The 220,752-nt window shown below is 52.0% G+C and overlaps 3 protein-coding genes across 10 annotated transcripts; 2 read left to right on the top strand and 1 right to left on the bottom strand.

Annotated features, from left to right (window-relative positions):
• The first annotated feature begins 15,255 nt into the window (after positions 1 to 15,255).
• On the top strand, positions 15,256 to 17,364 carry RBM7 (RNA binding motif protein 7). The gene is made up of 5 exons (XM_040085115.1): positions 15,256 to 15,395; positions 15,555 to 15,717; positions 16,216 to 16,318; positions 16,509 to 16,575; positions 16,839 to 17,364. Exons 1-5 carry the CDS (start codon positions 15,300 to 15,302, stop codon positions 17,229 to 17,231), a joined length of 822 nt encoding a protein of 273 aa, XP_039941049.1. The 5' UTR covers positions 15,256 to 15,299; the 3' UTR covers positions 17,232 to 17,364.
• Positions 17,365 to 18,097: 733 nt separating this feature from the next.
• REXO2 (RNA exonuclease 2) lies at positions 18,098 to 22,938 on the top strand. Its single transcript, XM_040085297.2, has 7 exons — positions 18,098 to 18,229; positions 18,336 to 18,419; positions 18,714 to 18,791; positions 20,619 to 20,730; positions 21,267 to 21,375; positions 21,597 to 21,650; positions 22,521 to 22,938. Exons 1-7 carry the CDS (start codon positions 18,098 to 18,100, stop codon positions 22,648 to 22,650), a joined length of 699 nt encoding a protein of 232 aa, XP_039941231.1. The 3' UTR covers positions 22,651 to 22,938.
• Positions 22,939 to 79,703: 56,765 nt separating this feature from the next.
• CADM1 (cell adhesion molecule 1) lies at positions 79,704 to 214,792 on the bottom strand. 8 transcript variants are annotated; one of them, XM_040085001.1, is made up of 13 exons: positions 214,687 to 214,792; positions 124,311 to 124,457; positions 123,273 to 123,425; positions 120,765 to 120,902; positions 118,929 to 119,084; positions 111,195 to 111,294; positions 108,199 to 108,371; positions 104,491 to 104,562; positions 95,729 to 95,761; positions 90,525 to 90,578; positions 88,482 to 88,562; positions 82,087 to 82,218; positions 79,704 to 81,895 (listed from the first exon to the last, which is right to left on the bottom strand). In XM_040085001.1, exons 1-13 carry the CDS (start codon positions 214,787 to 214,789, stop codon positions 81,777 to 81,779), a joined length of 1,461 nt encoding a protein of 486 aa, XP_039940935.1. In that variant the 5' UTR covers positions 214,790 to 214,792; the 3' UTR covers positions 79,704 to 81,776. The 8 variants fall into 8 exon arrangements, with proteins under 8 accessions (XP_039940935.1, XP_039940937.1, XP_039940936.1 ...); XM_040085003.1 differs by lacking the exon at positions 88,482 to 88,562; XM_040085002.1 differs by lacking the exon at positions 104,491 to 104,562.
• Positions 214,793 to 220,752: the final 5,960 nt, after the last annotated feature.

Genomic DNA, 220,752 nt, shown 5'->3' with positions numbered 1-220,752 from the left:
TCTGATCTTAATCCCCACCTTGTAGTGTAACGTGTTTATTAGAAAGGCACCAGCAGCTAAATGAAGCCAAGCTGGGCTCTGTGTTAAGTAGCAGTCACGCCCAAGTGCCTCTCCATGTGCCATTACTCCGAGTGATTGAGGCAATTTCTTCCTCCGCCACGAGTTTCACTTGTAAATCTCTCAACCAGATACGGTGCAATGATGTGCTGCCTGGTGCGGTTATTATTAACCTCCAGCATTAAACCCCTGAGTCGGTGATTCCTCAGGAAGGGCTTTCTATGTTGGGACCAGGTGAAGCATGGACATCCTTCCCAGGAAAATGAGGGATCCATTCAGATCCGCTTCTAGCCTTCAGCCTGATCAGTTAGTTACTTGGACAGGGAGACAGAAACATGTACTTCCCCAGTGGAAATATCCTGGCCAGCAGCACCAGATCGGTGGGCAGACAAGGACTGGGCAATGCAGCAGCTTGTATTGCAAGGGATGATAGCAAGGGCAACCTTGGGATGCTTCTCCAAGAGGCAGCTAGTGCATGGAGAGGAGAGTAAAACCGAGCAGCCTCCACAATTAGAGTAAGAAAGGAAATTCCTTGTTCAGGAAGCTTAGTCCACAAAAACACCCTGGAAGACAACTTCAGCCAGAAGGTGCCCCAGCAGCACCCACCCTGTACGAGTGGAAAGGGAAGAGGAGTGGCTCCTCTCCATCGTGCCCAAAACAACAGCTTCTTCCAGTCTCTGCCGACAAATGTCCTTTTCCATCAGACACACTCCTCCAGTGCTGTTAGACACATAATCTCCCCATTCCACCCCAGAGAGGCATGCAAGGACACAGCTCCGACTTCTGCTTGCTAGGCCCTGACTTCAGCCCACCCCAGCTCTGCCCCCTGGACCTGTTCTCCCTGCTCCTGCAGAGAACCAGTTCCCTATGGGGTGGGGGACAGGCACATTCCCACGTTTTCCTAGGACTAGTTGGGTTATGCTTTTGATGCGTTTGGAGTTTTCCAGTATACTGAGTTTTCCAATGCTGCTGAAATTGAATTATGAAACACTGGAGCAAAGATGCTGTGCAAAATAAGATCTGTTTCAAATTCAGTGAAAAATCCGTGACTTTCAAAAACCGATTTTTGATCTCACCCGAGACCCCGAGGAAAGTTCACAGCTCCCGATCCCCTGTGTGCACGCTACCAGGAGCAGGATTTCTCCAGGCGTATTTGCTTTGCTGGGAGCCAGGGCAGAGCGCGCTGCTCTGCTTTGGCGCGCGGCAAGCTGACAGCTTATGAAAAGATGATTAAATGTGTTAGACTTTATTTAAAAAAAAAAAAAAAAAAGCCTAAATGCACAAAGCTGTTTGCAAGGGGGAGGGCGGAAGCCCCGGGAAAGCTGCTCAGTGTGCAGCCACGGTGCATTAAGCTTCCTCTGAACCCCGCTGATTAGCACCAGGCTCCGTCCGAGCGCGCGGACACCGGACCCCGTGCACTGTGGCAGCCCGGGGGAGCGGAGGGGCCAGGAACAGGCCCCTCATTGTGCCCCTGCAATCTGCACAAGGGGAACCTGAGAGTCACGCCGAGGACGCAACTGGACGGGGGGCTGTGGCATGGGGTGGGGGGATACGGGCTATCCACATTGCAGTTGATCCCAAGGTAAGCTGTTGCCGGAGCTTGGCTGTAGCCAGCCCGGTGGAGCTGCACAGGAGCTGCCCACTGTTGTGGGCAAGGAGAACACGCACAGCCTGACAGTTGTGGCGGAGCTGGCTGGACACGCGTGCACCGTCACAGCGCAGAAACAAACCCCCGCCTGCCACGCTCCCGGCCCTGCTGGCTGTGGGATGCCACCCGGGCATGCTCGAGCGCGCGCAGACGCAGGGCAGCAGTGACCAGGACCACGGTGCCACCGCCACGTGAGCGAGCAGCCAGCGTGCCACCGCACGCATCCGCACGGCTCCACACGAGGCTGCTGCACGCCGGGGTCTGTGCACGAAAATCCTTCCTGCTTATGAGCACCGCTCCGAGTTACAACTTCGCTGGCAGAGAGGCGCGATGGAATCAGTGCCATCCCACGGAAGGAGTGGATCAGTATCCCTCTGGGATCATTGAGAGATGGGTTGTGACGTGCAGAACACAAGTGCCTGAAGATACGTGCAGCTCATGGGTTTCCAGGAGCTTTGTCCCTCCGTGCCCCCCCTTCCCCGTGCCAGGTTATGGATGCTGCAGCCCTAAGACAATGAGGCTAATTAGTGGCTTAGGGCCCTGAGCCTGCCAGGGCTGGAGGATGAGCTGAGCGGTGACTCAGGAGGGCGGCAGCCCGGGCCAGCCTTCCCACATTCCTCCCCTAAATCCCCCACACAAAGGGGAATTTAGCCACAGTGACTCAGCGAAGGAGCACAAACTTTACAGCCGGGCTTCGAGTGCCGTGTTTATGTATTCCCCCCCCCAGCAACACGCTGCCGGGCTTGTAATTAAATAAAAATGTCTCCCTCTAGCAGGCTGTGACCCAGCCATCAGTACAGGACCTATTTTTAGTGTTACCCTTGGTATGTATTCGAGAGAGCTCGAGCCAGAGGTAGCAACTTTTGAAGCTCTAATAAGTGGGAGGGGGTCGGCCTTGTTTAATTTACTGTGTAATTATTTTTTCTTTTTCTCTTCTCTTACCTTGACATACTTGATGTCTTGCATGGGACAAGGAAAGAGATGTGCCGAGGCATTAAATGTCAGCCCTGACTTTATGGTGCTGTGGAGGCTGCATGTGTGTTCGGTAAAGTTCATCCCAGAAAAAAAGTCCTTTAAATAGAGCAGAATGTACACCAGGACCTCAGCAAAGCACTACTGGGGGCTTGTTATGCCTCCCAAAACAGAGGATACTCTAGTGAGGGATTGTGTTCCAGTTTCATCCTGCTTTTCCTGCCTCCCTTTGGTTTTGACTCTCCTCAGGATGGACACAGCACTGGGGAGGGAGATGCTCTTGGTCTGTCCAGACACCATTCGTGCTGAATAGTTGATCCCCTCACGAGCGGGGCACAGGGCTGTTCTTTATCCAGGAGGATCATTCCCAAGTTCTGACACTAATAAGAATTCCAGGTGAGTTAAATACTCATTGCATGCTTTTCTGAGCATAAGATCAACAATTAAAACTCCCTTCCTTTAACAGGATGGTTTCCAAGAGCCTCATAATGGGTTTAGAGTTCAAAACCAAAAAGTCATTCAGGACCACAAGCAGCATCCTCAGTCCCCCTGGAAGCAGCCAGTTTCTGTGCCCTGATGATGCTCAAGTTCATTTACCAGAGGGAGCAAGCCACATCCTGAATCCCAGTCACTCAGGAAACACCTCCAGCCCTCATTCCATCTTTTCTTTCTGGCAGCATCCATGTCCCATTTCCAGCTGCACAGTTCCCTGCTCTCCCTTTCCAGGGGAGGATATTTTCATGTATTTATGTGCTCTGTGTGTGCACTGAAAACACGTTACTGCTTCTGACAGGGCACACAAAACCCCACACTCATGGAAGAGTTTATCCCCCCTCCTTTCCTTGCTCTTAACATATCTCTGCATTAAATATTCACATAAAATGCCTTCACAGCTGGGGAAACTTCTGCCAAAGGGGCTCCTCCTCCTCCTTCCCTTTCTTGCACCAGGACAAAAAGATCGAGTGGCTGCATCACACATGGCACAGACCTCATTTCTGAGATGCTCAAGCTGCATAATGATGGTATTTTAGGCTCAGATTAAATTCCTGTTCATCTCTTCCATCATTCCTAACAGCCCTCTAAACTGTACAACTCCTGAATGTACAAGAGAGGCAGAATGAAGTCTGAGGCCAGATGTTTTGGTCTAGGTTCAAGGTTAGATATTAACTGATTTTATTTTCTTAATAATTGCCAGAAGATACAATAAAGCCCTGGTATCTTATCTGGTCACAGATTCCTCAGTGACCAAATCAGATAACATTGGTGCAGCAAGGCAGTTCACAATCTGCCCTTTCAGGGTGGATATTGATGAATCCTTCCCAAAGGTCATGAGGAATTGGTGTATTCCAGCTTGGTCACAGCACACACATCCATCCCCACAAGTCCCACGGACACAGCCTTCACATTCATGCCGTGGGGCTGGCCCCGGAGCAGGAGGAGAGTGCAGCCAGGGCTCCAGTGCCCTTGGACCGAGCAATGTTCATGCTGGAGGGAGCTTGGCAGGGTCTCCCTTCGGCCAGGGCACATTCCTAGCTGGAACAGCTCGATCAGCCTCCCAGGAATGAAAGTAAACACTCCTGCAAAGTCATTCCTGGATAAGACCTATCTGCCCAGGGCCAGAGGCTCCACGTGTCCCTGCCAACGGCCAGGGATGCAAACGGGGGGAGGCAGCAGAGTGTGTGACACGGCTGTCACTGGGGGTGCAGCTGCTTCCACCACCCCCCAGCTCCTCTCCAGGTATTAATTCCCTTTGGAACCCAGTCCACTCTTTCTCACTGCTCTGCCTCTCCCTCCACAGCTTCTTCTGCCCCAGGCTGGGAAGTGCCAGTTCCACCACAGACCAGAATTCCATTTCTCTCTGCTGTTTGGAAAACAGTTCTCCATTCACAAAGAATTCCCCACTAAAGGTTCAATGTTGGAGCACTGGCATCACCGTGCTACCTACAAAACTGGCTACGGCATCACAAGATGGCCGAGGGACCAACAGGGCAGGCAGGGAGAAAAACTGCCTGGGGAGGTGGGGTGAGATATTGCAGCCCCCTTTTGAGAGGGCACATTGTGGAATGTCTCTTCAAGGGACCTGAAGGGGGAAAAAAGCCAAATCACAATTCTCATGAAAAAGGTAATGAGCTGAAGGAAGGACGTGGAATAGTGAAAACTCAAAGGTTCTGGTGGTAGGGGAGCTGGGAGAGGAGGGAGGCGCTGAGGGCAGTGCTGAGGGCACTTACAGCGCCTGTGTGGGGGTACACAGCTTCATCTCTGGGCACAGCCATCCTCCCACGCAGCACTGCTGCTCTCAGGGCCAGGTGTGACCATGCTGCAGCACTGTGTGCCATCCACTGCGATAAATGCAAAACAGAGGGGCTCCCAAGGAAATGGCTGTAATCCCAGTGGGAAGCAATGCTGTGTGAACTGGCAGGTGGACTGCTTCATCCACACTGCTTGAGAGTTCAGCTGAGGTGATGAGAAATAATCCTAGCTGGCATTAAAGCCTGTGAGTTTTGCAGCAATACAGCTCTTTGACACATCCCTCCCTGGGAAGAGCAGATCCAGCAGGACACAGGCAGCTCTGGAGTGGGCACTGACAGACCGGGACACAGTGAAGTTGCTGCACACAGGCTGAGCCTGGTGCCAGCCGAACTCCTAACTGCCACCACTGCCCAAAGAAAGAGCAGCTGTTCTCTACACCAAAGCATTTTGAAGTGATCATCACCACGGCAGTTATCCAAGAGCTGCTACAGCCTCACCACTGGCTACTCTGGCAGGAGGACACCGAGCCCTGGGGTGCTCTGGCCCACTCAGTGACTGGCAGCAAATCAGGTGGCACTGTGCTACTGTGGCCACCTGTGCACAGACCACCAGAGCCATTCCTCAGCTCACACGCTGGAAGAACTGTCTTCCTGCAAATCAGAAATCTGTCCCAGGAATCAATGAAGAACAGGATCCAGGAAACAACCTCACCTAGGCACTCAAGTGAGCATTGCCTAGGAAATTTGACGGCAGTGATAGTTGTGCCTCAAACTCGTCTTTCTGATCCATTTCTGGAAATTCAGAGGTTGTCAAGGGATACTGTAACAGGACCACAAAGTCTGGTTTAATCTGTGTTTTAAGCACTACCCTGACTCAAGTTGCACTTCCCCAAAATCACCCTTTGGACGTGTTTATTCTAGGAGGACCCACTCACAGAAGAGGAATGGAGAAATACCTTTTCCTTGTCAGCCACAAAGTACCCAAGAGGAGACAGTCCGAGTCCCTGTGACCTGAAATGCTGTCCCTGGCTCTTGTAATCCTAATCCTGCTGAAAATAGGAACCCAGTGTGACATACTCGATGTAACGCTCACAGCATGGGCTCTAACAGGTCCTGATCTCCTCCCAAGAGCACTAAACTAACTACAGCTAGGATTTTCCCCTTTTCAGGGTCAGAATGCCTAAGTCCACGTTCTGTCATTGGGGTCCCAACGAGCTGTTTCTCCTGGTGAAGCTTCATTCCCTACAAACACAGATGCACACCCTGTCTCTTCTGCAGAGCAGCTGCACACTCGCTGGCACGCCGGGTGCCCCGGTGCAGTGCGCGGTGCTGAAGTTTGGACATAGCAAGGGATGGTGCTGGGTAATTAATCCTGCCCCCAGATGCTGCATACACCAAAGAGCCGGTGCCATCGGGAGAAATAAAAGTCAAGAGGCATAAAAGCAGCACGATTAGATGGAGGTGGGTCCTTCTTGTCGGCGCTCCAACACTGTCCATGCTCGGAGGGAGCGAGGGGAAGGAAAGGAGATGAGTGAGCACGCTGCCTGCTGCAAATATTGACAGAACCATTATGGGCATGTATAAAACTCCCATTTGCGTGATGCAAGCGGGATAGTCTTTGAATACTTCTGTCTCGAGGAATTCTTTATTTTGCCATAGAAGAAAAATGTTTTCATATTCTCTCCTGCCGTGCAGACCTGCAGCCCGGCGAGCCCTTTTGCCCTTGAGAGCCATAACATTATTTGTTAACATCTTTATGATGCCAAATGGTCTGTGCTAGAACGGGTGCCATTCTTTAGCTGGGAAACCATATGGCATGCCGAGTAATAAATAAGGTATTGTGATAGTTAATGAACCTAATTGCCAGCAAAGGCTTTAATACAGGGAATGTGCTGCTGAGAATTTAGCACCACATTAGAGATGCAGCAGAGCTCCTCTGACTTCTGAGGCTTAATTTAAGTTCTATATTGCAAACTCCAGAAAATAATTCCAAACCCTCCTGCTGGAAAAGCAACCTGCTGGTAGACTGTGATTATACTGAATTACTAAAATCGCAATCAATTTTATACACTCTGTTAACCCTTGCTGGGGAACTTGGCTCTCCAGGAGTGTAGGGGATGCTACTCTGAAGAGGTACCAGAGCCAAGTGAGTCGGAGCATCATGGTCATCATCCTCACCATGACTGGTCCTCTCCCCTGGAAAACGCCCCTTTCCCTGCCCCATCTGCCTACCAGCTAAGCTGACTGTGGGCAAAGCTGGGAAGAAAAGCCACAACTGTGAGCAGTCACCACTATTTCTCTGTGACCAACCAAATAACTGCTGTTCCCACGTCATGGCGACACAGCATGGCAGAAAGTGCTGGTGCTGCCAGTGCCTCGTGGCTCCCAGGAAATGCTCCTGTGGACAGAGCAGTGTAAGCAAACCTGAAAACACACTTAAACTCACTTGTACTCCCTCAGCCCTCAGGGCGGGGAGAGCTCTTCTGGCCCAACAGAATCCCTGGCATGGCTACAGAGCGTGAATGTGACCACAAGAGCCCCTTCAGTCCAGACCACCCTGGGATGGCCCACAGAGATCACCTGGGATCACCTGCAGAGATGTCAGGATGCCTCCCTCGCATCCTGGGGTGGAGAGGTCACTGGTCCTTCATGGGGTCTTTTAAAGCAGCAAGCAGGGATGCACAGCACCAAGTATTCCCTGTCAGGCTGCTGTGCCTGTGCAGCACACAGAAATCCCTAGACAGGCAAGGAGGATATACCGGCGTTGGAAGGACTATTTTCAAAGCCTGCAGCAATCCTAGTCGCAAACATGGACCTGCTGTCCCACAGAGAAAGGATGTCCCTTGCCACAGGTCAGAGCTGTGCTGCAGCATGCCTGCACCTTCTCTGAGGACTGCTCCAAGTGCTCTTCAGCACTGGAAACCTCTGCACATCATCCCCTGAAACGGCCTCTTTCTGCAGGAAAAGGTGCCCCTGGCTGGCAGCCCCTTTTTAGGGATTCATCCTTCCCCAGAGGCCACGGGCTGCGCAGGGAGACGCGCCGAGCGCTTGGAGAAGAGCAGCGCTGCTCCTCCAGCGCCTCCGGAGGGGGCAAAGGAGGTTATTGGTTTCTTCCGTGCTCTGATTGCGCTCGGCTGCCCTGCAGTCACGTCCTCCCGCTGCCGGCGGGCAGCCCGGCTCTGCCAGGCAGCGACATCCCGGCTGGAAGCACCGGCGAGGGAGGGCAGGAAGGTTCCCGGAGGGGCTGCCCCTCTCCAGCCCTCAGCACTTGCTGCAGCTGGGTCCTTGGCCGCCCGTGGACCTCTGCTGCCCTGGGCTTCGGGCAGGTGGCAGAGGCTCCGTGCGCGCCACGGGGACACGGGCAGCCGGGGCAGGGGGTGGCCGGGCCAGCGCACGCCGGCAGCATCGAACGGGCAGAGCAGCGAGATAAAGAGCGGCGCAGGGCGGATTTAATACTGTACATAAATACACTTTACAATCTGGGGAAGGCTCGGTGCTAAGAGGAAGCCATTGGAATATTTTATCGTGATGCAGATCGAGTGAAAAGACTGTGAATAAATAAAAGGGAAGATAATTATTTGATGGAGTTCTCTTAGGATATGCCACAGCGGGGAATACTTACAGAGAATACATATTACTAGAGAGACTCAGCTATTCAAGCATCAAACCAACCTATAAATTGTCAGAGGAGAAAATTGGAGGAGAGGAATGGATGGGGGTTTGGGCACCGGTCTCATCAGTAACGCCGGGTTGCTCTTTCCACCTTCCCCATCGCAATTCCCCGTGCCCGGGGAGTCACAGCCCTGAAAAAGGGAAGGCTGCCTCCAATAAATGTCTTTCAGGAATTACGGCCGAGCCACTACAGTGCGGAGATGGTGTCGTTTATCTCCCCGCCATCTGCACGGGCTCGTCGGGCCGGGGCGCAGCCGCCTGCTCCCGGGAAGCCTCGTCTTTCCTGCACTTCGTCAGCAGAGCCCGGAGTGGCTCCTGAACGGTCCAGCCCCTCCAGGCACCACGCTCCTGTGTCTGAGCACATCCTCCAAGGCTGGCATTCACCTCGCCCGCATCTGGGGGAACTCCTGCACGGGAAGGGGTTCCCGGCTCCGGGACCGGGCTGGTCCATCCCCACGGGGCATTTCCCAGAACTTTCTCCCTTGAACTGACGGACAACTGCCGAGTCCCGAGCTCTTGAGCTCCCCGATCCCTTGCTGGGATCCCTCGACCTCGCTTCTCGCCTACTCCCAAGCCAAGGCCCTCCAAAAAAAGCACTTTGCCCAGCCTAACGATGCTGCGCACTCTCGCAGCTTTGCTCGGAGCGATCCTCCCCGTTCCGGGGAGCGAAGCAGTATTTTCCTGAGGTCAGAGTGCTTCCTAGAGGCGAGAGAGAGCCCGGCGCTCCCGCCGGCACAGCTCACACCAGCCCTGCTGCCCTTCCCCCTGTGCCGGATCACCGCTCCCGGGTCACAGTCCCTCGGGAATTCTGTAACGATGGCACAGACAAAACCGAAACCGTGCTGATGCAGGGTCCGTGGACGACAGCTTGTTTAATTTGGTACCACTCCTGCACTTTTCTTTTTTTTCCCCACTATTTTTGGCCCTGTTCCCTATGAAAGCATCCCCACACCCAGACTTCCCCTCCTGCACAGCGCCAGCTCTCCTTCCTGGAGGCAGGAGGGACAGAATGAACACCGGGAAGGAGCCGAGGAACACCCCTCTTCCTGCCAGCCTCTCCTCCTGCCCCACACCTGGCACCGGGACCGCGGCTGATGTCATTAGCTCTGAACATCTCCCGTCTCTCTGGGATTGAAGGAAACCTTCGGTTCCTTTATGGGGATGATGTAAGCGGCAGCCTGCGGTTCAAAGAGGCAGCCTCAGGTAATTAGCAGAGGTGCTCATTATTTTAAGCGAGATTTGCCGCTGCTTCCAGAGCCCTGAAGAGAAGCAAAGCTGGTCTCGAGCGTGGGCTACCTTTACGGCCGGCTCAGACAACTCAATCAAAGGCAGCCTGACAGTGGCAGGTCTCCCTCCCTCTGCCTGCCAGAACGGAATTGCTCCGTCACCTGCACCCAGAATAGGATTTTGTCCCTGTTCCTGTCATTAATTTATCGCCTGTGAATTAGTGGGGCCCCAGAGATGCGCAGAGCCCACCTGTTCCCTTGCCTGGCTCTGACATTTGGAGCCTCGTCGGCAGGTACCGGCAAATGGGCCCATAAAGCATGGGCTGACGTGGCGCTGCCAGCGAGTGCCCGCCCTGCTCACCTCCCTCCTGCGCCGGGGGCTGAGGGGAGCACCCGGCCTGCCCGTGGGGATGGACACAGGCAGCCAAGGCTTTTTCAAACAGATACTATTTTCCTCCGGAAAAGCAGCTTTAATGCATTGGTGGGATGCTCAAAGGGACGAGACAAAGCATCCTGCTTTTGGTAACGGGGCAGGGCACATGCAGGGAGGGACGAGCAGCAGCCCCCACCCTGTGCCACCCTTTCAACAGAGGTCATCCTTACACCAGTATCACTCCATTTACCCCAAATGCGCCGCGCTGCTGTAATCGCTGCCATTCTGGACTCCAAACAAATCGGCCCTAAATGCTTTTCTGTTTTGTTAAAAGGAGATGAGAGGAGGGTGGTTTTAAAGCTGCCATCGCAGTAATGCAAGGAAATTACCATGTAGGAAGCAGGGGTCTGAAAGCTGCACTTAATATCCCACACCTTTCCAAATCCTTTGTGTCATGACAGTCCCAGAATAACGGCGGCTGGCTGGGGTCTGCAGCAGGAACCCCCCTCCCCTTAGGCCCACCAGCAGTACAGGGGTGCCAAGGGCCCTGTCCCCTTCCCAGAGCCCCAGCAGGAGCAGCAGCACACAGAACGCTGCTCTGCCTCCACCTCCAGCTTCTGGCTTGGCTGCTGAAGAACAAAGGCACTGGCGCTTGCAGTCCACAAACCTGGCTGGCTCCGTTCGTGGACACCTGAGCCTGTGTCAAGCACAGCACACCTCCAAAGTGTTCCAAAAAACGGGCAGTAAGCAATGTTCCCATAGAACTAAAAACTATGGGGTGGTCAGAAACAACACACCCATGTCAGACCTAAACCCACAGGAACCTCAACATTCAAACCTCTTTACTTGTCCTTCTTAGTACAGGGAGAGCAGAGAGACTCTGTGCTAATCACAGGAAAAGAAAGTTTTTTACAATCAACCTGTAAACAATCCGTAGGAGAGGAAACTCTCCACCTAAGAGAGCCTGTGCTCCGAGGCTCCACAATGTCAGGGGCCACAGCCACCCCAGCTCACACTGAGCTCTGCACAGCCACCTTCCACAGCTCCCAGAGCCACAGGGATGTGCAGCTGGCATTGGAATGCCCTGGCTGAGTGACCTGCTGCTGCCAGAGCTCTGCACCTTCGGGCAGAGGAGAGACAAGAGGCTGGGGATGAATCACACCACGATATGTAGGCAAAGTCCCATTAATGGCAGCACTCCGAGGCACTGCAGCTCCCAGTCAAGTACAGGGAGCTGGAAGCCATATTTATGAGTGAGATATATCCGCAGAGGGAGCAATAAACTGCAAAGCAAAGTATGAAGGTTTGCAGCAAACGCTGTAAAGTTTTACACTCCCGAAAACTGGGAATAAAAGATGTACCCATTTAAAGCAGAGTGGATGGAAAGGGTTTGCACAGGACTATAAAACAGCCTTATAACAGTTAATTGCTAGTTTCTTGTTGCAGCCCAGAGAAAAGAACGGCTTAAATCCCTGTTGAAGAGTGGGAGCACAGAAAAGAGAGGGAGACGCAGGGAGAGGAGTGAAGGGAAGCACGGGAACCTTTTGTTTGGGATTCTCAACACCACGCGGAGAAGAGACGCCTTTTGTTCCTGGCACTGGGCTGCTCCTGCTCCCCTCTGTGGGCAGAGACTCTTGGAAGCAAGACCTGGGGCACGGGCCCAGCAGCACGGCCAGTTGTTAATTACATATCACTTAATTAAAATCCCATTGATGCACATGTGACAGAGACTCTATCCCTGGGAGGACAGGAGCAGAGGGAAGGGCACAGCAGTGGGTGGATTCCTCTGACTCTGTCGAGAACCTTGAAGCACAATATTTCTGATCACGGAAATACAGGGGAAGACTCAAAATGTTTTCTGCAGCAACCGAAACAACCAGCCACCTTCAACCAAACCCTGCAAAAGCACCAGCACCCCGTAGTGCCCTCAAAGGATGCACATCCTTACCACAGCACTCCCCAGGCCAGTGTTCCATCTCAGGAGCTGGCTGCTTCCAAACCTCCTCTGGGACCCCAACAGGAGCTGAGCTCATGCAGAGACCATGTAGAGCCTAACCCAGCAACACCTTCAGGTGCTGCAAATACCAAAATGCCTCCTGCCCAGCTCCCTCTGCCTTTTATAACCTCGCATCTGCTGCACAGGTGATGGGATGAGGCCAGGCCGGGAGAATGCCCCTTCTCCCCTCCCAGCCTTCTGCAGGTACCGCTCGTTTTGTGTGATTTTCCCTCCCTGCAGTGGCAGATTTTGTGCAATATCCAGGAAAGCAGAGCCATGCATTCTTCGCTGTAAACATCGAGATGCTGTTTCCACCCATCAGAGCAGCACTTAGGTGGAGATGACAATGGAGCTCGCACAGCCCTAATCACACACTTTGACTGAAATAAGAGTACGGGGGGAAATGGAAATCAGATGTCTGGAGCCAAGCTCTCGTGGAGCTGGGAAGCTGCAGCGTCAGAGCCATTCTGGGGACTGCAGCGAGCTGGGGGGCTGGCTCTTAGGGCTGACCCAGTCATGGTCCTCTAGTGCCTGACTGGAGCCTCTTTAAAGTTTTTACTGCTTGCAGCCTGGAGTGGCAGGACAAGGGAGAAAGGCTCCACACTGACAGAGTAGGTTTAGATCAGGTATTAGGAAGAAATCTTTCCCTGTGAGGGTGCTGAGGTCCTGCCACAGGCTGCCCAGAGAGGCTGCGGCTGCCCCGTCCCTGGAAGCATCCAAGGCCAGGTTGGATGGGGCTTGGAGCAACCTGGGATAGTGGAAGGTGATCGTGCCCATGGCAGGCCAATCCCAGGACATTCTGTGGTTCTGTGATTCCCGGGACCAGGCAGTGCCAGCCTGTCAGTGAGTCCTGACAGCTCCGAGGTCATCTGCCACTCCTGCCCAGAGGCCTCTGGGTGCTGACAGTTTGTGCTTTTATCCCCAGATCATGCCATTCAACGAACAAAATCAGGCTCTAAGGATTGAAAGCTAAGCACTGCACTGGCAAACGCCCCTGGGTCAGCTTGCCTGGCCAGCAAGGCTCTTGCAGGGCCCCACGTCCCAGCACTGCAGTAGCAGGGAGCACTGATTGTTGGCTTTGCTGTCAGAAGAAAACCTCTTTATCACGTTCATCTTTCGAGCTAACGTCCTTTTCACGCCTCACAGGCTCAGCAGAGGGTTTGGCAGTGGCAGGCCTGGCTCTGTGAGGGGGTTTGTAAGGCAAATGCACCTCGGATCTACACTCGCACTTATTAGTTTGACTATGATGTTGCAGCTCCTCTGCTCTCACTTCTAACGATGGATCCTCAAAAAAGCAAAGGCCAATTATATAGATTTGGAGTCGGTAATGAGCCTAAAAGTGTTTGATCATTTCGGCTCCAGCTGGGCGAGTGGGAGGAGGACGAGCTGCTGCGGGGACCTGCCAGAAGGAGAAGTGCGGGGCTCTGCTGCCTCTTTGTGGCGGCGGCAGCGAAGGAGTCACCGCCGTGTCCCCTCCGTGCTGCCCAGGGCGGCGGGCGAGGGGCTGCCGGGGCTGCAGAAGTGAGTTATGATCGAAAAAGCAAGGCTTGGCAGAAAATTGGAGAGCACGCCTAAGTCCTGCTGCGGAGGGTGTCCAGCTGGAGCGTGGGGCGAAGTGCACACAGGGGAGGTGGAACTGAAGCTGTCACAGGGCTACGTGGCAAGGAAAAAAGTTTCTGGTTTTCCACTTTGCTCCTTTGAAGAGCAAAACCAGCACAAAACAGTGATACAAACGAGCACAACTGAACTCCAAGAGCATCTCTGAAGCACCTGAAGTGGTTCCTGTTCCCTCACTGTGTATTTTCCAAGCCTGGGCTGGGCTGTGCCAGGCAATGCCTGAGCCCACCAGCTCCTGCCGTGGCTTCCGGCCAGGGCCGTGGCACTGGCACGGGGAACAAGCCAGGATGGCACAGGCGCCACACGCTCCCAGCCAGGCCCGAGGGGACCCAGGGACGGAAAACAGGCAGAGCGAAGTAAATGAGGCCCCAGGGAAATTAAGGCAAAGTGGAAGTCCTGGCAAAGCGAGGTAATAATTCCCTTTCTGAACGAGTGACTGTTTGGAATTTAACCAGGCGAACGCGATTAAACCAAATGGATATAAATTCTAGGTGCGGCGGCAAGTAATGAAGTGGAGAAAATGAACAGCACCCAATTAACAAGGAAATCGGATCTGCTGCAACGCGTGGGGATCTAATGAAAAATGAAGGCTCAACTGCCCCTTTCAAAATTTTTCCAGATGGAGAACACCCGTTTTACATCCAGCATCCTCTGGGATACCCAAGGGGATTGCAGTGGCTGGGGAGAGCCAAGGATGCTTTCCAAAGTCCTTGGAGAAGTGAAATCCCTGGGAGGGCTGGTGCGGGCACAGCCCACCCACTCCGGCGGGATCCAGCCACGGGAGCAGCCGGAGCCCCCGGAGAGGATCCCGCGTTCCACCGCAGCCCCCCGGAATGCAGAGCCCTCGCGGCTTCCCTGCTCCCAAATAACCCATCTGGGGGGTTTTAACCTGCATGCCGCTGTTCAACCGGCTGGCTCAGACCCCTTCAGTTTCCCTTCAGTTTCCCATCAGTTTCACATCGGTTTCCCAACAGCGTGGGAATAACGGGAAACGGAGAAACCCCGGCACTGGCGGCCGAGCGCAGGACCCGGGCGCAGCCTGGTGGCAGCGGGGCTGTGATGCACCAACCACTCCCTTACGGCAAACCGGCTTTATTGCTTATTTATTAGTAACTGCTTAATTACAGGTCATCAGGGAATTCCTGGCGCCTGCGAGGCCACAGGCGGGGGCTCCGCACGTCCCGTGTGTCCCGGGAGACGTGGGCACATCCTGCCCGGATTCTGCGCCCGCAGCTGCCGCCGAGCCGGTGCTGACGAGGCGCCGGTCCTGCCCACGTCCCCTTTCCCATGCCTGGCTCCATTCCTGTTCCCTTTCCGCATCGCCCCGTTCCCATTTTCCCGTTCCCGTTCCCGTCCCCACGGCCCCGTCCCCGGCGGAAGAGGCGTGGCCCTGCAGGCACGCGCCGTCCCCGGTGACGTCACGCGAGGCGCCGCGCGCGGGGCGGGGGGCGCAGCCGCTGGGAGCGCGCGCTCGGATCTCGGCGCGGCGATGGGGGCGGCGGCTGCCGAGGCCAACCGGACGCTGTTCGTGGGGAACCTGGACCCCAAGGTCACCGAGGAGCTCATCTTCGAGCTCTTCCACCAGGTACCGCCCGGCGCCCGCGCTGCGTGTACCGGGAGAGGGCGCGGCGGGGGGGCCGCGGCCGCCAAGGCCGGCGGGGCTACGGCGCCCGCCACGGGACACGTGCTCGGCACCGGCCGCTCTCTCCCGGTGTTTGCTTAACGCCTTCGCCCCCGATGCCAGGCGGGCCCCGTGATCACCGTGAAGATCCCGAAGGACCGGGATGGACGGCCCAAGCAGTTCGCCTTCGTGAATTTCAAGCACGAGGAGTCGGTGCCGTACGGGCTGCGGCTGCTCAACGGGATCAGGCTGTACGGGCGGCCCATGCGCATCCAGTTCCGATCAGGTACCGGAGGGACCTTAACCAGTTTTCTGGAGGGAAAGTGAACTGCTGTTCAGCTGCCCTAGCCTGTAACAGAGTCATAGCTAATCGGGTAAATTGCAGGAGCCTCTCGCCAAGGGGTTCCTCATCTGGTAGCTCTGCTCCCCTCACACCCTCCTGTCCCGGTGCTTCCGCCAGGGACCTTCCGTAACCCCTTGGCTGAGCCTTCTCTTTGGGGTTTTACTGGTTATTCCTGCCGCAGCTCTAAGATCTGTTCGAAGTTATCACACAAGCATTAAAAATCGCATCTGATAGTGGTTAAATGAGCCACATTGGCTATAATATCTCTGTTCTTTCTGTTAAGACAGTTGCAGTGCCTTGTTTTGGTAACTGGACCATGTGCTTTTGCAGATCACTGACAAAACTTGAGAGCCAATTCAAAACGTGGTGATTTTTTGCACTTCACACCCGAGTTGCTTAACTGGTATTTGTGGGTCTCCTGAAATGTTTGTCTCTCCCCAGGGAGCAGTCATGCAGCCCAGGATATCAATCCATCCTGTTCCCAGCTCGGAGCTGCTGGCAGCAGCCCTCCTGGGATGCCTCATCCAGCATCCAGCTGCAGCAGGTATGAATCCCACCAGCACAGGAGTGTGGAATGGGGATAGACATTGCACGGTTCACTGCGTTTCTGGCTACTTCCAAGTGCAATTTGGTGTTTCCTTCTTGTGGAGGGAGCACCAGTGGGCTGCAGATGCCCCTTGGACCGCAGCAGTTATGTGTTTAAGGCTGAAACTCCTGATCTGTTTTCCCTGCAGGTATGAGAGGGTTCCAGATGGCATGGCCTCACCGGGGTTCTCGTCCAGCCTGCAGAGGCAAGCAGTGGTACGTGCACACACTCACAGGCACGGGGTGTGGAGATATACTTTTGGAGTGCTGAAATGGCAGTCCCAGAAGATTTGAATCTCTGCTACAGAGGGGGTCAGCTGGGAGGGCTCTGGGCTGCGGGAGTCCAGCTGTGGGTGAAGTAATGGTTCTGTTCCGGTGTTTGCAGTGTGAGTTAGAGGCCAGCCCAGGGTTTGGGTCAAGCGCTCCACCGGGCAGCGAGTGTACCAAACCGAGCATCCCTTTCCCTCTTTCCCTTCCAGATGAACAGTGCGGCTCGGCAGCAGCCCCAGTTCGGGGGGAAGTACGAGCAGCCCGGCTTTGCCCCTCCTGGCTACCCGCACTCCTTCCACGCCCTGCCGGGCTCCCCGGGGCCGCGGCGCCCCGAGGGGCCGGCGCCGCGCAAGGGCCGGCTGGGCGCCCACCCCTACTCCCCGGACAGCCGCCACTTCGGCCGCGAGCGCTTCGGGGAGCCCGGCCCCGACTACGGCCGGGGCAAGCGGGATGAGTACGGCTTCGACGAGCGGGGCCACGAGGCCGAGCACCACTACCGGGGCGGCCGCGAGGAGCACTACGACAGGCACCGGGACGGCTGGAGCTACGAGTACCGCAGGGAGAGCTACAGAGAGGCCAAGTGGCACTCGTCGCGGCATTGATGGACTCGAGGGCAAAGCAAATGTGACCTGTTTCTCACTGAGTACATGTATAAATCCCCCCGCCCCAAAAAAACCCCCCATTGAAGTCACCTTTTAGTGTTTGTAAAAATACCAGCAGTGCAATTCTGCCAAACTCTTGGTGTCAGTATTAAATGTGTTAATTCACACTTCAGGGGTTTTCACGGGGTTAAAAAGCCATGGTGAAATTTTGGAGACACCCCTCCTTGTGTCACAGAGAAGTGCTGTTAGTAGTTTTTTAAGAGAAAGGAACATCTGTGTCAGATGGAAGGGTCTAGCGTTTTAAACAGAGTTGAGGTGGGATGGATGCTGCCCAGCATCTGCAACATTCCTCATGTCGTTTTTTATAGTCATAGAATCACACAATGGTTGGGTTGGTAAGGTACCTTAATGACCACCTCACTCCAACGCCCTGCCGGAGGCAGGGACACCTTCCACTAGACCAGGCTGCTCAGAGCCCCATCCAACCTCGTCTTGAACGCTTCCAGTGATGGAGCATCCACAGTCTCCCCGGGTAGCCTATTACAGTGCCTAAGCACCCTCACAGTAAAGAATTCTTTCCTAACGTAATCCAAACCTACTCTTTCAATTTGAACCCATTCTCCGTTGTCCATATAAAATACACAGTATTGTCTTGGGGAACATTAAAAGTCTCCCTGGGGCAAGCCCCTGGGTGAACCTCCGTCTTTGAGGCGGGTGCAGCGGAGCTGCTCCGTGGGGCCGGTGACGGGAGGAGCGCTCCGAGCTACCGCGGACTACATCTCCCAGCAGCCTTTGCAGCGCGTCCGCTCCCCCACGGAGCGCGGGCGGGGGCCAGGGGGGCCGCCGGGAGCTGTAGTTCGGCGGCGATGCTGGGCGGCGGCCGCGCCGGCCTGGGCCGCCTGCGGATCTGCGCCGGGCGGTTGTGGCGGGGCCGGCGGAGGGCGGCGGCCATGGCCGGCGGCGATATGGGGCAGCGCATGGTCTGGGTGGACCTGGAGGTGCGGGGCGGCTGCGCGGGGCGGCGGGGGGCGCGGGGAAGGAGCGGACGGGACGGGGGGGGCGCGGGTCCCCGGGCGCGCTGACGCTGCCGCTCGCCCCTGGCAGATGACGGGCCTGGACGTGGAGAAGGACCAGATCCTGGAGATGGCGTGTCTGATCACCGACTGCGACCTCAACGTGCTGGCCGAGGTGAGCGGGGCCCCGCGGGCACCCCCGGCGGCGCCGCGCCGCTTCCAGGGGATGCTGGAACAAAGTAACGCGGGGCGAGCCCCGGCTCCGGCCGCGGCGGGATGCGCTGCTCCGCGCCGGGAGCGTGGAGCGGCCCCGGAGCGCGGGGACTGCGTCACGCTGCGCTTTGTGTCTCCAGGCTGAAACTGCTCCGTGCTCTGCTTGTGCTTGCGACTGAACTTACACACGCCTCTAAACTTTTTTTTTTTTTTTTTTTTTTCCCCCATTACCTTCATGTTTTCCTCTCCCCGCCAGGGCCCGAACCTGATTATCAACCAGCCCGACGAGCTGCTGGAGAGCATGTCCGAGTGGTGCAAGGAGCATCACGGGAAGGTAAAACCCTTCTGTGCCTTGGCCGCGACGAGAATGCCGCGTAATCCCGAGCGATCCGCTGCGGTACGGCCGCCTAAGCAGGGACACGCAGAGGGGCTGAAGGACAGGAGACACTGGCTGTCTCGTTTTGCACCGGGGAGCCTGCGTGGAATGTTTTGCCCAGGGTCTCACAAGTCATCTGTGCACAGTTCAGACTGCCCTCGGGGATCTTCGGCTTCCAGCTTGCCTGAAGCAGCCTGTGGTTTGCAGCCTGGTTTCTGATAAGTTGGAATAGTGCTGGAAGCGACTTCCCGGTTTGGGAGCGAGGAGTATCTGCACAGCGCAGCAGCAGTGAGGCTCCCCAGAGGGCTGGGGGACAGAACGGGGTCTGTGCCGCTGGCTGGCATCTCCCAAGGCGAGGGCTCAGCCTCCTTTCTCCCAGTGTGAGGCTGGGAATTGGGGTTTGGTTCCTTGGTCCTCTCACAGCTGCCTCTGGTAGCCCTGGTGTAGGCTGGGTTGGGTGGGCTCCTCTGACAGCTCCTCCTGCTGAAGCCTTGCATAAAATAATTCAAAATAATTCCAGTGGGGAAGGAGAAGGTGAGAATGTCTGAGTAAGAACAGGTGCAGGATCGGTGCAAAACAGTGCGGAGCCGGTCAAATGCAAATTCCTTCCTGTGGACTGTGGTGCATGTGGGATTAAACAAGCCTGTAAACACTGGGCTTTTGCCTGTCTCCACAGTGCTGTGAGGCGTGTGGATTTTTTTCACTGAAAGCTTCACTTTTGCAGCAAGAGATTATTTTTAGTTCTTTGGGCCACCAAAGAAAGGTTCCTCCTTGCCAGCAGCAAGAGAGCAAATGGATTTTCCAGTCCCTGATGATGAATTGAAATTCAAGTTAGTTTTCAATTAAGGGCTGAAGTTTTTAAGACATCCATAACCCCCTCTCCTCCCCCTTCGGCATCTTGCTCTCCCTGGGAAGAATTAGCAAGGGCTTGGGAAATGAATATTAATTTACTGTGATGGGTGCTTTTCCCTGCTCCAGTCAAGGATTCCAGCTCAGCTTCAGCTCAGGAGTGAATTGGAGATGGTAGCATGCGTCCTTGCTGCTCCTGAGGAGCTACTTATTTTTAATTGACTAAGAGAAGAGAAGCAATTAGAATATAGATGAAAATGCTGCCACATAATGAATTTTTTAACCACCACTTGGATCTGTCAAGTAGATTTTTGCTGCACAGTCGTGGAAATATATAGCGTAGCCAGATGGAAATAAATCACTGAGAACACTTGGAGAGGATTTGACATTTAGCTATTGAAAAAAAAAAAAAAAAAAAAAAAAAAAGAAAGGAAGAACTTTCCTGATTTATAGGAATCTTGATAAACCCTGAAGGCAGGATCCTGTTTATTTGTGTTCACTGGTACCTGCTGCTCCCTGCTGGGGAGGTGAGTGCCTCTCCTGAAACAGGGATATAAAGGGATGTAGCGCTCTCCTGGCTCAAGGATGTGCAGGTGGATAAACAATGCCTCACGTCTTGGTAACTGAAAAGAATTCTGAGCAAAGAAATCAAAAAAAGGGAAAGAGAAAGCCCCAAACCCCACAGGAGGGTCAGTGCTGTCAGGACTGTTTACCTGCCTTGGTTTTCCTTCCCAAACTGGAGATCCCTGGCGAGAGTAAAGGCTGGGGGTGCCCCAGAGAACTGAGATACAGAGTTCAGGAGGTACCCAGGGAACAAACAGCACTCAAAGTGTTGACCTTTCACTGCAGAGTTAAACATTTATTTGAGAACTGGAGCATTCCTGGCAGTGTCCGTGACAGGGTGTTTCTGATTTATGACTTGGCTCTTTTTTGCAGTCTGGCCTTACTAAGGCTGTGAAGGAGAGTAAAATCTCGCTGCAGCAGGCAGAGTACGAGTTCCTGTCCTTCGTGCGGCAGCAGACACCCCCGGGGCTCTGTCCTCTCGCAGGTGAAGCATCTTCTTTGTTACCTACAGCACATCACCTGTCCTGCACTCCCAGCGGGATGTGAGCACCCACTGGCACGTGTGGCAGGGATGTGTTCCTGTTCCGTGCTGTCTTTTCCTCCCTGGGTATCCAAGCAAAGGCCAGATGCGGATCTTCCAGGTGTCCTGTTACCCAGAACTGCTTTCAGAATTTTATATATGATCTTGGGACAGGTGCTGAGTGAAATTATTACCAATGGCCACTTTCACTTGGTGAAAAACTCGATGTTGGCATAATTCGTTGATATTTATCTGTGTGACACGAATGGTGGGAGTAGTAACTGAGGAATTACTAGAGGTATTAGTATTAAACCCCGTGTGATCCTGCAATGAAAATCTGACAAACCTTTACAATCATATTTGCTAGAAAATAGGATAAATGAGCTGCTTGTGAGTGGCTTTTCTTCCCCTGTGATCTCTCCCAGCTCGCTCCACCCGCTGCTCGTTTCCATGTTGCTCTGTAGCGTCTTTGAAGAAACATCTTGTTTGTGTCTTTGTAGGTAACTCTGTTCATGCAGATAAGAAATTCCTTGACAAATACATGCCGCAGTTCATGAGGCACCTTCATTACCGGATCGTTGATGTGAGCACTGTCAAGGAACTTTGCAGGTAAGTGTTCCCCCAATTAAGTGGTTTGAAGGATACCCCTGGGACACCCATTTGTGGTGCTGGGGCTCTGCAGATCACAGCGGGGGACTCTGCAGGGCTGTGGCTTCTCTGGGTGTCTGTGAAACCACGGATCCTTCGACGAGTGTAACAAACCTACAGCAGCCACCAGACATGGTTTTGAATCCCAGTTTTTTTTTAAGTGGCAATTTTTCTGCTCACAGGCGCTGGTATCCAGAGGAATACGAGTTTGCACCAAAGAAGGCGGCTTCTCACAGGTGAGCTGTGTGCCTCTGTCTCTGACAGAGCAGAGTTTGTCCTGCAGATATGGGGCTCCCTGTGAATTCCAGCATCTGGTGTCTGATGCAGGTGTGCTTCTGCACCCTCTCAGATGTTTGTATTCTCCTGTCCAAAGTCAAGATAGCATAGGGAAAGGGATTATTAAAATCCAGTGAACAAGAAGCTTCCTCAGCCCTTCTGATTCACTTTGCTCTTCAAAGTCCATGTTTGTTGACAATGCAAACAGTCACTTAATGGGGGTTATCTGCCCCTTTTTTGGGCAGAGGTGGTCACAGAAACACAAAAATTGGAGAACTGTGAATGGGGGGTGAGAGTCCTGCTCCTGTTTCCTGAGCTCGGAAAGTGCCAGAGGGGTAGTGGGAAGGAGCCAGGGAGCCTCTGTGGCTTTGCTCTGATGTGTCTGTGCTGGGTGGGAGGGAGGCTCTGGTACACACAGGAGGAGGAGGGCTGGCTATCGCAGAGGTCCTGGCCAAAGTGTGGTTGATATTCTGCTGCATGGAGCTGAGTCCTGAGCATGCCCTGGCTGGAGCTGGGCAGCTCTGCAGAGCCTTCGTCTCCTCCCTCGGACTGAATTGTTTTTAACAGCTGATGCTGTAGACCCTGTTTTTTCCCAGCAGCTCTGTGTCCCAGGGTGACGTAAGCTAATAAGCTGTGTGTTACTCCCTGGCACGTTGGCACCACTGGACTTTCGCTGCTTCCCTGAGACAATGAGGGTTATTTTAATTTCTGACAGATGCACCTTCCCTGCGCATCACTTTGGTTTCCTGGAAGTTTTCAGCAGCATTAGGATCTGGGCATAGTTGGAGATGTACCCAGGTTCTTTGAAACCCTCCTTAATTCTCTTTCAGAGCACTTGATGACATCAGGGAAAGCATCAAAGAACTCCAGTTCTACAGAGACCACATCTTCAAGAGGAGAACGGATGAGAAGAAAAGGAAACTGATTGAGAACGGGGAAAGTGATAAAGCTGCCAGCTGATTTCCCCTCCCGCCACACCAGCCCGTAGCACACACTAGATGCGTCTCCTGGTTCTTTTTTCTTTGCCAGTCTCTTGGGGAGCTGCACCCTGGGTTACCTTGTTTCTTACCAGCTGTTCAATGCAGACAGAAGCCTGAGTTGTTGCTGCTTTTCAGTTTGAGCGGGGAATCAGCACGCTGGGCCTTAGCAGCGCCCGGGTTCAGATGTTCTAAAACACGCTGTTTGATACTCCTTGCGCCTGGTTTTAGGTGCAGTCTTTCATGACACAATAAAACAGGTCAGTTGAAAGGTGGTGGTTTTGGACAGCCTTTCTTTGGTGCTCGCCACGCTGCCAGGTGCACTGCTGCTGTTCCTGGCCTCCCCTGGGCTGTCCTGGAGTGGGAGCTGCCGGCCCATAAACCAGAGGGTGTAATGGAGCGCGGGTGTGCGGCTCCCAGGCATGTTTTTATTATGGGCATTAATAATAACGGCCATCCAGGGCTTCTCAATCCCGCTGATTGTTGGAACACCTGCTCTGCCAACCCTGGGAATGATTGTTATTGCAGAGAGGCCGTTAAAATGGTTAATGGGGCAAATAAATGAGTCTGTGAAATGTCTCTCTCCTCCGTCACCAACTCCCAGGTAAGTTGGCAATTCCAGCAAGGTTTGTTTTCTGTGTGGACAGGCTTGGAGCAGGGCAGAGCTGAGGCACATCCCTGCACAGGGTTATCTGCCACAGCCAGCACCTGCAGAGATGCCTGGATGCATCCCTCTGGAGCTGCTGGCCCCACCCGCTGGGGCTTGGGATGGTGCCGTGTTGGAGCTGAGGATGCGTGGGTCACCCTTGTCCCAGCAGCTCCCCTGACCCACATCACCACCACGTGCCGCCAGAATCCACTTTGTCTTTCGTTTCCGTGTTGTCAGTTTCCTCCCCTTCTTCTGACTTCTTTCTGACCTACTTCTGCTTTTCATATTTTATTCCTTGTTAAGATGCTTTTGTTTTTCTTGAAACACTTTTTAAGGAAAATATGCCACCTGTGTTTATTCATTTTTAAATATTGTTTATCCTTTTTTCCGAAGTAACGGTGCTGTATGGAGGATTTCTATCTCGTTTCCCTGTGTTATGCAATTGCATTCCTGGTTTTCTGTGCTGGCGTCAATGAGGTTCCAATCTAGTACAAATTTGTCACGCATTTGGCAGAGCGCAGAAAAACCCCACCAAAGCAGGTGTTATTTTGGGCTGGAAACAAAGCTCCCTCCTGCAGCAGGGGCTGGGGAGAGGGAACAGGCAAGGACCCCCTGGATTCGCACCATTCCCTTCTCTGGGACCACTTACACCAGTTGTTTCCATGCTCTGGAAGCTCCATCAGCATCACACAGTCAAGGAGGATCCAGATATAGGGATGCAAATGACTCTTTTTGGACGTGGTAGCTAAAATAATTCCTCAAAGGCAAATCCAGAGTGTGCCTGGGAGCCCTTGGCTCCACCCCTTAGTGCTTGTGGATGTCTCCCGGATCGAGGTTAACAGCACATGAAACCTGTGACTGCACAAGGAGTTTGTGCTCCTGTTCTCACTGTTCTGAACAGGAGTCCCCACAGCTCCAGTCGCTGCCAGGATGGAGAGTTTCCATGTGGAAACTCCTTCCAGACATGGGCCATTTGAGCCTCCCATGATGGCAAAAAGAGCAACAGCTATCCTTCCCTCCCTCCTTCATCTTGTCTGCCTGCCCTGCACCTCTCATTCTCTCCATCCATCCACACTGCACTATTTGGCTGCAAACCACAGAAATCAGGAAAAATATCAACTCCTCCTACGTTTTTTGCCCAGCTTCAGTGCGGTCTGCTCCCATTCTCTATTCTCAGAGAAATCCTGCTCCCAGGCACAGCTGCTGGCTCCACCACAATGGGCAAGGAGAACTTCTTCCCTCTGGCAGCTGCAGCACTGACAACTTCAACCTTATGAGGGCAGAGGATGAAACAGTGACCCTCAAGCAACATTCCCGCCAGTTTGTTGGGGCTGAGCTGGATGCTCCAGGTGGCAGGGATGTGTTGGGGATGCTGCAGCGCACCCTGGCACACCTGCCCACTGTCCCTGGGAGCCGCTGGGTGCAGCTGCCTCGGCTCAAGGTCAGCTGCAGAGAGCCCGGAATAGAAAACCTTCAGACATGATTTTTGTCCCTTTTTTTTTCCTGCCACTGCCGCTGATGATACCCTTTTACTGGAATAACTCTCTCCTGCTGACAGATAAGCTTTTAGGGTAGTGAAATCTCTGTGACACTTTAAGTGCCCTAAATGACAAAACAAGGACGTGCAAGATTACCCTGCGACTACTCCGTAAAACACAACTTGTCAGGAAGTTGCCACAGCCGCCCAGGCCCCACGAGGACGAGGCACCCCCATCCCTCCCAGGACTGTCCTTCCAGCAGGAGAGCGAGCGGAAGAGCGGGAGCAGGGGAGAAAGAGGGAAAGGGGCAAAACAGGGCCAGGAAGAGCCTCCCAGGCCGTGGGGACGGAGGGTCCCTCTGGAATCAGGGACTTGTCTCTCTGCCGCCTCCCCGCTGATGGATGGGATCCAAATGGCCATAAATTGCCGGGTGCTGCAGCGATGTTTTATCCGCGTGCCGGAGGAGCCGCCGGCGCAGCGCGGTGCCGCGCGTGGGGCACGGGCTGCCAGTCAAATGCCAAGCGGTGCGGGGAGGGAGAGGTGACAGCCAGCCAGAGCCATTCCCCGGCACTAACAGCAGCCGGGAGAAGAGCATAAACGCGTGCGATAATGGTGTGATAGGGCCTAGCTGACACCATATTTTGGAAAAGAAAACAATCATCTGGCGAGTCAAGCGGCACCTACTGACCCCTCAGCTCAGGGCACTGGGGGCAGGTTACAGAGTGCAAATCCTTCTGCTTTCCTAAGACCAGGCTTTGCCGTTTACCTTCAAAATCCCCTTTCCTGGCAAGTCTGGGGGGAACTGTTCTGAAAAACCACCAGCCTGTGTGAGGGCACAGCTGGGGAAGCTGCCCTGCACCTTTCCCAGACAGAGTGCTCTCCTACACTGCACTTGCAGGGGAATAAAAACAGTGTCTGCTCCCGACACAACAGACAAGACCTGAGGGAGGATCACGCTCTCCAAACTTTGCAGAAGGGAAATGAAGCACAGAGAGACGAAGTGACCTCCTTAAGGTCGCATGGGGAATTTGTAGCAGAGCCAAGAACTGAACTGAGATCTCCAGGGTCCTCATCTACTTCTTCCACTGTAAGATATTTCTTCCGCTTTCCCTCCAGCCAAGTTAAAAATAAAACTGAGTTTCGTGTCCCTTTGGCAGCAACGTGACTCCAGTGCAGCAATCTGGTCCGTGAGCTGCCAGGGCCACAGCACCAAAGGATCTGCCTGGCTCTCTGCAGTGCCCAATCTTTTGGGGGATGGCCGCATACATGGGTATATATTTGTGTGCAGACATTAGTTGTGTGGCACTCTCTGCCTCGTAATTAAGTGGAACCTCTTCATAGGCCCCTTTGAAGCAAATCTCTGTTGGTTCAGAGAAACTTTCATCCCCAGCCAGCGCTCTGCGGTGTTTGTTCTCATTGTTCCCCTCAGTCAGAATAAAACTCCTCATAACGGCAGAGAAGGTGGCTCTGGATTCCCAGCGCCATCACACACGCAAAGCCCAGCCGTGGGAGGGGAAATGCCTGCCGTGATAGCTGCGGTAAGCCGAGCCCTGAGGGCTGGGGAGCATCGTGGAAGGTTCCCCCGCTGTCCTCTCTGTTGACTCTGGGTGTTTGTATCCCCCCCAAGTCCCCACGAGTCCTCCAGCCTGTTGCGTGCTTCCATGCTCTGTGCTCTGCTCACCACCACCCCTGACAGGAGCAGCCTTTTGCAGGGAGGGTGGGATGTTCCCTGCCAGGGGTGTCTGCATTGCCCTTGCCTTTCCCCGCGCAAGTTCTGACGCTCAAACCGCTGCTCGAGAACCGCCCGGAAAACAGCGCCCGCCGCGTTCCTGCGAGCTGCGGCTCCCCGGCGGCAGCGCTGCTGTTGCTGCGGTCGGTCTCGTGGTGTCTCCCGAGCACGGGGAGCGGCGGAGCTGCGAGCAGAGGCAGCGCGGGGAGAAGCGGCTCCAGGAGGGAGCGCGGCCGTGGCGCCCCGGCCGGGCTGGGAGCGCTGCTCGGAGCCCACGGGTTTCCCTCGCGTGGCTGTTTTTTGGCTGCTCGTGCGGTCAAAGGGAGGTCTGAAGGGCACGTGCTGCCTTTCTAACCATAACCCCTTGTTTCCCTAGGGAAGAAGAGTGTCCTGCAGGAATTAGGTCGTTTTGTTCTTTGTTTCCAGGGGGGACAAGGAGGGAGAAGCCCCGGCTGAATCTCCCGTTGGTATCGGGATAAGCCCAGGACTCGTGGCACGGGTCAGCACAGAAAGCAAGAGTCCCACCTCTCTGATTCCCCCGTGACTGGTGTCACACGCTTGGTGTTGCCACACGCTTGGTGTTGTCACCAATCCCGCCTTCACCCCCGCTCGGTCCGTGTCCAGGGCAGCAGTGTAGTTGGGGATGATGTTTTTGGTCTGTGAGCCTCTGCAGAGGACAGGCTGAGGGGCCCAGGTGGAAGGGAGCTGAGGAACGAGCCTACAGCTCCACAGACAATCCTCTTCCCACCCCAGGCTCACGAGCACCCACCCAGTCAATGCCACAGGCAGCTTGTACAAGATCCGAGTCAGCCTCTGATCATCAGAGCAGATAAATTCGGGCTAAGCAAATCCCCCCCACCAGCCAGAACAAACGGTGATGGGTAAAGGAAAGGAGGGGAATGCATTCCTGGCACGAAGGGCTGCATGGCTCTGGCCAGGAGTGCTGCATGCACTGGTCAGCACCGTGGAGAGGACCCTGCCCTGCCTGGTTCTGACCACACCGTGTCCCGGCTCGCTGCAACGGAGCCGCTTTCGTGTCAGGCAGCAAAAATGTCAACAATATGTTCTGGAACAATTATTTCCCTTTCCAGAGGGACAAAGTGTCTTGGTTTGGGGTCTTTTCTGCGTCCTCTGCTCTGTGCTCTAATCACCCCAAGATGCTCTACCTGGAGAGAGCCTTAATATATAATTATATACCATTAGCAATGAGAATAACATGACAACTGCTTTGGATAATCACGGAGAGCACTGTTCCTGCCAGTCTCCTAGCTACCACAGCACACACGTAGTGGGCTCAATTTGTACAAGAGGGCATTTTGGAAGAATTATCTGAAGCTGGAAATAAGAAAAGCAGACACACAGTCCTGGTTTCATGGGACTCAGATGGAAATCAATGGGGAAATTCACTGCAAAGGCAAATCAACTAGAAGGATTTTTAATTTTTTAAACCCACCCTAATTAGGAGCAGAGGTAGCATAGCCCAAAGGAAGCTTCAGAAGATTGCAGATCCTCTCTGCCTGGAGATCGTGTGATATCTGGTGTTGATTTAAAGACTCTGGGAAGCTGCACTGCCATCCCTAGGTAAACCGTTCCCATGTTTTATGACCATGCTGCTAAGAATTTGTCCCATATTTCTTGCCTGAATTTGTCTTCCCTTCCTAACCACTAAGGATAACTTTGCCTGTCCCTGCCCCTCTGTCCAGCCACATGCCATTGGGAATTCCCTCTTCCTGGGCAGGTATGGCACTGTCAGCACTCCCTCAGCCAATCCTGTCAGCACACCTCATCCCTTTGCTTCGCTTCTTCCTGATTTCCAGAGCTGCGTCTCCCCATTTTCTAGAAATCATCCTTACAACTCCTGTGTGCAACCCCCCACTTTAATTGCTGTGGGGACATGCCCAAGTCTTTCTTCTAAAGCTGAATTTGTCTTTCTTGCCTGAAGCACCACAGCACCTCCTGGCTCCTGTCTCACCCTCCCCCAGGACTCCCTGCTTTGTCCTCCCCACAGCAGGACCAGGTTTTAATCCCCCACGACAGCAAGAATCATTCGTCACACTGCCCTGGGGCGTTTGGAGGCTGCTGGAAGGTGCTGTTCACCATGATGCTGCTGTGTGCTGCAGCACTGGGTGCCCCTTCCTGGGGGATGTGCCTTGGTGCTTCCCTCCAAGAGCCCAGAGCCCGTGGCAGAGCTGCCCCATCTCCTCCCTGCCCAGTGCGTGGTCCAGCTCAGCCCTCATGCACTGCAGGACATCACTCGCTCCCTCAAGCTCCCCCAGCTTTTTCCCTTTGACGTGTATTTCAGCCTGAAGGACAACACTGTCAACCTGTCCCTGGAGAATGAAGAAAAGCAAACAGGAACCTTCGGAGGTACTCTGAGTGCCAAGGACAAGGCTGGCTGCTGCCAAGGTCACAGGCATGAGGATATTCATCTTCATTCCTCACCATCACCATACAGCCTTAGCCGGAGAGAGCGGAGCTGCTTCCGGCTGCACGTGTTTAAAGGATGAGGGAGCACAGGATGGTTCAAGAGGAGATTGCTTCATAAGACAATGGCTGAGCTGATAATGCCAGCTAAAGTCGGGCCACTGGGGACCTCTTACAATTTTAAGATCCAATCAACTTTAAAATATTACTGTCTCAGGCAGGCGACAAGTCTTGGAGCAGAAAACAAGTGATCCTGTTTTATTTACGGAGGGAAGGATGCTCTCCCTGTCCTCACCCACGTATTGAAATATTAATGCTGTTTGTCTGTGTAGCTGTGTTAACATCACATTTCCAGAGTTCAATCTATAAAAGCTCTGGTTAAAACACTTAATGCCGTGATGCTGGCTGCCCGGGAGAAGTGGACAGCAGGGATGCAGAGGGCAGGGGCAGCAAGGACGTGAAGAAATGCCTCAAGGGGAGGCTCAGTCAGAAGGGTCTGTAACTCAATCCCCCTCTCTTCCCACTGAAACCTCTCACTCCATCACCTTCCTGGTGGCCACAAGTCACCGCTCTGGGCCAGCTCGTCCAGCACTGGCTGATGCCCAACCTTTGACCGTGACCTTGGGTAAGAAACTCCAAAATTTTCAGGTGCATCTGACCTCCTGCACCCCTCGTAGCTGCCATCCAGCAATTACACAAATCCCTGCAGGGTTCAAGCCTCACTTGCAGAAATTGATCTTGGGAACAGCCCATCAGCAGCAGCCATGCTCTGGTGTCTGAGCTGGCCATGCTGCAATCCTGCACAGCTCCCTACCTGTTGGGATGCTGACAGAGAGCCTGGGAGCTCTTTGCAGCCAGGCCGTGCGCTGGGTACGGCTGCTGCTGTCTGGGAAGCGCTGGCATGACACATCATCACTCTGCCTTAGCCTGTGGCCACAGCGGAACGGCAGCAGTGAGGACTGCATTATATATTTTATCATAAACACAAAAGCAACAACTACCACAGATTCTTAATAAAAATGTGTCTCTGGCGCCCGTGCAGAGCGCGAGTTAAACACTGTACCATCAAGCAATTTGCAGCGCCTGCACACGCGGTCGTGCAAACGTCCCCAAAGTGCCCCATGGAAAAGTCAATAACATCAATAAAATCAACAACAAATAAAAGCAGCTTGGCTCAGCAGCAACCTCTATTCACAGGGAACTTCTCAGCGACCTTTTGAACAGGCTTAGTGCGAGAAGCATCCCCACGTGCGGGGAGGACAGGCGCTCTTCTCCCCGAGAGCAGCTGCCGTGGCAACTCACAGCTGGGATACTGTCCAAGGACAGGAGCCACGGCATCGCCCTGTGCCTACTCTCTGAACCACACCACCCTTCAGGGGGCCAGCAGAGCACTGCCTCCTGCACAGCACTGAGCATCCCCGGCACCTCTACCAGCACCCAGGTGCCTCCAGGAACTCTCACGATAGAAGCAATAGGTAAGAGCCATTTTGCAACCTATGCCCTTTGCTGGGACATAAAAAACCTCTCCCAAAACTCTCATTCTCTCCCGTGTTGCCTGACACTGCCCCCCTCTTCCCACCTGCCAGGACCTGTGCTCTAAGTCATGCACCTTCTTTTACTATGTGCCCATTCATCCATCCCCAAGATTCACATTCCTCTTCCTTTATGAAGAATTAACTTGTTGGAGCTGATTTATGAAGACTGGCAGGCACCTGAGCTGGAGCAGGGCTCTGATATGTTCATCATGAAGTCCTGTAGTTATTCCTAAAAGAGCTCATGTTAATGCCTCACATTAAAATTCATTTTTTATTTTTACATAACTAGATGACTCTCTGCAATCTTTTAAGATATGCCCTTCAGAACCTGGATTGATTTTTTTAATTTTTTTTTTTTTTTTTCTGGTGAGGGATTGAAGCTGTGTGGTGACAGCTTCTCATAAAGACGGGGTGGCCTTGGTGCAGGGTGGCAGGTCGCGTGCTCGCTGCGAGTTGTGTCCCTCAGGTCTGACGGACAGCCAGGACTCGCCAAGGTACATCCTGCACCAAACCTAACTCGCTTTTATTAGCACTGCAACAGAACTATTGCCCTTAAGAGCATAACCTTTCCCAAATCTGCTGTTGCTAACAGGAGCCAGCTTGCACAGGAGAAGCAGCGGGCTGAGCTGTGCACTCCTCTGGAAGAGCCTTCGACAGGCGAGGGGCGAGCGGAGCTGGAGCACGAGGGGGAGCAGCTCCAGGGAGCCCGTGGTGTGATCCGGCTTGCGGAGGAAGCGACGGGCATGAAAGAGGAGCTGCAGGGGGCAAAGGCCTGAATTGTTTGGTGGGAACATTTTTTCCCCTTTCAATCCAGTGTGTTTCATTCCCCGGTAGGAACAAATCTACCGTAACCCAGTGAATTTGGCACAAGTTCAGCTCAAAATATAATTGCCCTCAAAACTCAGGCTGGCCAAACCCAAGCCCGGCCTCACACCCCCGTTTTCCTGACACGTTTCCCTTTTGATGCCAAACACACCTGGGGATGACCAGGGACCCTCAGCACTGTGGGGACAGGGGCTGCTGGCAGCTCCACAGGGCTCTCTCCCTGCCCACGCCGTTCAGAGCCAGCCCTGCGGGAAGCGTTGGCAGGAACAACCGGATCCAGCATTCCACTGCGGATCATAATTGACCGCTGAAAGCCTGAGCTACACTACTAATTTGATAGGACTGTAATCAATTGTGTTTCTTGCCCTCAGATGCAGAGAGAGAAAGAAAGGGAGTGGGAAAGTTAATCTGGCTTTTTTTTTTTTTTTTCCACACCACTGCAGCAGAAAAACCTTGACTCTTGTTATTGTTTATGTTCAGAGCGGACTGCTGTGTTGGAAACACACACGGATGATCCCTGCCCCAAAGCAGGTCTGTCCTCAGCCAGGCAGACCCAGAGAACATCTCTGGCACAGCTGTGGCACAACTTTTGGCTTTCTCTGAGGGATGTGGGGCCTGGAGGAGCCGAGCAGCCAGGATGGCTCTGAGCAGGAGTGGCCACGCTAAGCGTGCCACTGGCATTGGCCATCGTCCAGGCCATCGAGGAGCGAGTGGATATCTTAATCCTGCTCCCACCCTGGATCTGATCCAAGACAGATTGAAGATTGAAGTCAGTGGAAATCTTCCCGTTGCTGCCCTGGGCTTTCAGCCAGATGGGCAGTGGCATATGGAGTTCCTGGGACATGAGACAGACAGACAGACAGACGGAAAGCCTGAGCAGAGCTGCCGTGTGACTCCCAAGTGAATGAATGAGTAGGTTTTGCTGCAAAGAGGACATGAAGCCCTTAATAGGACTGCCACTGCCCAGTGGGGAGCACTGGAAACCCTTCCCTTGGGATGCTGGCATTGCTCAGCACAGCCAGCTCCTCTGAGCATCCCTGGCAGCGTGCTCCTGCCCCTGCTCCTGCCCACATCCCACCTGCCCAGAGGTGTCAGTTCCTCTGACACTGGGGGACAGGACAAGCCACAATCCCACATGCCCACAGGCAGCAGCACTGCGAGGACAGATCTGCTCTCACTTATTTATTTGTTTTTGTGGGGCAGCACAGAAGATGACAGCTCATAAACTGCCTGCCAGCGCCCTCCCTTCCCCGTGTCCTTTGAAGCGCTGCTAACCGCTGGCTTTGAACCCCCTCTGTTTATTGTGTGCTGCAAAGCTCCCGCCTTTGCGACTGACAGAAATTACAGAGCAGGAGGAGAGAGAAAAGGAGGGAGATAATGCAAAATGCCCTCCTGACTAACTTTGCTAATTAAACCAGCTCTGCAGCCTTCCCAAACACCCCCAATGTTATGACAACATGAACAGCACATTCCAGTGGAACTATTAAATTTGTATTATGTAGATAAAGTTCAAATGAGACCATTGTTGGTTGATAGCTGAAAATGAGCCAGCACGTGTCCCGGGGGGCAAGAAGCCCATTGGAATCTTGGCTTGTACCACCAATACTGTGGCCATCAGGACCAGGACAGTGGCTGTAGCCTTGTGCTCAACCCTGGTGAGGCCATGCCTCGAATGCTGGGGTCAGTTTTGGACCTCTCATGTGACAAGAAAGACACCGCGGTGCTGGAGTGTGTCCAGAGAAGGGAGACGGAGCTGTGAGCATGGTTAGTGGGGACATTGCAGGTTAATGGTTACACTCAAAGGTCATTTACAACCCAAACGATTCCCTGAGCCTATGATTTATTTCCAAGGGAGCAATCCTTTGGGACATCCTCAAGGAGGAGGGATCCCTGTGAGCCTGGGTCACGTCTCCTCCTGCCAAGCTGTCTCCAAGACACCCAGTGCACAGAGCAAGCACATCTCTGCTGGGTTTCTTCCTGGGTTAGAGCAACAGCACCAAGGCGTCAGGCTGTGCCAGCACAGCACGTGAAACGGGAACTCACTATCCTAACAAGAATAATATTCCTTGCAGAGCTTCACGCGCTGCTGCAGTTGAGTTATGAAACACCATGAGGATCAGGTGGACTTTGCAGGAGCTGCTCTTCTCCTGGAGCACTTTTTCATTGTCTTTAGCTAAAATAACCTTTCAGAAAGCAGGAGCAGCATCCTCCTCCCCCTCAGCCCTCCAGTCACTGTCCTCCGCCGAACATTGATTTTTGCAATGCTCCTCATTTTTCCTGCTCTGGAAATCAGTGTGACCGTGTATTTCTGCAGAGATGGTAGAAAGAGACAGCAAAGGCAGAGATGTCTGCATGACCATGAGGTCAAACCGGTCCAGCTTTGGGAGTCCTTAGAAGAGGCTTCAAGCTGCCCTGTCTCAGGCATTTTAAATTCAAGACATTGATAGCTGAAACAACCGGGCTGCTCAATGCTGAAGGAGAATGAGTGTGACCCCGTGCCAAGGAGCGCTGCCCGAGGAGCCCCACGGCGCGGCGACAGCGACTTGCCCCAGTTAACTCATCATTTGCGGGTGAATATACTGCACTGATGGGTGGCCATCATTTGCCACTGTACGACTAATTAGCCGCGAGGCCCCTGGAGCTTTCTGGCTGCTATTTTAAATCACTGTTCCCTCCAAGCAAACAGCAGATAGAAGCACCTTCCATTCCCTAAATCAGGCACGGCAAGAGCTTTCACGCAAAGGAGGAATCAAGGCGTGAGCTGTTGGACGAGGCTCAGGGATGCTCGGACACGGGTTTGGTGTCGGCGGGGGAGCACGGCGCAGCCCCATGAGCAACGCTGCAAAGGAGAGAATGCAAAGGGAAAAAAGGCAACTTTTGCCTTCAGGTCTGCGTCTCGCAGTCCCAGAGCACACGCCAAATTCTGCCGGGGGAAGCATTTCCATCCAGCTGCCGCACTGACACGCGCGGGAGGGCTGGAAAGGCGTTGGGTGGAGCTCTGCATGTTTACTACTATTTATCCTTTGTATTTTCCCGGTGCCGGAAGGCTCTGGGTACTGAGCAAACAGCCCTTGTGCAAGGGGGAGCAGACACGTGAGAAAACAGATTTCTCCCAAATCATACAAGTGAAAAAAATAATAGAGATTACAGATACATTATGGCTGGACGGGGGCTCACCCTAAACAGTTACAGATAACTGTACAGTGATTTAATAATTCCAGACCCAAATGACGAACTGACAAATTTTATGGCCCAGTTTCTATTCTGGAGCCACCCCCCTGCTTGCTGAAGCTCATTTTGGGGCGAGGTTTTGGAGGAAAATGAGCTCTTCCCCCTCAGATCTCCCCGGGAACGCTCACACGATGCAATCGCTCGCTCGCAGCATCCCCGACACAGAAGTACAAACAGCGACATTTCCCAATATCAAACGGGGAGCGGAGGGGAGTTGCTAAGATCAAGCTCTACTCTGATCTGACTTGCAACTTGCCAGTTTAAAATCTTAATTGAAATGCTACTTGAAAGCCTCCTGAGCGCAAGGAGGGAAGATAAACCCAGGCAGTCGGCCCGAATGCCAAAGCAGGGGGAAGGAAAGCCAAAGTGCTGTTTTTTTCTGAAAATATCATTTTGAGCTGCCTGTCGCTGGCAGAGGTATGACATGTTCCTTCTCCAGAGAGGGACAGCAGGGAGAGGAAAATCATCTTCCAATCTCAGTGTAAGAAGCAAGTATCAGCTGGGCAGCAGTGCCTCGTCTGCCTGCCGCCTCCCTCAGAAGTCTGGGAAGAGGGAGGGGAAGCAGAGAAGGCAGCAGACCACCACGTTCGGGCAAAGCTGGGCCTGAAGGTCTCTCTCTGCCCACCCCCAGCTCCCTGGAAGCCCTGTTGTTCAGCCAGGCAGCTCTTCCACATGGGAGAGAGTGTGGGGAAAACCCCCCAAACTGGCCAGGAACCGACTAGCTGTTAATTACACTTTGCAACATCTGCTACTGGTGCCTATTTGTTATAGTATTTCTATTTTACACAGTGGAACGCTCTGATTTTTTGTTGTCTGGAGCGGCAGAACCGCCTTGAAAAAGAGCTGTTGCTCGAGAGCCGTAGTGGAGAAAGTGTGACCGGGGCACTGCAGCACGCTGACACCCGGGCAAGGACCACGCCAAGGCTACGGCAGCCCGGCTGCTGCTTTTTGAGTGTTTTGGTTATTTTGGGCACCGCAGACAAACCGTTTGTTCATTTGGGAACAACAGAGCTTCTAAACAAACGAGGTGTTAAAAGCAGGGAGCTCAAAGCTGGGCTTTCATCTGCAGGCTGCGGTGGGGCTTTGATGGGGCTGGGAGAACAGCTCTGTTCTCAGGGGGATAATAATTATGGTTTTGGCTTTGAGAAGTCCGGTGGGTTGGATCTTCACAGGCTCTCAGCGCTCCCCTCCCCGCCTCCTCGCATTTCGACTTCAAAGCACGAGGGAAGAAGCCCCGAACAGCATCATTTTGTTGATCAAAACCCGGCACTAAACACCGGCCCCGATGAAGAAACCAGAGAGGAGCTTTTCATTAGCTGCAGATGACAACGACCCCTCGCCTGGGCTCGGCCGCCGCCGCTCCGTGCCGGACAGGATGTTTCAGCGATGTTTCAGGGATGTTTCAGCGATATTTCAGGGATGTTTCAGGGGAGTTTCGGGGATGTTTCAGCGGCTGAGGAGCCGCGCCCTTCCCCGGCCGCGTGCGCGGGCAGAGCGCCTTGCTCAGGGCACCGGCATTTAGAAGAAAATGGTTTTCTTTCATCTGTCCAAGTAAATCTCTTTCGAACACTTGTGAGCCTGATTGCTGCCAATTTCCGCTGCTGAATGCAGCCATTCCGAGGGAAGGCATTAGGACTAAGAGATACTCATAACATTTCAAATGAAGCACTTTTTTCCTTTTTCTTTTTTTTCCCTCATCCCACCTCGGGCTGTGTCTCTTTCTCCGTTTGGGCATTCATTTTTTGAGAACAAGAGATATTTCTCCACTTGAGCTCTCTCCTATGCAGCCTCTGCCCAGACACGAAGGCACTTCTGCTTGGGGGGATGAGTCCCCTTTGCAGCTGGGAGCCGTATAAAAATATATAACCATATAACTATATATAACTATATACAAAACATACAAATACAAACCACATTTTATATATATATAAATATAATCATAGGGTGGTTTGGGTGAGATACACCTTACAGCTCATCTCATTCCCTCATCTCACCTACCCTCTGCCATGGCAGGGACACCTTCCACTATCCCAGGCTGCTTCAATCCTTGCCCAGCCTGGCCTTGGAGATTTCCAGGGGAAACCACGGCCTCTCTGGGCAGTCACCTGGTGCCCACACTGCGGGATGAACTCAGGCCATGGGGGTTTCTGGGCTGTGCACGTGTCCAGCTCCTCTCCAGCCTCTCACCCAGCAGCTCTCCCACGTTTTTCTTGGCAGGACTGCTCTCCATCCCTTCATTCCTGCGCTGAATGGATACCAGGGGGTTGTCCTGGCCCTGGTGCAGCATCTGCCTTGTTAAACCCCTCGAGATTCCCACGGGCTGCTGCTGGACTATAGACTGTACTTTATGCAGTGTAATACATGTATTGAGAGAGACAGAGGGAGTAGAGGGCTTGGAGCATCTCCCAGTGGTGCTGTGCAGAGCCGCAGCCGCTCCGGGTGTGTACCGGCGCCAGGCTACAACCATTTTCCACTCATCATTCTGTGCCTGAATATTGCCACACATATGTTATGAAAAATTACCCGCTGCTCAGAGAGCTCCGAGATACAATAAGATTCACATCAACATTAATGAACCCCTGTCTCTCTTGCGAGAGAAAGCTAATGTAATAACAGCGTTATATTCGGCAAACAAATGCTTGAGACAATTTTTTTTAAGCACCAGACAGTAAACAGGACTGAAAATATCCTCATGAATTACAAGAGTCTAAAATCCTCTACTGAGAAATTAATTTAATAGCAGTAAATACTAGAACAATTTTCCCCATGTGAAAAGCCACCACCACATTCAGTTAAAAAGCTCCATTTAAGCAGCACGTGGGCACCCATGAGGGCAGGGAAATGTATTTCATCACCTAATGGTCCTCTGGAAAAGGCTTTGTCCCTCCTGCACTGGAATTGGTGATAGATGTGCCTTTCCCTGGGAAAAGATCAGGGAAAGGAAGAGCGAGAACAAGCTGGAGAGACTCAGAAGGAGAAAAACACCAAAACAGCCTAACAATTCGGGAACAAACTCAGCTTCAGGGAAATTCTTAAAGTTTAGCCTCCCTGACCAAAACCCCGGCATTTCCAGGCAGCCCCCACGTTCGTCGGCTGCAGAAGAAAGGAATGTGGCAGCAGGGTTGGTAATTCCCATCGATTTCTGGATGAGGTTTCGTACCCTGGAGGGTCTCTGAGAAGCAGCATCTGCCCAGATCGCCGATCAGCGCCGGCCTCCTCCGGCCGTAATGAGATCTGGGAGCGGCTGGAGGAGCCGGCGCGCCGGCCTTTGGGGAGCAAACGGGCTTTGAAAAGAATTATGTTAATCAGAGTGGCCTTCTCCCCGCATCTGTTCAACTGTTATTCCAGGCAAAATTAATAGGTCCAAGGATAGATGCGATCATAATGACAATCTGCTCTGCGCAGCGGGAGATTTTATAAAGGAGCCGAACTGCGGCTCGTTGAAAACACTTAAAGTAATTAGTTACAGGGCTACTCACTTTCTTTCCTTTTAATAGTAATAATGGTTATTAATGTTTACAAATTACAGCGCCTGGCTGCAGATGAAAGAATGGCTGGAGCGGTTGCCCAGGGAAAATGGGCGCTCCGAAATTCAGCGCTCCCTTGGAGACGGATTGTCTCTCCTCCAGCCCCTGGTGCCACTGGAGACGGGCTCCCTCTGCCAGGCTGTGGGCATGCCATGGCCAGGCACTCACAAATACGAGTTGGCTCCAAGCCCAAACAGGGGTTTGGCACCGAGGGGCAATGGTGTGGCCACCCTTTGCCAGCAGGCACCGTGCTCTCACGTGCCAAGCACCGGGAAAGGCAGGGAGAGAATCGCTCCGATGATAAATATGTAAGAGAAGCTCAAATCAACCTGAACTTTAGGAAAGAAGAAAGATAATTAAAATATAAATAGACATGTTTGTTTCAAAGATTGATGGCAAGCACTCGATTCAGCCTGAAGATTAATCAGGGAAGCATAATTATGCCTTTGCACAAAAAACCCTGTTGAGCCCCCTCCCTGTCCCAAAGAGCAGAGGAAGGAGGCAGGCGATGCTGCCAAACTACACGAGGCTGAAGCTTGAAGGACAGTCCCCCAGCACGGGAACACTGACGTGCAGGGGCTGACACTTTTGCTCCGCTCCACAGGTTTGACAGCAGCTTCCCTGATTTCCCCAGAAATGCTTCATTTTCACACGGTGAAACTCTAATGTGGAATTTCCTTCTCTCCCTGGCACCCCCTCACACCACCAAAGCAGTTTGTGGGCATGCAAGGTGTTATCCCAGCAAGAAGAGTTTTTCTCTGTTCTTCTCCTTTCCTTGTAGCCCCTGCAGATGCTCCAAGGACATTTCAAGTTGTAATTACGATGCTAAATGTGATCGCCCAAGCTTGTATGACCGGCTCATCATGCGGGGGGTGCTGCTCAGTGAAGCTTCTCCCTAACCCCATTCCAGCCGGGCTCTGGGCACGGAGGGGAGGTGGATGTAGTCCCGTGAGCCTCGCAGTCCTCCCCAGCAAGGGATCACGTGGCCAGGCCAAGGCGAGAGATTGATTTGCGGGGAGCTGCGCTCGCGTGTCTCAAGCCATGTGTGACGAGCACAAAGATTTGTTTGACATCTTTTCCACGCAAGGTCAAGCTGTACTCTGCCACTGCTGACTCAGGCAGTGGGGATGCTGCGGTGCTCCTGCGAGGGTGGGATGCTGTCTCAGCACTCCCAGCCACCAAAGACACGACGTTTCCCTCTGTTACAGCTGTGCAACATTGGCCCAGCTGATCTCGCCAGGTGGGCACCTTGGCAGCAATGCACGGAGTGAACCTGCTGCCAGCAGCACCCTGTCCTCCAGACAGTTCAGTGCTTCCCCCTGGTATTCAGTCACCCAGCTGTGTTTGCTCAGAACTGGGGGAGATTTCCATCCGGAGTCCTTTGGAACAAGCCATCAGAGCACCGTTTGCCAAATGGAATCGCAAGAAGAGGAAATTCTTTGCAACAGGCAAACGTCTTAACAGCCTTCGAGCAGCTCTCTGTCAGTGGTTCTCGCTCTGAGGCTGTTTTGCTGCCCCAGGCTGTGCGTCAGACACTCGCCCCACGGGTCTCTCATTTACTGGCAGGTCCAAGGTCCCAAGGGAGCTCCCCATCACAAGGCAAAGCACGTTCTCAGCTCCTTGCATGTGCCAGCTGGGAGATGGGTCTCTGCTCTTCACATTATTTACTTTTTATAGACAAAGCAGTGACCCTGGACTCCTTTTTAAAGCTTATTTATCATGTACTTCTCTCTCCCACTCAGCATTGTGCTGAGAGGAGGATGTGTGTGCGGAGGGATGCAGGATTTATCCTGCGGCATTGGCGCAGAGGATGGAGCTGGCACCCAGGAATCCCCCTGCCCTTCCTGGTGCGGGCAGCCGTGGCACCAAGGTCCCCAAGCCCTCTCTACAGAATGCAGGAGATGGGCAAACAGAAAGCAAGGGATAGTGGGAATTTTTGCATGGGAATCAAAAAGAACAAGCTGTCATTGACTACTGAGCAGAGTCAGGGCGCCTTGAGTGCAGCACATCGAGTGCTTTATTTAGAGTATCTGGGGAGAGAACAGGTAAAATAACTGAGTTCAGGGATGAGGCCATGGTTCCCCTGGCTTCGGAGAGCTGAGACTCTCCATATGAGAGGTCAGAGTGATTTTCATGAATCAGAGTAGCGGTGACAGATGCTCTCCTCTCAGCTGGAAAAAGAGGACTGAAAAAGCTCCATCCTGCCTTTTTAAATGTCTCTCCAGCTCCAGGAGAGCCCACGTCATTCCCAGGCCTTCAGCACTCACGCCACACCCTGAGGGCACCCCGTGGTCCTCGAAGGGTGGCTGTTGGAAAGAGGGGGCTGCAGTGCTCCCCTCCCCTCCTGCTGCCTCTGTGGTGCCGGGGTCTGGATGGGGCATCATTATTCATATACACACATATACAATGTATAAATATACACACTGGCAACGTGACGGGCAGCTCCTACAGCAGAGGGGAGGCAGTTCCCCCTCCACCCACACTGAGACACCAGCTCACGCCCTCATCTGTCATTGTCTTCTTTCATCTCTGACCAAACCTCGGAGCCACTCTGCCTCTGCAAAGAGCGGGACGGAAACGCTGCAGGGTCCTGAGGCAGATGCTTTGTTTGGTTTCTTCTTCATGCACAAGGATGTTGGAAAACAAAGTTAGACATAAAATCCCCTAAATTATTTGATGAAGAAAAAGGCCTGAGCGTGTGCCAGGCAGCTTTTAGGGGAGAGGGGAGAGAGGCAGCCCAAAAGCTACTGCTGAGCATATTAAAGAATGGCATTATCAAGTGGAACAGACAAGACATGTATATAATGCATAAGTAGTGTTTGCTGCTTCTCCAAACAACTCATAGATCACCAGGACACCAGCTCCTAGGAAGAGCAGAAAGGAAAAGAGAGAGGAATGCACGATAGCATCACAAGAGACGTGTCTGCTGCTGAGGAATAGAAAAAGCCCCAGCCAAAGCCGGGGATCTGAATGGGATTGGCAATGCCTGCAGCTCTGGGGGGACCTGCAAGGAACTGGCGCTCAGAAACCCACAAACCCTGTGCCCGACCGAGCTGTCCCCCGCCTGCCAGCACGGGTGTCCCCAGTGCCACCTGCGGTGCCAGCCCTGAGCGATGTTGACAGGGTGGCATCAATCTGCCGATGGAGTGACCTTCAGTCGTACAGGGATGCTTTCAACAACCCGTAAGCGTAAGGAAGGTTCATTTGTGTTCTCATTTAGCATATTAAAAGGTTATTATTGCTACAAACCAGAAACCTAAATGAGCCCCTGGTTGCAGCTTTGGATGAGGATTTAGACTAAAGGTGCAGGGCAGCGATTAACAGTGGCACGAAACATTTATGCTTCGCAATCAAGGCCAGACATTCTGTCCCTCGTGATAAGCGATGGGAGGGCTGCAAGGAAGCTGCACAGAGCAGAGGCAGAAGGTGTTGGGAACACACGTGGCTGTGGCAGCTCTGCACTGGGTCCCCCCATTTCCATGATCCAGCTGTTTGGACCAGCTGCTGTTTACAAATGCACTGGCTCAGATCCTGAAGGGCCATCCTGCTCCTGCTGCCTTTACCAGGCCCTTCTTACTGCTGGCAGGTTTGGAAGACCCCCTTTGTCAATAAAAGAGTTGTGCAGTTGCATCTCTTGCCTCCTGCCCTGGGCTGTGAGCCTTTCCCTCGTGCTACTTCCACGACAGAGAAGGGGAGAAAGGAGACGGGAAAGGTCCTGCTGGTGCAGCCCAGCAGGGAAATGAGATTGTTATTATTTGTGGGCTGAGATGCTGCTCACAGACCCCCGGGCTGTCTGGGCGCCTCTGATGGGAGGTGACCGGAGGTGGCTGTCCCCGGCTCACGCCTCTTCAAAACATGCTGGCACCTCTGGCTCGCCTCCCTGCTCGAACACAAGGGCACCACAGCAGCGAAGCCTTGGGAAGCTCCTGCCATGGAGAAATCTGTCACTTTAATTACCCCTTGCAATGCATTTATCTCCATGAAAGGTCCCTGGCTCCTTCAGCGCTGACTGGCACGGGGAGCAGAAAGGAGCAACGATGATCTATATGTTTGTTTATTTATTTCAGTGGCACCAGCACTGAACAGGCGCCTCCTGCGCCCCCGGCTTTTCCTACAGCTCACAAGCTCCCAAACCCTGCTCCCCCAACAAACAGAGGGGAAAACTGCTGCAGGAGCCCAGCCAGAAGCTGTGGTGGGGCAAGCAGACCTGGCAACCAGCAGCAGGGCAAAGACTCCCTGCTCTGAGGGGAGAGAGAGAGAGCCAAGAGGAGCTACGTGCAGAGAGAGCAGGTGAGGAGAGGCAGGGAGAGGGGAGGGAGGGCGGCGCGGCTGTGTCCCTGTCCCCGGAGTGCCACAGTCTGTGTCAGCCCCTGCAGCTGAGGAGCACTTTCTGCTGTGACAGGGGTTTTTCTGCGATTGACCCCAATTACAGGAGTCATCCCGCACGGACCGAGCGCGTCACCGGTGTCAGCCCAGCAGCTGCTGGGCGCTGCCCAAACCCACACGGAATGAAGGGCACGAGCTGGGGTTAAGGGCAGCTGGCGTGGTGGCAGATGCTGACAGTGGTGCAGCATCCCTGCCAGAGCCTGGCACATGCAGGGACCCCCGTGCACCCCATGTCACCTCCCGGGGACCCCCCAGCACTGCCCTGTCCACTGACACTTGCCAGGAGCTGCCCACAGTTTGTTTGCAGCCTTTCCATCCTTTCTGCGCGTTTTAATTACTTGCACAGCAACATCACAAAAGCAGAAAACCGGCACGTGAGTCCTCAGGAGCGCTGCAGACCCCACACCCGCAGCGTGGTGGGGTCCAGCTCCAGTGCCCCCTCGGTGCTCTGGGCATGCTGAGGGGTGCTGGGCACAGCCACGGCACGGCAAAGCCTGGGCTTGCTTCCCACGATCTGACCACTGCCAGCAGCACCCAGGCCAGGCTGGGGCTGGGGCGTGCTGCCAGCTCCAGCACAGAGAAAATCCTCCTGCTCCTCACCTGCTGTAAGGGACAGGAGCAGGAAGTGCTTTTTTATTCATTTCAAGCTTTCTCTGGAGCATTTAGGAGCCCGGGTTGCAGGAGAGCAGCAAGCTGCTTCCTGGGCAATGGCTCGCACACAGGTGTTTGTGTTTAGACTCGTTGTTTATGTGCAAGAATTTTCAAGACCCCCCCCCAAGGCAGCATCTCCGGCAGGCTCTGCCTGGGCAGAGATGATGAGTAACGGGAACCAGCTGTTCTGACTCAAAACCTCTCGCTGTGGAGCCCCAAACCCAGCACCTTTGTCTGTTTTCCCCAACAGCAAAGGACAACAACAAAAGGGTTTATAAATGTTTGAGTGTAAGTACAATTCCCCAGCTTGTGTTTCATGCCAGTGACCTTGCAGAGAGGCAAAGAACTTGTTACAAAGCACAGAGACACGAAACCTGGAAAAACACCCATGGAACCAACTTTCACAATGCCAGAGGACCTACCCACACGTCTGTCTGGAGCAAGAGCTCCTTGACATGGGCAAAACCATCTCACTCTGCAGCTGACACATTCCCTGCCTTGTTTTCACTGCAGTCACTCCTTGACCTTCCAAGCAGTTCAAGGGCACACGATGCGTGCTCAAGGACTAAAGTCCTGCCTCAGATAACCAAACCACCGACCAAACAACCAAACCAATGACATTTCCACTGCATTAACAGAGAAATAAACACCCAGAGACTCACCAAGGGTCCCAGCTGAAGGCTTTGGAGGAGCACCACATTGCGTTCAGCTCTCAAGAGCCTCTCCAGGATGTAAATGACTTCACCTTTCCCCAGGAAGGAGCCTCATCACTCACCTCGTTACACGTGCCCACACCTGGGCTCGGCCACTCCTGCACCAGCTGGGGGCTCACACAACTTCTGCCCCACCCAGGCCCTGCTGTGCCTCCTGGGTGGGAATGCCCACACGGCTCCACCTGTGTTTGCTGGAACGCAGGAGCTGTGCTCTGCTCACAGACCCACTTCTGTTATTATTTCATTCCACTGTTATTAATACCCGATTTGATTCCATTTGTTCCATTTTACAGCTTGTCTCCTGCAATTGCCTGGCTTTAGAAACAGTTTTATCTGAGCAGGTGAGGCAGATTATAAATAAATGTTGTACCACACTTTGTATTTTAAGCAAATTTGAGACTTTCTGATTAGGTGCTTTCACTGGAGAACCTCGTTCTGTCGGATAATTGCAACCTCGGTTCTTTATCCTCCCCTTTTGTTCTCTTCCCCCCTTGGCAAAGCTGCAATCTTGCATGAGAACATCAGCAGACAAAACCCTTGAAAATAACTCTCCAGAAGAAATCTCATTTACTTTTTAATCTGGTTTGGAAATTTGCCAGCAAAATTTCCCCCGACAAGCGGAGCCATTTATTCCTAGTTATCACACTGGCCAGATCCTCACTCCCAGCCCAGGAATTGCAGTGGGGACAGCGGAGGGATGGAAACAGAAATATTTTGATGTTTTATTTATTTGATATAATCTTCCCCCCAGTAAGATCAGCGAGCAGAGGACAAAGTGACGACCTTATCCATTCCAGCTGCCAGTGCTGAATGGCCACACGGACACAGAGTCTTGTTCCACTCACTTTGGGAGCTTCTCCTTTATTTATTTATCTACAGGCACACATGTCCATACATCTGTATTTAACATTCCTGGGGAAAGGAAGGAGCTGATTCCCCTTGTTTCTTCCTGGACAAGGAGAGTTTCACCTCATGAGTGACTCGAGAGTCCTTTGGCCGGTGACAGCCATGGGACAGTGCTGCTCCCTGAGGCCATTGTGGGTTTGTTTAATGATGTGGCTAATGAGTGTCTACCAGAAGGGCTGTGAATTTGTTGTGGCATCTTCAGGGGCAGAGCAGAGGGAAGGCCCACGTGTTCCAGCATGCCAGTGTTCCATTTCCCAGTGAAATCATGAGACTGAAGCTGGTGAGGTCTGGAGTGATGTGGGCTCTGCTGTCAGTCTGTACTCCAAAATAATGTGATTATTCCCCTTGTTCCCCTCTTTTTCCTGTTGTAATCTAATTGCAGGGATCAGGGGGCTCCTGCTTGGTGTCTGTCCTCTCCTGGCCACCCCCCTGTGCGCTGCCAGCCTCTGCCCCTCACAGCCTGGGCACCTCCCAGCCTGCAGCTCCTCTCCGTCAGGCAGAGTCCCCGTCCGAGCCTGGCGCAGGCGCCCAAGTTTCTGCATAAAAGTTTCCGTCTCTCACTTTTCCTTCTTGGAACGATGCCTCCTGTGGGAAGTGTAAATACAGAAAGATGACAACGTGTGCATTAACGCTCGTTAGAATGTCATCATTATATCCTGCAAAGTGTCTGCTGAAGGGATCCCTGAAGGACACTTAGAGATGGAGCAGCTGCTCCGGATTTGTTCCAGCTCACATCTCAAAGAAAATGACATTGAGATGAATTCGGCACCGCGAGCGGCTTCGGAGCAGAGCAGGGGAGAAGAGGGGCGATGGCCGGCAGGGCCGGATGCACCTCAGCGGGCTCCCCACTGCCTTTTGAACAGCAGAGACGTGCTGAGGGTCCCCACGGGGGAGGCTGACACGGAGGGGTGTGTGCCCCTTCCACCTCCCCGTTCCAGTGCAGGCAGCACCTTCACTGCAGCAGGGGAAATTCGGATTCTTTGGGGGGAAAGCCCGAAACAGCGTCCAGATGTCTGCAAGATAACATACACCTGACCAAACCCTCATGTGTATTTGTCATCTGCTGGAATCAAAACAACCTCACTTATGCCTTCAGTGGAGTGGGGAGCTTTGGACAACAGAAGCTTCCCTGGCACCAGACCCAGGATGGCACCAGGCTCCAGCCTGCCTTTGATGTCCTGATGCCGGGGACAGGGGGACACAGGGCTGCCGTGGCTGTGTGACAGCCCCCCCCCCTCCTGGCTGCCTTCAGAGAGGCAGTCTTGAAGTCGAAATGTGAACAATCCCAAGGGGACTCGCTGCAGGAATGAGAAAGGTTAAGAACTGTGATTGACCACAAGAATATCCAGAGTTTTACACTGCTGGGAGCCCTCACACACTGTCCCTGTATCTCTGCCCAACAAACAAAGAGAAAAAAGCATTGTCTTCAATTCCCCTGTCTCCCGGGAGCTCCCGTCACATCAAGGAACAAAGCCACAGACAGAGTTTCTTCACTTGACAGCAGCAAACAGCTCCTTCCCCCGGAGCAGGTTAGGGTTTGGGGGGACCCCTCCTGTGCAGGGGACACAGAGGCCCCTCCACACCAGGCAACACTTGGGGAGCTGGCAGAGACCAGGTCACACTCCCTGCTTGCACTCAGGTGTGTAGGTCCCAGCCCAATTAATGTATTTTTAATCTCATATCCCAAAAACATCAGCCTGCCTCGAACATGCCCTTCCAATTCCTCACGTCATCAGCTGTCCAGCTGCTCAGGAGCTGCTCGTCAGCACGCTGGGTGTGCTTTGGGACAGAGGCACATCCCCTGAAGGCATCTCCCTGTGGCCTGGCTGGGCTGTGTGGGGTCCTGTGTGCCCACAGCCCTGATATCCTTGCCTGGAGACTGCAGGGAGCGGCAGGACGGGGGACAGCGGGGCTGGGACAGGTACAACACCACGGAACAGGACGTGGAAGGGTTTGTTTCACCTTCTGCTGGACGAGAGTCTCCCTGAAATGGAAAGGAATGGGCTGAGGGTGGAGTACCAGTGCCACAGGTGGCATTTGAGGGGGCAGAGGGAGGGACAACAAGGGCTGCCAGGAGCTGGAACAGAGATGGTGCCAAGCAGCTGCTGCAGTGATGGATTTACTGTGAAATTGTGTCACTCTTAGCCAGAGCCAGCTGAAAATTTTTTGGAAAACCAGAAAATTTCTGTTTTGCCAGTTCAGACCCTTTGGAGAAGTGAAGGAGCGTGGAGTGACTTGTGAGTGCTGGCACAGGTGCTCCAGGGTTGTGTACCTGGGCCAGGCCCCGCAGGTGCCCCCATGATGCAGATACCTGTGACAGCTGCAGGTGACCTGCTCCGCACGTGGCACTCCAGAGTATTGCTGGCTCTCTGGGAAGGAGGGCTCGGCGTTTCCGCCCTCCCTGCTGGGAGCTCCGCAGAGCTCCGTTCCTCTGGGTGACAGAGTGCTCCCTTCAAAGCCGGGCTGTGGGGAACCCTTGTCATTGCTAAACCAGCCACGGTCACGGGGCAAATATTTCACGTCTGCAGCAGCAGATGTACTGTACATCACATATGGTATTGTATATCACAGAATGTGTGTTCCTGTGCTCCGAGCTGGGAGTCAGGCGGTTCACAACCCCTGTGAAAGAAGTTCCCCTTCCAACAGGCACTTCCAGCCATCAAAACATTGAGCTTCCCAGCTGACATCCACCATTTAACAAATTTCAAGTGAAAAATCTATTTCCGAGTGAAATATTGCCACGGCACAGCCCAGCAGGGCTGAAACATTTCAATCCTGCTGCTGCATCTCTTCCTCCTCTCCCATTTTCTGCCTGAGGGTGAGATGACCGAGGCGTGGGAGGGATGCAGGTGGTGCCAGCCCGGCTCTGGCCCGAGGCCTGCTGAAGCCACCGTGCTGTCCCCAAGGGTGGGGTGATCCCACTGCTGCACAGAGAGATGGGGAGACTGCGAGAGGAATGCCTGGGGCACGGGCGAGTGCCCAGGTAATCCAAATCCCAGTACAACCCAGTGAAGATGCGGGAAAACTGCCCAGATGGCTGTTTTGTTGGAAACAAGCCTCGTTTGGGGTTTTTGTAATGATTAGAAACTAGTTTAAGCTAAAAGATCTGGAATAAGAACAGATGAGAGGCACAATCTGCCGAGCTTTATGGCATCCCCGAGCTGGGTGCCGAGCACGCCCACGGTGACTTACAGCACAGCTGACAAACAGCAACTTGTTAAGCTGCGGTGGCTGGATGATACATCTGAGACTTAAAAGCACAAACAGAGATTCATACCAGCCCGCCTGAACCCAACACAGTTCCCCACACAGGCAAGGCCTCCCCTTCCATCCTCCCTGCCTGTATGTAATGCTGACAGAGCAGCTCCCTCTCCACCAAAAATCTCTCCAGCGTCAAACCCAGTGATTCTTATCCTGATTTTTTAAAGCATATGCCTGACTCAGCACCTGCAGCCTCATCTCTGTGCAGCGGAGTTGCCACCTCCCCACATAGCTGTAATGTCTTTTTAGTTCAATTATTTCTGCCCCATATTGTTTGCAACAGCTGAAGCCAACGGTGCTGTTCACATATGACACACTCTGTCTCTGCTCCGTGAAATACCAACACCACAATGGGCTGAAGTGGCAGAATCATAACCCGTTACTAGCTTGCTTCATTTTGGCTGTGGAAGACGGCAAAATAATTCTTCTTTTAAACAAATGTGTGGATTCCAATGAAGCTGGCAACTTTTGCATTAAATCTACATTTACCTGTGCCAACACACTTGGCTTTATTGCTTTGTTTCTGGTTTATTTGCAGCAAAATATTTTCTTCTGCGTTTTCCCAAAGCACTGCAATGGCCAGGTTGAGGACTAAGAACAATGATTAACTCCAGGTCTAATCTCCCATTCCCAAGGTGTTTGAGAGGAACCAGAATGGGATAGTTCCTGGGGGAGTCCTGCTCCCCACATCCCTATTACACTTTTTTTTGGGACATCTATTCTGAGGCTCAATAGATTCACACTTGCACCTTCTTTTCTTAGTAAAAAGGAGACTTTTTTTTTAAATGTTTTCTGGCAAATTTTCATATTCCTCCTCCTCTCCTTCCATGCTCAAGCTCCCGAAATACAATAAATATTTCACTTTCAAATCTAGATTCATTAAAGGATGCCCAGGAGGGAGAAATAATAAGATATCACTTTGCAGCCCAAATAAAGCACAGAAAGACACAGCCTATAATGTATATTTCAGGCTTTAGGTTGAGATAACTCCGACATCGCTCCTGGTTAAGAAACGCGGGTGGTGCTGTGTCAGCACCTTGGCTGAAAAAGCATCTCCTTGTAATATTTTATGCCTTTTGGGAACGTCTCCCCGTGATCCTCCGCTGCTGCAGGCGGGAAATGAGCCCAGCGCAGCTGCCCCTCTGCTGGGGGAGAGCCGGGATGTTCCCAGCCTCATGCCCGCATCCCGCACCATGCCGAGGAACCCGGACCCTGGGAACAAACCCTTTGGGTGTTCTTGGGGGCAAGCAGCAGAGACCCCGTCTTCCCAAGGCTCCGTGAGCATCGCCGAGCCCCGGAGGAGCAGGACGCGCTGCGGGTGCCCCCAGCCAGACCCCGTCCTGGCACAGCCGCGGGGCTCAGCTCCGCACACCCTCCGTCCTCCCGGCGCTCACATCAGCCCCGCAGCTCGGCGAGGCAGTGAAGAACCAGCGCGGGGTGGGAAGGGAGCGGGGAGAGCCGCAGGGATGCGCTGCAAGGGGAGCGAGCGCTGGCAGGGCGGCTTTCTTGCTGTGATTGTTGCTCTCCCACGTATACTCCTGGCTAATCCAGTAATCTCTTATTTATGTGCGGCCTAATTAAGGCTGTGAGTATCTTGATCTTTGTTTACTTTGGTGCACAGCACAAGATGGCCCAGACGAGAGGAATCAGCTGCAGGCGGGCAGGGCCGTGCGCGCCCGGGACGTTCCGCATCCCTGGACGGGATCGCTGGGGCTGCTGCATCACCCGCCCCGGTGCTAATTCAAGCTCACCTAATAAAGATTCAGATAAAGCAGGCCGAACCAAACCCAGCGAAGGCTGAAGGCAGCTAATGGGATGTAATTAGCGCTTGCCAGCCCCGGCAGGACCCGGCACAGAGCGGGGCTGTGCAGGGAGCACCGCGCGCAGGGCGCGGGCACGGACTAAGGTGGTTTTAAATCTCATCCCTACAGAACAAACCCATAAGCGGGCCGATATCCTGCTGGAATCACGACACAGACGCCCACCATCTCCTCCCGGAGGTCAGCCTCTGCTCTCGCTCCCACCGCCCCCATCCGTGCCGGCCCCGCAGGAGCTGTGCTGGGCGCGCACCGGGTTCCAGGAGGGCCGGGTGCGCCTCTCCCCCCTCACCCCACCAGGCTGATCGGTTCCGGCCAGTGCATCCTGAATCCCGTGAATTGCTGCTGGGGGCTCGGTGGGACGATCCACGTGAGTAGCCGTGCACCAGCAGGAACGAGGGGGTTGCAGGTTGCCTCTCGTGATTTACACCGACACCGGGGAAACAGATGAAGTATCCACTCGTGCCCGTTCCCATTTATTCAGCTACTCTGTCTTAAAGGGGAACGTGGATAATGTCGCCTCTTCGGAGCGTCGCAGATGAAATATGCTCACAGCGTTGCATACATTATGATTTTTACACTTACCACAGTGGGAGCTGCTTCTCCCATCAACTCACGGAGCAGATCCCCCAAGCTGAGCCAGCTAACGAGACTATTACATTCGCAATGTGCACTGCCACCCTACATCTTCCAAGCACTCTCCAAATGGATCTGTTTGGACCCATTTTAAATATAAATATTGCTGGGTTCTGTGCTAAATGTGTACACGATGCGTTTTATGAAACCTTTAACAAATTCTGCGCAGAAGAATATGTTTTCCCATATGGGCTGCTTAAAGAAAGGCAGATGTGAGGCAATCCAAATCCCTCATATGCTTCTCCTCCTTCTCCCTTTCCTTTTGGCAAACTAAGTCAGGCAAAGACAAATATTGTATCAAAGAGTTATGGAAATAAACATGAATGTAGCTCAAGGGCACAAGTAAGTTTCTGGAATATTTTCTCCGTGCAATTAATAGGTAACATTGGGGGGGGAGCACGAGTACCCAAAATATGCCCGAGGAAGGTAATTTTATTGTGCAGACGGCTCTCTGGGATCCACAGAGTGAGCTGCGTTAAGCAACATTAGTCAGGATACTGGTAATAGGCTGCGGAGAGCGATGAGGAAGTGTGTCTCAAGTGGAGGGAGGGCAGGTGACACCGAGCTGCAGGGAGGCGGCTGGGCTGAGCTGGGACATGGGGACAGGGCCCGCTGCACGCCAGGAGGGAGGAGGTGGGAGCCACATGGGGGCCTCAGGTGTGAGGGGCTGCTCAGCCCTCTGGAGCAGGCTTCAGAAGCCTCTGGAGGCGGCACTGCCTGTCCTGGAACCCGCTCCGAGGGAGGATGCTCTGGGACCGCTGCCAGCCTTGCCATGGATTCTGCAGATGCAGGAACTCCGTGGCCGGTGAAGCGTGTGCTGTGCTGGAACAGCTCATCCAGGGCCATGTAAAAACAGATGGCAGGGAATGCACCCTGATAAATCAGTGGTGCTCTGCACTGTCTGTGGTCATGCCCTGGCACCCTGTTCCCACGGGATGGGCACACAGCTGAACCTGCTGCTGAAAAAAACAGGAGGCCAAACACCAGCATCAAGCTGTAGCTCACTGCAAACCCCATTTCTTACAAGAAGAAGAAATAAATATCTAGTTCTTCTGCCAGGTTCCTCAGTTCATTAAATAACCTGCAAACATTAAACCAGATGTTGTGTTTTATCGCTTGACTCAGATCATTATGACTTTATTTCTGATGGGCCTGGAATAAATGAAATGCAGTTATAAAGGTTATTTAACTATTAAAACAACTATTAATTAAAGTTTGCCAAGTCCTGAGGGCCCTGAGGACAAGAGGCAGCTAGGTAAATGTCAGTTATTATTTAATAAGTCCTTGTTGTTGAAATACATGGCACGTGAGCTGCATCCCCAGCAGGAGCTATAAATATTTTGCCCAGTGTTTGCAAGGCAGAGAAAAGGTGGGAGGTGATTTAGTGCCAGGGTCGATACTGGCAGGGAATGAGAGCTCAGTGAGCAGAGGAAAAGGAGCTGCAGGGTGGGCACCCAGCAGGACTCAGCTCCCTGAGGGGCTCGGGGGCGTGGGAGACACGGAGAGGCTCACGGGGGACTCACTCCCTGTCCTGGGATGACTGGTGACATGGGTGGCACAGAGGATTTGCACCAGTGGTGACACAGAGGATTTGCACCAGTGGTGGCACAGAGGATTTGCACCAGTGGTGACACGGGTGGCACAGATGACATCGGTGCCTGTGCTTTGGGCTGCCCTCCCCAGCCTGGGAACGCTGTGTGTCGGGGCTGTCCTAGGGTGTCCTCTCGTGTTTTCTGCCTTCAGAGCAACGGCCCTGGGCTGGAGCCCTGGGAGGAAGAAAGGTGACAATAAAGTGTACAACAGCAACAGCTCTGAGCTCATCCAGGATTTCCTGAAACTTCTCTAATGCCACTAATTAACAGAAATAATGCTGAATAAGCTTCCAACGCATCAGAGCTCGAGGAGTAAAGGACTCCACTGAGCTGGAACCTAGGGGAAAGAAACATGGAGCTGTTTTTGCACATTATCCTGTAATTAGGGCTTGCTGCAGCTTTGTCCCTGTTCCCTCTGTGATGAAGCACACCCGGTGTCCCACGGGTGACATGTACCGAGAGGAACAGCCACCTCACAAGTCCCTGCTTTGTACACGAGAACAAAAATAAAACAATAATTTGATTCTTTTAAGCATGAGGGAGGGGAAGAAGGGAGAGAGAAATGAATATGGAACAGAGAGCTTGAGCATTAAATCGGGATGAAATGCTGCCAATGTTCTTTTAAAGACAAACCAAGAAAATGAAGGGGCTACACTCAGCTGCCACCGCGACAACGATCGCTCATCAAGTCAAAGTTTCACTCTAATCACTTCAGTTGTTAAGGGGAAAAAAGTAGAGCAGTGCTGGGCTTGGAGAATTACCACTCCTGTCCCAGGATGTCACCAGCGGGGCTGAGCCTTTGGTTTGTGGGGAGCCTGCTTGGGGGCCACCCCAGATTTCTCATGTGATCTCTGCTAAGTACCTTGGAATCCCCAATAACTTATTGCAGGGAATTTCATCTTATTCAGAAAAGCATTGCTACAATTTTTATTTATCCTATTTCTCCTCTGAGGTGTCTCAGAAGAAAACACTAATGCTCAGGTGAGCATTAAAACCTCCTATTTCCAGGGCTGGATTTTCCCTGCTGTCCACTTTGGAGGGAGCTGTATTTCTTGGCTTTTGGGGACTGGGTGCAGGGTTTCCTCTGTGCACTAATCAGGGCTAATCAGGGCACAGACATTCTTGCCAACACCTCAGGTAATTGCAGTGTCTGTTCACCATTTTGTGCTGGGCAAAGCAAACACTGTCTCCAAGCCAGGCACTCACCCACCAGATACTGGTGGATGTCCCTAAAATTTCTCCAGCCTCTTTAAACTTGCCTGCTTGACACAGCTGTGTGTCATCGCAAATCCGTTCCTTCACAGCTTATTGCTTCTCTAGATCATTAATGACTGCATGGCACAGTCCTGGAGCAGAGCAAATCCCAGAGGCTCACTCCCCTTCATCCTCTCCAGCCACAATTTATCTGCTATTCTCTTTGATGCCACGGCCAGCAAAGCAGTGATGAGAGCTGTGTCCCCACAGAGCCCTTCCTCCAGAAACAATGTGAAGAGCCACGGTCCCACACAGCCCTGCGGATGAGCAGGGTTTGGAGCACGAGGAATGACCTAAGCTGGAGCCCTGCGTGCCAGGGCAGCAGGAGCAGGAGTCCCTGGGGAGCCACAGGCTGGAGCCCGGTGGGGAAGGAGCTCTCTTGTCCCTTCAGCAATGGGGCTTCCAAGGTTTTCCTCGTAAATCCTTTCTTAGAAATTTCCTATAAATGCAACTTTGCCAGTTTGGTCTCTAGCCCAAGAGAGAATCTTTTGGTGAAAACAGAATTGGCAGGTGGGGAGCAGAAGGAGATAAAAGTCTTTTCACACCTCTGTTTTTTGTCTTTGGCCAAAGCAGCAACATGGCACAGTGACTTATTTTATTTAAACCTTATTTTCTGTCAGGAGTAACCTCCTGATTCTCTTGCTGTAGTTCGGATTACTGACCTGCTGAGAGTGTGGTGATGTGACAGTGCTGGAGGATTTGTTGCCTTGGTCTGGAGCACTGGATGTCCCCTGTGCCACGTGCTGCCCCTCTGCTGCTGTGACAGGAGACGCGAGGTCGGTGTCAGGACTGTGTGTGCTGCAGGTGCCTTCGCAGAGGCTCAATCCGGAGCTGAAAGTCACCGGAGGAAGAAGTAATTAATGCAAATCCCCAGGGCTGGATCAATGCAGATATGGAGGCTTTATCGTCTCCCTGGAAGGCAAAAGCTCTTACTGGTCGCTTATTTCAAGAGTTCACGCCACACAGAAGATCTGGAAATGCTATAAATACCTCCCGAGGTGCTGCAGAGACGTGCTGTGCCATCAGCACCCCGCGGAACCGTCCCCAACGGGAGCTGGGAGCCACCTGGCCTCTGCACGGGGTTCACTGCGTTCCTTTCGGTCCAGATAAACAACAACCAGCCGTGGTTGTTCAGGGCCTCCTGCTCTGTCACTGTCTGTTCGAGCCTGGCTATGGGCGCTGGGCAACCAGGACCACTGAGATGGTTGGGGTAAAGGCAAGCTTTCGAGTACAAGCTGGTGTTTTTTTCCCAAGAGTCTGTTTCCTTTTCCCATAATTTCATCCAGCGGACAATTTTAGCTTTTCCTACAGGTTCCTAAATTTGCCCATGCTGCCTTTCCAAGCCCATAACAGTTACAGCAACACAGTTGCTACTGCCCCGGAAGGAACGTGGACAGCTTGGACACGGCCATCCCGAGGGTCAGGGTCCCTCCTTGCACTCCAGCCTCCCTTCTGCAGGGATGGATGCAAGAGGAGGTTAAGCCAGGAGCTGGGATGTGAAGGACAGCTGCTGGGCGATGGGGCTGCCGGAGGAGGCAGCTCCCCATGGCTCACCTCAGGGATCCCCTGTGGGATGGGGTGGGAGGTTGCGGTGCTCTCTGCGGGATCAGCGCTTCCCCATCTGCTCCAGAGCAAGCTGTGCACCCTGGAACGCTGCCAGGTGCCCCCTCTGTCAGAGTCAAGTGCAGTTAATGAAGGCAATCCAATCCAGCTGGGGCTGGTCAAGTTCTCCCCAGAGGCGCACAACGGCGTGACCAATGTTTTCACAGGATTTAAACTTCCAGTGCAATAGCCAGAAACAAAGCGAGCTTCGTGCGTGCGTTACCGCTACCTTTTTTGCATACAATTGAATAAATTACCCTTTGTTATGAAACATTAATCCTCTCGGCTAAATGGAATAATTCCCACCTCGGATGCAGCGGAAGGTTGGAGTGCCCTCAGAGCAGAGCCGGGGGCATCCTCTCAAGCAGCGTAATGACAGATGGGGCAGGGGAGCTCCTGTGCCCCGTGGATAGAGCCAGGACCTCACTGGAGGGTGAGAAATTCCCTGGCGTGTCCTCAGCTAGGGCAACCTACACGTATTTTATATATATAAATATAAATATATATATGTACATATAAAATGAGTACATATTCCAGTCTAGAGAGAAGGCTGCCCACGTCTCCCTTTCTGTGGCACTGGCAGGTTTCCTCTGCCCTCACACACAAACACCAGGGTCTGGTGCTGGCACCGGGAGGGATCCATTAGGAGGAAACTCCGCAAATCTCAGTGTGATGCTACAGCTCCTGACAAAATGAAGGTAAGTATCTGGTTCAGATCTGCACTTAAAACAATCCAGAGGGCCATTAGTATTCATCCCGCATGATCCAGATGGAGTAATAGCAGCTGTATGAATAAAATTAAAATTGGAAAGCCGAGGCTGCCTCACGCTTAAGAAGAGGCTGAAGCTTAGAGCTGGCAATGGCAACGCTTCAGCAAGAGCTGGGCCCCCTGTCCGGCTCGTGTGAGCAGCCCTTTCCTGCAGGAATGTCCCCTGGTCACCTTGCAAGGCGGGCTGCGCTCCGAGCCGCCCGTGCCAGGTGGTCAGAGGGGCTCCGGCACGTGGGAGCGAAGGGAAGACTCTTTCCTTGACCTGCAGCTCTTGGCAAAGCTGGGGAACGCTGCTGAGCCTCCCCTCAGAGCAGCAGCACGCAGGGAGCCTGGCTCTGCGTGCCAGGGGATGGATGCAGAGGGCAGCAGCGGAAAGCTGCTGTTGAAGCCTGGTGGGAGCACATGGGGGGCACAGGAATCCTCTTGGAGCAGCGAGTGGGTGAAATCCATACTGCTTTTAACCAGGCTGCAAGTTTCAGACTGTAGTTCATTAATTCAAAGGGATAGAATTGATGTCCCTCCCCTTCCCATCGACGCAGTCAAAGAGTCACCACGTCTCCCAGCGCCGCCATCGTATTCCGATAGCCCCGACTGCCCCTGCAGAACTGGATCGTTGCTTCCTCCAGGGCCCCTTTGGAGATGCTCGAACAAACCCCCCCAACCCGCCCTGGCCCCAGGGCACCGCTCCCTCTGCCCGCCTGTCTGCCAGGGATCGGGAGGGAACCTGTGCGAGGAGCCTCCGCTCGGATTGCAGGGAGACGGTGGCTAAGTCAAAACACAGTTTTGCCAGGAGTCCCTAAGCACTATTATTCATGGTTGCTTATGAAACCCCTCATTAGCTGAAGAAGCTAATTGTTGTTGTTGAGAAAACGAGCAGTGAATCTCCAGGTCTGGCGTTCTGCCACCCCGGGAACCTGGGTTTGTTTCCTGGGAGGCTCAGCGCCCTTTGCTGCTGCAGTCAGGAAAATATTCCCCAGCAAATCCCACCTTCCATACCACCGACTGTCCTTCCTTCTTCCCTGCCCAAATCCTATACACACAAACACTCAGGGGTAACTCGGGGACGACTTTGTGACCGATTTCAGATAAACTCTGGACAGCGGCAAAGTGACCTCTGAAGTGCCCACAGTGGGGGCAACATCCTGCGTGAGAGCATCGATGCGAGGACTCGGGATGGAGCTCCTCCGCCTGCCTCTGCCCACCTGCAGGAAGAGGCGCTGCTCCGGGGTCGGGAGCAGCACCCGAGTGACAAATCACAGCTCACACACCACCCCTCCCATCCAGCTGCCGGGAGCAGCGAGGCTTCACTTGGGAGGAAATTGTTGTGCAGGTATTGTTTTGCTAACAATAGCGGTTTCTGCTTCTGAAAACGCCGTTTTGCTTAATACCTGCTTTCTGCAGAGCGGCAGCGTGATGGAGTAATAGCCCTGGCACAGCTATGAGGGGTCTGGCTGGTGACAGGAGAACAGACAGCTGTATCCATCAGGAAAGAAAGAAAACAAGTGTAAAGGAAATAAGTGCTCCACATAGGAATCCCCCGACAACATAAGGTTTTAATCTTCAGGATTAAATGGTGTTTTGATCCCTTACTGCACAATAAATGTATTTGCAGGGGGAAATGTGCCAATTTTCTTCTCTGCAAAGAGAAAAGAGAGCTGGACCTGAGCAGTGCTCTGCTTACAGGAAATAAAATGAATGTTTGTTTTGAAAAGTTATCTTATAGGGGTGAAATGAGACCCAAATCCCGTGGTGTGGCACAGAGCACAACTAGCTGGAGCACCCGTCCCAGTTATCTGTCCTGCACCTGCTTTCCGGGGATGCTGGAGATCACTCAGTGGCTGCACAAACACCAAAAATTCAACTGCTGATGAGGGAGTGGGAAACCGAGTCCCATATGATAGAGGGGCTGATCCTGCCCATGGGACAGAGGGGCAGAGGCAGCACTGCAGCCCCCAGCCGCTGCTGCCAGCCCTGTCACGTCAGCAGCTCTCAGCCCTCTGAACTGAACCTCAAACCACCCAAGATATGTGATTATCCCTTAACATCTTCCTGGGGTTGTTTCCGTTGCACAGAAAAGGCCGTTGCACACTGGGCACCGCGTGTTTATGCCGATGAATTATTCAAGTTGTGTGGAACCAGGCATCATTATCCCCACGAGAGATAAAGGAGCGGCTGCACATCTACATGGATGCAGATATAACACCGGCTTTAAAAAGAATTACAATCCTTCGTATTGTCCTCCCAAACAAAACCCCCAAGATGCAATGCTCTGGGTTTTTTTCTTCCTTTGAAAGAAAAGCAGTGAGCGCCAGCTCCTGCCCAGCTCCTAATGAGAGGCCGCTGTGCCCCACATCCCTGCCCAGCAGCCACTGCCCCCTGCTCCACCCTGCTCACGACCCGAGATGTGCCCAGCGTGACCCACTGCCCAGAAGCACAGGCCTGCAGAAGTTGTGGAGGAGCTGCCGAGGCTTCCCAGCTGCTTCTGGCTCTTTCTCTGAGCTCTGCATTGAGGTGGCACCTCTGTCCGTGTTCAGGAGCAGCCCGTGAGCTCAGCTCCCGTGTGGGCGTGCAGCCCCACAACCCGGCCATGAGCCGGGGCTATCTCTGGCACCACGAGCAAGCCCAGGGCTGGCGGAGCTCCGGGCACCCCTGCAGCCCTCTGCAAGCCCACACAAACCAGCCAGAACACCCAGCACAGCACAGGTCCAGCACAGCGACAGCCCCGCTGCCCAGAGCCCCCCAGGGCAGAGCTGCCGGGCAGGGGGACCCCAGCAGCAGGGTCACCCCCACCTCAGCCACCCTCTCCAGGATCTCCAGCTTCACCCCCCGCCCCGCTACTGTCAGGGGAGTAAAACTTCCCTGCAAAAGAAAAAAAAAAAAAAAACCAAAACAAACAAAAAACCCCTCTGAAGTGTGTGATAAACATGAGTGCAAAAGAAAGCACTTGTTTTAAAAGCTGGTAAGAAATCCTTCAGTGCTGTCCTTCTCTGCTCTCTGCAGGGGTGATGGAGGGGGCCAGTGCTCCTATTGATCTGACCCACAGCACCCCGAGCGCAGCTCGTTACCGAAACAGAAAAACAATGTTCAGCAACACAACATCTTGTTAACTCGGGAAGTCGGGGGAGCCCTCCCGCTTCCCAGCAATCATTCCAGCGTCGCCTGCCTAAACAGAGCCGAGTGGCGCCGCTCTTAATGGGGTTATTAATAACTGTCACGTTCCACGAAGGTGAAATAATGTGCTTGCTTTCTTCCACAGATCAGGCTAAACCTGCGGGGAATTGCCCGGGTCCCCTGCCCTGCTTCGTGCCCCGACGCTGTGCGGAGGAGCAGCACTGCTGACACCGTGGTCACCGCGATGGCCGAGGGCAGCTCCCCAGCACCAAACCCCTGCAAAAAATCTCCATTTTGCTCTACAACAAATGCTCTCGGTGCTTTCGTGTAGTTACACTTTTAGACCTAAACATGACTAAAAGCCAGAGAGAGGAGAGTGTGTTAAGAGACTGTTCAACTGCAGGCAAGAAAAATCCCAGTCCCCACGTATTAATTTAAAGTTAGAGGTTTTTATGGGGATGCTGCTGAGACAGACAAAGCTATGAGTAAATATGTCAAAATAATCTATCAAGTGGAAAGCTGGTCCCTGAGCTGTTCAATGCGAGAGGTAAATTACACAAAGATTATCACTAGATTTCCAAAAAGAGAAAGAAAGGGAAAGGACAAGATTTGGGTATCTTTCTTGAGGCTTAGACTGTTCCCAGCCCTTTCTTCCTTTCAGAGACAGTCATTGTATTTTGAGGTTCCCAAGCACGTGGGAGCCCTGCTGTGCTGATGCTCCTGGCCAGACCAGGGGCTGCTCCCCTTCCCCTCCCTGAATACCCCCAGGCATCTCAGCTGGGCCAGCCCTGGCTCTGGTGGGAAGGATGCTTCCAAGCCCCAGTGTCACACAGAACCAGAAAGACTGGATAAAATCTGCCCAACCTGCCAGAGGGCTCCGAGTCACTCGCTGGCAGAAGGGCTGAATGAATCCATTTAATAAAGAAAAACCCTGCCCTCAGAATAAAACAAGATCCAAGATCTCTCTGAGCAGTGTTTCCCTCGAGGCTTACCAGCGCTGCGTTTTCCATCACAAAAATAATGTCCTGTAAAAGACTGATTAGTCAGCTGATAATTGAGTTCTTAAATGTCAAAAACAATATGGTATGAATATTCAGCAGATCATGCCATGAAACTTACCTGTTCCATCAACAATGACTAACAGTTTCTATCCCCATTGTTCTTTTCCAGATATTATGTTAATTTGACTTTTCTGAGGTGATGAACAAGGTTCCCTTAAAACACAGTCTTGCAGGTTAATGTGTAATGTGCTGCTTAAAAGAAAACAATTTGGAAGTCGTGCCTGACTTCCATCCCTGTGCATTAGCTCCGGCTCGCAGTTCAGGGAGAGGGCCAATTGAATCAAACTGCTCAAAGCAGAGAGAGTTAATATTTTGTCTTCTGAGAAGAAGACAGCCTGGTATGTAAATAAAAAATAAAAAAAAATAAAAAATAAAAAAAGTTATATTTTTGTGCTGCTTGAGGTTAAATACATCCCAAGGGCCAAGGTCACAACACATTTCAGGCATCATTTAATTTAACAGGGAAGCACAGGCTGTGCTTCATTCAGGGCTGTGTTGCTGCTTCTAAAGGGAAGGGGGTGATATTGGTCATAACTCCATTGCCAGCCACCCTTGGGGCCCAGCCACACAGCCAGGTTTCTGCTTAGCCAAGAGTACAGAGGCACACCCATCCAAGCCACTAGCAGCCCATTTCTCCAGGAGAATCCTGTGGGAAATGTTATCACAGACTGAACCTGGCACCCAGAACAGCGATGGCAGCAGTTTTAAGGGCTGAAGGATTGCATCTCTGCATCCTCCTAAGCGTGTGTTTAATTAACACCTCATCCTAACCAGGAGCTCGGCAGCCTGGCTCTCAGTTACCCAAACCCAGATTTATGGGCTCCATGTGCAGTGGTTAGTAAAGACATTTAAAACCAATCACCACCTCGGAGATCCAAGGAGCCCAGGCTGTGCTCGCTATGCTGGAGAATACAAAAATGAAGCCACGAGGCTCACCAGACAAGTAGGTTATTTGTACTATTTTTTTTAGTGATTAGTTTCTTTAATAATGCCTTTTGCCTGCAGTGGGAGAAACTCTCCGTCGCGCTCTCGCACACCGTGCTGCTGATGGATGACGCTCCCACGTGACCAACCAGACTCAATTTTAATGTTTCCTGATGCCACTGAGAAGAATGAAAAGGCAATTATCATTTTCCTCCAGCCTCAGACGTTGCCAAGCACAAAGGGGTGCAGGCTCCTTGGCTGAGGAACTTTACGCTTGACTTCGCTGAAGATTTTCAAACACGTGAGCCCAGCTTCAGAACTGTCAGACTTTTAGGGGAAAAAGCAAAATGGAACTTTTGGGTTTTTCCCCCTAAGTCTCGCTGTCTCTTATATCAGTCACTGTCTGAACCTCCCATGCATGATGCACTCCCAACCTTTAGCAGAGAAGAATGTCCCACGGCTGAGGAACCCGGTTTGGGTTCCCTCCATCCCTCGCAGATCCCTCGGCCTTGGTCTGCAAGACACCTGCCAGAGCTCAGGAGGGCAGATCCACTGAGTTCTGCATGGTACAGACTGACTGCAGGAGCCATTACTGAAAATGATTTATCAAGGACCTTTTTAGAAGCTGGCTCTGCTGGGACCCAGAACCAGGGAGAGCACAAGGGAGGAATCTGCCTTTTAAATGCCACTATTTTGTTAAAAAAATCCACCTGTGGAAATGGCATAAAAAGGACCCTGTTAAAGCAGCATCAATATTCCACCTGATGGAAGCCAGAGATTTGGGGGAATTTCTTTCAGTCTTTGAAGGTTTCCATCTCATACAAAACTCTGAGCATTGTTATGGACAATACCCTGTCACTCACACAGTTCCAGCATGTCTGGGGGAGGGGGGGGTGAGAAAAAGAGGGGCTTTTTCCTTCCCCGGCAGGGTGAGGGAAGGTGACTCCTCCCGCACGCGCCGAGTTAATCACCATCATGCCTCTCCTTTGCTGCCCAGGCCGGTACCCCTAATTACACTAACCTATTTTTCACGAGTACAATGGGAGAGAGTTCCGAAGGATCAGAGCTCCTGCGGGGAGAAATTAACCTCCTTCCCTGCGCCGGGACATAATGGTTGTTTATTCCTCCCGGCGGCACCGTAACTCTCAGCAGAACAGCCGATGGAACAAGAGTGATACACGGGGCAAGCACAGGGCAGGGCTGCAGCCCGCACACAACAGGTACCCGGCCGATTCCTCAGCAGCCAGGCACCTGTTCGGGAGGAAGTTCCAACCCTCTTCCCTGAAACACATTGCAATTACCAAAGCGATTGGAGTTTTAATCAGCAACGCCGCACAAGTGTTTCCGACTCGCTCGCCTGTGTAAAAACCATGCAAATAACCCCAAAATCAAACCCCTGGGAGGATCGTGAGCGGCCATCCCCATTTGGAATGGGAGATGGGGGCCATTTTTTGGCAGCATCACTGCTCCCGCGGCATGGGCTCACCCTGGGGCTCGCAGAGCCATCGGCACAGCCAGGGCGGGCAGATGGGCGCAGGGGGAGCTGGGGGCACACCCAGCCCCGCACAGGGTGGGGGACAAGGGCCCCTGAGTGCATCCCGTGTCAGCCCTGGCACCCTGGGCAGGGCAGCATCCCGGCTCGGCGCTGTTCCTGCCTGCCTGCGCCTCACCTGAGCCGTTCCTCCGTCTGGCCGTGCCCGTTGCTGCTCCTGCCCGATCCATTTCCGCGCTCCCCGGTGACCGGCTGGGGTCGGGGACTTGTTTTTGCCTTCCCCGGGTCCGCGAGCCGCCCTGCTCCTACCGCAGGAAGCAGAAAACTAGTTTAACATCTCATTTATTTCATAGAAGAGAAAGTAATTCCCTGCTGAATGATTGTCCTGAACCAACAATTCAGAAAGCAGGAATTTACAGTGCCTGCCGGAGCCGGGAGTGCATTACTGTAGTGCTGCTCCATGATGGAGCTGAAATATGTTTTTTTCCCTCCTGTTAGCCTGAAGAGAAAAGCCATTAAATATGATTAAGGTTAAGAGATTGCTAAAATTACAAACAGCCGCCATTCAATTATTTTGGTCTATAAAATGCAACACAGATTGGAGTTATTTCTCCGAAATGTGTTTTTAGAAAATAACATAACACAACTAATGTGGTTTGATGTAGCAAATCAGGTTTCAGATACTCCTCGTAATGCAAAACTAAAAGGTTCATAATTTAGCTCAAAGTTCGTAACTTGAAGTCGTCAGGTGGCTGCTCTGTTAAAAAAGTGGGGGGCCAAAAAAAAAAATCAATCCTGCCCCAACGAATACGCCGTGGAGTTGTCTGAAGCCAGAGAGTCAATCAGTTTTAGCACCCATTAAAGCAAAGACAGAAAAATGCAACAACTTGGCATAACAGTCACACATTTTTTATGGAGAATAAATCTCCCCAACAGTTTCTGCAATTTCTGTCGCGGCCTGAGGTGGGTGTGAGGGACGTGCAGGGACTGGGAGACTCTGCTGGAGTGTGAGAGGACCGGGAGAGGGCTGCTGGGCTGTCACAGAGGCTGTGGGCAATGAGGGGCACCCGTTCTCCTCTACACCTCTGGTTCACACAGTGCCAGGCTCACTGTGCCCCAAAGAATCTGCACCACAATGTATTTCCTGTCAGCAAGGTGCGAGGAGCTGAAATAATTGGAAAGCTGGAAAAAAATGTGGATGGGGATATAGCAACGGCTAGAGACTGGTGTTATTATGGTTAATAAAATATGAGGAATTGCATTATTCTGCTGAAAGCAACACAAACCTCATGGGGTCCCTGGAGGCTGGCTCCAGAGTTGTTTCCATCAGCAAACTGGGAGCGAGCTGGGCGTGGAGGGTGTGGCTGTGCAGGGCAGGGTGTGGCTGTGCAGGGCAGGGTGTGGCTGTGCAGGGTGTGGCTGTGCAGGGTGGGGCAGGGGTGGGGCAGGGCAGGGCAGGGGTGGGGCAGGGCAGGGGGTGTTTCATGTGTTGGTGGCTGCCCCATCCTGCAGCCAAAACAGCCACCCAGCAGCATTCAGACCTAGAAAATTCCTGTCTTTTGAGGATTTCTCACCCCCTGGATGCCGATTACTCACCTGGCAGCATGTGCCTGCAGGATTCACATATTCCCACCGTGGATATCCCAGTGGCCCAAAGCAATGCCCAGGAAAAACATCTACTTCCACTTGTCAGAGTTTATACACAGGATGCTTTTGTAGTGAGTTGAAAAGGGTTAATCTGTGAGAAATTGATCATTTGATGAGTAACTGCATGATTAGGACCCAACAGATCGATAATTTCTTACAAATGTATAAATAATTCATTCTGCTAATGCGCCTATAATAATCCCTCACTTGTGTCTCACAACAGCAACTCAGTCCTTTGTCAGCCCCACATGAAGCAACACGGGACAGAGAAAACAGCAGAGACTCCTGATGTATCCAGGATTCACCTGAGCAGGTGAGTTTTCCAGCAGAAATCTTGTTAAAAATACTGGACCTCAACATCTCGCCCATGTGGAGATGTTTGCAAAGGGCAGCTGATGGATTCCTCAGCTGGTCAGGAGCTTCTTGCCACAAATCCAAACCTTCTCCACCTTCCTGGCAAGCACTGGGGTGGTCGGGACACTCTTTCCTCACCTTTTCCAGCTCTACTCCCTCAAAAGGAGCCTTGTGGACACAAGGATGAGGAATTTCCTGCATTCCACCCCAGCATTCCCCTTCCTGCCCGCGTCACCTGAGTGCCCTTAGAGCACCCTGAGCTCGGCCTGCACCTCCTCTCCCTGTGGCTCACTCACCGAGCAGCCACTCGGCACACGGACCAGCAGAGAACCCTCTCTGACAGGTAATTAGCTGCAGAAAAAAGCGAATGAAAAACAGAGCCTGAATTAATAACAAGGCGCGCACACATATTTGTCTGGAGATGCACAATGAATTACTTTAATTTACCAAAAGCGCCCGGTTTATCTGCAGATGGGAACAGATACATCTTCATTTCTGCTCATCTTTGGGAATTGCAGCGGCAGCTGGGGAGCAAGGCAAGGCTCCAGCCATTCCCATTCCCTTGTTGTGCCGGGAAACGCAGACCCTGACCCTCTGGCTGTACCCACAGTGACACCGAAGGTGACAGTCAGAAAGGACAGGGGCAGATGGATCCTGTTGCTATTTCGAGGAGAAAAAGGAAAAGACCATGATACTACTTCAAACCAACCCTATGAACTTCCAGGGGAACACAGTGTGGTGAAAAAGGGCAAAACCAGATTCAAATGAAAGCACCAAGCAGCCCTGGCACAGGAGCACTGGAGGCAAAGCCGTGGGCTGGGCTGCTCCTGGGGAATGTGGCTGCTCCTCGCTCGGGGAGGCAGGAACGAGGTGGGAGCGAAGGTGAGATTCGCATTTTCCTTCAAGGCTCATTGCTTTGGAGTTTCAGCTTTAAAGCTGAATTTCAATTACGTGACCTGTAATATTCACTTAGTGGAAAGCACCATCGTCACCCGGTGAGCTGCAGTGGGAAGGAAGGAGAGGAAAAAGGAGGATTGAGCATCACTCCTGTGAGACAGGCGCCTCACCTGCCTGTGTCCCAGTGCCTCCCTCACTCCCAGGACGATGATGTAGCGTGGGGGACACTTGTGCCAGGCAGAGCTTCTTGAATCTCAGTGTGGTGATATAACTTGAGGGCATTCGGAGTGTTGGCAAAATCCACCAGCAGCAGTGCTCTGCTGGTGGGAGGGCTGGAGGGAGGGCTGGGTGCCTCCCCTCCCCATCTGGGTACCCCTCCACTGGCAGGAGGGATGGGAATGGAGCAGCACATGGCCCGTCAGGGACTGCAGAGGGCTGCCAGACACCATCCCGAGCAGGGCAGGCAGCAGCACAGCACTGCTCCCAGCTCCCCTCCTTCCTCACACCCTGGCTTATGGGGAAAAGCATTTCTGTAGGATTAGGCTTCCATCTGATTCCCATCAAAGGCTCTGGTCACCACCTGTTTGCTTAACACCAGACCTTTCAGGCACCATCAGATTTAACAGGGCTTGACAGATTTGGGATTAAACACAAAAGCCAGACAAATCCGTACTTTCACAGGAGGCCCCAGTGGATGCACCAGGACAGGCAGGATTAGGGGAAGAAGAAAGGGGAAAGGAAAGAGGAGGAAGACACTCGCACAGAGTCTGGCTGGTGCTGCTCATGCCAGAGCATTGTTCCAGCAGCTCTCTGCCCACCCTCCTCCACAGCCAGGATGCTGTTAGCTTGATTTGCCCGCTTTTCCCAGCTTATTCCCTCTCTGGGTGCAACCAACACCTGGAAAGCAAAGCCACGAGTGGGCTGGAGAGCTGCTGAGCCTTGCAGCAGAGCCCAGGCACTCCGGGCTACAAGGTCTCGTTTATAAACCACTCTCCTCCCTTAGCCAAACAGAAGCTCAAAAGCAGCAGGTCTGATTGAATTACGTGTTTAATATTTAACAAGAGGTCAGGTTAGATAATCAAATAGTCTTTTTTGTCTGAAAATTAGTCCTGAGGTCAGTAGAGAGCCTGCATAGCTTCTCCTCTGCAGCAAGGGGGGCTATTCCTCCCCATTGCAGTAATGATCATGGAAGATTTGGGCAGGGAGCTCAGGAGAATCCCAGGAAACTCCAAGATGTTTTTAAAATGCCACTAGAAAAGAAACATGAAATGCAATTTATCCCCACATGAAACTTCCTTGGTGTCATGGAAACAAAATTTTGGAATTAACAGGTTTGCTTCTGTCATAGCTTGTTGTCTCACCCTGCTCGTGGGAGAGAGAACGAAGGATGGAGCTTGGTTTGGAAACCGGGGAAATGGTCACCCAGGCCTGAACCTCCTCTAAATTTTAAATTAAGAGACATCAAGGAACAGGTGATTTGTTCTGACAGAATTAAAGACACTCCTCCTGGCTGCTTTGGCAGCGTGTGGTGCCTCCAGCCTGTGACTGCCCCAGCCTGCCCTGGCTGCCCACCCTGAACCCCGCAGCTGGCAGATGAGCAGCCACCGCCGGTTCTTCTGGGAATGGGAGCCCTCCTGACACTCCCATTCCAGCAGGGACAGCTCTGCAGAGGTGCAGCCCTGGCCTCACCGGAGCACAGCCCTCCCTGACATCATTTATCTGCAGCTGGAGACAGGCACGTCCATTCTGTGAGCAAACTGGAGCGATGGCCAGCCACCGGCAGCAATTCCCAGTAATTAAATGAGAATTAATTGATTAACCAAGCAATGCACTTGCTTTATGTATGGTGTTTTTATAAGCAAACCCTAGTTACTTAAGTAATTTCCAAGGCATATTTATTAGCGCTGCATAAATCTGAGTAAACAAGTAATTTTTAATTGTGGGAATAATTAAAAATGGCCATGCGTGTCTTTGAACAGCACACCCTGCCAGGGCTGTGTTTGGGGAGGCTTTGTCCCTCCAGCCTGGCGCCCTGGGCTGTGCCACCTCCTGCTGTGGCCATCCCAGGCACCAGGAGCCCCCTGCCCTGGGAAATCATCCCCTTCTCCATAACAAAATCTCCCTTGTCAGGTTTATTTCCCACCAGGACACGCCCCAGGTGGCGCAAGGGCTGCTCCCCTGGGGTATCCTGCCCCGGCAGCAGCAGAGGAACGTTCTCCTCCGTCCCCACAGTGTCCCCCACGCTCCTCCTCACCTCCTCACCTCGCACAGAAAGACTCCAAAGGCGTTTTTTAGGGGGGGGGTCTCATGATTAAAAAATTGGCTCCGCAGTGCTTTATGCATGCATCTGTTATGCTAAAATAACCCTCCTTCCTAACCATGCCCACCTGCTGTCTTTTTCAATTTTAAGTATTTCTAAGTAGCAATCAAATCAGTATAATTTGTTCTTTATCTCAGAAAAACCATTGTGAAAGAAAAATGTGACCATTATGTTACATCAGGGAAAAATACCAGCCCTTTCTTTCCAGCCTTCTCTCTGTTCTATCAGATCTCAGTCGTCATTATGCCCGTCAGATTTAATATTGCTCGAATGCTCCCAGCTTTCTTTAATCACTGCAACCTTTCTGCCATCCCCGAGCTCCCCCCTCCCCGAGGTAAGGGCTTTTTTTTTTTTTTTTTTTCCCCTTTCTTTTTTAATTCAGATACATAAATACTCGTATTCTGAATGCGTTAAGGGTTTCCAGGAGACGGCTCTGGGGGCTGTTTCGGGAGCCAGGCTGCGCGCGCGGCGCTGCCATCAGCTGCCGTTGTGCACGGCCGAGGAGCCGGCTCTGCCCGAGGCGGGATGCTCCAGGCAGGGCCGCCACCCACCGCCTGCTCCCGAGGGATCAGAACAACAAGCCCAGCAAATATTGATGCTATAATCAATGCTGAGATTAGGACCGACTGTCAGAACACACCCAGGTCGCTGTAAAAACATTCAGCGCTGCAGATTTCAATAAAGCCTCCGGATCAGAGGGCAATGGAAAATGATTATTTATAGACTCGCTGCAGAGGCAGGGCAGGGAGGGAGCCCATTACAGCTTGGATCAATCCCTTCACGTGCCAGGGGCTGGCTGCGATGCGCGGGGGCAGGCTTTGGGAAGATCTCGCTCTGATTTAAAGGATGGGCCGGCAGAACCTTTCATCCATTTTCAATCACCTGATTCCTTGCAGGCTTAGTCCCCTTTCAGTTCACTGATTAATCAAACATTTTCCCAGACCCTCTGCATGGTCTCTGGCCACTCTGACCCCCCAAACACCTCTCCTGAGCCCAAGACTGGCAATGCCGTGATGGAACTGAGCCCCATCACCCTTTTTGTCCTTCGGATGAGACTTTAGAGGAGCCTCTGCACGCACTGCAGCAGCTGGGGAGCCTGCAAACACAGCAGTGGCCTCTGGAGCCTGCAAACACAACACCTCAGCCTGTGCTGTCTCCACAGACTCTTCCCAAGACACAGCACAGATGTGACGCTCACTGCATCCTGCCACGGCAGGACACAGAGGAACCAGGCCTTGGAGAAACTTGTCCTTCAGCCTGCAGACCTCAGATCAGCTCGGGCAAGAACAGATGCTAAAAATAAATCCTGTCCTTTCCTTCCCTTTTGACTTCCCAAAAGCCAGGCTAAAAATAAGATCTATTTGCAGGAAAATCCCCCAGCCCTGAGACTCCTTTTCCCCGCCTCTCTCCCAGGACACAGCGCTATTGCTGTTAAGTGACCTGTGAGCACAACTTCGAGAGATTAGAAAAACGGCACACAGGGTTCAGGGCATTAAACAGGCACCCAGGGCTGGGGTCAAGCGTTCCTGGTGGTGAGTGAGCTCCCTCTGCCAGCTGCAGGACCAGCCCTGTGGCCAGCAGCCCCCAGCCTCCACCGCCTGGCTGCTCTCCCACCCCAGCACACCCTGCACGCGTGCTCTCCAGCCAGCTCAGATACACTTCACAGAGTCTAGTTTCCATAAATAAAAATTAAGCAAACACTTAACAAGCGTCATGCATATTAATACCCTCCAGGTGAAGGTTAGCATGAGCTGTGATTGTGGCAAATCCGCATTTGATTAGATTGACTTGAAAACAGGGGAGATAAACAACCCACAAAACCCTAAAAATCACTATAATTTATTCTTTTGACCTCTATGAGTTTCTCAGTTTTGCACAGCTTCAGCATCCTTCCCTGCTCAGGGCGCTTCAAAGGAGCAGGTGGTGGCACATGAGAAGTGCTCCACTGCCCTGGCCCCTTGAACAGCTCCCCACACTACACACAGGCTCTGCACAGGGACTCAGAGTGCTTGACTCAGCCAGCCTGTAAAAAGCTCCTCGTGGAAATGAGAGACCTGTTACAGGTCCCCCTGCTCAGCCTGGAGCGGGACGCTGTGCCTGTTGGATAAGCAGGAGGTGTTGGGGGTGGCTCGAGTCACCTTCTCTCTTGTTGCAGCAGCGCTCTTGTTAGAGGGCAGAAATGAGCCCAGACACAAACTTGTTATTTATCCCAGCATGAAAAGGGTCCTGATTTATTCCTCTTTACAGCTCAGCCATCCTGACTCCAGCCACTCCCTGACTCTGCCTGCAGCAAGTTCCAGCCTCTGACTGCTGGGTATTTCCTGCTGAACTCTGACCGCAGGGATTGGTGTGCAGTGTGTGACCCCAGGGATTGGTGTGCAGTGTGTGACCCCAGGGATTGGTGTGCAGAGTGTGGCTGCAGGGATTCCCCACCCTCTAACCCGAGCCATAAAAGACATTCCAGCTGCTAAACAAACCCCAGTAAAGTCAATGTGGCAGGATCCAAACTGCGGCTGGGAGTTCTGCACGGGGTCCCTGCTCCTCTGCTGAGCAAGAGGCGCAGTTGCTGTGGAAGATGGGCCGCTATTATTCATTCCTGTCCCGTCTGTGGTGACAGTGTTAATCACAGCAGTCTCTGGGAGAAGGATGCTAATGAAGATGTGATGCGGGCAGCGCCGTCCGCAGCCATTTCTCAATTCATTAGCATCCTGTCACTCCGAGGGGCGACCGCAGAGACCTGTGTTCCCACCTTTCACCAAAACATGACAGGATAATAAAGCAACACTATTTTTACTGGGGAAAAGCCAAGTACATTCCTTAAGCTCAGCGTTTGTTGTGGTGAGTCCCTAAAACTGGGAACAAAAGAGGGAACAAAACTCCAGCACCCAACTGAGCAACATCAAGCTGCCTTGCACCCCTGGCAGAGCGCCCACAGCTGTGTACAGCAGCCCCATTCCTCAGTTCATGGCGCTGCTATACCCGGGGCAAGGAGCAGGGAATTGCATGGAGAGAGCCTGAAAATCTGTGTGGGTGTCCCGAGGCAGCTCCCGCGGGGCCGATGCCCTCACGCCTGCACAAACCCTTCATTGGGTGGCAGGGATATGGAGAAAGGAGCAGACAGCAATGCACAACAGGAAAAACTCAGATCTCTGGATCTGAAGTCCAGGCTGTGCTCCACCAACCAGACAATTGTTAATGTCCCCTAATATTTGTGCTCCACACATCTTTGGTAGGGCTGACTCATTCCAGCAGCTCCACATAGCAAACAAACCCCTTTCTCTACTGAAATCAGAGCGTGGAGTCACACCACACCCTCAGGAAAGATGCAGCATCCCACAACCAGCTTTAGGTTAGAAAATACAGTCCTTGGAGCTGTCTGATGGGTGCCAGAGGTAATGTGACAATAGATACGGCAGGTTCCCATTGTAGCTGTGAGCACCCTGCTCTGCTCTGGGCAGGCTTCGGTGCTGTTTCCATCCCCGTGACATCCACACTCAATGCCTCTGCTCTGCCCTGTGTCACATGTCACCAGCAAATGTTCAGATGAGCTGTGGAGCCCATGCAAATACTCACTGGATCTGGGGAGACAGTTTCTGCTGGTGTCTGTTCTCTTGACAGTGGCTTCATCATCCTGTTGGGAATAACAGCAGCACAGTGTGAGCCAAGGACAGCAAACAGCTGGCACAAAGCCTTGGAAAATATACCTTGTACCCACCCCAAAGCCAGCTGCCTGGCTGATTTGGGGTGGAGCCGTAAACCAAGTCAGAGGAAGCGTTTGCAGACGCTGGGAAGAAGTCGGCCAATTTCCAGCCTGGGGCTGGTTTTCACCTTGGCAGACAGGGAAGGGGATCAGCCACATCTCCCTCACTGCCGCAGAGCCAAGGCACTCACCCTGCTCTGACGGGGTCTGCTGGAGGCACCGAGGGGCTGTGGCAGCGGGGGCACGACCCCGTCCCTGTCGGTGTGATGTGCCCAGTGCAGGGCACACCAAGCCTGCTGGAGCAGGAACACGGGCGGGTGGGGACCTGCTCGTCTGCGAGCTGCAGCACTCCAGCTAGGAAAATTAAATTACGCTTTGGAAGGTGGAACGATGTGCCTGTGTTTGAATGGCAGCATCTGCTTTCAGTGAGACGCTCACGAGCAGCAAGTTTGGCAGATGCTGGTGCGACAAAGCAGCCAGGAGGTCCCTGGCCATGTCAGCTTCCTGAATCCAAGAGAAATCCCATCGCCTCCCTTCCTCTAACAGCTGAGCAGCAGTGCTCTGAGGCAGAGAGGAGAACACGTGTTGGCAGAGCCTGGACAGCACCAGAGAGTTTGCACTTCTCTGATTGAATTTCACTGCTCTCCCCTGGATCCCTCCTGGCTTCCCTGCCAGCCTCAGCTGCAGCACAGCCCCATCTGAGCTGTGAACACGCAGCCAACACCTCCAGACACTGCTGCCCCAGCCCTCCCCGGGGCTGCCAGCTCTCCACAGCCCTCACTGCTTTTTGAGAGGTTTGTGGATGACTGGGGCAAGTGACCGGGGTGGGGGATCACCATGGGGAGAGGAGACAGAGTGAGATGCAGGGAAGGTGAGCAGGGAGCAGGAGCACATCCAGAGGCAGCCCGTTTGAAGACACGGCTGTGCCAGGACCCACGTGGGGGTCCCAGCCCTGTACAGAGCCACCCAGCAAGGACAAGTCTGCAGGAAGAAACCTTCTGAAGCAGCTGACAAGAAAATGCTTTTGCCGCCCTCCCAGATGAAAGAAAATGTTCAGTGCACACTCTGACAATACGAACCTCTCCTGATCTGATGCTCACTCCTCTTGAAAACACTCAAAAAAAGAATAATCTTGCTCCCCATCCTCCTCTCACAGGCTCACACAAAGGCACCAGCTCTTCTCCATGTGTCTTTTTTTAAAAAAAATAAAGACCACGCACTTCCATTTAATTAAAAGTATCTACGTAGGAATGAGATTAATTAATTCTCCTTCTACCCAAGAGCCCTCTCATTGTGTTCACTTAAATGAGGTTTTAAATGTTGTCTCTGTGCCGTATCTGGGCCAGTTGTCTCCAGACAACTCTTGGAATGTTCTTCCAGCTCGTGCTATGCCACCCCGCATCTCTTACAAGGAAATGAAGAGCACAGGGCCAGCCATCCCTGATTTGGAGGGTGTTCAGAGTAGGGCTCGGCACTCAGGTGGCCATCTCCAAGGATCTGCTCATCCTCCCAGCAGGCTGCACAGTCCAGGACAGCGGCAGCCTCCACACAACGCTCGAAATGCCGGGACAGAGCTGCCAAAGCTGCACAGCACAGCCGAGCACAGCGGAGGGGAGGCAGCAGCTGGGACAGGACCCTGTGCCCCACACCACCGGCGCTAATGATGAGTGAGAAGCACCAAGGAAGCTCCTCCACCCCCTCCCAGCACCACCAGCCCCGGCTCCAGCTCCCTTGATGCAAATCAGAAAATCAGCAGCCTGGGAGATGCCGCTTCCCGACCTGGCACTTTCCGCAGCCACCCGCCCATTTCTCTGCACGGGTCAAGCACAGAGACACTGAAGGATGACAGCTGACAGGAGATTTCAGCTTTAACCACCCCAAATAAAAGGACTGGGAACGAAGAAAATGAGCAGGCTCCTCAGCTTTGGAGAGGTGACCTCAAGCAATGCCGCAAGAATGGCCTTGTCTGTTCTGCCTGAGGAGTAGCACACATACTCTTGCACCCAAATTCCACCTGTTGCAGAGGAGAAAACTTCCTGCTACTTGGAGCTGCCTGTGATCATGGCAGCCCTGCTCTCCCCTTCTCAAGTGGCTCCCCCAGGTAAACCCCTGGCAAAGCAGCACGTTTGCATCCCACTTCCCAGAGGCAATTCATGTTTCACCCAAATTGCCTATGATAAATCCTTATCTGAGTGCCCATGGCAAGCCTGTGGAGACTTTGTTCACTCAGATTATCTCCACACAGATTAGCTCCTTGTGGCACTCAGCCAGTTCATATTGATTTCTGATAAATGTTTTGACAGATTTTTCTGACTTTGGGGGAAAAATCCCCAAAACCAGAGAGGAATGGAGGGGAAGAAGAAAGAGAATCTTTGCCTGCCCACACTGCGGATAGCACTGGAGATGCGAAATATTCTTTGCCTTTCAAGCAGGCAGGGCCAACAAGCTGGCAAACCCTTGTGTAGCCCAGGTAACAGATCATCTCTTTTTTCCCTGGTCCCACCCCAGCAGCAGCTCCTGGGTCTTGCTTCTTTCCTGCACCTTCCCACGCTGCCTCCCCTGGAGAAGCCAGGACTCCATGAAGGATGCTGTTCTGCCTGCTCCTTCCTTTGCACCCCGAGGAGGACTGGGGGCTGCAGGTGGATCTTTAAAGCCGATCTGGGATGCCCAGGCAGTGCTGACCTCCTCCCAATTTATATCTCTGCAGCAAACACAGTAAATTCAGTGGATCGCCTCAACCTTTGGTGTTGTCTCTGCCCTGTAACTCTAATCTTTTATTAATCTCAAATATGAGCAAACAATTTCTAGGTAGTGAAGTGACAATGGCAGGTATGCCACCTTTGGTCACACATGGGGACTGTGGATGCTCTGGGTGCCACCCGCAGCCCCCACCTGTGCGGGACCCTCACTTGGGCTGGCCTCAGTAAGGATGGGTGCCTGAATTCCAGCTCCAGCGATATCCCAGTCTCCCCCTGGGAGAGCCAGGGCTTGCAGAGAGGAGCACGCAGCCTGCCTGAGACAGGGCTGGCATCTGCCTGGGGATGGAAATTTCCACCATCCCTTTGATGCACCCGTTTACTCTCCGCTGGATTTCTCTGCCTGCCATTAGCCTTCAGAGCTCTGATTTGTTGGCCTGTCATTTGGACAAATGTTGACGGGCAGAAACAAGCAGGGCTTTCTTTTCCCCCCTCCCCTTTTCTCTCTTTTTCCACCTTCTACACTCTCCACTGCCAGTGAGAACATCAAGGGAAAAGGATGAACAACTGACCCATAAAATAAATACAGGGCTTACAGTTTCTGATAGAGATTAAATATTGTAGGAGTCATGACTAGATAAAAGCCAGTGGAAGGAAAAGCCTCAGACCTCAATAGAGCATTAAATAAAAAGAAAGCAGCACATACACACACACCCAGACACAAGAAGAGGTGCGATAAGATTTATGGGGAGTTTGATAATCTGAACTGGTTTTGCTCCAGGCAGACTCACCTCAGGACTGCAGCTGCAACACAGCCCTGAGGAGCCTGAGGAGTGAGTAGAGGCAGAACGTGGCCTCGCCCTGTCCGTGGGCTGGCAGCCTCTGTCCCCAGTCCCAGAGAGGCCCCCAGCAGCACTCCCAGTGCTGGACACGGTGACCAGTCCCCATGGACCCAGCAGGCAGGGGCAGACTGGGAGCACCTTAGTGGTGGAAGGTGATAGCTCCTCCAGAGCTCCAGGGCTTCGATGGGCACATTTGGCATGATCTGCTTGTGACCCTGCCAGTCTCAACAGGAGAAGCTGGTGCTCCGAGGATTTCCACTGAACGCACAAAGGGTCCAGCTACCTCAGCAAACCCTGCTCCCTGCTCCTCATTTCCCTCTGCCTCGCTGCAAGCTGTCTGCTAAACTCTCCTGGAGCTCACCAGGCCTCCACAGATTTGATTTCCCCTCCCTCAGCTTGCAAAGCTGTGAAGTTTTGGCTTTGCTCTGCAGCAGCCCGTTAAGCGCGTCACAAGCACCGGCTCGAGGCGGGGCTGCTGCTCCTGTGCCCTGCTGTGGGTCCCCTCCCCAGCGCCAGCAGCACCCTGATGCTCCAGCTGAGCAGCCAAGCCACCAGGCAAACACCAGGCACTTAAAGCAGCAGCACAGCGAGAACTGGAGCCGCTCTTGGCAGCAAATTAGACATTTAAAAACTGAGGAGAGCGAGTGGCGAAGATTAAATGCGTTATAGATTTGCTGGAGGAGAGGCGAGCGGAGCAAAGGTGGATCATTGACACCCCTCAGGCAACTGGGTGAAGATTTGTTTATGTACTGGTGTGTAATCAAGTAAGAATGAATGCGAGACACGGGGCCTTAATTTTTCATTTGCAATCAAGGCCACGTACACACCTTTTCTTAGTCACAGAAAAACACTGCCACACTCCCTGTCCCTGCTCAGCAGCATTACCCGGAGAAGGGACAATTACCAGGGATAATCGGGCTGATTGCGGACAGGAGCAGTGGGGGAAGGAATGCTCAGGGCTGCAGGGAGGAGCTGCCAGGCTGGTGGATGTGGGAAGGAGCCTGGCCCCCGGCAGGTCCCGGTCACATCTCAGGATGCTCTGGGCACCGTGTTCCCCTGGCTTGGAGCAGGTTTTGTGGAAGAAACAGGAATGCCCGGAGCACAGCATGGACAAGGAAGGACAATGTCTGAGCAAGCTGTGCTGCAGTGCGAGGCACGGGGCAGCTCCTCCCGTCCTGGGAATGGACACAGGGGCCAGGTACAGAGGGCGGAAAACTGGCCATGGGCACGGAAAACAGGAGAGGAGCTGGAACAGAGAAGGGAACAAAGGTGCAGGGTGCAGGAAAGAACATGGAGAGCCACAGGCTGAAGATTACCTTCTCCATCTCATTGAGATTCCCATGCAGGTCCCATTTTGAGGAGCTGCTGCCAACCTGTCACAGCTGTGGTGCTTGGAGGCAGCGAGGTGCCGTCCCCGAGGGAGGCTGAGAGCCGAGAACAGAGGAGAGAGGAGGGCGTCTGATCAAATATTCCCTTTACTCCTGGCAGCCTTCACACGTCCCGCTTGCTGGCTCCGCGCGTGCCTGCTCCGAGGTGCCCCGGCAGGCGAGGTGACGCCAGCGCCGCTCGCCCCGCTTGTCGCAGCCGGGAGGGGCGCAGGAATCCCGGGAGGAATGCTGCTGCTGCTGCTGCAGATGCTTAACCCGGGGCACTGAAGGCGAGGGCTCAACAGCCCAGGTGTGACACGCACCGAGCACCCCCCACTGCACAGGCACCACTGCAGCCAGGGATTCCCACTTTTGGGCAGTTTGCTGAGGAAGAGGATCCCACTCACCCCAAAGGATGCTGAGAGCCAGCATCTGAGGACTTGGGTCTGCTGTGGTACTGTTGGGATGCAAAGCAGGAAAATAGGATTTCCAGGATTTCTCTGGGGACAGGGCATAGAACAGCTTAGGGCAACTCTGCCAGGCACCACAGGGGGTGAAGTCAACAGGCAGACGTGGGGCTGGCTCCCAGCAGCGTCCTAAGACAGAAACCAAACCTCCCAGGGCTGCTGAATCCCTTCAATCTTCCAAAGGGGCTCAGTTTCCCCCTCTTCTGGGGTGCAGGGTGTCCCCCAAACCACACCCAGGCTGGCCAGTGCCCGAACCCTGCTCACCTTGGGTCGCAGAGCTGAGGGACTGTGGAATGGCATCTCTCCCTACCCTTTCCTGTCGACGTTCTGCATCCCTGTTCCATCTGAAGGCACTATTCCTATGCTGCCCACATCACTCGGGGTCTGTGTCTTACAGGGCTGCTGCTATCCTGCAGAACAGGATAAGGAGCTGGAGCGGGAGAACGCGGCTGTGGGCAGATAGGCAGAGGCACACGGGTTAGAGCTGATATTAATGTAGCTCGGCCCGGGCTGACAGGGAAAACAGATGGAGAGCTCTGCAGCCAGCGCCGGCACCGAGGTGCGAGGCACTGACGAGTCCCGAGCAGAGCAGGGGACTGGGATGGGGGCAGGATGAGCCTGGAGGGGTGAGCGAGGAACTGACCTGACACGGGACAGGGAGACATCCTGCGAGGCAGCACCGATGATGTCCCCAGTCACAGCCGCTCTCAGGCGCCTCTCTCCTGGAGAGTCTGGGCAGGGTTGCTGAGCTCTCATCCTCCTCCTCGCAGGCACAGCTGGCCCTGAGCAGAGTTTGCTTATTTCGGTCAAGCTCTTTATTGCACTAAAGTTTGCTTATTCAACTAAAGTTTATTTTCCCATGGTGTTTGTTATTAGTTCTCGGTAAGTTTATTTTTCCTCCTAAAAGCTGTTTGTTTACACAAGGTCTGTTTGTTTAACTGAAGCTGACCAAGGAGCTCCTCAGCTTGCAGCCCAGCTGCAGGGCGTGCAGAGCTCTGCAGGATCCCCTGTCCTGCACAGCACCCTGCTCACCGTGTACACAGGCTTCCAGGAGAGACCTGGGAGTGCTGCAGGGATCACCTCCACGCCTGACTCTGGAAACACGACAAGCACGGTTTAAACCCTTAGTGGTCAGTAGATTGAAGTTTTTTTCCTGGTTACACTAACTCAGATGTAAATTTTTAAGCCAGGTGTTGGGGTTTAGATGGAATTTGGGTTTTCCCTTCACTGAAATGACACAGCCAGATAAAGCTGCTGGCACACAGCCCCGGGGTGTCACACATGCCCCTGCCCGATCGATGCCACCCAGAGCAGGTGTTATCCCAGGTGGCACAGCACCAGCCGCTGTCTAGAAAATGGGATTGGATCTTCAGAAAAAGCTATTAGCCCCTTGTCAGGACCCTCTGATGAGAACTGACTGGCCAGCACAGATCGATGCTGCCAGCTCACGCCTCGGCCCTGCTCCCGCGTGTTTCAATCACCCAGCCCAGGATCCAGGTACACATTACCTGATCTGAGTTTGTCATTTATTGCTAATTACTTTAGGTGGCATAAGGATTTTGGCAACTTCAGCCCGGCAGAACAGGCTGTAATTACACGAGTCAGACCAAGATACCTAGTTAAAATAATTCCTCACTGTATTTGGTTAAAAAGGGAAGAAAATTAAGAACTCTATTACTGACCTAATAAAATAATTTTGCAATTAGGACAAAATGACTTCTGCAACTTGTGAAAATGTGCAATTCAGGGCAAAGACTACGTTCTTATTTCAAGCAATGATGATTTTCTTAATTTTCCTAAGATTCTGGCAGTGTCCTCAGCTCTGTGTAATGGACCAGGCTCAGCAGCTGTGGGGTCATGTCTGGGGAGCGTTTCTGCAGCTGGACACAGGATATAGGGGTCACTAAGTCTTGCTGCTCAACTGTTACTCTTTCCAGCTTTCCCCACCCACATTCTTTGTATCTCAGTGTCTGAGAAGTTAATGCAAAGGATTTCATCAGGATCCTGCATGCTACACGTACAGTTTCCTGCCACCTACTTGCAATGCCTGTGTAGGGCCAGAAAAGGACCAGCGTGTTTAGATTCAATGGGAAGAAAAGCACCACTAAACAACCTTAAAACCCTGAAAGACGTGGACCCCTGAGAGGATAAATTACAGACACCACAAGTGTGAGACACAATTAGTGCTGGCTTGAGGAGAAAACCATCGTGAGCCGGCATCGGGGGCCTGTGAGCTGCAAACCTCTTCTGTGCTGAAATAATTGCAATAGCCATGGAAACCATCAAAGCTGCTCCGCTCATTTCAGGTAAGAAAAGAGCGAGCTGTTTTTTTGGCTCTGCCCTACGTTTTTTCCATCAGTGTCACGATTTCTCTCAGAAAGGCGTTGTTTGTGACATAACTACGAGACATACCGACGGCTCAAGAGCTGGACAGCGGCCTTGGTCTGGCACACGCCCCGGGCCACGCACGCTGCCTCTGCACGGTAGTTCTGGGCGTGATCTCCTCAAAAAGCAATTGTCTTTCTCCTCATCCTTTGTGCAAAACATAAAAGATTAATGATTCTAATTTCAGTGCTGCAGCTGCCTCGCAGCCTGATTTGGGGGGCTGTGGTGGAGGGAAAGGCGGGAGGAGGAGCGCATCGACGGCTGCCCGAGGCTGAGCGGATCCAAACGGATCCTTCCCAGCAGCGCCGGCTCCTGGAGCTGCGTGTCCTGAGGCAAACAGACATCGTGTGTCACAACCTGGAAATGCCAAGTGTTTTAAGGACAGATGCCAAGAAATCTGGCAGCGCCAGGACTGAATGGGAGACAAGGAGGGGGTGAATGAGGTCACGTATTTCAACACTCACCTTCCAAGGGAGGATTTAAATACTTGTCTGCTATTAAAAACTCGTGTACTGACTTACCCCAGCTTGGGAAGGTTGGATTATCAGTGTCAGATCAATTTTCTCCACGGCATTACTCCTCAAAGAAAACAATTTAACAGTTACAAACAAGAAGCTTACAAAATCTGCTCTATATGATATGCAGGTTCAATACATCAGGTTTAACTGCTTTTGTCCTAGGCAGTGCTGGGTGTGACTTGCTTGGCCCCATCTCCTCCTGCCCATGTTGCTGGTGGAGCTCCGATAGTGACTCTCTAACAGCTGGGATAAAGAGTGCAAAACAAGATCTAGTTTCGTAACATTAACTTTTTTTTTATTAAGAAGACAGATATTTTATAGTACTTCTTTTCCTTTGTAAAAATGGGATACATGAACCAATACAAAATGTGAATGGGAACAGATGGATATGTATTTTCTTACACTGTAACATCTTCCATGGACACCTTAAAACAGAACTGGCCTAAGGGGAAAAAAATAAAAAGGCCGGGTAAATAAAGAACAAGGTTGTTTATCATCAGTTCTGCGTTCTTCATTTGTGATCCTCCTCTAAACAAGGTTGTTCTTTCTTCACGCTTCAAAGTCCTAATGATCTAAAGCTGTACAAAGTAATACTCAACAATACATTTCAACAGTGCACTGTATACTGAAGAAAAAATACATAAACCGATATACAACTAAAATTAATAATTTCCTGTTTTTTTCTCCTGTTTTTACGTGGTTTATTTTTTTTTTAATTTTTTTTTATTTTTCCAATGCGTGGGGCCGAAATTTTGCAATCTACCTGAGACGGAAAACACCAATCAAACACATGAACCTGAGACATGTCAACATTGTAAGTCAAAGTTACATCGGTAACACTGCACTACGGTACACTTCCAAACAAATATGGGCTGCTCAAGGCCAGGATGCCCGTCCCGTGCCGCCGGGCCACCGAGCCCCCGGCTCCAACCTGGCTGCTTCTCACCGCGATGGCGTTTGGCAATGGTGCTGAGGGCTCAGAAAAGAGCTGCGCTCGACAAAAGCTGCTCGGAAAAAACAAAGGGTGCTTTTTCCTTCACGAGGTTCTGCTCGCGAAGAAGGGAAAGACGGAATACTGCTGGGAGGAACGGGCCCGCTTGCTGTGCCGGGCCGCCCCCGTTCCCGAAGGAATCCCACATTGTAATGGTTCTGCCAAGAAACAGCAATCGAAAAACAAACACACAAAAATGGCCCCCCCCCAACCCCCTAAAAAAAAGTCCCCAAACCTGACACTAAGATTAATGCTTTCCTTAAATAAATCAGATACATTTGCCACATAAACTCAATAAAAAAGTATCGCTCGAAATCCATGATTACTCACCAAAAAAAAAAGTCAGCATATATAACTTTATACCGTCTTCCCGCTGCGGTTTGCTACCTGTCGCTCACAATTCCGACTGAGCCAGAGTCTCCTGTGCACCTATGGCTTTAGTGGTCATTAGCACGCTCGTTTCAGCACGAATTCCCGCGTTTTACTCAGCAGGTAGAAAAAAAAGGCAGTTTTGTTCATCCAGCCGCTCTCCGGGCCTGGGCTCACACGTCAGAGGGGCTTTACCTGCTGCCCCCACGGCTGCCAAGCGGGGAGAGGATGAGGAGAAGCCCCCGCAGCGGAGGGCTCTGCCTGCCCAGCAGTGACCCTGCTCCTGCATCCCCACGGCTGAGCAGCGCCTCTGCCGAGCTCCAGCCCATTTCCCAGCCGCCACCATCGAAAGCACCTGAAACAGCCACAAAAGGGAGCTCGGGGGGTGTTATCCGAGCCCTGACGGCAACCGGGGAACAGGACACGGGCACACTGAACTGCAAACTACGCATCTAAAATGTGCTGGTTCTCCTCCGATGAGCTCGAGTTCTGAACTGAAACCGGTGAAGAGAAAAAACGGGAAACATCTTCAGAGAAATGCACCTACTCCACGGGGTCCCAGCTGGCAACTCCAGAAACAGGAAAGGGGAAACGAAGAGCCACAGAAACCCGAAGGGAACTAACGCACAGAAGCCCCTCTTCTTCCCAGCCTCCCCCCGACCCGAACGAACAGAAATTAAACAAGGCACAGAATCTTCTGCAAATGACTTCACTAAACTAAATCCAAGCTGGACTTGGCCAAAAAAAGAAAACCCAAACGAACTGAGGTGTCGAACAGCAGAGTGTACTTTACGAGGAATATTTTTTACACAGCGAATCCCAGACCATCCCGGCCTCACCGCTCTCCACCCATTTGCTTTTTTTTCCTTAAAAAAAAAAGACACAAGCTGGTTGCAACTTCCAAGATCACTGTCTTTGTAGCGTTTAAATAGGGCCAGTAGTAACTGTCCACGGTTGGACACCTCATGGGAACCAAGGCTGCTCTAGATGAAGTACTCTTTCTTTTCCTCGGAGTTGTTTTGTCCCCCCTCTGCGTTGATGATGGCTGTGTCTGCGTCGGCCGCATCATCTGCTCCTTTGGCTTCGTGAGTGAAGTATGTACCTGCAAGGGAAGCGGAGGCTGCATGACTCTTTGGGGGTCTGGCTGTGGTGCTGAGGGAGCGATGGACAAAGGAAACAAAAGTGCCACTGGGAGAGAAGCTGGGGGGTCTGTCACATCAGACATGACAACACCACGAATGAGAGGACACACGTGCCTGGCCTTTCGTCCTCCAGCTTTGGCCTCTGTCTTACCTTTATGTCTGGCAAAATATCGCCCTAAAATGATGAGCAGGCAAAGCATCGCAAAGACGACGACGGCCACGACGCCACCAACCACGGCATGGTCCACGCTCCGTATGGCCCCTTCCTCACCTGCGCGGGAATCTGTTGAGATCAGAAGAGGAATAAGAACTGGGGACTTACGACGATGCTCTCGGCAGGCTCTGGCTGCAGCTGCTCTCAGGATGGGGAGAGCTGCCCTCAGGCTCTCCAGAAGAGCAGGGGTGAAGCACGGAGCTAACTAGGCAGATGAGTTCAGGCAGAGGAGCTTTGTCCGGAGCCGAACTGATCTGGCGGTTCGACTCGCGAGGTGTCTTCCGCTAAAAGCAGCAGCACTATGACTACGCACGTGGGAGACAGCTGGGAGAGGGGAGGAAGGGCGTGTGGGTGGGGATCCATTTTGGGAAATTTCCCTACGGTGCTCCCCGAATCTCAGCCTTCCTGGTGGATGGGGCATGGAGAGGAGCAGCACAATACGGGAATATTACTTGTTAGCTCTGAGAAATGTCATTAACGAGTGCCCTCCTGAAAACATTTCCATTTCCCAAAAAACTCCTTGCCAAAAACCCAACCCACCCAGCATGGAAAATGTTTACAACCATCCTCTGCCCTGACTGAACTGGGTTCCACCATGAACCCCCACCTTTACTGTTCAACGCAACCCACGAGGACACAGCACTCCTGACCCAAAAGCTAACACCCAGCCCGAAGGCCGACAGTAAGCAGTAACTGTACAGTGCCTCCAACTGCTTTACTGCGTTTATTTAACTCCTCACCACACAATTAGTTTCCTTTCAGAGGCGCCTCTCCCTCGGGATGCCGTCACCTGGGAGAGGGATGACTGATGTGGCGGAGGAACAGCTCCGGAATGAACCCCGGATGAGCTATGGCCATGTAAAATGAATGTATAGCAGTGTAAACAATTTTAATTTAAGAACGCAGCTACATCAACCCTTGCTGCAATCCTAATGGCAACTGAGATTTATAATGCAGTAAAAAACAATTATTCTCCTGCTGATTAATACATTAACATTTTGGAATAGAAGCTAAACCATTGTCTCTTTTTTTTTAGCGAGTCAAGCGCGACACCTCTATTAAAATGATTTACTGGCCATACCTTACAATTTAAGCACAGCAGCAACAGAAACGGTAAAAATCTTTTAACTTTACATGATTTGTGAAGTCATATGTGAAGGATTTACCATTTAAATCTTTCACTACAAGAAGCACATGGCCCATAAATCTGCCCTGCCTGCGCCTGCCTGGACACCTCGGAGAAATGCGTTTTGCCAGGACGACTGAGAGAGCAAATGCAAGTCAATTTTTAAGAAAGATTTATCTCCGTCTCCCTCCAAAGAACAGAGCAAATCTCTGAAGCCTCCACCTCTAATAATATTTGAAGTTTATCGATCAAGCGTACAGATCTGTGACAGCTAAAGGTAATGGGGCTCTTTTGAGCCGAGACCTGATACAAAGCTTTCGAGCAGCAGCTGGGATTTACGCTTTCTATCGATATTTCCAATTCTGCTCCAAGATTAAGGACTGAGGGGCCCAAGTAAATAACTTGGGACCAACAGCACCATAAAGCGCCTTTTAATTAAAACAATTTAAGAAAAAAAGCCCCTTTGAGTGACCTCTGAGAGCAGGAGTCCCAGTTTAGGCAGGGAGATGCTGGGATGAGCTGGGGCATGGTGAGGGACACTGTGGAGACACTTCCAGCAGCTTGGCTGGTAAGGTAAAAACTGCAGCCAAAAAAGATTATTCCCCTGCAAACCAAAAGCCTTCACTGTCACATCCCTGAAGCCCAAGCCACAGCATTGTGGTGACAGTATGCCAAGGAATCCAAAAGCGCAGCAAAGGGAGACTTTCTGTCTCATCTCCAGTGGGAACAGACCATGCTGTGATCACTTCCCAGCACCTGCTCTGTGGCGAGTGGCCAAAAATACCTGCATGCTGAGGGAAAGGTGCCCGTGGACACTCACGGGGTGCTGAGCTGGTCCTGTGCCCAAGACAGGATCTGCTGCTTGCCCAGGGTGGCGGCTGGGGAGAACCAGTCACCCCGGGCATCCTGGGTGCTGCCAGTCGGACACAGCCTTCCCACTGCTGCTCCAGCTCGGCTGATCTGGCCTCCGAGAGCCTGCTCTCTGCAGAGCAACTAAACTGGCTCATCTGTGGCAGCAGCTGCTTTTGGCACGCTTCACTCTGTTTTTTTCTCATTTTTTAAAAAACTTTGCGCCCAGTTCCGCTCGGTTGCATTCGGAGCAGGCAGCAGCATCCCAGCCTGGGCGGATGAGTGCCTTGTTGACATCTGGAACAGCTGAGGGGCATAAACACGCTGAGTTACGGCTCTGTAATGTGCTTCCAGCAGGATTTTGCATCAAGAGGCATTTTTTCTTCATCATCATAAATTAAGGTTCTGGAAAGATGAAGCCGTGTGCTCGTGCTGGCGGCGGCAGCCTCCGCACTGTCCCACCGACCCACCGCCGTGGAGATGGGGCTGTGCCAGAGCCTCACGCCTGACACATCCCTCACGTCTTCCCTCTGACTGGCATCGTGCCGAGAGCAGGGAGAGAGGGTTCCCCTGGAAAGGACTTCGGCCTAAACTCTTGCCAGGTTTGCTCAGCAGAGTTTGTTAAGCGGGAGTTCCTCTGCTGAGACATGCAGGGCCATTTTTCTCAATTGTTCCTCTTAAGGAAGATCCCTGTGAGGTGCCAGCCCCAAATTCTCACTGTTATACATGTGGCTAAACACATCTTCAAGCTTACACACAGCCTAAAACATTCCTCCTGCAGCATCTCCTCTCCTTGCCTCCAGCACCTTGTCAAACCCCGTATGCTCCAGCACCAAGAGCTCTGCCTGCCGGCACGGCAAAGCCCAAATCCACTGCCAGCGATTCCGACACTGCTCCAGCAAACCTGTCTGTGTGCCACCAGCACGGGAACAGCCCCGCCACATCCTGTCCCTCACTATTTCTTTGGTAATTAACAAAGTGTCAGGTCTAAGGAACAAGGAATAATTCCCCAAAGCCAAGAAGAGACTTGACCTTAACAACCGGAATCTGCTTTAAATGCTGTCTCCAATTCACCCAAGCTATTCCTGCCTCCTATCTCTGATTAAACCAGAAATCACAACTTTATTGCTGAAGAGGGAACAGTCGAGATGGCAGGAACTGACAAAATGCCACATTATTTGCTAATCCTAATATGTTATTCTTCCTCAAGATTTGCTTTTCTCAGCACCAATTCAATTACAGATGCTACAAATCCTTCTGACATTTAATTCCCTCTTGTCAGGGCGCAGTAAATGTATACATGCAGAGCTTTCCCATTAGGATGTTAATATATATTGGAGCAAGCTGGATCCTGGCCTCTCCAGCGAATCGTCAGGAATTTTCCTATTAGGCTTTTGTTTTGGGTTTGCTTATGAGTTTTTGTGGGTGGGGCAGAAGGAGGGAGGGAAAGGCAGGGAAGGAGCAGACGTCACAGCATGTTGTCACCAACATGCCCCCTCGGGGCTACTCTGCAGCTACGGTGCACCTTGGCTGAACCGTTTTTGGGTCGATGCTTTGCTTGGCACCAAAGCACCTTAAAGGAAAACCGCAGCGGTAATCGTAGAATCCACTTGCCAGAGCTGAACTCATGCAGGAAAAAGATCAATTTGTCTTTCCATGAGCAGTGCTGCACCCCGAGGGGACTGGCACGGCTGCGCCCCACAACAGGGGATGCCAGGGTTCCACAGGATGCAGTATGGTGCAGATCACTGCACAGCAGCAGGAGCGCTCCAGAGCCACTTCTAGGGTGGCCAGCGAAAGACCTGGGCAGCTTGAAATTTATTTTTGCCAATTATTTTTACCAACTATTTGTGAAATCAACAAAATAGTGATTACACTGCTGGAATGGCAAGTTTTCCTTTAAACAAAAAGTGCGGCTCAGCAAACAGCACATAGACAGGAGAGAGAGGGGTTTGGGACTGGTTCCTCCTCATCACAGAACTAAGGAACTAATTCCAAAGGTTGGGAGCAGCACGGAGCAGATGCTGAGCTGGGGACTGTCCATCTGAGTACTGAAAATCATCATCTGCAACTCACACCTGCAGGTTCTCAGCTATGGGGGCTTTGGGGGACTCCCTTAAAAAATGAATGTATTAATGATCTCCAGGTTTCTAACATTTCTGCCAGTGTAAGTGCTAAAACCATCTTTTTGCGGGCTCTCAAGAAAAATGTTGGTGTGGTAAGAGCAGCACTCTGACAGTGGCTCAGCGCTTACACAGGTTTAGCAGAGGGAAGACTTTTCTGCTCCCAACTTCTCAATGAAAAGGTTCCACTCAATTCCATTTTAATGAGGCTTTAAATATAGATATATCTGCGAATATTCCACCCTTTTTATCAGCAGCAGCATCTCAAGACTAAAAGCAAGACTGGGCTGGGCTGGGCCGGGCTGCCTGTATTTTAAATCTCCTTTCTACCCACACTAACAGCTTCAGACCTATTTGGGTCAAACCCCTTCAGCTTTACCTTCAGCGCTCCCCACGCTCTCAGCAGCGGGTCCCGCGAGGCTCGAAGCAGCGGCTCTGGGCTCACCTTGGTGACGGGAGCCCTCTGCACACACGAGCATCCTCGGACACCCAGAAGCAGCAGCTCCTTCCAGGGACCTCCTGCAGCCGGGATGAGCCGGCCTCGCCTCTCCACCGCCGCTGGCACCGCTCCTGACCTTGCTGCTGCTGCAAACTGCTCCTTCCCTGCGTGCTCCAGCACCCTCCTGCCGATTACGGCTCTGCCCCGGCTCAGCGCCAGAGGTGTGCAGCAAAGGCAGCACCGGGAGATGCAGCCTGTCCTGCTGTGATGTGGGAAAGCCCAGGTCTCGTGGAACCCCTGCTGTGTGCTGCTCCTGCCTCCTGCCCTTCCTTCTCACCTCCCGCCAGCTTCACATTCTGTAGCTCAACTGCAACATTTTGGGTTATCTCTGGACAGCCCTGACCTTCCTCTATGCACATTTCTGCTGTAAAAGCAGAGAACGGAGGGAGATTTTTATGAAAATGTAGTTTAGACATTAATTTTGGCATATTGGGATTTATTGCTGCACTTGCACAAAAATTTGCCTTCTATTTCTGGGTGAAAATTAACGTCAAGCTCCTGACATTGGACAGTGGGGGCTGAACTTGTGGGCGGGAGCAAGGTTATACACACCGACCCCACCGACAGCTCCTGAGCTTCCCAGATGTGCAGGCAACATCTGCTTTGTGGCAGGGGAAAGGCAACCTACACCCATGGCTTTGAAGAATTCCTAAACAAGTGATCTCTACTAAATCTAGTTACAGTTTAGTTTATTAAATGATTATCACACCACTATGCCTGAAGGTCCCACAGGTCACGATTTGGGTGTTTAATGGCCTTACATCACTTGAGCACGCCTGAAAACCTGGTGAGCCAATTATTCCTTTTCCCTGGAGGTAGAAAACATCAGGATTGCACTCCCAACTGAATCTGGGGTCAGTTCTTTTGTGGAATAGTTTTTGAAATGATGGAGCAGCACTAGAGGTTGGACTTGACTGGGGGTGCTGGTGGAAGAACAGGCTGCCGTTGCTCCATGAACACTATAAACCACTTAGCCACGACAGGGGAAGAGAGAAATCACTGCCTGTCTATGACAGGATGAGCAATAATGTTATTCATTCCCACAGAGTGGCGTGGAGCAGGCCACCCCTCCTCGAATTATTGAGGGGCCGTTAAAGAGCAGCGGTAACCTGCCTGTCGTACCGTAATTGAATTCCGTCTAATTTAAACCAGAGAAATTTGAGGAGTTCATCCTTCTTCAATCAATAAGCTCCCCTTCAGCGACCCATTTCAAGATCGCTCCATAAAAAACAACGTGCTTTGTTTGAAGGGATGTGCTCACCCCGGCAGAGCTCAGAGCCACACGGCTGCTTCCATGGGCTCTCCTCTGGAGAAGGGAGCCCCGCTCGCAGCCGACGGCCATCGATCCACCAGCACCCCTCGGCCAAGGTGCCGACAGGATTTTGGTCAGGGAACCGTTCCCTGTTTTACAGGAGGTGCTGATGCTCTGCAGCAGAGCCAGGAGAGCTCGGGGAGTGGCGAGGCAGGTCCCTGGAGCGCTGTGCTCGGAGCCCATGGCAGTGTCTGCGTGTGCACACCTGCACGCACAGGCGCGCACAACACGCGCACACAAACACGCTCAGGTCTGCCCTCGCGATTCCCGGTGCTGCAGGAACCCTGCCCAGACTGGAATGAGGAACTGAGAGGTGCCAGGCCAGCCCTCTCCGTACCCTAAGGGCTCAGGATGCGAGGAACAAGAGGAGGATTGCGAGAGGCACGGACACACAGAGCGAGGACGGCTCTGGACTCGGGCTACCTGGGCGGAAGGCAAGGGATGCATTACTTAATTGCACAGTCGGCAGAGCCTCGGTTGGAGCTGTGGGCGGGACAGATGTACCTGGAAGGAACAGCACACTGAGCAAACACGGCAGCAGCCCCCACGCCCGCCACGCCACGGTCCCCCGTGGTTGTGGGTATGTGCCCCGCATCCCTCAGGGTGGTGCTCGGCGCTCCCAGCGCCCGTTCCTGCTGCTCCCGACGGAGAGCTCAGCTCCAGCACTCACCTGGACTGCCCATCTGAGAGCCCCACTGTGCTGAGCCCCGGACAAAAACGTGACCTGGTTTGTTTGCTGGCATTCTGAGCAGGGGCTGTGGGGCAGAAACCACTCTCTTTGTGGCAGAGAAGGGCCTGGGGCTCTCTCTAGTGCCTTCCCCATACCTGACCCACTATGATCCTGACCACACCTGACCAGGAATGATCACCCTTTGGGCACGCAGGAGTAACCTAAAGAGCAACAAGCAAAATTTTGATATTCCTAGGGAAAAAAAAAATTAGTATCCAAACCAGATGCCCCAAAAAGGATGTTTGGCAGCACACAGCAGGTGCTGGCTGTGGGCAGCTGCTCTGCCTGCGCTGCATTCTGTAAAGGTGGGGGAAATTCTGGCTTCCATTCCAGACTCAGAAAAAGGACTACACTGAGCTGTGTGCTCCGGGAAAGGTGTGAACCCCTCTGGGCAGCACAGGCTGGGGAGCAAACACCCAGTCCGGGCAATTCCTTTGAAGAATTTTTTCAGGGTCTTTTCTTCACTCACCAAAAAGTGTATTTTTCCTTAAAAGATTTTTTAAAAAGTAAAAGAACTTACTAGAGCAAAACAATTTTCCCCATCCACTTAGGGGTGTTCACCAGAGCCCTGGTGCATCTTACCTATGGGATCTGTCCAGGGCCTGCAATAATAATTGTTAGCATCGTTCAGTGTCAGAAAACATCTGGAACGAATCCATCATTTCTGACCTCTTGGCCAAAGCACTCCTGTAGTGGCTTATGGGATGGGACGTTCCCGATTTTATCGGGTGAGAGGGAACCATTTGATGGAATAAGATGAGGACTCAGGGGTTTCTTGGGGTATTTTTTTGCTCCATGCTGAACCCCCGATAGGAACAGCACTGGGCTCCAACCCCCCTGGGCTGGGCTCTTCCCAGAGGGACAGATGGCTGCTCCTGTCCCATGGCCAGGACTGTGCACCCCGCGTTGGAGCGGCTGCACGCAGCCAGAGCCCAGCAGGTACCAGCAGTCTGCAGGGATGCTCTGCAAGGGGTGGGGAGGGGGGCAAAAAAAAAACAAGCCCCAAACATGGGTGCATTTCTATAGGAAAACATGAAGAGCAGAGATTTAGGGTTGTACCACTGGTACAGGCCCTGCTCTGAATGCACCCAACTGCATCCACTGGCCACTGTTATGCTTTAATATCAATCTAATTAGCAAGGACCAGCCATGAGGATGCATTTATGCCCCTTTCACTCCAGCGTGGCTAAAAAGAGGCTTGAACCATTCACTTGGTTTGGCCTCACTGATTAAACAACCACCTCCTTTTTACCCCCAATCTGATGTTGGTATGATGAGGAATCCCCAAGCAGCCAGGAGTTAGTGCTGGCCACCTGTTTTAAGGGGGGTTTCACACAACACGGCAGAGTCAAGTGTTTTACAAACAAAGATTCAACTCAACCGGTCTCCAAATCAGCGTTCAAAAAACCCCGGCCAGGAGGGAACCACAGTGCTCGGGCCTCGGTGCCCTGCACCTCCTGCCCCACGTCCGAGGATGCCACACAGAAATGGGTGCCAAAACCAAAAAAATAAGAAGAAAGGAGAAAAAAAAAAAAAAAAAAAAAAAAAAAAAAAAAAAAAAAAAAAAAAGAGGAGAACCCCAACAGAAAGGAGCACACTTCCAAGCTGTGAGAGCGCGGGGGGGAATGGCTGCGCCACAGCGACTGCACAATGCGACATGGCCAGGATGCAGAAATCAGAGGGGAACCAGTGTCTAGCGAAGGAGAGCAGCGGGTTACCTACGGACTAGCCCTTACCTGAGAGATCCCCATAGTCCAGCTCCTCGGCCGAATTGGGCAACTGAGTAAAGCCTTACAAGTAAAAACAGACTTGTTTTTCTCTGCGTTTCTCAAGCGACAAAAAAACAACACACTTAAGAACTGAGGATGAATTTCTTGGGGGGGGAAAAAGAGAATGCGTCAGTCACTTGCCACTGTCTGCCCGTGCGGGCAGAGCCATCGTGTGACACCAGTGCGATCGTGGCCTTTATTACAGACAGAAACGCTCCTCGCTCTACACTGTTGGCACACGAAATGTGGCATTGAGACCGCTCATAACAGCATGCAGAGCCCCCCAAACTCTGCCTTTCGACAATTCCCCAATTTAGTCCAGGCAGATTTTGGTCCTGCATACAGAGAGCAATGGAAAACTTGCCTCCAATTTTGCACCCAGTCCAATTAGTTTTGGTCACGGTGACAAGTCCGGACATGTATCGATGAGAGAATACAAATATTGTGCAGTGCATGTCATGGCCTGTTTGCAGGCTGCGGGCTGCGTCCTCTGCCAAACTATCGGACAAAACCGGCTTTTTTTCATTTGCCCAAATGTGACGGATTTACGGGAAAAGCATCTGTCCTCAAAGCTATAAAACAATCAGGGAGGCACGTGGTCGTAGCCACCACAGGCAGCCAGAGCATCCCCTGGGGTGGACATCTCGGCTCCAGTGACAGGGCAAACCTGTGCCAGGTCACCCAGACTCACTGAAATGTGGGCTGGGGCAGCGTTACCCTGTGGGCTGCGACTTCCAGGACTCATTCTCGCTGCTGGCCACTAAAAGCAGATGCATAAGCAAAGAAAAAAAAATCCCACGGAGAGATCCCACATCCCTGGGCACCGGGGAACCTGGGATTGTCAGCTCATGGACTGCTACCAGAGCTGACTGATTGTTAAATAGCCGAGCTGTGAGTGCAGTGTGGTCAATGTGCAGACTTGGCCCCACTGCAGAGCAGCAATATGGATATTTATATATATACACACTGCTCTTTAAAAATGAAACTCATTTTCAGTGTCTGGTTTTTAATCACCAGGAAGCTATGTTGGAATTACCTCCTGAAGGGGAAGCCATTTAGAGTAATAGCAGGAAATTTGCTTGTGCGCCACTCTTGGGTTTCAGGGAGCCCTTTTCAAATTTTCAGGAGCCTTTTTCCTATAAATGATCTGTAAATACAACAGTCAACTCACAGAAGCACTGGCCACGTAAAGCTGCACTTGGCAGAGGAGCCCTTCAACTTTTCTCTCTCAAAAATTGCTTCTGTAGAGAGTCCCCTTTAAAGGAACTACATTTTCTCACTGATGAGAAAGGGCAATGTTGCATTTTTTATGAAGAAAAAAAAAAGAAGAAGAAGAAAAAAAATCCTTTTCAGAATAAAATTTGTAACAATTCCACAATTCCGTTTCTCCCTGCACCTGGGACACTCACAAATGCCACTGGCCGGCGTTAGAACCTGTTGTGAGGCATTTAAATAGGTGCTTAATTACTTCTTGATTTTTCTCATTAAACTTTCATACCGGCTACTAAAGCCCCTTCTTTTCACTTCTGAGGGGATGAACTCAAAGTCTGCCACTGCTCCCGTCAGAGAAATGAAAGGGAACTTTCCACTCTGCTCCATTTCCCTGGAAATGACAAATCCTTGGCAGGCAGAGCCGGCACAGCGAGCGCGTCCTGCAGCTCAACCAGGTGCCCACACGAGGACCAGGCACCCCGGCTATATTTAGGTTTCTGGGGGCTCCCACGCTACATCCAGTTTTTAAGGAAAAGCCAATTTCTCTCCCATCTCAGGCTCTAAATAAGCAATTAGGGATTCCGTTTCATGCCGCGTGCGGCGCAGACCCGCAGCGCGCAGACAGCGCTGTGATGTTTTATTCAACCGCCCCAAGGACGGGAGCTGTAAAATGCATTGAGGAACAGATTTACTATTAGCTGCACTTTTAAGTAGGGCATTTCCAAGAGGGAAGGAGGCAGCTGGACCAGCAGAGCTGCTTGGTGATGGCAATGCAGAAAGCTCTGAGGCCTTTTCCGTGGCACCTGGCGAGGCGTAGGAGTGGCCGGGGCTCTGGTGTGGCTGGGCTTTGGCTTCAGCCAAGCAAAACTCATTTTCAGGGACTGAGCACTATCAGAAAAAGGAACAAGAGCGTAACACAATAGTGTTACCTATTCTTGTACCAAACCTGCTAAGGCCACAATTAAAAACCCACATGGGTCTTCGGGGAAGAATTTCCAGCCTGTAAAATAATTTACCTGCTGCATTTTGGGCTGAGTATTTCCTTATCACTCTTCATTTGTGACTGGGGTCTTTTCCTTTTTTTAACCTTCACTCCAGGCTTCCTGCTTTGCCAGCTTGAGAGGAGGCTCAAACCCCTACCTTTCCATGAGAATGAGCAGAAATTCTGCCTGTGCTGAGGCAGCACTGCCTGGTTCTTGCCTTGCCAGGGGAGCGGGGAGCAGCCCTGCGCCCCCCATTGCTGGGCAGACAGACGGATGGACACGGCCTCAGGCACGATGCCCTGTGTGGGCAGCACCCACATCCTGGGGAACCCCTCTGAGCATTTAAAGCTCTCCGCTTACAACAGGCTAGGGGCAGAATTTGGAAAAAAATGAACACAAGGTCAGCATGTCCAAGGCCATGGCTGCTTAGAGATGTCCTGCTTGTGCAGGGGGCAAACGTGAGCCGGGTGTCTCGCCTGAGGGGCTCCACAAAGGCCAGGACCTCCTGAGGGCCAAGCTCTCCGGCCACCGAGGGGCAACAGGGGCCAGGACATTAAAAACTGGCACGTTGATTATGGTGGGGAGAGGGGCAGGGAGGAAAATGGAAAGGGCATGGCAGAAAAAGCACGTTCTCCCCAGAGCGAGTGGCGCGGACACTCCAGGCTGTCACACTCCCGGCTCCAGGTTCTGCCTGTGTTCCAGCTCAAAGAGTGGGACCTGCGATTCCAGCCCCACGGGCACCCTGACCCCACGGGGCACACCGAGAGGGAGGAGGGCTGAAGCTGGGAAACCCCAGCATCGTGGGGTGCAGCGGAAGCACAAGCCTTCCTGCCGGCCATGACCATGCTGTTATTGGAGCTCTGGCAATGAACAGTGCAGAGAAAGGAGAAAGTGCATCAGAAAATTCACAGTTAAGCTCTCATTTTTCAACAAAAGAGTTAACAACGTTCGTGCGTTAGGTCACTCATGCATCGCTGCCGTCAACTCCATTCCGTGAGGAAACGGGAATGGCAGGGCCTTGGCTACTGCTGGGACATGCACACACACACAGGACTCCTTCCCCCCAGTCCTCTAGGATACACTCCAAAACTTTAAATGGCTCAAAACCCCCTTTCCCCGATTGAAGCATTGTGCTGGCTCCACACTGGCCTTACATTCCATTTTCTTTGCTAGCAAGCTCTTTTTTTGGGTTGGTTTTTGGTTTTTTTTTTGTTTTGTTTTGTTTTGGTTGGTTGGTTTATTTTCTTTTTTTTTCCCCCAATTCATTTTAAATCGTTTTTGGAGAAAATCCATTTGGCTGTATTCATGCCCATGCATTTCTAGTCATTCACAGACATGCTCACTCCCATCGGACATCGGAAAGAACAAATGGCCAACATACAGAAAACACCTGGTATACTCCATACACACTCCAGCAACACAAGCTTGGAAAGAAATCCAGAGTCTTCACGGGAAAAGCACCCCACAAGGGCAAGCATGGGGAAATTCGGAACAAACTGGCTGGTTTTAAGGCAGGAAAGTTTGTGGCAGCTCGTTTGACTGGGATAGGTTGTCATTTCAGCTGGCCACCTCCCCGGCAGCGATCCTCCCCATGGAGCGGGGAGATCCTCGAGTTAAAAACAGGCTCTTTGTGGCTTGCTCAGGACAAAGAAAAAGAAGGAAAGTAATCAGGAATTGCTTTAAAAAATGGGGCAAGGGCTCACCATGGAGCATCTGCCCAGTGTGTTCTCATTGCAGAGTCTAATACGTGCCTGCACTGAGCCTTTCCTGATGCAGGGACACCTACAAAGGATGGTGGGAGTTGTGCAATCATCAGGGCAACCTGATCTTTTTCAAACTTAGGGATCAACATCTAACCACAAACAGGGAGCTACAGAATCAGCAATGTTGCCTCTTGACATTTAACACACACAGGGAGATTGTCACACAGACAAAACACATGTGTGCCCAAAGATTTCTGATCTTTATGCCAAGTGGGAAAATGCATCCAGGTAGGTAAGTTATTTGTGACAAGAAGTGCAAGCCCCTCCACTTGATACGGCACTGAATGATTGCCTCAGTCAGTCCTGCCCCTCACCTCACCCAAGCAACACCTCAAGGGGAGCAGGCAGGAGAATGGGGTGCTCTGTGCTAGGGATTTCCGTCAGTAAAAAAATCAGTCAATTTATCAGAGCTAAGAGAAACTAGAACAGCAAAGTCCAACATGAATTAGCTGCAATTAAAAATTGTCAGAGGTTTCGGTTCTTCAGCTGAAAAGCAAGCCTGTGCCAAAAAATGGGATGCTCAACTTCCAGCCTGCAGCGCGTACGTAGGCTTGCTGGGGAATGGAGGAAGCTCAGGAAGCTGTCAAGCTGTTAGCTAGACTGCCTCGAGCAGACGAGAAGGGTTACTTTGCTAGACTGCTATGCTGAGAGGAAAGTGTTGCTATTTGTTTTCCCAATCTCCTTCTGCAGTGTAATAACACAAACTTCCCTGCCGACCTTGGAAGCGAGCGCTCCTGTGTGGAGCATCCCAGAATCCCCAGTGCTGCCCTATGCCAGCAGACCCACTGGATGCTCTGTCTTAGAAACTAACTCAAAATGCAAGAAAAATGCTCAAAAATCTGAAAAAAACCCCAAAAAACAAAAACCAAACAACACCTTAAAAAAAAAAAAAAAATAATCTATTTTTCATATGTAAAATGAGTCTCTCAGCCAATGTGCAGAAAACCACCTGGCAGTGCCTGGACCTGGATACCACTTCCACGGGGCCTGTGCTTGCCTGGCACCAGGATGATCACTGGGGAGCTCACAGCAGAAATGACAAGAGCAGACAGACTTTCCAGCCTTAGAACCCATGTTGTATTTATGAGATGAGTCCACCTGAAACACAGTTTTCCCTTGAAGACTCCAGTTCCCTTTTTGACTTCGCCTTCCCAGGCTTGTCTTGCCACTCAGCAGCGCTGAGAAATAAGATAAACAGGAATGTGATACCAACCGTGAACTGCCGGTTCTGTCGTCGCCGTTGTGTCTACACACGGGAACAGAGGATTGGAGGAAGGGAAGAAACAGGAGGAACAGCATGCAAAAAAAGGGAAAATGGAAAAAATGGAACAGATAATATATGAGCAAGCTTTCAAAGAACATTGCGTGACAAGCAATAATAAAATGAAAGGCAAAAAGCATTTGAAGTGAGTTGCACTGTTTAGAAGACATGCCTCCAGTTCAAAAGCTATGAGCCTGAGGAAAACAGTAAATTTTTCTCTTTTTCCAGGTCCTTGCCAGAACAATTACTGGTGGTTGCAAAGTCAGGGGAACAGGAAACAGGAGAGAACACTGACACCAACGGTTTGGTTGGCGGGGACAAAACAGAAGCTCCGGAGCAGGATGAGGAGCTGAGGCTCGGCACATCACTGTTACACACTCAAACACTGCCTCATCAGAGCCCCCGTGGCCAGGGAACAGTCTGCTCCTGCCTCTCCTCCAGCTTCCCAGCCACCACCTGCACGAGGAACCATTTTGTTCAGCATAAAATACGTTCTAGAACTGGCAACTGTGGACAAACAGTATCAGTCCCTCTGCTGCAGCAGGTACCTGGTTGAACAGCTATGTGTAATTAAAAAATATCCTGGATTTTTTTTGCTAGTTAGTCTGAAGCTGACTCTACTCCATATGGGCTACATCCCACTGGAAATTTCTTGGGGGGCACTGCCTTGCCAATGGAGAGATGCTTTGTCTCTTCCAGGCGTTTGCAACAGGCACTTTTAAAAGACTGACCCAAACCTGAAGGCTTCTTCTGACAGTTATTTCCTCCACACCAATAGGTCTAAACCAAAGGTATCCACATTACCCAACTTTACTGGGTTATTTCGCTGTTGGAGGCCGCTCACTTCCCATCTGGAGGTAGGTATTCCGTGGCAGGGTCAGTGGCTGGGGCGGGCTGGCTCCTTAGAAGGTGTCACTGAAATAAATCCCTGGAGCCAGGGGCCCAGTCCGGGTTTGGCCCGGCTGGAGGCGGGCAGTGTTTGAGTGAGTAACAGCGCGAGCGAGCGCACAGCAGCGCTGCACTGCGCGTCCCTGCGCGGAGCTTGCGTTTTGCAGCAACGACAGACAATTCACAGCGGTGCTTCCCCTCGGTGACATGCTGGCAGACGACCCAGGGACGGGTCCCCTGCGTGGGCAGAGGCAGCAGTGGAAAAAGGAGGACCTGTTTCTTGGCAATTTAGCTGAGGACAGCCCAGGGCTGAATTCCTGAAGCAGCGGCAGAGACAAGAATCATACAAGGAATACACAATACTTACAAATACAAGGTCTACATGCTTTAATTATGGAAGCAAAACAAATAAACCCTGCACAGTTTAACAAACTGCACCAAGATTTGCATAACAGATTATCAAGCCGTCATTAGCCTGTTTCCACTGCCAACATAGGCTGTTCTCATCTTGGCAAGCAAATCTAAGGCACCCTCAAGGAGGCCAGCCCTTGTTCTCCTGCAGGAGCTCTGGGGGCTACAAGGGAAACCTCCCAAAGCCATCAAGGGGACCAAGAGCCAGGCTTTGCTTTGGTTTTTGGGTGGCAATCCCCATTTGTTTTAACCAAGCAAATGTAGAAGGGGAAATGGTGGTGGAGGTGGGGGGAAAGCCATTGTTTAGAAGGGGGTGTTAAAACTGAGAATTAATTCCTGAGATAGCATCTTGGCATCTATAAATAGTCTCAATTTACTGTCTTCCTGAAATAGAAAAAGTTATGTCAGCTTTTACACTAAATAGAGAATCTGCTGGAAGCAAACTTGTATTGATGTGCTGGAAGAGATTATTAGTCAAGAAACAGTGCAAACTGGACAGTGCATCTCGCTTCCCCGTCCGGGGACAGAGACCGACAGGTTACACAAAATAAAGTTCTCAAGCGGTTGTAAGTGCGAACAAATATCCACGTCAAACAACATGTTGGCTGCAGCTGGAATGACAAAGTTATGATTAGCAAATGGTTTGGATGGTTGCAATAGGAAACACAGATCGGTTAAAGTTTAGAGTGAGCTTTTGGGGAGTCCTGTTCAGTCCCAGCCTTCTTTGGGAAGAAGGGCTGTGCACACCGGTTCCGGAGGGAACGACCCCGTGCTAAAGACACGAACGCGCTGACACTGGCGTGTGTCCGCATCCTCACGTGGCAAAGGAGAGAGTATGGTCACCGGTGCTGCGGTACCGAATCGGTGTATCCCTGTAAATCCGTGCGTGTCCCGGCCCTGCAAGGCTGCTGCTCACACAACCCACAACTTCAGGCTGGACTGGCTAACTTGGAAGGCGATTTCCTGAATCCTAGGTATGTGCCACCAGCTTCTGCTTTGCTTTCAAGAACAGCCAAACCTCCACGTCAGAGCAGGCACACAGCACCCCAGGGATCAGCCTTCTGCCCAGTGTCCTACAACAAAAAACATCTCTTCTTCTCAAATGCTGACCAACAAGAAGTCTTTGATATGCTCCTGACCTAACTAATGTTGACCAAAGCCAAGGAAAGGCTCTTCTGTCACAAAAAAGCACTGCTCTGGTCCCAAGCCATCAACATGCAGAGCAGCTGCACAATCACCCAAGGCTGATAGCTGTCATTTAAAATGGAAAGCTGGAGATGAAGAATGGGCTGGTTTACCAGGTGCAGCAAAGCCAAGAGGATGTAGAAATCACATAACCAGACTCAATTCAACTCAATTTTCTATCTTGATATCAAGGCTTCTCTTCCCAATGCCAATCAGGAAGAGAACTAAACATGCTGTTCAGGAAAAGCAGAACAATGCCAAGGCCTCCCAAAATCTTTGTGTACAAAAGCTCCTCAGAGGCCTGGTTTATAGTTACAGAAGGGACCCAAGGGAATAACTATTGCCCTCTACAAAGCTGCAAATTTCACTTTATGGGATTTCTGTGTAGCACTGGCCGTAAGAAGTAAGTATCTGCCAGCTAAGACAACGCAGATGACACCCAAGCTCTAGGCACTCACCACCTCATTAGGCAGCTACACAAGGGCACACACACATATACACACACATATTTATAAAATTACTGCGTGGAGGCAGCTGGGCAACATTTCTCAGAGTTACGAGCTCCACTGCTGAGCCTCCTCGTTTTCTCAAATGGATTCTCTCCAACTTCAAACTGTTTGCAGAGTGTGACAGACCAGGCCCTTTAAACTTGGCCATAATTAGTCCACAGCCTCAAACAGAACAAGCACCACGGAGGAATATTAAAACCCCAGCAGCAAAATTAAATTCCCCTGGTTGAATACTGCAGTGCTGCAGCTTCGCAGGGGTACTCGGAGCTGGGGCTGAGGAGCACACACAGAATTACAGCAGCACATCCAAAAACTAACGGCAAAACACGCTGCTGCCTTTTAAATTTAAAGAGGCTTTAGCAAGTATAGATATCCATTCAATATATTGCTTTTTAAATTGCTTTCTGAACTGAAACCAAAAGCCAATCTGATCCCTGACGCATGGAGCTCTTATTCTTCCCGATTTTCCAGACTACTTCACATGTACTGACCGGGGCGAGTGTGAATTCCTGCACGTTGCTGCCTTCGCAGCAGCCTGAGGGAACAGCACTGCAAACGGATCCCTGCTTTGGTTCAGGTCCTTGGGGCTGGTGAAAAGGCCAACAAAACCCTTCCTGGCATTCCCCTGGATCAAACTTCCGTGGGACAGCAGCACAGACGTCACATCCCACAGCAGTGAGAGTGCTGAGGGGTGATGGGGCTCAGACACCAGAGTGCAGTGGCACATCCATCCTGTTCCTCACCTCAGACAACCTGTCCCTCACCACACGCTCCTCAAGGATGGGTGGAGATCTCCTTTGCATTCCAAAGCTCCCTGATCTGCTCCGTACTGCGCCCCAGGCTGGCGCTGAGTGCCCTGGTCCAGGTGTGCTGCAGTGGGCCCTGGGGACAGTTTGATTAGCGGAGCAGATGTTTCACAAAAATCATCACAATCTGTATGGATGCTGCGTGTGACCAGAACAAAAATAGTCTGAAATCAGCACAGTGGCTCCAGCCATGCTTTTGTGTGTTTCTCCATACAGATTTGGGAGGATTTGGGTTTGATTTCAAGCCCAAGTTTGCACACACCCCACGCTTCTGCTCAGCAAGACAACAGTTTGTGCACAGCTTATGCTGTGTCACCAAAGGTAAGGCCACGTATGACAGGTCCTGCCTACTCCTGGCTGGACATGGGACTGAAAGACTGAATTTTATTCCATTTTATTTTCTGTCCCAGGTCTGTCAGCTCTGCCTTTAGCCCCTTTAATGCGGACATATCCTGGATGAAAATGTCAGAAAGGCATAGAATCATCTTTAAATTAACTTGACATTTTACCAGGGACAGGCAGAACCTTCAACGGAAAGCAAAAGTTAAATAATAAATAATTTGGGAGAACAAATCCCTGGGCTGCGTCCCTGTGCAGTGAAAGCAAGCACCTGAACATGTTACAGCTCGACAGCAGACTGGGAATGCTGAGAGCAAACTGGGAGCCCTGGCTGCTCCTGCTGATGTGCCCATCTCCCGCTGGCAGTGTGGGCATCTCCACATCCCCCGAAAAGCCAGAGACTGCAAGAGAGCCCAGACAGCCGAGCTGAAGCTGACCACTCTGAGCTGGCTGGGGAGAAAATGTGTTTTTACCATTAAATTCCCTCTCAGCACCTGCAGCAGACCCAGGCAGAAGTGGCCGTGCCTGAGCCCATGTCACGGTCCTGCCAGGACGCTGCCTCCCACAAACCCACTGCAAGGAAATCTGAGAAAAGGATGACTGGCACTGCATTCTTCCTGCCCCCCAGCCACTGGGATTGCTGCTGGAATAACCCCCTGCAACTGCAGCTTTTCACACCACTGCCTGTAATTAGGAAAGGACAAACTCCTACTGAGAATAAAATAATTTTTCTTGTTTTGAGGAAGTTTTTTGGCACATGAAACGCTCTGAAAACCTGCAACACTATTTTTGCTCACCGAGTTCACATTTCCATGTGCTGTTATTTTTAAGGCAGCTGGGATGACACAAAGGTGTGCTTCCCAGGAGACAGTGCCTGCCCCGTGGGTGACAGGAGAGTTCCAGCACCCTGTGTCCCTGCTCAACAGCTGATATTCCAACCCAGCATCCATCCTCAGCTCCTGCTTTGGAGCTCACTGGCTCCTGCACAGCTCCAAACCAAAGACAGCTTGCTCCTGCTTGTACAAATCCCGAGCCTCAGGAAGGAACTCAGAGCTGTTTCCACAGGACGGGCTCAGTGTTTTCCACAGGCACTCACTGGGGGGGCTGGAGCACCCCTGGGGATTCTCAAGTGAAAACCACTGCCTGCGATGTTACAGCTCCCTGAAATACACACACACCCACAGCTGCTACTCCGAGGGACCAGCGGGACTGCAAATTCGCTCTAAATGGGCATTCCAGGGAGGACAGCGGGAGCCCCCAGCCTGCTGCAAAGGATGGAGAGCAGCGCCTTTGCAGAGTCAGCAGCATCCGCTGCGGGGCTGGCAACGCCGGCAACCTGCACGTGTCTGTCACCCCCAGGTCTTCACCAGAACTGCTGCCTGCCAAGACACCCGTGCAATTCCACCTGCGGAGAAAGCGTGGGAAATGCAGATGTGCACCTGCGAATGACGCCCTGGATCCTGGGAGGCGGGCGGCAGCGAGGAGGCTGGGAAAGGCAGGCGAACGCCCCGAGATGAGGCCGGGCTGTGATTAAGGACCTTTATTTCCCAGGAAACAACAGCTGCCCAAGCCCAGCACTTCAAGGAGCGACTCCAGGGTAATTCAAATGATGCTGCTTGCTCTGCTGTATCGTATTGTACATCTTAATGAAGAAAGCCACAAGGACAATTTAACTGATAAAAAAAGGGCTCGGCAGCGATAACGGCTGAAACACCAAAGGATGGCCGGAATATCAATGCTGTTGGAGGATACGTGGAAAAGATCAAGCTGTCATGCTGGAAATCTTTTCAAGCACCTACACTAAAGTGACAGAGGGAAGGCTCTAAAGGTCATGGTATCTGGAAACTTCACCACTGCTCAGCTTGTCCTTCGCTGGAGAAAGCATCAGGTCAGCTTTCCAAGAGTTCCCCCAGAAACTCCCTGAACCAATAAATCAAAAGGACAACTCCAAGGGCAGAATATTCTAGGGTCACCTGTTAGAAACTGCTTCAGTGCAGCCTCTCTCCCCATGTTTTATTCAATTAAAGCAAGGCAATTGTTTTTCAGAACTACTCCATGGTTCCAGAGGACACGAACTAGGTCAGGGTTATACTAAAAGTAGGGGTCGAAAAGCAAAATAAAACAGATTTCAAGCCCACCTCATCCTAAGGATTGGATTCCACTGGGCTGGCTCCAGATGCCTGGACTGCCAGCAGCTCAGAGAACACCCTGCTGGCTCCCACCTTTCCTCTGTCAGACGGGAAGAATGCGGAGCATTTGGGTGAGGACGGGAACGAAGGTGTCAGGTGTCCCTCAAGGCTTTGAAAAGCAGTCCAACACTACTCTGCTATGTAATTCCAGAGATTACGTTAATTTCACCTGATTTTTTCCAGCCACAAAGTCTCTTAAATACTGAAGGGCAGAAGTTGGTGTGGCTCCATGCTCCTGAGCACTGACTGGAGAGGACACACACGCACATCTCTGCACGACTGAGGGAGGAGAAGCCTCGGCTGCTCTGGGTGGGAAAAGCACACTGAACATGGGCAGAGGATGGTAAGACACATGTCAAGAAGACTCAGTGCCAGGGAAGAAAATAACAATTTCTCTTATCAGCATTAGCAAATCTTCTTCCGACAAACTGTGAGCAGGAACTGCTGGAAATCAGGAAGCAATATCACATTTTCATTACTTTTCCAGCCTCCTCAGCAGTTCAAAGCCAACACAGAAAAGCATCAAGAAGGCAATGGAGACCCGCTGGGTTCCGCCACCAGAGTCTGAGAGCCTCCACCACTGCAAACGAAGGTGAGAGAACAACGCTGGACAGCCACGTGCTCCTTACCCCAAGGGACCTCTGCCAGGCTGATGACACGGCCATTTCCGACTGCAAGAATCACCTCCCTCCCCTCCTTATTTTTAATACAAAAAAGCTGGAAAACTATGAATGAAAGCCCAAAGGCTACTGAGCATCCACAGATGAGCTGCAGCACTTGCAGCAGGACAGCAAACAACCAAACTGCTGCTTATTGGAAAGAACCAACCACTCCTGTGGAACCTGACAGGAACCAGCCGGTGAGGACAAGCGAGGACAGCACAGGCTTTGGAAAGCAGTGCCGGGGCGATCCCTAAAGTGACAGGCTGATAACAACCCAGTTCCCAGAAAAAGGACAGTCATTAAGGTTTGCAGGCACCAAGATTAACTGAAGGGGTTATCCAAGCATCAAGACACATGGTTCCTTTTAGCCTTCCAAAATTCACTGAAAGCACGAGCGATTACTGTCAAACAGAGAAACCCGTGAGCACGTCCAGGTACAGCCTGTGGGACACACGGCCGAGCTTCTCTGCCAACAGCTCTTAGGGAGGCTTTGAGAAAGCTTCAAACCTCCTCTGAAAGGAAAGCGGGTTAAGTCTAGAAATCAAAACCTCGGAAGAAAAGGGAGAGCGATGACGGCAGAGCAGCCCAAGGTGGGTGTGTGGAGCTGGGGTTACCGGTAAGCACCTGCAGGAGGAAGCAGAGCACGGCGAGGGCTGGCAGGGCGATGCTGGCCGCCGGAGCGTGGTAAGGCACGTTGGGAGAGAGGCTTCGTGTCCGTGCCAGCGGGGCCTGGCTTGGGTGCAAAAACCTCGAAAGGAAAAGAAGCCACGAAATGCCCTGGGCAGGGTGGTGAGAGTCAGCTGAGCAGCGTCACAAAAGCAAATAAAACGTGAAGGCATTTACACGAGGGGTGGTTTACAGCAACAGTAAACGTTGTGCCATTAGCTATTCAATGGTCCATCCTCACCTGCCGTTTGTCACCTCTGCCTCAAAAAAAAAAAAACCTCAAAAAAACCAACCCCACAAAAAGCAGCAAGCAAAAGCAAAAGCAGCGGTTGGAATAGGGAAGGTCAGAGAAATGACAATGCAAATGGTTACAAATAAATCAGAAGGGTTTTCCTGATGAGTCAGGTCTGTGAGGAGGTATGAGGATGTGTCAGAGAGAGGTGTCATGATCTCGCTGGTTGTTTTTATTCATCTTTTCTCGCAAGTCATGGAAAATCTCACAAGCTGAAAGGCAGCTCCTCAAGAAGGGGCCTATGGATGGCACTCACTCAATAAAAATGACTGGTGGAATTCCCTTTTCTGGGAGAGTGAGGGAGAAACTTAACACAGAGAAAGATCAACACCTTGGCACGAGAAAAAACACCTTGAGTCACATCAGGCAAATTGAATTGCCAAAGACGAAACTTTCTACAAACTGCTCAGAAATTGATCCTGACGGGATGGAGGCTGAAACCACTGCCCGTGCTAGGGGAGCTCTAAGGCTGTTGGCACCCTGTGCTTGAAGTACCCAGTGTTGGCCACCAGTAACTGAATTAATCACTTTTCCTGCCATGACAATTCCCAGGTTTCAGGAACACTCACACCCACGGCAAGGACCGTCTGACACGTCAAACTGCCGGACCAGGGCTCGTGCTGTGGGTGGGTGTATTCGAGGGGGAAAAAATAAAAAATACTGCAAGTGATTGGTTTGTTGTTTTTCCCCAGGCTTCACGCTCTGTTTATATACATAAAAGACAATAAACATTCAGGACATTTCCAATGGTTATGAAGGTACCATACCTGTGATGGTGGTAGGGATGGTGGTGGTAGTGGTGGTGGTTGTTGTGGGAGGAGGGATAGTTGTGGGGGGATCTGGATAAAATATAAAAAGGAAAAATAATATAAAAGCAAATTAAGAAAAAAAAACAAGCAGAACACAACAGCGGTCAATCGTGATCAGAGGAAAACAAGGATGCTAAGAAGCAGCGCGGGGGTTGGGGCCCTTCCTTGGCTAAATCCCAGGGGAGAGCCCAGCAGCTGCAGGGACAGCGGGGCCAGGTCCCCCGCCCTCGCCTACTCCGGCCGGAGAACCTGGCCCCAGCCTCTCCCCACCCTTTCTGCCTTCTACAGTGCTAAAAAAAATAAATAAAACCCAGCATAAATTAGTCAATGAGAGAGAGAAATGGAATGGGAGAGGCATAAGGAAAATAAACTGCACGCTTTCCACAACAAAAAGACCAGTTTGCACATACAAGGAGAGACACAGCGGTGCTTCGGTGGCTGTCTAGGGATACATTTGCAAACCCGGGTGGGAGGGTTGTGTGGGGGCCCTGCTGTGCTTCACAGCCTGAGCATTAGCAGCACACGAGCAGATCTCACTGTCTTCCCAGGGCCGTGAACCTCACTGCCCTTCATCTATAAACACACGGCAGCAGGATGTTAAAAACTACTTCAAAGGTGGTAAGGAATACAGAGAAACGACAACATCATTGCTGAATGTCAATTTCCAGGTATGAGGAATTCCACCAAGATCTTTTAATTAAAAAAAAAAAAAAGTCAATATTTTTCTGACAATTTCATCTTGTTTTTGCTGCTAGGGCATCGTTAATGAGATGTTTCTCTCTGTGACCATTTCTCAGATGGACTGGACCTGTTGAGATTCAAACCCTGCTGCTCGTCACGGGATTGATGTTACACACAGGGACACATCCTTATCAAACTATCGGGCAGGAGAAGGTAGATATGAGAAGATGTAAAAGAAAAAATATGTATCAATGCCCAGATGATCAAACTGAATGCGCTAAGTAGTCAGAAAGACTTTGAACTACGGATTCATTCGGCAATAATAGAGCATGAAACCTTTCATGGGCTTTTGATTTCAGGTTTCCTCCGTAGCACGTCAGCTGCTCCTCACTAATACATCTGCTACTCTTTTATCTCTGAGCGAGCTCCCTTGGATCCCCTAATTAAGATATCTGAACTTTAATTATATACTGCACCTTTATTATGTTCCACCCAACTTCCCAAGAGTTAAGGAGCATCACCTCATGGTTCGCTGTGCTATGAGCAGTCACTGTCTTTCCTCTGCATCCCAAGGATCCCAGTCCCTGTGCTTTTCTCTCGCTCCTGACCCACCCATCTCCCTGGGAGCAGGGGGGACCCTCCCAGCTGAGGCACAGCAGCACTGGGGCAAGGGCCCCCAGACTCACACTGACCAGCCCGGGACTGGCTGTGGCACGGGCTCTTCCTCCAGAAAATCAAAAACCAAAAAAAAACCCCAAAAAAACCGCCAAAAACCAGCAAAAAACCAGCTGGAGTGCTAATGGAGCTGGAAGTTTCTAGAAATCTATCTGCCCACGCTCACAGGGAGGAAAAGCATAAAATGGATTTTGGAAATGAGCACGTTTCCAGTGTGTCAAGGTGATTATACGTCCCCATCCCACGTGGGCAGCTGGGAAGGTCGGGCACAGCTCAGCTGCTGGAAGCCACGTCAAAGCCTTGACCTGCAGAGACGTCCCTGTGGACTGGGACTGCCCGAACGCTGCCTCTCCTGGGGCTGTGCCAGCCCCTGCTCCGTGCCTGCAGCCCCCCAGCTCCCGCCCCAGCGCGGCCTGGGGAGCTCTGCGCCGCCAGCGGGCACAGCGCGAGGCACGTCCTGCCCCCGCCGCGCCCACGCAGACGTGGCTGCACGGACACAGAGCCCCGAGCTGCCGGGGAATTGGCTGCTTTTGGTGGTGAAAGAAGGGTCAGAGGTGTCAGTGCTCCAGCCCTGAGCGGGGTGAGACCCCCTGCTGAACCTCCCCGCAGCAGCAGCTCCAGCCGCGCTCTGCGCCAGGAGGCTTCAGCTGATGGCCACAGCCCAACCACTCCCTTCTCCCTTTTAAATCAAGGGTTAAAAGGATTCCTTGCGCTGCCCAGAGTGGCAGAACCTGGCAGGCTGCTCCCAAACGTGCAGGAACTGGAGATGATGGGGTGTGTAAAAGCCTCCTCCGCCCACAAGCAGCCTTCCTCTACATGGGCGACACATCTGCCAGATGCCTAAGCTGGAACCCACAGATCTCCATCCCCTGGGATCTCCTTCCAAGTAGTGCTATCTTGGGTCTGCTCCTGGGGATTTAATCCCAAGGGGAAGCAAACCCAAGGAAGTTCTGCGCTGTCTGTTCTCGCTCACATCCAAAATGCAGAGTGAGAGAATTGTGTGAGACTTCCCACGAGCTCCAAACCTCAGGTCAGTAACGCTGGGGACGTTCCCCGAGCCCTGCCCTGGCCCAGGATGGGTGCACAGAACTACACCTGCCCCACAGCTGCTTTGTGGCAGCAGCTTCCATGATTGCCATCTCCTGGGGAACTGCCTGTGTCCTATTCCAACTGCTTTGCTCTCTGCAGCATTGATTGTTTTTCATCTCTGATGTAAACAAAAGGGTTTTTTTATACTGTGAACATGCAAATTACCAATCATAAATGCATATCTGACTTCATTTTGTAAACTGGAGTCTTGTGGAGTGAGAGGCACGAGAAAAACTACCTATATAATGGGGGTACACGAGTTTTGTATAAGCTCAAAGCTGTCACTACCTTGAGTCTTTAGGTGAGTTTGTAAGACTGGACTTAAAATCACTCCTGCAGAGGTGGCATTTGGAGAGATGTGGGGGGTTCTCCACTCTTTGACTGGATCAGAGCAACTACCAGAGAGCTCAGACTGCACAGCTTCAGGCAGCTGTGCACGGAACAAACTTCAAAGCACGTTCCTGTCCCATCTGAGTGGAACCATAGCATCGTTCAGGTCAGAAAAGACCAAGACCCACCAGGAACTCAGCCCAGCCACGCACAATGGCCCTTCACAGAGAAAGTTTAAATAGGCAGCCCAAGGAACAGCCCAACTGGGGGATGGCTCTGCAAGTGCCTCCTGAATCTCCATTCCATGCAGCACCTCATGGCAGGAGCATGAGGTTTACAGCAATGCCAAAGTGACCCAGAGGAAATGAAGAATTAAAGCAGGTACTTAACAGTGCTTTAAAAGATGCTGAGGCATGTTTTAGTGCCTGCCCAGCCCCACAGACAGGCTGAAGGCGTATCATCCCTCCAGTTTATTTACTGGTTTGTAATTGTCTGGGGATGCTGGCTGATTAACTTGCTAGTGAAAGGCTCAGAGCCCCTCGGACCATTGCTCAGGCCACTGGAGGAGGCATTACCAGAAGGACAATAAATAATTGAGAAGTCTGAGGAGAACTGCACAGTTCTCCCCCCGCCCCTGCTCTGGCTTTTCCTTAGGTTTCACCCGGCAGCACGGGGTGGGAGCTCCCCAGAGCCGGGACAGGCACCGAGAGCCCCAGCAGCGCCCCAGTGCTCTCCCAGCCCCTACCCCAGCCCAGCACGGCGTCGGGGCGTCAGGAGCTGCCTGCAAATCGGGCATTGAGCAAATGTTAAGTTCTGTCACAGCTTTCCGAGCAGGGCATGTTGCAATTACGGGTAAACGAGTCTAGAAGAACGGTGGTTTTTCTCACGTACCGTATACAAACAGCATGTAATCCGCATGTGATTTCCCCACCGCGTTGGAAGCCTCACAGCGGTATGTACCATTATCTGTTTTGTTTAGGTTACTAATGAGAAGGTTTGAACCAGACACTACAACGTGTTGAGGCATCTCATCATCTACTCTTAACCACCTCATGTCCGTAGGCCTACAGAGGAGGGAGAAAAAGAAACAGTCACATTACTATTTTCCTATGGTCAAGATGGCATCTTCAAAAGTTCATCCACAGACAGAAAGCCCAAACCAAGAAAAACTGTAAAGAAACAACACATACTTTTTTTTGCACTACTCAAGCCCAGATGCTGTCGGGCTTCCTCAATTTAAATTTATCTTAACCCAACAGGAAACTGTATCCAGAGCTTAAATTTTCTGAAAACACTAATGCAAGCAGGAAGAAAGTTCATTAGTGGTTAATCATTCGCTTACTCAGCAAACCTGAAAGCTCTGAGGCTACAGACTCAGTGTTCATCCACGGGGTGCTCTGAGGGCAGAGCTGGACAGCAGAACAAGCAAGGTTTTGTCAAGTTTGAACCCTTCCACAAGCTGCCAGGGACCTGGTGACCTCAGCAGGGGCCGTGCTGTGCGCTGAGGGAGTTCCAGCCCTCCTCCTGCCCCCCAGCCCCTTCCTGCACCCCACACTGATGGAACCCACGTGGGCAGGGGGTCTGCACCATTCAGGGAATGAAAGGAGCCTGGTTTGTTAGAGCTGGTAAAGACTGGAAGCTCTGAAGGGCTTTGGTGGGGGGTGTCTTTTGAGTTTGTGAGGGTGTTTAGCATCTATTATGTCTTAAAGCAGCAGTGAGGGGACAGATCAGCTCTTTCTCAGCAAGAAAATTCCAGCATCCTTCAAACCACTCAACTCCTCTTAAAGGGGAGCTTCCTGCAGCACAGCATTTCTCAGCCTGCCTGGCTCCACAGCTGGCAACTGGGACTTCATGTTGCCAGAGGTATCCCACGGCTCAGGCTTTTCCCTTTTTTTCCAAACAGTACGTGACAGCCATGATGCAGAAGGTCCTGATCCTTCACCATCCCAGCCATGCTACTGGATGGATCCAGCACCAAGCAAACTCAGCTGGGCTCTGGCTGACTGGTTTTGGACACGGGCTTGGTGTTCTGTCCCCCGCTGCCATGGCATTGGCACACGAGCCACGGTGTGGGCAGCAGAAGCTCCTGAGAGAGCCCAAATGCAGTTTAACTTCAGTATGGGTGGGAAGGGTTTGAATGCTCCTGGCTACAGTTTTTCAAGGGCTCTCTGTGCTGTGGAGTGCCCAGGTTTCCCAGCTGGTACACGACACAGCAGCCGCTGCTCAGAGAAGTGTGTCCCTGGATGCCCCACAAGTGACCATTGCAGCATCTTCTCACTCCTGTCATAGTTTTAGGGGGTTGTGTCTAATCTAACAAAATATCTGTATTACTACCAAATAGAAAGTTCTCCTCTCTGGTCTTTTTTCCCTCTGAGCTTCCTTCCCCCCAGTATTTATGTTGCCAAATTTTGCAGAGAAATTACTTCGCTTAACTGGAGAAACCTCCCCCTTCATCTAAAACCCTCTGTAAAAGATTTCATGAAACCTCTTTGTCCTAAAAAGATGGAGCCAAACCCAGCTCATTATCTGACTCTGTGTTTTCCTTAGCTTCGGGAGAGCCAGGTGAAGTGACCTAGAGAAGCCAATTCCCAGCACATCACCAGCACCACGCATCGTGCAGCGGCAAGCTGCCAGGGAGATGTGTCTGTCCTATTTAACATGGGGATGTCTTACTCATAGCCTGCAAGGAAAAAATGTAGAGAAGCCTGTTCATTAGATTCCCAGTTGATAGCAAATGGGAGGCACTGCAGGTACCAGGGGAGCGGGAATGCAAAGGGGCTTGGCAGGCTCTGAGCAGGGAATAGCTACTAAACGGAATTCAGCAGGGACGTGCCAGCCTCTGATGCTCAGGGAAGGGATTGGCCTCGTGCCGAACAGAACAAACTGGGAACTGGGAATCGAGCAAGTACTATGGGAATCGAGAAAATACTGTGGAAGGGGATGTAGGCTACCAGGGAGGATGAGGGCAGCCTGAGCCTCCCCGGCGCCGGGTGCCTGCCCTGCGCACAACGCCGAGCTGGACGGGGTCCAGCTCCTCACGCCCCAGCTCTGGGCACTCTGCCAAGGAGGCGCTGACAGATCTCAGGGATGTTTGCAGAAATCTTATGGACATGATGAAAATAAAGGAGGATAGTAAATATTTGACAGCCATAAATCCAAGTGGAGGAGAAAGTATTTTGAAAAAAAAAAAAAATAAAGCCGACAAAACTTAAATTAGAACAGCAATGAAAGTGTGAGAAAATCTACCCTCCCTCGCCAGGATTTTCCTGATGCATAAATTTCTTCAACTGCCTAAGAAAGCCTCAAGGGCCTGGCAAGAAGAGGAGAGAGAATAGAACTGGTATTCTATAAAAACCACACGGGGCACCAAGGGGGAGGAAAACCATCAGACAGTATGAGCAGAAGGACAGACTGCCTTACCTGGGGATCACCCCACTTCCCCTGGGGCTCGGTGCTGCGGTGCCAGGCTGGCGTCCACACACCGGCACCTCCTGGGGCCACAGCCGCAGCCCCTGACCTTGCTTTTGCAGATTAACCAAACCCAAGACTGACTGCAGATTAACGCCACCCGAGCCATTCCCTGGGGGAAGAGATGTCCAGTTGGGAGCCTTTCCCCTCTGCACCCAAAGGCTGCTGCACAGTGGCCAGGAAGAGCTCTCCTAGGAGCTCTTCCAGTGGAAATCCCTCGGCCATTAGGTGCACAGGAATAAATGCAAATCAAACCAGATGTCTTCAGTGGCCAGCAGACGTTCGGGTGCAGGAAGCATCTCTGTCCTTCGCTCTGGGACATTGTCTCCACAGCAGAGAACGGCAACGGCGACATTGGCCACGCAACGTCCCGTCACCACCGGCCACCCTGGGCCATCCCTGGGAAGGGTCCAACTTACTGTGGCTTTCCAAAGGCTGTGCACGTCAGCTCCAGCGGCTCCCCTTCTCTCGTCAGGCCTTGCAAGGGGTAATTCTGAGAAACGCGCACTTGAGGCTTATCTGCGGGACACAAAACACGGCTCTGTGAGCCCCGGGCGGCGCCCCGCGCTCCCCCTCGCCCGCTCGGTGCCGGCAGCAGCAGCAGGAGGGGCTGGCGGCACCGCGCACCCCGCCGCCGCACCGCGCTGCCCGGGAAGGGGCTGGCGCCGCACAGCTCGCCCCTGAGCCCGCTCGAGCTGAGAGAACTCGTTTGCCTCCGCGCTGAGGGGAAGCGGGAGACGCGCGGTGCCCGGGATGGAAGGGCTTTGTGGCGCGTCAGCGATTCCCGCACCACGGCCCCCGCAGTCCACGGGTGTTAACGCGCCGGGCTGGACAAGAGATGCTCGTTAGAGACACAAACAGAGCACAGCCACCGCTGCCCCTGTGTAAACAACAGGAGGCTGTATTTCGTCCCGACGAAGCGCCTCTAAATCCTACAATAAACAGAGAATTAAAGCATGGATAGTTAGGGAGCCAGCTCAAAAACACTTCAGTAAGACCCTGCAGGAAAAAAAGCGCCGAACCACAAACCTAGAGTCCACAATTAAAAAATTCATTACCTCCCAAGACTGAAACAGAGATTAAAAATGCAATCTGAGCTGTAGCTAAAACATTATCAGCGCAGGAAATCAATTCAAGGCTACGAGTGCCATTAAGCCATAGATATTTTTCAGGAATTTACTCAACTGTAAGGAACAAAGGAATGAAAAAAAATCAGTATGCATAAAGGTTGAAACCATTTAAATGTTTCTATTTCCTTTGAGAGTAACTGCTACCCAAAATATTGGCTGGCTGCATTTTATTAACTGTGTTTAACTCATTAACATGCCTCCTATGGAATAATAGAGATTAGGAGCAAAAAACCCCACGTGTCAGGATTTAACCAATTTAAACTCTCATAATTTTTGGTAATGGAATAAGCTACACAAGTAAATCCTCTCCCGAGATGACTCTACCACAACATTTCATCAACTAATCCCTGTTGCAGATGCTTCCTGCAGCTCTGGAACCTGGGTGCCCTTGTGGGCTGGGGGCAGTGGCAGCCCTGTGGGACGGCAGTGCTCTGGGGTGTCACCGGCTGAGGGGACAAGTCCCAGTCCCACGGGAAATGGGGCAGCTTCGGAAACGCACTCGAGCCCCGGCGTGGCAATAGCTCTGCACAAGGAGCACGGGAGGACAAGTTCATCCCGGTGTTATGCAGCAAATAAACCACCCGTCACATCCTCGGCACTGCGCTCACCACGCCCGTCCACAACTGCCACCCCCACAGCCATCTGCTCCCATTTCTGATGTGCCTTGTGGCAGCACCACCAGCCCGTGCCAGGAGCAGGGATGGTGCTTCTATCCGTGCTGCGGAAGGAGCAGGAAACCTTCCCAGCCCAGTTTACTCGGCACACAGGGACTGAAACACCTCCTTTTGCTGCTTGCCTCTCCTGCTGCATCCCCCTTCCATTAGGTGAGTTTAGTGTTCCTAATGAGCTGTTTACTAATGACAATTACTTATGGAAATCAGGAGGAATACACCCAGGTTCACCGTACTGAGAACAAACTGCCAACTCCATGAGCTCCCTCCGAGCTGGGGGAGCCCTTCCACCGCCACTCTCCAGCCCCATGGGCTTCATTAAACCAGCGACAGCAGCGAAGTGGACACGTCCCATTTGGATCCAGGCACTGTCAGCAGAGAGGGAAATCTGGGTTTATCAGCACATGTGCCGGCACTGCTGAAGCCAAGAGCTTCCCAAGGGAGTCACCAGAGCAAAGGACTTGTCAGCAGGCTGGGAGTTACAGAGGACACTCTGGAAAATGTACCCGAGCCTGGAGGATTCAGAGGGGTCACTGGATGCTCCAGAGAAGTGACAGGCATCAGGCTCATGGCATGCAAAAAAAATTTCACTCAAGAATCTGAAGGAGCAGTGGTGTCTTCTTCCCTTTGTTTAAGGATGTGCCTTTAGACAATCTCAAATCCTACTTCTCACCCCCTGCCTCACACCAAGTCAGTGTATTTCCTGCAGATTATGGACTCTGAGTGCAGGTCTGTGAAATGCCAAGCGCTGTGGGACCCTGAGCCCGGCTCCTGTGACATTTAGCAGTGCACACGGACAGAGCACTGATGGCTCCAGCCCTTTGCCACCGCCCTGCCACAAGGGACACGTGCCAGCAGTGATGTCTGTGCTCCGTAACGTGGGGTGGTGGTGACACAGGATGGTAACACAGGACACGAGGTAAGAAGTGGCAGCTTTCACTACCAAGCGCATTCCAGTACCCTGAAATCCTCAACTTGGAACTTCATAACATCGCAACACTGGATTGCTACATAAAAATAAACACTTGCATCTGTGCACCCGAGGCCCTTTGTGCTCCGTGGCAGCCAATTAGACCCAACAACCCACAGCTATTTCCTACTATGCCTCTTTCCAGCGGCCTAAAAAAACCAGCCTCGTAATTTAATAAGGCACCTTTATTAAGCTAAATTCATTCAAAAGCTCAGAGTGATATACAAGGTTAAATACCAGTCATCTAAAGGTTACACTGCAGCAGCAGCCAATTTGAAAAACTTATTACAAAGCCATTCTGCATTTGATGAGATTTCTCTCACAACAGGCACGGCGTGTGCCCGTGCACCGGGGTCTGCTGGGGACTGCAGCCCCCAGAGGGACCACGCACCCCAAAACCTTCCCCTCCCCTCAGTATGCCAGAGGCCACCAAAGCCTGCACCCATTGACTTTCACAGCTCTCAAGCTCCGTGCTTGGGAACTCACCAAACCACTCCAGTTATTCCGCATTTGTCCCAGTTCTTCCTTTTTTAGCCGCTCGCCCCATTTTTGTGCCATCAGCAAAGATTATTAACAGTGACTTTTTAAGAACTTCAAATGCTTCAACTGAACAGCATCAGGCCAAGCACCCCAGCCCCTGCGTTCCCTCTAAAAATACCAGCGCTGCTGATTACTCCCTAATGACTATCCTTTGAGATCTGCCAGTTAGTGATTTCTTAATCCATTTAAACACGCACTTCATCGATAATGCTTAGATGTCATTAATCAGCCGAGATAAAACATTACACCGAGTTCGGGGCCTTACAAAAGCCTAAGCCTATTATTTCCAGCCCTTTCCTTCCATCAGGCCAGCCCACGACCTGGAAGGCGGGCGAGCTCCCTGCCCCACAGCCCGCGCCAGGCGGATTTGGCGAGCGCGGCTCCCGGTGCGCCCGGGGTGCCGCAGGGCTCGGCCACGGGACCCTCGCTGACCACCACAGCAACAACCCAGCCCAGCCTTCCCAGGGGACACGCTCCCAGCTGAGGCTGGAGACAGCCAAAAGGCTTCTTCCCAAGCGCTGGGAAAGCCACACGTGGTGTTTTTGGCAGCGCCAGACCCCAGCCAACAGAGAAGCCGGCAACGTGGACTCTGCCAGAGATTCAGCCGAGCAGGCTCTGGCCTCTGCCAGGCGAGGAGGTGCCGGGTCCAAGTTTAAAATCAGTTTTCTGATCTCTGCAGGAACTGCTGACGCACCTCTTGGCAAACCTGGCACCAGATGGCATCCCTGGGAGCAGGATCCGCGGGCCAAGCCGTGTTCCTGCCCACTGTAGGTACATCCAGGCTCAGCATTTCCCAGATAATGCTGCACACATCTCCCTGCAGGTGGGCATTGCTTCATCCAGCTCCTCATCCCTGCCCTCTTCTGTGCCCAAGAGAGCTGCTCAAAAAACTGCCTCGTGGGAGTCTCTGATCTCACTCTGGGAAGAGCAGGAAAAATGTGTTTTTCAACACTGAAAGAAGTCAGAAAAGTTAACACTGACCCTCAGGTGTAAACAACAGCCACCTTAATTCCAAAATCCAGTGGGGTCGCTCATCAGGAATGCACTCTGCGTCAGAGCCAGCCCAGCCTGGCAATCCCCTGCCTGCTCCTCACCTCTGACAAGGACGAGAGGCTGCACTGCTGATTTTCAGCCAAAATACAGAAATCTATTCAATAAATAGATCTCGTGTCTAAAATAAGGAATGAGCAGGACTGGCAGATCACAGCTTGTCTGGAAGAGCCTGTCAACCCCAAACACGACTGCAAAATTCACCCTTAACAAAAGCAATTTAATCATTTTGCTTATTGCGGGAAAAGGAATGCCAGGGCCCGACAGGCATTTTGGGGATAAACACTTCTCTTTTAATATTTAAGCACACTCTGCTGCTTAATGCCTGCAAATGGCAGAGCCCCGGCCGCCCCACACGCTCCGTGCTCCCAACAACATTCCTCCGAGAAAACCTTATTAATGAGCTCACAAACGAGCACCCAACTGGGAAATGTCACAAACAAGAGTGGCTAATGCCCCAGAAAATCAAATAACTGAACACTCGGCTGATTGTGGTGCTTTTCATATTCACTAAAAGAAGAAAAATAGCTTTAAATCAAAGTTTCTGAAGGGGTCAACACCTTGCTGAACAAAACAACTCATTTATTCGCTTTTAGCGATCTCCAGATGATAAATTACATTGATGTTAATAACTTCACTGCAAACTATGCAATTAATATTTGTACTGGGCAGAAACGTAAGGATTACTGGAGATGCTGCAGCAAACGTATGTGGCCGATTTTAAACATAATTGGGCAAAAGAAGTTCTCCTATCGCAACAGCAGAGGCTGCAACAAGACTCCACTGGGGCAGGCTTTCAAGGTGCAGGTGTAGGTATTACAAAAATGAATGTGCAGTTAATTATAACTTCAGAAAAAGGACAAAAATTCAGCCCAGAGAAAAGGCCAAAATCCAGGCTCTGACGCTCACTTCCAGCATCACGTAGTGAGAGCAGCAAACGCACCACAAGGGCTCAAGTCGCACGTCTCCCGGAATATCTGGTTCCATTCAGCTCCTTAATGATATTTTAATGCATTTTGTTGCTTCATTTCCTTTCTAAAATTACACCCAACGCGCCGGTCTCCCATCGCTCACTGAGGGATCCGAGGCACAGAAGGAGCAGCGGAGCCGGGGACGTTTCCACCCCCGTGCCACGGCTCAGGGCTGCCGATGCTCCTCAGGCATGGAAGTGCTGCGGCCACTCTTGGTCCGAGCCTGCTCTGCTTCTGAGGAGTGTTAGGGGAGGGTTTCACACACGCCACGCTGCTTGTTTGCAGAGATTTCTTTCCAGTAACACACCCTACAGCCACGTGAAAGCATTCACCTCAAACTTCACTGCGGGCAGATGTGCAACAAATGGCTTACTCCAAGAGTAGGGCAAGTTAACACCCAGCATCGCTGCTTTCTGCTTTTTTCTTGGAAAACAAACCTCACAACTTTTGAGCTGCATCTCGCAAAAAAATATCTCCCTATTCTGAAATTTAGTCAGACAAAAAATACCTCATTATCCGAACAGGCTCCATCCATCATCCTCCTGTCCTTCCCCAACACATTTCATGCTCCAGTTGGATACATTAAGTGCAGAGAAATACATCTGCTGAGAAAAACATTTTCTTGTGCCCTGCTGATGTTCTGAAGGGGCGGATCCACTGTGCCGTGAGGGGAGCGGGCAGGATTTGTGGGGAGAGGATGTCAGAGCAGGGAGCGGAACACGCAGCCCGGGTAACTGCAGGGAAAGCAGCTACATCCCCACGGGATGAGCAGGGAATTCCGGGTGTCACTGCAGCAGAGACCTGGGAGCCTGCAAGGACACGCCACGGACAGCGGCAGGCACGGACAGGAGCTGGAGAAGCATCCTCTGCTGCACATTCCACATCTAAAATCAACAGAGAAGGTGTCAGTGCAGGAGCCCCAGCTCCCCCCAGGGCCGAGCTCCACGGGAACACTGACGGAGACGCCTGGGTGCAAGGACAAGAGGCTCTTCCTCCTGCCCACGCTCTCCCACTGGCCAACAAATCATCATCATCAGACAGGAGAAGCTCAAGGGTAAGAACTTGCTCTGAAACTGCCTTTTCCTTAAGCTAAAGCCCTGCAGCAGGTACGAAATGCAGGTGTCTGGCTGTGCTCCAGCCCATCCAGTCCTGGAGCCACAAGGTCACAAGGCAGGACAAGTTCTTGGGCCGGGGCTCCTCTCTGGCCATTTGCTGCTGCCCACTCAAGGAACAGACTGGGCTAACGGGGTCAAGTCCCCACATTGAACATAATTACTTTTAACAAGCTCAGAGTTTAATGCAGAACATAAAACCAAATCAGTCTGAACTCCGTTCTCCTGCTCATCCCCATTCCCTCCCGAGGAGGCTCCGTGCCCCATTCCCACAAACAGCTCTGGAACAGCCCAAGGAGATGCAAAAATCAGCAATAAGGGCAGAAACCTGTGCAGGAGCTGAACAAAGAACTGTGATTTAGGGGTGCTTTACCCTCATCTCCTGGGCACCCCCTAAGGCTGCAAACCAAAGTGGCCAAGGAAAATAGATTTATTTGAAGGAGAAAAAATGTTAGCTTTTTTTTCCCTGAAACACTGGCTCTCTCCTATTCCATCAAATCAGCAGCATTCCAGAGAGACTTCTGAAAGGAAGCCTCAAGGTTGTCCAACGCCCTTTCAACCCAGCGAGTTCCAATCCCCTCACACAACAGGGAAGATGGCATTTTTTGCTCTTCCCCGTTAAGTATTTGATCAAGCCTCACAAAGGTGCTAATGTATTATTAAAGCTAATGGAGCTCTACAAGAAATGTTAATGGACATTAAGTTTGCATAAATGAATTACACATTAGCACAGTCACAAGAAATCTCGTATCTGTCAATTTAGGCAGTATCTGATCATTCCTGTTTTCCTCATTACAGGAACATTACTTCCCGCTAGTTTCAGAGATATGAGAATTGTAACCAAGATGTTCATAATGAAACTACATAATGAAGCAGATGAAATAAATTAATTCAAAACTTCCTCTCTTCCTTTCAATGTGAGGTAGTTGAAGGGGCCCTACAAAAACAAGGACTTTGAATTGTCTCGGGGCCCGGTTTTCCAAGCACACGGCCTCGCTGTAGGGACCATCCCACTTTGCTTTTGGGAGATGTTTCTGAACTTAGGGATGCGTGTACACAGCTCCAAAATTTCCACCAGGTGCGCTTGGGACCACAGATGTTTCCAGGTACCTGCTTGCTGCTGTCATGTACAGCGGAGCAGCTCCTAAGGGAGGTGAGATGCATTATTAACAACCAACATGTCAGGAGCACAGGAAACAGGCTGGCTTCAATCAGTGCTGCTACTACAGACTCCACAGAGCTCCACACCCTGATGTACAAATCCAGTCCATGCTGTCTGCTGAGTGCTCAGTGCACAACGCCGGGTTTCTCTTGAAGAACACCCAGTTTTTGCCAGTAAACTTGCCACGGTGGCCAGTTGCTTTGTAGGGGGAGCAGAGAAGCACTTTTCAGAGATAAGGAGGTTGCTAGAAGAAAAATACTCTGATTTAATCTGTTCTGACAATTAAAAAGCCTGGTCAGAAACCTTTGATGTAAATTCTATGTACAGAGAGTTATTTCATCAGAGAACAAAGTATTTATGGTATCACAGAGGGCTGGGAAAGCCGTGGCTTCATCCACGAAGTGTTACCTTACATTGTGATTATGATCTGTATGTAACAGGATATAAATCCTCACAGACGTTGGAATTTTAACACGTGGGGAATGGTTCCTGAGCTCCCAAGCACAGAATTTTATGTATTAAGAGAATTAAAGGTTCTGCTACTCACACATAACTTCCAGGTAACGCTGTGTCTGCAAGTCTTTGACCGCAGGGTGATCCACCAGGCAGATGACAGGGACCCCATCGTCCTCCCGCCCCACCTTCAGCAGGAGCTGGCTGGTCACCGTGTACATGTCGGACCACCGCTCCACCTCCGACTTGCCTGGGCCAGGGAACACAGAGAGGGGAGTGAGGACAGGCTGGAGCACCCCTGCAGCCAGGCTACCTCCCTCCTGCCCACGTTCCCTCTGGACACCCGTCCCGTCCTCCTCTCCGCCAGGTTCCAGCGCGATGTTACCGCAACGAGTAACACCGCCCCCAGATCCCCGAACTCTTAAAACAACGAGCTACGAACCCCCTCCCAACTCCTGAAGCAACCATTAGCTACAAAAGCGATTTAACAGATTGAATTAATTAGAAGTAGTATGGCTAGGCGGGAGCATTCGGCAGTGCTCTGTTTGAGGGGAGGAGCCCAGCTCCGGATCGGCTGCCTGAGGGATGCTGTGATGGAAACGAGCAGGGAGACAAGACAAAGCGAGACAAGACAAGACAGGGGAAAAAGGATTTTTCCAGGAACTCAGCAAGCACCTGCTGACAGCGCAGCTCCACTCTGATCTGTGCCTTTTTATTTAAGAATTCACAGGCAAAATGCTAAGAGTACCTTCTGTAGCAGAGCTCTTCCAGACACCAAATATTGCTGTGTAATATATGAGAGTGAAACAGGTGACACACGCAGACACCCCTTGATATTTGGAGGAAAAGCTTTCCCATGGGCAAAGCCACACTTCCTGTCATTCACAAAATCACAGCCAAGTGTTTCAGTCCCTGCTCCATTAAAAAAAAAAATCTGAAGACTGAGCAGGGTGAGGTGATATTACATGAAGCTCAGCATCCTTCCCAGAGAACACAAAGCTGGGATTTGACTGCTAACACAAGAAAACTCAGTCAAGAAGCTGGACAGGTCAGGCAGAAAAGGACAAACACTTACTTTGTCCTGCTGCCCCCTGGTACAGGGAGGGGAACCAGAATGGGATCAGTAACTCCCTGCGCTGGGACTCAGCAGGGCACCACTTCACCAGGCAGCAGCTTTGCATCCCACCTGTATCAGCATCCTCCCAGCATGCGGCCTGCTCAAATGCTCTGAAGTGTTGGGCTTAAAGAGAGGATTTTATCCTGTCCTTGCAGGGGGGTGGGTTTGAAGTAATGAGTCTGGACTTCTGCAGAGAGTCTGTCAGTGTCTCAGAGTGGGTAAAGCACAAAGGTGTTGTCAACCAAGCTCACATCTACAGGCAGACTTAAACTAACAGCGTGTCACATGCAATCAGAGTCAGTGACTTGAATGTGCAAGTACTGGGAGCCACAAGACTTCAGGGAGTCGGAGAAACCCATCCTAGATGAATATTCAACTGAACACAGGGAAAGTGCTCCACAAACAAGGGAGCTAGACGTGAAGGTGAATTGCAAATCTTTACAGCCCAAAGCGCAGACAATCCCTCTCGTACCTAAAACAGGGCAGAAAGCTACACAAGCCACGCAGAAATGAATTCAGCGCACAGCTCTGGGCTCCTCAAGGTCACCTGCAGTTACAGCAGGACTCCAGAACCCGGCACTCGAGGCTGGCAGGTAGGCAGAGGACCAAATGGAGTTCAGCCCCCTGCGTTAGGGAATAATCTGTCTGCCCACACAGTCCTTTGTTTCTCAGCTGGCGCTCAAAGAAGCTCACTGTACTTTTTTTTCTTTTTTTTTTTTTCCCCTTAAACTGGCAGCAGAGAACAAACACCCAGCGTTACATAAATCACTTCAGCTCCCTGAACAAAGCAAGGGACGGAGAGGACACATCTACCGGTGAGCTCCTTGTTGCCTTTGAACCATCTGATGGTGGTGGCTGGTCTGCTGGCCATGGCGGTGCAGTTCAGCTCGATCTCCTCTCCCTCCACGGCCGTTTCTTTCTCGATATCAATTACCAAATTGCGCGGCGGGACTGCAATGGGAACACAACACAACACGCACCAGATGAGAAAAAACATCTTTTGATCTCTAACGCGAGACAAAACCTTGAGGAAAACCTGTAAAATCTACTGAAGGAAACAAGCAACCAGGGTTTATTTGATCTTTCAATCAATCAAACCCTTTGATAGGTGGTTTTGCAGTAATTGGAGTGAGCACTTTCACTCTCCACCTAATAATCACCGCAGTCTCACAAATTATTACTTATCAGGGTTGTAGCTTTCTGTTCCCTCTCCCAAGCAGGCACCGTTCCAGGGAGAGCCGCAGCCTCCTGTGCTACTCGGGTGTGTGCTGCTATTTAAAAATCCAGCTTGACTCCGTGCACATTTCCTGACTTCTCTGACAAGGAGAGGAAACACAAAAGCTGACACTTGGCACTGCATTACTTACCAAGTCTCTAACCTCCACGGCAATTTTTCTCTCCTGCTGTTCAGCTCCAAGGCTCAGCCGTGAGCATGGAAGCAGGCCAGCAAACATCAACCTCATTTAAGACGCTCGAAAAGCCACTGAGCACGAGCCTGGAGCAGAACACCATCCCTTGGGAACAGCCCTGCCTCCCATCACACCCCCACAAACCGACCCAAAGAGAGGAGGGAGCCGGCTCTGCACCCAGCCATAAGTGCCACATCCTTTGGGGTGGAGATCTGCTGCTCTGCCCAGGCACACATCTTCCCTAGACCAGGGGTCTCCCAAAACACAAAGCTGGAAGACTGTACCCAAAGAAAAATAATCCAGTAATACTGAGAAACAGGCTGTAACTTCATGGGTAACAACCACTGCAGCAAGGCCCAGAAATGGGACAAATGAGCTTAAAAATTAAGACATGGGAACAAGGGAATCTCTCTCCCATGAAGGCACCAGCAGCAAGGCAAATCCCAGGAAAAAGTGAACAGCGAGAGTCACAGGCAGAGTCAAGGCTTCAGAAACTCCCAGAACTTTCAAAGGAAACTCAACTTTGCTCTGATCAATGTGATTAAGCAACTGCATGGTTCAGATGTGACTCACAGGTCTTCAAGCTAATGAAGAACAAATATGTATAAATACCATCCAGATGATCAAATGGACTAATTAGTCACTTGTGGCTTCTCTCTAAAAAGAACAGAACGGGCTACATATTTGAGACTTTCACATGTTCCAATTAAGCATGAATAAATCTACATATTGTGTCACAGAAGACATGGAAGCGCTGAAGCAAATGTGCAGCTCCCTCCGAACGCCGGCTGCAAAGGGGGGGACGTGCCAGCACCTCCCTCTGCCCTCCCCAGCTGGCAGCATCAGAGGCAGGCCAGCAAAATCAGTCTCTGACACAACTTCTGATCTATCAAAGGCTGGGTGATGGCCACGAGGTTTCTGGTGGGGAACGAGTTCCTGGGAGGACCAGCCCATGCCAACACAGAGCACCACTCCTCCGCCCTGGCTCATTAGCTCCCCTAATTAGGGAGCCAATAATAGAAAAGACAGGCAAGACAAGCCATCCCTGGCGCCACAGTGCCCAGTCTCTCCATGCAAGTATCCCTCCTTCATCTTCTACTAAAAAATCTCCCTCACCCCTGCCTGCTATCTGAGCTGAGGTTTGACCAGAGTACACGACCAAGGTGACAAGAAAGCACCTCCTTTGTGGGTGTGGGGGAAAGGCTGCACAGGCACTGGCCATGCCACAAAGGCTTCTCAAAAACAACTGAAGTACAAGGCAAGAAAACAGGCTTTTCCCTCAGCTCCAAAGCACGATTCATGCTTAGAAAAACCTAACAAAAACCTGCGTTATGTCTCCCACGTGAAAGATATGCGGTGCTGGCTTAGAGGTGAATGAAACAGGTATTCTCATTTCAAACACCTTCTCAGCATTGCCAGCAGTGAAATTAAATCCAGAGAACTGTTTTTGCCTGTGCACGATTAGAGGCAGGAGCTGGAAGAGCTTCCCGTGCCTGTGAGCGCCGGAAAGTGCATGGAAACTTTGAAGGTGTTGATAAAACTGTAATAGCTGGAGTAAAACTGCTTATAAACATCACTTAACAACGCATAAAAACCTAAGACCCAAATCTCATTAAGCAAAGGAAGGAAGATTTAAACTAATCAGCAAGCGGGATCTTACATTAAGTCACCCTCCCTGATTCAGGTTCTCCCATTAACAGAGCCTTAAAAGCTGCTGCTAATCGGCAGGAACCGCTCGAACTGGCAGGAGGAGCTGCTGGCACTGCCAGCACGTCACCCCCGTGGCCACACGTGCCCGGCCATCAGCACTCAGGGCTCAAATCCCTCCTCCAAACCCCTCTGCGGGCGGCTGGAGCTCTCCCGGAGCCGCCCAGGACCGCGGGGCTCCCCGCGAGCGCCGCCCCGCCCGTACCGAGCACCGTGATGGTGGTGTAGATCTCCTGGGGCGGGTCGGTGTAGAGCTGGCAGAAGTACCTCCCCTCATCAGAGACGGACACGTTCGTCAGGGACACTCGCAGCTCGCTGTTGGAAAAGTTCACCAGCTGGAACCTGCTGTCCTTCAGCGCTGCGGGGCAAGCACAGCCCGGGTGACTGCATGGAGAGAGGCAACGTCCCCTTCCCGCCACCCACGGTCCCAAAGGCCCCCACAGACAGCAGCACATCGAGGCGAGCACCCCTGGGCTCCCGGTTTAGCTTCCATCCTGCTTCCTACCTTGAAGCTGGACCTATAAAATCTTTTGCTTCTCAGATAATTTTAAATAATCAACATGAGCAAATCACCGGGCACAGTGCCAAATCTTAGGATGTGGTTTTATTACCAGGTGGCTTAGGGACGTGTAGGTAAAATGTGTATGGTGTCTGCACAGCCCCATCACTGACTGCAGGCATTCGGGACAGCCTGAATGAGGAAGGAATGAGGAAAGAATTTAAACTTTGTTTCTTGTCCTGTTGTTTCCTGGGCAGAGAGCACAGCTGTGTCCCCACAGTGACACTAACACAGACCGTTTAAAGCGTCTCACTGCAGCCACCACAGGACAGACGTATCCACCGGACATGCAAGTGATGAGAGACTTCAGTTTGGGTATAAAGCAGCTGAGATTGTCCTGAAATTTTCAGTTTTTGGCCTGAAGAGATTACCCCTGAGAACACTGCGCTGTCTTGATGTTGCCCTGTTCAATTTGTTTGTGTCAGCTAAATATTCGGCACTCAATTGCAATTCGCCCTGAATTACAACAATCAATTCCCATTGCAAAGTAAGATGCTCTGACTTTTCGAGGGGACTGTGAAGTTTTCCATTAAGGAGAAGATTATGACTGTCTATCTCACCTACCTCCACAGAACCAGCTGAACTGTAAGCGCCCAGCATTGCACAAACAGGAGAGATCTCAGCAAAAGCCGCGCCCCGAGCGCAAGCGAGGCACAGGAGTCACGGGAGGAACCGTAAACTTACGCCTGAAATCTCTGAAATAGATGGTCTGCCTGTTGGGGTTCAGCAGCTGGATCACTGAGTCGTCGCTGTTCTTGACACGGCAGCTGATGGTGGCCACGTCCCCCTCCACCACCGTCACGTCCTCCGTCACCAGGTTCTGACCATCACCTGCAGGACACAGCAAAGGTCAGGGACGGCACCAGCGGGTTTCACTTGGGATGAAAAACTCCACTGCCACCCACGGAGGAACATCAGCCAGGGAGCCATCGACTGGTACAGGAGCAGGGAGAAAGGAGCTCTGTGATGGGAATGGAGGAGGAAGGACTACTGCCCCACAGAAACACCCCAAATCCCCTTCCTCTCCCAACAGACACGTCAAATCACCCTGAAAGAACAACTCCCTGTGAGAAGCACTTATCCTTTGACTGGAGCAGACAGACTTCAGGGGATCAGTCGTTACTCACTCTGTGTAATCAGTAGGTGCTACTTATGTCCAGAGGCAGAGGGAAAAAAAAAAAAAGGATCCCCTGCAATTATGCCGTGGGAGCCTTGTAATCATTTACAGGTCATCACCCCGAAAACTCTCATCCTAATGAATCCAAGCACCGCATCACCCTCACGCTGAGACATTCGCCTGCGACGCCAAGGGACGCAGCGGATGGCAGTGGGGATGCTGCCTTGCATTTCAATTTTTCCATAACTCCTGGGAATCAAAGTGGGAGAAATATTGAGACTTTGATGGGCAATGTTCCACATAAAGCCAGGATACCAGGGCACTTGGCCAAAGGCGAGGTGATCAGAGACTCCTCTGCTGCGCCACAGCTGCCTTAGCCACGAGAAACACAAAAATACAGGATCAGGATAAAGTTTGCACACAGGAAATCTGGGGATTGTATTTAAACCCCAGTTTTTCTCTCACCCTGCATTTTCTTCATTTTTCTTCCTTTCCAACTTGCCTTTATTATTTGACATCCCCTGGAAACAAATGTTTGACAAAAAGGTGCACTGTTTGGAAAGAGAAAGATTGATAAACCATCAGGCTCCTCTCCACGCCTGATGGGCAGTGAGCTGAAGTCTGGGCACATTTTTCTGCCTTCTCAGTATAAATTTTAGATAGATTCTCCAGATTGATGAACTTTGAGGAGCAAGAAGAAGATTTACTATCAAACAGTATCACCTGTATGGGAGCGCAGACCCCCAGCCCCGCTCAAGAGGGGCAAAGAGCCTGTCCCAGACATCAGCCTGGCTCCTGCTCCACATTCTGTGGATCCAGCTGGTCCTGCTCAAAGCCCTCTGATCAGAAGATGAGCATTCAGCCTCCCCACCGTGCTATCAGCACCCTCAAGGTGTTCTTGAACCCTGGGGACACTCACTAATGGCTGGACTTGATAATCTTAGAGGGCTTTTTCAACCTAAATGATTGCCTTCTCAAATCCCAAACCACTGTGCAGACCCCAAAGGCTGTCACAGCAGAGCCCTGCCCTGCCTGTGCCTCGTGCTGCCGTGGAGGAGCCGGAGCAGCCCTGCACAGCCACAGCCATCAATGAAATCAAACATCTCCAAAGTGGTTCAAGCAAAAATATTAAACATTACTAACTGCTTCTGGGGAATAATTTTATCAAACCCATTCAAAACAAGGTTCTTGCACAAGGATCAGCTTGATATGTTCTCATAAATGCAATATTCCCTACAAATCATTAACAAAGCTATTAAGATTCGATTTCCATCTAAGCAATTATTGCCAGCATATTTTTTTACATTTACTTTAAAAGACTCAATCCTATTTTCAATTCATTAAACTGTTCCTTGCGTTTACTGAATTTTACATCAGCTTAGAAGACTATTTGAATTAATAAGAATTACAGTAGAAGTAATTTAGAAATAAATTATTTGAAGTTCAAGCCACTGAAGCTTTCCACGCCGCGACGCCGCTGCACAAAACCTGCCGATGGATGGCTGCAGAGTCCAGCACCTCGGTCTGGGCTGGCACCAGATCCCTCTGAACGAGGCTTTTATCCGGGTTAATGATGGGCAGGGAGCACATAAGGACACGCTGAGCCCTGCACGGCTCGCAGCAGCCACGGCCTCCGGGGCTTTGCCTCTTTGTTCTTTATCAAAGGGGTCTGATCAGCTGCCGTCTGCTCTGCTGACCTGAACCTGCTTCACCCTCCAGAGTCTGGGGCATCCCTTCCTCCCTGCTCCCAGGAAAGCTATTTCCATGAGCAGCAGCAATTACAGGCTCTAAATTAGGTAAAAATGCAACACAAAGCAGGAACTCTTCAGATCCATCCTCATCGTCAACACCTCGGTAAGTTTCTCAGTAAATATTTACTCTCAGTGTGTAAATATTTTGAGGAGCATTAAATTACACAGAGAGCATAACAATATTTTGGAAAAGGACAGGCTGGGGAGGGGAAATGAAATTGATGGACTCAACAGGGAATCTCAGGAGCTAAGAGAAGCAAAGGAAAATTACTGTTGAGAACCAAAGTTAAATCCCTGGCAATGCTTTGGAGGGGCACAGCACAAGCAGATCCAACAGAAAGCCCCCAACAGAATGATATGGGACAGATTTTCCACGTGAAGGGGCTGTGACAGTGCTCACGTATCAGACCAAAGCCTCTGTTGGGACTCCAACACGAGGGACAAATCCTCCTGGACAGACACCAGGACTGGACTTGGAGCCTCGAAAATCTTGACTTGGAGTAGAAGGGATTGCTCTGAGAGAGTGGAACAGGAACAGAAAGGAAGCCACTTTCTGGGGGGGTCTCTGGGGTGAGCTCCTGTCTAACACCCGCACCGATGTTAACGAGCACGGGGAACACCAAAATGGGTGTCTGCAGCGGCAGGAGGAGGGGAAGCACAATGTGTGCTTCCTCCATTACCCAAAGCAATTCTCCAGCCTCATTTACTGAATCTCCCCTTGCAAGGTGAAAAATGACACCTTGTTTTATACTCACTGGAAGGGGGGTGAGGGGAGGAACCAACGCTTGAGGGATGCTTCGGCTGCAACCTACACAATTAATTTTTGCACTTGTCTTCCTGCCTTAGACCACTGCAGTCTCTCCTCTTAGGGCTGCAGACAGACATAGACGAGTAAATTGTGTTTCGAACAAGTTCCCCTCAGCTGGACACAGCCCAGGGACCTTGGCTCATACGCAGCGGTCACATTTAAAATCAATTCTTTCTCCGCTTGTAGGACACCAGGCTAGAGGGAAGCGTCAGGGAGAGAAGAGGGAAGATTAAAAATACGTGCTGGGGAGCATGGTTTTTCAATTTCTATGGAATTTCTAACAACAGGTGCCCCAGAGTGAGCTGCAGCACTGCTGGCTCAGTCTGCAGGATCCTGACACAAATGCTTTCCAGGGAAGAGGGGTTTTCATTACACCTGAACTATGTAAGCCTGTAAACCTAAACAAAATTCCTCTTAATAGATTGAGCTAGAAGAAACAACTCACACAGATACACAAACTGTCCACGCGCTCAAGGGAAAACGCGACACAATGCTCCATCCCCAGAATTAACACAATTTGAATGTCAACATTCATCTCTCAGTTTCAAGTACCTAAAAGGAATGCAGTGGATAGAGCAGAGACAAGTGGGTTTATAAACACTGAGCATCCACCTCCCCAGAAGCTTTGTCTCCTTTGTGTTCCTTCTCTTCCCTGAGCTGAGCAGCTTCTCTGCTCTCTCATCCATTGCTGAGAGCTTCCTCTCTTCCCTTTAACACAAATATCATAACGGGCTTTTCAGCAAAAGAACCAGAACCAGAGACTCTTGGTTGTGGATCGGATAGAGGAGGAAGGAGGGAACCCAAAGGCCATTTAACCACTCTGCAGGTCTGCTTCTAGGGGGAGAGGAGAACTGCCGAGGCAGTGCTGGGAGAAGCCACTGGAGCTCTGCGCATCCAGGCTCCACGTCTCGAGAGAGACTGCTTTAAAAAGCTGCAGTTGTCACACTTGAACTTTGGAAAAGAACAAACAATCCACACTGATTGTGCTGGCATGGAAAGGCAATTGCTGCCGATGGAGTTAATTCCATGGCATCTTTTCATGGGCAACAGCTGGAGACCAGAATGCCCACCAAGCACATGGACACACGTGTGGCTGCTGCAGCAGGGCAGAGCTGCAGAGGGGCAGAGCTGCAGCGGGGCAGAGCTGCAGCGGGGCAGAGCTGCAGCGGGGCAGAGCTGCAGCGGGGCAGAGCTGCAGCGGGGCAGCGCTGCAGGGCAGGGAACAGGCTGGGTCAGAATGCAACGCTCGTGCAGCCCCACCAAAGCCAGCCTGGGCTCCTCCACGCGTGTTCAAAGCACACCAGGACACAGGGGTTCTCACCCACCCACAGAAAGGTTCCTGTGAGAGGCTGGGGTGCAAGGAGGGCAGGAGAAGAGGCAGCTGCTGCTCCTTCCACCCATGCACAGGTCCTAAGGGAAACCCTCTGAGTTCACGGAGCCTGGAGCCGGACGTGGCACCTTCGAGCAATTCTTCTGTCAGTGCGGCCCTCACCCCAAAGGAAAATGTTGTTTTCCACCAAGATTCACAACTAACCTTTTTCAACAGCAACTTTCTCTTCTATTAGGATGTAATTACGAGCTTTGTGACCCTGAGCCAAACCTCTCTGAGATTTTCCTGCATTCAAGTAGTTCTTATTCCCTCTTCAGAATCTTCTCCATGGCCAGTAACAGACTCAGCAACTCTAATTCCCAGGCAAAGAGCTCTTCAAAAAAAAGTGATGGTGGCAAACAAATAGAATTCTAGAAAGATCTCCCTTTTGAGTTAGTTCTGTGCAGGTCCATCAGCAGAAATTCAGCACTGGGGAGTCTCGCCCATGAAAATTCCTGGCTGAGCACCAAGAGGAACAGGAACTTTCCAGCAAGGTGCAGCTGAGCCGAACAAGCAAAGCTTGCTCAGTGATGATGGGAATGGGGTATGGCAGCTCCATGTCTCCCTCTGAGGCAGAGACCACAGCAAATTGATACGGTGACGCTCACCTGGTACTTGGATTTTTGCTTTCAGATTTAACGCACGTTATCCTTTCTTCGTGCTGCAGCCACGTTTAAGAGAACTGCTCGAAGGAAAGGCACTGCCAACAGACAACTTTGCTGTGCCAGGTTTGGGATCCCCTGGTGATGCTCAAAGCCCCAGTTCCCATTGAGGAGGGAGGAAAGGAGTGGTGGGAGGAACTGGCATTCACAGAAACTGTTCCCAAAATGTTGATTTCCTTGAGTCTCCCTGGCGTTGTCTGCAGGGACAGAGCCGCTCCTGCTGCCAGGATCCCAGCCCTTGTCACAGGCTGTGCTCAGCCCCAGCAGGCCCAGGGACCTCCTCTCCCTCCTTCTCAGCACAGATTTTCGCGAGGGAGCACTTTCGGCACCTTTCCGCAGCGCCCGCTCCTCTCCCCGCAGTCACACTTCCCCTCAATTACTCTCCACACTCAGAGAGAATGTGCAAGATGGTGCTAAAAATTACTTATTGTGAGGAGCAAGTTTACGCTATGAAACAGCCACTTCAGAGAAATATACGGCAAATTCAAGCGAGTTGTGCACAGATATTAAATTTGCCGAGAAAAAAAATGCCACTGCCACCTTTATGGCTTTTCTGGCTTAAAGAGTAAGAATAAAAGATGACAATAGCTCTGAAATTACACTGGAGGCTGCGCTGACTTTAAACATAGTGAATACCTATGTGATGCAATGGCATCAGGGAATTCTTTCCACTGGCTGAAACCAAAATGGTACAAGAACAAAAGTCCTGTGTTATGCCCAAGTTAAAATATTTCTTTGGATCTTAAGAACATTTTTTTTTTTTTCCCTGCCACAAAAAAACCTCTGCAGCTGCAGCCAAAGTGTGTTTCAGACTGAGGCAGCTCCTCCGCCCTCCCCTCACACTCCTGTTGCCGCCGATCACCCCGTCTGCACAGATTTATGATGTGTCACCTGTGCTGGGATTAGATGTCACCCTTGTCTTTCTATTACCCAGATATTGATAGATCAAACTCCCTGGCCATACGTCGCCTGTCCCTTCAAAGGTTACCGCTGGCGGACACTGAGGATCAATATCCATCTGCTCTGTCCCTGACCACAGCGGACTGGGAGACCGGGGAATGGCAGCACCAGGCTGCTGCTCTGCACAGCTCAGCCCTTCACTCCACATTTCTAATACGTTTCTAAGAAACAGAAGCAGCTGGTCTCTCGCTTCGGTTCCAGCAGCTGAGGGCCCATTGCCGAGGCAGCAAAAGGTCACGTACTAAAGACTGTTCTTCTGTAAGGTCAGAGGTTCATCCAAGCGTCCCCCAGGGACACCGGTGTGAGCGGCTCCTCGGCCGCACCACGGAGACGCAAAATCTCCTGTGGGGGGATCTGAGATCTGAGGAGGGGACGCTGCTGAGGACTCTGAGGAGGCTCTTGGAGGGGACAAAAGTGAGGAAGACAAAGGGCAGGAAAGGGCAAAGTTGTGAGTGGTCCCTCAGCAGAAGCCAACACCCGCCAAGGACACCACCCAAAATCCACCACTGCCATGCCCCAGCACTGCTTGGAAGCAGCATCAGCACGGGAGAAGGTCTGACAACAGGAGATGGTCCCAGCAGGCTGCTGCCTCCATTCAGTGTGTTTAAATAACGCTCAGTTAGCATCAACACACGTTTATTATTAATGGAGCCCTAATACAGAATTCCTTATCTGCATTTATCTTCCAGCTACATCGCTACCAAGGACACCCACAGCTCGGATCCAAGGAAGGAGACCTTGATTAAACCCGAGTTTCAAACACAGGTGGAATTTCCTTTCCCTGCCTTGACTTGCTCCATGGGGAGCTATACCCTGATGAGGAGCAGGTCGCTGCAGGTAAGAGGAGGAAGCACAGATCAAATACTCAGTTTTCACAATCAAAGAGCACGTTCTGTGCATTTCCCCGACCAGAACAACACCTCCCGCCTCACACTCCTTTCTGTCTCCGCCACGGGGGTAAAGCTGCAGCAGCCCCTGCCAAAACCTGAAGCACAGGAGGAGAGAATTTACATGTTTGCAGGTTTGTCAGCACCATTGTCACCTCTGTTTTTGCCCTGCGGTGGCCGGCAGCCGCCACCTGCCTCGCGCGGCACTGCTCACACCCCGAGCTGGCACGTGGATCCGTGCAGGGAGCTCCCCATCTGCTCTCTGTCCGCCTTCCCCTCAGCACAGACCCCTGCTCCCAGTCGGGGACGGCGGATGGACGGGGAGACAACGGGGGGAACACCCACGGCACCGTCCGGCAGCAGGGAGCAGCCCCCTTCCGTGGACCCCACCAGCGCAGCCCCTCAGCCCCGGACTCCCTCTGTGCCCCCCAGGCCCCTGGGATGACGCCAGCCCCATTAAGGTCTGCTCTGACAGTACACACTCGGCTCCTGCCCCAGGTGCGCCCCGGAACACCGATTCCCATTAGTCAGAGCGACAGGGTTCCCAGGAACAAGGAATCCTGTTTCAAGTCAGATGATGGGTTTCATTTTACTCTAATGAGCAGATACGTCTTATATCCATACCTGTAACCCATTTCTTGCAGGCTTTCTCACATCCTTTTTATTTTTTACTGTCAGTAGCATCTGTCACAACGTGCGGCTTAATAATCTCTTTTAAACCCAAGAAATCTGTATTTCCATAAAGCACCCACAATGAATTCTGATCAACATCAGCCTGGTCTCTTCCCTATAAAAAGGACCTCCTTTCAACTGCCTGCATATTTAAGTATGAAATCTTTAGCTTACCACTAAAATAAGCAAGAGATAAATGACAAAATTAATAACAAATGTGCAAACCTTTAGCAAATGTCTTCAAAGCAAAGGACCGACAAAGAATACACGGGAATACTGTGGGGTTTTTTGGGGGGTATCCTGGCCTGTTCCCACCCTTTGGCTCAGCATGGAGCCAGCCCTAAATCCCAGCACGGTCCTTGCCATGACATACACAGGAGCAGCTTTGTGAGCCTTCGACAAAACACCTGCCCAGCTGCTGTCCCAAAACTCTGGTGTAAAAGCAGAAGATGAAACATTTACCAGCTGGAATGCCCAAGAGCTTGCACATGGGAGTGACTCGTTTGCTACCAGCCCATCAAACCCTGGAGGATGAGCCCTCCTCCACAGATTAGAGGCTGAGTTTCTTTCACCCTTTGAAGCTAATCCCCAGTTTGTCACCAGGGGAGGAAAGCTGATCTCGCTTTCCCTGAATTCCCAGCCTTTGGAGTGGCTCTGCTCACAGGTGTTACCTGTCCACTGTTCATCTTCCCGGGCGGGAGCACGGATGAGAATGTCACAGTCCTGGATTTTGGAGCCCTGTTGTGCCCACAGTCACTTCCCTGCCCACCCACCACTTCCATGCCATGAAGAAGGGCACTGTCTTCAGGGGTCTTTTCTTTCACTTTCCTTTTTTTCAAGCATGTTCCCACCTTTCCAGTTTTTTACAGATGGCAGGTAAGATCATTTCTCAAAGAACAACAGACCCCCACCAGCGACAGACTCCCCCCAAAACAGGTGAAAGAATCCCGGCAGCAACATTATGATCAAAGTGAGGACTCCTTCCAATTTCTACTTCCCAGGAAGGATAAAAAAGGTATAAGAGAAGCCTTTAGTCTAGATCCCAGATCAGACATAATGATGAATGCTCACCTAAAGGGCAACATATTTGTAAGTTTTAAGTCTCTTGCAACACCAAGTGTCCTGATTCATCCCCACGATAAAGGCAGCTCTGAGAGCTATTTTACCATATTTATTATTTTACAGAGGAGGAAGAAAAAACGTGGAATCAGCCCTCAATCTGCCACCCGTCGGATTTATAAATGTTAGTTTAGGACCAGTGCTAATATCTTCAAACATTAATCTCCTCATTGCAGATCCTGCACGTCCCCCTTCAGCCTCCGCCCGGTGGCTTCTCCAGGCTTGGGGAAATAAAATGCATTTCAGTATTTTTTTCCCCTTCATCTATGGGATTTGTTTTGACTAAACCCATGAAAAGAAAAGAAAGGGCAGATGCTCCTGAACACATTCCTGCCTGCTGTCAGTGCTTTGCCAGCTGAGTGGAAGGCACAAAGCTCTGCTCCTGTGTTTATTTTTAAAGATGCAGCTTGCCTGATCCACACTCATTCCTCACGCCTTGTTTTCAATAGAGGCTCTGTTCTCTTTGCTGGCTGCCAGGACAAAGGCAGAGCTGGGAGGAAGGGAAGAGAAACCGTGTCGTGCACACAAAAATAAACCCTTGGGTTTATAAACTGCATTAGCCCAGTCCCTCTCGCTGCCTCTGCAGGTGCAGCAATAGGACTGTAAAGCACACGACCAAAAAAATACAGTAATGATGAGAGAGAAAGCAAGGCTGGGTAGGGTCCTCGTCCCACCTTCCCCAAATCTACACCCAAACGCACTCAGATGCCCGCCCCACCCCACAGCAGACACACCGAGCACAGCACTCCTCTCTCAGCAAGCTCTTTGTAAATTTTATCACTTATTTCTTAAAGTTGCAATTGCCTTTTAAAATTAGATTGTATTTAGTTCTTAATTAAATCGTCATCGTTCTACAAAACCCCACAGGCTTTGAGGTTTAGATTGTCATTTTAAACAAAAGTAAAATGGTAAATGCCTTTTCCATCCAACACCATTAGGTATAATTAAGCGATGGGTAAAGCATACATCGTGCTATAAATGTCATTTAGTTTTACAGTGAAACTCATCAACATTTATCAAAACACTGCCTCGAGAAAGAACGAGACAGCTCCAGAGAGTGACTTCCATTTGCTGCTGCCTTTGAAGCGTCTGCTCCGAGGGAGAGCTGCAGCAAGAAAAGCCTTCCCGTTACATATTTTTATCTTTTGGGCTGAAATGTTCATTTTCTGCCACGTTCCCATATGTGGCAGGATGGGTGGCGTGTAGCCATCGCGCACCGACGCTTGGGAGGGGCGTCCTGGAGAGCCCCAAAGGCGGGGTGGGATCAGCAATCCCCGGTGGAACGGAGCCCAGGGTAACGCCAGAGGGGATTTATGGTGGGGCAGGACGGTGCCACCGCTCCTCCCCGGGGACAGTGCCCCTGTCACAGCACCGCGGGGCACCGGGCTGCCCAGCACGCTCACGCCCGTCCCCACAGCCCCGTGCAGGTAGGAAGGCTGAGATAAATGGCATTTCATTCCTGCTTTCAGGTGAGGCGCCTCGGAGCCGCCACCAAAGGGACGTGAACTGTAAAGAAAGACAAACACCACCAGGCACCGCCGTGCCGCTTCTATTTTAAAATCTCAACATTTCCTGTCTTCTCCCGAGAAGCATTGAAACAGTCAAACTGAGCCCATTTAGAAGCAATTTTCAATTTACTGCTCCTCCTCGATCTCCACACGGCAAACATCAGCAGGCGCCGGCTCCATCCATAGGGATCTGGGCACCCTGTTCCCTGTGCCGAGCCTGACGCTGCAGCTTCAGGCACCAGTCAGAAAAACAGATTTGAAATTGATGTTTCATCATTACCCATCATTAAAAAATTATGCTGTTGTACAATCTCAGAAGCAGCAAGGAGCGAGCGCTGAATGCCTCTGCAAAGTGTTATTAATCCTCCCTCCCTGCCGCGGTGCAGAGGGGTGTTTTTGGGGGGCGAGGTCCTCTCCTCCTCCCTCTCCTGCTCCTCCTCTCCCCGCCACCCCGAGCCCCTGGCAGTGCCGCAGCCGCTGCGCGCTCCGACATCTCCCGCACTGTGTTGGCAAGGCAACAGGAGCGCAGGGCTCCAGGGAGCGGGGAAGGGCTGCGGGCACCAGCAGTGCCCCAGACACCCAGCAGTGCTCCAGACACCCAGCAGTGCCCCAGCAGCACCCCAGACACCCAGCAGTGCCCCAGCAGTGCCCCAGACACCCAGCAGTGCTCCAGACACCCACCAGTGCCCCAGGAGTGCCCCAGACACCCAGCAGTGCCCCAGCAGCGCCCCAGGGATGGCCAGACCCTCCTGGAAGGCTCTGAGGCTGCTCCCTTCACGGGGCACTGGGATGACAGCCAGGGACCATCAGGAGCAGCCATGGGGACCACTGGGAGCAGCCAGGGACCACTGGGAGCAGCCATGGGGACCACTGGGGACAGCCATGGGGACCACTGGGGACAGCCATGGGGACCACTGGGGACAGCCATGGGGACCACTGGGAACAGCTGGGCACCATCAGGAGCAGCCATGGGGATTGTCTGCAGCTCCCTCTGGACACTGCACACGATTTACCGTCCGGGCTCGGCCACAGCTCGGGCAATTCCCACCCCAGCCCTTTGGTTTACGAGCCAGCCCTCACTGCCTGTCTGCAGCAATGGGACAGGAGCTGGGAACAGCAATGGCTACAGAGGAAAGGTGACACCAGACATGAGAGAGCCACGCAGTGCTTGCCATCTTATCTTATGGGAACCCCCCCACAGATCAGTGAAAATACACAAGAAACTCATTCTTCCCCGATTTTTTTTTGCCATTCTTGCTGTCAAGCAAGTATTTTCCACCTCTTATGCTCTCTCACACCTGTGGGAAGCCCCTGCTGGCAGCTGGCACCGGGATGTCCTTATGATCAGGGCAGCCAGGGGGACAGCAGGAGGACACGCTTTGTGCTGCTCCTCCGCCACGTTTCCAAGCTTGTATGGAAATGAATTTTGGTCAGCACACACCTGCACTCCCCCTCAACAACAGTCCTGTCCACAGGCAGTGTCAGAATTACCAGCAGGAAAACAAACTCCTGATCTCCAGCCCACTGCAGTGCCCTGAAGGAGAGGGGAGTGTGGATTTACAGGTGGAATGAGCAGTACAGCCAGGGATTTTGGAAATGGACACTACATCCAGCACCAATCCTCCAGGTCACCTTGTTTGAAAACTGCAAATACAGAGAGGCCACTCCACCAAAAAATCGGTCTTCTTAACTGCTTGAAACTAAATTTAAAATGCATGTATGCAGTGTTCTTCTCTGCTCGCTATTCTGAGCTTCTCCTTTGGCCTTATGATAAAAGAATGCAGGAAATTATAGCCAACCTTCCCCCAGCCCGGAAAAGGGAATTAATTACTGCAAGCACAAAGTCAGCGCTCTTCCAATAAACCAATGCAATCCATCCAGGCACTGAAAAGCAAGGAAAACATCCTGGGGGCTCGATACCTTGCTAGCCATTCACAGCATGCGCCGCCGTGGATATTGCAGAACAGCTGTGCCCGGGACTATCACAAAGCCAACATTATCTCTGCCATTATTAGAATTAAATAAAGCCTCTCCTTCTCGATGTGCCCAGGGTTACAAACCACCTCAAACCCCTGCAGGCTCTCGCTGCGCCTGGCCCCACGGCGGCTTTACAGCTTTGAGCCAGGATTAGATGGGCTGCAGTGACAAAGTTCCCGAATGTGCCAAGCTGCCACTGCCCCTCAGTGCCACCCAGCAGCTCTCTGGAACATTCTGAGGAGCCCAGTGTGGGCACACGGGAGGGATGTGGGGCTGAGGGGTCACTGCTCACATCCCAACCCTTCTTGTCCCTCCTGTCACCGCTGCTCTTTGCTGTCCCCTTGGGCACAAACCTGGGCAGCGCCCCCAGAAAAATCTGGTACTCCACTTTTTTCCTGCAATTTTGGACAAACCTGCTCTCTCACGGCCAGGAGGGAGCGGCTGGGCAGCACAGGGCTGGCGATCCCCAGGCCAAGGTGCTCAGTCCCCCGTGTGAGGCTGGCACTGAGCCCTGCCGCAGGTGGGAGCGTGAACCTCCCTTCTTCCCACTGCACATACAGCGAGCGTATTTCAAATAAAAACACACTCCAACCATCAAAGCCAGGCAGGCTCCAACCCTCCTGCTGCCATGTCACAGGAGACACGAGACCTTTTACAGATGTTGCCAACAGCAGCTGAAAATCTACCAGATATTTGCTTAGCATTTCTTGAAAGAACAGTTTCAATTAGACACATTCTTCGCAGTTCTCTTCTCAAACCCCAACAGTTTGAAGAGATCTGCTTGTTTTTGCCAAGTTTTCAAGAACTGTAAGCCTGGCCCCCCTCACACTCAGCACATCAAGGGTAGGATATTTAAAACACAGCTCATTTTCAATGGAAATGCTCCACAATAAATAACTCAGCAGTGTTGTTGTGAAAATTTCAGATTTCAGCAGTTGACTTTTAATCAGGAGCTGCATTTGCACCTGAGAGCAAGAGAAATCCTCCCCTTAATCGTTTGCATTTAAAACCACTTTATAAAACCTGCTCTAACTCAGAGCACAGTCCATCCAGAACACTCTTCCCTAAGCCCCAGCAACCGCGACCTTCCAGTAAACACTGCTCACACCAAACTGGATGACACACCACATTCTGGAGCTACAAATGAAGGACAATTCATCACGGGTATTTTTCTAGCAAGGCACTGAAATGACAGTCTGGCTCAGGCTTTTAAAAGTGGTTTATAAACGTTAAAAGGGTTTTTGCTGAGGAGCCACTTGGGCAGACCCTGTAGCGAAGGGATTTTATTTTTTTCGCTAAACCTGCCAGGGCTGTGCGTTACTGAGAGGTTTGCAGGCAGGCAGCTACTCTGGAGCACGGGTGTCATCAATCACTGGAGTCAGGCACTCTCTGGGTTCTGCCTCTGGAGTTGCACCAACCCCTCGCCCAGGCCTGAGCCCAGCGCCCTCCCTGCGAGCAGCGCTCCTCACTCAGCTCACCTCCTTGGAATCGCTACCCTCGGATAACCACCCTGTGAACGGAATGTATTAAGCTCAGCTGATGACATAAAACACTCAAGTTTTGTGGAAAAATGCTTTGACACAGACACCATATGCTCAACACCCACAATGAGGCAGGTGACTTCAACCAGCGAAATTTCCTCTTCCTACTGCCTGTACTTAATTTGGGAGCAGCTCATCCTGCTCTCACATCCTGAGCACGGGGATCGAGGCAGTGTGCTTGGGAATGGATCGTGGAGCACAACAGGCTCTTCTCCAGCTGGGGCTGAATCCTCACTGTGGATTCCCCGCGGCAGCCGCGCAGGGTGATGAACAGCTCTGGAGTTTGGGCTGCTTATGGGAACAACACAAGCCATCTTGAATCTGAAGGTTTTATGGGTATGCTGTTTCATGTAATTTCCCAAAAAAATGAATTACATTCTGCTTGTTAGCCAACGCCGCCGCACAAAGCGGAGGGCTCTGCAAGCGGATTACACGCGGCAGCGCGGGGACAGCGGAAAACGACTCCAGTCAAATTCTATTTTAATGCGCCCAAAGAAACAATAGCGCAATCAAACAGGGGGAGGGAATCAGAAAAGAGGGAAATTCATCTGCCATACTCTTCCTTTCCATCCGAAATGCAATACAAGGAATTAAACTTGTCACTCTCAACTGCAAACTGCACGACAGAGTGGAACCACGTGCGGTTGCCTCTGGCATCAGTGAACCCAGGAATCCATCCCTGAACTGCCAACCAGAATGTTTGGGAGCGCTGGCTTGCAGGATGGGGAGCACTGGTTCCCTGAACCTTGCACCAACTGTTTTCCCCAGGGAAATTGCAAGTTTGCAATCATTTACCCCGAACTGGCAGAGCCTTGTGGAGACACAAGGACACACAACCTTATCAGGGGCACCGAACTGGTGCCGTGCCTCAGACTGAGCCACAATCCACACTGCACCTGCTGTCTTACTCAAAATCCCAGGGACAAGTGTTTTGCTCAGGCTAAGAAGAGTTTTTGTTTGTCTTTTAAACAAACACCAACGAAATGTTCTCTGATAGTTACCCACACAGGCACGAGCAGCCCGAATCTGAGCAGCCTTGGCAATAACTCAGTGCAGAAGCCAAAGCAGTTCTTACTCAAACTTCACTTCTCATTTGGAACCTACCAAGCTCTAGAGGAAACATTCAGAATAAGGAAGCTTTGAAACACTCCAATACAAACACCAGGTTTGTAAATAAACAGGAGCTCGGCCATGAGGACGCCCACCTGCCTACGTGACACGGTGCCTGTCACCAGCACCAGCCCACACCCACTGCCCCACGGCTGCTTCCCAAAGACCCGCTGGGGCCGGCACCTTTGGGAGCAACAAGCTCAGCCACAGCAGCTCCTCCATCCCCTGCCACCCCACAGCCACCGAGGATGGTGCTGCTGGCAGAAGAAGCAAAACCTTCTGAAGCAGCAGGCATGCGCTTCACCACGCTGAGCCTCGCTCAGCTGAGAGCACCACTCGCGGCACTGTTCTGGTCCAAAAAAGGCTCAGTTGCGCCTTGTCCCCAGCGCCAGAAATCATTAACGGTGAAACCCCAAAGAGCGGCAGCTTCTCATCCCTCTTCCCTCGCTGCCACCCCGCTCCCCTGACCGGAGCCCGGTCACACTGCCAGAGCCGGAGGGAGCAGGGAATGTTCCCAATGGTGATCCCAATTAACAAGCCCACAGCTATTCACGTTCAAAGGCTTCGCAGCTTCCATTGAACGTTTCCCTTTTGTCTTCCTGTCCCTTCCCAAAGCGAGGGCTCATTACTGCTGCAGCCCCGGCTGTAATTGCTTGGGAATGCGGCTCTCGGCACAATACCCCAGAGAAGCTGCTTTATGAGGCTCCTCATGCTACTGAAGAATGCCATGAAAACCCCAATCCCAGATGTCTGGCTCCGAACCAGGGAACTTGGCCGGCCTGACGAGATTTCCATCGTGCTGCTGCAGCATCGCGCTTATGTAAGGGCAGCACTCACAAAGGGACAGTGTGGAACCGAGACTGCCCTGGGCTGGCTCCCCTCACCAGGAACGAGCTTTGAGCCCTGGCAGCACCTTTTACCTTTCGTGCTCTACACAGGACCTAGAAAGGAATTCAGCACCTGCACTTACGTTTTGCCCAAGTGGAACCAGCAAGGCACCAGGGAATGAGCACCCAGAGCATCTTAAAACAGGGCAGGGTCAAGAAACACCCTGCTGCCTGCCAGGGGAGTGGCCAGATGTGCCAAACTTGGGGCAATTTGGGCAGTGTGGAGGGTCAGAATCATGGGGCCGCCTGTCAGCTGCTCCTCACAGGAGACCAACACATTGCAGCAAGGAAAAACACCTTAGAGCTCTTCAGCATCACAGAGGCAAAGTGACAACAATCTTCTTGGAACAGAGAAGCAGGTCAGAAACAGCCTCACAACTGCGGCAAGAGAATTACTTGTGCACGAACACCCCCCCAGTAATGGGCAACCAAATGACACAGTGGAATTATCCACGTTAACAGCTCTCACGTGGCTAAGAGCATTTAGAGCAGGGTTTGGACCAAAGCCACGTGTTCCAGTTTCTGCCTGAACGGGGAGGAATGACCAAAGGCAATGGGAGGCAGAATCACCAGAAAAGCACTGATTTCTCTGCAGCAAATTGTCACCTGGTGAGAATCCTGCTCCTGCCAGGACAGCCCCAGATCCACTGTGTCATTCACCAGGCAGAACATGGGAGAGTGCTGCCACGGGAGCTGCACTACCCAGGGTGTCTGCAGGCACAGCACTTTGGTGCCAGCAGCACTCTAGGAACAGAAAATAAACACAGTGAAGCCTCTCAGAGAGACTGCCAAGCTCAGAAAGCCAGACCTCTGTGCAGCACCAGGAGCTTCCTCTGCATCCCCAGGATGCTTTGGCACACCTGGACACACAACTGCTGTCCACCACTAAGAAAAGGATTTTTCTGAGTTCAGCCCATCTTCTGCTGCAATTAGTTTTGTCACCAAACACAACCCATGTAAGATGTGCCAAAGTGTCACAGGTATCGTGTGCTACCTGCAATGTGCACAGGGCTCTCCAAACCATCACTTCCCAGCCCCAAAATGCACCTCCTCAGCAGCAGACGAAGGAAAGCAGCTCTCCTGGCTCAGGGTGTAAAGCCAACTTTCCCAAACCACCCCCACTGTCCCACCAGGCAGGAGCACCACAACCCTGCCGAGGACAGGGGAAAAGGAGAAAGCAGAATTGGGAAAAGGATGTAGGGAAAGTCCTTAGCCAGGGGCTGCAGACCACAGGAAATGCAGGTCGTTACTCACTGAAGACAACACTGAACTTTTCTTGTTTGTCAGCTCGGGTCCTGCCGCCACATCCCTCCTTCCCCCGGGGGGTTACAGAGAGGAAGGTTTTCTGCGAGTGACACCCATGGCGTTTGACAGATTGTCCTTCTGTGAGAGGGAAATGGAGGATCGGGTTGCTAAAAGCATCAGTCTGCTTATCAATCTACGAGCAGCATCTTTAAAGGTCACAAGTGGGGAAAAAAATAAAAAAATCAGCTACTCATTCTAATTCCTCACAAACAGGAGCTCGTTTTTCACAAATCCACCCTGCCGTGCTCGGTAACGTGACCTTTCACTTACAAAGAAAACAGCCAATTTCTGACTCTCGTGCGTTACCCTCTCTTCTTTTCCATAAATTAAACACAGCCTTTGTACCTCCTAACGGGCTTTTCCAGCACTCCCCTAAAGCTGCCACAGCTGTTCTGGTTTCGGTCCTGCTGAGGGTCTGGAGCCCACTCAATAAGCAAATAGGGAAAAACAAAACTTCACTGAAAAATAGGTTCTGACACCACAGGAGTGCTGGATGCCAGTCCAATCCCCAACCCTGCCAACGCTGTCAGCGTGATACTGGCCTCTTAATAGGAACTTTTAATGGTACCTGGTATATATGAAGACAATACAAAGTAAGGAAACTTGACAATAAGAACATGACCTGTCCTCTCCAAACCTTTCCATTTCTCAACAGCTGCAAAAAAAAACCAGATCAAAAATGGAGTCAAGTTGGAAGACATGGAAGTGGAGACAAGCACAACCTGGAGGGCTTGTGGAGCCCTCAGGGGAGATCACAACATGCCTTTTTTCAATCCTTGTCCGTTTTTAACTACTCCAGACTGCCAAACCCAAACCAGAAGCACCCCAAAAAGCCACCTGAGAGCTGGGGGTGCTGACCTGGGCTTCTACCCAGGGAGGCGAAGGAACAGAGTCATCACCTCCTACAACACAGTACGTACCCACAAAGAGGTTCAACAGGATTTGCTTGAAAAGCCACGTATTTAACACAATAGTTACATTTTGGCAGCAACAGATGCTGGCAATGGGAGGAGAGGTTGATCTTCAACTCCTGTACTTACTCATAAGAACCTTCATTGCTCATGTGCTCTTTGCCCACCTGCCTGCACAGCTTCAGCTCCTACAGGAGCAGAACCCACGACAGTCACCACGGCTGCTCCGCAATTATCTCTGATTTCAATTATCTCAGCATTCTGATGCTGAAGGTATCTGAAATGTCAGCATGGGATTCCACCTGCACCCATTGCTGCCCAGCTTCATTTTGGCCAGAAATGTTCCTGCATCTCCAGCCAGTCTGACAGTTCCTCCTGCCTGACAGATCAGCTTGAGAAGGGGCTCACCCTGTCCTAGAAACCATCTTTCAGCCTGGAGACGACCAAGGCTCCCGAGGCATGAGATAACCACCACCATCTCCTGGAAAACTCTATCCTGTCAGTGCATGCCAGGCTGGACAGCAGGAGAGCTCCTGAAGTGAAGCTGCAGCCGTTCACCTTGCACACGTGTCAGGCAGAGTGAAGGCAAGACCAGCCTGGGGCACCCAGGCTGTGCTAACGAGCAGATTCTGTAAAAATACCCCGTTATTCCTCCTATCACCAGAAATGGGAAGGGAGTAGCAGCCCTCCCTCGGCTCTCTGCTGGCAGAGGAGGGCGGTGAGTGGGTTCTGCTGAGCCATCAGGACCAACACCATTGGAGTGCTGATGAGCGACGCGGTTGCAGCCCAAGGCAGCGCGTAAGGAGCTGTGGGAGGGGAACGGCCACATTTGCATCGAGTTGTGGGAGCTCTTGAAGGGGATCTGGCAGATGACTGCGGTTCTCTCCACCCCCGGTGCTCCGGAGGTGAGTCAAAGATGAGTCAGGGGCTGCGGGCAGAGGGGAGCACGTAACGACCACGCTGGGCTGAGGCTGACCAGCAACTTCAGCATCTTCCCCAAACCACCGAGCGACCGCGTCTCCAGAGCTAATGCCATTCCACACATCCATGAATTATTGATGCCAGTTGCTCTATCAATCGCAGGAGGCAGAGGAAATCACAGGCAATGCACCCCGTGCGAAAGCAATGCTGGAAAACTCAGTACAAAAGAAAAAGCCTCATTTTACAGATTTCAGTTTAGTTGTGTGTTGCCAGCAACTCCCTTCATCCATATCGTTATCACTGGTATTTTATATCGGCTCTGTGCTTTTAATCCTAACTTTGTGTGGAAAATATTTCTGAGAGCAGCCTTTGTTTGCCACCCACCACTGCAAGGCTGCTGCCAGCTCCCATAGCGGCACCGCCGACAGCATGTGCCAGATGAAGAGAATGGCACGTACCTGTCAGTCTTTGTCAGAGCAGCTATTTCTGGCTTAGGTTTACATGCACAGCCTCCTGCAAGCTGCTTGAAATCTCCATTTTACAGAGGAACCTGATGCTACCTGAATGCTGGCAGGTATCGGCACGCTGACAGTGAGCGGCCAGCACCGTGGGGTCCAGGCTCAGGCTGGAAAGGGCTGACTACAATACTCAGCTCATTTCTTCATAGATTTAATTAACTCAAAAGCCTTTTGCCTCCACACTTGCAAAAAAAGCACTTTACATCTAAAACTAGGGATAACAAGGGTAGTAGGGCTAAATCTCCAATCGATGTACAGACGCCGCAACGCTTACGAGGAACTGATGAGAAACCAAATAAAAATGCTCTTTCGTGTTCATCAGCCTTGTTATGCTTCAATGTTTCATCCACTGTTGTGCTTCAGAGCTCCAGCACGGTGGTCTATCCTGGGGAAGCTTTTTGGACCAGATCTTTTGATGGACCTTCCTGAAACGTGGCCTTGAATGTCTAAATACTGTATGGAGAAACACAACCACACCCCAACGCCTGCCCAGGGAAGGTCCAAGGAAGAACGCCTTCCCCAGACAGTGCTCAGCTGCTGCTGAGGCTCAGCCTACTCTGGCTACCAAAAAATGAAAATGGGAAAACACTAAAGATTTGGGAACCGGTCCTTTTGATGATGTCCAGCACCCCAATACGCTCACCACCACCCTCCCAGAATGATTCTCTTCTGAAGATACAAACAGGCCCCTGTCTGCAATTGGAAGCACTTTAAAACAGGCAGAGGGAAAACTGGTTTTTGTGTTTAAGCATGTGCAAAGTGTGCTTAAGGATTCAAACCTGGCTGAGACGCCTGTGTTACCAAATCAGGAAAAACTTCTCTCAGGACAAAGCTCCCCACTTCACAGAGCCATCACAGCTTGTGTCCACCCAAGCAGGCTCCACAACTCACACGCGGCCCTGCAGGGCCCGATGTCAGCTCCTGTTTGGAGGAGGACTCCTGCACATGGACGCCTCATGCTTTTCAAAGCTCATCCCCAACTGTGGCACTTCCCAAAGCAGGACCTAGGGACACAGAGCACGGCAGCCCTGGGACAGCTCAGCTGAGCACCAGTGCCAGGGACACTGCCTTGGAGGTACCAACAGCCACATCCCACGGGGCAAACACACGAACAAAAGGGATGTTTCAAAGTCCATCCCCTCACGTGCCCAAGGAGAGAGGTCATGCAGCTCATGGGTAACACAGGCACGGCCAGTAGAACTTGGGGTTGCTGCAATTTCCACTTAGGCAAGTGCTTTCACAAAGTTCCCACCCCAGGAAAAGTAAGGAATTCTGGTTTTCCCAGTACAGCGATAATGCTCTGTTCCATTTGCACAAGAGCTGCCTCTCCTCAGTAATGGCTACAAACTCTGATCCTTACCACAATCCGCCAGCTCACCCACACCAGCAACATTTCAGGATGAAAGCTGCAAAGGTGAAAGAGTTTCCCAACTGAAATTGTCAGAGCAGCCTCAAAAATAGCATCACACTAAATCCCACAGCCAGTGCAAAGCCTCAAAAGGCATTTGCTGCACGTGGATTCTTTGAATCCAGTGACTTCCCTTTTCATCCCCTCGAGTACACTGAGCAGCGAGAGAAAAGTCTTCCAAATGCAGTAAAATAAAGTTCAGAGGAAGGTGCTGAATGATTTTTAGAGCTCAAGTCAGACATTCCAATACTGGAGCTGCAACATCCTTTAAGTAATTGTACGAATTCTTTCTCCCACCTTCCCTCAAAGGCTAGAGGCCGCTGCTGAGGGGCACGGCAGATCCCGTGGAGTACACACACAACTGCTCATCACATATGTGTTTTTTAAATTATATGACACCAGGAATGGCTGAAACCATTATACAGTACAGAAGGTGCTGCTGGAAGCCAGGAACTGCCTGGTTTCCATCTGGAGCAGAGCTTTAAGAGAGGCTGTTAAAGAACTAATGCACCTTTCTGCAGCAGTTGGGTATCTGGGACAGTGGGAGACTGGCAGCTGCGGGCTCTGCCGCTGCCACATCCCCAGACGCCCAACTCCCGGAGCCGCTAATCCCAGGAACGGCAGCAGCTCGCGCGGGGATATTTTATGCTTCGCTCTATCCCAGCTGGGATTGCTCTTGCAGCTTTCAAGAACACAACACGTTTACAAGCTGGAAAAGGATTCATCTGCCAGTCTGAAACCGGAGGACAGCAACAAAAAAGAACAGGAGACGAAGCCAGGTTGCCGCGGCTGAGGTGGGAGCGGATGCCGAGAGCACCAGGAATGCACGAGGGAAGGCAGAGGCTGCTGTGGCTCCCTATTCCCCCCACAGCCAGGGAAGAGCCCGCCAGGCAGCGGGACAGGGCACACGCTCAACAAAGAATCAGGTTTGAGAGCATTCCCTCCCCTATGAAAGCCAGACACGGGATTCCAGAGGGAGAAAACAAGGATCAGGGCATCCCTGGGGTGGGGGAGCCATCCTCAGCACGGCACCCCCCCGCTGGGAACATCCCCTGGCGCTGAGCGGCGTCAGGGAGCCTTTTATCAGGGATACGCCGGATAAAAGCTCTGCTTCTGTACGAGAGTGACCGAATCTACAGGGATATTCCGGGCAAATTGTCTGGTTAGAATAATAAATAGTGGCTTCGCCTTATAATGTCGGCCGCGCGCAACACGTTCATTTGTGATCCGAGGCTCCGATTTAAGGGAGGAAGAAAGGATCCTCGCCTGCCTGGAGATAAACTTAAGTAAATAATGTTTGCCATCAACTCCAAATGAAGAATGACAGTTAAATTTTATAATCATCTTCACAGCTCCAGGACTTACTTTATATTTTCTCAGGCTCATGACCCAGGGGTTGTCATAGCAACTAGGAAATCCTACCTTATCAGCCTCTTACATTTACATTCCTTACGGCTGCTTCCCTTTATGAATTAAATCCATCACGGTCTTCTATTCTCCAAATAAGAAGTTCTTAGGATTATCTCGCAGAAACAAGGATCAAATGCTTTGATTGAAACACTATGCAAAAGCTAATTCACTGGTGGTTTTCTTTAAGGGAAGATTGACTGTGCTACAAATAAATGGCTCCCATCCAAGCGTGCAGTTGGCAGCCGCTCGCAAAAAAAAGTTTGGAGAGCAAACATGGTTTCTGCAGCGTGTTCACGTCGCTGGAGAATGTTTCTACATCTGGACACTAAGAAGGGCACCTGCTCGGCCGGGCGCTCTCTCGTTTACAGAATGTAACAAAGATTCAGCGCTCCAGAGGAAGAAATCTAAACATACCAAATACACCTGTCTGTCCAGCACGGGACAGATCCCGGGCACTGCTGAGAGCCCGGATACTCCACCAAGGAACAAAAGGTGGCTGGCTTACAGACACTGAGCCCAGCAGCCTGGGTGTCTGTCCAAAGACATTGCCAACAAACAGCATAAAGTCCCAGTACACAGTTTTATTTATATATATATATGTGTGTGTATATATATAAATACATATGGGTGGCGGGTGAGACCATTTAACTGCTTAAATTCGATTTTTCCACATTCAATGGGCCCAGGTTCAGAGCCCAGCTCAGTATTCAGAGAAACCAGCAGCAACATCACATGCCTCTGTCCTAAACAACACAGAAATAAAATAAACTTTAATTCCCAGAATGTTTTCTGTGGGAGTCTCTTGATTAACAGAACTTCTATAAACTGTAATGAATTTCAGAAAGGCAACTCTGCAGTTACAGACCTACAGGCATCAAGAGTTTAATTTACTTAATGTACTTTTTATTCATTACTGGTCCTCCACGAGAAGCTGATCACCAACTTGCAGAGTGCATTGCTTAATTATCCATGCTGCACTTCTTCAGATGAGAACTATCGGAGCTGCCTGTCAATACGGCGGGCGGGGATCGATTGATGCAGGCAGGGCCACGCCGCCGGAATGCCAAAGACCGGCAGCGGCCCCGTGGAGTCTGCATGGAGCAAAACAATCAGGAACTCATCTCACAGACTGAAAACCCCTTCTGTTCCCAGCGATGGTATCTGCTGCATTCACAGATGCCGAGCAGAGCCCGGCACTCTTCTTCATGCGCCGTACGTCTCGCTCAGTGCAAACAGCTCCTCGACACCTTGTCCGGGCAGCCTGCAGCCAGCGGTACCCGTGTTTTCGCTTTATCTCTGTCCTCCACACAGGGAGGACAACAGAAATGTGTGTTCCAGTCTCTGCCAGCTCCCTCGGTGCCCCAGGGAGCAGGTCCTGAAGTCAGGACTGGTCCGTCAAGAGGTCTGCCCACCTAGAGAGGCCTGGTGAGGCTGAGATGCAGAACGGCACACCATGTCAGCACAGCGTATCACCTCAACGCCAGCAACTCAATAAACACAACCTACGATTTCTTTGGCATCAGCAAACACAGACAAAATCTGCATTTCCAAGGAGTAAAGGCCCTAGGAAGCTCCAGGGCTGACCTAAGGTGCCATTCTGCAGAGATCTCCCCATCCAGACTGAAATTCTGCCCACCAACACCTTCACCAAGGGCAGGTTTCATACCCCACCTCTCTCTTCCCAGCAGCAGCAGCAGCGGTGCTGATTTCAGGGAGAGCTGTGACAGCCTGAAGAGTGGTTGAGGATCTGTGCCCTTGGAGTCACGTCCCAAGGACGATGCCCAAGGAGCTGAGAGGTGGCACTGTGAGCCTGGCACAGGAGAGCCTGCTCAGCCGAGGGCAGGGCTGGATCCGCTGGTGGCAGCGTCCATCCATGTGTCCTCCCCAGAATATTCACAATCAGTGGATCAATAATTCATTACATAATGTGATAAAAGGTAATCCACTGTTTGCAGTCAAAGCTTAAACAAACTGCACTCTGTTACAGCACGGCGAGGTCTCACTGAGCTCGAGACACCAGCAAAAGGCAGGAAGAGGCGGTGGGAAGGGACAGACACATCCCTGCTCCAAAACTTCCCCATCTCTGCTGAACAGAAACTATTCACAGCTCCAAGTTAAGCCAGAAGCCCTTTGCAAAGGGATGCTAATTCGATATGAAGTAACGTAAGTCAATATTCTTGTTTCCCCTTTCATCCTTTCAGCCAATATAAACTAATACAAATGATAATGACACGGCACCCGTGACCCCTTCAATACGCTGCTCATGTTGGCAGTTGGGTGTTGATTTCTCCGCTTAAGCAGACAACTCAATTTGAGTGAAAATTAATTCTGGGCGAAGGAATAGCTAAACTGTGTCAGTGCAGAGCTGCTGACACGCCCCAAAACAGCAGCACCACGTGTAATGCCCTTTCTGAGACTATACACTGGGTTTTCAATGCCAACCAGATGCCTTGCTTGAGCAGCCAAGGCTGGAACTCAAGCACATAAAGCAGGGACACAAAGCTGATTCTGAGGGGATTGGATCAGCCTTGCTGTCATTTCTGGACCATTTGCCAAAGGTGTCAGAACTGGGAATATGAAAGGTGCCGAAGCAACCAGACCCTGAAGTCGCAGATTGTCAGAGGCAAATGCAGCCTGTGCTTCCCCTTGGGCTCCTCATCTGCCTCGGTTCATCAGGCAAACCTCAGAAAGGGAAATATCCATAGCAGAAAGGGTCTCTGCATTCCCAGCCACCTCACGGGCACGGTAAGTGCCGACTGAGAGGTGCACGTGAAAGGGAAAATCAAGCCTCCCACCTTTGCTGGCATCCTGCGAGCATCACAAATGCTTCAGCAAAGCTGGTGGCCACAACAGGGGCTTGTTCTTTGCATAAAAGGCCACAACAGCGCACAAGAAACCCCGCTGATAGCTAAAAGGCATAGATCCAAGGTCAGCCAGGCTGGGAGCCAAGGCTCCGGCAATAAACCACCAGATCTGTTCTGAAGGGGGAAAAGTAAAAGACCTTTTAATTGTAGAGCTCTAGAAGTCTTCCATATTAATTTAATGTTCACCTTGAAAGGTGATCTGGCTGCAGACCCTCCGCAGAGCACACAGGATGGGGGAGACACCGGCAGCAAGGAGGAATGCTTCCCCTCAGTGTTTAACCACGTGATAGCCAAGGTTGTACGAGAAAGGCCGCCAAACTGATGTCCCAAAGGCAGCCACCACGGAGACAGCACGCCCAAAGCTCCTGCAAGCCTGCTCCTACCTCCACACCCTGCCCAATCCATTCCCAACACGAACATCAGTCCTGCACCTGAGGATCTGTACGTCCTACAAAAATAGTTACCGTGGGAGAGGCTTTGTTCGTAAACTGAGTGAAAGTTCATTACACGATAAAAATTCCAACCGTGCTACCGGGATGTAAATTGCCTTCGTACCCAGAGCTGACATCTTAAACAGTTTAATTTAGGTACCGCTCTCAGCAGCGTTGGGTGTCTGCAACAGAAACAGATGCCTTGAATCATTTCAAAGTATGCTCCTGTCAGAAATGTCCTTTCTGACACCAAAATCAATTTCCTTCTCCTTTACTAACTACTTTTCCAAAAATAGAAGGGGAAAAGTTGCCTCATTTTATCTATTGTGAGCGGCACAAGACGTGCTTTAGGCTCCAAGGAGGAAGATGGCAGCGCGCGGCACGTGCGGCTGCGGTAATTAGCGCTATTTTGATAGAGCAACTGGCAACGAGAATGAACCTGATCCATCTTCATTATGGAGATCTATAAAACCTTTGACAAGCCTCGTGTAAAGGCAGACAGGCTGCTTTCCTCGCAGCCACAGCGGCGTTCCCGCGCAGGCGGTGGGGCCGCGGCGGCCCCGGGCCCTCGGCGCGCTCCCCCTCTTCCCGCGCGCTTCACGGAGCTCGGTTTGAGCAAACGGAATGCACGGGGCCGGAATCATTTTCCGCTGATGGTCAGATGAACACCTCAGCAGTCCCCAAGACCTCGCTGTGCATATTTGAGCAGCTGTTGTAAATCACGGCTCTTCAGCAGGCTGCAAATCCAATTAAAACAAGAGGCACTGCTACCCAGCGATGTGCTGGGCACAAAAACATCCTTCCACCTCTAACAAGCTGCACAAATGAAAGCTTTTCCTCCCTCTGCAGAAGGCTGGCTGCTGCTGCCCTGTGGAGCAAAGGGATGGGGACAAGTGCCACCACTCCTCCTCCACAGCTGCAGCCCAACACAAAACATCCCCCTGCGTGCGGTGATGGTGCTACACTACCACCAGCAGCCTCCCTGCTCTTCAGCACATCTGAAACCCACCCCATTCCCATCTTCCCACAAGTTACCTCACCTCGGGTGTAAATAAACAGCCCGAACTCCCAGGGAAAGCCCTTCAGCAGCTGGAATTGAAATTCACCAGGGATTTGGCTTGCTCAGTGCCAATCTGGCACCCAGACATCAGCTGGGTGACTTGGTACCTTGGGAAGCCACCCTCCTCTTAGGGGGCAATGAGAGGCCAAACCCCACCCCATCTCCCATGCTGGAAAATCTGCTCATGAGCCCCACAAAGAGACAAGAGCCACAAACACCCAGGGTTTGGGTCACACAGAAAACAAGGGAGGCTCCTGAAAATGACTTCCCTGAGAATGCCAGCACTGCCATCGCTCCACAGGTTACTGGTGGCCTGGGTAGTGCTAGGGAAATGGTTGGAGTCAATGATCCTACAGGTCTTTTCCAATCTAAACAATTCCATACGATTCTGTGACACTGGCTTCAGGAAGGGCTCACAGGTCCTCAGCCCATGGACAACGTGTCCATTGCCAGCTGCCTCCTCCAGCAATTTAAAATGCTCCATTAGTCTGACTCCTGCCCAAACACACCAAAGTATTTCCAAGGCTGATTCCCCGCAAACACGCTGTGCCAGGGTCTACAGCCAGCGTTCCCGCTGCACTCAGACGTGCAAATAGGGCAACATTTCCTAACAGTAATTTTCTTTAAGCGATACAAAGGAAAAATCTATGAGGATTCGTGTTCTAAAAGGAAACACGATGTGGAAAAACAAGCTCAAAACAAGTAAAGAGACAAAAACGCAGCCCCAAGTTCATATTCCTGACAAATAGCTTCCGAGGTTCGGAATTGCACGATGGATCAGCTGGGTAAGGGCATCTGCATATCCCATTAACGCGGCCGGGAGAAGGGGCCTTCGGCAGCCACAGGGCTCGCCGTCGTATTTTAAGTTTATTTTTCCTTGTCTGACCAGTTCCCGCAGGGCAGGGGGGTAATGACGGCACTCCATCACCAGCGGTGGCGGGTGTTTACATCCATCCTGCGAGCGACAGCTGTGTCCCCGCGTCCCCAGCCGTCCGCGGGATGGAGCGCCCCGCGGCCATTACTCACCGAGCACTTTCATTAACAAACTGCCCTTAATTACAGCGGTAATTGCGGAATTATTTCATAGCGGCAATTATTCTTCTCAGCCCAATCCAGGCTATTTAGGCAGGGCATTGTCTCCGAAAATGGCACCGAGCCAGCTCATCCACGGCCCAGGGCTCTCACTGTGCCATTGCCGTGCCCGCGGGGGTCCAGCCCCAGTGTGGGACCCTGTGTGTGTCGGGGACAGCGTCCCACCTCGGGTGACCACCCTGTCACGAGGGGGAACAAGGAACTGGCTCACGAAACCAGAGGAAAGAAAGGTCAAGAAGGGACGAGGCCCTTTGAAACCTCAACTCGGAGCTTTCCTGCCTAACTGCTGGTTTTCAAAGTTCACCGTTTAAAGAATGATCCCAGATCGTCTTGTAACACAGCACAAGATCAAGACAGATGGGAGGTTTTCTCCAAAAAAGACTACAGCTTTGTTAAAAACTTCTCATAGATCATCCTTGTAACAACTTTACAGCCAGGAAGTGAATCTATTTCATTTTGATCATTTCAAATACTCCATTAATGAGAAAAATTGAGGCATATTAGTCAGTGATCTGAAATACTGAGGAACCACGAGTCCAGGGCGAGACTGTGAGCAATTCCCACATCTGACAAGTCGGGGGAAAGAAAAGGGGATGATGAGGATGCACCAGTGGGAGAAACTGCCAGAGGCAGGGTTAGAGGGATACCGGGAAGAAATTCTTCCCTGTGAGGGGAGAGGGTTTTCACAGGGTGCCCAGGGCAGCTGTGGCTGCCACATCCCTGGAAGTGTCCAAGGCCAGGTTGGACAGGGGTTGGAACAACCTGGGACAGTGGGTGCCATTCCTGACTATGGCAGGGGGTTACAATGAGATGTCTCACGCTGCTTCCAACCCAACCCACTCTGTGATTCACTGCCTGAACCCTGTTGCAGAAGCCTCGGACTGGTCAGATTTGTTCAATTAATTCCACACTCTTCCTTGCTTCTGCTGCTTTCTAACATCTGAATAACTACAGCAGCTGCCAGCATGCAGAGGAACATCCAGCACAGACAAATTCATGCAAAGTTTTCATGTAATAGAGGGGAAAAAAAAAAATCAAACAGCAAATCAACCTGACATGACCTCAGCTCCTCACAGCTTCCTGAGTCCTACACACCAGCCGTGCTACAATGCATCTTTAATGCCTGACCTGGTTATGTATATGCAAATATTGGAACAGCACCATCTCCAATGCCCTGGGTGTACCTGATCTGCGGACACAGGAGCTGGCTGCTGCTCCGGGTTTCCAGCCCATTGCGTTTCTCAGTCCCTCCTTGCTGCGCTGCCGCCAACGCCATCTCATCAGGCTGGTGATTCCTACAGTGAGATGTTTCTGCAGATTGAACGCTGGGGTTTGGGGGTTTTCTGAATCCGTGCAATTTTGGAAATTCTAGGGTAATTTTGGAAATTCTAGGGTAATTTGTTTGTCAATTTTATTAGAAGAACACAGCACAGAGCCGCCTCTGCTCAGGGCAGTTGGAACAACAAGAACATTTCCCTGCAGAATCTCGTACTTGGAAACTGCTGAGGGATACATGGGGGAGCAGGTGACTCTGCTCTCACAGCCAGGCAGCCGAACCACGCAAGGTGGCAGCTTGGCCAGTGCCACCCAAGCAGCTTGGCCAAACAGGATGGAAAATGCCAGCACCCACAGGGTGAAACGCTGCAGCGAGCAGAGGGGCAGGTCCCTCTGTCCCCAGCGGGCAGTGCGGACACACAGCCACCGACACGTGTTCTTCAAGAGCTCAGATATTTCAAATCACAATACCTTTACGACCACGGTGTTACTGCACTTCTCAGTCAAAGCAGAGACATTCAATAATCACCCAGAAAAGCACCATCTGTTATGCCTTATAGCTTAATTAAACTAAAATACAGAACTCCTTAATTCTCCCAGCTCATAAAGATAAAGGTCATCCCACAGCTTTACTGTCAGGTATCCCGTACAGAAAATGCAGGGGTTGGAACTTCTCTCACCCAGACATCACTCAAATGTGGCACCGTTCCCCCAACACGCACAAATATCATTCCAGCAGCGCCACAAGGGATTGATGTGTGGCTGCTGGACTGACAGCCAGCATGGACGGGCACAGTTCCCTCCTTCAGTGCAAGGGGCTGCCTGGCTGGACCAGGCCAGGGTGGGCACCCCCTCCCTGCCATCCCTCCTCATCCTGGCCCCCAACACCTGGAGAACACTGCTCCAAAGCGCTGGAACACCAGCACCAAGCACTGCACCTATCCACAAGATCCTGTTAAAGGCTTTTGCCCAGGCTGCCCTGCTGTCCCATGGAAGCGCCCCCAACAGCAACACGGATATCTGAAAGAGCCCAGCACTGCAGTGTGCCCCATCCACACCAGGATGTCCAGGGCAGAGGTCTCTTACACTGGAAAACCTCCAATATTCAAATGGGAACAAACCCTGCACCCCTGTGCACCCAAATGGGAGTGACGGCGCCAAGGCAGCAGCGGGACGGGAGGAAGTGACAGAGCCACTCATCATTCTGGGAGTGAAACAGGAACTGAAAGATTCCCTCTGAAGGCGCCCTGGAGAAGCCACCCAAGCTCTGTTTTTTTCTCTTCTGCATTCACATGCAGGGAGAAGGTAAACAAAACTGAATATGGAACATGACTGAATGGATGTGGCATAGCCTAGCCCCAGCCCCACTGCAGGCACTGCTGGTGCCCCTCCACCAGTTGGATCCGTGTCAATGGGAAGTTCCAGCCCTTTCCCTCCCCTGGTGTCACCAGCCTGCCTGGTGTGCCAACATGGATATCAGCCCTGGTCCTGTGCTCTCGGTGGCCAGTGACTCCACACTCAAAGCTCCACTCTCCCCAAAGCTGCGGATTCCCCAAACCTTCCTGCACCATTCCTGCTCCCCTTGGGAAGATCTGTTTTGTCTTTCAGCACAAACCCCAGCAGAAGCCTCACTAACACAACCAAAATTCAATTATTGGCTTGTCAGCTTTCACACGTTTCCTTGTTGAGGCCAGGGTATGAGAACAGGGATTTAAAACCTGAGAGGCTCGAAGCCTTCAGGCTGCCAGAGCACCTCCAGGAGCTGTGTGCTGCAGGGAGAGGGATGAGCTGCTCCTCTGAAAGACGAGGGCTAACAGACTGTTGTGAGACTCTGGGGGTTTTTCTTGCTTTCTGCTTCCTGTAGGTGGAGGCAAACTCCTTGCTGAAAAGAAGGCAGCCAGGAAAACAGCCGAGAGGTACCTGCAGCCGCTGCCAGAGAAGAGCCCGCACATCTCTCCTGCAGTGTGATGGCTCCTGCAGAGGAGCACTCTCACCCTGCCACCCAACCCCAACACCAGCTCCCAACCCCGGGATTTGTGCAGCCCCAGATGTGGTGCAACAGCCCCCACTGCTCCCAGCTGTCCCCAGGGGGTGTCTGCCCCACAGCACTCTCTGCAGAACACCCAGAATGCTGTTTTTGCCAGCCCATGGATCACCACGGCACCTGGACAGGTGTCATTAACTCATCCACCTTTTGCCTCCCTGAGGTTTTCAGGCTGCCCAGTCTGCGGGGGCGTGTCGTGCCCTCGCTCCCTGGCCCAGACAAGTTTTCAGCAGCAGGGACATCCCATCCAACCTCCAGCTGCGCCAGACCCTCAGCACCCTGCATAAGGGAGGGATGCCCAACACACCAGGCTCAGCCACTGGGATGTTGCCAAATCCCGGGGATGGAAGGCTCCCTCCCCTCGGAGCCATTCAGCTGCCTGTGAGCACTACCACAGCCTCTAACGAGCTGCCTAACCTTGCCCCTCTTCTCCACCCAGGCTTTAAAATTTAAAGCTCCAGCCAGCTCAACATGAATAGATGAGCAAGAACATCACACTGCTCTCAGTGTAGGTGCAGTGCTTTATATCTTCATTAATATTTCAGCCTCTCCCATCTCCTCCTCCTCCTGCAACTGGCCTCATTTTATTTATATCTGCAGGATACCACTCTTACTTCTTCCAAGTTCTTGTTTGCTTGGAGCAAGGCTCCCTGCCGAGGGACTGCGCCTTCCTGGCACTGCCTCCGTGTTCTGGCACGGGGAGAACTCCAGCCCCAGGGCCAGGGCATGAACGTGGTGCCTCTGCCACCATATGGATCCTCACATTACTGCCAAGTAAGTGACACTCGGGGTGGCAGAGCGGGGCGTGGGTCAGCCCAAACCCGAGGGCAGATCCAGGTATCCAAGGTCATGCCCCACACGCCGAGGCCCATCAGATGGATGGCACAACAGAGGTCTCCAAGTCCCCTGGTCAGTTGACACTTTTCTGACTTGATTATGAAGAAATTAAATTATACAAATATTTCATTAAATATCTTTTTAAGCCTATTAATATTAATATCAATTCCGCCTCTTATGTGCCTGGCATTTAAAAATCCATTTTAAAATCTCAAACTAATTTAAGATTTACATCTAGAATACAAATCAGCGAGCAAGACTCCCCTCTCTCTATTTTGCCTGGCACCCATATCTGCCCAGTTACTCTTAGATGTCACTCGGTGACACTCACAAAAGATGAATATTCAAAGCGTGCTCTCGCCTGCAAATGTTTTACAGCTTTCCGGCCACTGAATTTGTTTAAAGCCGCAATTATACCGAGCAGCCAGCCCCTGGAAGACCAAAGTATTCTGTTTGTCTGCACGTCACCACATCACTCGCACGCTGATACGGTTTCAAATTAATAATCAGAATTCCGTGCTGAGGGAAATAAGTGGTGTTACGGGCGCGGGTGAGTTTGCTTTCCTGTCAGATGGAACCTTGACGGGAGGCAGGCAGAGATGCCGCCACCTGCTTCCCGTGCGATAGCCTCGCCTTTTCTCCTTCCCTACTGAACTGCCTCAGATTTACAGGCGTTCCATTTATTTATTCCAAGAGCCACTTTTTCTGCAACCATCTTGCACGACACACAGCTTCTTTTTAACCATCCGGAAGCCCAGGGAAAATGAAAAAAAGTTATCTTTTCTGAGCAGCCATCCAACAAATGAAAGGCGAACAGAAAATTAGCATCGTTTAAACACTGGAACATCAAGGAGGAAAACTGGGAGAGGCTGCTCATGCTGGCCAAGCTCTCCAGTGCCTGAGCCCCTGCCCGGGTTCTCTCTGAGATCAATATTGCCGAGCTGGCACAAATAAAAAGCTGTCAGTGGCCCAGGCACTTCCCCTGACACTCCTCTGTCCCACAGGTGCTCCAGGCACCAGTGAGGAGCATTCCCAGGGGAGCAGGCGCTGAACAGCGCAGAAACCCAGCAGGGCTATCCGAGCTCACGTCCTTGGGCGGCAGCCCACCCACGGCAACTCCTGTCCAGTTCACAGGGTGACAAACGATGATGGAAGGACCCTGCAGGCCACGTTTTCTGAAGGCCACACCTGTACAGGCCAGGAAGGGACTGCAGGGCGGTCACTCATCCTCAGGGAGAGCACCTGGGTATGGCACAGGGAGGGAGCCTGCCCAGGTATGACCAAGAGGTGCTCAGCATCGATCCACGGGGCTCAGTGTCAGCCCACAGCTGATGCTGCAGCCCCACTCATGGAAAGACAAGGGGAACCCCATGGTGCCACATTTCCCCTGGTCTGGGGCACTGGCCCCGCAGCGTGACCGAGCTGCTTCTCCGAGCACGGCCCCGTGTTTCAGACTTGGCTGCTTGGGAAGCCACGGGCAGCTCCAGTGCTCAGACTTCCTTCCCTTTTACCTCCGATGACTCACGAGCTTGTATCAAAATATTTTCTTTATAGCTGGCAAAATCTGAAGCCAAATTTTCCTTCCCTCTTACAAACGCAAGCCTAAGTGCTGCAGATGCAGTCAGGGAGCTGCTCCTCTCCCATCCAGCTCACAAACCTGAAGGATCACACGGCATATTTTGAAGGGCAACTCCCAATTAACATCTCGCTAAATAAAACCTCCTTCCATGCAGAAAAAACAGCACATCAGCAAACCCATGGACCTCACACCGGTACTGCCTGGCTCACAATCAAGGAACACGCAGGAACACTGTGGGAGAAGCTGGATCCATACCCTGAGCTCTGTGCTGACCACATCTCCTGGCACTTTGGCCAAGAAGGAGAGGAGCCAGGCAGGAGAGCACAGAGCCAGCCCAGGGCTGAGGGAAGGAGCTTATTCCCATCAGCACTGCTGGCAATCCTTAGGACATGTCTCTGCAGCTTCGTGCCAAGTCACTCTGGTTTCTGGATGTCCTTCCTGCAGCTCCTGTCTGCACCAGTTAGCCAAGAGACAGCAAAGGAAGGCCCCTCTCTGCACGCCCTCTACCACAAACCAAACATCATTATCCTTCTGAACCACACACACGCAGCTAAGAGAGACATTGCTGGAGAGAAGACTCCAATAGCACTTTGCTATTTGCTTGATACAACGAGGGCTCCCCAGGGCCTGGCGCTGTCTCAGCGTGTGTGCCCTGCCCCAGAACCACCCCGAGCTCTGCCCACGCCCTCACCTACAGCACCAAAACACACGGGACAGGAGGGACGTCCCACCCCGGGTGAGAGGCAGCATCCCTGACGGAGCATCCCTGTCAGACTGGCCACTGCACACCCTGCCAGACACACACACACCTGCTGCAGCTGCTGGACCCCACAGCTCCACTCACGGCAGGAAAGGCAAAACAAACCCCGGCGATCCTTATCTCATGGATTATTTCTCCTCCCATCTAAATTACACAGCAACAAGAAGCTGCTGACGAAGTTCACCGACTGAGTTTCACTTTATGGCACCAACAAGATCAGAAAACAATTCTCTGTCTCTTTGTCACGTTAAGTGTTTCAATATCCAACTCTGTGTTTCCAGTCTAAAAATTTATGAATTCAGCGAGCAGCCTGTGCAATATCTTCCCTTCCTATCCATCTACTTAGGAAAGAAATTACACTGGCCATTTGTCATGATCGTCATTCCAAAGATAAGTAACAACTGAAATAACTTTAACTTACCTTAAGACCTGCAGCTACCATAAAAAACAGCTGCATGTGCAGGTTCTGCCATGCTGTAATAAGAGATTACTTTAATTTGATTACTCAGAACAAAGGTAGCAGAGGACCTAAAAACCAGGGCCAATTTATCATGCTGCAGAGCCACTGTTATGTTTGGCTCATGAACATTATCAGTGTGCAGCTAAAAATTACATAAACTGTGTAAGAGAATATAGAGAACTTGTAATTTTCATCAGCACTGAGGAAACGCGATTTGGGTTGGGGAAGCTCGAGTTTCATTCCCAACTGGATAAAGCACACACATCCCTTTGTTTCAGAAGTAAAGGGCACAGGTAGTTGTTTTTCCTAAGTAAAAAGCAGAAGGGAATATGCAAAGTGCTGTTATTTAAGAAAAAACTGCTGGGAGCATTTCTGCTCACCCAAAGAACCTGCTGGCACCTGGCACATCCCAGCCCACAGCAGAAGGACCACACTTCCCCCCCGGGCAGCTCAGCTCGGCTGTGCCCACGCTCTGCGCCACGCAAAACTCACGGCATTTGCACAGATGGGTCCGGGCACACATGGGACAGCTCGAGTGGCTACGGGAGGAGTAACGGGACAGCCAGCCCCGTTCCTCAGCTGCACCTCTAAGTCTGACAACAGAAATGCTCACCGGCCACCGAGCAGCATTTCAGCACTCAAGAGAGCTTAATTTCACAAGTGATGGGGGTTAGCTAATCCTGGGATGTCACCAATCTCTCCTCATTAGATATGCACAACAACTGATGTGGGATGAAGGGCTGGAGAACAAGGAACAACCAGGCAGCAGAGACAGGAGGAGAGGAGCTGAGGGAGATGCCGGGGGTTTGGCAGACACAGCCCCAGCCAGCTGGGGAAGCAGAACCTCAGGATCCCTTTGGAAAGGACCAGCTGAGAGCAGCCTGTCACATGAACGAGGTGACCAGAGCCACACTCATCCTCTCCTCTCCAGACACTCAGCTCCCCTTCTCAGCAGGACAGGGGGGCTCTGAGCGTCCCACCTCACACATCCCAGCCCTTTGTCTGCCCAGGCACAGGCAGAGCAGAAGCAGCTGGGATTTGTTCATTTGGAGCAGAGCCCACACCTATCAAGGGTCAATTAATCTGCTTGTCCAAATGCAGAGACAGGAGTTCAAATTAAATCTCGAGGCTCAACTGCCTTAAAAAATTCCTTCCCCCGAGGGCTCGGCTTCGAACAGCCATCACAACACAGCAAAATAATTAATCTCTGCTCAAACAGGGACTAAATGAGACTATGGGACTAAATGAGTTGGGGAGTGTCTGAGGAAGGTTCTCAGAGGAGCAGCGGGGACCAGCACACACACAGTCTGTCAACACTGATGCTCACCAGTACCAGCTACGACATTTCTCCAGATCAGAGGCTCCCTCCTGCACCAAGAGATACAGAAAATCTACCTCTCTGAAGCACAAATAAGGCAGAAGTGCCAAGACAAGAAGAGAGCAGGGCACAGCCCAGCCAGGGGAGAGAGTCTCCAGCTTCATTTCTGCAAAGGACTGAAGACATGTCATGCCAAGGGCTCACTTCATAAAAACCCCAGGCTTCTCTTCAGCATCACTTTACAAAACTTCACTTCTGAAGCAGAAACCAAGGGCAAAACTAATCAAAAGGATACAGATGCTACGCATGGAATGGGTAGGGTGGGAGGGAAGGAGGGATGGGGGCTCTGCTCCCTGCTAAATTTAGCCTGATTTTCATCTGCCTTGAAAGTGTCAGCGCTAGGCAAGGAATAAAACAAGGTTAAAGAATGTGAAGTTGAAAGCGAATGTCTTCGTGTTTATCTACAAAAGCAGCACAACTTTTAAGAGCATCATCCCAAGCGAGAGCGACGCAAGCACTCAGCTGCCAATTTGCATAGCAAACCAGCTCGGAGAGAGACTCTGCCAGCACATCCACAGCCCACGGCCTCCCAAACACCCCCAGAACCCTCCTCCTCCTCAGTGAAATCCTCCTGACACCCACAGCACAGCACAGTTTAACCAGAGCAGTTCCCCATCTGAGCAGGGTTTGGTTCGTGACCTCCCAGCACTGCGCAGAGGCACTAAAATAAACACAAAAACCCCAAACTGCTCCTCAAGTTGTCTTGGGACTTTTAGGAAATTCAAGGCACTTTTAAGTCCCTGTCACTGACTCGCTGCAGGGCTTCCAGCACATCAGCACTGCAGAGCCAAGGAAACTCCAACAAGACTTGGAAGAGTTTCACTCCACAGCTTCTCCCAACTTTCGACAAGACTAGACTACATATGGCTACTATTTTCTTCACTGCGTGTCTCATACCACCGCTTGAGAGAAACCCAAAAATCCCACAGAAAATCTGTGGACAGGCTCTAAGTCGTGGTTAACCACTGAGGATCATCTCAAAAGGAAATCTTGGGGGATTTGGCAAAGCAGGCGGAGAACCACCAGGAATCAAAACAGGCTTGTGACTCATCTGTGGCATATAACTGGCAAGAGGCACCACGTACAAGTGGAACAGTGCTGGAGCCTTAATGAGCTTGGCACAAGACAGGAATTCCAGCACTTCTTTCCTGGGAAAAATGACACCAGCTACAATAAAGGTGCCCAAAATAAAGAGGCTTCCAGTGTTATCGATAAGTTCTACAAGTTTGTTAATAAAGGCTGCAAATTACCAGGCTGAAACCTGTCATTTACTAATCAAATTTAAGACTCATTTTCCTCCTACAGACACAAGATGAATTATTAATTCCTTCGTATCACTGGTTGAGGAGCAGCCTCCAACACTGCAGAAGATGAGATCTTGGAAGCTTCCCACCAGCAGCGCTCGGGGGTGTCACTGCAGCTGACACTCTGGTGAGCCTGGGGGGGTCCGACACGGTGGCACGGAGGGGTCCATGACACCAATGTTCACTGGATGAGAATTTCACTTGGATTTCCAGCCAGAATCCAACGCGAACATGAAGTGCCAAGAAGGAATTCCCCCACCTGCGTACTTTAACACTGCCAAGGATCTGGGAGCCATCGGGCTTTGGAGGCTGTTTGATTCCAGCCTCTAACGAGCATCCTGACATTGCAACACCAGGATTAACTACTCCAGGCAGATCTCCCTGAGTACTTCTGAGGAAAAGGGAAGGCAACTGCTACCCAAGGATTTCCTACAAAACTGCACACAGAAGCACAGCTTCAACCAAGTCTCTGCTGTAGCAAAGCCATTGGATCCTGATGTTCAGGGAAGCCCAAGCGACGGCCTCAGCACCGGCGTTTGTTCCCGGCGTATTAGATGGAAAGTTCCATGGTAATGTGACATTTTACTATTGTGAAGAAAGCCCAATACTAAAATTAGAACATAAATCAGGCACAAACATTCTTCCAGACAAGCAATCAAGCTGGCTTTCCACTCATCCTCCTTTATCCACCGGGGGGGTCACAGCGAATCCCGTTCCGTAGCCGTTAGCTGTGAGCGCGGCTCCCTCCGAGCCCCGGCGGATACACGGCGCTGCAAAGCGCCCCAGTTGGCTGCAGATAAATCCAGTGATTAGAGCGCTTGGAAATATCCCTTTAAAATCGAGATTGGAAGATAAATCCTGCAGAGTCTGGGATATTTATCCCGACGTGTTCCAACCGCAAGGCACGCCGGGGAAGGAACGACTTTAAATGCAGCATCAGCTTGTAAAAGCAACAGGGTTTGCCCCGGAAAGGCCAGGGCGAGCCCAGGGGCTGTTTGGGGAGCAGGAGGCAGCCTTGAGGACAGGCTGCACACAGAGAAATTAATCTTTCAATTAATCCAGGCAGGCTGTGCCAAGCCCTATAAAGTATTATCCATTTGTGTCCGGACCTGCGCGGCCGTGCCCGGATCTGACGCCGGTGGCCACAGCAGGGGGAAAAGCCCATAAATCCAGCTGAAATTCCCTGGCTATCAGGGAAAACCACCAAACCACATAAAAACACAAACTTTGAATCAATATGCAATGAAATATAAGCGGGCCACCACAGGCCTCGCAAATTAAACAGCGTGTTCACAGCGCATCACAACCCGGTGCATTAATAATTAGCATGTTCTTTGTCTCAAATTCAATGAATTTATATCATCCTTCAACACTGTTTAGCTAAAGCAAATAAAAAACAAGAAAATCACATTCCTTTTTCCCATCCATACAGAATGATCTGGATATTCACATTCAAATTTGCCATCGTGGATTAGCTGAAGGCAATTACTCGACTTGCTGAATTCTTTTACAATAATTTAAAAAGAGAACTCCAGTCTGTTCTAATAAGAAAAATGAAATCCCATTAGCTGCATCTCCCATGTATATTAACATTTCTTTTGTTTAGAAAGGTTAATATCCCCCAAATAAAGGAGCACAGGCTGCCTGCTAAAATAATTACATCATGACATTTCCGAAGGGTTGGCAGATAGACACGGTTTCCAGCAGACACAAACAAAATAAGAGGGCTTTTATAAAATTATCCGGACTTAAAATATGGGAGGAATCGGTGTCTCTGGATGCGCCAACAGCTTTTGGGCAGTTGGATTTACCTAAAGGAAACACTTTCCAATCCCTGCTCCCATGATGCACAATCAGGGTCTCACTCAGTCACGTGGTTTGGGGAGGTTGGACCTTCAGCAGAACACCGAAAAGCCCCAGATTCACTCGTTTTCTCTAAAACTGTTCAAGAGCAGAGAGGGCCAGGCTGAGCTCCCACTCGCTGGGGAAAGGGAGTCCTGGATCCGGTCAACGCAGCAGAACGTCTGAGCAGCACGAGCCAAACACCTCACTGCCAGAACCCCAGCGATATTCAAACCACTGTGGTGCCAGGAGCTCTGAGATCGAGGGGTCAGAGCTGTAAGTGCAGCGGGAGGCAGCGCCAGCCCCTCCTGGCTGAGGCACAGCAGCACTGTGAGAAGCACACCCGCGAGAAACCCCCTGCACATCCCTTCATCTGGAACTGGGAACGCTTCCTGGTCACCTCCCCACTACCTGTTCAACAAATTCCACACCAAGAGAGCAAACAAACTCTCCACCTGCTCAGTTCTCACCTGTGATTAGATGCTGGCAGCAATCACAGAACCCTCCCCTGTCCTCCTCCTCCCCGCTCCTGTCAGGGCACCCAATGGATTTGCTTTGGGCCACCTCTAAAATCACATTTGGCTGCAACACCATTTGTGGCTTCTTGCAAAAATCAGCTCTCTTCATTGCATGAAATATTTGCATATTTTAAAGCGCTTGAAAAGCAACAAATGTTACAGTTTCCAAATGATTTTGGAACAAGCACATGTAATTAGCCCTGTCTAACAAATCTGCTCCCGACTGCGGTAGTAAACAAGTGAATTTAAGCCAAAACCTGTTTCAGAGACATCAAATGTCAAGGTCTGATTTCTGTTCTAACGCTCCAGCCGGAGCCTGGCAGGTAAAACCTCCTTGGGGCTTATTTGCTTTGACTAAGCCGTGTTAGAGGATGAGACACCCTTGATGCTGCGGGTTCCTCGTGCACTAAAACGCACCGTCGGGTTCCTGCAGCCTCCCATGGCGATTCCACTGTGGCTTGCACGGTACAAACGTGATTCCTGGGCTACAAAAACCACCCCAAACCTTCCCCCAAGTGCCACCCCTTGCACCGGGGCCACCCCCCTCTTTGGGCTCCGGCACCAAGGCAGCAGCAAGCCGGGAGTACGGTGCCGTGAGTTAACTTATCCTGGCAAATTCTGGAAGTTCCTTAAACAAATCTGCTTACGATGACAGCAGTCAGCGAGGGATTTGAAGCCAGACCTGCCTGTGAGCCCTGCAGTCAGGCTCCCGCTCCCACGCGCAGCACCTCGGGCGGCAAAGCAGGGTGACAGAAGCGTGGTGACAGCACGGCCTCCCACGCGCCACGGGCGTCTGTGCCCAAGAGGGCACGGAGATGGAGAGCTGCAGCTCCCCAGCTCCAGCCAGCAGTGGGAATGCAGCTCTGAAACAGAGACAACCTCCACGCTGGAGACACCCAAAACAGCCAACACGAGACATCTCCTCATCCACAAGAACCCAAAACAGCTCCACGGCTTCCTCAGGCAGGAGCCTGCAAGGTGAGGGGACTCCTTGGCACAGCCCTCGTGAGACAGGCAGGAAACCAAACCCTCTAACTAATTTAACCAAGGGGCTCTTGGCGACTCCAGGGTGGGCAGAAACACTCTGCTCCCAGGGCAGGACACTCTGGGAAAGGTCAGACCCACGTCCAGGTGAGAAAAGCTTCTCAAGACAGTGCCAAACCCAAGCCTTGGGGCAGAAGGTGACAGGTGGGGCGAGAATCAGGACACCACCATTGGCTCCCTCCCCTTTCTGCTCTGAAACAAGGAGACAGAATTGGTTTTTTGCAGAACCCTCTTCAAAATGATTTCTGTGAGAGCATTGGACCACAGTACTGTGCTGTAAAGAGGTTTAACACTGATGATGAAAATCCATCTTTTCTTATTGCCTCTTCCATGGGCTGGGAATAAAGACTGCCTTCATCCCGAAAAGGTCATGTTTGCATTTCTGGTAAACACAACACTTTGTTTTTTCCCCTCCACCCAATATGCTCAAGTGAGTCACATCTGGCTGACTTGTCAAAAGATAGTGAAAGTTTGAGGAAATGGTGTTCCACAGATGTTACTGCCTAAGAATAGCCTTGCCACAACTGATAACAATTTTCCAGCTCAGTGGCCAAATATTCTGCTCCAGGGCATGTATTGCCAATTGGGATTATTGCAGATGCCAACTTCAGCAACTTGTTTCTTGTCCTGTAAAAACTTTTCTCTCTTACCATCTCCTGTCAGCACTACCACGTGAAATCATTCCAGGATTTCAACACTCCTACTGTTCTATACCACAGCTGAGACCTCTCTGTCACAAATATGAATTTAATCCTGCTTAATCTTCATCTTCCAAAGGAATAATTTTCAAATCAGGTGCCTGTAATAAAACAGTTGTTCTCTCACAAATTCATATGAAGAAAAGTGCAGATTTGGCATCTTGGGATAGCATCTTTCCAAGCTGTGTCTTTAGCAGGGACACAGAAATAATCACATTAGAGTGTCAGCCAATAAATACTGGAGGAGCAAAGCACAGACAAAGCAATTTCTGCAAACTCTGCTCGGATTGCTTCTACAGTTATTGATAACGGAAGAACTGAATGCAAACGACATCAGGCTGACAAAAAAATAAGAAAAATATCTTCCGGAAAAAATTCTATGAAATGAATACCGCTATCCCATTGCCATCTAAGTTAAAACTCTGCAGAGGATAAAGAAACTTCAAAAGCCGGTGCATTTACTGTTGAAAATGCTTTACATTCCATGACTAAATCACCAACACCACGGAGGTATTGCATCTCCGATTCTGCTGATGTTCACAAACTGAGCCGTGCTCGTGTGGCTCACGCTGTCAGCAGAAGCCCCTGACTGAACACCGTGTCATTCACGAGATAAAGCGTCCGAGAGGCAATTCACCAGGTCTTAAACAGGAAAGAGCGATGACCTCAATCCCCTTAGGAAGAATCTCTCCCTAAAATGCCTTCAAAAAAGTGAGAAAAAGGGATTCTGCAGGAATCCATCATCTCTTCCTTAAGTAGCCAGCCTTAACGTCTCGCCCGCTGCACTCCTGGCCTTCAATTATTCAGCATTTAAATGGATCCCTGTCCTCTCCAACAAGTGGCACACAGCAGGACAGTGGTGCCAGCGGTGCCCACTCTGTGTCCCTGCTCTGTCAGCAGCGCTGGGGCTCAGGGGCTTGCTGCTAACACAGAGCCAGAGCTGCAGTGAATAACACAGCCCCCCAAAAGCCAACTTTGCTCTGTCTGACTTTCTTCTCAGGAGAGGAATCACGCCCTGGATGGCACCACGGCCACCAAGATGACTGAAACCTAACCAGGAGTAATTTTATACTCAACACGATCCTTTCTGTTTGGTTTTCTGATTACTGCTTAAATTCAGAAGCCTAATGGACAGATGGAAAGAAGGTATTTGCTAAGTCTTTCACAAGCATCACTTTAACTGACGGAACCAAGAAGAGATTTTTCCTCAGCACTGCAGAAAGAAAACATGAAAGAACTTTAAAATCCCACAGCAGTTCCTTCCCTCCAGGGGAGATGGATGTTTGATATTCTAAGTCTCCCTACGGCATGACTGTAGGGAAAGAAGAAGGGAATGCTCTCAGGGGTGCTGTGTGTGCTGTGGGGCAGAGGGAGACACCCTGCAGCCCCATCTCTGGCTTCAGCCCATCCAGGGATCCCAACCGACTGAAAGGGAGGGATAGGACAGGGGCAGGACCTGCAGCAAGTCCTTGGCACACACTGCTGCAATTCCTGATGGGAACACCCTGCTTCCCACCCTGCCATCCTGCCGGGAACACCCTGCTTCCCACCCTGCCATCCCAACGGGAACACCCTGCTTCCTAACCCCATGGCCTCGGATGGACACTCAGCATCTCTGCTAAGACATGGCAAAAACTCAGAGGGTTTCTGGGAGGTTGCCTGCAAAGTTCAAGAGAATTTAAGAGGCAGGGAAGCAGCCTCCCATCGCTCCTGGTGGCCCAGGAGCTCACGGGGACACCGCTGCATCCCTGCCGGCAGCCGCCCAGCGCCAGGGCTCCGCGTCCACTGCGCGAGGCACAGGGACAACACGAGCAGAACACGCCAGAAATAAACACCTCGCGGAGAAAGTTTTGTAACATCTCTTATGCCTGTCACATCCAAATGTTCTCTGCAGAGACAGATGGTCCAGGCTTCTATTAGCAATGAATAATGAGATGTGAAGTGGAAGGTGCGAGATGCTGCTTAACCTTGCTTCCCCCCAGCACCCTGAGTCCTGAACCGTACAGCATTTGATATTTTTGTATTGCAAACCACCGAGAAACACCACAATAATCACAAGTCGGCCGTGCACCGGTTGTTTCACTCTTTAAAAACAAACCTGTTCCTATTTTAGCCTTCTTCAAGACTGGCAAAGCTGAACCATCTGCCACGAAATCAAAGGAGGCACCCAGCGAGCATCCGACCGTCCTGCCAAGCCACACCAGCCACCTCCTCACACCTCACACAAAGCTATCCTGCACGAACAAGGGGTGCTGGACGGGCTGGGGGACCAGCTGAAGTAGTGAGACGTGCTCCCCCACCTGTCCTGCTTGCTCCTGGGCCCCAGCACCGGTGGGGCTGTGCAGCAGGAGAGACTCTGCGGGCTGGGAGGGAACCTGGCAAGAGCTCACAGCCAGGTGCTGCTCCAGCTGGAGCAGAGCCCGGGCTGGGCGCTGCAGGCTCCCTGAGAGACAATCTGCACACGGAGACCGAGCGGAGCAGGAGAGAGAACACTCCCCAGGCACCTGAAAGGCAGCTGTGGAGAGAGGAAAACACAACCCTCTGCACAGAGAGCACGGGGCTGGCAAGCTGCAACAGGTGAGACTGCAGCGTGGGATGTTCGTGCAGGTCCAGAGAATGACAGCAAAACAGGGCTCCAGGCAGCCCTGGCTGTTTGAAAAGGCCACTGCTGGCTGTGCCAGGAGCAGATCAAGCACACCTGGGCCCCAGCCCTGAGCTCAGTGCCCCACTCACCCAGGTCTGCCCTCCCAAAGCCATCCCCATCGGAGAGGAGCAGCACCGGCTCATCTGTTCATCCGCCGCTCCTCGTGCCGGAGCGACGCAGCTTTCAGAAAGAATCATCTAAAACTATTTAAAACATTTTGTTCAAATTAATGGGCTATTTCACACAAAACTGTGTTCCCTGGAGCCATGTGCATTTGCAAACGTGCTTGCTTAACCGGTTTTAGCAATTTGTAGACAAAAGTTTGGCAACACGATATGCCCATCTGGGGAATACACATTACGTCTTACTTAGATAAACAGACATAACAGCTATTCTCTTTTCAGCACCTCTGCTACCACTTGAACCGAGTAATATCCACAAACGGTCGCTACCTGCACAGGGAGGAAGGTCAGAGCAGCCACGAGGGACCTGGTGTTTCATCCTGGAAGCACAGAGAGGCTCCAGCAGCATTTCTGGGACCACCTGAATGGGATCAGGATCATCATCTGCCTACAGACACGCTGTAAATAATCTAAGTTGCCTTCAAAATGTACTTGCAATGACACTGCCCACAGAGTCCCCACTGCCCTTTCCCTCTCCATGACAGTAATCCGCAGGGTCTGTTGTGCCTTGTTCTGTCTTTATCCAGAACTGGTGCTGGACAGGAGCAAGTGCAATTTCTACAGGACACCAAAGGATTGCCTCGACTCCATCAGGACACTGACACTGGCATGAAGCCACACAGGGAGCGCCCTTTGTCCAAGGAACTTTTCCTGTTGGACAATTACAGTGAAATCAAAGGGGACACGGAATGAAGAGTCCACCTTGGGTTATAACAACACCATTAACACCAGCACCTCTCGTTTCCTTCCCAAATGAGGTGGGATGTGAATCTGATGCCAACAAATGACCAACAGGAGCTCCACACTGAAATCAGGAGACACCGAGATGAGGGACTGCTCCTGCTTGAGCACCCTGCATCCCAAACTCTGACAAAATGTCAGAACAAGCAGACCTTGCACGTGCCTTCCCTGTCCACACACAGAGTTTATGCACGTGTGTGTGTGTCTGTGTTTGTACGTACACAGAGGGGTAGGGAGGGCCCCAGCAACTATAGCAAATCCTTTCTTCAGGGCACATAACACCCTCTCGCAGGAGCAAGTGTTTTAAATCCAATTTGCCACAACAAACAAAGGCATGAAATGCTGTGTAACCCTCACACAGGCATTTACATTCCTTATTGTTAATTTGAAAAGGGAAACCACATTTCTCCCAGGCAGATGAAGCCGAGGTCTCGTGATTTGGAGCACGCTCGCAGCGGAGATGTTCTGCCAGGAGGACGCTTCCTAAATGCTGCAGTCAGTATTAATAGGTTTGGAAGCCTCACGGGATCAGAAGCAAAAATTAATCCAGTTTAACAAAGTCTGAGGGCACAGTGTGCTGCTATAAACTCCTGGAAGTTCATCTGAAGGTAATCAATAGCTTAACAAGGCACTTCCTACCTGTTCCATGTTACAAGCCGCAAAAATGCCAAACAAAATGATTTTTTCCCTGCAGTGTCTTCACACAATGTCGCAAAAATTCTGTTCCTGAGTATTCACCACTGAGATGGCGTTCACCACTGAGATGTTCAGACCTGACTGACCCTTTTCAGAGCAGTCTCCTTGCTAAGGCACCTCCCTGTGCCTCATCCCCTTCTCACAAAGCTGCTCATGATTCAGGCAGGTCATTTCTTCTTTAATAGGGACCCCAGCGGAAACGAAATTAACTCCTCAGGGCATCCAGTGGACAGTGCTGACCTAGAGAACTTGCACCTCAGAGTTAAGGCAGTCAGATTTACTGGTATTTCAAGAGAAGGCACTTACAGAAGGATCCAGATGCTCCCAGCCAGCTCCTGAAGGATGCAGGGACAAATCCCCAAGAGGAGCGAGGGCTGGGAGCAGCCTGAGACCGTGGCTTTCACAGCTGGGGAAAGGGAAGGAGCAGCCTGGTCAGGACCAGCAGCGGCCATGCTCCACACCCAGCCCAGGGGTCTGAGCCTCCTGCCCCTGCTGCCATCCTGATAAACCAAATTCTGAGCCACAACTTCAAGTGAAAGGTTAAGCCTGAACTCATTACAGACCCTGGAGTACAAAGGCCAAGAGAAAACCCCATGAGTACAACCTGTGACCACACCCCAGGCAGGGATGCTCCGTTCAGGGATTCCAGGGTGGGAGGGGAGGCGAATATCCCGACAATCCGCCTGCCACGGGCACACGGCAGCCCTGGACAGCAGGAGCATTCACACACCCCCCTGGCCAAAGAGAAGCCCCCAGACCACAGCGTCTGAGGCTCCTCCTGACACCAAGCTGCTGTTTTGACAATAGCTTTTTTTTTAGGAGACATTTGTCATTAACAAACTTTAGACAAGGTTAATGAAAGTTCTGTCACTTTAATGTCTCGCCTGCTTTAAATTACAGATGTCATCTGCCATGACTAAAGAAAGGGCACTGAGCAATAATACCATAAACTATCATCTCCAGGGACACACAGGTAATTGCATAGCTCATTAAAAAACTGTTTTAATTATTAATTGACCGTGTCAGAGTTGTCCTTTGAAGTCAGTTTTAATTCTTTTCCTCGCAAGCATGATGGTTCCAAGCTGACCTACACAACTTTCTCTGCCACCTCCAGGAACTGGAGGGAAGGCTTGGGACCCGGCTCACAGCACGGCCACTGTGGCTCGACAGCACAAGCGTGGCACACGCTCAAACATTCCCAGATCACACAGGTAACGTGTGAAATGGAAAGACCTGAGCAATGAAGTGAAAAAAAACATCCTAAATGTTGGCTGGCCACCAAACCTGAAAGGAGGAATAAAAATCTGAATGGCAGGCAGGCCACAGGCACAACAAAAAATGCAGGAAGGAGTTTGGTAGCTCCTGTGGCTGCAAAATCATCCAAGTCACCTCCTCCTGAACGGCTCCAATGCTGTCCCAGGCTGGACACACACGGCGAGGTCCCTCCCACCTCAGTGACTCTGTGACGTGCACAGCAACAAGGACCAAAAACGGGCTGGAAAATTATACTGGAAATGAGCTGAATTAAAAGTTTCACTCGAGAGAGCTTATCCTGGTGTTGCTGCCTTGGGAAAGCCCCGTGACCCCAGGGATGCAGGGAAGGTGTCTGGAAACACAAACACACAGAGGCAGCTCTGCTGAATGCTCGGCTCAAAGCTGGAAGGAAATCAAACACAAACCACCACCTCCATGAAAAAAAAACACCTGCACAAACCCTGCCTAAAACACAGAAAGAGAGCAAGACACAGAGCCAAGTCATCCTGCAGAGGCTGTGCATCCAGAAAAACTCCAGGAGGGAGAAATCCCAGGCGAACGTGCATGTGGGTTGGGGTTTTTCAGCTTCTGTGTTGTTTTCTGTTAAACAGCCAAGTGAAAAAGCCCCAGAGAAAGCAGAATGAGCTCACAAGGCTCAGCAACCCACTGGGGCCTCTTGTCCTACAGCCCATGAGCTGATATGAGATGTTTGCACTGCAGGGAGGACTCGAGCACAGAGCCACGTACCGCTAACCCCTGGGATGGATCACAGCCACATCGGCTCCTCACCCCTTCCCTGCATCTCAGCTTAACGCTGGGTGAGATCAGGATGCAGTCCTGGGCAGCCACCTGGATCTTCACACCTGCCCAAGCAAGGGCAAATCGACTGAGCAAAGAATTTGGCAAGGAAAATCACCTATTGTCTATGAAAAGAACCACAACAGAGAACACAAACGTGTTAACTCTTCCCTGCACTGTAATTCCCCCCAAAGAGGGGCATTAGCAGAGAATTGAGTCTTCTGAGGATGGGAGTTCCACCCCAGCAGGTTTTGGGGGTCTGTTTTCCACACAAGGAGCACAGTGAGCGCACACCACCACTGAAACTCTGACAGCAGAATGCCACAGGAGCCATCGGTCACAGCCATGGCCAACACTTCCCCTCCTCGGAATCACAGCAACACCAGGGACCGCAGAAGCAGGTAAAGATCAAAGTACAGGCATCACACAGTTCCTTAATTGCTAAGTGCCACACTGGGAGGAAGAGAACAGAGTTTCAGCTCAAGATAAGAAAACACCTTGCCCACACGCACCAGGTAATTGCAGACCTCAAGGAACGCCGCAGGAAAAGGGGTTTACAGTGGCAGTGCCCCTCCCGCGCCTCTGAACCTCACACCGAGGCAGAATACACAGTTAACTGTTCACATTTGTCTTGGGCACCAATTAACTGTACAAGGAAGCCCTGTAACACAGCCACCTTGATGCCTTGGCCTTTTCAAGCACGTCCTTTACACGTCAAGAACACAACTCATTTCTTTCTGGGCATAACCAGCAGACTCACCCATTCCCGTCCTGACTGTGTTAGAGCATTACAGGAGAACACCCTGTGAGCCAACACCGAGTTTACCCAAGGGCTGGGTCAGGTTTCTCCCTCTCCCAGTTCCGTGTACCTAAGGCAGGGAATGCCAACATCACCCCCCAGGCACCAGCACAGAAGCGTTTCCCACCAATAACGCAGCCAGCCCGAATTCCGAGCCGGAAGCAGCCTCAGTTTGGGATGCCATCCCTGCACACGAGCCACCACGCACATCAGCAGCTGCACAGTGGCACAAAGCCACCCCTAGAGCAGCTCCCAGGTACGTCTCCACGCAGTACAAATGTGAGGGGAACGGCAGGGCTTAATGAAAGCGATGTTTTTATCGCAGAACTCCATAAATCCGCATCCCACTGCCCCACGAGCTCCCTTCCTACCCAGCTCTTGCTCAAGCTATTTGCCAGTGTAATTGAATCCTTCTCCCAGACTCTTTATATTCCGCTCCGGTTTGGGGACAATGCTGCTGAAATACGTTTACCATCCATCTTTCTTAACGTGTTTAATCTAAATAGAAGACTCAAATCCAAGATTGTGCAGTTGATGGATAGCTCACCTTCTTCCACCAGCACGCCTTAAATGCCTCCTGCTATATTGCTCTCAGAAACCTCACAGAAAACCTGCATTCGCAGGGATTTCAGCCTCTCCTGCCCAGTGAGTGATCATATATTCTTATTACAGAAGAGCACCATTAAAAATTGATAAGGTTCAAGGAGCTGCCACATGTAAGACAGAGATATGTGAACACGCTTAACAGACCCCCAGTGCCACACCAGACTTTCACCAGTTGCAGGCTGCAGAACTGAACCCATCACTTCCTCAGGCACCCCCTCAGAACTGGCACTGCTGTTTCATTTAGAGTAAGGGACCTTCAGCAGCTCCCCAGCATCGAGGCTGCCTGAAAAGGGGACAAAAGTAAACCACAGGCAAAACCCATCCCATTTACTCCTCAAATCAGGCAAGCACAAATGTCCCTCCCACACCTGCCTCAGACCAGAACACCACACGCCCCATGAAGTTCCGGTAATTCCTAATGAAACTTCAAGCATGAAAGCAGCAGAGGTAAGAACTCTGCTGTTCCTACCGGTGCCCTGTTCTAACTGAGAGGGTAGCGAGGCCCTGGCACAGGCTGCCCCATCCCTGGAAGCGTCCAAGGCCAGACTGGGACAGGGGAAGATGTTCCTGCCCATGGCAGCGGGTGTGGAATGCAATGAGCTTTCAAATCCTGTCCAGCCTGAATCATTGTGGGGTTCTGTGTTTTACTGCATATTTATCTGTGCACAGTTGGGATATTGAAAGGTATCACAGAGTCTACTGCTGATGCCCCACGGTGTGAGATATGCACTCCTGTGTACCCAATAAAACTCTCTATTAGAAGACTAACTTGGGCATTCTGGATAAAATGTCTCCAAGGGGCTCGGAGCACTGCATTGTGGCAGCACTCACAGTGCGGGGAATGCAGTCCTGCAGCTCTCATTGTGCAGTGCCCTACGGAGCCGTGCGTTCCCAGGTTTTACAAAAGCACATTTTCTGTGCTGCACAGAAAACCGCCTGCTCTTCCAACCACGACAACATCGTCCCCTGGAGCAAACAGCTGGCAGCACTCCACATCCCATGGATTTTCTACATAATCTCTGCTTAATCCCAGCCCCACCCCGTGCCCAGAACGCAGACATGACAGCCCTGGAGAGCACGAGGGGTCAGCCAGGGTCGCTGCTGCTGCTCCCGGCATCGCCGGCCATCTGCTCAAGAGGCTGCAACACACCGAAGGTGCAAGTCTGCTTCCTGCCGCCGCTCACCCTCCCTCTGCCAGGGCAGTGCTTCTCCATCCCTGAGCCAGAGCTGCCCCAGGGACCCTTCCCAGCTGCGAGTTCCACACTCGGCTCCATGCTCCCCCAGCAGTGGGCAGCTGTGCCAAGGGAGCACCTCCCTGTCACCCTGAGCACACCTGGCAGCACTCGGCTGCTGGATGGGGCCCAGCACAGCCAGGACACCTGCCAGCATCCCAGGGACCGACACCAAGTGACCTTTGCTGGTGCCCGAGGCTTGCTGGGTTTTTCCTGGAAAAGCTGGTTATGCTGAGTAAGTGGAACAGGATTTTTGTAGGACAGACATCCCAACCAGAGGCCGTGCTGTGCCTCCTCCCTTCCACACCAGCCAGCAAGCACCACCAGGAGAAACAGGGATTACATGAAGTCGCAGAGTGATGGGATTCCTGAATCCTGGCAGGATTCTCCTTCCCAGGGGAAGGAGGGATAAAGCAGAAAAGGTGCAATAACGAACTGAAGCCATTTGTATTTCTGGGAACAAAGCTGACCCACCACTCTCCTTCCTAAAAGCTCACCCTCGCTTTCACAGCAAGGCAACAAAAATCCATGAGGTCAATGTCTCACATCAATTTTACTGCTCCTTCCCAGTCAATGAAATAGTTAATTATAGTTTTTTTCCTGTATAATGTAGGGAGAAGAGTCCACTACTTAATTTAATAATTTAGCTGAAATGCGGCCACACAAGCACACGTTAATTTCTCATTCAGTTTTCAAAGTGAATCAATGTAAAGGCTGCCAACAACACGGAGGCAGAAACGCAACCCCCCCACACTGACAGCAGAGCAAAGTTCCTCGTCCTTTATGAATGACTTTTGTCTCCAGGCCTGCAAAAGAAATCAATGTACATCCCTGCCTGGAAACCGTGAACCCACCTGCGCCAGGCGGGAGTAATTGAGCGCAATTAGACACACAATGCAGAGAATTCATCAAAAAGAACAAAAACAAAGACATTTCCCACTGGATTCCTTAGCTCCTTCCCAGGAGCACGCTGCCCGCAGCACAGCCCTGCGTTCCACTGATCCTCTGCTGCACCCACACCCTCCACCAGCGTGGGATGGCAAAGATCAGCGCTGTGTCTGGAGCCGGGGCTGCAGCTGAGCCCTGAGATCCCTGCTGAACACCCAGATGCCAGATGAACACCGAAAATTCCAGCTAAACACTGAAATCACAGCCGAGCAGAGATCCCAACTGAGCACCCAGATCCCAGAAATCCCAACTGAACACCGAAATTCCAGCTGAACACCCAGATCCCAGTGAGCACTGAGGCTCCTCGATGCCCTTCACAGAGCTGTGTCTCCCTCTGGCTCCTGCCACACGCTCCCATGGAACCCACAACAATGATCTCGTACTGAATGCTCTGCTGCAAACCTCAGTGCTTCCCTACACATTTTCTTCTAGAAAGATCTTCACCTACAACACACGGGTTCTAGAAGCAAAATTTATTTTGCCCTTTCCCCACTGCTCCAGAGCTCCCAGGCTTTTCCTGGAGGCCAGGGATCAGCGTGCTGGCAAATCCTGCAAGGGGGAGCAGGAGGATAACGTGAGGGTTGTTTGCCAAGAGGCGTTCATGCCGTGGCTGTGACACAGTTCTGGTGGCTGTGCCCAGCCTGCTCCGTTCCACACCGTGTCCTGGGTTCAGCACCTGTTTGTCACAACAGCTCACACACCCCCACCCACTGCAGCCCTGACCCGACTGCTAACAGCATTTCTATTCAGAGGTGGTGGCTGTTAACTTGACTAACTTTGGATTGCATCCTTCAGAGGTAGTTACTGCATCTTTTTACAGCACCGTCACATATGTGGGCACAGGCAGGGAAAGAGTCAGGTTAAAGCTAAGAATGGTTGCTTTCCCAGGTGTCACTTCCCTGGTTTTACCACTCCATCTTCAACTGAAAAAGCTCAAGACTAAAAATGGGCAGAGCACTAAAAGGAACAACCCTCAAAACCTTCTCTAAGTGCTGCACCGTGTCCTCATGATCTCCCAGGTGGAAAAATGAGTTCCCTTATGGCTTCACATCCTCACCTTCCCCAGCAACACACTTGGCTCAAACAGGTCCAGGGTAAGAGGGAATTAAGAAGACAAAGGGCACTTGGGATGCCAACGCTCCTCCTCCCATAAATCTCCTTCCTTTTATATTAAAGGAACCCATTGACAGCAAATGCATTTTTCAATATTTCAGCCAAATATAGAATCCAGTGAACTCGGTCATGAATTCCCCAGGAGGCAGAGGGCTGGCTGGGGAGGGGAGGGGAGCTGCTGTTACACAACAGCACCGGGATGCCCTACTTCCACAGGATCCTGCGCTGCCAACTCGCTCCTTCCCTCCCCTGCCCGCGCCGCACCTGCCGCGGCCTCGCCGAGCTCCGCACGCCCCTGCAAGAACGGCAGGAGCCAGGATCCCAACAGTGTGCAGGAAGTGGGAGGGCACTCTCCCTGTTCAGAGCTGTCCCCCAGGCGCTGCAGGCTGCAGCCAAAAACAAACTCGGGCAGCGCCGGCTGCGAATGAACCCAGGAGGAGCGAAGAGCCCGCGCAGAGCTGCTGCTGCTCCTTGTCGAAGTCGCACACTTCTCGAGGCAGAGAGCAGACAAGATGCTCCGAGAACAAAAAGAGGCTGCAAGGAGCAGCATTAAGTCCATCTCCAGAGGGAACACTCGTGTTTGTTAAACCCCAACACATGTGAGAAGCCACGACAAAGCAAATAAAGCAGCGGAGGTTTAAGTTGCAGGCAGGACTTTACAGTTTATGGGTCGCAGAGATCTGTACTTGCTCATCTCCTCTCGTATTACCAACTGCAAGAGGAAAATGATCCTTAAGCTCTTAAGAAGCCATAGGACAGGGAAATTGCTTGAGAGAGAAAGGGGGTGCTGAAGCACGCGCTCTGCAAATCAGTCCAGCCCTTGTTTTACTCCCTGCAGGAAACCAAAGGGATAAACAGCAAGGAGATGCTGTTCCTCTGACTCTGTCCCAGCACACCATGAGAAATCCCCTCCAGAGGGTTTTCCAAGGCAGGCAAGTCTGCCCTGTCCTTGCTGGGGGAGCCACGAGCCAAGGCAGCCTTTCCCCAGCGTGTGCCAGAGCCGTGCAGGACACACACCTCACACACACCTCACACACACCTCACACACACCTCACACACACCTCCCACACACACCCCCCCCACACACCCCCCAGTGCGCTGCCACGGCCACTGGCTCTCAGCGAAGCTCGAGCTGCACAAAGATTTTATTAGTGCTCTGAAGGATTGTATTAAAAATACATGAAATATGCAGAGAACGGCACTGCTGGATGCGGCTGCACTGCCTGGAGCACCTGCACGGGGAGATAACACTGGAACAGCAGCGGCTCTCTGTAGCAGCCTCTCTGTTTTTATCACCTTGGTTTGGTGTTCAGGAGGTGCCCGAGCTGGAGGCAGTGTCACACCAGCACCTGCCCCGAGCTCCACTGCTGCTGGAGCCGGACAAGGAGTCCTGGGGCAGCTCCACCTCACAGCAAACAGCCTCCCACCTGTGAGAGAGGAGGGAGCAGCAGCCCTTGCAGGGGAAATCCTCTGCTTTGGGAAGTGTATTGCATCAGTCTGGGGTCAGCACAAATGAGCAAAGAGCACAACAGGTTGCAACAGATTGTGATCGATACCCCAGGGGTGCAGAATCTTCTGTTCCATCTCACGGCCATGACACAGTACCCAGCCAGTATGTCTGTGACAGATAATCAAATCTCTTGTCTACCTTTCCTTTATTAATCCCTGCTTAATCCTCTTTCACATTTTAGCTGCAGCTTTCATTAGGGAAAGTCTGATTTCTGAAAGGCAGCAAAAAGCATCACCTTGACACCTGTCACTCCAGACCCCCACAAACACACCTTCCACAGAGCAGCAGTGCTGCTGCAAACCCAGCGCCCTGCTGCTCCCTCATCCTCATCCCCATCTGACACAGGGCTGGAATCCCAAAAGGACAAACACCTGACACTCACAAAGAGGTGGAGATGCCCCCCAGCTCCCAGCCCTGCTGTCTGAACCACAGGCTGAAGGGGAAGGGTCTGCTCCTCCTTTGCCACGGATACCTGACAGTGCTGGGAAGCAGCAAAGTTGGAGCAGTGAGTGGCTCTGGAGCAGAGCTCCTGCACACCGGGATCGGTGACCGGGTAAATGCGCCCCAGCCCCGGCTCCTTCTCTGCGCTTATTTTGCTGCATCTCCCAAGGCCCGGGGCTGTTTTTCCCCTGCTGCTGATCGTTCCTAATGTCGTCTTCCAGCCCACATTCTCCTCCTTTGCCATCCCGTTGTGAGGTCACGATACATTTGTGACAAAGTTTCCATGGCAACAGACTGATGACATAAACATAAGCTGAGGATTTCTCCGCAAAGCGGGAGGAGCAGGAGATGGGCTGCGAGGCAGCGGGCTGCTCCTCCAACAGCTCTCTCCACTGAGAGCCGTGGGAATAGAGAACATTACTGGCAAAGTAAATTGCTTTCTGTGAAAGTGTTCTCTTTTTTTGAAGTTTGCCCCCGTGTGAAAGTCTCTAAGTCAGAATCTGCCCATTATTTTAATGTGCTGCTCGGTATTTAATAATCTTCTGCCTCAGACACCAGTCTGTTGCCATGGGAATGACAGCCGCACAAATACGGGATTAGGGCTATCAGGCAGGAGAAGAGAAATTATGAATAAGCAGTTATGTTCAATAATTAGCGGCTCCACGAAAAAGCCCCAAAATCGTGAATTTCGATGGATGCATTTATCTCCGTGTTTGAACACAAGCACTGCTGCTCCGGAACGGGATTCCCACAGCACACACGGCTTTTGGGAGAATGGGTCCTGCCCAGGAATGCAATTTATCTCACTCCTGCTCCTGTTTTTCCATTCTCCCCCTCCACAGACCTCTCCACAGGTCTGGATTCTCCCGAGACAGGGAGGCGCCCAACACCTGCCCAAGCCCCCATCCCCATCCCTCTGGAATGCTGAGGCTGGGAGATGCAGGATGCTCAGGGAGGGCATTACTGGAGCGAGGAACACCTCCTGCACGTCCAGACCACTCTGCCCAGGCCAGGAGCTGCAGCTCACTGCAGCAAATTAAAGCTTTTAAGTCTATTTTTAAAAAAAATTGGGAAAAGCTTTCCGCTTTAATTGGAATTAGTTACAGCACTGCCGAATAACTGACCTCGAATGGCACCTGCAGCAAAATCCTGGGTTATTTAACCAGACTCACAGGCAAAAAGGCACTGGGAGCATCTGTGCCCACTGTGAGACGCTGCTGTTTTCCTGCAGAGTGCCCACGGCTCAGGAAAAGGAGGATCCTCCCCTCTGCACTCAGCTGGCCGGGGCAGTGACACGGCTGGCACGCTCACGCAGGGGCTAAAGCCAGGGAAGGGTGTCCCACAGGACACTCTCCAAGGTGAAATGCCTTCCCTTAGCCAAACGAGCAGGGGACTCGGAAGCGGACAGACAAAGTCACCGGCACAGCCAGGCTGCTACCGGGAGCCCTGGGGATGCTCCCTCCTCCTGCCCACCCCTGGCGGGAGCCTCCCCACAACTGGCAGGGACTGAAAACCAAAGGGAGCTGGCTCCTCTCCTCTGGCTCTGCTGGGGAGGACCAGGTTTGTGTCTGTGCCACAAAAACTCGTGCTCTTGGAGCTGGGAAAGGATCTCCTGCTCACCAGCCTGCCTCTCCTATTCACCTGAGATACCTCCCTTTTTGCATGTCTGTTGCTATTAAAATTCCTCTTCCAGCATGTAATTCCCTCTACTAGCTTTTCTTGCTTATTAGAGAAGACAAAAAGTATTCTGAGCATCTGATCAGAGAGATCTCATTTTCTCCAGGCACTCCTCTGAATTTAATTCTAGATTAAGCATTATTTAAAAAAACAACAAACCACCCCTGCTGCCTCCTACCTCCTCACGCTCCCTTTCAACACGAGGTTGGAGAACACTCCCAAGCCCAGGAGTCCTGCTGTATTTAAATTTTAATTCCAGCTGTATTTAAAAATTACTCCTTGAAGAGTTACACTCCTAAATATACTACAGAAAATCAGAAATCACAAGACAGGAAGGGCTGTTTGGGTTTTCCCTACAGCGTAGCGAGAGGAAAAGTTCTAAGTTCTCCATTCCTCATCCAAACACGAGAATCCCAGAAAATCTCCAAAAGCTGTTGCAGCATCTTTTTATAGCACATCATTTCTAGACTTACTAAGGAAGCATCTCCTGGCTGATAACTGCCTGAGCCGCTGTCCGAGCCCAAACCAGCCCTGTGCCAAACACCAGCGCTCAAATCCCACCTCTGAACGTGTTCACTCACCTAAAAAAGCCAGGAGAACAAAACTAGCTCAAATGTAGCAACTTGGATATAAAACCCTGGACAAAGACAAGCGTCAGACCAGGGAGGTGTTGACAGCTGCTTCTCCAGTTCCACAAATTCAGGAAAAAACCACACAACCGGATAAAGCCTTGGCCAAGGTAAAGCCCCTGAAGAGGAGGGAGGTTAATAAATGCTGAAACAACCTTTGAGGCCTTTTTATTTATACCTACATACATATGAGCACAGGGATTTGAGGAATAATACTTCTCAAATCACTCCTACGATGTTAGCACTCCGGAGTATTAACTTGCCCGTGCCTGAAGGAAATGGGTCAATTTTAATTCTTCAAACAATTCTTGGCGGCACAATAACTCATTCTTCAGGCTGCAGATAGTGAGCTGTGCTCTGGTGTGCTGGGTCCCAGCACAGCACAGGGAAGGGGGGCTGCACTCCCCAAAATTCCCCAAAAAGGGGCCACCAGAGGAGCCTCGCTGCCTTATCAGGAAAAAACAACAGAAAAATCCACTCAAAACCAAAAATAAAGGAATTAAGAGTTGTGGGAGCTCATGATTGCACAAAAAAAACCCAAACCAACAAACCAAAACACAACAACAAAGACATTTGAACACCTGCCTCTGCCAAGACATCTTCTGACTGCTGAGGGTCACCTCCAGGAGCACAGCCTGTGGCTGGTGACACTGAAACCTCCTCCCAGCACGGGGACTCCATCCACAGCAGTAACAGAGCCTTCCAGACGCTCCCAGGGCGGCGCTTGGGTATCCCCAGCACGGGGAACGCTCTCTGCCACCTCCATTAGACAGGAACATCTGGCTGCTTGCCAAAAGGACAATTCTGGCAGGTACCCATAGGTCAGTATTTCTCCTTTTGAGCTTTTCTTTTTCTATTTCCTCTGCAGCACCAACTGCAAACGCAGCAAAGTGTCACAGAGCGGGAAACCACCCGCTGCTCCAACGAGAGATTAACAGGAATTACAGCAGATACAAGCAGCTGCCGGGGAAAAAAGTATCCTTAAATATAATACTGCAAAGGCTCCACGTGTTTAGGTGGGCAAGAGGAGGAATGCAAGTGGGACAAGCGGAAACTCTCCAACTCTTTATACTGGGCAGCAGCAGGATGCTGCAAGCGCATTCCCACGGTCTCACACTCCCTTTCTTCACGAATTTTGGATACTGGGCACAGTGCAGGAGCCCAGCCCAGACCCCCAGCCCTGCGCCAGCACAGGCTGCCACCCCTCACACCACAATTACACACAGTAATTACGTACTTAATTGTTGCGCATTAATATCACCTCAGCCCACAATTACAGCTTACTCATGTAAACCTAATCAAGGAAAACCAGCATATTTGCATAAAAGTTGTAATGAAAAGTATAATGATTTCACTAACAAGACGTGGATAAGAACGCGTATCTGTGACAAACACTCTGTGTCAAGGAGGATAGAAAACCATTTTCTTTCCTGAAGATTATTTCAGGCCCATTTAACACAATCTGTACCACTCCGGTGATGTGCAGTATCTTACACACATCAAGTCATATCTCGATAATGTTCCTGACTTCAAATAAAATTTCATTACTATATTTAGTTCTAGGATGGCTGGAAATGGTTGCATTGTTAAACTTAATAAAAACTGGAATTTGTGGAGTATTAGGCAATCCTCAGTGCCAGTTTTCCTCCTCGTGGTTTGAGCGTGGCAGCAGCTCCATCCCAGCCCCCCCGTGCCGTCGTTTACATCCCAGCTTCATTTTCACCCATAAAACAAGCAATTAAGAATAAGTACGACTGCTTTGGAGTTCCCGACGCCAGGGATAAAAATAAATTGGCTTTTATAAATTCGCATTTTGCAATGGTAAAACAAAAAAACAGCCCTAATTATCAATAATTTGTTACCTCTAATTTCAGCAGCCAGGCTGACGGGCGCGCGCATCCGGATCCTTCCAAGCCCTCAGTGGGGTACAGGCACAGGAAGGCATCTCCTGGGTAATCAAACTGCAGCAGAGGGGCCAAGCTTTCAGGGCACTGATCATCCTCTGCTCAGAGATGTGGCAACACTCCCTCCATCCCCAGATTCACCTCGCTCTAACAGCTCGGTGTGAAGTTGAAAGCCCTGGACCTAACACCCTGATTTCAATTTTCTATGGAAACCTTATGGAGATCAGTTAGACCCGTTCAGCATCAGGAAAGCATCTTCAATTTCCCACTTCTTAAATGTTATTTCCTCTCCAATTACGACTTCTTGCATCTCATCTCATCTCCTCTGGTCATTATCAAGGTGGCTCCTTAGAAAACCACATTATCAAGGTAAGCAGAGAATTTCCAGAGCACAGATAAGAGACGAGGGAACGAGTTCGCCTTTTTGTACGTAATTTTGAAATCTATATTGTGAAGGCAGCAGCTGTACACAACATCTGGAAGCCTGCGCTGCCTCCGAGTGCTTCTAGAACAAGGAGGAACCGTGCCAGTCTCCCCCAGCACAATCCCTGCGACTTCAGCGGGCTTTATTTGTCTCCTTGACAACGCGCAGCATGACTCAGTCATCGGCTCCCCGGTAATTAAGAATTTCATTTCGAGCAAGAGGTCAGGAGCAGGGAGGCACCAGGGCTGTCTCCAGACGGGTGAGCCTGCAGCCGCCCCGGGCGCAGGGAGCGCAGACAGCCCGCGGGAGCGCATCCCGCGCGGAGCCGCGCTCCAGCGTTATCTCTTGCTCCACCTGCCACTCTGCTGAAACACCGTGCCTCAGCCTGCGCCCCAGCACCGCCTGCAACAGTCAGCACGAGCAGCTCCGCGGAACGGAGCGGGGCGGGAGCGCCTCGGGGACGGGAACGCCGCGAGCGACAGCAGAGAGAGGAACCAGCCTCCCAAAGTCTGCACCTTCGCCCCTGAGATTTCATATCAAACCGGCCACGGGCATTGCATTGTCAAAATCCAACACGGCACAACAGCAGGAAGAGCCCAAGGCCAGGGATGATGCTACCGGAACACGGAGACAAGCTAAGGAATGCTGGGCATGGCAAGGCCAGCGCTGCCTGCCCCTCGTGTCACACCAACATGCAGCTCCCACCTCCTGGTCTCGGCCACATCCCTGCCCTCACCCGAGGCACAACCGGCTGTGGTGACCCCGAGCTCCCCCGTGCCCCACTCCAGCAGCCACCACGCCTCGCCTTGCTGCGGATTAAGCGCTTTGCACCATCTGTGCTCCCCTCCTGTGTTTGTATTTTGCCCGTTACCTGTTATGAAACCGTGCGTATAATCTCACCATCAGTTCATCAAGGGAGAATTTAAACATGACACACCAGTAATTGAACTGCAGGAGGACCTGGCTAATTCGCGGCGGTGATTAAGAGCCACTGCAGACTAGCGAATTTTACAAGCGAGTGAACATGCAATAAAAATCTCGCTCATTTGTTTTGACAAGTGTCACTTCATATTAAAGGTACACTCCACCATGAACTCCAGTCTGGGAGCACAACTCTATTCCCAACATGGCCCCTCATTAAGTCCTAGACTCAGCAAAATGTTCTGCCATGTGCTCAGCAGTAACCGGGAGAGCTGCAGGGACAGGGGGATGAGCCCCCGGCACCAAGGGCAGCCTGCCAAGTACCATGTGCAAACAAGACACCTTTTCCATTTTCCATTTCATTTTTCTGCTCTCTTGTCCTCGTCCTTTTGCTGTATTAGGTCAAACCAGAGTCAAGACTAGCAAAAAAAATCCTTCGGTGCACGTTACCATTTCCCAGAGAACGAGACCAAGACTGAAACACGGCTTTCACGGATTTACGAAACGCGCCAGGAGCGTTCTGCTGTGCTTCTTAGCCCCAGGTTACTTACACTGAAGTGGTTAACGCTGGTGAAGGACACAGGCAGGCACACTGATGCTCCAGCCCCTGCCTCAAGACAACCCCAGACTCAGAGGAACAAAGTCACCAAAGTCACCTTCAGCACCCAGGAAACACAACCTCTGCAAGCCACAGGAGGTTTGCAAGGACCCCAAGGGGCACGGGCTGGGGGGGGGGGGGCAGGCTGCAGCTCCCTGCCAACACGGTGAGTGATTTGGTTTTTAATTTATTTACACACCTGTCTAAAAGCCTTCAGAGCTCTCTCCCCGCCATGGAAGTTCCCATTACCGGGATCCTGGGGATCATTTCCGAGTGTGAGTGAGGGAAATGCCAGTGGAAGGAGCTGAAGCTTTTGTGACCCAGCTGCAGTGAGCCTGGGGCAGTGCTGTGTGTTGGGATGCTCCCACCCAGCCACAACAAGCGGGGAACCAGGAGCTCGCCCGTCACGATGCCAGCAGATGGGGCACAGACAGAACACCGGAGCTGACATGGAAACGTCGCCAACCAGGCCCACACCCCTGAATTTTTCTTTTTTTTTTTTTTATTCTAGGAAACTTTCCAGTTTCGAGAAACCAGGCTGCCCCAAATTGTACCTGTCAGTGCACACCCCCGAGGATACTTCCACACAGGGCTGTTCACAGGCTCACTGGGAAGAGCCACAAAGCAGCAGTCGAGCCCTCACATAGAAAATCTCCTCTCAAACAGCGTGAGGAGCTTCAAAAAGCCAACTCAGTTTCCACTGAAAAGAAGCTCATTCTATGCTCCTGCCTGAACAAATTGTACAGCTTTCCATCAGGCACTTTCATACCCGTGTACTCAACAACTTCAGAGATCATTTAAAAAGAAATATGTTACAGGAGCCCTGCCAACCACAAAAAGGTCTTGTGACTCAAAAAGATCAAATCTGAGAGGAAAAAATACTTAAACATTTTTACACAAACCATTTGAAGTCAAAAGTTCAAAAATTAGTATTTTTACATGCCTGCTCACAGGCAGATGCCCCGAGGTTATTTTCTCAGCCTCTATCTCCAGCTATCTCCTTGTAACACTCCGCCTTCCGTGCCGTCTGCATCCAGGCAATTAACTTCAAAATTCTGCTACAGGCACGGGGCGCTTTGAAAATAAACAGGAAGATCTTACAGAAACAGCCATGACTGAGCCAGGTGGGAAGAAGATGAGTTCCCAAACAGGCTCGGAGGCGAATATCCCCACTGCACAACCCAGGGCACGCGGAGGAGGCTGGCAGGTGCCCCAGGACTGCCCACCAGCGCCTCACCCGGCTGGCTCTGCACAACGTGCCGATGTCAGACACAGGGAAAGACGCCCGCCCTTGCACAAGGCTGATGGAAACCCTCGGGACGAGGTGCAGGAGGGCCAAGGAAAGCTCTGTGTCACCACCAGTGTGGGGACCAGCCCAGCTGCCCCAGGACAGGCCACGCTGACACACACAGCCCAAAGCACACACCCAGATCATTCCAAGGAGTTCCAGATGAGGTTGGGAAGCTCCTGCAGGCAGTTTTTCCCAAAGGCAGCAGGAATGATGGGCACACTCACTGTTCTGGCACCAGCTGCTCTGGCCACATAAAGCCACCGAGCAGCTCCCGCCATAAATTTCTGCAGGACCACTCGTCCACCGTAAAGCCCACGGCGCAAGGTTTAATGCTGCTATAATTTTTATGATCCAGGTTCACCAATGGCTGTACAGCCCAGTCTGGAATGGGATTAAACCTAATGGTCACAAAGAAGCGCTGCTGGTGCCGTTCCAGCCCCTGTGTTCCGAGGCGCTGCCTTTGCAAAGCCGAGCTTGCAGGAATTCCCTTACCACAGCTTCGCTCCGCCGCCTTCCACCCACCTGAGCTTGTTCTAATTCACCCCAGCAGCCAACAAACCCCTCCGCAGCTATTTTCTGATGCACTGAGCTCTGGGACACCACCTTCATCTTTCTCCTTGCAAGCACATCCCAGCCCTGGAGAATCCCTCCCCATGAGGAAAGGCCAGAGGAGCACAATGCCATGGAGAGCTCAGCCCAGCAGGGAAGGTGAGTGGTAAAAGGCTGCTACAAGGAGGGATGAGGCTGAAAATCCTGCATGTTCCTCACAGGACAAGGCTGCTCAACCACGAGTTTAAATGCCTCGGTCACACTCCAGAACTAAAGCGGATACCCTTTCTGCCCCAAACCCCAGACCACCCTGTCGTTGTCGAGATGGCCACAGCACTCGAGAGTGCTTCCTTAAAAACTTCAGGGGGCCTCAAGCATCAGTACCTCATTACCCAAAATACCTTCTCTACATTGCAGTCCTACGTTATTTAAAACATCTTCCATACCCTTTGCTAGGCTGCAGTCCCATGAACAACTTCACACAGCTCTGGCTCTTCCTCTTTTTCTCCTGCAGTTCCAGCTCGCTGCTTCCCATCGCTGTTGCAGGACCTGCTGTCCCTTCCTGCTCACACCAGGGCCAGCAGACTCCAACTGACTCCAGCTGCCCGGCTCACCCTTCTAACACCCACACCTGTGAGGGCAAGGCTGCTCCCACTTTGGTAATTAACACGGCTGCAACACGTTAGGGGCAAGATTGCCTTCAGCGCTATCTGCCCGTTCTCCCACACTGCCCTATTTTGCATCTTATGTTTATACGGCACATGGCAACACTAAGTCTTGCAAAATATCCCAAATTGCTTTCGAAGGGGTGAAATGAAAATAGAGGCAGCCACCAGCAGGCTTAAGCCTGAGATCTGCCAGAAAATAATAATTAAAAAATAAAAAAGGATTAACCTTCTTTGCTAGTAATTTAAGAATATCAGTAATTGAAAAAACAAAATCTCATTTTCAGCCTTTAAACCAGGGAGAATAAAACGGTGCTGCTCTCACAGTACTTTTATTGCTCGCTCCAGCAAACCCAGCTTGTTAGGCAGAGTCCGCAGCAGGGATCAACAGCTGATTCCTCATGAGCCTCTCAGAGGCCCTTAGCTCCCTTCAGCAGGAGTCGGTGGGAAGCGTGGAAGGTTTCCGTCCGTCCGTCCGTCCCTCCGGCAGCTGCGCCGTGTGTGCAGCTCCGGTGTGGGGATCCTGCAGGACACGGGGGATCCTGCTGGGACATGGGGGGATCCTGCAGGACACGGGGGATCCTGCTGGGACATGGGGGGATCCTGCTGGGACATGGGGGGATCCTGCCGGGAACAGGGGATCCTGCCGGGACATGGGGGGATCCTGCTGGGAGACGGGGGATCCTGCTGGGACATGGGGGGGATCCTGCCACGACATGGGGGGGATCCTGCCACGACATGGGGGGATCCTGCCGGGACATGGGGGGATCCTGCCGGGACATGGGGGGATCCTGCTGGGAATAGGGGGATCCTGCTGGGACATGGGAGATCCTGCTGGGACATGGGGGATCCTGCCAGGACATGGGGGGATCCTGCTGGGAATAGGGGGATCCTGCTGGGAATAGGGGGATCCTGCCGGGACATGGGGGGATCCTGCTGGGAATAGGGGGATCCTGCTGGGACATGGGGGATCCTGCCGGGACATGGGGGGATCCTGCTGGGACATGGGGGATCCTGCCGGGACATGGGGGGATCCTGCCGGGACATGGGGGATCCTGCCAGGACGTGGGGGATCCTGCCCGAAATAGGGGGATCCTGCCAGGCAGCGGGGCTGGCGCTGGCCCTTCCGCAGCAGCCACAGCCCAGCCTGGAAAGTTTTGTCTCGCCCCAGGCTCCCCATGAATTGCAAATCTTCAGGTTGCCACAGAAACTCTCAGGGTGCCACACAGCCATCAGGAAGCATCACGGTCATCTTTTCCATCTTGTTTGCTTTGCATCAGAGCACTTTAAACTCCCTGTGGCATTGGTGCTCCGCAGAACGATTCCCTCCACGCAGTTATTCCTGTGCAGTGTCCAAGCCGCAGTGATTAATCACTCCCGCTTCCTCGGCTGACATATCGAGGTGGGGAAACGACATCCTAAATGAGCAGAGCTGATTACCTGGGAAAGCAATTCTTCAAGATAGCACAGCTAACTAATAGCTCCATCTGCTACAAAAACACATTCCTGAGCCCCAGAGTGGTGGCAGGGTACAGCCAACAATTTTGTTGCAGCTGCCAGGTTTGAAATTGTTTGTCACAAGTTGCCACAAAAACGTGGGCAGCTCTCCGTCCTTCCTCTCCCTGTCTCATCGAAGAGCAGGGAACCTCAATCAGAAGGTCTGTGGGGACTTGTGACAGGTGAGATCTGGACTGAAAAACCAGCCTGATATTGTGTATTAAAGCTCCGCCAGAACCACCCCTTTTTTCATCTCTGATTCCCAGCGGGCTCAGTGAACGCCCATCCCCATGGGGCACAAGAGGGGCCTCAGGCACAGCGTGACTTTATCGAGGTTCACCAGTCCCTACCAGTTGCAGGTTAACCCACATTTTCCAGAAAACATCCCAAACCCCAGGCGATGCCTGCGCCCACTGCCAGCAAACAGCCGATCTCCGTCCCACTGAAGCTCTTTGAAATGCAAATTCGCCCCGGGAATGCTCCACTTGTCAATTTTATTTATGTTTTTAAAAAACGTGAGTACTACACTTTGCAACAATTGTTGCAAACGAGGCAATAAAGACCGATGGCCAAGCTCCGCGTCAATTTCTGAGTCACTCTCACACAAACAACCGCCTGCTCAGGAGTCGCTCAAACCTTCCTGCAGATTTTTCCCTAGAATCCTAATACTGGGCTTCCTCCTCTTCCCCTCCTCAGCCCCTCCCGAAATCACAGCTTTAGGTGCATTCAAACGACTTCTGAAGCTTTAACAAAGAGAGTTACTGGGAAACTCCATTGCCTGTAATGCACATCCATCCATCTTCCTTCCCTCTCCAAAGCCCTCGAGAAAAGCGTGGCCACAACGGAGCCACCCTCGGAGGTTTGCTGATCCAGGCACAGAACAAACCTCCCCAGGCTGCCCCTGCCCGGACAGCTGGTTGGGTTTGGGTGGCTTCTGAAATTTTAACTCCAAACGCTCTCGCTGCCTCCTCAGTGCACCCATTTCCCTGACAGCCCTGCCACGCTCCCATCACGTGTCAGCAAAAGCCAGGAGCTCTAAATTAGGACCATTTGAGTGATTCGCTGGCTGTGGTTTATTCATCACATTTGTGAAATAAGTAAATTACCGTGGTATCCAGTGGAATGATAGAAGTTCAATCACTTAAGAAATCAGCCCATCAAACAGAGAACCACATGACCCTGATCTCGCTGATTTAATAACCTGGTTGTGCTGGTTGCTCACATTCAAATCAGAACTGAAGGGTTATACACTTCTGTAATTAATACAAGAAAACAGCGAAGGCAAAAGCATTCTTCTAAAAATTACTTAGCTCCTACCTAAACATATCTGTTGTGTTTCCCTTTGCCTTGGAAGGAGAGAGAAAAATGCCTCAGGAGCAGAGATTTCATAATTTCATTCAAAAGTCACCACTCATGTGTTGTGCTGTTGACAGCTAATTAAGTTCTCCCAAGGTAAAATAAATGTAATGTTTTAAATCTGCTTCCTTGCTTTAAAAAAATCTTGACTGATATTTCACTCACTTATTATTAATCAAGGAAATACAATAAAAGGGGGAATTTGAATTTGCTTCAGCCAGAATCCCAGCACCTTCTCCATCCTGTAAGTAGGTCACTAATCAGGTCTGGGTTTAATTTCGCTCAGTTCTGTTTCTTGGCACTGACAACGATCACCCTGGACACAAGTCCTGACTCGGCAGCTTCGGCGATTAGACAATAAACTCCATCTTGCTTTGTAAGGGCAAAAGATGCGGGAAGCTGAGCAAAGGAGACAAAAACGCTGAGATGCGGCACCCACACCTCCAGCGCCTCCTCAGCCCTGCTCAAAGCGCCTTTGAGGGAAAAGCCTTGGATTTGTGCTGCTCCAAGGATGAGGCAAACCCCTCCTGCACGGGCACCACACCCACGGTGATGGGACAGACCAACAGCACACGGCAGCTCCCTGAAAGCCACGGCCAAGCAAAACCCGCTCCCACAGGGAGAGACTCCTTCACTCTGTGACCAGCACCACCCCACGCCCCGCACACAGCCCCGCTGCCACCGAGCAGGCTGAACGCAGCTCGGGATCGGAGCGCATGAACCATTCCAGCCAACACCACCGGACACCTGAGAGCAGCTTCCAAGCATCGTTCATCAGCTGCATCTGCTGGGCTGTTCTTAAAAACAGCGAGGAGAAAATCTATGGAGCCACATCCCGCTGTGAGAGCGCCGGGGCGTTATCCCAGCGCCCTTACTGCAGCAAAGAGCCTTTTCCTCATCCCCAGGGAGCCCGGGGAGCCCATATCTCACAGTAATGGCTCATCCCTCCCCGCAGCCCTGACACGGCCGGGAGCAGTGCCAGCAGCCCCGGCGCTGCTCCCAGGCTCTGCGCAGGTGAGCTCGGATCGATCGGCTCTGCAGCCGCCCCCAGCACCTCAATCAGCACAAGGGCAGGACAGCTGAGTTATGGGATCACTCCTGCTCCTGCCTCACCAGAGCAGCACAACAGGAGCACAGGGGAACCCACGCCTGGGAGAAATGGAGTGACAGGAACCCAGGGGGAAATGGAGCGACAGGAACCCAGGGGAACCCAGACCTGGGGGGAAATGGAGCAACAGGAACACAGGGGAACCCAGACATGGGAGAAATGGAGCTACAGGAACCCAGGGGGAAATGGAGCGACAGGAACCCAGGGGAACCCAGACCTGGGGGAAATGGAGCAACAGGAACCCGGGGGAACCCACATCTGGGGGGAAATGGAGCTACAGGAACCCAGGGGAACCCAGACATGGGAGAAATGGAGTGACAGGAACCCAGGGGGAAATGGAGCAACAGGAACCCAGGGGAACCCAGACCTGGGGGGAAATGGAGCAACAGGAACCCAGGGGGAAATGGAGCGACAGGAACCCAGGGGGAAATGGAGCGACAGGAACCCGGGGGAACCCAGACCTGGGGGGAAATGGAGCTACAGGAACCCAGGGGAACCCAGACCTGGGGGAAATGGAGCAACAGGAACCCGGGGGGAAATGGAGTGACAGGAACCCGGGGGAACCCAGACCTGGGGGAAATGGAGCAACAGGAACCTGGGGGAACCCACATCTGGGGGGAAATGGAGCTACAGGAACCCAGGGGAACCCAGACCTGGGAGGAAATGGAGCTACAGGAACCCGGGGGAACCCACATCTGGGTGGAAATGGAGCTACAGGAACCCAGGGGAACCCAGACATGGGAGAAATGGAGCGTGTGCCAGGGACAGAGTGCTGGGGCTGCTGCTCCACAGAAGAACCAACCGTGTGGCACCTCAGGGCCATGAGGGCTCGGGCGACAGGAGCCACCAAGCAGCCCCCTGCTCTCTTCCCCAGCGACCCCATCCTCCAAACTCGCTGGGCCCAAGGGTAAGTCCAGGCAAGGAAAAGATGCAGGCCAGCCTTGCCAGGGCGCTGCGCTGCAAAACCTTCTGCAAACAAAAATAAACCCGTTTACTTTGCCAAACCAAAGGAACTTCATGTCCTCTTTGTGGCGAGTTATTCCAAGATGGTTTTCACACGAGGCTGCCAAGGAGGATGTGAGGTTTGTGGGCTGTGTGGCGGGGGGGTTTGGGTGCCTGGGGGAAGCGATTGGGCTGGAGGTTGTTTTTGAAGTTCTCTGATTTGCTCAGATTTCCCCTGAAGTGACCTACAAAAGCAAAGGGGAAGGGAAGAACTTGTGCTTATTTTCTTTAGTTTACTGCTGTCAAAGACACCTTAAAAGCTGTCGGGAGATATTTTTCCTCTCGTTTTCTTCCTCCGTGTTGTAAATTCAGGTCAGCCCGCATTTGAAGATTATCAAAAGGCAAACTGGAGAAACTGTCTTGTCTGAAAAAGCACCAGGGGCTGCGTTTGATGTGCTGGGGGCTGCATCGCCGCCGGAGGGTCCATTGTCCCAGCTCCGCCGGAACAACGGCATCCAGAGATCTGATCCAGCTCTTCACGGGGGACAGAGCACAGGCAGGGGACTGCTACCAGCTATTCCAGACCGAAACTGCTGGGGATCAGACACGCAGGGCTCAGCACTCCCTGCTGGGAATGCCGCAGGACACCGGGCAGAGCAGGCACAGAGAGGTCTGGCATTCCCTGCATTCCAAGAACAAACCCCCGAGGATAACAGCTGCCTCCCACCAAAACCAAGGTGCACCAGGCCAAATCAAACAGGGAGCGAGGACCAAACCCGCTCACATCCACAAAAAAAGGCACAAAATTGGAACGCAGACCGCTTTGGTACAAGCGTTGTGCCTCTCCGAGTCCCGGCTGCTGGAATCTCACAGCTCCACAGCCAGGAGTCTCGGCTGTGTCGGCTCAATGATGTGCAGAGGACACTCCAGGCTGCCTTTCATGTTGTCTCCTGTGTGTTGGGGACAGAGGATGAGGGAATTCTTTACCCTGAAAATACTCAATTATTTTAATAGGATTACATTGGAGATTGACAATATTTAGAACAGTCCCTGGAATTTATTAGCCTGCCAGCACTCCAGATAAGTAATTTGAATGCAAAGATCTCCTAAACTTAAGTAACTAACTGGCAAAGAGCCAATACCCACCCTCCATGGTTTTAGGCACAACACTAAGTTTTGGAAATGAGCTCCTGAACCCAGCAGTGAAACACCTCCGTCAGTCTCACACCCCAAACCTTCCACAGAGATCTCTCCTAATGATGTTTTTGCCTGGCTACAAACACAAGGGCAGAGGAGCTAAACCCCAGAGCCTAATCCTCCTCTTTAAACATCTCACATTAAGAGCAAACCAAGTCATAAATTCACAGAATGTGGAGTCCAAAATGACACGGATGAACGTAGATCTTCCTCTGCACAAGAACACTGTGCAGCACAAAATGGCAGGGCATTTAGACCTGGAACTGGCATTTTGGAGGGACATTATCATTTCTGTGAAGTCCCAAAAGAATTGCTGGCTGTAAGGAGGTGCCATCCCCCGAGGGGCTGCTGGAAATGTCCCCTGCTGCATTCCCAGGGATGGGATCGAGTCACACACCTGGGGAGGGCAGCAGCAGGGCTGCACACCGACCCCTCGGCATAACTGGGCTCCCAGCACAGCACTGGGACGGGGCTGCAGGTGTGGCTGGGGTCAGAGTGGCCCTGGGAGGGAACACGGGGCTGCACAGCCCAGCCCCAGCCCCGCTGCAGCAAGCTCCCGCCACACACAGCACCGGTTATTTACTTGGGGGAGGGCATTAATAAAAGAGTCATAACTGCTATTTACATAAAGCTTGACATACTCAAAGCCCTGTGCAAACATTAATCCTTAACAGCCCTCAGAGGAAGGTCAGAGTTATCCTCTCACTGCATCAAGGCAATCTCCGGCTGTGCCGGCAGCGGCTCCGGCTCTGCTCCAGCCCAGGCGTGCTGCCACATCTGCCCCAGTCCCCTCGGACCCCCCGTGCCAGGGACAGCCCCATAACCACAGAAACCACGCTGCCAGCCAGGCTGAAATCCCTGCCAGAACACCCCAGTGCTTCTGGGGGCTTGGCTCGGGCAGGATTGAGTCAGGGGAGGGGAATCCATGCATGTGGAAGAGACTTGCAGCAGACTCAGGCTGGCTTCCCTCCAGAGCCAGCCAGCAGCCCCCAGCACATTCTCGCTGGAGGGTTTGCCACCAGCATCCAGGGCAACTGCACTGACAAGGCAGCTGGGGAGAAAGAGGAGCGCTCTAGAGGAGTTTGTCACTTCTGTCACAGCCGTTCACCTCTATTTTCTGCAGGCAGCACAGGTCTGGTCTGAGGGCAGGCACTCAGGAGGGGCTGCAGAGCTGGCAGCAAAGCGGCTGAAAGCCCCACAGCGATGCCCAGCCCCGCTCATTCCTGCACTGCTCCCCCCACGGGATGGGTCCCAGAGTCCCCTGGACATCACATCCCTCTCCCTAAAGTGGAGCCACCAGGGCCAGCACACGGGCAACTGCTGCTGCGGCCAGCTCCAGGGGCAAAGGACGGGTTACGAAAGCCACTGGACACCAAAGTCAACCGAGGAGGAAACAAAAGGGCGCCCGGGGTAAAAGCACGGGAAAATCCATCAGCAGAGTTCAGCTCCTGGAGCCTGCCCGGGCACACAACCCTCTGCTGCTGTCACTGGGAATCTGCGAATCTTGAGCAGCCACGGCTCACCCGCCCTGACAGGGCACTGCTGCTGATCCACACCGGAATAAACACACCTCAGGACTCCACACTTGCCAGCTTCCAGGCAGGAGGCTGTGCCCAAACATGCCAGCAGGTACCAGTGCTCCTTCCTTCCTTCCCCCAGTCCCAGCTGGTGCCCAGGCAGCCTTTCCCCTGTCTGAACAGTGCTGCAGCATCCTGGCTGCCAGCTCCTTCTGGGGCCTTTGCTGAGCTTTTTCCCTTGCAATTCAAGTTCCTGGCACCCCAGGGTGCGAGATACAACTCGGATAGGGGAAAGCAGGCGCCCCTTCCAAAGGCTGCCACGCTTCTGAAAAGGCAATTTAATGCTCGCTTTGTGTTCAAGCTGGGGGAACCAAACAGAGGAGAAGGAACATGTACAGGCATTATCCTGCTGGCCAGCCACCAAAAAGGTAATTAAAAACCTCCCCCCAAACAGGTGGGTCAACAAAACCCGGCATAAATTCCTTGGATTGCCGAGCAAATGTGTCTGAGCACAGGAGCCGTCCCAGCAAGTCCCTGGGATGTGAAAGCACATTTCTGGGCTCTAAGGATGTGAAAGCACATTTCTGGGCTCTGACACCCGGACCACAACAGAAGGACTCTGGATCCACCAGGAGCTCCAGCGGGAGAGAAGGGCCGGGAGGGGCAGGGGAAGCACAGACAGATGTGCTGGGGATGCTGCTCTGCACAGCTCACACTGCCCAGCAGGGCCAGGCCACCGCACAGCTGGTCACTGGGGCAGCAGGGGATGCACAGAGCCTGCCTGGGTCTGGTTTGGGCAGCAGGGGATGCTCAGAGCCCCCCTTGGACTGGTTTGGGCAGCAGGGGATGCACAGAGCCCCCCTTGGACTGGTTTGGGCAGCAGGGGATGCTCACAGCCCCTCTGGGTCCGGCTTGGGCAGCAGGGGATGCTCAGAGCCCCCCTGGGTCTGGTTTGGGCAGCAGGGGATGCACAGAGCCCCCCTTGGACTGGTTTGGGCAGCAGGGGATGCTCACAGCTCCCCAGAGAACAGAAACCTCCGTCCCGAGCCCGGCTGCACCCAGCACAGCAGCACGGTGATTTACAGCGCGGGCAGGGCCATTACAGCACCCAGCTCGGAAGGAAAAGTCCATTAAAAGATTGCTTTTAGTATGAAATTTCACCGGAGATACATTTTCTCTTGTCAAGGGCAACAAATTGCCCACGTAATTTCAGACCTCTGTAGTAAACATCCTAAAAATACAGACTTTTGCAGGAAATCACATTATCTTGAACGGAGTTTGCTAAATCCTGTTCCTCTCCTGGCTCAGGCTGGAGCTGGGAAGCCACAACAGAGCTGGTGAGCTCTGGCCTGGCCCCAGCAATCTGCACACACCTGCCGAAATCCCAGCGAGCAATTTCACAGCACACACCTCTGCAGCAAGGAAGGTTTAAACACAACAGCTGTAGAACTCAGAAACACGAAAGGGCCAGGACAGATGAGCACGTGCAAAAGCTGCCGGGAACGTCACCGGATCCCTGCAAACGGAGGACATTCAAAACTAAATTAGAGATTATCTAATAGCTCTGATCCTATCCCAGAAATAAAGATAATCTCTTTCAGCCATCCTTCCATGATCTGGGGTGCTCATATCAGGAAGAATTTGATGTTTTTAGATGCATTTTTTTAAATGCAGAGGCTGTTTGGATCCTCTGCTGCCCAGTGCTAAAAGCCAGTTTATAGCTGACGTTAACCTCGCAAGTGTTTTGATAAACTTCTTCTGCCGTTTTTCAAGAGGTCAAATTTGACAAGTTTGTCACAAAATCTCCTCTGAAAACAAAACACATCCCAATCTCCCACGTTTTCTCTAGAGGAAGTGGTGCATCAAAAGCAGCAAGGAAAGACACACATCCCACCAGCTCAGCAGCCCCTCCCAGGTCTGGGTGTTTTAATGTGAATATCCACCCATCCATCTGCTAGGGAATCAGGGAAACTTTGGAAGCTGCTCCCTCCACTTAGGAAGGTCACAAACGCATTTAAAGCACAGGGGCAGATTCCCAGCAAAGCCACTCACCAAAACCGCCCAGGTCACCCGAGGAGCAGCCGAGGCCAAGCCTCTGCCAGCTGTCCCAAGGTGACCCAGCTTCCCTCAGACGACCTCTGCAAACGCCAAATCACCCAGGAATCACCGCAATCCTGCGTGCCCACACCAGGCAGGAATTCTGCGCCCCTAGCACAGGGGCAAGGACGCTCTGGCTCCTCGCTCAGTTTGGTATCACAGCAGCCCAAGGCTGGGGATTCACTTTACACTCATTCCTGCCCTGAGCGAAGCCAGCGAGTGAAGCTACAAACAGTCCCAGGCACAAAGCCTTATGAAAAATACCTGCATAGAAATGCACATACATTAAGGCTACAGACCACGGGGTACCTGCCAAAAATGATGGAATACAGCAGAGTTTGCTTATTTCTTCTTAATGGCTCCAACATTCCACCTGAAAAATGGGTCCTGGAGCTACATAATTGGGGATAAAAATTAAGCAACAGTTGCCATTTGTCACGGGCCAGGCTGATGGCACACATTGCTCACGCCATCACAAAGAGCACACCTGATCCCAAGGCCCCAAAGGCTGAGAGCCAAGGGGGGCTGCAGAACCAAGGCCTAAACTGCGAGTCCAACATGACATCAAAGTATTACAGACCAGTAAAAAGGTGTTTATTGAGCAGTGGGACTGAGCTGTGTGTGGCTTTCCACTCCTAACATCACCTGAACAGGTTTCAGTCACAGACTCCTGCCTGACCATGAGTCTCCTCTGAAGGCACCACAACTGGGTCTCAAATTTAATGTAATTTCATGGTTTTGCTGTGACACAGAGTCAGGAATGGCTTGGGTTTGAAGGGATCTTAAAGACCACCCTGTTCCAAACTCCCTGCCATGGGCAGGGACACCTTCCACTAGACCAGGCTGCTCCAAGCCCTGTCTAACCTGGGTCTTGAACACTTCCAGGGATGTGCTTCCTCTCACCCCTCTCTTCTTGTGGTCAATGGGGCAAAAATTTTAAACCAGAACAAGCTCCTCCAGACACCACTGCTACACCAACATCAGCAACAACCCGAAAACTCCCATCTCAGGGAGCACTGCCAAGCAGAGGGCAGCAGAAAGGGCCCTGTTTAGTGGCTGTCCCCTTATCCTACGTGGTGGAGGAAACTTCTCCTGTACCTTCTTTCCCTCCCTGACCCCATGGCAATGCCAGAAAATAAAAAGAATCTTTTCTTTTTCCTGTCAAATCAATTCCCAGAGACTGCCACAAGGCCAGCCCACTATCCACAGCAGTGGTGGGAGCCTTTCATTCCCAGTGCTTCAGCCCAGCTCTAAGCAAGACCTGCCACAAAGGAAGACAGTTTAACACCCTTTAATATGTAAACAAGTTTTCAGGAAACTGGAGCAAACAGAGAGGAAGAAAAACAGGTTTTATTTACAGATTTCCTGACGCTATGAAGGCACATTTTCATTTCATTCCCATACAAACAGCTCTCTGCTGGGAAGTTCCGCCTTCATCTCCTCATTCACTTCTGTCTGTCCTCCCAAAGGAGGCGAGGAAGTGTCTCAATCCTCACGCTTTTTTCCAATCACAAAGCAGCCCAAAATAAACACGAGAAGGCTCTGAACCAGTAAATATTCTTAAGTACTTGACACCCAGTTCCCTCCGAGAGCTGCACAGATTGCACATTCACAGAATGCCGGGATTCTTCGCACATTTTCCAGGCCATGTTTCCCAGAATTTACAGTTTCCTCCAAAATATTGTGCAACATATTACACCACCAGAACACACAACTGCATGGCTGGACACACAAAATTGGTTCATTTTCTCTTTTTAATCTCTTTCAGGTGATGTTCCCATATATGATTTTTTCAGCCAAACCAGCAATACCATAAAACCATCCCCTAAATCCCCTGATGAGTTTGAACCACCATCCCTTCCGCACTGAGCACCAACACTAAGAAATCTCTTTCTAGGAGAGTACTGGAAGCAAGTCCAATAAGCTGAAAGTCAATTTAATTCTTTCAAATTCAACCATCAGAGATCTCCAGCCTCACTGGGGAGAGAGAAAATCATAGATATGCACATATACACATATCTACAGATGCACACAGAGCTCTGTCCCCCCGGCCTGGTTGCTCCTGTCCCCAGCTGTAACCCCCAGGAGCCCAGGTGAGGCGGCCAGCGCCGCCAGCCACGCGCCACCAGAGCAGTCGTGACCACACAGCTATTTTGGTTTTATGCACAGACTTTACTACCACCTTATAAAAGAAGGATTTCCAGAAGGCAAATGGACCGACGTCTCAAAATAGAGTGTTTACATTAACGCTTGGCAAGCGGAGCCTGCAAACAGAGATGAATAGAGATAAGCTATAAAAAACACCGCGGACGTTTACTTGCTGGAATAGGAGCTTGTAATCCAATTTCAGGTCCTTCTGCCAAGTGTTACACACAGCATCTTTGTGTGTGACGATTGCAGCCCCGGCCCCCACCGCCCCTCCGCGAGGATCAGCCAAGGAGGAGAAGCGGCAATTCCGGCGGAACGCTCCATTAAAGAGCCGTTTGGATGGGGAGTTACGAGCTGGGTACATCCAAACTCACTGTCCTTCCATTTGTGCAGGCATTAAAAGATCGGGGAAGGACAATAAATGCTGCCTGAGAGGCACGAGGGATGCCGGAATGAGGGCGGAAAAACAAACCTTTCCGCACCTTTCTGCTGTTAATGGAGAGCAAACAGGCTTTGCCTGCATTTGGAGGCCCACGAGAGCCCCGCGGACGGAATTACTCCTAGGTAATTAAACGCGTCTGTTTGTTCCACACACAAGACACAAAGTCACATAAAACAAGCCAATCTGAGCCAGCTCTTCCTGGCTGAACCACGGCAGGATCACCCTGGGCACAGCCCCACACGCCCCTGCCATGAGACCAGAGCGGGGGGAATTCGCTGCCTCCACCCTCCAGAACCTCCTAGTTCTGAAAACTCTTAACAGCCCCGATTACACTGGGTTTCGGCGGTTTTAACGCCTCAAGTTTTGGTTTTAGAGCTTTTAATACCACCTGACATCCGGGAAGAATTCCTCTTCCGCTGGATTTTCGTTTGACACAACACAGCAAAGATCCCTAATTCAGTTAATCGCTCATCACATAAACAAAGAAACCTCTTGAGAGCCAGAGAGCAACACGCACATGTATTTGCAATGCATAAGAGGATATTTTTTTTAAATGGTAACAATGCAATCTATTCAGTGTGAAGAGTCTGGGAGGCCAATTAAATACTTTGGGTTCCATAATTATAATTGCAGTAATGAATAAGAAGGAGCATTACAGCTCGCACAATGCAGTTCCTCCTCAAGTCAATGATTCAGTTCTTGTCTGCTTTCAACTAACCTTTTGTGTCTCCTCATATCAGATCTTGCAGATTACTTGAAGTAGAATAAAAATATCCCCAAATATCCCAGGTACTGTAATACATTTGGCATCCCTCGATTATGCCTACACGCAGCCCACAGAAGGGATCGTGCACTAAATGGATAACGCTCATTTTGATTAATTTTAGACATTAGTGAGAATTCAGCAAGGCTCCAGCCACCATCTGAATGCCCCTGGCAAGCCTGTGATGACAGGGGAAAGCTGAAACTTGATTGCCTGGGGTTTTTTGAGGTTTTCTCCCCCTTTGGAAGAGCTTTTCCTGGTCATCCTTTGCCTGGAAAGCGGCTTTGGTAAAGGACTCTGCTCCCTCATTTTCTTCCCGCAGCAGCTTTTATCCACCACGTGCCTGCAGAGATCAGCCTCGGGAAACTGAGGACTCACTCCCAGAAAAGTTAACCCCAAACTGCTCCATTTCTACTCAGACAAGTTTTGGTCAGGTTGGGTGGTTTGGGGCTCCCCCAGTCTCGATGCTCACTGTACTTGGCTGCATTTTGAGAATCAATCACCTCACAGAAATCCCTCAACTTCTGAGCATTTCCAAATCCATGAGACAGGGGATTTTTCCTATGGAATTATCACGTTTGGTAGAACCTTCCCCACGATGTCTCACACAAAACAAAGCCTGAAGGACAAAGGGTTAACACTGGGCTGCAGCTGCACAGGCACCCACTGCCCCCTTTGTCTCCAGGGAACGAAAACAAGAGATTTCAGCAAATCCAGCTTTATGAACGCCAAACTTCAGACACTGCCTGCAAGAGAGCAAAGCAACATCCTTCACAGATGCACAGAGAAAGGGAAAAGTTAATTTTATTGATGGAAGACCCAAAAAACGGCAGATCCTAATCTGGGGGAGTGAAAAATCTCCTGCTCTCTACAATAAATGGGACCTGGAGCACCAGACACCGCAGGGATTTATTACCTGAGGAGACAACAAAACCCACCTCCTCTCTGGGGTTAAAGCAAGATGCTTTTGGACTGTCACTGCTCATCAGGAGCCACTCTGAGGATCTGATCACCAAGGAACACCCGGCACACCGCAGTGTATTGCGCTCATGTAACACCAGGAGAGTCAGGCCTTTAGAAAACCTTCTGAACCCAGTGCCTGCCTCCAGAAACTCACCTGGGCACCCTGCCCACCTGACACACCTTCTGTCACCCGCAGCCACCCCTGGTTCACTTCTCTCTGGTATTTTCCAGAGAAAGTCTGATTCAAAAAGTCAACCCTTGCCTGGCTGAGGATGGCACAGAGGCCAAAAGGAGCTCTTCAAGATCACTAATTACTCACTTACTGCCTTCTAACAGGGCAACGCACAGAACCTGTCAGCAGGGCTGTAACGAGCCTCACCAAGAGCCCCACGTCTGCCTGTAATTAATACAGACCTGGAAAAGCCAGCGTCACACAGTCGGGTCCGAGTGTGCGCGGCCACGAGTTGACATCTCCTGTTGACTGAATTAGAGCATCTTCTAATGAGGCTCGCTTCAAAATCATTTTACATCCATTTGCTCATGTCAGCATCAATGTATTCAGCATTATCTACCAATTAGTAAACCGGAAAACATTCTTTAGATAATCTAAAATCTCACTAAAATATTCAACGTGTCATTCATTTACTACAAACTGCCCCATAAAAACAAATTACTGGAACCAGCTGTCACAAAGCAACAAGTGTCTCAGGACAAAGTGGTTTTTAAACCAAGGGCTTTCCAGGACATGTGGTGCACTGGTATTCTGACTCCATCTCCAGCAGAACCGGTCGCTCCAACGCTGTCCCTGTCCCCAGCGAGCGGGTGAAGCCACTACAGGCACTGACACCACCAGGAGGATGCAGAGCACTATCCTGGAGTTCTGAAGGACATCCCGGGGATCAGGGCTGAGGGCTGGGAAGGGGTTCCCCCTTTGCAAGGATCCAGTGATTGGAGCTTTCGCTTTCTGGCTCCTTGGACCAGTCCAGTGCCAAGGATGCATCAGCACGAAGGAGGCAAACCAGGCGCCTCCTGAGGCGTGCAGCTGGGGATGAGCTCCCCTGCCATTCCAGGCTTCCTCAGGACTCACAGGCTCCATGGGAAGGTGCTTCCTGCCAGATCAGGCCGGCAGGGACCTCCAAGAGCTGTCCCTGTGCACGCCGAGCTGGGTGAGCAGTGCCAGGGCTGCAGCTCAGCTAGGGCACGGTGCCAGCCCCACACCAGCACCAGCCCAGCCAGGGGCTGCTCCAGCATTCCCAACGCCCTGGCAGCAGCTTCCAGGAGGGACCATCCACCACCAGGGCTGGGCACGGGCTCAGCAGGGCGAGGATCCCTCCTCACCACACCATCACACTCCTCACTGCCACAGCCACCCCAAATCGACCCCCCTCAGCAGCCCCACGTGGGGCCGCAGGCGTTAGGAAGAGGACTCTGCAAGCCTTGGCAAACACAGGGCAAAAACATTTTGTTGGGAGTTATCTTGGGGGTTTTATTGCTCAAAAGAAGCCAAACCCCTTGGCTTTTCCCAAGTTTTGCAGGTGCAGGAAGGGCGGTTTGGAGGGTGGCTGCTTGTTTGTTTTTTTTAATCTCTTGAAAGTGGCAGAGCAGTAAATCTCGCATTATGCTCTGAAGACTGTCAGGTTTGGGCTTCATTTTGGTCTCAGATTAGACTCCTGAAGCAATGAATCTTCCATCACGGAGGCCATTACCAACCCAGTTCTCCTTCATTTTGGACTGCTTTTTCCCTGATTGTGTTATCAAACTCACCTCCAGCCGCCAGGGGCTCAGCACATCCACAGGCTTCTCCTGCGCCAGGAGAGGTTTAGGCTGGATATTGGCAAAATTCCTTCCCTTAAAGGGCTGTCCAGCCCTGCACAGGCTGCCTAGAGGGGTCACCCCCCCTGGAGGGATTTAAAAGCCGTGTGGATGTGGCACTTGGGGACGTGATTTAGTGGTGGCCTTGGCAGCGCTGCGTTAATGGCTGGACTCGATGAACTTACAGGGCTTTTCTAACCTACACGATTATCTGATTCTAAATTACCATATGCAAATTGTGATCATTAAAAGGCATTTATAAAAATCAAGTAAAACAGCCCATGAATATTGAAAAACGTTTAAGTGTTAAGTTAAACGACAATTTTCAAAACACACGAAGGAAATCTGACCGTAACCAACCAGTCCCATGAAATACCATATCTATCATCAACTTTTTAATTACCAATTGATCAACATGTAGACAGTGTAATAGCTTACAGCTTTTAATTACTGAACTATCAAAATTCCAACCAAAAAAGGAACCTCCAGAGATGAAACTGTAATGCTTGATTATTCACTGCTACATAATGAATGATTTGTTTTTAAACAAGATGTCAAGTTCCTCATGTAATCCATCTGGATGTGTGACTCCGCAAAGCTCACACTGCCCATACTAAGTACTCGGGGCTCCTCTTCTCCCTTCCCTCCTGACCCCACGAGTGAAGGGTTCTCGGGGATTTTCCCCCCTTAAGGCAAAACAGTCCCGAACGAAGGGGCTGACAGGCAGAGCGACTGCCAAGCCTGGCTGCGGATCCAGCGCCGCCGCCCCAGCTCCCTCCGAAGGGACAGGTTTTGCCTGGAAAGGAGCAGAGCCTCCTTCCAACTCGCCCGTGCTGCCCAGGAAGCAGCTCCAAAGCCAGGAACAGGGAGGGCGGGCACGGACGTGCTGCCTCCCGCTTCACGCGCGCGGCGCTGCGACAGGCGGCGGTGCCGGGGGATCCGGGGCGCAGCTCCCAGGCTCCCTTCCCACAGCCGGAGCCCAGCCCGCGCTGCGAGGATTTAAGCGCTGGCATTACGCGGAGAAGTACGTCGGGGTGGGGAGAGGCTTTTATCTCTGCCCTAAATTCAGCTCTGAGCCGAACATCACATCCACAAATCCCCTCCACACACAACACAACCGGCCTCTCCTCCCATGTTTTATCCTAATAACCGTTCCCACCTCGGAACTCCAAATCACCCGCACAAATCTCCGCTTCCGTGGGCAAACACACGAGATCCAGAGGTTTTCGAGACCACGATCGAGATCGCAGAGCCCTCCACAATCCTCACCCTTTGGAGAGGATTCTGCCAAATCCAGGCTTTTTTGCATTCAGAGAGACGTTTCCCAGAAACACTCGCTTGCAAATTCAGGTTTCTGAGTAGGGATGTAAAACATTTTGGAAACAAGACTGTTAAACAAGGGCGGTTCAAGCAGAGCCCATGCGTCGATTAAAAATAAAACTACCAGCTAATAACACATTTGTTCCCTCAGCCCAGTGGCAGTGACGAACATCCCTCAGCCTGAGCCCCTGGTGTATAACCCTACAGATGTTCCCTATGCATATCAGCCCCGAATAGTTGTTGCACAGAACAGCATCTGTTCCCACAAAAACAGGGAACAAGAGCCTTTTATTCTCCCCCCATCACAGCCTCGGAACCCCAGTTGCTGCCAGCCAAACCCGACAATACTTCCCCCATAAATTCACCCACTCCAGCCACATCTGGGCTTTGATTTCCACATGGAAACCACAAGCTCCTTCCTTGCACTTCCCTTGGGAAGCCGCTCGCACGCCGAGCTTGTACAGATTTCCACATAAGAAATTCAGTAATCAGTCCAGGAGCTGTAAGCACTTATGACAACAATATCTATCAACACTTAACCATATTTACAACTAAATCATGTAAATACCAGGCAGCTCTCCTCTGCATGCTGATAGTCTGGACAAATGAAGGCTGCAAAAAGCTGCGCCAAGAGGAGACCAGACAAACAAAACCGCGTTGGGTGGGAAACAAGCACTGACGGCACCCCAAGATCAGTGACAGCGCTGAGAACACGACGGCAGAGCCCCAGGGCCACCCTGCCTGGTACAGCCGTGAGCCCTCAGCCATCCACAACACCCTTTGTGCATTTCTGTATATACGTGTGAATTTCATGCCCATTTCGTAAATATTTCCTCTACGGGGTCTGTATATTTCTGAGAAAAACAGGGACAAGCTGCTTCAACACCTACCCAGAGCTCTTCCCTCTCCATCTGCCTTTGCAGTCCTTATAAATCCTAGGAACCAATTTAAAATTAAGAGATCCCAATTTCAGAGAGGCTTTTCTGTCCCCCTCCCTCACCCCCCCCCCAAGACAGACCATTTTATTACACCCATTAAACTGACAAAAATGACTTTTCAGCTGGTTCACTGAAATGCCGCTTCTACAGCAGTTTAGGCAAACGCTTTCCCAGACCTTTACAAAGGAAAAGTAATTCCGTATGTAATTGGATTTTTTGGCACAACATAAATACCAAGTTATTAAAACTCTCACATGGCTTTGGATTGTGTCTTTAATGGACGCTGGCATCCTCAACTGCTACAAAGACATTTTACATAAAGCAACGAGGAGCTGCATTTCCAAAGGTTTCCCAGAGGATTCAGGGACAGTTTTCAGCAAGATTTGCTCTTTGGGCAGTGAAATCCAGAAGGAGAAGGGAATGATCCCACCACTTTCCTCCAATATCCTCCTTGTCCATGCACACCCACCAACATCCACATTAATTCCAGCACAAAATCCCCTCATCCCTCAGGATATCCACTGGATTGGCCACTCCACTGGGCTCTCCCTGGGAAGAAGCAAATGACCAGCCTGAAAATAGCTTTTTAATCCTCATTTATTTCCTGCAGGATCGTTTCAGCCACTCCCTACTTTTGGACAGGATTTTTACACTCCCACAGACCCCCGTCACCCACAGAGAACTAATTTAATATCCTTATCCTGCCTTGTCCAAAGAAATCAGATTTAGAGGGGTGCAGTGCACGAGGGGAAGGAGAGGAAGAAACAGTGACTGGTGAATACAGCAGGTTGCCTACAAGATATTTATTCTGTAGGAAACACTGATATCCCATTTAATGGGACTCTTGCTAAACCTCCCCTTTCCAAAACAGGAATGAGAACAGCAGATCCAGGAAACCTCAACACAAGCCAGAGCATCCCAAACCCGACAGCGGGACCGACCTTCCCGAGCTGCATTCCACACACATCGTGCCGTGTTAACGTGAAAATTTTGGATCCAGGAACTTGCTAACGAGAGCCTGGAGGATCGAGTTCATCCTTTAGCTGTGCATCCAAAATTCCCCCAGAGTGATTTAAGAGCCACAGCACCGGGTTTGCTGTAAACCCTCTGTTTACAAGGCTCCACGGATTCCCACAGAGCAGTAAGTGATTTGCCTCCAAGTGTTTCCTTTCTTCCTCATCTCGGAGCGTCTCCCCCTTTCCCTGGCGACGTCTGGAGGGAACACCGTTAATCTCCCGTCTATCCCACTTTAATCTCCACCCTTCCCAGGGAGAGGCGCGACTCTGCTCCTCGTGCTGAGGAAGCAGTAGCTGGCAGTTATGGATTCAGGGAGTTGATTAAACCTGTTCCTTCTGTTAAAGATTCTACGGAACGATTAAGGGTGTAAGACCTTTAAATCGAAGGAAAAGCTGTTTGTGTGGACAGAGCTCAGCAACCTCAGCGTGGGATTCACCTTCGGTGGCTCTGCCTACTCGGGGATGAGTAACGTCTCCTTTGGAGCCACCCACAGACCGGAGCTGAGGAAAGCTGGTCTTTAACCGTGACAGGGCAGGAAAAGCCATTGTGTGTCGTGACCCTGCAGACACAGACGCTGAACGATGCCAGCCTTCACCCCAAGCAGTCTGTAAAATCACAGCAAACGAAGGGCAGAAGAGGAAAGTGCCGAAGGAGAAATCATGCTCACGTTTCATGCACCAAGAGAAATCTTCCCTGCATCCACCCTCCAGCAGCGACTAGGGACAAGAAGCAGGAGCAGGTTACACAGGTCCTGCTTCATCCCAGCACGAGCCACCGCACGCACCCACAAGGGACAGGGGTGTCACAGAGCCCGACAGCCCGCGCTGCTCCAGGCGGGGATCTGCGCTGCCTCCCGCCCTCCAGGACAGCAATCCTGCCGGCAAACCGCACGCTGCTTCTCCAGACTGCGCGGCAACAAACGAGGGCGGCAAAGGAACGAATCCGCCTGGAGACCCGCAGCTGCTGTCAAGCCCACACCACGACAGCTCTTCCCCAGGCAAGCAGGGCTCCGGCCTCGTTCGCTCCTGCTGCGCCCACCCTGGGAAAGCTGGCTGGCTGCGAGGAGTCCCAGCAAACCACCCGTCCCCAGCAGCTCCGCTCGACAGAGCTGACGGGCCATGAGCATTCGGGGTTTGATGGTTGTCACCGGCTTCCCCCAGCGCCAGGGAGCCCGGTCAGGCTGTCACCGGGATCTGGGCACCGCTACCCCCCTCACCCAGAGCCTCCCCGAGGAGGGCAGGCGAGGATCTCGGCACGAAGGCTTCTAGAGAGCTGCTGACACCCAAACCGGCACAGCACGCTTCCTGCTTAAAAGAGCCTGTGACTGCACGGCAAGGCCTGTCCTCAAACAGCTGAAAACAGCAACTAATTCCATCCAGAGTGGGAAAAGCAGGAGGGGCAACCCTTGGGAGCGTCCCTACTTCCACCAAGCTTCTAACATCACGTCTGCATCAGCCAAGGCAAATGAAGATGTCAAAGAGGCAATGGGAGCACAGACAAATCCTTCCAACCATGTTTTCAAGCAAAATAGCTCAGAATGAGAATGCAAAACAAACCCAACTACAGCAACAGCTCTCTAAATGTCAATATTTCGGCTTCTCATTACCATGAAACCAGTTAGGATTAGCTGAACAACCCCACAACCAAACTCCCCGGAGCAATACAGGGTTTCTGTGACCACAGGCACTGCAGCAGTGCAGGTGACTGTCCAGATACCCTGGAGCACTGCCAGCACTAAGGACTGGGCTGGGTGAGTGTGTGGATGGATGGATGGATGGATGTCCACCTGCACCCAGCCAGCACACAGACACTGCGTGAAGAGAAGCCTTTGCAGCTGAGCCAGCAGCTCTCCCCCCGTGGTTTGACCCAGCTGGAGCATTTCAACACCTCTCCACAGACAACGGGCAGCTGCTGCCCAGAGTTACCCCGTGCCACACCAGGGCAGCGAGGCGGGAATGGCTTTGGAGAAAGTCACCGTGCTTTTCCAAGGTCAGGGATGCATTGGCATCACGGAGCACATCCCAGAGCAGCATCACTGTGATAAATGCATGAAGTGAGATGCTCTCCCTGCAGAATTAAGGACAGATGTGCCTGGCTACAAAACCAGGGCCGTGGGGGCACAGGGAGCCTTTATGTCTGTGTGTTAGCCCAGAGGCGACGCAGGAAGTTCCCTTTCCAGCCCAGTTCTCAGAGCCCGACTTTGCTGCAACCCCAGCTCCAAAGCTGAACACGAGTAATGTTGAAAGTGCTCTGCCAGGGAAGCTGCCAGGCAGCCTCATTTAAAAACAGGGAAGCGGCAACAAGCAGTTCCTCATGCTTGATCCGATTACTCTGATCTCTCTTTTGACGCTGCAGACTCAGCCTCGTATTTCTATTGCTGCACGGGGGGAGAAGGGGAGGCAGGGAGGGAATGTCACTTTGCTGCTTCATATTTCTCTCTTGCTGTCACGCTTTGGAGAGGGGATACACACAGCAAGAGCTGGACGGCAGCAGGGGTCTGGGATGCACCCGCCCCGCAGACGAGGGGTCACACAGGCCAGTGGTCCCCAGGACCCCAGGGGTCCCCACCCAGCACTCCCAGCCTTGCTGGAGCTTGCCAAACCCCAGGATAGTCTCATGTCCATGAAAAATTCACCTCTACGAACAGCATTCCCGCTCCAACAAAAAGGCCTGTTTCTGTACCAGATGTTGAGATCTCTCCGGTCCAAGAATCACCACATTTGGGATCAGCACCCAAGTGCCTCTCTGTGAAGGGAAGGCCCCACTGCAGAGCTCCAGTCAGAGCCCTGGGACAACGTGGGGAATGCAATGTCATTTCCATCCTGGAAGCAGACCTTGGAGGAGATCATAAATCACAATCAGGCACTCACTAAATGCTAAAAGAGGACACCACGAGACCAGGGCGGTTTATTCCAGACGCAACCTGAACCCAGGGGTTTATACACCCAGCTCCTCAAGTCTGAGCACAACTTTAGGAGGTGACCCTGTGGGCAGCCTTGGCTCTGATGGCTCGCTGGCATCTCCCTGACCTGCAGCAGAGATCTCCATCCCCCACGGCTGCTGCTGCTCAGCCAAGGGCTCCAGAAAACGGGACATTTCCTAGGGAAGGCTCAAGCCAGGAGTGTAACTGCTCAGGGCAGACTTCACAGCTGGGACTGGCAGAGGAGGAGACTTTCCAACACAACTTTTTCCCACTGCCAAATGCACACCTGGGGTTTAAAAAATACTGGCAGTCATTTACCGTAAAGAGATTATTCCCCCTCCAATGCTGGAACTGCCACTAAGAGGGAAGGGGAGGACCAGGGCTGGGTCATTTGGGTAGGACCCACAAACACGGGCAGGACCGAAGCAAAGCCACCACAGACCTGCCAGAGGCAGCACCTGCGTGTGAGACTGTCAGCAAACCGACAACACCGAGGAGCTGCCAGCACTTCCAGGGACAAAAAAATACCTAAAAAAGCAAAACTAAAGACATTTTCCATTTAAGCTACAGCCCACAAAAGTTTTATATCTCTGAGCAAAGAGATGTGCCTAAGTACCTCTTTGATCCTTCAGGCTGGAACTTAATGGGGTATCAAATATTCCACTGATTCACCTTGAGAACTTGGTAAGGGCAGAGTCTTTGTAATGCTCGAGTTTTTAAACCACAGAAGAACACAGTAAACTAAAACCACACCACAGGGTAAAAATAGCCAGCCCAACCCCACAGAGGGACATTGTTGGTCTAAAATAACCAGGAGGGAAGGGCAGCAAATGTCCCTGGTATAACCCAGCCAAGCATTTTAAATGCAAGCAGCCACCAGACACATACGTGGTGTGGGCACAGCAACGGCCCCGAGAAACCCCCAGAACCAAATCTCCTCGGGGGTTTGTATTCCTCGCTGGAATTTGGAGGGGGTGAAGAACACTGACACGAGGCTCAGGTTTTCAGAGCTTCATCCAGCAGCACACAGCAGTTTGTGGGGTGGCCCAACACCCAACTCAACACCCCGCAAAGATGCGAGAGCCTGATGTGCCACACAGCAGGAAAGCCTAGAGGTTCAACAGGTAACGAGGACGCTGCGAAGAAGAAAAGCTGTTTTCACAGCAAAAACGGCTGACAGCAGGCGGGTGGTGGTCACACGTGGGCAGGGCCATCACAGGAGTCGCCTGCAGCCACAGTATCGCGGCTGGGGCTCACCCTGCCCTTGCAAATTAAACGCTGGAATAACTAAATCCAGCTCGTGGCTGAACCGCAAACGCCGGCTCATCTCGGCGGGGCAGGGCCAGGCCCACAGCTCGCTGCGTTCCAGTCACCGGAGCTGAGGGCGAAGCCTCGTGCCGTTCTTCCCTTCCAGCTCGCCTGCCGCACGTCCAAACCAACCCTTTTCCCCAGCACGCTGCCCTGAAGCGCCTGAGCCCACGCTGGGCGACCTTCAAAGCATTTGTGGTGGAGCTCCCCAGGAACCGCAGCAGCAGCTGCTCTCTGCAGCGTGCAATTACATCCCGGGAAGGAGACTGATTTATGGAACTTAAACAAGTACATACCACTCCTAATTACAACATTCCACCTAGGGTCTCTCCTTTGTGGCAGGTTTCCACAGCGTCCCTTTATTTAGCGCCGGTGGGTTTGCACCTCACACTGTCCCCCAGAGGAACAAGCACAACTTAATTTTTCTAACACACAGCATCCGATTTCTCAGCAGACACCGGCTGCGTGTCCAGCTTTGCTTGTGCTCTCAAACCACTGCGTTAAGTATTCGCTTCCTGGCTCAGCTCCAGGGAAGGCTGCAGCCTCACGCTCCGCTCCTGGAGCCTGCTCGGATCTGGAGCCGCAGACAGGAGCCGAAATGCTTGGATACAGGAGGGAGCCCCCTCTTTCCTGACAGAAGTACCACCAACTGCCACCAAAACCCAGAAGAGGAACAGGTTGCCAAAACCCCTATGCAAAGTCTGACAATAATCCCTAGAAAAACAGCCATTCAAGAGAAACATCCAGAAAACTCTGCCTACACGCAGGAAGGTGGGTTTGCTTTTCACGAGCAAGTGTGTTCTGAGGAGCGCTTGGATGGTCCATTCAAACGGAGGGTGTATCCAGGCTGGAACACGGGTGTTCCTCCGGGTGGCCTCAGGCAGGCGCAGGGTTAAGGAGCTGACCCATTTTCCACCCAGCAATAGGGCAGAGAGCTCACCGGTGGCACAGACACGGCCCCACCGGTCCTGGCAGGGCCGGGGGAAGGCTCGCCAAGCGCCCGGCCGAGGAGCCAGCGCTGTTTGATTACAAAGCCTTCTTTATTTACACACCAGGAAAGACAGCGCGAGGCAAACAAAGGCGACGGCAGCGCAGCATCAGCAGAACGGCCGCGGGTACGGCCGGGGGTCCCCGGGGCAGCGCGGCTCCTCTCCGGCCTCCTGTCACCGCAGCCACCAGCAGCGGCCACCCGCGCCGGGGGCATCCAGCAGCGCCCATCCTGGCGGCGTCCATCCCAGCACCATCCACCCTGGGGTGTCCATCCCAGCACCATCCACCCTGGGGTGTCCATCCTGCAGAAGGGGCCGACAGCCGCCCCCTCCTCAGAGCAGAGCATGCACGGAGCAGAGCCATCTCCTCGCCTTCCCATCCTCAGGAGCCTCCTTGGCAGCGGTTTCAAACCAGATTGTCGCGCTTATAAACCTGGGCTCCACTGCCTACACGCAAGACAAATGAGCCCAAGCTGCGACCCAGATGGATCACTTTATTCCCCAGCCCCTTCCCCGCCGGTGTTTGCGTCGCATGCAGAGCGCAGCGCGTGTTGCTGAAGGCCAGGGACGAGCAGACTCGCCTTGCTCGCAGGCAAAGGCTCCTTGGAAACTCGCTCGGTGTTTACAAAGGAGCCTGGCTCAGCGCAGCCGCGCTGGGAGCGCTCGCTGCCTTCACGGGGGGCTTCTCCCGGCCGGTTCGGTGCGGGCAGACACGGAGACTGCGGCCACAGCCTCCCCCGGCCAGCCCCTCGCAGCTCCGTGCCACGGCCGGGTCGCAGCTCCACGCCGTCTCCAAACATCTCCTGCGGCTTCTGCTGGAAAGTTGCTCCCCGTGGAGCGCCGAGTGCCGGTGCACACAGACTCCGAGCCCCAGCCCGGCGCTGCCCGACAGCCCCCGAGCCAGCCGAGAGCTCTCCTCAGCGCTCGCCCTGCTGCACTGGGGCATCGGGGGCTCCGTCAACCGCAAAGCATCGGGAGCAGCTGGCGAGGAACCGCGGAAACGCACGGATCCGCCCCATCGCACAGGCTCATCCCAGGCTGCCGGCTCAGCTCAAACCAGGTCTCACCGCTGCCTATCGCTGGCTCCGATGGCCTCCCTGAAAGGAGGCAGCAGAACCCTCAGAACCCGCAGCACGGGGTGCCACCACGGCGGTGACACAGCGCTGGCACTGCTGTGCCTCGGGTGGCAACCGTGCGGGAGACACAGCGGCAGAGCTCTGCGCGCAGCGCTGCTGCCACACGCTAATTCTGATCCTCTCCTGGCAGAACGCTGAGGCTAACGCTGGTAGCTCGGAAAAGGGGGGGAATGGGGGGGAAAAAACGGTCCTCAACTGTAAGGAAATTTTGCCTAAACATAGACAGTGTGTGATTTTATCCCGCGATTCACGACACAGCACCACAACCACAAAATATCTGTCTTCCACTAAAGCATCACAACCTCAGCTCACCCCGCTGCACGGGTCAGGCACAGCCGCTGCGAGCCAGCATCCAGCCCTGCTTTTGTTTCCCTTCAGCAGCTCCGCGATCCCAAATCACAGTTCCGCCCGTTGGCTGGGCAGCGGTGAACAGGCTGAGCCTGCCGGACGATCACTCTGGTCTCCGGTTAAAAACTGCTCTTAGAGAATTTGAGGTGAGCAAGACAACAAAACAAAGGATGAACGCGGCCGTCCTAGCAGGGCTCGTACTTCCAATCTGGGCGTCTCTCAGTACCAGGGTCGCCAGGTCACAGCGACGGGAGACCCACCAGGCAGCGAAAAACATCAAACACACCAACAACGCCTTGTGACGAGAGATCTGGGAAGCTACAACACACCGACCGAGGAATCCCGGGCGCGGGGGAGCCGGAGCGGAGCGTTCCCCGGCTCGCAGCGCTAAGAGCCGCCGCCGCGGCTCCTCTTTCCATCGCTCCGGCTCCCCGGAATGGGCTCGGGGCTGCGGAGCGCCGGGATCGGGGCAGAGTCGCCCTTCGGGGCCGCCCGGCGCAACCGAGCGAGCCGGGGAGCGCAGCCCTTGGAGCCGGCCCCCGCCCCGGGCGCGGCGAGAACGAGCCGAGAACGACCCCGGCTCTCCCCCATCAGCACCTCATCAAAAAAGCCGCCCGGGAAGAGCGGGGAAGGCATGGACATGTACACGGGCTGTGAATAAAGCTCTTTGTTCGCCGGGCTGGCGGCCCCTTCGTCCCCCCTTTCCAACGAGCGGGATTCAACAGATCGCTCAATGGCCTCTTGTTCTTCCTAAACATCCCGGACACGGCACCCGCTCCTTCGGCCGCGTGGCCCCGTGCCGCCCCACGGACATACTGGAAACGCGAACGGCGTTAACGGGGGTGCTCGAACCGAAGCCATCGGACACGAGCGCGGGTCGCAGCCGCGGCTCCCGGGCTGGGCGGGGAGCGATGCCAGGCTGGCGGGGCGGCTCGCCCAACGCACCGGGGACACCGCACCCCGAGGGTGCCGCGGCCGGGACCCAACCGGCCCCGCTCGGGGGGCTTCGTTAGGCTCAGTTAATTAGCGCCCGCTCCAGCCGCAGCGCCCGAGCCGGGCGATGGCCCCGAGCGCGCCCGGCTGGGCGGGGGGAGCCGCTGCGGCAGGGGGCACCGGGGGAGAGAGCAGAGCGGGGAGAGAGAGGGGAGGGAAGGGAGGGAGAGGAAGAGGGAGAGCGAAGCGTCGCGCAAGTTCCACTCAGATTTCAACAGGTTCCCCGCTCCCGCAGGGGCGCAGCATCCCCGCGCCGCCGCAAACACCGGGGGAGGGCGGAGAGGGGGGGCATAGAGGGGGCGCGCAAAGCAATTAGTTTTTAATTGCGGGGCCGCTGATGACCCCCCCGGGCACCGGGAGAAGCCGCTTCCATGGAAACCGGCGGCGGCCGCCCGCTCCACGCACGGGTGAGCCCGCCCGCTGCCGCCGCCACCGCCCGGGGCGCTTCCCCGGGACCACCGCACGCTCCGGGCACGGTCCGGGGCGACGCGGGGCGGGCGGGCTCGCCCCGGACTCGCCGCGACCGGGGCTAACGTAACGCGAACCTCCCTCCCCGCGCCGCCCGCCCCGGGGCCGCCCGCCCGCCGTCCTTCCTACCTCTGGGGATGATGGCGGCGGCGGAGAGGAGCAGCAGCAGCAGCGGGAGGAGCCCCGGGGCGCCGCTGCCCGCGGGGCCGCTGGGCTGGGCGCGACCCGCCATCGCCGGCACCTGCCTCGCTCTGCCGCCGCCGCGCACCGCCCGCGGGAGATGGCGCGTCACAGGGCGGGGACACGGCGGCACGCCCCGCGCACCGCCCCGCGCGGCCCGGGGGTGCGGGTGGGACCCGCCGCGCAGGGCCCGACCCCCGGGCGGGCGGGCAGCGCCATGGCGGGGCCGAGCCCCGCACCGCCCGGCCCCGCACCGCCGCCGAGCCCCGCGCCCGGCCCGCGGCTTTCACCGCGTTCCCAGCCTCCCCCCTTTCCCGGGGTCCCGTGCCCCCCTCCCACCCCCCAGCGCGTCCTCCTCCCTGCGTAGCACCCCGCATCCCTCCTCCCGCGGTGCCCCCCGCGGGCGCGCTCTCCGTCCCGGGAGTATCAGCACCCCCGCGTTCAGCAGCGCGTTGTTCCCCCCGGGGTCTGTGCCCCGTCTCTGCCCCCGCGCGTCCTCCTGCCGGGATCGTGTCCCCGGTGCCGGGCCCCGCGCCGCTGGAGGCGGTGTTGAGCCTCGGCGGCTCCGGGGCAGCCGAGGGGCCGGAGCCCACGAGCCCCCCGGCGGCGGCGATCGGGGCTCGGTAACCGCAGCCCGGCAACCAATCCGCCTTTTCTGCGGATTTCTCACCCACGCAACGGATTCAAACGGAGCAAATGCACAAGTAAAGCCCCGGAATTGTCCCCTGCCGTTCCCCCGAGTGCTCGGCTGTACCGTAACGCTCGGCAAACGGAGCGGCCGGGGTCACCGGGGGATTTATCCCGCTCGGGAAGGAGCCAAGCTTTCCTCCCACCCACGGCTCCGGGAATGGAACCATAGAATCGCTGACAGCGGGTCCACGCAAGCGTTAATGGAGCAAACGCAGAGGATGTCAAATATTCCCAACCTTATTAATTAGGTTATTCCAAGTTAACCTGAGGCAGGCGAATTGTCAGTTCAACTTTATCATCCCAGATTCTGCCAAGCTTGAGGTTAAAACCGCCCGGGGCGAGCACTGAGTCACACTGCGGGGCTGGAGAGAGCTTTCACCCTTTGGAATGTGAAACCAGGCTGGTTTCACACCCGAGAAAACCCAAAGTGCTCTGCCTGGGACTTGGTTTGGGGCATCACTCCTCGCTGTATCGCCGCCTCCCCGTGCCAGTCTCTCTCTCCCATGATGACAAGCCTTTCTGCTCCACAGCCACGCCAAACGTCTATTTCCTGCTCAACACGCAGAGTTTAGGGCCGCCATAGCCGTGACAATTCCGTAACTAAGCCAGCTGCACCCCAGTTAGTGAGAAAGCGCTTGTCTTATGCTGGGACCCCAAATTCCCTCCTCTCCAGGAGGACCCCAGCCCCCCTAAACACAGCAGAGGAGCTCCACTGGCTGCTGTGCCGTCCTGTATCCGCGTGTCCTGTGTCCCTGTCCCCACTTACTCCGCGCAGCCCCCCTGCACGATATCACACATTGCGACCCGCTGCGGCTCAGACATCAATTGAGACAACCCGTATTAACTAAACAGGTTTATAATAATTCGAGCATTCTGAGGGTGAGGACAATGAGTGGTAGGAAATACAATTTGCATAATAAATATCAATATCACAAACAGCTAAAGCAAACCATGACAAATTATCTGCTGGTAAATGGCCGGGAGATTATAGAATGCAAATTGCAAATCCTGAACTCTAGGAAATGACTTCCCTCACCTCCCGCGTCTCGTTCAGCAGACGGAGAGGGACTCGGGATGGACTCAGACTGGCGATGTTCCTGCTGGAGACGTCTTAGTGCCTTCCATTATGCATCAACTTTAATTTCAAGAGGAAAGCGATTTCCTCTGTCCTGGAAGCTTAGCCTCAGATTATTTGTCACAGAGTGTTTAGCAGCGATGCTGCTGCAGCGCGAGGCCCGTTGGCAGTGATTGAAAGCTGCATTAAATCAAATCACCAGCAGCCAGGGACAGCACGGAGCCGGGAGTGGCAGTGGGAGTGTGGCCACAGGGGCTGGGGCACGAAGGACCGTGGGGACTGACCTGACCCACGAGCACGGGGGTGTGATCGATGGTGTTACGGGGTGAGGTCGCTCCCTGAGCCCCGCTGGCCGAGTGGGCACTCGCTTCTGACACTCGCTTGTGCCAGGGATGCTGGACAGCCTCGTGCCAGCGCTGGAGCAAGGGGTAAGGCTGTGGCCTAGGGAAAACCCGAGGGTCAGCAAAGCCTGTGGATGCCACTCCAGGATTTTGTATCAGGGTGAGAAGAGCCAGTGACAGAGGAGAGCTCCCAGGACGCTGCTCTGAGCTGCCGGCAGTGAGGGCTGAAGCGCTGCTTCCCCTGAAATTGAGCTGTCCCCAGGCCACCAGCTGCAGCTGTAGTGATGCCCACACCGAAGATCAGCTTTCCTTGCCTTGACATGGGTCAAGAGCGTCAGGAATTCCTCCTGGGAGCCTCACCCCTGCCACTTGGAGACCCTTCCCATGTGTCATTCTGGCTCCCCCCGCTGTGGTTTAGCACATCTCAAAGACCAGATGGTGTTTTTGCATTTTAAACCAAATAAGCCATTGTTTGTTAATTCAGCCTTTAAATCAGAGCAGAAATGAACTTAAAAATGAGAATTCCAATCTGTGGTATAATTCCAGAGACAGAGCCAAGCCCCACAGTTTCAGACACAGAGAGAAAGGCAGGAGAAGGATAAAGGCGATTTGTGCTCTATCCCCTGTGACACAGCACAGGACAGTGGCTTGGACATGCTCGGAGTGGCATTTGGAAGCAGGATGAAGCCTTAGATCCATGGATGAGCAGCAGCTGCTGTCAACACACTGGGCCAGGGATTGGAGCAATCCTGGTGCAAACTGGTGCCAGTCCTGCCACGACCATTGGGAACACTCTTAGGGGACACAGCATCACCCAACGGGGGCTAATTACAAATAGCTGACACTAATTGCATCCACCGCAGAAGAATTTATGGTAGAAGCCATTTTCGGATGGGATTACAAAAACCAATGACCAATTAGTTCCCTTTCCTTGGTGTCACAGATGGGCAAAGGGAGCCCAGGTGCTGTTCCCTACATCCAGGTAAGAAGGGAAAAAGAACCCGAAGCCACCCAAGTTTCCCCCCTGGAAAATGGTGATCCAGAACCCACCCAGGTACAGCAGGAGCTGCCATCCCTGTGTGGCTCCTTGAGCCTCGCATTAAAGGTGCTGCAGAGACCACGACCAAGGCGCTTCCCCCGCACCTGGCGGTGTTTGTTCTCTCACCATTTTCTGTCAGGAGAAATAAAACAGTTGTCAATCTTGGGGAAAGCGCCGGCTCTGAAATTTTCAAAGAGCTGCACGGAACTTTAGCCGCACAATTCACATGAAAGCGGCGCGGGGCTAAACCCCGTGTAACTCTTTGAAAATGGAGGAGTTTTGTCAAAAGGAGCCTGCAGAAGAAATAATCAAGTTGTAGCATTTCGGATTTAATGCCTCGCCTGAAATACATCCCGGCGCTTGCCGCGTGTGCCGTGTCCCCTCCTGGTGGGACCCCCGTGGCACCACAGAGCATCTCCTCACACTGTCCCCAGCCCGGGGGCTCTGCAGACGCCTCTTTAAAGATCAGGTCAAAGTGCAAAACCTAATTTCCAGCCTTTCACGTGCCGTGACAAAGTTGTCGTTGGCCACGCTCTCCCTCTATAAATTCAGGGTTTAGTTACAGCACAAATCGCTCCCAATGTATTTTATTTATCCTCTTTCCACTGCAATGAGCAACAAATTTGTTCAAAGTTTCCAGAGGTAAAATGGGAGCTGAAGCTCAGAGCTGTGCCAAGGACAGAGGGAATATGGGCTTGTCCAGCTCCATCAGGGCTGGGAGCTCTGGGGGTTGGTGCCCAGTCCTGTCACCCAGAGCAGTGGTGTCACCTCTGTCCCACAATGTGCTGGACACCCGCTGCAATCACCAGATTCTCACACAGAATCTGCACAACCTGCAAATTCACACAGAATCCGGCCCAATACCCACTGGATATTCCCATTAGCCCCTTTCCTGCAGGTGTGGGGGGCTGTTTTCAAATTTTCATTTTTGTTTCTAGAGCTAAAAGATTCCATTTAATTATTTTTGAGCCACGAGTGTGACAATAAAACGCAAAAGTCTTTTGATTTTGGAGCACTCCTATTGAAGATCTGAGGGGCTGTCATCAGTGCAGCATCAGTCTTCATTATCTGATTCTTTTTTCAATTGGCTGAGCTTTACAGAGCACAGGGCTCTTTCAACAGGATGATAAAGGGGTATTTGAAATAAACAGAGAGAGTCCCCAGCCAGCGAGTACCTCGGATTGCTGCGGACTGTGACTTAATGCTAACTCCTGTGAACTCCGGCTTTTTATCTTTTAATAAAAAAGCCATACAGATGGGATTCTTTGCTCAACTAAAACCTTTGTTAAAAAGAAGGAAAAAAAAAAAACCACCCACACCAAAAGAAAAAACCCCAAACCCTAAGGAACAACAGATACTAAAAGTATAAAAGTTCTCCCTGAGCAGTCTCTTGCATGGATTTATTCGAGACCTCCCAAAAGAACATTTCCACGGCACTGGTGGCTGATGTGCTGCTGTCCCAGTCCTATAGAGGAGTGGGCTGGCTCCAGCTCTGCTCACACCCAGCTGGGCTGAGAGACACTGCTCTGACCCTCCCCGATATGGGTGACACCTGAGTTGACCCAAAAGTCTCATTTCTGCCCCAGATCCAGCCTGGTAATTTTGACACAAGGAGCTGCCACGACTGTGGCATTTAGTGCCTGATAAGGTGTGGGCTCCAAACACTCGCTTTCCTCTCACCTCCAACAAGCACCACCAGAAAGATTAAAGCTCCCCAGTCTGCTGAAACAAGATGAAATATTTTCAGAGGGTTTTAAAGAAACCAGATTATTCCCCAGCGTAAGGGTAAGGCAGGGCCAATCCAGCCAGCCTGGCTCCCCTGCCAGCCCAACCTTTTTACTGCTGGAGAATGAGGACTAAGCTATAATTCAGATTTTTAATTTTTTTTTTTTTTAACATGTACCTAATTGAGAAAGGAAAGGGACAAATCATTTTATGCTCTTGCATCATCCTTCCTGCAGATGAGTCTCTAATGCACCCGCGCCATAAAACGCAGGAACTGTGCCCTCTGCATGTTGTCGTGACAAATTTCAAATCAAGAGGGTGCTTGAATGGGATTTATTACAATTGGAAGACAAGAAATGGTAATCTTTATGAGCCAATGACACAGAGCCTTATAATAGGAGAATGAAGTATCATTTTAAATGTAAAGCAAATTAGATTACTGGGGTCAAACCCTTCTACAGAGACATCATGTCTTCAGAGTGCCTCGTGCATTTGACATCCTTTTTTCAGGTTTCACATTAGCATTTAAGTGTTTTTTAAGTGTGTTTAATATTCTTATAGGAGAAAAGTGCCTGGAAAAGTCAAGACACTGAGATCACAGGGAGGGGAGGAAGGAAGACATCAAAATAAGTGCCAGGGAAGCCACAGCCCTGTGTGAGGAGGGCTCCAGCACCACTGACACTGGTTCAGCGCAGTCCACTCGTGAACTCGGCCCGTGTCCTCCAGCAGAGCTGGGGTCAGCTCCGCTCACCATCCCAGAACACAGGTTTCAGTGTCAGCATCTGCTGGGAGCAGCCAGGGACACTCTGGCACTGCCAGCCCGGCCCCACGCTCCAGACAGGCACCACAGCAAATTATTTGGGGTTTTTTGTTTGTTTGTTTTATAGAAGCTGCAGGGAGAAAAAAAATCCCCCCTTTTGATCCCATCAAAGGCCATCTTCCCCAACATCTTCCCCACCTCACGATGTCTCATGGGTGTTGTCTGCCACACCTAAATTCCCAAAAACCCAGCTCCATCCCAGCAGTGCTGTTTGACCCTGAGGTTTGGAAACATCCAAAAGGTGCAATCACCAGTTCCCCAAATCAGAGTACAGGGTTTGAGTCTGCTAAAACATTCTGCTCCTCACCCGCACAAAGTGAGCCTC

Source organism: Hirundo rustica, chromosome 23 (genome assembly GCF_015227805.2).
Source record: "Hirundo rustica isolate bHirRus1 chromosome 23, bHirRus1.pri.v3, whole genome shotgun sequence".
NCBI lineage: Eukaryota > Metazoa > Chordata > Aves > Passeriformes > Hirundinidae > Hirundo > Hirundo rustica.
This window is presented reverse-complemented; position numbering and strand designations above follow the sequence as displayed.

Bases quoted from the DNA above. Each gene is read 5' to 3' on its own strand.
- REXO2 (XM_040085297.2), top strand. From the start codon at position 18,098: ATGCTGGGCGGCGGCCGCGCCGGCCTGGGCCGCCTGCGGATCTGCGCC. The intron at 20,731-21,266 runs GTGAAGCATCTT...GTGTCTTTGTAG, and splicing joins GGGGCTCTGTCCTCTCGCAG to GTAACTCTGTTCATGCAGAT. The intron at 21,651-22,520 runs GTGAGCTGTGTG...ATTCTCTTTCAG, and splicing joins AAGAAGGCGGCTTCTCACAG to AGCACTTGATGACATCAGGG.
- RBM7 (XM_040085115.1), top strand. From the start codon at position 15,300: ATGGGGGCGGCGGCTGCCGAGGCCAACCGGACGCTGTTCGTGGGGAAC. The intron at 15,396-15,554 runs GTACCGCCCGGC...CCCCGATGCCAG, and splicing joins TCTTCGAGCTCTTCCACCAG to GCGGGCCCCGTGATCACCGT. The intron at 16,319-16,508 runs GTATGAATCCCA...TTTTCCCTGCAG, and splicing joins CCAGCATCCAGCTGCAGCAG to GTATGAGAGGGTTCCAGATG.
- CADM1 (XM_040085001.1), bottom strand. From the start codon at position 214,789: ATGGCGGGTCGCGCCCAGCCCAGCGGCCCCGCGGGCAGCGGCGCCCCG. The intron at 124,458-214,686 runs GTAGGAAGGACG...TGTGTCCTGCAG, and splicing joins CGCCGCCATCATCCCCAGAG to GTGATGGTCAGAACCTGGTG. The intron at 82,219-88,481 runs GTAGCCCGAGTC...TGATCTCAACAG, and splicing joins ATCCCTTGCCTTCCGCCCAG to ATTCCCGCGCAGGTGAGGAA.